General features: G+C 34.5%; 5 protein-coding genes and 1 long non-coding RNA gene across 6 annotated transcripts; 3 read left to right on the top strand and 3 right to left on the bottom strand.

Annotated features, from left to right (window-relative positions):
• The first annotated feature begins 5,771 nt into the window (after positions 1–5,771).
• On the top strand, positions 5,772–40,792 carry LOC129940463 (beta-mannosidase). The gene is made up of 12 exons (XM_056048808.1): positions 5,772–6,038; positions 37,525–37,662; positions 37,737–38,094; positions 38,166–38,321; positions 38,385–38,478; positions 38,554–38,728; positions 38,798–38,908; positions 38,965–39,139; positions 39,204–39,508; positions 39,575–40,188; positions 40,252–40,434; positions 40,501–40,792. The coding sequence occupies exons 1-12, from the start codon at positions 5,915–5,917 to the stop codon at positions 40,756–40,758; spliced, it is 2,691 nt and encodes an 896-aa protein (XP_055904783.1). The 5' UTR covers positions 5,772–5,914; the 3' UTR covers positions 40,759–40,792.
• Positions 20,928–28,294, bottom strand: LOC129940464 (carbonic anhydrase 1-like). Its single transcript, XM_056048809.1, has 7 exons — positions 28,126–28,294; positions 27,895–27,989; positions 22,055–22,145; positions 21,726–21,988; positions 21,509–21,656; positions 21,211–21,290; positions 20,928–21,143 (listed from the first exon to the last, which is right to left on the bottom strand). The coding sequence occupies exons 1-7, from the start codon at positions 28,184–28,186 to the stop codon at positions 21,018–21,020; spliced, it is 864 nt and encodes a 287-aa protein (XP_055904784.1). The 5' UTR covers positions 28,187–28,294; the 3' UTR covers positions 20,928–21,017.
• Positions 40,793–50,088: 9,296 nt separating the features above from the next.
• On the bottom strand, positions 50,089–51,177 carry LOC129942717 (uncharacterized). The gene is made up of 3 exons (XM_056051762.1): positions 51,054–51,177; positions 50,806–50,978; positions 50,089–50,343 (listed from the first exon to the last, which is right to left on the bottom strand). Exons 1-3 carry the CDS (start codon positions 51,069–51,071, stop codon positions 50,124–50,126), a joined length of 411 nt encoding a protein of 136 aa, XP_055907737.1. The 5' UTR covers positions 51,072–51,177; the 3' UTR covers positions 50,089–50,123.
• Positions 51,178–69,416: 18,239 nt separating this feature from the next.
• On the top strand, positions 69,417–74,895 carry LOC129940646 (larval cuticle protein LCP-17). Its single transcript, XM_056049038.1, has 3 exons — positions 69,417–69,563; positions 69,673–69,842; positions 74,596–74,895. Exons 1-3 carry the CDS (start codon positions 69,546–69,548, stop codon positions 74,813–74,815), a joined length of 408 nt encoding a protein of 135 aa, XP_055905013.1. The 5' UTR covers positions 69,417–69,545; the 3' UTR covers positions 74,816–74,895.
• Positions 74,896–100,367: 25,472 nt separating this feature from the next.
• LOC129954206 (rho GTPase-activating protein gacZ) lies at positions 100,368–213,280 on the bottom strand. Its single transcript, XM_056067952.1, has 3 exons — positions 210,974–213,280; positions 152,316–152,490; positions 100,368–101,162 (listed from the first exon to the last, which is right to left on the bottom strand). Exons 1-3 carry the CDS (start codon positions 212,689–212,691, stop codon positions 100,467–100,469), a joined length of 2,589 nt encoding a protein of 862 aa, XP_055923927.1. The 5' UTR covers positions 212,692–213,280; the 3' UTR covers positions 100,368–100,466.
• Positions 213,281–219,396: 6,116 nt separating this feature from the next.
• On the top strand, positions 219,397–219,964 carry LOC129942668 (uncharacterized). The gene is made up of 2 exons (XR_008781073.1): positions 219,397–219,628; positions 219,693–219,964. It is a non-coding gene; the product is annotated as an uncharacterized LOC129942668 (long non-coding RNA).
• Positions 219,965–224,648: the final 4,684 nt, after the last annotated feature.

Below are 224,648 nucleotides of genomic sequence, written 5' to 3'. Positions count from 1 at the left end.
TCTGGTGTATAAGAGATGTCCAATTTTCGAATAAGAAATGTTCAATAACACCATTATACATCACTAATCATTCTTGTATCTTCCAAGCCTCAAATGTGATAATTCTGCTTGCCTTCGAAGTGAAAATTTTCTGTTAAATTTGTAAAAAGAAAAATAAAAATAATCCGCCAATGTTAAACTTCGCCAAAAAAAGAAATTAAAATAATCCGAACAAGACACAACTAGACACTTGAAAGATTTGAACAGAAGTGAAGTCTTTATTCTAAAAAATACATGACAGAAAATAGGTGAAGATACATGAAGCAAACAAATAATCAAAAGTGCAAATATGTAATAAAGCGTGAGAACGGATGAATAGTTTGTTGTTCACACCTCTCGGGTTCAACTAAAGATATTTGGTATTCATCTGTTCTCATGCTTTACTTACTGAGGAGAAATACATTGGAATGCAATTCAACTTAAAGAAATATGAGGAATAATAATAAATGAAACTTAAACATTTGCTTGCTGAGGAAAAATACATTGGAATGCAATTTAGTTTAAAGAAATATAAGAATGAATAGGAGTCATTCCGTAATTTCAAAACGATTATCGTCAAAACGATTATAATTAACGATATCGTCAATAATTTGCTTTACGTAACTTTGTCACTATCGTCTCGTCAATCGTTTTCAGTATAAGATCCTTCAGTATATCTTAAATCTTTTGAAAATTTGCAAAAAATTTACTTTTAATGAACATGCCAACTATTTTGTGATGTTTATTGTTGTTGTTACTCTTTGTGCTTTTATTTGTTGCCGCCGACGATAAAACTATAATATCAAAATGTTTGTTTCATGTCTGATATTTTTTGTAAATCAGAGGCAATAATAAACACAATTCTGTCCAAGGGAAGGAATATAAAATTATGTTTTGTTTTACTACTTTGGATTAGTGTTTTGTGCAAGAGCGATACTAAATTCATTGCCTGTCGAATATGCCAATGTTCCACAAAGTTTCAATAGTTACAGCAAATTTTAATATTGAAGGTATATATTGAAAGTACAACTATCTGGCGAATCTATTGTTTCCAATATCATTATAAAGTCATCTTTCGCAATTTCAATTCCTATTCCTCCAATTTTCCTATTTATTTAACAACAATTGAGAGAGATTACTAATGTTTTGTACATACAAAAAATGCTACATATGGGTTACAAAAGATAGAAGATCCGATTCATCTCTTAATTTTCTTCGTAACCGAATTAATTGTTTTTACTAAATTTCGAAATATTTTGACTTCACTTTGCTAGTTGAATTTGGAAATTAATGACAGATTATACCTTTTTAGCTGTAGTACCCGTGGCATGGTGGTTAGTGCGTTGGACTGTCATGCCAGAGGTCTTAGGTTCAATCCCTGATGCCTATGCAATCTAAAGTCTTTTCACGGGTACTGCCTCTTGCGAGGAATTGACAAATTCTCCAAGAGTAACTCTTGTAGGTCCCCTCCATTCCTGACAACATAGCTCGCACACAGGAATGGTTGAGAGTTGTTAGTCACTAGGCCTAGTTCTCAACGGACTTTTACGCTACCCATATCGTGCAAACGCTACCGTTTTGACGATATCACTTCGACGACTATCGTGTTACGTGAAGTCGTCGTTCGACTATAGTCGAAACGTTATCGTCTAACGATTATCGTTTTACGGAATGAGCCCCATGTATTTTAAAAACCTTAAGAATGTAGACTTATGTGTAATGTGATTTGTGGAAAGACTGATATCAAAAATTGGCAAGGGCTCGACAGATCTGTATTTTTGACACCAGTAGGGTCTACAACAGCATGGCTTCGATTTTTCACATCACTAACTTGTCCATGCGCTAAATTTTTTCCATCAATTCAATTAAAATTGATTTAGTTTTTCAAATCGTCATTTTTGTAGTAAATTTTAACATATTCAAATTTAATGCGTCGTTGAAGCGTGTATTGTTCCATTTTTAGTGATGTCACTTGTCAAATATCAAAAAATTACAGCTTCAAAAGTGACAGCTGCCCAAATAGTGAGCTACGGAAAATGAAATCTATTATTGAAGAATCCTTCACATTATAGATTATTTCTTAGTTCCAAACTTTAACAAAAATACAAAGAGGTCGAAAGTTCTTTAGGAAAACTGAATTAGATATTACTTGTTTTAAAGAAACCCTGTCAGGATCGAAAATAATAAATAACGAATAATTAATTGTCAAGGGCTTAATCTCAGAGAAATCTTTCTAATCACATTAGTCCCATTTATGATTCTATTCCTTGCTTGGGGAACAAAACCACTCGCCTTGGTCAGTTAGCAAAACGATTGTTCGGAGGTTATAAGGTTTTAAGTGGTGAAAAGTAAATCTGTTCTGGATGGGTTTAAGACTTTGTATGTACGTACCAGACTTGAAGTGTTCTTACTAAAGCCAATAAAGGACTTATTGACATGGGGAGAACTGAGTTGATTTTGGCAATAATGTAGTCGCACATTCGTGTAGTGCGGACGTAGAAAAAGAATCTCTAAAAAAGAAAACTAAAAACTAAGTCTGAAATTATAAACCATTTAATTAAATTTTGTATTCACTTTTGCTATTTTAAAACCTTTAAGTCTTACTTTTCACATTTTACCCAATTTTGACAACATAAAAAAATCGTTTAAAACCTTAAATTGATATGCAGAGAGACTTTGCATATGGAGAAAAAAAATTAAATTATTTATTTACTTCAACTTGGGTAGGTAAATTATTTTATCATTATTTTCGACTTAAAACTCAAGAGAGAACTGCTAGGAAATAATAACTTTATCAAAACAGAAGTGCCTACCTAATCAAAAAAGTTCTTATCATTTTTTCAGTCAATGTTAATTGATTAGAAAAATTCTCAACTCAACCATGTAATCTAATATAATTTGTAAATATAAGGTAGCTAAGCCACTCTATAGTCATTAGCTGAAGTGAAATGCATCCAACTTTCAACTGCTACTTTTTTCCCTACTTACAATATTTTTGTGCATGTTTAGGTTTAGATACTCATCTAGGCTTTCATTATATTTCATATTTGCCGCTAGATTTATTGTCATTTCCCATTTTTTTCCCTTAATGTTGATGTTTAAATAAAATAAAAATATTAAAGTGTCTGGAAGGTTGGATGAACTTGCATTTAATATTTTTAAAGCTATTATGTAAACTTATCTGATGTAAATAAAAGTTATATTATGCATGCAGGACGCAGGGACTTATTTTATAGCCAAACCTCAACCTTGCTTCGGTCGGTCGGGCTTCGACATTTCCAATAAAAACAATGGACTCTTATGTAGTAATCTGAAATGTTACCTCAAGCGTTACTGCTTTTTATCGTAATATCGTAAACGACAGACAATCGCGAGGCCAAAGCAAATGGCTATTGGCTAAACCACAGCCACGCGTAACATCGGTCGGGATTTTGATAGGCTTCAAAGCGCGAGAAAATATAGATATTTACGATTTAAAGCGGGCACAAAGCTTGAGGTAACATTTCATATTGCCTTTTAACAGTTCATAATTTCTATTTAATAAATCAAAGGCTAGAATAAACGCGTGATTGTAGTTAAGCTAAAAAAGTAGATCTATTTTCTATTCAGTCGGGCTTTTTACACTTTATTGTAAGTCATAGTTGGAAATTTAAGTAAAACAAAATGTAAGTAAATGAAGTTCCTCTTTTTAAGAAATAATTAAATCAAAAAAAGTGTAAATCCAGATTTAAAGGATAAGACATCAAGATTATCCAATCAAGCCACGTTCATCTCTTCTTTTAAAAAATAGTTTTCCAAATTAACTACATATGTATGTTAGATTCCCAAAATTTAGAATATGCGATATTTCTTATCTTCAAAATAACAGATGTGAGTAAATGCTCAAGGTTTGAAGGTAAATTTCGTTTTAAAAATACTGGGGTCGCGCTTTTTGACACATTATGTCACAAATACGGTCAAATTCAAATGCTCATTAAAGCCGCATCCCGAGCACCCTGACTTAAGTTTTTAATTTGGTCATCATTCTTTTCTCGTATTTTAGTTAATAACGCTGGCATTTGACACCTGTCACATTCAGCTATCATTTGAAGTCTCATATAATCTGATAAATGGATCAGAAAACGATCGAAGTAGGCTTCCTACAAAAGTGGTGATTATTGTTGTCAAAATTAACTAACTACGCGGGCTATCAGTAAAATTGTGAACAAAATGTGAAGAGAGTGGAAACGTTTCTGATGTCGTAAGGCCTTTTAAGTGCTGCTGATTAATACGATTTAAAAGCTAAATGCCAATAAAAAAGAATTCGCATAAAACGTTCAGTATGTAGGTCTATGTATTTGTTTAAAATGTATCTTTAGTTGTTCTTTTTTAAAGTAAGTTTAACAGAACTTATTTGCTTAATTAAGTTAGGGCCGTACAAAGGGATGGTTCTGAAGTGTCTTGTTTATAAAAACAATACGCATCATTTTAATGCATGTAAAGAACTATCCGAAAGTGATTTGGTTTTATCGAACTCTTACCATTTCCGTAGCAAATTTTAACAACTTCAAGCGTTGAAGCGTTTATTGTTCTAACTTTTAGTAATGGCTCTGTTTTTATTTGTCAAATGTCAAAAGTGACATCTGCGAAAATAAAGAGCTAGTCAAAATGAAATCTCTTATTGAAAAAAAGTTAATGGTAAGCACACATTTGTTTCCTAGTTCTAAACTTTAACATGAAGAAGTAAGAAGGTCTTTACTTACTATAAAGAAACTTTACTTATGGTAGTATCGATGGTAATAAAATGACGAAAAAAAAATAAAGACAACTTATTTGGTGAGGGTTTGAATTCTGAGAGACCTTTCAAATCACATTAGCCTTGATTGGTGAACATCGTTGCAAAACATCGTTGCTCCTGGGAAAAAAATGTTGGGGCCATTCTGATTTTGTTGGGGCTACTTATTTTTTCCGTATTAACAGTATAACGTGTGGTCGAAATTCGAACATCTGAGCGATAAAATATGATTTCACATATTATGAATATTTTTACAGCTACATATTACTGCTGTCAGTCGATGTAGTGTGTTGAATTTTTCAATGAATGCGTCCAGCAAAATAATCATATGGATGATGGTAAATATCGATTACTTGGAAATTACAGATTTCTAAAATTCTTAGGTTATGATTTACTATTCTGTTCAAAATTAGTTTTGAGTTTGTAAATTATACAATTCTAGGGCCATTTCGTGATGGCCCGGGGCAGGGTGCCAAAATATAATTCTTGGGGCCTAATGACCCAATTGGGCACTTTAGCACAAGGCTGGTCGCAAATCTAGAGATTAAAGGTTTTTAAGTTTTAACTTTGGCGTGATGATATATTTTAATTTAGATTTTTAAAACAGCTTTGGACTTATAGTTTAAGGGCAGTGTACTCTTATTAGGGCTTGCACAAAGGGATAATTCTTAAGGTTCTTGCTTGGAACGCCCAATTTGTATTTAAATGAACTCTATAAACATGCCATCTTCTTGTACACTTCTTGTGCATTGACTTCATTTGAGTGCACATTTTTTGTGTATTTCTAATTTAATCGAATGCAGAAATAAGGTTATTTTTTAAATTGTTTTAAATTTTTCACGAACACACAAATTACCCTCAAGTGAAGAAAAATAAAATAAATAAATTGCTTTATGTTATGACTTTATCAGTTCATACTTCATAGAGGCTATAGTTTTATTTTGTTCATTTTTCTGATTCACCGTTATATTTACACGCACATTCATTTAGTTGCTCTTAGACCGCGAACGGAATCGCAACCGAGTCTTTTTGATTACTTTACCATATTTTGTTTGTAATTTCGAATAAAATTCTAATTTCGAAATCGTTATAATATACCGCTATTGCCGGTCGGTTTTAAGAATGATTCTCAGATATACCGTTATTCTAATAGTTGTTTTAGTTGAATGTTATCGAAGTGCAAGTAGTGAAAGTATTAGAGAAGTTGAATTATCATCTGGTTGGTCGATAAAGAATCAAAATGGCTGTGAGTTGAGTACAATGTACATTATGTTTATAAATTTCCCTTTCCTTGATACAAAAGGCGCTTTGTGAGTGTTGTGACTTTTATAATGAAGTCAATTGTCAATAAGTGTTATGTTATCTTATTTTTTTATCGAACAAGATTGATAAACAAAGCCTATTTCTGTTTGAATGATTGGTATGCAGGTATCTAGGTGGGTAAAGATGATATTTTGGGTTTGTTATTCACTCACACAAATAAATGAAAGTGATTAGTATATTTTGAATTTGAAGCGCTTTTAAAATCACATTTGGATTACTTTCATAAATTGGTAGTAAAGGGTTTTCTATTAAAGGTGAAAGTCGATTTAAGAAAAATTAAATAAAACAATTTGTATATGAGATATGAATAAGATTTCATCTTTATTTGAGTGAAATAAAACATCGTTTAAATGACCTCCAGGTCTTTCGGTGGTGCGGGCTTGAAAGGTCTAGATTTTGATGACTTGGGGCATAAATCAGGCTGAATTTGACTGATGGCATCGATTATGTTGTATTAAAGGGTGGTGGTTCACAGCTTATTACCATAGCTTGCCACTTAAGGAAGCTTGACAAGAAAATAGTCTAAGGGTGTTTAAAACCTTTGATATTGGTATGTCCAACTGAGGTTGCCTCCCCCCCCCGATATCCATGCCATAAAACCGCTCGCTCGGAATATCGGTTTTGTCTGCGCTGTTGGGCATTCTGTTGAAACTATACGCCTACGGTGTTTATGCCATCCTATTCAGGCCACTAGAAGTTTGTGAGTATCGACCTATTGAGATCTTTTTTGTAGGTCTGGTCAGCATCATTTTCGATGAAGTACGAACCGATGACGCATCTTGTCCAAAATCCACACCAAACAGTAACTTTATTTGCATGCATTGTCAATTCAAGAATCTCGAGTGAATTGGTGTCGTCCCAAATTCGGCACATTTTGCTTTTTCACGTACGTATTTATCGAAATATAGGCTTTATCGTTAACTCCAAAAACCAATTAGAGAACATTCGACACTGCGTTTGGTCGTTTGCTTTCAGCCCCTGAGGCAGTTGAATTTTGTATGGGTGCAGGTCCAAATCACAACGCAAAATTTGCGAGATGATTTCGGCAGATCTTGTAAAAACGTGGACTCGAATTTGGCCATCGAACGTTGAAAATGTCGACTTTTAGGGACGACCATGTACCCCTTAAAAAAAGCGCAACTTGGCCATCTTTGCTATTAGAGAACTCCCAAAGCTTTATCATTTTTTGTATTGCTCTTTGTTGTAACTTATGATGATTTGTCTTAAGTGGCTGATTAAAAGAAGACATTTTGACAGAAAGTAAAAGAAACAATATGGCGTCAACAAACTGTGAAGTACAAAGTATACAATTCATTAAAACATATTTTAGCTTATTATGTTAAGAAAATCGATTTATTTGTGATTGCAACTAAAGCAGAGTTTTAATAAAGTCTTCCAAAAGGTTATACATACCCTTATAAAGTTTAAACATAAAGTTTAAACATAGAGAACATTCGACACTGCGTTTGGTCGTTTGCTTTCAGCTCCTGGGGCAGTTGGATTTTGTATGGTTGCAGGCCCAAATCACAACGCAAAATTCGCGATGATGATTTCGGCAGATCTTGTAAAAAGGTGGACTCGAATTTGGCCATCGAACGTTGAAAATACCGACTTTTAGGGACGACCATGTACCCCTTAAAAAAAGCGCAACTTGGCCATCTTTGCTATAAGAAAACTCCCAAAGCTTTATCATTTTTTGTATTGCTCTTTGTTGTAACTAATGATGATTTGTCTTAAGTGGTTGATTAAAAGAAGACATTTTGACAGAAAGTAAAAGAAACCATGACAATGGTTTTGAAATTCTTAAAATTGTAATGATTGAGAAATATGGTACTGAACCTGTTAGCACAATCCACGTTCGTAGAGTGCGGCTAAAAAAAGAATTTCTTGTACTTTACAGTACGTCCAAAACTGGACTTAAGGGTAAGCATTCCTATTGTAATAGGATTATTTTGCGGATGAATTGTAACTAGATATTTTACGAGAACGATATATTTTTCCTTAATTGTTAAGCATTGTTTACTAAAATAGCGATAAATAGTGACGGTTGCCTGATATGGAAAGATTTAACTTCTGAATTATTTTCAACAGATTCAAGTAGTTTATTGGGGCACATGAATATGAGAATTGTCTCCAAGTCTCGGACGAATAATGGCTTTATAAATTATGGGCACAAAGGGTAAAAAATTGTTTGCATTGTCGAACAAAACTTTATCACTTATCAGCACTTCTGAAGAAAACCGTTTTATCTCCTTGATACAATTAACACCTATTGCAAGCGGCATTAGGGGAGAGCTACCCTTTAGCTACAGTACACAGCATTGAAAATAAAATTCTACACGGTTTAAAATTAAAAGAGCTTATCAAACAATTCCTTTCACAAAAATTCGAATGCATCTACAATTTTTCAGACAGAATATCAAATTTGAATATAAAAATAGGGAAAAGTATTGGAGATAAAATGTTGAGAATATGGAAAGACCACTTCTCCAAATTATATAACCTAATTCCACTGTAAAGGAGATAGAACCACTCAACCAGAGATCAACAATTTCGCCTACCCGACCTCGACGAAGTGAAGATAGCTATATCTACTAGAACTGAAGTCAAACAAAGCTGCTGGAGCTGACGGCATCGCTGCCGAACTATTTAAAGCAGCACGTGATGACTTTTTAAGGAGCATGCACCAACTCGTCTGCAAAATATGGTCGGAAAAAAGCATGCCCGATGAGTGGAATCACAGCATAGTTTGCCCGATACGTAAAAAAGGAGACGCTACAAATTGCGCCAACTACAGAGATCCTCTCTGCCGTATTTTGTGAACGCCTGAAGCCGTTCGTCAACAACCTGATAGGTTTTTATCAGTGTGGCTTCAGACCAGGAAAGTCCACTATCGACCAAATATACACACTACTGCAGATCTTGGAAAAGACACTGGAGCTTCAAATCGATACCCATCATCTCTTTATCGATTTTAAAACCGCGTATGAAAGCATCCACAGGGAAAAGCTCTACCAAGCAATGTCTAGTTTTGGCATCCCTATCAAGCTTATCCGTTTGTGCAGAATGACGATGGAGAATGCACGCTGCTTTATCAAGGTCGCAAAATATCTCACCGCTGCATTTGATGTCAAAAAATATTTTAGACAGAGCGATGCACTGTCATGCCACTGCTTTAATACCGTCATCACTAGAAGCACAATCTTCCAAATGTCCATCCATAATGATATTGGCATAATTAGAAGATCAATGCGTGATGTCAGTGGAGCTTTTATGTTTTTGAGCATTGCGACAGAAGCGAAGAAGATGGGTTTAATGGTCAATCAGGGCAAGACCAAGTATATGCTTTCATCAACAAAGGACATTGAAGAACGACGTCTTGGGGAAAACGTCACCATGGACAGCTATAACTTCGAGGTTCTTGAGGACTTTGTCTACCTAGGCACAGCTATAAACAAAGAAAACGACACCAGCACTGAAATCAAACGAAGAATAACTGTTGAAAATCCTTCTTTGGACTTAGAAGGCAATTGAGAAGTGAAGTCCTCTCTCGAGCATCTAAAATCAGCTTCTATAAGACACTCATCATTTCGGTTCTCATTTATGGCGCTGAGGACTTGGCCCCGTCAGAGAAAGATGAGGGCGTCTTAGGATGCTTCGAGAGAAATATTCTTCGGGTGGTTTTTGGTCCCGTACGCATAGATGAAGCATGGAGGAGAAGATATAACGACAACCTGTACGGGCGTACAGCGATACTGACCTAGTTAACAGAATTAAAATCCAACATGTAGACAGCTAGCTAGGGCCCAAGCTGACTGGAGAAGTATGTTGTGTGGGTTGAAGCCCAGGTCCACCCCGGACTGTAGCGCCACCTTAAGTAAGTAAGTAAGTAAGTATTGGAGACAAAATGGAGTCCTGAGGGACACCAATGTTTACATTGTAGAATATCAGCCATAAACCTGGCAATTGCTACTGGTATTGAATTGTTGAAAAAGTAGTTTGTAACCCAACCAAGATAAGATTTTAAAAGATCATTATGTTAAACTCTATTAAATATCCTTGATACAACAATTTGTTTTACTGTACGGTGAGATAAAATATGAGATTACCAGTTGACCTATTGCTACGAAAGCCATACTGCCGGAACTTATGATATTTCTTGAGATGAAAATTGATAAGCTTTCCCCTTAAAAATTAGGAACCTAAGAGCAATTAGGCTATAGTTATATGGGGAGAAAGATTCACTTTTTTTAGGGATTGGCTTTACATTAAATATTGTTTTTATACACACGGAAAAATATCTGTAAAGTATTCGGCGTTGAAAAACACCTCTTCAGAGTATTCGTAAATCTCTAAGAAACTTTGGCAAGAGTCAAATTGTCGTACACGTAGCGGGATGGTTAGTGCGTTGGACTGGCATGCCAGAGGTCTTGGATCCAATCCCTTAGGAACTGCCTCTTGCGGAGAATTGACAAATCCTTCAAGAGTAATTCTTTCATTAAAAGTAGGTAATAATGGGACACATGCAAATTTGAAAAACAAAAGCCATTCTCTGGAAACCTATACATGTAATATAACAAATAGATATTAAATTAAATTGTTTATATTATTAGTTTATTGAATAACAAAAATTGCATAGATTCATAAATTATAAGTTTGATAAAAAAAAATATTACGTTAAACAACTCAGATATTTCACCTCAAAGTAATAATGGGACACCCTTTAACCTTAATTTATATTGAGCGAAATAACGGTACTTTTTCGCTTTCTTTCAATCAGGATTGCAGTACAGTTATTCTTCACTATTTTGTGTTGCATTGAGTTCATTTGGAAGGAATAATTTTATTATTTATTAATTATGGCACCACGCGGTCGTCAAACATCGGTTAAAATACGGGAATTAATTATTAATCATTCCAAATCTGGAAAATCTATACGGAATATTGCCGAGATTGTGAAACAACCCAAATCTACAGTTTTTAATATAGTAACGCGGTATAAAAATGAAAATAATTTTAGCAACAAACCAAAACCGAGCAAACGAAAAATATTTTCGGATTCAGATGAGAGATGGCTTTTAAGACAAGTTAAGAAGCAGCCGCACCTTAGTGCCCCAAAACTTGCTGCAGAAGCAGAAAAGTGCCTTGGGAAAAAATCAGACCCAGAAACAGTGAGAAATGTCTTAAGAAAACATAACTTCAACGGTCGAGTTGCGCGGAAGAAACCTTTCGTGAGTAAAATTAAGAAGAAAAAACGCGTTATGTTCGCCAATACATATAAGAACGAAGATTTTGCTTTCTGGAGTAAAGTAATTTTTACGGACGAAAGCAAATTCAATGTTTTTCGTTCCGATGGGCGTTCATATGTTTGGAGAAAACCCAATGAAGAGCTTCGGGAAAGAAATTTGAGACCAACAGTAAAGCACGGTTCAGGATCAGTAATGGTATGGGGTTCAATGTCAGCAGCAGGACCCGGAAAACTTCACATAATTGAAGGCATAATGGACCACAAATATTATCTCAATATCTTAAGATCAAATCTGGCGGAAACTGCTGATAAACTGGGACTTTCGGAGGATTATTATTTTTACCAAGATAATGGTCCTAAGCATAAGGCGTATAATGTTCGAAGTTGGTTGCTGTACAACTGTCCTCACGTGCTGGAAACGCCCCGCAATTTCCTGACCTTAACCCTATAGAACATCTGTGGAGCTATTTAGAAGAAAAATTAAGAATTCAGGACATCAGAAACAAAAACGACTTAATTGCCAGCTTGAAGAACGAGTGCGACAAAATTTCGCCAGATTACTGTCAAAAACTAGTCAAATCCATGCCTAATCGCTTGAAAGCAGTAATAAGCCAGAAGGGCCTTCCCACCAAATATTAAATTATTAAGATAAAGCTTGTAATACATTTTATTTTCATATTTACATGTTTGTCCCATTATTACTTTGAGATGAAATATCTGAGTTGTTTAACGTAATATTTTTTTTATCAAACTTATAATTTATGAATCTATGCAATTTTTGTTATTCAATAAACTAATAATATAAACAATTTAATTTAATATCTATTTGTTATATTACATGTATAGGTTTCCAGAGAATGGCTTTTGTTTTTCAAATTTGCATGTGTCCCATTATTACTTTGAGCCACTGTACTTTCTCAATTTAGCCTTTTGGATTCGGATTAAAACACACAGGAAAGGTTGAGAATTGTAAATCACTAGGCTTTAGTTCTGTACGGACTGTCAACTTATTTAATTTATTTCATCATTTAACAATTTATCATCAATTTAACAACAAGCTGCAAGCAAATTGGATCAATCAAGCTTACAAAACAGAGTTTTTGAATTTTTTTCTTTTTCTTTAACAACTTTTAATTGACGAGAAATTATACACCTGAAAACTGATTAAACAACATTTAATAATGCAGCAACAGGTGACAAAGCCTAAAGTATGCATTGGTACTCTATATATCTGGAAACAAAATTTGCTCAAATATCTTCAAATAAATTTGTTAATAAAAGTACTTAACATGTTAAGTTTAATAACAAGAACAAGTATATTTTGATATTAAAGTAACAAAATTTACATATTCCCACTTTTAAAGGTAACAAAATAACGGTACATTGCTAATTATCTACTATACCACAAAGGTCGATGATATCTTAAAACAAATAAACAAACAAAACAACTTAAACGTCAATTTTTACTCTAACCTTGAAATATATGTAAATAAAGCTGATTATACCAGATAAATATTTAATATTTTATCGGGTTTTGGGTTGAATTGATTAAGTTGCACTTAAACCAATTAACAAAAAAAAAACTTCTTCGGACTATTGAACACACATTTTTACTTGCGACATATAGGAACTATATGGCAAGTTTTGCATTCGTGCAAAATTTCGAACTCGAGATTTTAATCAAACATGATATTACGATGGTAGAGAAGTCGAAAAAAGTGGGTCCCGCGATTCCGTCCGGTCGTTTTTGTCTGTCTGTCCACGCTCCTACAGCCTAAACCATTGGGTCGATTGAGTTCAAACTTGGAAGTTAAGGTTTTGAGCAGATTCGCGTTAGGCGTTTTTTTCATTTTTTTTTTAAGATCAAAACTAACAGTGGCCACCATACAATTTTTTTGGTCAAAAAACGAAAATTCGAATTTTCTCAAAAACAAATTGATAGATTTTCTTTAAATTTTCTCTAAAATTTTATTTTTTAACTTGGCTTCTTTTAATAAGAAAAACAAATTTTTGTATTGCTCAGGAAAGGTACCGCTCATACAACCGTTATTTTGTTTTTTAATTTTCTCAGCAACTTATGAACCGATTTAAATAATTTTTTTTCTGAATGAGCTCTTGTATTGCCTTAACAATATTTGATTATCAAAAGTGCAATTTATTATTTTTTGGATTTTTAAAAAAATATTGAATTTTATTTTTTCAAAATTCGATATCTCAAAAACGGGTCAACATTTTTTTACGAAATTCAAACGTAAAGCGTATATTAACAACCTATAAACAACTGTGTACCAAAAGTATTTTTAGAACAAAATTGAAAAATTTTATATATAAAAAATTAATTTAAAAAAAAACCGCTCTAACGATTTTCATAAAAAAAATTTGAAAAATGAAATGTTTTTTTATTTATAAAATGGCATTTAAATTTTTGAAGACAAACTTATTTTTCGGGCGAAATTTTGAATTTTAAAATAATTTTTTTTTTAAATATTTTTACTGTGCATGAGCCCGAAGGAGCGCATTATTTTTACAAAATTGTAATTACATTCCTAGCTTTTATCTAAACTAGTGCATTTGGTACATATTTATGTATTTTTATAACTAAAATTATTGTAAATACCAACAATGGCCACGCATGTAGCGCAACTGTATCGGATTAACGAATATGATATATTTAATCAACAATCTATTTTAAAGTGTCTATCAAAAAGTAATATCTTGGTAACTTTGTATATGTTATTTTAAAATATTATTCTTTACGAATAAGGTTTGTTATATAAAGTGCGTTGATATAAATAAAACAAAAACAAATTCATCAACCTTCATATGGAAGCTCTTTATGTGAAAATATATACAAGGATAGACTCAAATATAATGAATGAAATTGTGTAGACTTTTTGGGTCGAAAATTTATTATCTCCCTTAAGCCTAGTACATACTTCCTCGTGAAGTGAACGTTCGCCAGTGGAGAAAGTGAACTTTTGACATTGCTCACTGGTACACACTTGTGAGTACACGTTGTGAACATGAACAAACCAAATGTCAAAGCTTCACCAACAGTTCCCATACATTTTGCACGTGAATTGCCCGTGAACGAAAACTCTCCACTTTGTTCTCCACTCAGCTTCACGAGCAAGTTCACGGGTGAACCAAAAACTGAAATTTGTATGGGTTCACGAGATGGTTCACAAGTATGTACTAGGCTTTATTCTGCTGGCTGCTTATGGGAATGGGAATAATATTTTTCTCTCGATTACGCTGAATTTCTCCACTTTCGATACTAACGCCACGCCAACGACTCGGCATCTGGTCGCCCTAAAAGTTTCTGCTCATGAGAGTTCTATGGTTTTCATATACAAAGATCGTGCGGTTTTTTTTGACAAATTAAATGGCATTTATATCTTTGAAGACAAACTTATTTTACAGGTATATTTTTAAATCTTATATAAGTACTTTTTTAAACAGACTCTTAGCATACAGGAGCAAGTTCGTGCGACCCAGTCGTGCATTTTATTTTAGTTCGTTTTATCTCATTTAGTAAAAATTAAACCTAAATTATAGGCACGCATTAAAGTTATTTATACAAAGGGTTCAGGTAATCTCTCAATAAATGAGCTCACTATCACATCCCACTTGCTAGAGTTGGATAAAACAGCTGTGCTTGCATTCCTCTATGTTCTTTAGGGTCTAGGTCTTTTTAAAACTTTGGAATTGAAATAGAAAGAAGCGAAGGAAAAGCTCAAAGGAGATTTGTGTAATATTATGTGATTTCTCATAAGTGCATAATTCTACGACTCTAAAATTATATTACATAACCTTCGGAATAAGTTTATGTTATTGGATCCTTCTTTAATTAAGTCAAAGTCAAGAATTAAGTAAATACATTAGTTTATTCTCAATATATGGGAGTCGAAAATGCAGTTGTATGAATTATTTGTGGTATCTTGTCAGAAACGTCTTTATTATTAATTTCGAAACCTTGGGCTTATGGAATTAGTTTTGTAGACATTGTATTTCATAATTTGCTTTTCGACGATTTGGAAATCTCAAGATGGAGGTGAAAGAAAAGTTACAGCTGAAAGCGAATGAAGTTAAAAATTTGCAACGAAATACTGTCCCCAATATCTGGTTTAGTATGTAGATTGTAGATATTTTAAGATATCGACAAGTTTTTAAATATTAAATATTTAATACCAGTCATAAACTACTTTTATCGTTTAAACATTTGTTTCTAAGTAGTTAAGTATAATAATTGTATAAACATAAAAATATACTTATACTTGATAAAGTTAATACCTTTTATTATTTCTTTGATTGATTTAATTTTTGCTGAAGCAGTTTTATTATTGGTTTAAGACTCTAAAAATAATATAAGATAAAACTAATCGAAGTAAAACAATTTTAAAAGGGAAACATAAATTTTAATTAGTGTGTCGCAACCTCGTGTGAAATTGAAAAACTAAAGGCAAATTAGGCACTTAAGAATGATTTGTATCATAATCTAAGGTACACTTCGTGTCACATGAATAGGGAAACGATTTTCGTTTCTTATTTGTTTTTTTTTGTGTCACATGAATGGGGACAAGATCTAAATTTACCTATTAGCGTGTTTTAAATCAGACAAAACGATACTCTGATTGTTTGGGAGCTTAGTACAAGTATTAATTTCATAGAATCAAGAAGTAAGCCCAATTCGAGCTTACCGGGGTCTCGGCAAAACCATACGTATTAAAGCCAGCAAAAATGGAAGAAGTTCAAATGGTTTATACAACTGCCTCAAGGACCGAAACATGTGTTTATACAAAAACCAAACAATGAAGAAAAAACCACCATAGAATGCTGAACGCAATTGCAAACGCCTTAATTTAGGAACAAACTGCCATGCGAGAGGTCTTGGGTTCGATCCCTGCCTATGCCACCTAAAGTTTTTTGTTCACGGGTACTGCCTCTTGCGAGGAATTGAAAAAGTCTCCAAGAGTAATTCTTGTCATGAAAAGTGCTTTCTCAAACTTGCCGTCCGGATTCGGCTTAAAACTGTAGGTCCCTTCCATCCCTGACAACAGTACTTGCACACAGGAATGGTTGAGAGTTGTCAGTCACCAGGCCCTAGTTCTCAAACGGACTGTTGCGCCACCCAATTTATTTATTTATTTACTTAAAAATCGATTCTGATACGAGCTCTTCCGCAGTTTTCTGAATAATTTAGTGGACAATGATTTACTTTCTTACAAGATAATGCACCAATACATACCGAACGTACAACGATTCAATGACAAATTGTGAATCTAATACCATGATCCCCATATTCTTCTGACCTGAACATCGTGGAAAACAAGTGGGGATGGCTTTCAAGAAAAGTCTATAAAGCAGAACGATAATACCAAAAAACGACCATAAAACGGTCCTTAATTATCTGACAGCGTTATGTATGAATCCATGCACCAAAGGTTATTTGAAGTAACTAAGAAATCAGGAGGCAGCAAAATTATTTTAATCCATTTAATAAAACCAGTATTTACCTAAACTATAAGATTCGTTGTTATTTTGTTTGCTGAAAAGCCTCTCACAGGTAAATTAAGATCTTGTCCCTAATCATGTCACACAAAAAGAAAGGTTATTTTTATGAACTTCTTCGGAAAACCGCCAAAAAACTTGTATTTATTAACTTAATTAAACATTTTTCCTCATTCTTTCCACATTTGGCACAAATAGTACCTATACAGTTTTGTTAAAATCAAACGTTTAACATAGCAAAAAAACTAACTAAAACTAAGAAAATGGACAATTTTTAAGAAGAAGTGTAAGAAAACATCTGGAAATTGAGATTCTATACAAAAACTTCATTTAGCAATTGCTTCAAAGAGAGGGTTTGTTCGTAGACTACTAAATTAACATGTGGTGTTGAAGCGAGCTTTAAACTCGCCTTAATTCTTTATATATCTGAATAGTGTTGAAATGAGTTTAATTCACCTCAATTCCCGTCGGGGATCGGAATCGAGTCAAAATTTGGGAAGAAAAACCTGTATGGAGGAGTTGGTTTTACAGATAATGCATTATGGTCTGTTTATTTGCATTTTGTGTACAAAAAATATAGTTTTGCTTTAATCATATTACAAAAAAGAAATGGACATGGAGTAGGTAGCATATTTTTATATGGTGCTGAACTAATCAGTTCTTCATTGTTTAACACGAATCCTTGATCATTTTTAAATCTTCTTGTGCCGTGGAAACACCAAAATGATTTATTTAATATTAACTGAAATAAACCTTTGGTGAAAACATAGCAAAACTTAATTACAGTTTCTATTTTGTTCTCTTGCATTTTCATTACCAAAACTAAATAATATCAACAATAACAGATTGATTTTTTCCCCAATGGAAAACACATAGGTACATAATTCCACAATAACTCTACGAACACAACCATCGAGATACAAATGCAATCAATATCAATCGTACCAACATTTGAGAACGAAATCACGTAAGATCCATACGAGACTCGTATCAATGTCAAAAACCCATCCATAGTAAGATTCTACTCTAACTTTTATCGGATAAATTCATACAATGGAATTTTTTTTATACTATGGATATAACAAAAATATTATAAAATATTATATTACGGTAGGAACAAACTTAGAATTAAATCATTTTGAAGTCAATACCTTCGTCTATTCTCCGGCGTTTGGTCTTTTCGCCAAAATTTTCAAAGAGCAATTCCTTAAATGGCATAAAGCCCAAAACTTGACAAAAAAAATCCCCAACAAAAATAAAAGAACACCCAAATTGTTCGGTTGCATTTTGCGCAAAAGCTTTTTTAATTTTGAAAAAATTACGAAAATTATTATTTTTATCGTTTCTTAAGCCTTTGACATGATATTAAGCACAATAAGAGTAGTACAAAAATCACTAAGAAAACTTCACGCCCAAATTAAGAAATGTCATAAATCCCAAAAGATTTCTTGTTTCGTTTGAAAAGAGAAATATGTATGAGGCGGGTATGCTGCCGTCTGCAACCCCGCTTGGGTTGGGTTCACTATAGGATTTTGGGTATTTATGTGAAGTTTCTTTACATGTTTAAATGGTAGACATGTGCATTCAAGAGGACACAAGCGTCCACAGGTTTTTCTCAAAACCCACCTCTGTCTATCAACTTCTACTCTCACCTCCCCGCGGTGAACATCGGGTGCCTAGTACCTCAACTGGAAATTGGGTTCCAACCCCAGTGGAAAGTTGTTGGGGGCAGCAAACGAGAGAGGTGGGGAGAGGTGTTTCCACTAAGGCACCTCTTCTTATCCAGGCGGCAGCGGACGAATTCTCGAGATAGAATCAACGGTGGCGTCTACAGTTCCAGTAAGGTTGAACTACTTAGTGAACACCTTATAGGGCTTCTTCGACTTATTCGGAGCCCAGGCCTGTTAGGAGCGGTTTTATCCGGCTCCCCATCCTTGGAGTTATACTTAGGATCTGGCCCTCCAGGTTGGGGGTTGTGCCGTCGGGGTGACTTCCTGGCCACGTAAAAATACCTTAAGTTTCGAAGCACCAACAAGCCTCGGATACGGACGGATTCACTGTTGACAACCCACGCAAACGAAATAAGGACAACGAACTTCGGATCTGTACGTGGAATGTTACGAACAATTAGCGCAAGCCCTAAATTGCTGCAAGGCAGATATTACAACCATCCAAGAAGTGCGATGGGATGGACCGGGCAAACGCAAACTAAAAGACTGCGATATCTACTACGGCGACTGCTACCGAGAACAAAAGACAGCGTCTATTTGGTTGTAGATTTGTTGTTGGAACTAGGCTCAGGCAAAAAGTCTTGAGTTTCAACAGTGTGAGCGAGCGCATCATGACAATCCGCATTAAGGCTAAATTCGCCAACTTAAGCCTAATATGCGCGCATGCCCCAACAGAGGAGAAAGATGAAGACACCAAAGACATATTCTTCGAGCTCTTGACATTAAAATTTTCTTAGGAGATTTTAATGCCAAGCTAGGAAGAGAAGACATCTTTGGTGGGATAATCGGGAGATACAGCCTGCACGACACTACCTCCGACAACGGATTCAGGCTGGTGGATTTCGCTGCGGGGCGAGACGTTCTGGTAGCTAGTACGCAGTTCACGCATCTCAATATCCACAAGGGGGCATGGAAATCTCCTGATCAATCAACCGTCAACCAGATTGACCACATTGCGATCGACGCACGACACTTCTCCAGTATCCAGGATATCCGAACATTCCGAGAGGCCAACATTGACTCGGACCACTACCTCGTTGTAGCCAAGGTACGGCTACGGATATCCCGATCCAAGCCAAAACAAGGAAGTACTGTGAGAAGATTCGACGTTAGACGGCTACAATCGCAAGAGACTGCCATGTCCTTTTCCGATCGAGTCTCTAATAACCTCTTAAGGAGTCCTATGCTTCCTGCATTAAGCATTGAAAACCAGTGGCAACATTGCCTTGCAGCCATCAGAGATGCCGGCTCTGAAGTGCTAGGTTTCACACGGCCACCACAGCGAAACCCCTGGTTTGACGACGAATACCAAAAGGTAAAAAAAACCTCCCAAGGGTACCAGCCACGAACCGAAGCCTGTAAGGACGATCAGGGGAATATCGTAGTAGAAACGCAGTCGATGCTGAGAATATGGAAAGATCACTTCTCCATATTATGGCGATGACGAACCGAATTCCGCTGTAAGGGAGATAGAACCACTCAACCTCGGCGACGCAGATCAACAATTCCGCCTACCCGACCTTGACGAAGTGAAGATAGCTATATCTAAACTTAAGTCAAACAAAGCTGCTGGAGCTGACTTGGTACGGAGCATGCACCAACTCATCTGCAAAATATGGCCGGAAGAAAGCATGCCCGATGAGTGGAATCTCAGCATAGTGTGCCCGATACATAAGAAAGGAGATCCTCTAAACTGCGCTAACTACAGAGGCATGAGTCCAGGAAAGTCCACTATCTACCAAATATTCACACTACGGCAGATCTTGGAAAAAACCCAGGAGCTTCAAATCGATACACACCATCTCTTTATAGATTTCAAAGCCGCGTATGTCAACATCTATAGGGAAGAACTCTACCGAGCAATGTCTAGTTTTGGCATCCCTGTCAAACTTATCCGTTTGTGCAGAATGACGATGGAGAATGCACGCTGCTCTATCAAGGTCGGAAAAGATCTTACCGATGCATTTGATGTCAAAAAAGGTTTTAGACAATGCGATACATTGTCATGCGACTTCTTCAACATCGTTCTGGAAAGAATTGTGCAAAACTCAAGCGTCAACACTAGAGGCACAATCTTCCGAAGATCCATCCAATTACTCGGATACGCAGATGATATTGACAATATATTTAATTGTTGTCAAGGTATTCGTGTTGAAAATTAATGTTTACCAACTTTTAAATTACCCACTCAATTTTTTTGAAAGTCCTTTCTTCATAGACAAGTTTATTTTATTTAATTTTTAAAATATAAGAACTATTTATAAACAGAGATTTTGGATGCAATTTCGTGCATTTCTCATTTAGCAATAAAAAAGAAACAAGATAATTTAAAACATGTTTTTATTTGTGATTTCGAACTTAGTTGGTAAATTGTACTTATACATTTTAAATTTATGACACCATCTCTAAAACATCACTTGGTATTGAATTGTAGTCTGCTTTGTTGTCGGTAAATTGGTCTATTTGACCGTTGAATAGGTCTAAAATTGTTGAGAATCGGTTCTCCATCGGCATTAACAAGATTCCAAAATTTAACAAGCTTTAAGAATTTAAAACAAACAAACAATTTGAAATAAATATATTTATATCTATAAGAAAATACTTACGTCCTTATAAGAAATCGGCAGAATGTCGGAAAAGACATACCATATAACAGCTTCTGAACATGGAGGGGTTGTTAATGATCCTTGAAGCAAATACAAATTTTCATTAAAAAATAACTAGATTGATACTTTAGCAAATTTTTTAGAGCTTGAAAATTCCTTGGTCGAGTCAATGCAATCAACAAAACTATTTATTGTCTGTTGATAATGAAATTATTCAATTTCTTAAACATAATTTAATAAAAATTAAGTGAGTTTTTTTGGCTCAAATGATATGATTTAATATTTTTAAAGCACCTACCTCTATATGTAAAATATTCATTTGGGCTCAAATTGGGAATAAAAGATTCCATAGTGATTGGTCCTCTCAGTTCAGCTGTGGCATTGTATGTTTTAATTGAACCCAAAGCTGTGAATAATTCATTTAAAGTTCTGTGACCTTCACTTTCCTATTAATGATTTGAGTACAACAAAATATTAAAAATATTTTCTACATTAACCAAATTTTTGAAACTTACAGGTACTCCTTGAAATAAAACTCCCAACACTACAAATCCATCTGGATATTCTCTAGCCTCTTCAACTGTTGAATATTTTGAATTCTTGTGGACAATATGCATTTCAATATCATAACGTTGTCCATTAATGATGTGTTCTGATCCTTGAATTCCATCTGAACCCCAATGAAAATGCAGTGCTTGCACTTCGAAGAAGTCTGGAAATTCACCTATAGTCAGAAATGGCGTAGAGCCATCTTCATTAACCCGAAGGCCTACTTCAGCTGTAATTGATGATTTAAAATATGATAAAAAATACGATTTAGATAAATAAAAGTGCCAACATTTACCAGAGTAGCCATTGTTAATTATTTCAACAGGTGCTGATAATGGTTTTCGATAGTTAAAAAACTCCAATTGAAGATTCTTTCGAAAATAGGACTAGAACGAAAAAGAATTTATTTTTTACAATGTGTTTTAATATATTTTTTTAATAAAACTATCGGCGATTGAACCGTGAAATGACTCGCATACAGAATTGGTTGGAGTTGTAAGCCACAAGGCTCCAGTTCTCTATAGACTGTTGTACCACATGATTTATTTTTATTAGAGATTAATAATTGAATTTTAGTTTTATTTGTCGAATCTTTGTAGTTTCTGTTAATCTCTCTTAAAACCCTTCAAATTATTAGAAGTAATTGGGTAAAATTTTAAAGAACCTATTGTTAAGGGTTTAACATTTTACTAAGTAGTAATTTTCTAAAAATGTTGCACTTTACTAAGTTACTCCAAAATTTTAAACATTTTAAATATACATTGCTATTAAGAGCTATTTATTTAGAAAAGGGCAACCGTTTTATTAAAATGTTAACCGATTATAAGATTTTGAAATCGTTTAAAATTAGCTAAATCGTCTTTAAAGCGTAATAAATTGTAAGAAATGTCTTAAACATTTAACTAAATCGTTTAAAAATATGCAATTAATTTTGAGAGGGACAGTATTAAAAATATAAGTACCTTTTAAAAATTGTAGAATCTAAGCATATATCAAAATTATACGAAAATGTAAAGGGAATGTAAAGCTAAATTAAATTTTTTTCTATAAAGGCCATTAAAATCTTTACGGAAAAATTTAAGTGTAGAAAACTTTAAATAAGAATTTAAAAAGAAACGACTGTCTCTAACTTCCAATGGAAGCCCTTTAAAACAATGCAATAAACCACATTGTCATTTAGGGAACTTTAACAAGTTTGCGATCCACATTTTAAGCTTGAAAATTTTGTGTCGAAATATGCGTTCAACCAGTTATGTTTGACATTTTTGGTAGGATTTATTATTTTTTAATCTTACCAAACGAAAGGTTGAAACTTCCCTACGTGCACGTCTGTCGGTTTGTCAAAATCTAAAATAATATTTTGTGTCGGACAAATTTAAAGTCAAAATCTCTCTTTGTTCTCATAATACTTGAGTCAAAAACAATTTCTTATCTGTTTTTTTTTTTCTTGTTTTTGTGGGTTTTCGTGTTTATTGATGAAATGGATTTTTTCATTAATTGTTCACAAGATTTGAGAATCGAACATCAATTTTTAAAAATTTTGTGTAGTATTTTTATGTTTTTTTTTTAAATCGAATTATTTTTTTTTTTTATAAAAATGCTACTGAATGTTGAAAACAACATGCGTTAATTTCTGAAAAGATATTTGAATCAAAAATTAATGTTTACCAACTTTTAGTAATTAAAACCAGGGGCCTATTTTACGAAACACTTTCCACTTTGAATTTTTGCAATTTCGCAAAAAAAAAATAATATCCTGCAAAGTAAAAGTGCAAAGTGTTTCAAAAAATTTGCAATGTCAAAAGTCTTATCACTTTCTAAATTTTCAGACCTTATTTAAAAAGTGAAAAAATAAAGTGTTTCACCAATTTAAAATACAAATTTTCAATTAATTCTTTTTTCTTAAGTTTCAAAGTAAATCTTAATAGATTGTGTTTATCAAAATCAAATATGAATTGAAAAAACTACTATACTACACTACTCTTAGGGGACTGTTCGTAACTTCTTCGTTTGCAAAACACATATTCTTCAACATCATAGATTATTATTTTACATTTACTTCTTCATTTTCAAATATTCACATTACGGCAGATCCTGGAAAAAACTCAAGAACACCAAATCGACACCCACCATCTTTTCATCGATTTCAAGGCCGCATGTGATAGCATCTACAGGGACGAGCTGTATAGAGCCATGTCTAGTTTTGGCATCCCTGCCAAACTCGTCCGTTTGTGCAGGATGACCATGGAGAATTCACGCTGCTCCATAAAGGTTGGAAACAACTTAACAGAACCTTTCGATGTCAAAAAAGGTTTTAGACAAGGTGATGCGCTGTCATGCGATTTTTTTTAACATCGTGCTTGAAAGAATAGTGCAGAGCTCACACGTCAACACTAGGGGCACTATCTTTCAAAAGTCTGTCCAATTACTGACATATGCTGATGACATTGACATAATCGGAAGAACTCAGCGTGATGTCAATGGGGCTTTTGTGAGTATTGAGGCAGAGGCGGCAAAAATGGGTTTAACGGTTAATGAGGGCAAAACAAAGTACATGCTGTCGTCTAGAAAGGACATACAACACCGACGTTTTGGTCAAAACATCACAATCGACAGACGTAACTTTGAGGTAGTCAAGGACTTCGTCTACCTAGGCTCCGCTGTAAACGCAGAAAATAACACTAGCGCTGAGATCAAACGCAGAATAACTCTTGCTAACCGCTGTTTCTTTGGACTAAGAAAGCAATTGAGTGTTAAAGTCCTCTCTTGAGGGACCAAAGTGTCGCTACATAAGACCTCTATCATCCCCGTCCTGCTATACGGTGCAGAAGCATGGACCATGACAAAAGCGGATAAAAGCACCTTGGGTCGCTTCGAGAGAAAAGTGTGATCTACGGTCCCGTATGCATCGAAGGGGGGTGGAGGAGAAGATGGAACGACGAGCTGTACAGGCTGTACAGCGACGTAGACTTAGCCAGAAGGGTAAAAGTCCAACGACTAAGATGGCTGGGTCACGTAGAGCGCATGTAAACCAATGCTCGGGCCCGGAAAGTCTTCGAATCCACACCCACAGGACAGCGTAGTAGAAGAAGACCGCGGATCAGGTGGAGCGCTCAATTGGAAGGTGAACTCACCCAACTTGGAGCGCGAAACTGGAGACATCTAGCTAGGAACTGAGCTAGATGGAGAAGTTTGTTGATTGAGGCCCTAGTTCACACAGGACTGTAGCGCCACCTTAAGTAAGTAAGTAAGTTCTTCATTTTAAAAGCGTCAACTTTTCAAAACAAATTCTTATTCACAAATGAAAATTTCTCTTTGTATTTTACTGAAGAACTTTTTAAAATTTCAAATATAATTTTCATACTTTGTTGTTTGGTGAAAGTGAAAGAACGGTTACTTTGCGAAATAACAAAACTTTTCACTTTTCAGAAAAGTTTTTATACTTTGCAAATTTGAGTTTGTTGTAACGTTTTTCGCAAAGATAAGACCTTTGCAATTAAATTATTTTCTCCTTGCAAATTTGCGTTTGGTGAACAGGACTGCACATTTTTATGTTATTATCTTTATTTGAAGTTGGGTTATTGAGCTATGGCCAACAACAAAAGGTATTTTGAACGCGCAGTCCTAAAAACATGAGAATAATTAAATTTGATTCTTGAGACCTTGAAACTTTTCAAAATATACAAATTTCAATTTGACTAATTGAACAAATTATAATAATTTTCTGTGAGAAGCTTGTTGGTGCTGCGGTGTTTGTATAGTTCAAAAGAGTAATATCAAGAAACTTTTTATATCTTTTTTATAAAAGTATAATTTAAAGTACTTCTAAGTAAATTAGAGCAAATCAAACTACATGACAAATAAGAGGCTGGGAGCGGCCCACACTGATAACATCCCATCCCGTCTGTCGATATGTCTTGCTTCAAAGTTTGTAGGTTTTCGTCTCTAGTGCTTTTGGTTCGTAAGATATTTAGGGTTAACCAAAATGTTCACCTTTTTTTTAAGCTGCTATGGTAAAAAAACCACCACGCAATTATTATCTGTTTAACAGAATTAATTTAAAGTCAATATCTTTTCTGGTTCACACGCATGCACAGACATCTTTCTAAAAAAATGTTTATTTCGACTCTAGGGACCTTAAAACGTCGAGAAATGTCAAAATTTTCAATTTGACGAATCAGACCCATCACAATAACTTCCTTTGGGAAGTAAATAATTGCTTTCACATCATCATACCTTACTGATACACATTATTGTGTTGCCTTCAAATATGTACATTCTAAATTATTTATTGTTAATTCTGGTGTATCTCAAGGTAGCCACCTTAAAAAAATTCGATGACATCATCATGCAGATGACGTGAAAATATTTTGAATCGTTTTATGTTGAATATTTACAAGTGCAAAAGAATGAGTTTTACACGCAAACATAATGTACTTCACTCAAGGGCGCATCCAGATTTTTAAGAAGGGGGGGTGGTCACGCACTAAACATATGGACGAGTTTTTACTTACCGCTTACAAATATACTTTAAAGAAGGCTAATAAAATTTAAATAACATAATGTGCATCTTAACCTCAAATGTAGACATTTCAAGGGCTAAAGTATCAACTTTAGTTATTATTAACTATTTAATTTAGTAGACTTTCTTCACATGAAAGCATTCCAAGATTCTAACAGTTTTCTAAATATGCCATATTTAAGAGCAAAACAAAAAACAAAAATGTAAGAAATTGTTTTGAAACTTAGCTTTTTTCCAAAAAAGAATATATTTTTATTTGTTGCCATTTCTATTAATGCGAAAAACGCTACAAAAAATCAAAAACCCAAAAAATGAGAAAGAATCTGATATCAAGAATATTCTGCTTCTTTTTAAATGTAGTTTTATCGGACTCAATTTTCGGGAGTCTATCATTACTATCGCTACCAGTCTGCTTACTCGTAAATTGTGGCTGATGCTTCTTCTTAAAGTAGTCAACAAAACTTTAAAATTGTTGAGAGAAACATTTTTGGTTCTTGTATTTAAGGAAATAAGTACATTTAAGTTAATAATTTCTCTGAATATAAAATAAAAACAAACTAAGGTAAACAAATAAGTTTGGGAAGAAACGTTTGTATAGTACTCACAAATTATACGTTTTAAAAACTCTTTTCATTTTAAATCTGAAGAGAATCAAAGCTTTTATATCAATAAATATGATGAGTTTATTACGTTTATCAAAACTGTCACTTTTGCTGTTTTTGGGACATTTATATTCTTGAAATTCTTGTTTAAATCGTGGTTCTAGAACGTTTTAAGCAAATTCCCTTTAAAACTTAGATTTCTTTAATTTGTCACGACCTTAAATGTTGCTGCAATACCTGCACAAAAAAAATATTCTCAAAAATGTATATGCCATTGAAAAAATTATTTAAATAATTCATTACCCCTACGATCCCCCTCTGGATCCGCCATTGGCCTAAATATGAATACATGTTAAACTCTTAGAACTTGGAAACACTTTCTTATTTTTCAGACCTTAGCATCAGTTTGAACTTTATATTAACTTTTTCTGATGATATCGACTATATTTAAAAATGCTAATAGAACTCTATGCTTTGCAAAAAGATTTGGTAGCGACTTCCAAGATCATTATGTGCTTAAAACTCTTTAAGTATTTTTTGTTAGATATTTGGCAGACCCTTAAAACTCTATCATTTGTCAGATCTTAAACACGATTTTATAATTTGGTCACCTTTATTAATCCCCTAATATTTATAGATTTGAAGGTGTCCAAAGAAGGTTCTTATAGATTACTTAACGTTTTATCTTATGGCTAAAACTCATAGGTCTTTCATACCTTACTAGTCACTGAAGATATTTGCAATTTTGCTTTATTGTTTGAATTCTGAGTGGGCCCATTTCTTCTTCATCAGTTTCGTCCCACACAACTTTAATGTTAGTCAAAATAACTTAAGAAATCGAGTGCCGATTCGAACAAATTTAAGGCGATCAAACAGTAAAATTTTTGTTTTACGGATTTAATTTTTTATTTCTCATACAATTTTTCCCAAGTTTAGCTAAACCCTCAAAAACTGGGTCTTAGTGAATAATATTACATACATTATAGAGAAATTCATTCACGAAAAACTTACATTTCTTGTGTCCAGTGCTATCGGTGATTGAAGCTTTCCTCCACATTGGGGATTTGTCAAGGACCACAGTTTTGGATTTTCATAATTCCAGTTTCCTTTTGAAATAAAACACATTCACATAATTATTATTTTTCAAATTCAAATTATTAAATTAACAATTTCCTTAAATCACTTTTTTTAGACGTTCAAGCCACAGTTTATATATTTTTTGTTTGTTAATAACAAATTTACCTGCAAATGGTAAAATAAAGAACCAATGATTCAAAAAATTCGATACGTCGGGATATCTCATTTCAAAAAATGTTTTCGGTTTACCAACTCTCAAGAAATTTGAACACGAAATGAAATGATAAATTTTTATTTTTATTCAGTTAAATAAAATATTTTGAACTTCTGGCTTAACTAGTTTGTATTTCTTTCTGATTTTTTCTGCTGAGATGATGGAAACAGAGAATTAATACCGTTGTTTACTTATTTTATTGTACAAAGAATCGTGCAATTTTATTTTTTGATAAGTGATGCACATCAGAGTGTATTCACTTTGATAAATAATTTAATTTTAAGAACATAAATTATGGTACAGTCAACTTCGCTTAGATTGCAATTCCACTTTAAATGATAAACATGTGTCTCAAACATTCATGCATAATTATTTTTTGATACTTTCACTCTTCATTGAAATAAAAGAAAGAAAAGTATTTAGACTTTTTTCAATCATAAATCAATTCATTCAGAAGGTCAATTTGTTTGATGTCATTTATGAATATGTTCCCTATAAAAAGAAGACGTTCAAGGTGGAATAATTGCTGCTTTTATAAATTAATAATAAAAACACCATTATGTTTATTCTATTGTTAAAACATTTGAGGCACTGATAGCCAATCAAAAATACTAACTTCATGTTAATATACATAAATATTATCACTCTTTCAGAAAAGTTTTAAAAATTCTTATAAAAGTTGGAAATATTTGAAAAGAAAAACAAAAATAATATCACCTTTAGTTAATAACGATCGACTGTATTTTTATAAACTTACAATTCCTAATTAGAGACAAATAAAATAATAAATATCTTCTAAAGAATTGTATTTATTACTCTAAATACACATTTTATTTTATTAAACTAATCGAACTGGTTCGGTAACGTTTTAGGTTAATGTGAAGCGAACTTTTTTGAATGCAATGAGTTTTTTTAAAAACATCGTCGTCATAAATCAGAATATTGAAACAAAAAATGATTAAACCACAAAAACGGAACAAAGCTTACAGCTTGTTTTTCTTTTTAGAAATGACCAAATTGTTTTATACATTATTTATAAATTACCTGTGAAAGTAAGTAGTCAATAATAGGGTGTTTTTTTTATAAGTAAGTAAACAAAATGCCTAGCGCCTCAACTGGAGATTGGGTTCCAACCCCAGTTGAAAGTTGTTAGGGACAGCAAACGAGAGAAGGGGAGTGGCGTTACCACTAAAGCACCTCTCCTTATCCAGACGGCAGCGGAGGCATCAACGGTGGCGTCTAAAGTTCCAGTAAGGTTGAACTACTAAGTGAACACCTTATAGGGCTTCTTCGACTTATTCGGAGCCCAGGCCTATAAGGAGCGGTTTTATCCGGATCCCCATCCTTGGAATTATACTTAGGATCTGGCCCTCCAGTTTGGGGGTTGTGCCGTCGTGTAGGGGTGACAGCAATATTTACTATGGTGACTGCTACCACGAAAACCACTAGCGCTTATTTGGATGCGGCTTCGTCATTGGAGCCAGACTTAAACAAAAAGTCTTGAGCTATAGGTGCATCAATGAGGGATTCATGACCATACGCATCAAGGCTGAATTCGGCAACATTAGCCTGATATGCGCGCACGCCCCCACAGAAGAGAAAGATGACAACACCAAAGATATGTTCTTCGAGCTCTTAAAAACATATGAGCAGTGTCATAGCTACGATATTAAAATAGTCCTGGGCGATTTAATGCCAAGCTAGGAAGGGAGGACATCTTTGGTGGAATAATCCGGAAGAACAGCCTGCACGACAACACTTCCGACAATGGATTCAGGCTTATAGATTTTGCTGCAGGGCGAAACGTCATAGTAGCCAGTACGCGTTTTCCACACCTCAACATCCACAAAGGAACTTGGACTTCTCCAGATCAATCTGCCGTCAACCAGATTGACCATATTGCGATCGCCGCCAGACACGCTTCCAGCATCATGAATGTACGAACTTTCCGAAGAGCTAACATCGACTCGGACCACTACCTCATTGTAGCCAAGGTAGCACTTCGGATTTCCAAACCCAAGGCAAAACAGGGAGGTGCTGGGAGAAGGTACAACGTCGAATGGCTACAATCGCCAGAGATCGCCAAATCCTTTTCTGAACGAATTACAAGTAATCTCTCTCGAAGTTCTCTGCCACCAACACAATGTATCGAAAACCAGTGGCAATATTGCCAAGATGCAATCAGAGAAGCCACCTCTGATGTGGTGGGTTTCAAACAGCCACCAACAAGGGGTTTAATGAGGAATGTCGGCAGGCAAATGCAGCCAAACAACAGGCACGCAAAACGGCGCTCCATAAAAGGACGAGAGCTGCTCATGAGCTCTATGAGCTCAGAAGTAAAAAGAGAGGGCATGAGAAGCGTGCGGTCGAAGACTTTGAGAGGTTTAAAAGCAGGAATGAAGTTCGAAAGTTTTATGAACACGTGAAACAAAATTCACAAGAATATAAACTTAGAACCGAAGGCTGCAAAGATGGAAGTGGAAACATCATAGTCGAACCGCCAGTCAATGTTGAGGATATGGAAGAACTACTTGTGCAGACTGTATAACGACGACGACGAACTGAATCCCGCTGTCAGGCTGTCAACATAGACGACCCGTCCTCGAGACTTAGAAGATGTAAAGATCGTCATATCTTAGTTGAAGTCTAATAAAGCCGCTGGAGCGGATGGCTTGGATGCCGAGCTTTTTAAACCAGTTGGCGGAAAGTTGGTTAGGAGCACGCACCAAAAAAAACTAGTTTTAGTTTTTTCTCTCTGCTCTAAGCTGCACCAATTATAGAGGAATCAGTCTACTTAACATCGCCTATAAAATCTTCTCTGCCGTAATATGTGAACGTCTAAGGCCCATCGTCCACAACCTGATAGGTCCTTATCAGTGTGGTTTTACACCAGGAAAATCCACATTCGATCAAATATTCACATTACGGCAGATCCTGGAAAAAACCCAAGAACACCAAATCGACACCCACTATCTTTTTATCGATTTCAAGGCTGCATATGACAGCATCTACAGGGACGAGCTGTATAGACCCATGTCTAGTTTTGGCATCCCTGCCATACTCGTCCGTTTGTGCAGGATGACCAATGAGAACTCAAGCTCTCCATAAAGGTTAGAAACAACTTAACAGAAGCTTTCGATGTAAAAAAGGTTTTAGACAAGGTGATGAAAGGTGAAAGAATAGTGCAGAATTCACACGTCAACACTAGAGGCACTTTCTTTCAAAAGTCTGTCCAATTACTAGCATATGCTGATGACATTGACATAATCGGATGAACTTAGCGTGGTGTCAATACTGCTTTTGTGAGTATTGAGGCAGAGGCGGCACAAATTGGTTTAACGGTAAATAAGGGCGAAACAAAGTACATGCTGACGTCAAGAAACGACACTAACTTTGAGGTAGTCAAGGACTTCGTTTATCTAGGCTCCGCTGTAAACGCAGAAAACAACACCAGCGCTGAGATCAAACGCAATTGAGTGGTGAAGTATTCTCTCGAGGGACCAAAGTGTTGCTTTATAAGACCCCTATCATCCCTATCCTGCTATACGGTGCAGAAGCATGGGTTATGACAAAAGCGGATGAAAGCGGTTCCTGTATGCAGGCCCTAGTTCACACAGGACTCCATTTCTTCCCATTTTCGACCTAGAAGTGTTAGGATCTTAAGACATTCATCATTCATTCAAAATGTACTCCCATCAATCATCTCCTAGGTCTGTACTCATGCATGCTTGTTTATGTAAAATATCAAAGAAATCGACACAAAATTAATAAGGCACGTCCTCGATCTCTATGCGACGCACGTTCTATATATTACTTGTTTCGTATTCTTATGTATTTACCTTCTAAGAAACCAATAGTCTAGTTCTAAGTTCAACTGCAAAAACCATCGGTGGACAAAAGAGCTAAATTGTGTTTTTTTTAAAGAAGTGGAACTAAATATCCAATAGCCATGATGATGATCAGTCCACTTTTGGCTCTTATCGCTAATAAAAATACATTAGACTGTTCCCCCTTTTCAATCTTTAGTTATAAATTAAATAAATAATCTTAAAACATCTGCTTATCTTATGTTCTTCTATGTTATGGCCTCCATAACCTTTATAAACATATGAAATTGCTGTTACTTCAACACCTTAAATGGACTGCGTTAGACTACTGATCAAATTACAGTTTTAAAACTCCTTCAAGGCTCAGCGAAGTGATTGGCATTATAAAGAATATGATGAGAAAGATCGACCTTCTTCACCGACTCACCCAGACAACTCATCAATCAAATTCTTTTAGATATTGGAAACTATCACTCTACCCTATTATAAAGTTACAACCGCTTCACATTCAATTTGTACGACTTTGATATAGGCCAATTTTCCCAATTTAACAGAGTTCCATTTGATTTTGAAAATTTGTCTGTTGAAGAAGCCACTAACCTATTCACTTTCACTACATGTCCTTTCCTTCCAATGAGAGAGAATTTCTCCGTCATCTTCAGCCACGTTTTGTAATAATCGTGCACTTCGATCGCTGCGTAACCATAGGAACAAGGTGAACTCCCACAATTCTTTTACACCAGATCGCAGCTATTTTGAGTTTACCGAATTTTTCCATTCTTTGCATTTCTCCATCAGCCTTTGAAAACAAATTTTTTCAACTTAATGATGAGTTCACTCAGTGCCTACCTTTTCCCTTGCAACTGTCTAAAAGGAGAGGTGATAATTTACTTTATCATATCCCAAAAATGTTTAAAAGTATTCTTAAATAACTCCAAGCTCCGTTGTAGAATTCTAACTACCCTAGTTTCTTAATTAATAGATCTACTCTCACAAACCTTGTAGAATTCGTTTTAATTACTCTAGGTTAGGTTAGGTTATAGTGGCTGTCCAAGATGGAAACGGACACACTTAGGCCAGTTTAATGGGCCATTGTGATACCACATGAATCTTGAGGTTTCCTCCTAAGCTCAATTGAACCAGCTTGAGTCCCTTACGAAACGTGAGAGTCTGATTATACCGATATGATTTAAATCGTTTAGATCGTTAAAGAAGAATTAGGTAATTCTCTCGTTTTCGAGCTAAACCAGGGCATGTACAGAAAAGATGAAGAACCGTTTCTTCCTCCTGCAAAAGTCATTTGAGTGGCATGCTTTCCTATTAGACAGTGTCCGGTTATGACACCTATTATCGAGCTTATATGGAATCTGCTTAGAGAGAGCAAGCACCTTGAACGTTTTAAATAGAGTGTTGGCCAGATGCTTTTTGTGACTTGCCACGTGGTGATGTTGTTCCACCTGGTGCCTGCCCTCCTCACAGCGTCTTGCAATAGCAGCAGTTTACAAGTAGCGATTGGTATGCCAGTACTTGCCAAACGGTAGCATGGGCTGTACTGTACGGTTCCTGGCGAGTTCATCTGCCTTACAGTTACCTGGAATGTCTCTATGGCCCGGCACCCAGCAAAGGTGAATATTAAACTGTTGTGCCGTCTCCATTAGAGATGATCGACAGTTATGGACTGTTATAGAGTTTGTAGAGACAGAGTCCAGAGATTTGATAGCGGCCTGGCTATCAGAGACAATACGGATATCAGATGTTGATATCACGTTTTCTTTGAGCCAAGACAAGACTTCTTTTATCGCCAAAAGTTCCGCCTGGAACATGATACAATAATTGGGAAGGCGGAATGAGAGACTTAATTTTAGTCGTTCAGAGTACACACCTCCACCAACCCCTTCTTTTGTTTTTGACCCATCTGTGTAAAAATTGATTGACTCATCCTCCAAGAATGTCCTATCCTCCCAAAAAGATCTGGGAGGTATAGAAATCTGGAATTTTGGAATTGATTCTTAGTACCTTAGAATTACAGAGTGGTCAATGTTGTTGCTAGTCCACTGCGAGCTTGCAGCTATTTGTTTGCTAAATATGTCAAGAGGTGTAGGTAGAGCAAGGTGTCCAGTGCCGTAGATGGGGTCGGGCGAAGCGATCCGCTTATACATAGGCAAGCTGAACGTTGGACTTTTTTTAGCTTATCCCTGGTTTATATCTTTCTCTAAAGCAGTCCACCTTACGTACGTTAAAATCGGTCTGATTACCGATGTGTATAGCCAATGCGTGATTCTGGGTTGTAAACCGCATTTATTACCAATAGCTTTTTTGCAAGAAAAGAGAGCTACAGTAGCTTTTTTGACTCTTTCCTGTACGTTGCGTTTCCAATTTAGTTTATTTTTCTAAGACAAGACGCAGGTATTTAGACTCGTCTGAGAATTTTAATTGGATTCCTTTAATATAAGGAGGGTTGACAAATGGAATTTTGTATCTCCTCGAAAATAAGACCAGATCGGTTTTGTGTGGGCTTACACCCAGTCCACACCGATCAGCCCAAAGTATTAGTCTGTCCAAGGCATTTTGCAAGAGTTCTTTAAGGATGTTAAGATGCTTTCCTGAAACTGCTATAGCAACGTCGTCCGCATAGGCTATCACTCTGAAACCCTCCGCATCCAGACTAGTTACGATTTCATTTACCACTAGGTTCCAGAGGATAGGGGATAGAACACCACCTTGCGGTGTCCCTCTACTTACGAATCGTCTACTAGAAGAGTTGCCCAGTTTTGACTTATAATTCTATTATTATAGATTTGAATTTTAATAGATTCGAAGCCATAGTTTATGGAGCCCTCGTTTAGGGCTAGAGGAGCCAAGGATTTTTTATTGAGTACCACAATGGCACTTCTATAAAGACCCTTCACTTCCTCTAGCTTATTTATCTTCCAGTTATGCATCGGAAGGGACGGGTTGCAAGCTTTGATCTCCTCGTGAATGTCCTCGATACCAGCAGGTTCAATCGGTATCCAAATGCGGGCTCTAGGTATGCTAGGAATGTCTTCCACAGCAACAACCTCGAGCTTCGCACCTAGCCAAACTTCACCTAACCGGCTGACAGCAAGCTTGTATAGGTCACAAGACCTCTGGTCGTCACAAACCATGAATTTGACATGGCCTTGATGCCAACCCCCATCGCTTATGGAAGGAAGTGGTCCTGAAAGCTCCCTCAAAATGCTCAAAAAGCCACCCTAAAGCTTAACCTTGACCAACTGCCGATATTGTGCCATCATCATTGCTCCTGTCAATGATCGCAACCACGACTTTGCCCTTCGCGACGTCACTGAAACTGGATTGTTTCTTGATGGGATTAAGGGGAATGCTGGTGTTGTGCACCCGAGGCCGTTCTGGTGTCGGTGCGGGCCCCTCAAGAGACTTTTCTCTTTTGGACGTAGAGTCTTTATTGGACCTTGTTGTAGCAAGTATGCTTTTAGACTATTCGACGGTTTGCTGCGGTGTCCTTTTAGCCCCCGATGATGCACCAGAGGCCTTTAAGATTTTCGCCGCTTGCCGCCTTTGTCTATAAAGGCTTTTTGAGAGTTTTCCATTTTTGGAAGTATTCTCATTAGTAGGGGTAGGGCCATTTTCCACAAAAAGGTCCATCTGCACAGAGATTCGCATGTACAGATAAAGCTAGTTAATCCGGAGGTCGCCAGGTATCCGGATACTCCGTTAGAGACTGGACTATTTTTGAATTGGGCCCCAGCCAGGTTGATTATCGGCACGGGTCGTTTAACACCTTAGATCCCAATAAAGATGAGAGGTGGTTGGGGAGGAAGAGAAAGGGTGAGGAGGCAGATGATTTTAATTCATCGTTCTGATGTGTAAGGAAAAGATTGGGATTCAGTAACAGCAATTCAGCTAGGTAACCTAGAGTGAGAAGGAGCATAGGAGATAGGACGGCTGCAAGCTTTTTCGCCATTACAACGTGGGAGGTAGGATGGGAGTTGGTGACATAAACGTAGGCTGGTATGCCTTGTTTATGTGGGAATGGATGATGATTTTGGGAAGGTAGAGGGATAAGAATGTCCTTTAGTTTCAGGACTTATCTGAAGAAAATTCTCGAGAATCATTGACCTTACTCAGCTTCTACAACTCGACAAGTTCGACGTTCAGAGTAGAAGTTGATTTACTCTAAGAACATAAGAAAACGGGAATGAAATTGATACGATTTGCACTAACTTCCGCCATATGTTTGACAAAATTTCTTATAATGTTATAGACTTCAAACTCTTCTCCTTGAAATGGATTACTTTCTACCTTGAGAATCGTGAATATTATATCCGATTAAGATCCACTTGTTCCAATCCTATTCTAGTCAATGGTGATGCTCAATTCTTTAGAATCATGAAGACATATCTCTCCTCCAAACAGATCTCGAGAATTTTTCAACCTGGTGACCAGAAATTGCTTACAGCTCAACATTAGTAAATGCCAGACGCATTAAAACAACTCCCAATCATTCATCACATTCATAAAGCAGAAAGCAAAAGGTACGAGTATTTGGCTTTTTATGTGACCGTGATTTAAAATTTTACTTCACATAGATGAAATAATTCATAAGGACGAGTCTGCATTAGGGTTTTGTTAACAGATGTTCCAAAGAATTTTTTAACGTTTTTAGCTTAACATGACGTTTTTCCGACCTCTATTTGATTATGCGTCTCACGTTTGTCTCCGTATCAAGGTATAAAGATATCAAGAATAAAATGCATCCAATGAAGATTTCTTCATTTTGAACTTCAATACCTTCCTTGGAAAATCCATAGATCTTACTCTTTTATCGTGGTCGCCTCCGTCTGGTAAACCTAAACTCAGGTAAACCTAAATTACAGGAACGTGGAAAAATTGCTGATATATTTTTCATATATCGGCTTCTCTTAGGGTAAGAAAGTTGATTTGTAGAAAAACCACTAGAAAATGCCAAAAAACGGCAAGTGTTTGCAAACTAAAAACTTTGAAACTAAATTTTTTGGGGGAGTTTCGGCACACAATTTGTATTAATATTTAAAAATCACGTTTTTAATGCAAACATTTAAAAGTACTCGTAGCTGATGAACTCTCGTTAACCTGGAAACCTGTTATGTACCCGTTTAAACATGTGAAATATTTTAAATCATTTAAATGTCTAAACCTTGAGAACACCTTTAAGATATTCAAAATATATGGTTTCCAGTCTAAAACACTTACTCAAGAAGCTTTGAACTAGTAGGGACAATATCATATGCCCAGGACCCATGGGTGATTCTCTATAAATTATCACAAATATTTCATTGAAAACTTACAAAGTCTTTAAATACCGAAGGGGAGTGGCCACCTTTTGATTATTTCGAAACATTTTCCACTACAACTTTTTGTTTGAGAAAGTTTTATATATATGTTTTGTTATGTTATGGCTTAATTTTAAAGAAAGAAAATAATTTAAATTTTAGAAATGAATTAATTAATCGAGAACTATTCGTATGCCTGATTTCATTTCAGCTGTTACAAAAGGAAACCTAAAACTTCCATCAGGTATCTACAGTTCACTTTATGCTGAAGATGTTCTTCTATCTTACAACGATGTCAATATGCGATGGATAGCTTATGACAATTGGACTTATTCTAGAACTTTTAAAGGTATTTAGATCCGTTTCTTTTTCTCTTTAATGTTTATAACTATGTCTTTAACAATTTATTGTTACTTCCTCCAGTTGAAAAATCCGACATTGAAAATATCCAATTTGTCAATTTAACATTTCACGGAATCGATACAATATCAACGATTTATTTGAATGGAGATGTTCTCGGTCATACGGATAATATGTTTGTTCGGTACACTTACAACATTCGACCACAATTGAAAGAAGAAAATGTACTAGAAGTTGCAATTCTATCACCAGTTTGGGCTGCCAAAAAGTTAGCTGATAATTTAGAAGCAAAAAATTCCACAATTCCACCGAATTGTCCAGATGCACGATATCATGGGGAATGTCATATGAATATGTTGAGAAAAATGCAGGCAAGTTTTTCCTGGGATTGGGGACTAGCAGCGCCATCTATGGGTATTTGGTAAGATTAATAGTTCTTTTAAAGAGAAAAAAGGAAGTCAAGAGTTACTTGTTTTCTTCTTTTTTTCAAAGGAAAACTGTCACATTGGAATATTATGAAGTAGCTTTGATTAGAGACATTGATGTCGCTGTTTCGAGAAATAATTCTCACTGGACGATGGATATTCGAGTCTTTCTTGAGACTGGAATCGAAAAGAACTTCTACGGGGAGCTGATATTTTATGCTGTGTAAGTTTTTGAGTTTCTAAATTCAAAGCCTATTTCTAGAACTTCTATTACACATTCCACCAGAGAACTTCTTTCAAGCCCTGTTACTGTTAGCTACCGAAATAGAACAATAAAATACACCGATCCAGTTATTCACTTTCAACAGACTATTCCAGTGGTAAGAATATTAAAATACTAGAAGAACTTTCTCATGAGCATTTTCTTAAAGAAGATAAAAACGTTGTTATATTAGGAAGACGTTGCATTATGGTGGCCAAATGGATACGGAGAACAAAAATTATACCCGCTACATTTCACAATGAATGCCTGGTTGGGCAAACAGGGACCAAAACCTCGAGATCGAACGATATCGCAGAAGTCTGTTCGTATTGGTTTTCGAACAATTGAATTGGTTCAAGAGGAATTGGGTAAGTTAATTTTCTTTTTTTTCAAGACGTTCCTATTTTAGAAGTCTGTAACTGTTGTTTTATTTGAAGATGATGGCAATAGCTTCTTTTTCCGAGTGAATGGCGTTCCTATATTCATGAAGGGCACAAATTACATTCCATCACATATTTTACCAGAATTAAGTGCAGATCAGTCCAGAAGTAAGTAACAACTTCTCAGAAATGTCTTGGGTTTATCTTAAATGTATTGTCTTTAGTTAAGAGGCTTCTATCATCAGCAAAAGAAGCCCATATGAATATGATCCGGGTCTGGGGTGGAGGAATCTATGAATCGGATTATTTCTACGATTTAGCCGATTTGAATGGAATACTTATTTGGCAAGATATGATGTTTGCTTGTGCAATGTATCCAACTCATACCTCTTTCCTGGAGTAAGTACCAACTTCCCTTACAGTTCATTTTCTCTTTCTAATTATTTGATCTTTTCTGTTCAAGTTCAGTGCGAACTGAAGTCATCCAAAATGCCAAGAGATTAGCTCGTCATCCTAGCGTAGCAATATTTGCTACCAACAACGAAAACGAAGTAGCCCTAGCTCAAGATTGGTATGGAACTTTCATGAATCGCGCTCAATTCGAAGAAGACTATCGGAAGTTGTACGTAGGCACAATCAATCATGAGCTTAGAATAATCGCTGATAGTTCACGGCCAGATCCACTGATTTCGTCACCTTCGAATGGTGTTAAAGGAATAGAAGACCGATTTATTTCGAAAAATCCTCAAGATCCGAAGTACGGTGATGGTAAGTCAAAAGGATTTTAAATAAACTTTTTTCAATATAAAAGGTTCGTGTTGTTTTTTTTTTCAGTTCACTTTTATGACATCTTAAAGGACTCTTGGGATCCTGATATCTACCCACGTCCTCGATTTGCATCGGAATACGGTTTTCAGAGTCTTCCCGCGACAGGAGCTTGGAAACGGGTTTTGGGTAAAAATGACAAGATCGACGAACTGATCGATCATCGTCAGCATCATCCGTATGGAATGTTTGTGATCAACAATATGGTATTGAGACATCTCCCATTGCCATTCGACGATCCCCAAATGGAAGGAGCAATATATTTGAGTCAAATTGCCCAGGCTATGTCGGTAAAGGTTGAAACAGAGCTATATCGAAGTTTACGTAGTACTGAATATCGAACGATGGGTGCTCTTTATTGGCAACTTAACGATGTTTGGGTAGCGCCTTCGTGGTCAAGCATTGATTTCTATGGCAATTGGAAGATTCTCCACTATTGGGCCAGAGATTTCTTGGCTCCCATAAGTGTAATAGCTCTGTTCGATTGGCGGGCGAAAGCTATTAATCTGACACTAGTTCGTGATGACATTACCGACACAATTATGGAGGTTGATGTTACGATGAATCTGTTCTTGTGGTCCGAATTGTATCCGAAGAAGTCAATTACTTGGCAAGCTGAATTGGTAAGATTTGTCTTAGCTTTTTTCATTACTAAGACACTTATTTTGATTTAATCGTTTTTACAGAAACCCAATTCTGATCATTTGAACAAAGTAATTCCATTGGATCAGATATTCATGGACCGATTTACGCAGAGTAATTCTTTTGTGGAATTTCTTCTAAGCACTGATGCTACTGTCCTGTCTCGAACTTATCACTTTCCCTCTAAAATTAAGTCAGCTGTTGGAATTATGGATCCAGATTTAAAGGTATTTTTGACAGTGAGTTTTGAAAATTTGTGTTTATTTATGGACTTTGATTTTTTTTGTGAAAAGGTGGAAATATCATCAAAATATTGTCGAACTGAATCGACAAAGAATAGCTATAGTTTGGCAATTAAGATTCAACGTCCAGCTTTGTTTGTTTACATTGAAATTATTCATAGTAGCGTGACTACATACACCCTATCGAAGAATGGATTCTTGCAATTGGATCCCATACAAATGGTGCACTTGGAATTCCAGAGTAAAAAATGCATTGATCTTACTTTGGATAATATTAAAGTCACAACAGTCAATCAATATATGCTTTGATCTAAAAATATACGTTTTGTAAGACAAAAAGGAACTGTTTTTTTTTACTATTAATATTAACTTACAATCATTTTAATACAACTTGAGTGCTTCAAGCAGAATTAAACTAAATTAATATTATTTCACTTAAGAAGTCACTTTTGACTTAAATTGAATACAAAAATGATGTGCAAATCAAAAGCTTAGCAACGATCAACGACTTAACGAATTTCAGCAAAAATATTTTGGTTTACATCGATTTCCAAAGGTCAGCCGTACGAAGTTTTCTAATTCCTTTAATCTTCTTCTGAGAAACCAGCACAGCATTTTTAATTTTTTTAAGATAAACTGAAGTTGCTTTTGAATACATGAAACTCGTCTTCAAATCCATTATTAATGCGGATTTGACGCACATAAAGAGTATTAGGCTTTTTAATTGTTTTTCTTTTTTTTTTCTTTCAAAATTGATTGATTAAATACAAACACGTGTAAGATCTGATTAAATTAGAGAAATCTACTTTTAAAGGTGAATTTGCTTTTGTTGCTCTAGACCTGAGATTCGAACACGAATTTTAAGAGTATAAATGTCCCAAAAACAACAAAAGTGACAATTTCGTTAAACTGATATCTCAAGCTATGTAAGTATACACAATTTGAATACGATTGGAAATCCAATATTGGCCGAACTGTCAAAAATGTTCCAATAAGATGACAGTGGCCAATTTGCTATCAAGTGAAAATTGTCCATTTATACGGTTGATTGGTTGTATTGCAGTTGTTTCCTACTGAAAAACTTTCTGCCAATTTAAAATTCTATGAAGTTGTTTGAAAAGAACATCGCAATATCCAATTAATGGATAATCGTCCAATTATTTAAAAATACAAAAAAAAATGTATGTTTAGACGAGTACACATGATATCAAGAAGTCGTCAAATTTTTGTAAAGGGTGATTTTTTTGAGGTTAGGATTTTCATGCATTAGTATTTGAGAGATCACGCGGGATTTCAGACATGGTGTCAAAGAGAAAGATGCTCAGTATGCTTTGACATTTTATCATGAATAGACTTACTAACGAGCAACGCTTGCAAATTATTGAATTTTATTACCAAAATCAGTGTTCGGTTCGAAATGTGTTTCGCTCTTTACGTCCGATTTATGGTCTACATAATCGACCAAGTGAGCAAACAATTAATGCGATTGTGACCAAGTTTCGCACTCAGTTTACTTTATTGGACATTAAACCAACCACACGAATGCGTACAGAAGAGAATATTGCGTCTGTTTCTGAGAGTGTAGCTGAAGACCGTGAAATGTCGATTCGTCGCCGTTCGCAGCAATTGGGTTTGTGTTATTCGACCACATGGAAGATTTTACGCAAAGATCTTGGTGTAAAACCGTATAAAATACAGCTCGTGCAAGAACTGAAGCCAAACGATCTGCCACAACGACGAATTTTCAGTGAAAATCCGCTTTTTTATCGACAAATTTTGTTCAGCGATGAGTCTCATTTCTGGTTGAATGGCTACGTAAATAAGCAAAATTGCCGCATTTGGAGTGAAGAGCAACCAGAAGCCGTTCAAGAACTGCCCATGCATCCCGAAAAATGCACTGTTTGGTGTGGTTTGTACGCTGGTGGAATCATTGAACCGTATTTTTTCAAAGATGCTGTTGGACGCAACGTTACGGTGAATGGCGATCGCTATCGTTCAATGCTAACAAACTTTTTGGTGCCAAAAATGGAAGAACTGAACTTGGTTGACATGTGGTTTCAACAAGATGGCGCTACATGCCACACATCTCGCGATTCTATGGCCATTTTGAGGGAAAACTTCGGAGAACAATTCATCTCAAGGAATGGACCGGTAAGTTGGCCACCAAGATCATGCGATTTGACGCCTTTAGACTATTTTTTGTGGGGCTACGTCAAGTCTAAAGTATACACAAATAAGCCAGCAACTATTCCAGCTTTGGAAGACAACATTTCCGAAGAAATTCGGGCTATTCCGGCCGAAATGCTCGAAAAAGTTACCCAAAATTGGACTTTCCGAATGGACCACCTAAGACGCAGCCGCAGTCAACATTTAAATGAAATTATCTTCAAAAAGTAAATGTCATGGACCAATCTAACGTTTCAAATAAAGTTCCGATCAGATTTTGCAAATTGTATGCGTTTTTTTTTTTTAAAGTTCTCAAGCTCTTAAAAAATCACCGTTTACAAACACGTGTAAGATCTTAATAAATTAGACAAATTTACTTTTAAATGTGAATTTGCTTTTGTTGCTCTAGACCGGAGATTCGAACACGAATTTTAAGAGTATAAATGTCCCAAAAACAACAAAAGTGACACTTTCGTTAAACTAATATCTCAAGCTATGTAAGTATACACAATTTGAATACGATTGGAAATCCAATATTGGCCGAACTGTCAAAAATGTTCCAATAAGATGACAGTTGCCAATTTGCTATCAAGTGAAAATTGTCCGTTTATACGGTTGATTGGTTGTATTGCAGTTGTTTCCTGCTGAAAAACTTTCTGCCAATTTAAAATTCTATGAAGGTCCATTATTTCAAAATACAAAAAAAATGTATGTTTAGACGAGTACACATGATTTCAAGAAGTCGTCAAATTTTTGTATAACATTTGTCAACAATTAACTGCTTACAATTTTTTTCTGTCACTTTTGACCACATAAAACTTCCAATATTGGAGGACCATCCAATCATGTATACTAAGCTTAGTTACAAAACATAATGAACGTTCCATGTCTTTTAGTTTACTTACAGATAGGCATTTGTATGTACAAATTTTATCTGATTCATCACCTCTATCCTCCATAAAAGCAGGCGTTCCACAAGGTTCAACACTACTTTGTTGATAATACAGCTATATTCTGTAGTTCTAACGACTGTCAAAGTATATTAATGAATTTACAAAATGCTTTATTTAATATCGAAAAGTATTTTTAGTTTTAAAATCAAAATAAGCCCATCGAAATCTCAAGCAATTTTTTTCTCACGAAAGAGAAAAGTCTCAAGTCTGCCTCAATATAATCTGGCAATCTGCAACACTCCAATTGAATGGAAAACAACAAATTAATACCTTACTATCACTTTCGATAAGACTCTAGTATTTTCAAATTATATCACCTCTATCAAAAAAGCAAATGTTTTATTAAAAATTCTATTTCCACTTTTAAATAAAAATTCTTATTTAAGACAAAGTAATAGCCTTCTGCTTTGTAAAGTCTTCATACTACATTCAGTATATGCTTCTCCTTGCTGGTATAAATGCGCTTAATGTCACCGTAAAAAAAATTAAATATGTCAAAACAAAACTCTAAAAATGATTATGCATCTTCCCAGGCATTTTCAAAATTATTGACATTGCTAAAATTCCAACAATGAAGTCTAAAATTACAACAACTTAATATAAATTTGAGAATAAATGTTCAATTCATGAAATAGTTTGAATTCAAAATCAAAGAGATTTTTAGTCGAAAACCAACTTTTAACCAATTTTAGTATAGCATTTTTTAAGGTTTTTATTTCTTGTGTAGAAAAATACAAATTGGACGAATAAAATGAATTTCAAGTCAGAACCTTCTATTGTTCACGAGATATCGAAAATCGAACATCAATTTTAACCAATTTTGCGTACTGTTTTTTGTAGATTCTAATATTGTATGAAAAAACCGCCAATTGGATTTTTATAAAAAATGAACTTAGTGTCGAAAACAATATATTCTGTGAGATAAAAATAGTAAGAAGTCAATATTTTTAAATTTTGAACAGATATTTGAGTCGAAAGTAAATTTTTACCAAATCTTAGTATTGTGTTTTTAGGTTTTTATTTTGTGTATCCAGAACTTTCAAATAAATTTTTCTCAAAATTTTAGCGAATATTCAAAACAATAATTCCTATAAGATAAAATAAGTTTGAAGCCATAATCCCACATTTTGAAAAGATATTTTAGTCGAAAATTAGTCAAGCCTCAATTTTTAACAACTTTTAGTAATGTTTTTTTTAAGGTTTTATTTTTGTTAAAAACTAGATTTCGCTCGAAAGTTAATTGAAGAGAAGATGAGATAAATTTAAAACCAGTTTCTCAATGTTTTGAAAAGATTTTAAGTCGAAAATCAATTGTTACCAACTTTTTTATTTTTTTTTTGTATAAAAAAACTGTCAATTCGATTTAAAGTTTTGAAAATATATTAAAGTCGAAAATCAATTTGTAACAACATTTGTTAATATGTTTTTAGGTTTTCAATTTTTTGTAAAAAAAGTGTCTACTCGATTTTTCTAAAAATGTAACCGAATGTAGAGCATATGAGATTTTAGATTTTATTTTTTGTAAAAAATACTGTCAATTCGATTTTTTCCAAAATTATACGGAATGTTGAAAACAATATTTTTTGTAGCATAAAATTAGTTCAAAGAAAATTTTTTAAAGTTTTCAAAAGACATTTGAGTCGAAAATATATTTTTACCAACTTTGTGTAATGTTTTTGTTGGTTTTAATTTTTTATAAAAAAAAACTGTCAGTACGATTTTTATAAAAATTTTACCAGATGTTAAAAACCGTGTTCTTCGCCGCGAGAACCTATTTTAGAGATAAAATCATTTTTTGTTCGTAAAATTTTCGAGGTGACAGAATTCAATAAACAAACATTTTTCTCTTTCAAATGTTTAAGTTTTGTTGACTCATTTTTGATCAAAATATTTTCAAAAGTTTATGCAAAACAGTAAATTTTTAGAATTTCTCTTCTAGCATCAGCTGCAATCTGCAAGTAAGTACATATAATTAAAATTGTTGTAATAATCTGGACTCCCGGAAATTGCGTCAGAAAAAAATACGTAAAAAAAACAGACAATTCTTTATATTAAATTTTATTACATTTATCTAGAAAAAAGATCAAATTTGTCTGGCAAACTTTAACATTTTCTGGCTTTTTGCAATATTTACAATCTGTATTTTGTAGCGTTCTTCCATTAATAGAAATGGCAACAAAAACAAAATATATTATTTCTGGAAAAAAGCAAAATTTCAACACTTTTTCTAAAATGTCTGCTTATTATACACCCAAAAGTCCTCTAAACTACTGCCCTTAAGCTTTTGAATGTTAAAATCTTGGAATATATTCAAGCGTAGGAAGTCGTGAAAATTGAAGAGTTAGATCATGCCTTTCAGAATATCAGAGTTCTTAAAAAAATGTAGTAACAAAAATTGTCACTTTAACCTTCGAAATATGTAAATGTACAGTTTAAGATACTTAATATGTAATTTAAAAGTTGTTGGGTTCCTTTATAGAACATTTAAGAACATTTTGAAGCAGTTTCTAAAAACTCGTCTTCATTGTAAGTGGTTACACACTTTATTAAAAGTCTGGATTCGCCCCAGGACTAAGGGAATCAATTCAAATAACTTTAAATTTTATAAAATATCTGAGAGTGAGTCATCACAACATCTAAAGGGTGATTAAATTTTTAAGAGCCGATGTTAAATGTGAACTTAACCTAAACTTAAATTTTTTGTCTGCATTTTTTTGACATTTCTCACACCAGTGACTCAAAAAGAAAAGCCTCTTGAGCATTTCATCGGGCCGTACTTTTTCCAAAATGCGGCCAGTCAGGTAGTTAATGATGTTTGCTATTGTGAGATGATAACGAGCTTTTTATCGCTCAAATTGGAATTCATGGTTGTGGACAATATGTGGTTTTAACAGGACGATGCCACTTGAACACAATTAACGAAACATCGAGCTAAGGGATGAAATAATTTTGCACATTAACTGCCTAGAACCTCAATTATAACTCAGCGTCATCGAAAATTTGGACCATCGAATGGAGGTGTGCCGCAGATGTCACGGTGGTGGCGCGGCGTCCATTTAGCCAATATTTTGGTCCTAACATAATTTAATCGTTTTTATATTATCATAATAAAAATAGGCTGGAATGCGACCCACACTGATAACTTCCCATCCCGTCTGTCGATTTGTCTTGCATCAAAGTTTGTCTATATGTACTCCTACCAATTTTTACCAAATTTGCGTACTATTTTTTGTAGATTTTTTTTAATGAAAAAAACGGACTGTTGGATTTTTATATACAAATTACTGAATATCGAAAACAATATTTTCTGTGGAATAAAATAAGTTTCAAGCCAATATTTTTAAGTTTTGAAAAGAGTCGAAAGTAAATTTTTACGAAATTTTAGTATTGTTTTTTTTTAGAGTTTTATTTTTTGTAAAAAAAACTGTCAATTCGATTTTTTTCAAAATTTGATCGATTATTGAAAACAATATTTCTTATAAGATAAAATTAGTTTAAAGAAAATATTTCAAATTTTTGAAAAGATATTTGAGTCAAAAATCAATTTTCACCAACTTTTGGTAAATTTTTTTTATGTTTTTAATTTTTTGCACAAAAACTTTCAAATCGAATTTTTTTCAAAATTTTACTGAATGTTGACAACAATATTTGTTGAAAGATGAAAGTTGTTAAAAGCCAATATCTACAATTTTTGGAAAAATATTTGAGTCGAAAATCAATTTTTACCAACTTTTATACATTTTTTTTATGTTTTTATTTTTTTGTAAAAAAAACTGTAACTTCGATATTTCTTACAATTTGTCCTAATGTTGAAAACAATATTTCTTATAAGTAAAAATTAATTAGAAGCTATTATCTCAAAGTTTTGAAAAGATATTTGAGTCAAAAATCAATTTTTACCAACTTTTATAAATTTTTTTTTAGGTTTTTATTTTTTGTAAAAAAACTGTCAATTCGATTTTTTTCAAACTTTAACTGAATGTTGCCAACAATATTTTTTGAAAGATTAGAGTAAATCAAAGCCAATATCTCAAAGTTTTGAAAAGATATTTGAATCGAAAATCAATTTTTACCAACTTTTATACATTTTTTTTAGGTTTTTATTTTTTGTAAAAAAAACTGTCAATTCAATTTTTCTCAAAATTTTTCAAAATGCTGAAAACAATATTCCTTATAAGATAAAATAAGTTTGAATCCTAAATTTCAAGTTTTTAAAAAGATATTTGAATCGATATTCAACTTTTACCAACTTTGAGTAATGTTTTTTTTAGATTTTTATTTTTTATAAAAAAAAACTGTCAATTCGATTTTTCTAAAAATTTTATCAGATATCAAAAACATTATTATTCGTTGCACAAAATTGTTTTGGAGATGTATCATATTTCAGTCGTAAAATTTTGGAGGTGACAAATTTTTTTTTTTCAGTTTTATTGATTTATAAAAACAAAACCGTTATATTGATTTTTTTCAAAAAATATACTTGTTTGGTATCACGTTACAATTTATTATATAAAATTTAATTCAAGTCTCTAGCAATTTCGGTTCGTAAGATATTTAGGGTTAACCAAAATTTTCACCTTTTTTTTAAACTGCTATGGTAAAAAAACCACCCACGCAATTTTCTTGAGAGCCCTTTCTGCATCTTTCTGCCTTATTGTCTGTATAACAAAATTTAGTTGAAATCGATATCTCTTCTAGTTCTTGAGCTATGTACGACGAAAAAAACGTCGCGAACTTACGGACGTACGGACGTACGAACGTACGTACACACGGACGCACAGACATCTTTCTAAAAATCTTTTATTTCGACTCTAGGGACCTTGAAACGTCGAGAAATGTCAAAATTTTCAATTTGACAAATCGGACCCATTACAATAACTTCCTATGGGAAGTTAAAAAGAAATGACACAAAAAACATCGGCTCTTTTATTTTAAACCACCCTTAAATAATAATTACCTTATTTAAAGCTAAAAAATGTTTATCATTGTAATAGAAATTAAGAAATCCGTACTAATATTATAAATGCGAAAGTAACTCTGTCTGTTAATCAATAACGCCTTCCAAAAATGGAATTTTGTATGGAGATATTTTGATACCCGAGAAAGGACATAGGCTACTTCTTACCCCGGGAAAATGATGCATTCCTATGGGAAAATTCAGGTTTGCCAATCGCTTTTACGTCTTTACTCATAAACAGATTTAAATGAACTATGGCAAGGTGATAGTTTAAAACTTAAGAAAGGACATGAGTTACTTTTGACCTCGGGAAAACAACGCATTCCCATTAAATTAACAATGATTTGAATAATATTAGGATAAAATTGGTATTACGGGAAAACAACATCACTGAGTGGGTCGACCCGAACGGGCAGATATGTGAGGGCACACGCCGGCCGCCATTGTCTGACGCATGCAAATTACAGATTAATCTTGCAAATATTTTATTTGTCGTGTAAATTTAATGGTTTCTTTAATACTAAATGAAATACAACGTTATAGACAGGGAGCAAGTAACATCATAGAGTTTTTAATTCTTTGGAATTATCAGTGATGCCTTTTCATAAGTTGGTGTTCCAGTCCTGTTAATGAGATATCTTGGTACACCAAAGTTTTGTAATGTTACACGGCTACAGATTACTCACCTAGGACGAAATATTATAAAAGCTATAATCATGATTGGAATAGCAAAAGGAAACATTTTTTTAATTCCCCGCTTTCCGATAGTTACAACCGATTTGCCGTTTCAGTTCAAAAGTAAGCAGTTTCCTCTGAAAGCAGTATTTGCAATACCAATAAATAAACCTAAGTGGCAAACGCTGAAAGTTGCAGGTGTGTACTAGCTGGTAAAAGCTAGTATTCAATAAAACTTATTAAAAACACTAAAATTAACATTACAAATATATTCTTACGCACTGCATTTTTATACCAGACCTAACAATATTTGTTAAAATTGTCAAGTTTCGTTCCATCCTATATATTTTACCTTCTATTCACACCATATATTTAAACAAGTTTAAATTTAGAAGTAAACAAAATTGCAGATGATTGTTTTAACTTCCAAATTCCAATAAAAAGAAGCATAACATTGTATTAATTCAGACTTGTTTTATGTTTAATAAAACACAAGATTATCATAAAATGCTTTTGGGGTGCTATATATCAGTCTTAAAAGTAGAGCTCTTGATTCACCCGGTAAATGTCCTAACGTCATGTCATGGGTATTACCAGTTTAGTCTGGAATTTAACTACCCACAAGGCGTTGGGTACTCGCCGAATTGTCAGATAGCCGATATAAAAAAATATATGGTTGAAGTGAATAATAACATTTTGGTTGCAAGTAAAATGTTCTTTAATTAAGTTTCTCATATAAAATAGATTAATTTAAACCATATTTATTAAGGCCTGCGGGTACACAACTCTACACTGCCTTCCCGACGTCTACTTTAGTCTTGCTTAATGCTTTGAGCAGTTTTTTTTTTCAAAAATCTTAAATTTTGTTTGTAGTAAAATTAATCTAAATTTAATCACTTCATTAAATATATAATTATTATGGCTTAACCAGATAGGTTTTGAAGAAGTTTATGTGATATTCCAGCGAGTATCTGTAACTCCTTTGGTTGCAAACCATTTTTATCGATAATTGAGGAAGCAGTGTAAATTAATCCTTCCTTTGTGTACTCGTGCACAACAAACCAAATTAGTTCCTCTTTGGCAGTTCCGGGGTTAATGAGCTTGCCAACTAATTCACGGTAGGAGCCATCGGATGCTTGGATACTAGAAAGATTTAGAAAGAAATGCAATTATTATTCAAAAATACATAAATATGGAAGGCTTGAAAAAATGCTTTACATATTTCCGGAAAAAGAAGCTACTTTTACTACTTCATCAATCCCAACTCTAAAAAAAATACCATAAAACTCATAAGTTTTGTGAAGGGGTACTAAGGCCATGACTTGGATGCTCATGTAACAACCAAGAGGAACCAGGAACAATAGAAAAGAACCAATCTTGACATCATAATTCTAACGAATGTTTATTTACCTCTTTTACTAAACACAGTATTTATTTATGTAAGCAATCGACGCAATAGCTATATACTACACCCTGTAGTAAGCCACTCAAGTCGTCGTACTTTAAATTTATCTTCATAAATTCTAATTTCAGAATCTTTTCCCAATTTAACCATTTGCATAAATTATATAGAATTATTTTTGTAAACCAGTTTCTAAAACTTACTTAAGACGATATAATTCTTTTGTTGGTAGATCTTTGTATTCCGAAAGCAAAATGCGAGATATGAATTCCTCAAAATTTCGATTTACATATGATTTCTCCTCTGGCGGTGTGAGTTCAAGACCGAGACAAGATGGGACATTAGCGTATCCCAAGACATAAACTACAAGGACGAACTAAATTATTCATTAATAAAAGAAACAAAAACACTTTGACATACAAATTATTATTATTTTAAATTGAAAACCCACCAATTTGACAGATGTCATTATTGATATAAATTATCTTTTCACACCACAACGCGAAATGAAGTTGATTGAATCAAGCTTAAAGACTGACTGAAGACTCGTCTAAAGTATTAAGTAGAAGTTTGTCTCTAATCAGTTTTGATCTATTCAGATCTATGCAAGACGTAGGTTTGTATTAGCTTAAGATTCACCGGTTTACAAAACTTGATTAGATTGATCTGATATTTGGCTTCAAATCATCGCCGACCCTACGAATGTTTATCATTCAAAACAAATCAAAATTATAATTACATCCATCTAGACTTTGACTGTATCACTTGTTGTCATGGTTTTTCTAATAGATTTTCCTTACCTGATTGATTTATGAAATTGCGACAAAATATTAATAATTTTGTTAATCTAAAAAAGATCAAGTAGCTATTTTAAAAATCATACAAAACACTAAATGGTGGTTCGATTTTAGTGAAAAGTCCAAGAGTTAACAACACTCACAAAGGTTTATGAGCTGGCGGCATTGCACTTTCCGTGAATGATGTTCGCTATTGTGAGACGATAACGAACTTTTTTTCGTCCAAATTAGATGTGGACGATAATGTGGTTTCAACAAGACGATGCCACTTGCACAAAACTTAAGAAACAATTCGCCTTTGCGCGACAAATTCAATGGCCGTTTTATCTTAAGTTGTGGCGATGCCAATTAGCCGCCAAGATCTTAGAGGAAATATAATATCTAGAGTGCCGACTTAATGGGTTTTATCTCTTTCGGCCTACAAGCAAAATTGAGGGGATTTTGTCCATAAGGATAAGCATGTGTTAGTTATCCCGTTCCATTTTGGAATGGAGTTGTTATGGAATTCGGGACCATATTGCTCAACCGCGAGGGAAAAAACTATGAGTAGAACTCAGTCGTTCAAAAAAGTGATCATCAATTGAAAAATGAATGCAATAATTTAAGAAAGGTTTATTTTATGGTTACTTTTCAGAGCAAACTGTGTTTAAAATAATATTTGACTGCTTTTGGTAAACAAATACTATGAGAGTTTCGCTAAAAGCAGAAAAAATCATGCAGAAAGTATAGGCGCACCATAGAAATGCAATGCAAACGTGGCCCAATTTGAGTTAAGCCCAGTTTCGAAAGATTAACAACGAGGTGAGAATTTTGCCAATTAAGAAGATGTAAACAAAACAAAATTAATTCCCAGCAATGCAAATGAAGGTAAAACAATTCAAAATGCTAAATTACATACAAATTTGAAAAAAAAAAAATTACAACTTTATATAATAACTACTTTCGCCACTACGAATACGAACTATGTCGTCGAATCAACTGAACGACAGAGTCAAATCATCTTCGAAGTTTCGTTTTGATTTGTTGCTGAAAAAAAAAACATATCAATTAGTGATTCATAAGCAGTGTTGCCATAATCTCAAATTTCATAATGCTATATTTCAAATTTTATAATGCTAGATCAATAGGAGCTCAAAAAACAAAATTTTAAAATCCATATAAAACGTCCATAGCGATGATTAAAAATCAAACATCTTCATTCTTCCGCACATTTTTAACAATCTGAGAATAGTCTTTATTTTCATCGCTTTTACTTTGAACCGCTTGCTTTTTGATCTTTGCACATAGGACAATTTTTAGTTGCATGTATTCCTTCGCACTTTACACAAACAAACTCTCGGTTGCAGTATTTTTGGGTATGACCAAAAGCTTGGCAACGTTTGCACTGCGGAAGAACTTTAGATTTACTGATTTGTTCAATTTTAACAGCTATGCTCAAGATTGATCGTACTTTATAAATCTCCTCGAGACTTTATTTGCTGTCAAAAGTAAGCATGAATAAAGGTAGTAACCTCTTACTTGGTCATTGATTCTCCAGAGGAGTTTTGAATTGTCTCATTCTTAAATAGATTGACTGCATCAAGGGCTTGGAAGCCTTTTTGTATAAGATCTTCAACTACTTCCTCAGGAGAGCACAAGGAATGAAAACCTCTGGCTACTACTTTTATTTATTTGGTGTTTGCACAGTTCTTCAGTGACAGATCTATACTCGTCAGCTTCTTCTACTGTGACTTTATAGTTGTCTTTGTTGTACGATGTGTATTTGCAACCTTTTAAGTACATTTTTCTATTATTTTCTTAAGATCTCCAAAAATTGCAAATGCTGATATCATAATTAGTGGTGGTGTAATTTTTGTGCTGCCTTTAGCGTGAGATATTGATTTAGCAACAGCTACCACATTATTCGCTTCTTTAGTTCCTGTAATCAACTCTTTGTTATTTTCGGTTTTAGAGCCTTTCTGATTTCTTGAACGAGTCTCGAAACTACGTTTACGTTTCTTTGTGGTATGCTTATTTTTCTTTTTCTCAGTTTCAAACAAGAGCTCTTCTTCATCAGTTTGATATTCAGGTTCAGGAAACTTTCTCTTCGAGCTTTTTCACTTGCAGCTGAAGACTTTGAACTAGAACTTCAAGTTGTTTTCTTGCCGCTATTTCAATTTGCCATTCTTCAAAGTTGTTCTTTGATTTTTATTAGTCTTTCTCTTTGACTTCGTTGATCTTGGTTCCTTTTTCGCTGATATTTTTTACATCTATAGTATTGTTTGAGGTTGTCGATGATGTAACCCCTGAAGTAAATTTGTTTGGGGGAGTTCTTTGCATCTTAAACTCCGTCTCTCAATATTTTAAAGCAATAATTGGTCCTCCCCAGAATCCATAGGACCGACCTCGAAAGAGAGTGAATTTACCAGTTTCACTGGAGTATTTAATCTAGTCGTTTTGTTTAACTTAATGTTCGTACCATAAATAGGTCAGTTACTTCTATCTTGGATTTAATCGTGAGCTGGTGCATTCATAGCGATATTTCTGTTCTTTTGGATCCAATGGATCTAACGCTCGTCGTTAGTTGGGTATCCAGCGGGCACCGCTAGGAGGTGACAATGCGATTTTGCCACGCCATTCAAGAATGCAAAACTTAAAAACAATAATGCCAGAAAAGTATTTACCATTATTTTAAAATTTCATAATGCTTTTCTCTTCTCTATAATGCTAGATCTAGCATTAATAATGCCGTTATGGGAACACTGTTTATAAGTATGTGGTTTATGTAAAACTTACTTTGAAGTAGTTCTGCCATCATGAGCGTTCTGGTCAATTTTTGATTCTATTATAATTAAAGAATTACTGGAATAGAGCTTGTAAGAATGCAAAATCTTGGATTCTAAGGTCATTTGGATTGATATTCTTTTACAAGACAAGGTTGCCTGCTTGCGAACCCACTGTTAGAACATCAAAAGGGCATTTTTGTAGCAGTTGGCATTATGAATTCATGGAATTCTAAAGAAGGATGATGATGATTGTTGCAAAAATTTGGTCACAACGAAGACTTATTTGTGAACGCAATAAAAACTACAAATTAAGTATTTTTACGGTAGATTACAAAACTTTATGGTCTTACTTACTTGATCTTTTTTTTTTTGGTAAATAGCCACAGAGTGGCGGGCAAAAAAAAATAAATTGTTAAGTAATCTAGAAGTAAGTTGTCTCTTGGCTTACAAAAATGGCGAAGCTATAATCCGTTCGTACACAGATAATAGAGTTACTATAGTATCTGTGGTTCGTACCAACAGTCAATCAAACCAACAAAAATGTAATTATTAAATTGTTGAATAAAGTTTGTTTGTCGATTGAATGTTGGTATGAACCTTCCTTTTTTAGGGTGTGTGCACATCCCTCTCAACAATGATGATATCCGACTCCCGTTATTTGTGTATTTATGCTCAGAGCAGTTTGCTTCGAAATCGACATTCTTTCTCGTCACCTAATCTGCATGCGTAGTTTGTAAAAGCTTTAGTGGCAGCAATAGTCCCTGTCTCAGCCAACAAAGTGTGCAAGTTGTAGTCCTTTAGAGACAGCGTGACATTTAGCGCTACAAGCTTGGATTTAGACCTTAAAGAAGATGAGGACTAAGCGAGTTGATCACGATATAAATATTTCAATTCTTTTCTTTTACTTTCACAACTAATCTCCGCGCACTGTTGCACTTTGTGGAATCAGAAGATGTTGTTTTTGTTGCTGCTGCAAGAGTCTTTTCATTAGAGCGAGTTGTATTATTTTCTTGGTGGATGATGCATTGGCCGAAGATGTTGGAAACCATAAAGAATTAACAAACCTAGATTGCTTGCATAATCTATAATTGCTGTTACTACTGTTAAGTCGTTCCAGCACCAACACTCAGCTGTTAGGAGAAGGGTGTTAGGGACCGACTACGGAATATTGAAGCTTCTACTTGTACCGTTGACTTGGTGGTGTTGTTGCTCCTTTTATTTTTGTGAAACCTGCACCGTCAATGCCTGCGGCAGCTATGACAACTAAGGTGGGGGTCGATGTCAACTAAAATATACACACAATGTCCAGCGTCTGTCATTAAAAACATTGATGTTATTTTGATAGAGAAGTATGATATAAAAAACTTCCTTTTAAACAGCGCCCAGGTTTTGAGCAAAGCTTTTCCTTCCGGATTCCTTGAGGGAAGTTGCTTCCGGCATTATGCTATTTAATTGGCAGCTTCTACATGAAACCACAGACTCTATTCATTATATAAGTTTTTGACCTGAAAATAATATCAAATTATATTAAATGTCGGAAGAATTTACAAAAAAACTTACTCTTAAAATCCCAGACGAATAGTTTTGTTATGCAAAATTAATTTTCATTTTTGACAGGTCACAAAAATTCCATAACTTTTTCTAAGCCCAATACCCCATTTTGATTTTTTTCTCCACTCACATGTATTCACTGATAGCGAATTTGAGAGAGTTCACCTCGAATAAAATTTGAGGGTATTGCAGGTATAGGACGGGTACCGGTCGGGACTCAAGATAATATATTTCCTCTATGGCGAAGATCATGTTATTTGAAACCGTTGGAATTCTATCTTTTAGTTCACTTGGAAGAAAAGTTGTTTGTCGATAAGATTGCAAGAATTTAAAGGATGAGATGATTTTGCACATCAACAGTTTAAAACCTCAATTATGACTCAGCGTCATCGAATTCGACCATCGAATGGAGGTGTACCGCAGAGTTAGCGGTGGCGATTTAGCCAATATTTTGTTCCTAACATAATTTAATCGCACCAATATTATCGTAGTAAAAAGAAATGACAGTAGTTTTATAAATATTTTATGTTCCAGCACTTTAAATTTAACCACCCGTTATAATTTCCTCGGCATATTTTCTTAGATAATTATTACCTTTTTTTAAAGTCGAAAAATGTTTATTATTGTAATAGAAATTAAATGTAATTCAATAAAACTTAAAATTTGATTAAATACAATAAAATAGACCTAAACGTATTTGTTGAAATTGTCAAATTTCTTGTTTAAGTTCAAGTTTAGAATGAAACAAAATAATAGATGATTCATTTGACTTTCAAATTCCAATAAAAAAACATAACGTTGTATGAATTCAAACTTGTTTTATGTTTAATAAAACACAGATTGTAATAAAATGCTTTTGGGGTGCTATACCTATATCAGTCTTGAAAGTAGAGCTCTTGATTTCAACCGGTAAATGCTCAACGTCTCGTGTAGTCTAGAATTTAGTTACCCACAAGGCGTTGGGTACTCGCAGAATTGTCAGATAGCCGATATAAACAAATATATGGTTGAAGTGAACAATAACGTTTTTGTTGCAAGTAAAATGTTATTTATTCATGTTTCTTATATAAAATAGATTAAAAATAGATTAATTTAAACCATATTTATTAAGACCCGCAGATACCGAACTCTACACTGCCTTCCCGACGTCTACTTTAGTCTTGCTGCATGCTTTGAGCAGTTTTTTTTTCAAAACTCTTCCATTTTAATAACCTCATTAAATATAATTATTGTGGCTTAACCAGATAGGCTTTGAAGAAGCTTAGGTGATACTCCAGAGAGTATCTTTAACAGCTTTAGATGCAAACCATTTTTGTCGATAATTGAGGAAGCAGTGTAAATTATTCCTTTCTTTGTGTACTCGTGCACTACAAACCAAATCAGTTCCTCTTTGACAGTTCCGGGGTTAACGAGCTTGCCAACTAATTCACGGTAGGAGCCATCGGATGCTTCGATACTGAAAAAAATTGTAAGTAAAACAATTGTTATTGAATAATATATACAGTTTGAAAGGGTTGAAATAAATGGAAATAATGCCCAAAAACCTGTAATTATTCAAAACATTTCATTATTAAGATATAAGGTCGATTCTAACACCAAGAATCCAATCCAAGGGAAAGTCGATGAAAAGAGTCGAGACTCGAGAGAAAAAAACCAAAGTATTTCAATTATCCAGAATGCAGCGTCGCCGCAACATACATAAGTTGAATGGGTACTAGGCCCATGTCTTAGAAAAATCTGCTGGAACCATGAAAAACAGTGAAGAACCAATCTTGACATCGTAATTCTGACGAATGTTTATTTACCTCATCGAACTTTAAATTTATCTTTCTAAATACCAATTTCAGAATCTTTTCCTAATGCAAAACATTTGCATAATTTATATAGAATTATTTTTTTTAAACCAGTTTCTAAAACTTACTTAAGCCGATATATTTCTTTTGTTGGTAAATCTTTGTATTCCAAAAGTAAAATGCGCGATATGAATACCTCAAAATTTCGATTTACATATAATTTCTCCTCTGGTGGCGTGAGTTCAAGACCGAGACAAGATGGGACATTAGCGTATCCCAAGACATAAACTACAAGGACGAACTAAATTATTCATGTATAAAAGAAACAAAGACACTTTGAAATAAAAATTATTAGTATTTTAAATTGAAACCCCACCAATTTGATGGATGTCATTATTGATATAAATTATGTTTTCACACCACAACGTGAAATGAAGTTGATTGAATCAAGCTTAAAGACTGACTGAAGACTCGTCTTATCATTGGTTTTTTATAAAATGCCTAAAGTATTAAGTATTAGTTGGTCTCTCATCACTTTTCATCTATTCAGATCTATTCAAGAAGTAGGTTTGTATAGGCTTAAGATTCGCCGGTTTGAAAAACTTGATTAAGTTAAACTAGTATTTCGTCGGTCCTATGAATTTTTACCATTCAAAAAAAATCAAAGTTATTATCATATCTATCTAGAGAGTGTTTGACTTTATCACTTGTTGTCATCGTTCATGTAATAGGTTTTTCTTACCTAGTTAATATTTAAAATTGCGACGAATTATTAATAGTTTTTTAATCGAAAAAAGCTCAAGTAGTTATTTTAAAAATATAAAATTTAATATGTCTCGCAATACAGGCATTGTTTCTTAAGCTGTGTGACAAATTGAACCGTTCTGTTGAAACCACATGTTGTCCACATCCATGTCTTCCAATTTGAGCCATTGAAAGTTTGTTATCATCTCATTATAGCGAAAAAAAAAGTAACTACCTGACCGTCCTTTTTTTGGAAAAAATACGGTCCGATGATGCTGCCAGTCCATAAACCGCAGTTGTGTGCATTGACGAATCCACTGAGGTGAAAATATGCCTATCACTGAAGATAATTTTCTTCGAATTTTGATCATGCACTGTTGCCATATCTTGCCACGATTCTAACTATGCCGACATTTGAAATGGTCCAGGGGCTTTAGTTCTTGAGTCAAACACATTTTGTAAGTGTTTTAATGCAATGTAAGAGGTGGAATTGTTGTGCACGACGACGGGTTGAGATAAACGGACCTTCGGCCAGACTATCGCGAAAAGCAGAAATATCCTCCTCAGTACGAACATGCATTGGTGTTTTTTCCTTTGGACACGGTTTTGCTCAAATTTGTGAACGATTTTTCCAATTGTACGCACATTTGGGCTGTTAAAATCAAAAATTGCACATATGTATTTTGATTCGAACGCCATGGTTCAAATTAATTTCGTCTTGAATTGAGAAATGTCAAAGAGAAAAACTTGACGTAAGGTGTGGTTCACATTCAACATCGGACCTTAAAATTTAATCACCTTTATTTGATTAAGATGTTTTACTATATTTGTTAAATTAAAAACGTAAATAAATGTATTTAATACTGCACTTATTAAAAACTTATTTTGCTATTCAAATAAAAGCGTACGAGTATATAGGGTTTTTAAATTTGCTCGGATAGATTTTGGTGCCCCGCGGCGGACATTTGGTTTTGGTTACTTCTGTCAAATCTTTGGTTTATTTTTCATTTGGTTATGCCAAATCATCATGGCCCATTTAACGGTAGACGTGGTGGCCCTTCACAGTCAACCAAATTTGAGATGATCGGTTCATTAAACCTGTACAAGGAACGAAAGACCGCCTGAGAACATCGCCGCTGTCCGTAAAAGTGTGCAGCAGAACCTAATGCATCAGTCTATTCCTTTCCGTGGAAAAGAACTTGGCCTTTCACAGGCTTCAACTTGCAGAATTTTTCGTCGGGACTTGAGCCTATACCCGAACAAAATCCAACTGACCAAGGAGCTTAAAGTTCATGACCATAGACAACGCCACCGTTTGTTCGTTGACTGGGCCTCGAATCGTTAGAAAGAGGACTTCAATTTTGGCCGAACAATAATTGTTAGTGATGAAGCGCGTTTTTGGATGAATGGCTGTGTTAACAAGCAAAATTTCCGTATATGGGACGACACTAACCCATGCGAGGCTCACCAGTTTATAATCCATCCTCAAAAAGTTACCTTTTGGTGTGGATTTTGGACCAGGGGGCGGCCGGCGCGGCGTAATTGATCCGTACTTTTTTAAAAACGACTTAAGTGAGGCGGACCTAGAGCACATGCGGATCCAACAGCACGGCGGCTCGCGGGACACTACGTGCAACACATCAAACGCTCCGACTTCTACACGCAATATCTACCCGCCCTTATTGAAAAACCCTATACTAGTAACTCAATTTTATGGAGCTGGAAAAATCCACAGAATGAGAAAGTGGTTACACAAATGATTTTCAAATATTGAACAAAATAAAAAAAAAATGTTCATTCTTTTCAAAATTAATCAATAAGGAAACTTTTGAGAATTTACTAATAGTCAAAATCGGTTATAACGAACTCGATGGGACTGGAGAAACCGTTCGTTATATCCGGTGTTTCGTTATAACCGATTTTCCATCTTTTGTTCTTTATTAAAGTGTATACACACTTTTTTTATTTTAGCAAAACTTTTATTTATTTACAAAGAAATTTGTGATTTTTTGCTGTCGATATTTTTTTTATGAACTCTTTTTCTATTTTCATCTCCATTTTGGTCAAAAATTCTTCATAACCTCTGTCAAAACTATCAGTCAACAAAACAAACGATTTCAAGGTATTGACAGCCTGGAAGTGCATCTTCAATTTTCACTTGAATTTGAGTTTCAGTTTCTTTAAGTAAAAATGTTGTCAAATAATTTTAAGAGTTTAGAGAAATAAGCCGAAAAACTCTTCTTACCTTCTTCATTTTCATCACTGTCTACAGTTTCATTTTCAACAGAATCAATAATTTGTTCGTCATTTAAAAACTCTGCAGTCACAATGTTGTTGTCCACATTAACCAAATCTTCAATAGTACATAAATCAAAAACCATTATAAGACTGAATATGTTTAATATAGTGACTTAAAGGCCAATTGTCCTCTTCTTCAAACTCAGTTTCGATTGAAATATGAAGTTCTTGTGGGATAAATACACCATGCTTAAAACAATTTTTGATAGTTGTCATAGACACCCTCTCCCAAGCTCTGGATATCAGTAGAATGGCATCCAACAAACTCATTACATGTGATCCATCTTGTTTCTCGATGTTACGAATAATGTTTAGTACTTGAAGCTTTCTGTAGTGTTCTTTAAGTGATCTGATTATATCCTGATCCATAGGTTGTAACACAGATGTAGTATTAGGTGGCAAAAAAACAAGCTTCATAGAAGTAAGACATTCAATCTTTGTATGTGCGGGACAATTTTCTACTAACAACAGAATTTTTTCATTTTATTTTCCCAATTTTCCTGATGCACCTCGGGTTTTTTGATTTTCCAATAACCAATAACTTTTGTTTAACAGTTCCTTTATTCGTTCCTTTAACATTTTACCTCCAATGCATTTTTCGTCCTTGAATTTCAATGTTTTATTAGGTGTAATTTTGTAGAATTAACGTCAATGTTGAATATTTGATCATCTGTATAACCCTCTCGCCAAACAACTCGCAACCAATCACCCACAACTCCTGCAGAAACACTACCACATTCACCACTATGTTATGTCTTTTTCGAAATAGTTGAATCCAAGCTGTAGAGCAGTGAAGTCATTTTTTCCCAACCCTTTTGCAAAGTCTTCTGCCTTAGTTTGTAGAATTGGTCCGCTTAGTGGAGTATTCAAGCTTCTTTGGGCTTTGAACTATCTTATAGCAAAGCTTCATCTATGTCGGGATGTTGACTGCATAGAACTTTTTTTATATTTAAGTTAGATTCTTCAAAATTCTTCTTAATTTTCTCTCGGTCTTGGAAAATGGTAGAGATTGTAGACGCCGATACAGAAAACTCTGCTGCCAAACTTTTATTGGAATCACCAGCTTCGAGCCTTGTAATTATTGCAGATTTTTCTTCAATCGTAAAAACTCTACGCTTTAAACTCATTTTGAAAAAAATCTAACACATTTAAAATAGTTCGTTATAAACGATAATTCGTTAAAGGCGATAGGTATCGCAAAAACCGATATTTGGTTAGTACATTTTGTATAAACCTCTGGCGGGACTTCGAGATAAGTTTGTAATAACCGATGTCGTTATAACCAATTTTGTGTAGTACGGTTCGATTATGGATCATGAAACGTAGAGTTATCTTTTACTATCAAGTCATAACTGTTTTTACATTTTACTAAAAGCTATTAAGTGTTCAAAAGATTTCGGGATTGTATGTATATTGTTTCAAAACTATCAAACAAGTAAATTAGGTGAATAAAATTATTTGAAGTTTGTTTATTTTAACATTACTGAAAACTGTTTCTTCATATCGCTCTTAATTGTTTTTAAGCAAAGATTGCATGGATTCACTTTCTGAAGAACTATAAGAATTGACGTAAGAGCTTTTACCTTTCGAACATTTGTCAAAAATTTTAAATATCTTTATAAATTGAATTATTATACTTTTTGATGTGAATTTGTTTTGGAAAGAATATAAATGACCCAAAAACAGCAAACACGACACTTTCGTTAAACTGATGCCTAATTAAACATAATAAACGTTGAATAAGCAGACTGAAATTGCATCAGAAGATAATACGCCAAAAAAAACCCAGAAACTTTTTCATTTCTTACTAAAACTTGGTAAAAATTTACTTTCGACTCAAATAGCTTTTCAAAAAATAAAAAATCCAGACACTTCTTCATTTTAAATTCAATTTTATTAGCCTAGGTAGAAGGATAAAATTTGTATTGTAAACTTTCTCGATTTATGTCTTTTTTAACTTCTCATAGGAAGTAATTGTAATGGGTCCGATTTTTCAAATTGAAAATTTTGACATTTCTCGTTTCAAGGTCCCTAGAGTCTAAATAAAAGATTTTTAGAAAGATGTCTGTGCTTGCGTGTGTACGTACATACGTTTGCGACGTTTTTTCGTCGTTCAAAAACCATAAGAGCTATCGATTTCAAATAAATTCTGTTATACAGATAATAAGGCAGAAAGATGCACAAAGGGCTCTCAAGAAAATTGCGTCGGTGGTTTTTTTAAAATAGCAGTTTGCGAAAAATTTTGGTTAACCCTAAATATCTTACGAACCAAAAACGCTAAAGACTTGAATTAAATTTTATATAATATATTGTAACGTGATATCAAAGAAGTATATTTTTTGAAAAAAAAACCCATCTAACGGTTTTTTTATAAATCAAAAAAACTGAAAAAAAATTTGTCACCTCCAAAATTTTACGACTAAAATATGATTTCATCTCCAAAACAATTTTATGCAACGAAGAATTACGTTTTTAACATCTGATAACATTTTGAGAAAAATCGAATCAACAGGTTTTTTTATAAAGAATACAAATCTAAAAAAAAAATGTAGAAAAGTTTGTAAAAATTGATTTTCGACTCAAATATCTTTTCAAAAATTGTAGATATTGGCTTTAAACTACTTTTATCTCTCAAAAAATATTGTTGTTAACATTCAGTATTATTTTGAAAAAAATCTAATTGACAGTTTTTTAACAAAAATTTAACAAAATTTAAAAACCTAAAAAAATTTAACAAATGTTGGTAAAAATTGATTTTCGACTCAAACATTTTTTCAAAAAATAAAAATATTGGCTTCAAACTAATTTTATCTTATTAGAAATATTGTTTTTAACATTAGATACAATTTTGAAAAAAAATCGAATTGACAGTTTTCTTACTAAAAATAAAACTCAAAAAAAAGAAACAATACTAAAACTTGGTAAAAATTTACTTTCGACTCAAATAGCTTTTCAAAAAATAAAAATATTGGCTTCAAACTTATTTTATTTCACAGAAAATATTGTTTTCTATATTCAGTAATTTTTATATGAAAATCCAACAGTCCGTTTTTTCATAAAAAATAAAAAAAATAGTACGCAAATTAGGTAAAAATGGTGGGTCGCATCCCAGCCTCTTTTTGATTTATATTTCTGTAACGTTCTTCCCCTTTATACATTTATTATATATAAATACGTTTTAACACAATTTCTAATATTTCTGCATGAACTGAACCCAAAACCCCTCTAAACTATTTTATATTAGCTTTTCAAATAGGTCATATTTAGAATACTGTTGGAATCTTTAAAATGTATTTAAATTTACAGAACATTTTTAAGCGTCCCCCAAAATTCGTTTTTATGTTAGATTTGGTGTGAAAAAAGAATCTAAATCAAATTTAGGAAAAGTTGCTTTCTTCTTATTTGAACAGAACAAAAATGAATCCGCAAATTGGTGTAAGAATTCAATTTTCACCACTGTTAAATATTGATTTTTAAGTATCTTGCACAAAGCTTTAATTGAAGACACAAACCATTGTGTGTTGCTATTTCTTGTAATATTTCTTACGATATTAAAGTAAAAATGGTGAATATGCAATTTCTAATATTTATTCACCATATCCAACATTTTGAATGCCATATCATTTATTTTATTGTGGTTTACTAGCAAGAACTCAATTTTTGTATATGAAAGCCTTATTGTTTATGTAGTTTTGAATATAAAGTTCGTGGTCAAGAAAAATCCGATTGTTAATTTCCCGCAACTTAAAATTTCGAATCTATCAACATTCCCTAATAAAAATCACTTTTAGTAATAATATGTTCGCTATAGTCCGAGTTTGAAATGAATTTGGGTTTCAATTAAAGTTTACTTGAACTGAATTCAAAACATTTGTATCTACTAAGTAAAAGAACTAGAATCCGTGGTCTTGTGTTCAATCCCTGTCTGTGCCATCTACAGTTTTTTCACGGGTACTGCTCCTTGCTTGTCATGAAAAGTTCTTAACCAAAGAAACCGTTCGGATTCGGCTTGAAATTTGCAGGTCCCTTCCATCTCTGACAACAGTACTCGCACACAGGAATGTTCAAGAGCTGTAAGTCAATAGGTTTAAGTTCTCAAAGGAATGTTGCGCCACCTAATTTATTTATTTATTTTGCTAAAAGAAATGATAAGGCTATAGATAACTTAAGCAGACTGTATAGTGTATAACTTCAAAGATTCAATTCAGACGTTGAAAGCCCGATTTAGACGAAGTAAATGTAATAAATCTAAATTCTTACAAAACTGCTAGATAAGATGACATAAATGCTGAGCATTTCAAAGCGATTAGGAGATAATTTAGTTAGGAGCATGCATCAACTTGTCTGTTAAGTATGGTTGTGATATATGCACCTCAGTAATGTTGGCCTGATACTCAAAAATGGGGCTTTAAAGAAAAAAGACTTATCAACATCAAGTCTGTCGTAATGTGTGAACGTCTAAAGTCTTTCGTCAACAACCTGATGGGTCCTTTTAATGTGGCTTAAGATCAGCAAAGACCCCGGAAAAATCCAAGAATTTCAAAGCTACACCAACCACCTTTTTATTAATTTCAAGGCTGCATTTAAAAAAAAAAGTTATAGAAATTCCACCTTACCAGGTAGTGTCATGGCTCCCCCAGTTCTTGAACGCGTAAATGATTCTATAGAACCAATCTATTTTCTAACTTGGACTGTGGCGAGATTTCTTCAAATCAAATGGGGTGGCGCAACCATTTCCTCGCAAGAGGCAGTACCAGCGAAAATTATTTTTTTAAATTAAGGTGGCACAGGCAGGGATTGAACCCAAGACCCCTTGCATGACAGTCCAACGCACTAACCATCATGCCACGGGTACTACGGCGAGATTTCTTAAGGATCTCAATATTCATAAACCACTGGTCCGGATGGTGTCCCCGCTATTATTCTGAACAGGTGTCCTTTCACGCTAGCAAAACCACTGCGTAAGCTTTTCCATCTATCCTATTCTTCTGGGCTAGTTTCGAGTAGTTGGAAAACTGCATTCGTTCAGCCAATCCCAAAAAAGGCGAATCTTCTTCTCCCGAAAATTATCGGCCGATAGCACTAACGTCCTTCTTTCTAAGGTCATGGAAATGCTGATTTATTATCAGCATCTTAATGACCAGCAATACGGCTTTCGTAGCAATAGGTCACCTGGTGATCTCATGGTTCATCTCACTGAACAGTAGATCAAATCTTTACATCGTTTTGGAGAAAGTAAGATTATTGCACTTGATATTTCAAAGGCATTTGATACAGTCTTGCATATTGCACTCATGTTGAAAAAGCGTGCTTACGATATCGATGAATCTCTTCTTCGTTGGATTAGATTTTTATAAATGATCTTTTGTGTGCTATTTCGAATCCAATAGATTATTGTTTCGCTGACGATAGCGCACTCTTAGCTTTTCAGATTTGTTTCCAGACTCACAACCATCCTTTTCGGATGTGAATTGCAAAGGCAAAATATGATAATCTCACTAAATTCCGACCTGCACAGCATTGTACAATGCGAAATAAAAAATCGTGTGGAATTTAATATTTCGAAAACCCAATGCTGTCTTGTATCGATAAAGCGAGATTAACCCTCTTTGCCACTTTCTTTGAGTGGCACTTGCATCAACGAATCTGAAAATTTATACATCCTCGGAATGTGCATCAGCAACTACCTTTTGTGGAACGATCGATGTTGCCAAAAATGCCGGAAGATGTCTAGATTGTTTGAGACTGTGCAAGAAATTTGTCTCTCCGTCGGATCTGGCTACAATATACAAAACCTCTGGAAATGATTAATGTTATTAACAGCATCAACTTGATTAAGTCCCTCGAACATCGAAATCAAAAACATCAAAATTTCTTGTCTCACTCTTTTCTACCGTTATACGGACTATGTTAGAGTGAAATAGCTAGTTATAGTTATAGGTACCCGCGCTTCCAGGAATGTTCATCAATTTACCCTTGAGCCTAACTTCGGCCGTACCAGGAAGTACAGAGATTCATTTTTTAGCCGTACTACGCGAATGTGGAATGCCTTGACACGCTCTATCTTTCCCTATCATTGCAAATTTCAGGAATATACAAAATCAATGTACACCGACACCTCCTATCCAACCCTTCCCTTTTTAACTTCCCATAGGAAGTTATTGTAATGGGTCCGATTTGTCAAATTGAAAATTTTGACATTTCACGATGTTTCAAGGTCCCTAGAGCCGAAATAAAAGATTTTTAGAAAGATGTCTGTGCGTGTTTGTGTACGTACGTTCGTACGTCCGTACGTTCGCGACGTTTTTTCGTCGTCCATAGCTCAAGAACCAGAAGAGATATCGATTGCAAATAAATTTTGTTATGCAGATAAAAAAGCAGAAAGATGCAAAAAGGGCTCTCAAAAAAATTGCGTGGGTGTTTTTTTTTAACCATAGCAGTTTAAAAAAAAGAAGAAAATTTTGGTTAACCCTAAATATCTTACGAACCAAAAACGCTAGAGACTTGAATTAAATTTTATATAATAAAGTGTAACGTGATATTAAAGAAGTATATTTTTTGAAAAAAACATCCAAAACTGAAAAAAAAAATGTTCACCTCCAAAACTTTACGACTAAATATGATTTCATCTCCAAAACAATTTTGTGCAACGAAGAATAACGTTTTTGACATCTGACAAAATTTTGAGAAAAATCGAATCGACAGTTTTAAAAAAAAAAAAAATCCTAACAAAAATGTATAAATGTTGGTAAAAATTGATTTTCGACTCAAATATCTTTTCAAACATTTGAAATATTGGCTTGAAACTTATTTTATTTCACAGAAAATATTGTTTTCGGTATTTAGTAATTTTTATATAAAAATGCAACAGCCCGTTTTTTCATTTAAAATAAAATCTACAAAAAATAGTACGCAAACTTTTAAGCAAGACATATCGACAGACGAGATGGGAAGTTATCAGTGTGGGTCGCATCCCAGCCTCTTTTTCTTTTCCTAATGCTCACCCTGTGTGTTTGGCATATTAAAGGTACCTATATAAAACCCTTTTAGTGTTCGCTGATTAAAAAAAAGACAAGGTGATGCGTTTTATTTGTGACTTCCTTAAGATCGTTCTTAAAAGATTAGCGCAGAGTTCCAACGTCAATACCAGAAACACAATCTTAGGAAAGGAACTTACCAATTGCTAAGGATATTGACATGATCGAAAGAACTTAGCACAATGTCAGTCGAGCTTTTAAGAGCGAAATAGACGTGTCAAAATGGGTTTCTGAGTTAAAACAACGTACCTCAATGCTGTCATCAACAAAGAAACTACAATACTGACATCTGGGTCAAAACATCATTTTTGATAGATAAGATTTCAGGTAGTTAAGGACTTGGCGTACATGGGCTCCACTATGAAAGCAGAAAGCAACACCACCGCTGAGATCAAACGAAGGACTACTCTTGATATAACCGCTTTTTCTTTGGGATAACGAAGCAGTTGAGTATAGCGAAGATTTATTCGAGCAATCAAAGAATTTTCCTGTAACTTTATCATCTTTATCCTGCCGTGGATGCAAGGACCTCAGATTGTTTCAAAAGAATAGTACTTCGAGTGATATACGGTACCGTTGAGTTGGGTTCCGTAGAAACCAAAAGTCCGACCTGAAAAGTCTTCAAATTCATCCCTACAGGATAATGAAGTGGAGTAAGGCTGTGGAGCAAGTTGAAAACACAAGTAAGTGAAAAGTAATCTCACCCAATTTGGAGTGCGCAACTAGAGACATCAAGCTAGATGGAGAACTTTGTTGAGTGAGTCTCAAGTTCACAACGAACTGTAGCGTCATCTTAAGTAATTAACTTCACTTAAAACAGACTAAAAAAATTTTGTTAAGAAAAGATAATAAGACCTTGAGGAATTGGCCGTTAGTAACGATAATAATAAACAAGCGAAACAAAATAAAGTCAAAAAAATAGCTATGGTTTAACCGCAACCGCAGAACGCTGCGGTTTTACCAAGACTTAAGATGAGATATTTCGGTTAAAAGACATACGTAACTTAAACATATTTACTTGTCTATTCATAAGATTCCTCAAACCTTTCAAAAAAGTCTTTGACTTGACGTTTTGAGATTTCCCCAAACTACAAACTTTAAATAACGTTTATCTGACTTTGGTGATATTCCAATAAGTATAAAACACATAAATTCATCGTGTGCCATAACTAGGGTAATTACTCCAATCTTGTCCAAGATGCCGAACACGATAGAACTTTGGTAAACCAATCTTTCCCCGTGTGGTGGGTCTTCATCATCACAGAAGATAATTCTCATTTTTATGATGTTCTTTATGTTTTTTTTTTTTTAAATAGCTACTTGATTTCCTTGAATTAGCAAAACTGCTATTATTTTTTTTCTTCACATTGTTAAATATTAATTAGTTTTGTTAAAGAATTAAAAATGATGATGACAGCACGTGCAAACGTCACCGAAGCGACCGACGCGACGCACGAAGACGTTAACCATCTCGTTATGATAATAATAATTTTTGAATGCCAAATGAGCATTCAAATAATAATTTGCGAATAAATGCTTACATCTTTTCTGATTGATGTAAGACCTGACCTATCAAACTTCCATAAACCTGAGATAAGTTCAAGCCAAAATCAAATAACAATCCTAACATTTTAGATCAATCTAACCGAATTTTCGTAAGGTGGTCAATCTAATCGAACGGTAGTCATAAAGCTTTATTAAATTATAGCTGCCTCAATATTGTTCGCGTTAGCCGAAAACTTCTTCTCAGCCAAACAAAGTCTGAAAAGATCGACACCTGATGAGAGAGGGCTATATACAATATCATAGGTAATAATAGCATTCGTCTTAATGCTGTATAGATTTTATATCTAAGTGCCAATGGTCAAATAAGCCTTCAGTCTGTCTTTAAGCTTGATTGGATCAACTTCTCCTTCATCTCGCGCGGTGGTGTGGAAAAACATATTTTAATTTCAATAATGACATCCATCAAATTGGTGGGTTCAATATTTCAATATGGAAAATATTAAAAATAATTGTTATTATTATTTACATTTGTGTGAAAGTGAAATTATAATGTTTGTTTTTGTTTGAATAATTTTTTAGTTCGTCCTTGTGGCTTGTGTCTTAGGATACTCTAATGCCCAGTTTGGTTTTGATAAACTTGCATCGGCAGTGGCGCAACCTTTTGCAAAGCAACTTCTTGATGTCATGACACCGAAAATCTTGCTTTTGGAATACAAAAATGTACCAACAGAAGAAGGATATCGTTTCAAGTAAGTTTCAGAAATTGATTTAGAACAAAAATAATTGTAGAGTGTTCTACGAATTGGTTCAAATATTGAGCAGATATTTTGGAATTGCTGTTTAGAAAAATGCATTTCTTTTCTTTTATGTGCTTTAAATTAGAATTTTAGCATTTAGAAAAGAGTTAAATTAATACATACAAAATTTGACATTACAATAATTCGGTTACATTTATTTATAGAAATTATAAAAAGTTTGTTATATTTTGTTTTCATGCGAAAAAAAATGTGGTTAACCTTCAAACACAGACCAAAACTTATAAAATCGATTTAGCAGATTTACTGGCCATTTAATAGACTGGTTGTGGTATCTTCTCTATTTTATCAAACAAATATTTGTCTCAACATATTCATAGCAAAAATATTATTTGCATATTTTAATTCTTAATTTTAACCATAAAAATACTGAAACTTTGAATGGAAAAATAAGTTACGATTTTGTTTGTGGCAAATCAGAAATCTTGTTTTGCACCAAAGAATGTAAGATTATTTGTTAAGAATAATACAATTTGTATACGCCCCAGTGTAACGAACTATTTGATCGTATTTAGAAAGAATAAAATTAAGACCTAATTTGTTACAAATATTTTTAAATGGTAAACTTGTTTTTGCCATTAAACTTACGAGAAATCAGAAATATGCTGGTTTTTCAATAACCCACGTCCAGATTTCGAAGATCCTATTGTTCAAAAGTTAATAACGCATTCATAAAAAAATTTACGAACTAAATTGTATTGTGAAAAAAAAACAATTTTTCCTATTTTTAAAAATTTGGATTTGAAAGCAAATCACGTTTCTATAAACCTTTAATATGAATTTGCATAACGAAAAGTCTAACCCAAACAAAATACTTAATATTTTGAGAAATCAAAAATAAATTTCTTAGTAAAACTGCGACAGTTTACTTTTGTAGTGAACTGAAAATAACAGGCCAAATTTAAAATTTCGTATATTTTTTAAAAGAAGAAGTTTAATAATATTTTTCGAATCTTTACGGGCGGGAATTCTGTATGTATTATATTTTAAAGTAAATTAAGTAAAAAGCTACTGAACAAGTTTTGTTTAAAGCCAAGAATAGGAAACAAAATTTCACTTTTCAGCTCCTCACTCTTGATTTCGTTTTCAACCTACTACCACATACTCCCTACTGTAATGGTAAGTGGCAACCATTGAAAACAAAATCAAAGACTGAGGTTTAGGTTCCTGTGATATAAAAAAGAGGCTGATGACTTCCCTTCTCGTCTGTCGATTTGTCTTGCTTAAAAGTTTATAGGTTTTAGTGTTTTGTTAAAAAAATCGTCAGTCGCATTATTGTTAAAAATTTTAAAATTACCAACAATATTTTTCATATAAAGAAAACAAATTTTTACTAATTTTAGCATTTAGCATTCCTTAAATTTTTACAAATTGGATGAATGAAATTAGTTTGAGAGATATCAAGAACCGAACATCAATTTTTACCAAATTTGCGTACTATTTCTTGCAGACTTTATTTTTTTATAAAAAAACGGACTGTTGGATTTTTATAAAAAGCAACTACTGAATATCGAAAACAATATTTTCTGTGAAATAAAAAAAGTTTGAACACAATATTTTCAATTTTTGAAAAGCTATTTGAGTTGAAAGTAAATTTTTATCAAGTTTTATTAATTTTCTTGTTTCGGTTTTTATTTTTTGTAAAAAAACTGTCATTTCGATTTTTTTCAAAATTTTACTGAATATTGACAACAATATTTTTAAAAGACGAACATTTTTTAAATCCAATATCTCAAAGTTTTGAAAAGATATTTGAGTCGAAAATCAATTTTTCCAATTTTTATTAATTTCTTGTTTAGGTTTTTATTTTTTGTAAAAAAAACTATCAATTCAATTTTTCTCAAAATTTTTCAAAATGTTGGAAACAATATTTTCTATAAGATTAAATTAAATGGAAGCCATAATCTCAAATTTTTAAAAAGATATTTCAGTCGAAATTCAATTTTTACCAACTTTGTTTGTTTTAGGTTTTTATTTTGTTTAGTTCGATTTTTCTCAAAATTTTACCAGATGCTAAAAACGATATTTTTCGTTGCAAAAAATAGTTAATTCGATTTTTCTCAAAATTTTACCAGATGCTAAAAACGATATTTTTCGTTGCACAAAATTGTTTTAGAGATAAAATCATTTTTTATTCGTAAAATTTTCGAGGTGACAAATATTTTCGTGCAGTTTTTTTGACTTATAAAAAAAAACCGTAAGGTGAATTATTTTCAAAAATATGCTTGTTTGGTATCACATTACAATATGTTTTATAAAATTTAATTCAAGTCTCTAGCGTTTTTGGTTCGTAAGATATTTAAGGTAACCAATATTTTTGCATCTTTCTGCCTCATTATCTATATAACAAAATTTGAAGTCGATATCTCTTCTGTTTCTTGAGCTATGAACAACAAAAAAAAACGTCGCGAAAGTACGATTTGTCAAATTGAAAATTTTGACATTTATCGACGTTTGAAGGTCTTTAGAGTAGAAATAAAAGATTTGTGGAAAGATGTCAAGCACACGCTCGCACAGACATCTTTCTAAAAATCTTTTATTTCGACCTTAGGGACCTAGAAACGTCGAGAAATGTCAAAATTTTCAATTTGACAAATCAGACCCATTACAATAACTTCCTATGGGAAGTTAATAATATCATCATTACTAATTAAAAAAATAGACTTCAATCTACTTAATTCAAAGGTTAAGACAAGCCCACTTCAAAGTCTTAGTATTGCATTGTATCTTTCAGAACCTAAGGCGTCAAATTCACCGCAAAATAATCGAAATTTGATGTTTTTCCAAACCCATAATCCTTCTCTTAAATATTTAGTTAAAAAATGTATTTTATTTCATATAGTATTCGAAAAATTTTCATAAGTTGCAAGACTTCTAAACCATTTAAAGTAATTTTTTTTCTTGTACCAAATCTGTCTTCGCAATTATATTATATCAAGTTTTGAAATTTATTAAAAAAAGCTAAATATAATGTTGAAAAACGGGTATTTTAAAAAAGTATCAGAATCAAAAATTAAGTCCAAAAGGTATTTTTCATAGCATTTTTAACCCTTAGCGGTCCCATTTTTAAGCCATACAGGCCTCAAAGCAGCCAAACGCGGTAACTCTTTACTCTTCGATGAAAAATTCAATTGAACAAGATGTGTGAATGTTTGTATTTAACATCGTTTACGACCACACTAGGCTAACTAATTACATCTGACCAGGGAAACTAACGCTCAAAGCGCGCACCGCGCAAATCTAAACTTTCTGCCACCATCAGATGTTATTTTTTGTGTGTATATTGACAGGTTTAAGACCTCTTATTCCACTTTTTAAAGCACGTGGTAACAAATCACCTAATGTGACCGTTAGGGGATAAGGCAACATATTTTCAAAACCTAAAGCGATTTAAGGTGGATTTGTATAAAGAATACCTTAATCACTTAAAAAAAATGAAAAATTGATTTGTTTGTGGGACAGAAAAAAAACCTAATTCTGTCGACCAGAAATATAAGCTTCAAAATTAAGATGAAAAAATATCCTAGTTTTTGTTTCAAAGTTATTTCTGAAAATTCAATTTAAGAAAATAAAGAAACACTTTAAATTGGGTACAAATTATCGTGAAACCAAAAAAAAACTATTTTATTAATTTTGGAGGCCAATAAAGTCTTAAAACACCAAAAACCAATTTGTAAAATAATGACAGCAAGATCTACTTTCTTATTCAAAAATAATAACGAAATCAGGAATTAGAGTTTTAACATAAAAATTTTAATGAAAAAAACATTATTTATCCATTTTTCGCAATTTCATAAGAGTCATTTTTGACTTGAAAACTAAATAGAAGTTTAAAACCCTCTAGCATTAATATAGGAACGCCTCTTCCGTAACTATCCTTTACGCGGAAAAGTCATAAATACTTACTACGCGCGTAGGCGTAGTATAGGCCCTATGTCCCTTAAGGGGCCCCAACGAACTTAACATGTCTGAGGACCTAAGTAAGTAAGTATATTTATTGTTTGCGACTCTATTTTTCAGTCATCATTTTTTATGATTGTACAGCTATTTCTTCAGTTTCGCAAATTCCTGCCATTATTCTAGAAAACATGAGAATAAAACTTTGACGTAACGCAAAAAGTTAAGAAATTGGCCACAGAGATTCAATTGAACATTAGACGGTTATATAAAACCAAAGATGCAATTTTTATGATTTATTGTTGTCAGATAAAAAAATCAGTTCGTTCCAAAAATCTGTCAAACAAAATCAAACTTTAAGATGCAATTTTTGTCTTAAAAACTGTTTACCTTTGAGGAATCAACTTTACTAAATGTACGTTAGATTTAAAATTGACTCCATTTGTGTACAAGCGAGAACAAAAACGATCATTAATTAATTAGGTAGCACAAAAGCTGAGGCCCTAACGACTTACAACTCTCAACCATTACTGAACGAACGGCTAATTTGAGAAAGCACTTTTTATGACAACAATTACTTTTGAAGGATTTGTCTGTTCCAAAACCCAAGACCTCTCGCATGATAGTCCTACAATAACGATAACCTATAAAACAAAGAATTTGAGAGCTATAGTTGAGAGCTAGTAGAATAGAACATTACTCGATTTTTTCTAACCCTACTTTATTTCATACTAAATTTTTCTCTGAAAAGCATTTTTTCAAAAATTTCCTTTCTTTATAAATTTTCTAGTTACAAAACATCCGATGGCTCCTACCGCGAGGAAGTTGGTATGCTGATGAACCCAGGAACTGACCAAGAGGAACTCGTTGTTATGGGTGCATACAGTTATACCGATGGAGATATTGAAACAACTACCATGTACACTGCCGATAAGAATGGTTACAGACCCAGAGTTCAACTGAAAAACCGTGGAGTATCACCAAAGCTTCTTCAATCCCTATCTGGTTAAGCCATAATTATAGTTAATTTAAGTTATTAAATTAATGTTAATGTTTTACGAAATAAAAAATAGATACAAAAAAAACATAATTCATTTTTCTTGTATTGTTAAACATGACTTTCAAGACTTATCTAGCCGGTATGGAGCATCCATAAAAAGTAACTATGATATTATAATCTGTGATTTATTGAATTTGAAACAAGTTTGAATTCATAAAATTGTTCAGTTTTTTTTTTTAATTTGGAATTTGAAGGTCAAAAACAATATTCTACACTTTTAAGTTAGCTTCTTAAATCTTAATTTAAACTGGTTGTTTTAATAGAGTTCCGGATAGGCTAGAATGGAAGAAGCAGGGCAGAATATACCAGATAGAACTAACTTTGACAATTTTAACCAACAATTTAGAAATCTGTGGGAATAACAAGTAATAAAAATGTTATAGTTCGTGGAATTGAGTCATATTTGGTAAACAAATATTTGTTGGTTCTTGATGGAAAAAGAAGTGTGTAAGAATAAATTAACACAAAATTATTAAATATTTAAAATTCTTTTAAGTGTTTTATCATAAATCTGCCTTTTTTTAAGGTGTATCCATATCCACATCTCTGTATTTTATTATTTGATTCTCTTAAATTATTTCTCAATAAGTCTAATAATAAATAATAATATTCATCACACTTAGTTCTTTATTTGACATCAGCAAGGTCGTTTATAAATAAGGGAAAAAAAAAGCGGATCTAACATGAAGCCATGAGGGTCACCAGAATGAACCTTTAGCAAGTTTTTAACTAGTAAGAGGAAATAAAAACCTATCAACTACTTAAGCCATTTAATATTTGTTTTAGAATTAGTTGTTAATAAATTTATTAAATAAACCTTGAAACTTATCTAAAATAATTAAAAACAAATAAAAGTAACATTTAAAGTTGGTATAAATATTCATGTTTAAAATCTAATTAAATTTAATAAAGAAGAAACAAGCCGACTTTTTGTTTCAAGACCTCTTTTTTTTCAACTTGTGCTTTGTAAATATTTAATTTGTTGTGTGGGACCAAGAAATAAAAAGAAAAAATAATGATTTAGACCAGAAGCCTACACAACATAGCAAAACAAAAAAAAAAACAGGCTTAAATTTACATATTTGTACCTTTATTCATACATAAATTAATTAAAATTTGAATAGCATTTTATGATTTTCGAATTAATTGTTTGTTTTGTCTTTATAGGCTCATTTTACACCTTTTCACTTCAATTTTAATTGTTCTTTTGATATTCATTTTATTTATCTTGAGATTTATGTTAAGTCAATCTCTGGAAGTGTATTAGGACCTTAACTAAATTATCATGAATGCATGCACTTTAAGATGGTTAAAAATACCACTTTTTTGGTTAGATATTAATGGTAATAAAGTATTCTCGTTCTAATTCCAACTCTTTAGATTGATAAGATCCACATAGATAGCTTCCCAATAGGTTTCAGGTAGTTTTTTGTTTTTGTGAAAAGGAAAACAGTTGTTTACAGGATTTTTCTAAAAACAACAATATTTGTCTTAAGACAAGAAAAGTCTGTTTTCAATATTTAACACATTTTAGTTGTATTTTATGTAGTTTTTTATATTTCATAATTTTTCTAAGAAAAATACCTAATATTAAAAATATTTATTTATTTGGATGCGGCTTTTTCATTGGATCCAGACTTGAGCTATAGGCGCGTCAACGAGCGCCTCATGACCATCCGCATCAAGGTTAAACTCGGTAACATTAGCCAAATATGCGCACACGCCCCACAGAAGAGAAGGATATGTTCTTCGAGCTTTTAGACAAAACATATGAGCACTGTCCTAGCTATGATATTAAAATTGTCCTGGGCGATTTTAATGCCAATCTAGGAAGGGAAGACATATTTGGTGGATTAATAGGGAAAAATAGCCAGCACAACAAACACGTCCTACAACGGATTCAGGCTCATAGATTTTGCTGCGGGGCGAAACGTCATGGTAGCCAGTACGCGTTTTCCACACCTCCACGTCCATAAAGGAACTTGGAGTTCTCCAGATCAATCTACAGTCAACCAGATTGACCATATTGCGATCGACGCCAGGTATGCTTCCAGCATCATGGATGTACGAACTTTCCGAGGAGCTAACATCGACTCGGACCACTACCTAGTTGTAGCCAAGGTAGCACTCCACCAGAGATCGCCAATTCCGACCGAGTTACACGTTACCTCTCTCGGAGTTCTCTACTGCCAACACAATGTATCGAAAACTTGTAGCAACATTGCCAAAATGCAATCAGAGAAGCCGCCTCTGATGTGCTGGGTTTCAAGCAGCCACCAATAAGGAACCCCTGGTTTGATGAGCAATGTCGGCAGGCAAATGCAGCCAAACAACAGGCACGCAAAGCAGCACTGCATTAAAGGACGAGAGCTGCTCATGAGCTCTATGAGCAGAAGAGGCGAGAGAAACACCGACTTCTCAGAAGAAAAAGGAAAGGGTATGAGAAGCGTGCGGTCGAAGATGTTGAGAGGTTTAAAAGTAGAAATGAAGTTCGAAAGTTTTATGAACAGGTGAAACGATATTCACTGGTACATAAACCTAGAACCGAAGGCTGCAAAGACGAAAGTGGAAACATCATAGTGGAACCGCAGTCAATGCTGAGGATATGGAACGGCCTCTTCTGCAAACTGGATAACGGCGACGATGAACCGAATTCCGCTGTCAGGCAGGATGATCCATACAACATAGACGATGAAAGCCAACAATCCCATCCTCTCGACTTAGACGAAGTTAAGATTGCCATATCTATGTTAAAGTCTAATAAAACCGCTGGAGCGGATGGCTTGAATGCCGAGTTCTTTAAAGCAGCTGCAGATAAGTTGGTAAGGAACATGGACCAACTTATATGTAAGATATTGTCGGAAGCACACTCGATGAATAGAACCTCTTCTCTACCGTAAAATGTGGACGTCTAAAGCCCAACGTCAACAACCTGATAGGTCTTTATCAGTGTGGTTTAAGACCAGAAAAGTCCATAGTCGATCAAATATTAACATTACGGAAGATCCTGGAAAAAACCCAAGAACACTAAATCGACACCCACTATTTTTTCATCGATTTCAAGGCCGCATATGACAACGGCCTATAGGACGATCTGTATAGAGCTATGTCTAGTTTTGGAATCCCTGCCACACTCGTCCGTTTGTGCAGAATGATTATATTGGATTTTTCAAAGACCATTGTGATTCACAGGTTTTTTCGAAACCCACCTCTGTCTATCACCTACTACTCTCACCTCCCCGCGTAAACATCAGTGGTGTAGTATCTCAACTGGAGGTAGGGTTCTAACCACAAAAAGTTGAAAAGTTGTTGGGGTCAGCAAACGAGAGAGGGGGGAGAGGTGGCACCTCTCCTTAACAGACGCGGCAGCAGACGAATTCTCGAGATCGAATCAACGTCTACAGTTCCAGTAAGGTTGAACTGTTTCGTGAACACCTTATAGGAGCGGTTTATCCGGGCCCCGTTCTTGAAGTTAAACTGAGGAAAAGAGAAGACATCTTTGGTGGCACAATCGGGAGATACAGCCTTCACAACACCACCTCCGACAACGGATTCAGGCTGAGACTTTCTGGTTGACATAATTGGAAGATCAAAGCGTGATGTCAGTGAAGCGTTTTTGAACATTGCGACGGAGGCGAAGAAGGTGGGTTTAGTGGTAATTGTTGAAAAGATAGAAAGAAAGCCTTTCTGATTTTTTTGTGTGTTATTCTCTGTATAACAAATTTTATTCGAAGTCAATTTATCTATTGGTTCTTGAGATATGTTTTCCAACCTGGTTCAAAGCTAAGGCGACAAAATAACCTATGGTTTAACATTTCTGTTTATCAAATTAAAGGAATCTGTCTCACTGATAACACATTTCATTTACAATTAATTTTAACATATATAGCTTTAGATATGCTTTGTTAAACAAAAATAATATCAGAAAACTTGCATCCTGTAAAAAATAAAAAACTACTCTTAACATTCTTTGATTTTTAAAAAACCTCTCATAACACGAAATATTACTTCGAAATAAATTTGTTTATTTAAAAATCAAAATTTTGTTAACATTATAAAATTCCAAGAAAAATTTACATAATAATAGTTTATTGGGCGAGGAAGACATAAATTATATTCTATAGCCACTTAACATAGTATTGTGATCTTTTTTTAGAATTTCAATTGATTTCCTCTAGTTTTCTGATTTATTTAGTTAGATTTTAAAAATTCTGTTACCAATTCAAAATTGAAGAGATTTAAGAATTCATGAATCTTCCAATAAAATTTAAACTTGAATTTAAACAATTTAAAATTAATTTCATTTGAATCAACAAAGTTGTTTGATGATGAAGATGGTGATATAATAATATTCTTTACTTTTTGTTGTCAGATGAATTTATTTTTAATTTCTAGTTATTCCAGTAGAACAAATCTCGAAATAAAACAGTTAACTTTTTAGGGGCTTTAATTTAAAATCAACTATATCTTGTATCATTTGATTTGATCTAAATTTTGAAATATAATATATTTTTAAATCGATTATTTCTGTAAAGTATAACAAAACACATAAGCTTCGAACTTATATATTTTTTATTTAGAATATGAATTTAAGTGAAATTAATAAGAAATTTTACAATGATATAGAAAAACTTATCATGTTTGTGTAAAATGTTGTTTTATTTAAAGGATTTAACCCTTTTTTTGGCAATGGGTGGAACGAAGATATTGGCTTAAAATGTTTAATATTAATTAATATTTTCTTAAAGTCTTAGACAAATCGACCGCGACGTTTGGGTTGCATCCCAAATAAAATCGTTCTATGCAAACTAAACTATTTTATGTTTTAGAACCAAATTATTTTTCAATATACAGACACTTTAAACTTAAACTACATAAGTCAAGATCAGAAAAATGGTCCAGAAATTACGAAAGTGACAAGAATTGCAGTGTAACAAATCTAGTATCTATAGATCTATTAATTGAAAGACATTAAGGAGCCAAAATTTCATAATTATAATCAAGCATTTTCTGACTTGAGTCAAGAACTTGAGATTAGAGTTGATCATCGATAGTAAAAGTGACAGGTGGGATAACGAACAAAAAAAATAACACTTTCAGTGGAACTATTATGTTTCGAAATATGGAATCAACAATCAGCTGTTCATTGAAAAACATTTAATCATTGAAAAATTAAGAATAAACTGAAAGAAAATTTGAGTAAATGCATAAATACATAGTTTTGCAACAAATAAGCTTCACTTTAATACCAAAAACATCAAAACTAACTTGCCTAATAGATTTTTAGGCTCAATGTTGAAAACCAATGTAACTGAAACCTTAAAGTCTAACAGATTCACACTCAGCCTAAATTAGTTCTCATCTGCAAATATATGATGGTATTGATTTTTGTGTAAAAAACTAATAATTCTATTTCTTTCTTATTCTTAACTTAACCTTTTTTTGTATGAACCTCTTTGATTTTATGGTCAATCTTATAGCTTTTATACTTTAAATGGTGTATGCCTTGAGGTGATTTTGGTAACGATGTGAACCCCCAAAAAATAATGACCAGTATTAGAAATTTAAGTTTTTCCCATGTCCAAAATAAAATAGACTTAATATTCATGTTGGGGTTTTTTCTATGAGATGCTAAACTTCCGTTTCGAACTTTAAAAACAATGCCAATCTACATATTTTGTATGAACAATTTAGGTAATTTTATCAATGAACTCAAATGATGTGTTAGTGAATTATTATGTGTATTTATGTAATTACTCGTGGTTCTTTTGATTGACTGTGAAAATACATTGTAGGGATTTATTTAACGCGAAAGGTTAAACAAAAAATGCTGAATCATCCTTTAACAACTTTTAATTGATATTTAGAAAGAACTACTCTTAGTTTACAACCAGCAAATCAGTGTTACCTTTATTAAGGTGTGATCATTCATGGGCGGCCTCAATTAATTTATTTTTTGTGACTAGTTGCCCAGCAGTAGTTGTTTAAGAGATGTCTTATTTTTTATCAAGTGAAGAGTGGAAGTGTTTCAATTTAAAGCTTGAGTGCTTGTTTTAATTTATTTAAGTAAAATAGAAAATATTTACACTTTCCATTTTGTTGAGATATTATTCTTTTTGACAAAATATTATCGAACTGTTTGACACACAAAGAAGTCATTTTTACTATTAAAAACTTTTTGCGATTCGCAATTACTTAACAAATTATTATTTATTTAAAATTGGTTTGGGAGAATTGGTCTTATTTAGCAGAACTGAATGTGAATGTAAAATACTACAAAAAATACACATGAGTAAATGGAATGAGGAAGATTTCGTCATTGGGAAGAATCAATCTATGATTTTATAGTTTTGATTGAGGTTAGAATGATTTCTTTAATTAAGTGTAAATTTACGCAATTACAATTTTGTATTAAAAGGATATGTGGTGTAAAGCAATGCCTAAGGGAGATTCGTTTACTTACCGAAACCTACACGGTTACCCTCGGTTGGGTTCCAGGTCATTTTGCCATGATGAAAATTAAAAAGCACACAAGTAAATGAAAAGAAGAGGTGGTCGGCACTTGAAACTTCCATTGTTTCGATGTTTCGAGAAATCTATGACCGAATATTTCCAAGGGTAAAAAAAATCCTTTTGTAACTAGACAAGCCTCAATTTTTCTTATTGATAGATATCCTAACGGGTCACCACTCATTAGGTACCCACATGAAATGAATGGGTATCAGCACATCTAATAATGTGACGACGAGGAGACGAAGGAAGATACCTTCCAACTTTTATGCAAATGCCAAATTGAGCCAAAAGAAGAATGACAGTATTAGGAAAATATTTTTCGACTCTCGTCTCGACGTCTCGTCCTTGCCACCTAGAGACATTCTAAAATTATCCCAATCCTTCCCTCTTTCCTGACAAGGAAAATGGATCTAATGGGCTCGCTCCAAGCAAGATGTTTTTCTCGGCCTTTATGAATATGTGGTTGACAAGAAAACATTTGTACGTTGCTTCGGATTTATATAACGCGCATAAGTTAATGGTCTTCATAGACTGGCAGGAATTTCGTTTGCGCTCAGCTTTGTCAGGTAGCGGAGGGATCCAATGGACTTTGACATCCTATTTAAAGCACTTGGATTACGCGGACGATGTTTGCTTCCTCTCTCATGGGATCATGGATCTCCATCAAATGATGAAAAGTATGGAGAGAGAAGCAGAAGTTGTGAAGCTGTAAATTATTCCCGGCAAAACAAAAATGACCAGCCTCGGAACCCGACCATTCTTTCAAATAAATATATCTTTGCAACCGGTAGAAAAATTGGAGAGCTTAAAATAATTTGGAAGTATCGTCTTCATCGAATACGGGACCGAAGAGGACGTCATCTGCCACATCGGCAAAGTAAAAGCGGCGTTCGGTATATGTTGTCGAAAATTTTTAGGAATAACTCTTTCAGCTTAAGGACAAAGGTACGACTGTTTCGCACAAATATCGAATCTGTGCTTCTTTATGGGTGAGGCACTTGGAAGGTTACTTTAGCCATAAGAGGAAAGCTGCTTAACTTCGTTAATAAATGTCTTCGTAACATCCAAAGGATGTTTTATGTTTATAAAAAATAAAAAAAGAAGAGCTGGACGACCGAGAAGCACATGACGCAGGACAGTCGAGGTGGAATCAGCGTCACTAAGCAAGAGTTGGGGGGGGAGCTGAAACACATCTCCAGAAACCTTACACTATGGCGTGTAGGCGTAGTAGAGGCCCTATGCCCCTTAAGAGGTTCCCAACCGACATAACAGGTCTGAGGACCTAAGTAAATAAATAACGTGCCCTGGAGCCGAATAACCGCATCAGTGATCGAGTGATGTAGAAGTAATCGAATGAACGGGTAAAACCTTTAGGGATGGTTGCATTTGAGTATAACGTATCGTCTCACTTTTTAAGATCTTAGTATAGGGTCCGCCATCTAACGTTTTTTTCAACTAGTGCTTATTTAGTGAATGGTAACACTTGTGGAAATTCCCCTTGAGCGAAACATAGATTTAAAACTAATGAGAAGGAAGTAGAAAGTGAATCTACATTTTTTTTTTTGAAATTTGTTAGGGAGACCATCAGGCCCAAGTGATAATTCATCATTCAGTTGATTTAACTAATACGGGGGGTTTTGTAACAGGGACGCTACAAAAGGAGAGCAACAAGGGCAGCAAACGACCCCATATTTCTTGCCGCTCTTTTCACATTTCTCTTCGGTAGGGCTTGTCGTTTCATGATGGAAATATATACATGCCAACAACGAATCCAAATTATTATAATTTACTACCAAAATTCGGAGTCAGTGGCCTCAACGTTAAGATCGCTACATCCAATAATTGTCTTAGCAGATCAAAATTAAGCGTCTAGTGGAAAATTTGAAGCCACAGGTACAGTACAAAATGTTCATGTACCAGTAAGACAAAGAAGTGTCCGTAGTGTCGAGAGTATTGCTACCCCTGAGGCTTCAGTTGCAAAAAGCCCAAATGTGTCTCTCACAGGTCGTTCTCAGGCGTTGGGCACCTCTGAAACGAGGTCGTCGTTGAGGCAAATTTTGCGAAAAGATCTTGGCCTACATCCTTACAAGATTAAATTGACGCAAGAACTGAAGCCTCTTGACCACCAGAAGGGTCGTATGTTAGTGAATTGGGCTGACCAACAACTTAAAAATTATTCGGATTTTCATCGAAAAATCTTCAAATCTTCAGCGATGAGGCTCATTTCTGGCTGATTGGTAAAAAAAAAATATACAGTGTTGGCCTGGCGGATTGTAGTCAATGGCGATCGTTATCGGGCCATGTTGAACGAATTTTTTTCACAAAAATCGGAGGAGGATATTGGCAACATTTGGTTTCAACAGGACGGCACTACATGCCACACAGCCGAAGGTACACTCGATTTTTTTATAGATTTAAAAAAAAAGTTATTTGGCGGACACTGTAGTTACATTCTACTACATCGATTCTCTACAGATGTTTATTAAAACTTTATTGCTTGAAGATTAGATTTTGTATATTCTCTTTATTTATTATTTGAAAAAGGATTGCCATAATGTTTGTTTACATTAATTAGACCAATATGTAGACCGAAAACTCTTTAAAGAAGAGATCAGCTATCATAGCCTTATTTTGCGTATCCAAACAAGTTACAATACAATATAAACACAATTATCATAAAACATTATCCTTCCTTTAGTTTTCTAAACATTGTATACAAAGTCACATAAAATCTTCTCCGCGTCGTAAGCTGTGGACCGTGATCCGTAATTATCTCCGTTTCTATGTTCCAATGGTGTTAACACCTTTATCAAATTTTTCCTACGCTTGACCATTTTAAAGATAGAACCCAAAAAGAATACAATACTCCACACTTTAATTAAATAAAATTGTTTGTGATAAACTAAAGTGTTCGAAAAAAAAAATTGTCTTTGAAATATCGAAATTTGTAACTTGTCATCTAACGTCCAACGAAAAGTATACCATCGCTTCAGCATTTTAACCATTTCTGTTTTCAAAAACAAACAAAAAGAGGCTATGATACGACCCACACTGATAACTTCCCATACCATCTGTCTATTTGCCTTGCTTAAAAGATTTGTTGATTTTCGTGTTTTTGTTAAAAAAGTTATCAGTTAAATTATTCTAAAAAAAATTAAAATTACCAACAATATTTTGCATATGATAAAAGAGTTAGATTTCAAATTAGGAAGTTATTGTAATGGGTCCGATTTGTCAAATTGAAAATTTTGACATTTCTCGTCGTTTCAAGGTCCCTAGAGTCAAAATAAAAGATTTTTAGAAAGATGCCTGTGCGTGCGTGTTCGCACGTCCGCACGTCCGTACGTCCGCGACGTTTTTTTCGTCGTCCATAGCTCAAGAACCAGAAGAGATACCAACTTCAAATAAATTTTGTTATACAGACAATAAGGCAGAAAGAGACAGAAAGGGCTCTCAAGAAAATTGCGAACCAAAAACGCTAGAGACTTCAATTAAATTTTATATAATATATTGTAACGTGATACCAAACAGGTATATTTTTTGAAAAAAAATCAATATAACGGTTTTTTTTATTAATCAATAAAGCTAAAAAAAATTAGTTGCCTCCAAAATTTTACGACTGAAATATGTTTTCATCTCTAAAACAATTTTGTGCAATGAAGAATAATGTTTTTGACATCTGATAAAATTTTGAGAGAATTGACAGTTTTTTTTATAAAAAATAAAAATCTAAAAAAAACATTACTCAAAGTTCGTAAAAATTGAATATCGATTCAAATATCTTTTCAAAAACTTTAAATTTAGACTTCAAACTTACTTTATCTTATAAGAAATATTGTTTTCAACATTCTGAAAAATGTTGAGAAAAATCGAATTGACAGTTTTTTACAAAAAATAAAAACCTAAAAACAATCAATAAAAGTTGGTAAAAATTGATTTTCGACTCAAATATCTTTTCAAAACTTTGAGATATTGTGTTTAATTTACTTTTATCTCTTACAAAATATTGTTGTCAACATTCAGTAAAATTTTGAAGAAAATCGAATTGATAGTTTTTTTTACAAAAAATTAAAATCTGAAAAAAAAATTAACAAAAGTTGGTATAAAATTTGAGATAATAGCTTCTTACTAATTTTCACTTATAAAAAATATTGTTTTCAACATTAGCACTTTTCAAAAATTGTAGATATTGGCTTTAAAATACTTTTATCTTTCAAAAAATATTGTTGTTAATATTCAGTAAAATTTTGAGAAAAATTGAATTGACAGTTTTTGTATAAAAAAATAAAAACCTAAAAAAATTAGCAAAAGTTGGTAAAAATTGATTTTCGACTCAAATATCTCAAAAATTTGAAATATTGGCTTCAAACTTATTTTATTTCATAAAAAATATTGTTTTCGATATTCAGTAATTGTAATATAAAAATCCAACAGTCCGTTTTTTCATAAAAAATAAAATCTACAAAAAATAGTACGCAAATTTGGTAAAAATTGATACGAGTACATATAGACAACCCTTTGAGCAAGACAAATCGACTGACGGGATAGGAAGTTATAAGTGTGGGTCGCATCCCAGCCACTTTTTTTTTTTTTTTTTTGTTCAAAAACCGATTTTTACCAATTTTAGTAGCATTTGTTCAAAGTTTTAATTTCTAAGATAAACAAATACAAATTGGATGAATGAAATTATAAATTTGAAACTAATGTTTTCTATTATTCATGAGATATCGAAAACCGAACATCAATTTTGACCAATTTTGCGTACTATTTGTTGTAGATTTGAATTTTTTATGAAAAAAACTATTTTTTTTTCAGTTTTTTTGATTTATAAAACAAAAACGTAAATTGGATTTTCTTTTCAAAAATATATTTGTTGAATCACGTTATAATATATAACATAAAATTTAATTCAAGTCCCTAGCGTTATTGGTTTGTGAGATATTAAGGGTTAACCAAAATGTTCACCTTTTTACTTGCGACACATATGAACTACATATGGCAAGTTTTGCATTCGTGCAAAATTTCGAACTCGAGATTTTAATCAAACATGATATTACGATGGTAAAGAAGTGAAATAAGTGGGTCCCGCGATTCCGCTCGGTCGGTTTTGTCTGCCTGTCCACGCTCCTACAGCCAAAACCATTGGGTCGATTGAGTTCAAACTTGGAGTCGATGTCTCTCTGATTCTTGAGCTAAAAAAAAGTCGCGAAAGTACGTACACGCGCAAGCACATACTTCTCTCTTCAAATCTTTTATTTTGAGAAACGTCGAGAAATGTCAAAAATTCCAATTTGACAAATACTACTAATTAGATTAACTTCCTATGGACAGTTTAAAATGAAGGTAGTTAACATCTCCAGGGATAGGTTAAGTGCTCAAAAATGAATTCCTAAATACATACATATAATTTTCATTGCAACCACTTTTTTCTGCAACCACACCGTAGACCACATCATTTTAAGTAATTCATCTGAAGCTTGTAACATACTCTGGTATAAATGGGAATCCAGGAATCCATTTTTAAAAACTGAGCTCCATTACCAGGGTTCTAAATCATTACCACACAATGTTTAAATTCAATTATTCATTTTAGTAAGAGTACTTTTTTGTAGTAATTTGTTTACGTTTAATTATTATGTCAATTTTATGTTTAACGTTTCTTGTAAATGTGTTAACACCTTTGGAGATACAGAAACAGAGATCATCACGAAAAAGAGGTTTTCGCGATTTTTGGTGGTTGATAACTACTACGTGGAGCCGAGTTTTTATGAAACTTTTTACACAACCGTGTTCATCATTATTATCTGGATTGAACTTTAGTTGTCAAAAACAGAACAAATTAAATTGGATACCCCAATAATTGTGGTTTTACTCCATTTACCGTTTGAAAAGTAACATTTTAAAGTTCCTCAAGTTTTTTTAGGGAGGAAGAAATCGTCTCAGGTGCTTCGGAAGACAATTCCAATATTTTATCATTTATTAGAAACACATACATATGATGTTAACATTTTTTCCTATTTCTGGGATCTATTAATTAAAACAGCAAATATCATATTAAAATGTAAATATTGAAAGACAAAGCAATATACTGAAACAAAAAAGGTTGTTGAACTTTGACTCTTAAGGCCAACGGTTATAATGTTACTTTGTTAGTAACAATTTTATTCATGAAACCAAAAACTACTTCATTAAAATGCCTGTTTGTTTGAAATTTGACTACTTCTACGCATGTATGTATGTATGTACCTAAACTATAATATGATATTGATATCTTAATATAATCATATTTTTATATTTTTAAAAATTGCCCCTTAACTACTTCCCTAGTAGACGCCTTTGAAATTTAACACGTGCCTCTGTGTAAGTATAGTCCCAATGCCAGAGACTATTGCCTCATTTGCAACTCAATATATCACTTCTTTGCGAGACTAATTGATGTGACAAAATTAAACTTTAAACACAATCATCATCCCCCTATATTCTGTTGAAATAAAAACAAAAACAAAATAATAATCAAAACATAATTATTGATTTTATGAAGTAACTCTCATGACACTTCAATCAAAGATTGAAGGTACATAGATAGGTTTTCAAAAGACTACAAGTAGAGGAACTTAATGTCCACTCTGTATCGCTTGAGCTTGAGAGTGTAGCACACAACAAAAAGGCTATTATGATTAATTGTTATTAATGTTGAGGTCGAATTCGCATATGACGCTAGTATTACTAACAAAATACCATTTATTTGCATAATTTAGCTGATGGCGATATTGAAAATAGGTGTACTCGTACCTTAACACAAAAGACTATAATCCGATGGATCAATTAATGATCTCATAACAATACATGAATTGGATTTTTGACATTTATGCGTCATATGACTTGGAACGGGAATTCTTTGACTTTGTTTTCAAAATTAAAATAATACCTATCGATATTGTTTTAGACGTAAAGACACCTCTTGGGTAGGTCAGATTTTCTATTTTTGACTACTGATAAAGCTACTGGAAGCTGAGGTTAATTTGTGGTTTCGAGAAAATATATTAAGTTCGATATAAGACCAATATAACACAAAACTTAGACTTCATGAAATTGACTACTTTAAAGAAGCTCTCGTACCTTTAAAATATAACCAAGAAAATTCGATAAATAAGCAACAAAGCAAAATTTTCCAATAAAACATGCCAAGAAAACATAAAAATGTAACAAATTTATTGTTTACTTTAACAATAAAACAAATTTGTCCAACTTAGATATGATCTTTATTTTAACAAAAATTATGTTCAACAAATGGTAACTCCCATACGTTATATAGGAACTTTATTACCTTTAGCACTTAAGTAAAAAGCACAAAAAATAAAACCTAATGAAAAGGGTAAGGCAAGGTTTTTTTTTTTTATGGTAAGGAAGTAATTGAGCCCGGTTTATTGTGTAAGAAATTCTGACGGAACTAATTTTATGAATAGATACACCTGCAACTTGAATCATATCTTAAATCTTTTAATCTTGAAAAGCCTATTTGTATTATTATAATGTCAACTTTATTAATGACGCTAAGATTAAAAGAGCTTAGTTAAATAAATAAAATAATTCCTTTTAAACATTTCATGCCTATTTTTTTTTGGTAAAAATTTCAAGTTTAAAAAGAATCACCATACGTTTCCATCAAACTTTCAAGTTAGGATATATTTACTTTATATAAGAGAGTTCATAGTTTTATTTAAACGTAAATGTGAAGCATTTTGCAAAAAAAGTAAGATTTTCACCCATGTTTCGAGTTTCGATCGAAAGTGAACTGAAATCACTTTTTAATTTCACGTGAAACGACATTCCATGTTCTTCAATTCGATCGATTTCGAAAACTTCAAAATTTGATTCGAACTGTCACAATTGAAGGATCATCCATTTTTATTTTCTTTCTGAAGTAAAATATTTTCTGTTTTGAAGATGAATTCAATATTACTGTCAATTTTAATTGAAAAAAGAAACAGAATTCAAAAGAAAAAATAAGAAGACGAATTTTGCGATACAAATCAAATAAATTGGATTTACCTGACACAACGTAGGTCTGTGAAAATTATGTAGAATTGTTCTGATATATAAAGTTAATTTTTGTTTCCTCTTTTAAGCTTTCATTGTAATTTTAGATTAAGCAAAGACGTTTTTCTATATGTTCTAATTGAAATAGAACCTTATGCAATAGCATCATCGATTCCTTCAATTCAAAAACTTGCTGCAACCCTCCGATTCCTAGAAGAAGGAAGCTATCAAAGATTAATTCGCAGAAAAAAAATGTGATTTGAATGCATTCAAAAAATGGAACATACCGAAATACAGAACATCCATTTTTTTTTTATAATAAGCGCACACTCAAAGGGATATATTACCCTTATTATGTAGACACAGTGTGAGCACTAGGAAAGGGAGAGAGTGTTTGAAAGGAGATGTCGGTGCACATTGGTTTTGAATTCCTGAATATTGCAATAGCTGGGAAAGACAGAGTGTGGCAAGGCATTCCACATTCGCATAGTACGGCTAAAGAACGAATCTCTGTACTTGACAGTACGACCGAAATAAGGCTCGAGTGTATATTGATGAGCATTCCTAGAAGCGCGAGTATTACGGTTGAAATGTTTAAGAAGAGGAATGCAGCTGGCTATTTCTCTAGAGCATAAACCATTAAAATAACGGTAAAAGAGGGTGAGACAAGAAACATTTCGACGATGTTCAAGTGACGTAAATGATCTTATGATGGTAATATCACCAATCAGTCTAAATGCTCTACGTTCAATACTGTCCAAGAGGCTTAAGTAAGTTGCAGGAGCACCAGCCCAGATACGGGAGTTATACTCAAGCTTTGGACGTATATAAGTCTTGTAAATAACAGCCAGATCAGAGGGGGAGAAAAACTTCTTGCATCGCCTTAGAAAACCCAAACATTTTGCGGCATTTTTTGCGACATCGCGTATGTGATCGTTCCACAAAAGGTGGTTGGTGATACACATACCGAGAATGTCGAGATGTTCAGTTTCCTCGATGCAAGTGCCATTTATGGATAATGGCTGGGGGGTATATTTCGCTTTAACGATACAAGACAGCATTGCGTTTTTGAAACATTAAATTCCCATTGTACAATGCTGTTTAGGTCGGAATTTAATGAGCTTATCATATTTTGTCGTTGCAGTTCCACATCCGAAGAAGAAGAGTGTGAATCTGAAAACGAATATGAAAAGCTAAGAGTACCTACTATCGTCAGCGAAACAATGTATTGGATTAGATGTTGCAGACAGGAAATCATTAATAAAAATGAGAAAGAGTGTTGGAGATAGAACAGAGCCCTGGGGCACACCAGCATTTATTTTGTGGTTTTCAGACTTGAATCCATCCAATACAACTTGTATTGAACGATTCGAAAGGTAATTACTAATCCAATGAAGGAGGGATTCATGTAAACCGAAAACACGCATTTTCGATAAGAGAGCCTGATGCCAAACCCTATCAAATGCTTTTGAAATATCTAGTGCAATAATCTTACTTTCTCCAAAACTATGTAAATATTTGTTCCACTGTTTGGTGAGATGAACCATGAGATCACCAGTGGACCTATTGCTACGAAAGCCATACTGTCGGTCATTAAGAAGCTTCCATTCTTCAAGATATTTCTTGAGCTGATAATTAATCAGCGTTTCCATGACCTTGGAAAGAAGGGACGTAAGATTCGCCTTTTTTGGGAATAGGCTGGACAAATGCGATTTTCTATCCGCTCGGAACTAGACCTAAGGAGTAGGACAGATAAAAAAGCGTACGCAGTGGTTTTGCCAGCGATGAAGAACAATAGCGGGGATACCATCCGGACCAGCAGATTTCTGTATGTTAAGATCTTTTAGGACTCTCGCTACAGTACGAGTGCGAAAAAAGATTTTCCCATAGAATCATTAACTCGCTCAAGTACAGGCGGAGTCATAACACTCACTGGCAGAGTTGAATTGGCGGCGAACTGCCTAGCAAAGAGATTTGCTTTCTCTAAAGAGCTAACAAATGGAGTGTCTTTCACAACGAGCGTAGGAACCGAGGAAGAGGAAGAATTCCTCATATTTTTTACAAATGACCAAACATTTTTACTGCCTTTGGGACATTGCAGTATTTTTTGCCGTAGTTGTTGGTCATGTAAAAATTTGGTCCGTCGAATATGGGCGTTGCAGGGCTTCCTGGCTTGCTTGAACTTATTCCGCTTTTCTTCAGTTGGATTGGCTTTAAAACAACGGAAACTTACCTTCTTAACCCTAATAACCTCTTTACAGCTCTCATCGAACCATGCGTTTTCCTTAGGTCTGATGCCTTTAACCGTATTAGGGATAAAAGTTATCATTTCCAGGAGAATGAAACTTGTGATCATATCAGCGCTGGCGTCAACGTCACTATCGAGGAAGCATAGTGACCAGTTGATGATCCTGAAGTAATTATTGAGACCGTCCCAGTTGGCTTTCTCGTATTGCCAAACGGTTCTCTTAGGAGCTCTTTCTTTAACTGGAGAGTTTTTACACGAAAAATTTGCTGATATGACACAATGGTCAGATGTCAGACTAATAATGTACTTACCAGGGTCAGAGGTAAGAAACAAGTCAAGAGTGTTTTCTGCTCGACCTACCACGTCCGATATTCGAGTGGGCTCGTTGACCAGCTGAGTTAGGTGGTTTAACTCAGCGAAGATCTCAGCACACACTCCTTCTGGTGTTGACTGGCCCGAATGTTGAAGCCATGAAGAATCGTGTCGATTGAAATCGCTAGTAACAACGATTTTAGTGCGAGGATAGGACGAAACAATTCTTTGGATGGAATCAGACAAAGCATCAAATTCACGAGAAGTTGATACTCTGTCTAGATTTTTGCTTCAATAAAGGAAGCAATAGTGAATGATTTGCTTGTTCACGGAAAATTTAAACCACATAAAATTGAAAAAAGAATTGGTGCATAGACAATATTTTGGCAAAAACTGATAAGCAACATCATTCCTAATGTATATGGCGAGACCATGGTGGGAAAAGAATAATGGCACCAAGTTATACCCTTGAATAAAGAATTCTGTGGGATCGGAATCCTCACTCACTTGGGTTTCACTTAGTGCCAATTTAGCTGGCCTGTTTAAAGCAGTATGGGAGTACACAGAAAGAAAATTCGATCTAAGCCCATGCATGTGGGCATTTGCATATGTTCGAAAATGCAATTCACAATACGAATTGTGAAACCCCCAAATTCACTTTCGCAAAGTCTATTCACAAAAAGTGAAATGCAGAACATGTGCATTTAAAACAATTGGAGAAGATTAATAATTAATCCTTTTGAATTTTTTAATTTATAAGGTTCTTGAGAATCACCTTGAAGTATTTCAATTCCCTGGGATACAAGCATTTATTTGTACAATTACTAATAAGTTATTGACGATCACAGTGTTTTTTTATTGGTCTTCAGCAAAATTACCAAATAACAAATTATTGTCGTATTAGAATTTTGACATTTCTCGACGTTTAAAAGTGTCTAGAATCTAAGTACAGTAGATTTTTATAGAGATGCCTGTATGAGGATATGTATGTTCTTCCGCACGTTTCGTCGCCCATATCTCAAGGACCAGTAGAGATATGGACTTCAAATAAGAGAACAATAAAGAAGAATCAAAAATTACCTTTGAAGTTATAAGTGAATCAGTTTACAAAACATTATTTATTACGCAAAATAAGTTTAAAATAATTGCAGTGCCAAAAAAATCGTTTCAAATTTATAAAATTATGGAATATGATTGCAAATCTGATTGAAAAATCGACAGAAATTGTTTAAGAATCATAACACTTGTCCCATGAGGAAGAGGAAACAAAACAAAAAACTCATAAGTTTTTTAACTTACAATGATTTCAGGAATACATCGTCTTCTTCTTTGGAGATGTTGGTAGGACATCCTTTATATGCATCCCTAGCAGTTCCCACCCTTTCTAAAGATATTCTTTGTAGGCATTTTACACCCTGTGTTTGTCCCTGTGCAAACTCGTTACTTTTTAGTACTAACGGCATGTATTAATAATTTTCCAAAAAATGTTAAATACTCTAAGCGTATGATCTTCCCGTAAGTTAAGTTATGCATACATTTTTTGAAGCTGTAAATACAGAATTCGGCTAATATTTGGCCTCTTTTATCGAATAAAACTGTACCTTGAATAAGATCGAATTAAGTTTTTTAATCGTTTGCCGAAGATTATTCCCTACATTATAAAATTGAAATGGATTTACCGAAGATATTCGAATTAAAAGATCGTTCATTAAGTCACTCAAAAGAATTAAATTTTTCTTTTATAAAAGACATCATCATAAAAAGAAACACAAAAAGCTTTCTATTGACTATTCTTTTCAAAAAAGACGTTATAAAATTTTAGTGCATATTTTCAGGCGAAGAGAATAACAAAAGGAAACGGATGTACATAGGTATGTAGGTTAGGTACTGTTTCGAAGTTAATTTTCGTATTAATAACTGTAGCATAACTAAGGGGGCAGTTGGAATAAATTTTAATTTTGAATATTAAAATTTAAAATACACAATGACGTCAGGAAAATAATATATTGGTCGGTTTGGATACATTAAAAGTACAGTTGTGAAATAGCGTAATGTGTTTGTTGATTGTTGAAAACTATCAGCGGTTTTAAAATTCTTTGACCAAGGAAGTTTACAATTGAGCGTAGGAAACGTTGCCTTCTATTCTGCTCTTAAATACAAAAATACCTCATAAAGAAACAAAGTAATTTTATTTCCGCACAAAGAATTTTTCTTTTAGTAGCCAAAAAAACAACAAATACTTCACATGTGAAACGTCAAACAAAATAAATATAAATAAACATAACAAGCCTGTTAGTGACAGCTAGGTAGGTAGGTAGGTAGAAATTGCGATCTCAAGGCGACCTAGCCTGAGATCCAATTAGCGCTGTAGTGCGCCGTTTTGATACCAAAAACTCATTTGACCTTTGATTGAAAGGGATAGATTGATAGAGAAGCTTCATAGCGATTATGTAAGAGCCATTTTGTCGCATTGAGAAAAAAGAAAAAAGGTCTCTAATCTTTGTCTCAGATAGCTCATCGATTTCTTGAAAGAATACTTTTCCAAAGCATTTCATTCTGTTGTTTGCCAAAGCAGGACATTTGCAGAGGAAATGGACTATGGTTTCACTTTCTCTTTGGTCACTACAGCTACGGCAAAAGGTGTTCTAAGAGATACCCAACTTCTCTGCATGAACTCCTATAGGCCAATGTCTGGTACAAAAGGCAACAATCCTGGCTATGTCTTGCCTTGGCCTGCATAGAAGATCGTTTGTACGGGTTTTGTTATAGGTGGGCCATATCTTCCTAGATATAATGCAGTTTGGTAAATTGCTCCACCTTCGGTTTGATTCAGTTTGGTAGATAGAAAAGATTTTACCCTTCATAGCACCAAGAGGAATGTTAACCATTTCCGCAAGTGAAGGGCCGATCCTTGCCTGGCTAGCTCGTCAGCCCGTTCATTTCCCACGATACCAATATGGCCCGGAACCCAGATCAGAGTGACACCGAGGTTAATATTTAGGTTCGCAAGCTAATCGCGACATTGCTGGACCAATTTAAATGAGGATATAGCCGAGTTAATGGCTTTGACAGCTGCCTGACTTTCTGTAAAGATTAAGTATCTTACAGGCCTCCCTTATTACCAGCAGTTCAGCCTGAAAAAGGCTAGCAAATTCAGAAAGCCTAAAGGATTTGGCTACATTTAAGGACTCAGAAAAGATCCCAGAACCAAATCCGCACTCCATCTTTAAGCCGTCAGTAAAGATGGTTGTGTCGAAACCTATCGACACGATGTCATCCTCCCAATCTTCTTTCGATAGCAAAATAACCTTAAAACCCTTACTAAGGTTCAAAGTAGGAGTGCAGTAGTCAGTGTCTACCGAGATAATATCTTAGGGAATTAATTTCGTAGTGTTGCTGTTACCATAAGGTTTTGACAACCAGCTATTTGATTCCCTCAGCCTAATAGCGCTGCAGGAAACTTTGTATTTAATAAAAAGGTCGATTGGTAGAAGCTCCAAAATAACGTTTAAGGCGTCCGTTGGGCAAGTACGCATGGCCCCTGTGGTGCCCACGTTAGCTGTTCTCTGAACCTTCTTTAGCTTATTAATGTTATAGGCTTTGCTAAGAGCAGGCCACCACACAATCGAACCATATGTTAAGATTGGGCGTACTACGGCTGTGTACGATCATAAAATCATCTTCGACTGAAGTCCCCACTTTTTGCCGAAAGTTTTGCTGCAGGCGTAGAAGCCAACACAGGCCTTCTTAACCCGTACTTCAATATTTAGTTTCCAGTTTAGTTTAGGGTAGAGTATAACTCCCAAATATTTTGCACTGGAAGACAATGATAGGATTTGACCGTTGAGTCGAGGTAGCGTGAAGGGCGGTACTTTAGTTTTAGTGGTAAAGAGCAACAGTTCAGTTTTACTTTAGTTAACTCCTAGTCCACAACTCGTGGCCCAGTTGCTAACTTTATTCAAAGCTGACTCCGTGATTTAACTAATCACAGAGGTGTACTTTCCTGACACCAATATCACCAAATCATCCGCATAAGCTACCGCCTTCACTCCATATCTCTCTAATTTAACGAGAATTGTTTCCATGACCAGAAGCCATAGAAGAGGCGAAAGAACACCACCCTGGGGTTTTCCCCTACTCACGTGTTTTCTTGCGATTGTATTGCCTAGAGTGGCTCGAATCTTCCTACCACTGAGCATGGAAATAATCCATTCTCGAATGAAGTCTTCTTCACCAAACTTAACGAGCGATTTTTCTATAGATTCGGTAAGGACGTTGTTAAAAGCACCTTCTATGTCTAGGAAGGTGGCAAGAGTAAATTCTTTATAATGGATTGTTTGTTCTACAGTACGCACTACCTCATGGTAGCATGCTGAGAGCTGTCGAGAGGTCGTCCAACTAGGATTTCTCTAATATGGTAATCAAAAATGCGCTCCAAGGTTTTAAGCACAAAAGATGTTAAGCTTATTGGTCTGAAATCCTTCGCGGATTCGTGACCTCGCCTACCCACTCTCGGGATAAAAACTACTCTGACCTGTCGCCACGACATGGGCACATGTTTGAGAAGGAGACATCCTTTGAACATCATGCAGCTTTTGAAGCATAACTGGCAGTATACCATCCATGCCTGGGGATTTATATATAGAAAAAGTATTGATGGCCCACAAAATATTTTCTCTGGTTATAACAGAATTGACTTGCTCCATATGAGCTACGTTTAGCTCTGTGGTTTCAAGCGATACGGGGTTATCACTCTCGCAACCCGGAAAGTGCGTCTTCATCAGTAGCTCAAGAGATTCGGCTTGAGAGGCTGTCCAGGTTCCATCAGTGACAGCTATTTAGGTGTCTTTTTCATATATTTTGATTAATATTTTGTAAGAAAGATAATTTGTGTGAACTTCAGCTCTTCTATATAAATTTTGAATTTATTGAAAAAAGTGAAAAGATATCAAAGATAAAATAAAAATAAGTGAACAGTAATGTGTACTTCAATGCAAATTTTCTATTAGTGCACCAGAACGAGAAATGACTACAAAAAAGTTCAATTGCTGAGAATCAACTTAAGGATTAAAGCAAATATTTTTAAACTTCCTAACCCAATATAACTATGAAACTTTCTATGAATACTTATAAATAAGTTATTTACAATACAGTTTTTGTATGTTTTGTGGTTGATCGATTTACCATCAGAAATAAGATCAACACATATTTCACCTATCCTTTAACTGGCTGCAACCCTAAATCTTTATGGAGGTGGTGGTTATCAACGACAAATTCGGCCTGATTGAGCTGCACCGATGGGCAAAGTACTATAACTGAAATAAGCGCTGCAGATATTAAGAAAATGCAGTTGGTTCTGTGCCCACTTTTCATTTAATTTGAGCTCTTAGATTCAACAAAAGAGTATATTTTTAAAAAAATATAACAAACATTCTTATTAATTTATAACTATTGTTAAATATAGTTATAGGTATACTTACATTTTCGCAGAAACAAAACTTTGCAAATTGAAAACTCAACACAATAAACACAACACCCGATCGAAATGACATTTATGCCTGTAGCGATCATTTTGCACAGAACAAAGAAAAAATCAAAATTCACTATCAAAACCGAACCTGGACATCCTCTCCAGCCGAATCTCTTGAGCTACTGGTGATAACCCCGAATCGCTTGAAACCACAGAACTAAACGTAGCTCATGTGGAGCAAGTCAATTCCGTTATAACCAGAGAAGATATTTTGTTGGCCATCAATACTTTTTCTCCATATAAATCCCCAGGCATGGATGGCATATTGCCAGTTATGCTTCAAAAGTTGCATGATGTTCAAAGGATATCCCTTCTCAAACATGTGTGCGCATGTCGTGGAGACAGGTCAAAGTAGTTTTATCCCGAAAGTGAGTAGGCAAGGTCACGAATCCGCGAAGGATTTCACACCAATAAGCTTAACATCTTTTGTGCTTAAAACCTTGGAGCGCATTTTTGATTACCATATTAGAGAAATCCTAGTTGGACGACCTCTCGAAAGCTCTCAGCATGCTTATTTTAAGGGCAAATCTACGGAGACTGCCCTCCATGAGGTAGTGCGTACTGTAGAACAAACAATCCATTATAAAGTATTTACTCTTGCCACCTTCCTAGACATAGAAGGTGCTTTTAACAACGTCCTTACAGAATCCATACAAGAATCGCTCGTTTAGTTCGGTGTAGAAGACTTAATTCGAGAATGGATTATTTGCATGCTCAGTGGTAGGAAGATTCCAGCCTATCTAGGCAATACAATTTCAACAAAACACGTGAGTAGGGGAACACCCCAGGGTGGTGTCCTTTCGCCTCTTCTATGGCTTCTGGTCATGGGTACCATTCTCGTTAAATTAGAGAGATGTGGAGTGAAGGCGGTAGCCTACGTGGATGATTTGGTGCTATTGGTGTCAGGAAAGTACACCTCTGTGATTAGTAAAATCACGGAGTCAGCTTTGAAGAAAGTTCGCAACTGGGCCACTAGTTGTGGACTAAGAGTTAACCAAAGTAAAACTGAACTGTTGCTCTTTACCACCAAAACTAAAGTACCGCCCTTCACGCTACCTGGACTCAATGGTCAAATCCTATCATTGTCTTCCAGTGCAAAATATTTGGGAGTTATACTCGACCCTAAACTTGTGTTGCCTTCTACGCCTGCAGCAAAACTTTCGGCAAAAAGTGGGGACTTCAGTCGAAGATGATTTTATGGACGTACACAGCCGAAGTACGACCAATCTTAACATATGGTTCGATTGTGTGGTGGCCTGCTCTTAGCAAAGCTTATAATAATAATAAGCTAAAAAAGGATCAGAGAACAGCTTGCGTGGGCACTACAGGGGTCATGCGTACTTGCCCAACGGATGCCTTAAACGTTATTTTGGATCTTATACCAATCGACCTTTTTATTAAATACATAGTTTCCTGCAGCGCTATTAGGCTGAGAAATCAAATAGCTAGGTTGTCAAAACCTTATGGTCACAGCAACACTACGAAATTAATTCCCTCAGATATCATCTCGGTAGACACTGACTACTGCACTCCTACTTTGAACCTTAGTAAGGGTTTTAAGGTTATTTTCCCATCGAAAGAAGATTGGGAGGATGACATCGTGTCGATAGGTTTCGACACAACCATCTTTACTGATGGCTCAAAGATGGAGTGCGGAGTTGGTTCTGGGATCTTTTCTGAGTCCCTAAATGTAGCCAAATCAACAAATGTCAATTGTTGAACTTTGAATGCTCAAACGCATTTCAATCTAAGATCCGAATGTTTAGACCAGACATACAAATAAATTAATCTACTATCAAACAGTATATAGAAAAACCTTATTTACTTCAAGAAATAAAATTGTTCTAACTAATTTCCATAAGTTTTGAGAGGTTAATATTTTGAAAACAACTCCGTAACAGTAATACTTGGTAAAAGTCAGACATTTTTATATTTTGGATTTAACTTAATTTTGACGGACTATGTTCCAGACTATTTTGGAAATGACAGAATTTAAATGTTTTGGGCATGGCCGACCGCGAATACCTGATGAATCATAGTTAGACAAACAATTGGAACTTTTGTATGAATAAAATTTAGCTGTTTTTGTTACCAATTGAAAATTGGAAGAAAAAGTATTGTTTTAAATGTTTATGCAACACATACATCGAAAATAATTTAATTAAAAGGGTTTTCTCACCGTCTCAGATGGGAACCAAGGTTCTCTAAGATCGTTTAAAGTTTGAACAGTTGTGATAGTCGAAAGGGTTTTTAGTGACATCTGATTTAATTTAAAATACCACTCGTATGAACTTACTTCACTTAATTTAATTTAATTGAGTTTTAAAACATCATACTTTTTTTTATACTTATATTCGCAGATTTTATTATTTTCTTAAGTCTTAAAATAAATCAACAGATTTGAGTAATTTTGCTCTTAATAAAAAGAAGCATTAAAGTCTTATTGCTTTTAATAGGAGCAAAAGGCTAAAGAAGATGTCATTTTATTTTTTTTATTAAGCATGAAAAGCATTCAGCTCTTTATAATAATACAATAATTATATTATTATTGTTTTATCGCTGCATTTAAAAGCTTATTAATATTTTATAACAATATATAACATGCATTAAGAAAACAAATTAAGTTTTCTTTTTCTTAAATTTTTAAATTCATTTCGTATTTTTCATTTTCTTCTTTCTGATGATTGCTTTGATTATAATTCTTTTTACTATTTTTAATATTTAAACATTTTTTAAAGTTTAAATTTTTTCTTTTTTTTACATAATATTTTTAAGCATACTTCGCTTTAACTTCGTTTGCTTTATTTCAGCATGAAAAAACCTTGGAATTTCCTTGATCCGCATTTAATAAATTCTTGAAAAAATTTACTCAACAACTTCATCGTTGTTGTTGTTGTTGTCATGAAATACTTTGCACATGGCCAATTTGACAGATGCAAGGAATTCCGAAGGATAACATCAAGAAGGCCTCCCCGGCGATACCAGAGCTCGTCGTTGGACTGGTGGTGGGGGTGGTGCAATTCGCATCCTTTGCACTGGCACTGGCGCTGGAATCTGCAATTGAGAAGCTACTCCCGATGAAGGATACTTGTTGCCATTGCGGGTTGCCGGAAAGGATTGTGAAGGCCTTAGTGAAAGCCTTTCCACTGGTGGCTTTGTAATTGGCGGTGCTGGAGGTGGAGGCAATGATTTGGAATTTATTTGCCTTGGAATCGAAACTGGTGGTGATGATTTGAGGGGGCTCCTGGGTGTAGGTGTAGGGGGAATTGAGATTCGAGATGTTGGTTGTGAAGTTATCGCCGTTGGTAATACACTTCGATTTTCTGATTGATGTTGTGTTGTTTTTGGTGCTATTACTGCTGCTGTTGTTAGACTAGCATTAGATGAATGCAGGGAGGATGAATGTTTCGGAGCAATTTGATGATTTGAGAAATCCACCAGCTCTGGACATTGATGTATTTGGGTTTGGATGGAGGGTGAAAGATCTTCTTCGACATCCGAAGATACCGAGTCGTAGGGCGATGGGTAGGGTGAGTGTTCGGGAGATGGTGAATAGCATTCTTCGTCGTCTAACATTGTTCGGAAATTTTGGATGGAATCATTTAACGTCCATAGTTGAGAAAGAAGAGAAATATCCAGCTGCCTTAATCCGTACTGAAAAGAAAAACAAGGAGAAATCATTATTATATCGCGCACATCTTTAGAGCTTACATTTAAATGGAATGAAATTAGTACATGCAATTTTTCAATAGTTATTTGTTGTGGTTGTTTTTGGCAGTTAAAATGTTTTTCCAATAGAATTTCTTGTATAAGATAAACTAAAAAACTTTTAAGGAGAAATCAATAGGTGTTTATTTCATTGTAATTGAGGAAGGTATGGAAACAACAATGGAGAACGATATTGCAGGAATATTTTTTCCATTTGCGTATTTCGCAGCTGTTTTTCTTTGATCCCTTCAAAATATCGTGGGTCTGTAATCGATTTTGTGGTATTTTCAAAGATCTAATTTTTACGTGGACCAAAAAAAATAGTGTAATAGTTTTGAATCACGCGATATGTATAGGTTTGTCAAGTCTCAAATGTGACTTTTCTGCTTATTAACTTAGCCACGGAAGTGAAAACGAGCCGCTTTACTGAAGATGATTTTCAAAGTAAATTCGGATCTAAGTCATAATTAGTACATTAAAAATGTATATAAATAGAATTTACAACATCCCAAGTAGAATTTGGCTTTAATTCGAGTATTGAAAGCAATTTTCGAACTTTTTATTAGTGGACGTTAGCACGTTAAATAATCAGTGGCTGTCATCGTAGGTGTTCAACATGCAAAACACTATGAGGTAACGCAAAATGAACTGGGATGTTTAGCAGAACTTTTTTTAATTTATTAAAAATTAAATTAGTTGACAAACAATCTTCTGTCTAATCTTTATCAGAATAAAACCTTACGAACCCTCTGTCCTTCACTTCTTTTGGATTTATTTTGAAAAATCAAAAACACGAAAAGAAGAAAATAAATTTTAAAAATTAAGTTAAATTTTTTTATTAAAATATAAAACTAGCAGGTTTTGGACTGTCATTAACTGCTAAAAATAGCTCTAAGCAGTATGTTTCTTCTTAAGCTAAAGCCTTGCTCAGTTTGATATTCAACCGACAAAGAAACGTTCCATTCAATACACCAGCTATAAAGCAAAATTGGAAATACTGACCAGGAAGAGCTAGAAGGAAATAAAAGTCTATCAGGTCAGGGGAAAAAACAAAGCCAAAATTTTGAAAATCGACGTTGAATATGGCCCATAGTTTTTTTAAGAATTGACCTGACAAAAAAAACATACACAGTTTTAATTACACATTTATCACGGAACTCTCGGGAAATTCTTTTGACAAAATCAAGTGTTTTGTAAGCAGCTTTTATTATAATATAATTATAGTGATATGTAAACGCTTATTACAAGTCTAGTTTAACACCAAGGTCAGAAAAATTGGATTCTTTATTCAAATGTGACGAATTCAACATATAGACATAATTTTTTTTATTACATTTGCGTGTAAAATATACTGTCTTACAATTTTCAATATTTAAAATCAAACGATTTTTCGGCACCATTTTTAAATTTTATTTAGATTTTCTTGTAGCAATTTACAATCCTTAAAGGAGTTAATAATTCGAAAATGTTAATATCATATGCATAGATTAGCGATATAGAATACTTAAAACAGAAGGCAAATCATTAATAAATAAAAGAAACAGTAATGGGCCCAGGTGACTTTCTTGAGGTACACCAGAATCAATTTTAAATTGATTGGAAGAGTTACTCTTGAATATGACGCTATAATACCTATCTTTGAGATGTGGATTTACGGTCTTAAGTCCAATTTGCATAATTTCGTTAGGAAGAATTTCATGGGGCAACGGCCTAATCACTGATAAAGCTTCGGTTCCCATAGATCACCGAAATCAAGCATCAGTGAGCGTGGTTAGTAGACAGATGGGGAACCGTCGAAACCTACCGCGTGCTGTTGTCGTGTGTTCTTTCTGCCTGTTTTTTTTTATTTTTATAATGAGCACACATTCGAGGGGATATTACTACCCTTATTATGCAGAGGCACAGTGTGAGCACTAGGAAGAGGAGAGATGGTTAAAAAGGAGATGTCGATGCACATTGGTTTTGATTTCCTGAATATTGCAATGACTAGGAAAGACAGAAAGCGGTAAGACATTTTACATTCGCGTAGTACGGCTAAAGAATGAATCTCTGTATTTGACAGTGTGGCCGAAGTTGGGCTCGCGAGTTATACGGTTGAACTGTTTAATGGGAGGAATGCACCTGACTATTTCACTAGAGCATAAGACTTTATTTCTCTTCTGTCCTTCTGTCTTGCATTAATGTCTTGTGTTATTATCACCTTACATAGTCTAGTCGGTCAAAGTGCCGTGTCTCTACTGCCAAGCAAAAAGTAGAGAAATTAATTAGTAACTGTGGGTTTTTTTCACAAACCGATATTGATTTTCACCTATACAGAAGAACTATTAAATGAAATTATGTCACAGAAAAAGCATTCGTTATATGACAATAATTAGTGACTAAATTTGTAGAACCTTTTTATAATTATGTAGTTATATAGTAAGGTTTATGGTTGTTAGGTAGTTAGGTATGAATATATCCAAAGATCTGAGAACTTAGAACATTTCAGAAATTCTTGAAAAGAAGAAACAAAAGATAAGACACACATTTTCAGCATAAATAATGGTACTCCATCAAAATCAGGACTAAAACATTCATTTAGCTTTAAAATACGGTCACGTAAGGACTCTCAGAAATCGGAAAATTGATTGATTCAAGGTGAATGTATTCTTGTGTGTTATGAGAAATAAGAGAAGTTTTGCTTGGAGAAGAAAATTCTTCAAAACCAGTCTTACAATAATCAGCGCACATCTTTGAAATTGACTCTAAAAGATGGCTTGAAGAAACGTTATATACGTCAAATTTATGTTTACTATTAACGTATATCCAAAACATATGGGGGATCATTTTTAGATTGTACTCAGAATTCAACATAATATAAGAGTACAAAATGTTTGAATAAGTCAAAAAGTCGTATTGCAGTTCTTGGTAATGTACTTCTTTTCTTTAAAGTTTTTTTTTTTTTTCAAAAAGTCGTAAAATTATATGATCTAACCACAAATTTGAAAAAAAGAGGCTGGGTGCGACCCATATTGATAACTTCTCATCCCGTTTGTCAGTTTGTCTTGCTTAAAAGTTTGTAGGTTTTCGTGTTTTAGTTAAAAAGCTGTCAAAAGAGTTATTCTTAAAGATTTAAAAATTATAAACAATATTTTGCAATAGTTTGATTTCAAAATCTATTTTTGTTGACGAGATTTTTAGTAGAAAATCAATTTTTACCAATTTAAGAAGCATTTCTTAAAAGTTTTTATTTCTTATAGAAAAAAATACAAAATAGATGAATGAAAAAATTTAAAGTTAATATCTTCTATTGTTTACGAGATATTTAGAATCAAACATCAAGTTTTACCAAATAATGCGTACTATTTTTTGTATATTTTATGTTTTTATGAATAAACGTCAGTTGGATTTTTATAAAAAATTACTGAATGTCGAAAACAATATTTTCTGTGCAATTAAATTAGTTTGAAGCCAATATTTTTATTTTTTTTAAAGACATTTTTACCATCTTTTACTAATGTTTTGTTTAAGATCTTGTTTTATCTAAAAAAAGCTATTGATATAATTTTTCTCAAAATTTTAATTGAATGTTAAAAACAATCTTTTTTATAAGATAAAATTAATTTGAAGCCAATATTTCAAATTCGAAAGGATATTACAGTCGAAAATCAATTTTTACCAACTTTTAGTAATGTTTTAAAATATTATTTTTTCGTAAAATATTCGAGGTGACATTTTTTTTTGAATTTTTTTGGTTTAAAAAAACGTTAATTGAATTTTTTTTTCAAAAATAAACTGGTTTGGTATCACGTTACAATATCTAATATATAAAATTCTCCTGTCACAGTGTTAGTTGCCATACTCCTCTGAAACGGCTCAACCAATTTCAATGAAATTTTGCGTACATATTCAGTAGGTCTGAGAATAGGTTTTTATCTATTTTTTATATTCCTAAGTGCTATTATTTAATTGCATCAACATCGTTCACGGTGCAACGATGTTACGATAGTATTCAGTAACGCTATGTAAAATGAAGCATTGATTGAATGAAGAACAAAAAACCATTTATGACCACATCTTGCTCGCAGGTTTGGCAGAACGAGGTGGATTCTTTTTTTTTTGATGCACCAGGTGGAACTGGCAAACCATTCCTTTAATTCTTTCTTAAACAGAATCAAATAATGGTATCGAATTGACTGTTGCATCTTCTGGCATTGCGGCAACTTTATTAAATGGAGACAGAACAGCTCAATCACTATTTAAACTGACAGTAAATATTCAAAACAACCCAGACGCGGTGTGCAATATAGACAAACAATCATCCATGGCCACAGCGCTGAAACAGTGTAAAATTATCATCTGGGATGAATGCACTATGGCACACAAACATTCGGTTGAGGTGTTAAACAGGACATTGAAAGATATAAAAAACAACAACAGATTATTTGACGGCACTCTTTGCAGGTAAATTCAGATCAACGCCTGCTTAAAATCATCGCCACTGTGTCATAATGTTGAAAAAGTACAACTGAAAGTTCAAGATCCATCAGCTGAAACATTCTCGAAACAATCGTTTGATATAAGTGAAGGAAAAGTTACTACAGATGAAACTGGAAGCATAAAATTACCGGTCGACTTCTGCAAGATTATTATTGATTCACAAGATGCTCTCATTGACCATATATTTCCCGATGTACACGGACAATATACAAATCATGAGTGGCTGGAAGAAAGACCAAATACAGCAGCAAAAAAGTGGATGTCAACGAATTAAATCGATAATCGATTGATAATTTACAACTGAAGGTTGAATCCCGGTAATTTTGTTTCGTAATTGGAACACATTACGGTTGTGCAACGACACGCTATTAGTTATTAAAAAATTAATGAAAAATGTTATCGAAGCTATTATTCTAAATGGCAAATTCCGAGGTGAAAATATATTATTAGCGCGAATCCCACAGATGTGCCAATTCAATTCAAACGCCTTCAATTTAGAATTAAATTTGCATTTGCAATGACTATCAATAAGTCTCAAGGCCAAACAATTTCTGTCTGCGGCTTGGATTTGAGCACTTCATGTTTTTAACACGGACAATTATACTTGGCGTGCTCAAAAAAATATTATACACCCTGTTGCATTAAGGGATTGATATTGTTTTTTTGGAGTATTGCCATAATTAGCGATATGTTTATAATTGTAAAGAATTAATTTTAATAAATTAAAAAAATGTATGTTGATTTGTTATTTTAATATTTTGTCATCGTTTACAGTGCCCTTTACCTCTTCCCCTTTATAACACATCCTTACATACTAGGAATAAGTTATTTCTTTCTATCAAAATATTCTCTAGAAATTATTAAAATGACAATACAACGTTTGTTGGGTCAGCTAGTATAATATAAAATTTAACTCAAGTCTCTAGCGGTATTGGTTAGTGAAATATTTTAAGTTAGTCAAAATTTTCAACTTTTTAAATCTAGAAACAAAAAGGTTCAATGATGAAAACCAAGTGGCACCTAAAAACCGTTAAAATTTAAATTGTCAAAAATTGGTAACAATAATACTTGGTAACAGTCAGACATTTTAATATTTTGGATTTAACCTAATTTTGACGGTCTTTGTCCTACTCTTGCACCATCATTCCAAATTGCAGGCTATTTTGGAAATGACAGAATTGGAATGTTATTGGAATGGCCAACTGCGAACACCTGATGAATCTTAATTTGACTAACATTTGGAACTTTTATGTTAAGGAATAGCAGACAATTGCACTATGGGGCAGTAATAATTTGTAACTTAATGTTTGGAACTTTTTTTTATTAAATGGAGTTAGGTATGAATATTTACATAGATCTGCGAACTTCAAACATTTCTGAGACTCGTTAAAAAGAAAAGAAAGAATGGATAAGAAACGGAGGATAAAAAGAAGAGATCTTCCAGAAGAAAAATCTTCAAAGGCGGTTTTTAAATAATCTTCAAACATATTCAAAATTGACTCTGGAAGATGGCTTGAATAATTTTAAAAGGTACCATTTAAAGCAGGAACGAGTAACTTCACAAATGATAATGATTTCATCAGTAGGCTAAATGTGTTCAAATATTTTTTTAGGAAATTGTTTAAATTTTCATAAATTTCGATAGTGTCACTTCCCACAAACCGTACATTCAGTCTCAAAAAACAACTGTATTTTTAGTTGTTAATATTATTTACTTTATTCAATTGTCCAAAAAGCTTAAATTTTTTAACCAGTTTGCCTATTTCCAAATAAGAAGGGTGTTAACGAAAGTCCAAAAGTGCTTCAGTTTTAGGAAATGTAACTTCAAAATGTTCAATGTTTTTGTTGTAAATTTTTATAATTTCAAACCATTACCCTTCTATGCTTATTAATAGCGTATTTTTAACGTATGTCAGCTTTAAAAGCGATAGATATTCTGAATAAAACTACTTATTGCTGAATAGAATAATTAGCGAGTGTAACTTGTTAATCATATTTAACAAAATGACTTCAACTTGAAAAATTCAACTAAGCGCGGAATATTCTTTTACTCTTTTACAACTGAAACACTGAGCACAAGATCGGGATACGAATGCTTGCATTTAATTATTTTTACGTTTGTCTTCATTATGTACTCGAAACATATTCTGATTCAAATAAGTAGGTTTATAAAATCTGAGGTTTGAACCAGACCTCATTCATTTTACTCTCACATTAACCGCAGCAACTTGAGTCCTCCATGGTAATTCTTTGAAATCAAAAAAGTACTAACGTTCGTCTTCATATTTATTTTGCGGTCAAAGTTCATATTAGTGGAAATCCGATATTAAAAAGTGACAGAAAATCGCATACTGTATACATACATATGTATACAATATATACTCGTACAATACCCTACCTACGAGTATACATGGCAGTTTGTATTATTGGGTTAGATGTACAGCTTATAGCAGTTAACTTGGTCTCCATGTCAAATTTTACTTCTGCGGTTTTAATCCATGTTACAACAAAAACAAAACCAACAACAACGACAGTAAGTTTGAGTTCAAGGAGATCGTGTGCGATATACGAGTATGTAATGTATCTACGAGTAAAAGCAATTAATTAAATTTTCGACATTAATTACTTGAGACAAATCACATCACAAAACCAGTGTTTGTGTGTCTTTTGCACGACTTTGATTATGATGGATCGCCGAACAAGTGAAAGGTGTTAGGAGGCTATTTCAACATACATTTAAGCGGTAATTTGTATATAGCTTAAGATTTAGACTAGAGATCCTATTTGTGTCTTAACATTTAACAAGCACATTAACATTGAATATGGTGAATGTTACATTTTTTTTGCATATGGCACACGACTTAACTGTATCATATTCTTGGGTCATTTGAACGTGCGACATCTACCGCCACCGCAGATGCATTTTGATGGCTTATGAAAGCCAACAGGAAGTATTGGTAAAGGGAAAACGCTAAAGAATTGTTAGTTATATTCAAAATTAAGGTAGTTTCGTGGTGACAATCTTTGCGCTGATATTGTTAAGATCGGATTACAAGTGAAGTGTGGTTTTATGAAAGTTGATTTTTAATGTTTTCGAAAGTATATCAAAATTTGAATTTTATTTAATGATGTTTATTTTTAAATATTTCATAGTTACATAGGTTTTTCTAAGGTTTATCAAAATATGTTTAATTATTTTTCTGATTAGTTACAGGTGTCAAGTAAAAATCAAAGGCTAGAAAAGATACGGTCTAAGTACCAAATAAATAATTCATGACATACGATTGAAATCGAGGCAGGTTTCCCACAAAATCCGGCTATCAACTTCTTGTGCAAGTTTGATTATAAAAGAATATTGATTTTGGTACAACATATATGGTACGTTATTCTTATGTAATTTTTTGTTTAACGTCAAGACCGAAATGGTACAAAAATCTAAGAAAAATTATTGCTTAGTGCCGGTGTACATTGGTTTTGAACTCCTGAATATTGCAATGACTGGAAAAAGATAAAGTGTTATACGGCACTTCATATTCACGATGTACGGCTTAAGAACGAATCTCTATACTTGACAGTACGACTGAAGTTGGGGTCGAGGCCATACTGATGAGCATTTTCGTAAGTATTGCAGTTGAAATGTTTAGGGGAGGAATGGAGCTGGCTAATTTTCTAGAGCATAAACCGTTAGCAAGAATATATACGATGATCAAGCGACGTAAATAAACCAATGATGATATTATCACCAATCAGTTAGGCGACATTGAATAATATAATGTGTCTCCAAAACTTTCGTTATATCGTTCAATATTCCTTGCAATTGTAATTAGTTTTGTAGAGTGAATCGTTGCATTTTTAGTAGTGGTGTAGTTTTTAATTGTCAAACTTCAAAAAAATTACAGCCTCAAAGTGACGTTGCCCAAATACTGGCTATTAAAACTAAAACATGTTATAGAAAACCCTTTTTATTTGTAAACACAAAAAGACACATTTATATTGTAAAAGTAGAATATTATTGAAACAACTACAAATTATAAAAAAACAGATAAAGTGTTTAAATATATAGCTAAAAAGAGATAGCTTAGTTTGACAATTTTTCTATAACCAAATTAGTACATTCCTTCATTAGGAACTAACAAGTTTAAATTGTTAAAAGCTATACTTTCATTTTTATTTTGCTATATCAAACAATATCTCTTGTGTGACGAAAATCGTCTTACTTTTTTAAAACCATACCGCCATTTGTTCAGGCATGTTTTGAACAAAATTTCTCAGAATTAAGGCATAGTCCCATTAAGTAAATTTTGTATTACTTTAAATGAAGATTTAACAAATTCCTAACTAAATTAGGCTTATGTATATATATAAACCTTAATATGGAATGTATTAAGTTCAGTAAAAGTTGAACAATCCTTATTTAACTTTCGATTATTAAATCTGAATAATATAATTTAACACATATGTACATACATATATTAGATTTCTTGATCTTTAAGTGAAACTTTTTATGAACATTATTAATTATAATCGGTTTAAAATATACAAATATTTTTAATATTTTAAACAATAAGAATTTAGTTACATAGGCGTGTTAATTGGTACTAGGTTTTCTAAGCCTATTTTGTATAAGGTTGTATTTGTTTTCATTTAGAAGTCGTTTCACTTTTAACGTAGCAGTGTGTTAAACATGTTTTTAATATTCATTATTTTTAAGGGCATAACGCCTTGATTTCTTTTTCAGCTGCTAAATGTGATTATTAATTTATTAACAGATTTTATTTATGTTTACGTTTTCGATCAGGTGGAAAAGGGTTTGAAAAAAACGTAAGCCTTTTTAGGATTATTCCAAAACAAGCAAATAACTTCTAATCCTTATGCTTCCCGCAAACAATGAGTGTTAAAAAGCCATTCCATATTCAACGTGACACGGTTTTTAGGCTGCCGGGGCGTTAGGTCCTTTTTCCCAAAACCTTATCGCTCAAATTAAAAATTTTACAATGCCCAAAACTATTTTATTAAAATTTTGTTGCTGTATGATTTGGGCAAATTTACCGAGCTCTTAGGCGTTAAAACTTTTTTGAATTTTATAAGATTTAAAAATACAGCTTTAAAAAAGTTGGTCTTCAAAGATATAAAGGCCTTTAATTTGTCGAGAAAACCTCAATTTTTCAATTTTATTTAAATTATTTTTTTTATATATACAAATTTTACATTTTTTCTTAAAAATATTTTTGTTATGCAGTTGTTATTTGTTAAGTGATTGAATAGCACTATAGTTTGGACGAATCATCATTATATATATTAATTCGTTAGAATGTCTCCCTTTTTCGGCTCTCATATGGAAATAATTTTACCAAGGTAAGGTAAGGTGTCAAAACAAAGAGAATTTTCCGTAGACTATGCGAAATGCAATTTATTGAATATTCATTTATAATTTGTTGAAAAAACTTAACTTTTTATTGTAATAAAAATTTGAAATACTTGGACACCATTTTGTTAAGAGAAATGGTTTGTGTATTTGAATGAACTTATCGAATACACACCATTTTTTGTTGGTAAGCTAGTTTCATCCCAAGGCACAACTCATCGTAGGAGAACTCATCCAAGAAATGAAATATACTTGCATACTTAACGAAAACAATATTGTTTGTGTATTCTACTAGTTCGTTCAAAGCGTTTTCCTTTGGATAGCTTTATTTTAATTTCATATTAGAAGAACCAGGATGGAAAATAAATTATTTGAAGATAAGACAGAGGAAGAACATGTATGTTTTGATTTGGTATGGTTGTGTAATAGAAGAATAGTTCGTTGGCGTGCTTAATGCGGATAGATAGATAGATCCTAAACGTCACAAAGCCCAACAAAAATGTCATATCACCCAAACCAACTCTTAATGTTGTAATGTCTAAGTTTAGAAATGCTATAAACATTTTGGGCGGACTCGAACTGTGAGAAGATTATAAAAGTCATAAATGAAGGAATATACGGCTCCTATCAACCCCCTGCTTGACATTTCTCGACGTTTCAAGCTCCCTAGATTTGAAATAAAAGATTTTTAGAAAGATGTCTGTGCGAACGTGTGTACTTATGTTTGTATGTTCGTGACGCTTTTTCGTCGTCCATAGCTCAAAAATCAGTAGATATATCGAATTCCAATTAATTTTGGTATATAGATAATAATGCAGAAAGATGCAGAAAGGACTTTTAAAAAATTGCATGGGTGGTTTTTCATGTAACGTTTTTTTTATAAATCAAAAAAAAATGAATACAAAATTGTCTCCTTTAAATTTTTTTCGAATAAAAAAATGTATTTATCTCCCAAATAGTTTAGTGCAACGATGAATAACGTTTTTTAAAATCTGGTAAAATTAAAAAAAAATCGAATCGACGCAAAAGCCAAACAAAAAAAACTCTCAAAGTTGGTAAAAATTAATTTTCGACTCAAATATCTTTTCAAAAATTTGAGATTATGGCTTAAAACTAATTTTATCTTATAAAAAACATTGTTTGAAACATTGAAAAAATTTTGAGAACAATCAATTTTTCATATTTTTTAACAAAAAATAAAAACATAAAAAATAAACAAAAAATTGGTAAAAATTTATTTTCGACTTTCAAAAATTTAAGATATTGGCTTGAAAAAATTTTTATCTTTTAGAAAGCCTTGTCGTCAATATTCAGTAAAATTTTGAGAAAAATCGAATTGACATTATTTTTTACAAAAAATTAAAAACCTAAAAAAAAACTAAAACTTGGTAAAAATTTACTTTCGACTCAAATATTTTTTCAAAATTAAATCTATTGGCTTCGACAGTCAGAAAACTTAAAAAAAAAATCCAACATTCCGTTTTTTCATACAAGAAAAGGCAAATTTGGTAAAAATTGATGTTCGGTTCTTGAATAATTGAAGACATTGACTTCAAATAATTTCGTTCATCGCATTTTTATTTCATTATATAAGAAATAAAAACCTTTAAGAAATGCTACTGAAATTGGTAAAAATTGGTTTTTGACCGAAATTCTCGTTAACAAAAATTGATTTCGAAATCAAACTATATCATTATATGAAAAATATTGTTGGTAGTTTTTAAATTTTTAAGAATAATGCAACTAACATCTTTTTTAACAAAACACAAAAACCTGCAAACTTTTAAGCAAGACAAACCTACGGACGGGATGGAAAGTTATCAGTGTGGGTCGCATTCCAGCCTCTTTTTTCATTGGGCAATAAGACCGAACCCTTCTTTTTATTTTAAATGTCGTAAAAAACTAAAATACTTTAATTGGGTTTTTGGGCTGGCGAGGGGTGTAATTTTACCATTCTTTTTAAAGTCTTCTCATTTTTAAAAACAGGTATTAGGCTTCATTTAATCTTTAAATTTTAAAATTATTGTACAATAGTTATGATAAAATAAATATTTATTTTATCTACTAAAGTAGTATTAGCAAAAAGACCTCAACTAAATTATTTTTTGGCTTAAAAGTTATAAATATCTTATTCAAAACATACTAAACAAATATCTGCTTTTTGAAGTAATAAATTTAAAATGTAGTAAAACTTTAAATGGCACAGTAATAATTTAAAATTTTGCAATATTCAACTCTCTTTAAAAATACATAAATCCATATGTACATACATATTTGATGATGAAAACAAAACAAAAACAATCAAAACACAGTCCTCGTAATTGTACACTCAAAAAGTAGTTTAACCCAATATACGATATAATAATACAAACATTCAAAACAAAAGAAAAACTCTTTGACCTTTTGCTTTTTGATTCATCGAAATGAAAAAAATACAATTTAACCATTTTGCCAGATTTGGAGTACCAACCTCAAACCATGCAATTATTACAAAAGTGAGTGCAACGATTTGTGCAGCACAGCACAGCGTAGCACAGCACAACACAGCACAGTCAGTAGTCAGAAAAGTCGGTAATCGTAATCCTTTGCTGTGTTTCCTGAGCTTTAAAACAAAACAACAACAAGAATAAAAAAACTACTGCAGTTTCCATTTGAAGTGATACGTTTATTGCCATGAGGCACTTGGGGAAACTTTTGAATCTGAATCTGAATCTGCACCCAAGGAGCCAACATGCACCAAAACCTAGTATACGTACATATATTGGGATTGCAACAGAAGCTGAGGGAACTAATGTAAACGTATTCGAGTACGAGTATTTCAACCTAGGTAGTGAAAGTCATTCAGTCGTAAAGTGAACTGAATTTGATTCATCTAAACCATCAGCATCCAGCAGTGCCTCCTCCTTGCTTTTGATTCAGAACATCAGAGGACCTGAGGCAACTTGGAGCACCTCTCTATTCACTTGTGAGTTCCAATCCAACCCAAGACCAAACCAAAATATCCGAAGACAGGTGATCTAAATAAGAATATTGTGCAACATCTGATAGCTTTGTGTAATCTTTGACTTTGGCAAAGTTTTGGGGTGTTAAGTTATAGGATTTTTTAGAGCATGAATTCTATCGCGCTAGCTACATCTTCCACTGCGACGAAAAAATCCAGCATAGGCACACAAGGCACCGATAAGACGGTGATGGGGGCCGATTAATCTAGATGAATGAGCTTTCAGGTTTCGTCGTCTTTATGACTCCTTAATAGCTTCAAATGTAAACATCTATCCACGAGAAGGTAAGGCATAGAGAGTGAGTATACTGCCTTGCCTGACACACTTCTTTCCACAAGGTTGCTGACCTAGTGATATTTCGAGAGCTGTATAGGTGGAGCATATGATGGAGGTGCATCATGATGGAAGTTGTTTATAATGAAATGTCAACAAGCAAAATGTTGAATGAATGTCAACTCAAATGGCATAATTTATGGGATAATTATGCACAGAACACAACTTTACACACGCCACTCACCTTCTTCAATGAAAGAGCCTTTTAAATCTTTGAAGTAGAGGGGGTTATTTGTTTGGAAGAAAAAACTTCCTACACATGATATTTTGGGTACTGCAGTTTTTTTCACGCTGCTTCTCTGCAATTTATTCTTAAAGGTGAATTATCCTCTTCTATTATAAAGTCAAGTTTTTCATGGTCAATGACTTTACTCTGTGTTTTTTTTTTCAACTCTTCACTCTCCATCACCATCAGAACGTGTACCACCCTGACTTAGTAATGTCAAAAAGTCTGCATTTTTTAACCATCCATCAGTTACAATCCTCGAGGTAATTTATTTTCATTTAGTTTTGTTTTTCTCTTTGAAAATGTGGCGTTCCATTGACTGCATTTTTGCAGACAGATGCCATAATGAGATAAGAAAAGGAAGATCTTTTTTTTAAAGCTTTAAAATAAGAGAAAAAGACTGACCACGAGCACGACAGACGATGGCGGATGTGGAGGGAAATGTTGCTGCTAACGCCAAGAGTGCAAAATAAAGTTTTGAGGGACAATATAAAATATAAATATAGAGTCTACCGCATCACGTGCGCTTGGTCGGTTGAGGAAATAATTACAAAATTCCATTACACACTTTAATGTTTTTTTTCTTTTTTTAGTTTTATTTTTTAAATTTTATATTTACTATATTCAGAGTACTCAGTATACAGGTGATGAATATTTTGAATACCCTCGTGGCGTCGTTAGTTTGTGTGGATTGTGGTGTTGAGTGATGTGCGAAAACGTAACGATAAATGAAAAAAGTCTGAGGTCAGGTGCAAGTTGAATGCATCACCATTCTTCCATGAAGATTGATTACGGAAGAATACAAAAATGCAACATTGTTGGAAATTTAATTTTATGGTAAAATAAGAAAACAAGTATTTTAAGGGGTTTTGATGGGCGTAAGAAGTGCGTTTTATACTTGGATGTATTCATACAAAAGAGACTTTCATTGGCTTTGAAAACAGATCCATTTTGGTATGTTAAGCTTTCACTGATACTTTATTATTTTACAGGAAATTTTAGTCAATGTAACTCCTCTCTGTTGTAGAAAAAACGAAATGAAAAGAAGATTTGCCGTAGACTCATATAAGCTTCTGAATTAAAAAGGTTTAATTTTTATTTGAGAGCCCTATCGATGACATTGTGTGAAAAATAACATATAACGTTTTAATGGCCTCCGTGGTTTTGCTGACCAAAAAGTAAATAAATAAATTTGTTGGCGCAACAATTCATTGAAAACTATTGCCTAGTGACTTACAACTCTCAACCCTTCCTGTGCGCGGGTATTGTTGTCAGGGTTGGAGGGGATATACAGTTTTAAGCCGAATCCGAACGGCTAATTTGAGAAAGCATTTTTCATGACAAAAATGACTCTTGGAGAATTTGCCAATTTCTCGTAAGAAGCAGTACTCTTGAAAAAACGTATATAGATAGCACAGCATGGCATTAAACCAAAGACTTCTTATGCACTAACCGTTACACCACGGGTAAAATTGACCGGTAGCTTTATTTATTATATTGTCTTTGAGAGTGACGGTGATTTGCGGCTTATTTGTATAGACATGCGATTTAAGAAAGACCCACTAGATCTTTTTATGCGTGTGACCAATTTGTTCCTCCTCGATGAGCGATAACCATGGCATGAAAGCCCTCGGGCAAAATATCGAATGTGTCTTGAGCTGTGTGGCACACAGCGCAATCCTGTTGAAACCACATGTCTTTGGTGTCTATATCATTCAATTCTCCCCAACTTAATAGAGTAAGCAAATATGGCCCACCCTTAACATTTGTATAGATACAACCATAAGTTAAGGGCCCAAGGTGATTACTTCCATCGAGACTTGGATCGGATCAATCGTCTGGAATAAAATTACTTTCATTGCTCTGCGATGAAGAAGACTTTTTTCGAACTCGTTTCGTTTTGATCTCTATGATTTCTTCGAGTCTCAAACTATGATTCTGAAGAACCTTCTGGAAATTTGAATTTTTAACTTTAGTTCAAGATACATTAGAATTATAACATAACTCGTAAGATCGTAATAATATTACTACGTTCTTCTTTAGTTTCTTTTCCTTTTCATCCTTTGACTGAATTGATTTTTCTAGAGACAATTTGTAAGGTGACGAAGTAATTATCTACGATCTGCGTTCCCAAGGCTTGCTCCATCTGAATCTCACCCTCTATATGACATGGTTTGTTAGGCGCAGTATTGTCCACATTAGGTTGAGATTTTGTTATAACAATTTTTTCTGATGCCAAAAAATCTTGGTCTTGAAAAACGTTTCTATTAAATGGGCATATTCCGGTCGACGAAAAACCATAAACTGCGATCTCTCCAGTTTGAGTCTTAAGGAAGGCTGGACCGAATAGCTCAATTATGTCGAAGTGTGTTAAGGCTTTTGGATTATTGATAACCCATCGTCGAATTTCCTCAGTCAAGTACTTTTTTAGGGGTCCCATAAAGGTCTTGTCAAGCGGCTGTATTTTATGGCTTGAATGCGGAGCAATCAATAGAATGTGCACATGATTTGTTCTTGCAAGGTCCACAATCTCTATGTTCCCGGTATGACTTGCAGGCCCATCCATTATAAGCAGCACCGGAGATTATGAGGATGGTTTGCCAGATTCCAAAAGTGTTTGAACCATTCAGTAAATAAGCTAGTTTGCACCCATCCGGATGGATGATTTGCATATATGGAGCCTGTTGGCGCACTTTTTATTAACTGGGGGTTATCTCTTTTCCTCGTAAAGATAAACATAGGAGGAACAAATTAACCTCCTACAATATTGAAGTTATTAAAGAAACTCTTTCAGCTGAAGTTAATGGTCCAACTTGTTTTCGACCCTTCAACGCAAATAATTTTGGCATTTTTGATGGGACAACAGAAATGCCCGGGAAATAGTACTTGTTAATAAGCAACTTCAGGCTGTCGAAAAAAATGTCCACGTTTTCCTTCGAAAATCCGGAAGCTCTCGCTATAAGGATGTTCCAGTCGGCTGACGAAACGACTATGATGGATGGCGTCGAAGAAACAAACGAAAACGGCAATAGAAAATAGATTTGGAATCAAGATATTAATGGCAAGCTGAAAATCTAAGGACCTCATGTCATTCCTTGTTAGGCCAAATAGTTTTTTTTTAATATCCAAACAGTAATCCAGTAGGGACTCTTACAATTCAGGTGGAAAAATAGACTTTCTTCCTAGTTTGGTACTTAGCACTTCCTCTAACGATACTTCTTTTTTTGCCACCAATCGCCTCAGTGTGGTTCTCGGAACATTATAAGTGTTGGACGTGTTAGTAATGCAACATTTTTTTTTAGCTCTGGCTTCCTCTTTGGTAAACCCCATTATAGGCCAATTACACACGTAGGCTACATTTGCCGCACTCACTCTAATCATCAACTTGCTGCGATCACCGTTGACGTTGATGATGCCTGGCCTGCATCATTTTCGAAGAAGTCTAAAAATGGACTCATCGCTAAAGATGATTTTTCGACCAAGATTGGAATCAACTTGATCGTTGTGTCGTTTCAAATCCTGGGTCAATTGTAGTTTGTATGGATATAGGCAGAAATCACGACACGAAGTTCGACAGGCCAGGTTCTTGTGTGGGGCACGAAATTGACTGCCTCGAATTCTAATGCACACTTTCATAAACAACAGCGGTTTTTTCGGCAGACCTTGCATTTTGTCGAGGTACGAATTTTGGGTGGTTTGTCACTGCAGTGGAAGAATCGAATAAGGCCACTAAACGTTGAATAATCGTTTTGGAATCACACCAAAAAAAAAGGCACAACGCGGGCATCGTTGCTACTAGAAAACTCCTATTTCGATAATAAAGTTTTATCATTTGCGCTGTTGCTCCACGCTGTAACTGATTAATAGAATATATTTTGACAGGAAGTAAACAAAAACAATACGGCTGCCATGAGCTGTCAAAATTAACTGGTCCCTATTGTTAAACCCTTTCTTAGACGGTCAACGTAAACTGCCAATGCTTTGGCTCTATGAGGGAAAAATTACTTCAAAATCTGTTTTAAAGGGTGTCATGTCGTGTGATCGTCAAGAAATTTTACCACACCTTCCCGATTTACTGAATGTCATAATTCTTAGGAAATTTGAAGTGATTATGTTATTTGACTCAAATCTTAGAAAGAATTGAAGGAACTACGCCTTCTTTTAAAATGAGTTGAGATATTACAGTGTACTCGTATATTGAAAAGAACGTCAACATTTTGAAGTAAGGCAGTCGGTCAGTTATGGTTTTTGGGATTTTTCAAGTGATCAAAAGTATAAAAAAAAGTAGTAAAACTGAGGCTTTAAATGTACCCAGGCAGCAAAATTATTGAGTTTAATAAATCTTTACAGCCAGAAGAGTGCATTATGTATAAGTGCATGGAAATACATTTTTTTTTCTCAAAAACCCAAAACCTAGGAATTATTGAAAATTGAAAATTCAAATATTTTGAGTAGAAATGAATTATTTTAAAAAAATTTCAAAAATCGGTCAAATTGGTAAAATATATTTCAAAGGCTTATATAAATTAATGCATTATACAATACGATAATTTATAAGTTCAATATTTAAATAAAATAATAAAATAGTGCATGTAAATAAGTACCCGATGCAATCACAAGAAAAACTTAAATATTTTATGAACCAGGAAATAAAATCGAAGTAGTTTTTTTATTTCATTGGTCGCTTAGTTTGATATTTTTTTTTTAATCTTCGTTAATTTAAGTCTATTACTCTGACTAATGAGATACATTTATAGGTGTATATTGTACAGTTCGAAATAAATACATCAAACACTAAGCTACTGATTGTTTCCTCATTTAATGACATTCGAAATTAATTTGCTTATGATCTATTTAAACGAAGATGCTAATAAATAATTCATATTAGCACAGTGTTCAAATTTGCATGAATTAATTTAAACTAAAATTAAATTATTCGTCACTTGTTTCAATATATTTGAAAATAATAAATCACAAAGTAAAACAATCATATTTTTAAATTGATCTGACAAAATATATAAAATTTGGAAAAGTCCATTGCATCCATTTTTCTTAACTTAATTTTTTAAAGTTTGAATCGGTTTTTTTAATCTTTTGTGTGTGGACATCGGCAAAAACAAACCTAATTAAAAAAAATTGGTTTATAAAACATAATTTTGAATATTCACAAAAATCCAAAACATTTTTATTTTCTGGCATGAAATTATAAAAAAAAATGATATAAAGTGATTCAGAATTATTTTATCCCCTTTTATTAAAAGTTTTTCATCAGCTGTGAGGGTAAACAAAGTATACTTTACGTAACTCTTGAGAAAATAATCAGGTATGGTTTTGAATTGAATGCTTTTGATGTACAATTGACAAAATGTAGCAATTAGGTGACGAATTCGCGTCACTCGATCACAAATTGTACTAAACCGCCCTATTATTGGACCAATGTCTTAGATTTTTCGATTTTGTCAGACATAAATTAGGCAACTTGAGTTGTTTATTTGCAGTGGCGCAAAATACAAATTTTTCGTTCTTCTTCTCTCTCTCTCCACTAATTGTGACTTAAGCCCCGAAAGACTTTCACACTTTTTTAAAAAGTTTTTTTGTCTAAACTAGTGGTGTGTTTAAAACCATTTCAACAAACGCTTTGAAAGCTTTTGTACCAAAGTGGCCGTAGTTTTTGATATAATCGATCGAGTTGCACTAATCTATAAACTGTTTAGTCTTGGGTTAAAATTCTTGAGCACCTATAAAGAAGAACCATGACGGCAGTATGGATAGGTGAAGAACTTTCTGACTGGTTATAAACCTCATAGGGAGTGCGACAAGGTTGTACATTAAGCCCTACTTTGTTTGCACTATATTTATAGATCACTTTTAGACTTCCTGCCGGGTGAAATATATTTCTCAGGGATGCGTCTGTTCGCAGACGATATAATTACGTTCTCTGGAAACTCTGCAGCTCATGATTAACAGGGATTTTGCCAGTATTGTCAGCTATCGAATTTAATAGTTAAAATCGATATATCGAAGGTTATGATCATCAAATAAAAAATGGAACTTTCATCGCGTAAATATTGAATGTGTGCAAGTCTACAAATACATTGGTATTACTGTTACAAATAATTTGAACATGGAGAAACTAATACGGCAAGGAAATTTTCCTTCATGAATAAGTGTACAGCTCATAGTACCAAGTTTAAAGTCTTTAAAACAGTAGCTGAGAGCATATTTGTATATGAATTGCAGGTATGGGGATGTATAAAGTGCAGATTGGTAGAAAAACTGAATGACACGTAAACGGGTACTGGAAACGGGTATTTCTCCTTTGTTTATAAAAACGATGTTACAAGAAAACTTCTTCTTAAAGTTTTAAAAAAAGAATGATTCACAGGTCGTAAAAAGAATGTCCATAAAAGCGATACAAGATCAAAATAGTTGCTACCGAGAGTGGCAAGATCTTGCTAAGGAATGTCAAATTAATTTTAATTTGCCCATCAAGGATTTATCAGCCGCTAAAAACATCTTGTATGAAGTCATTTTAATGGTTGTAGAGAAGTGTTGAGCTGAATATACTGCTGAAGCTTCTAATTTCAAGTACAGAACAACTTACAGCAGATAAAATCATAACCTTGCAGAGAACAACTATTCTAGAATTCCAATAATGTCCATGTAATTTCTATTATGCTCAGACTACACAATGAACTCATAATTAAATATATTTAATTACAGGGTTTAATATGTGTAACCTATCAGAAAGAGAGGATACTGTACACTTGTTAGGAAAATGCCCCCATCTCAGAGAAATCAGAAAGAATGAATTCAGTAACGACTTTTTACCGGAAGATCAAGTTAATAGTTTATTGAATGAAATGAATGTTGTCAAACTTTACGAATTTTGCAAAATTGCGCTTGGATATAAAACTGTAATTATAAAGATTTCTGATTGTGTTTCTATTCACTTTTATAAAAATTATTTTTAATTCATCATGAACTTTATATTGTTAAAAAATAAATATTCAGAAGCGCATATAGTGGAAACTCTTCCCCGATTTGGAAATATTCTTTATTGGTGCTTCGCTCGTATTAATTTTAGCGTGATGATATGTAACCTAAAGCCTTCCTTAATAAATAAATCTAGGACTGGCAGATTTGTTCACCAATTTCATTTAGAAAGTCTTTTCTGCACCTTTTTTTTTCTGAGATATGGCCAACGAAAAAATCTTCACAAACTTTAGGAGTACGAACGTACGTATGAACACGCAGATATCTCTCTAAAAACCTTTTATTTATATTCAAGGGAGGAACATCAAAATGTTTAATTCGACAAATCGAACCTATTACAAAAACGCCTAATGGAATGTTAATAAATCTTTTGTCCAATCCCAAAGTTTTTCCTGCTTTCTCTGAAATATTTGGTAATCATATTTCACATTTTACCTCCAGAAACCGCACAACGTCCGTATGTTTAAAACCATCATAAATACCTAAGCAGTTAAAAAGAAATGTTCTACCCCACAACCACCAGTAGTAAATCTACAAAAAAGAATAAGTTATAATCCATTTAGGGCTCTTCATTTCCTGGTTTTGGATTTCAAAATGTTCTTCATTTTTCAACAACAACCTAATAGAATATATAATCATAAAGTAGTTTGCTTTCTTTAATTTATAAGTACCCACTTATTCAAAAAACTAAAAAAAAACAAACAAAACAAAAAAGAAAACAATTTCATTCCTCAGAAAAAAGAATCACGTTCTGACGTTAAGTTTTTACTCATATACCGACTGTTGGAAAACTAAACCATTATTGAAATGGTATTACAATTGATTCCGAAACTCACTTCTGACGTTCCATTCATAAGAAACAGCGCATTCTCATGTGCAAAGCACATTTATTCTGTGTTCTTTTTGATGCAGCTTATAAGTTGCTGAAATAAGATACTTTGTGGCTTGAATTTCATAAAAATAAAAAAGACTAAACTGAAATAACTAAAGACTAGAAAAATGGCAACAGACAATGGAAAGCAATTAACATATAACTCATGTGCTGTCTTAGTCTGTCTGTCTGTTTGTCTGACGTCCAAGCGTTTTAGTTTTACATTTCTGAAAAGTCTGCTGATGAATTATGCAAGAAATGCGACCCGTGACTTTCAGAGAAATGGTGATAAATTGAAGAAGCTTGCTCGTATTTCCATAAGAACTAACTTATTGTACCTAAGGCTGCTTGGAGCATGTACTTCGAGAGCTATATGAGTGGAGTATATGTCTTGAAAATGACAACAACACGCCTTGCATGTTGTGATTTAGTTTTTTTTTCCGTTTGCCTTGTTTCCAGTTGGGAGTGCAGTGAAAACATTGTCAAGTCCCCTGCCTTCCTCCTTTAAGTAATCCAATTTTGAAAATGTTTCTTTTTTTAAATACTTCAATAAGGTACCTGATGGTGATGGCCTAGTGGGCCAAAACACAACAACTGACAACAAACCCGAGACTGATAGAGGTGTTGAGCAGTTTATCATAAAGAGAAAATCAATATCCAATCAATATTATGTAGGTACCTACACTAACTAATTTATAGCAGTTTCCTGGCTCCAAGTGGCTTTTGGCATTAAATTGGCAAAAGCTAATAAAATCTGCTGAAACGCCAATTGCATCATCTATATAGATAGGAAGTAGTTGTTGGGGTCTTGGAACGGGCTTGGTTTTAAATGCGATAAAATGTGGATTAGGTTAATTGCCAAGGCTAGGTCATACCAGGAAGTAGAGCAAATGCCATTAGTGTTTGATGGTTCGCTTCGATGGTAGTATAATGCAATATTATAATAAGACTATTAGCGGGCAGCATTTTTATTTAAGGGATTTAAATAGCACTTAAAATTATATGACTTTTCGTCTTCCTAAGTAAAAAAAATACAAAGTTCTATGATGAAAATTCGGTCATTTAATTTTTGTGTGTCAAAATGTGAAACTTGATTTGGATCTCTGATTTGAATCGATTGATCAGCACTGATTTTAGATGAGAGACTTAATTTTATTTTATTTAATGATTCAATGACTAAGCCAATTTTAGAGTTATTAAAGAAAATACGTATACGACACAGTTACCCGATTTCAAAAATCAATAGTTTAGCTTGTATTTGAAAGGACTTTTAGTAAACTGATGGTATCCAAAATCCTTAACTGTCATTTTTAGGTATCAGATCTTATTTTATTTTAATTTGAAAAATTTTATTCACGTATTGTAATTCGTTGTTTCTAAAATTATCTAAAACTACTCATTTAATTATTCAGTTTTTAAAAGGATTAAACTCAATTTTAAATAGGTCAAAAATAGTTCTTTTGCAAGCACAATTTGGTGGTCGAACCGTTTTATTTTATAAAATTAGCACTGCTGTGCATAGTGCAACATGACATACTAATAAATATTTACTTTATTTTAACTTTTTTAAGTTCTTTAAGCTAAGTTTTGAATATTCGTATAATTTTACTGAGCTTAATTTCAAGGTACGTTATTATACGTGCAAGGATCAAGAATACTTTAAAAGTTTGTTAAGAGCAATTCAATTTTAAATAATTCAAAAAGTAAAGTAAAAGGTTTTGCAATTGATGCTGGTAGATTTTGGTTCCCTGTGGCGTCCATTTTGTTTTGGTGACATCTGTCAAATGTTTTGTTTATTACACGACTTCACAGCACGTTCAAATGTTAAAGCTTTATCAAAATAAGTGTTCGTTAACGCAAGCGTCCATTTAACGGTAGGCATGGTAGTCCTTCACCGTCGTCTCTTCAACGTTTGGTGGCCAAAAATGAAACGAACGGTTCAGTAAACAATCAGCCAACACCCGTACGTTCAAGGAACGTAAGATCGGCCGAAAGTGTACGGCAGAACCGGATGAAGTGCACAAAAAATCGCAGACTTCAACTTGGCGAATTTTGCGTCGGGACTTGGGCTTACACCCATACAAATTTCAACTGACCCAGGAGCTCAAAATTCATGACCAAAGACAATGCCGTTTGTTCGCTGACTGGTTTCAATCAAGAAGTAACCGTTTGGTGTGGATTTTGGGCCTGCGGGGTAATTGTTCCGTACTTTTTTTGAAAATGTCAGCAACGAGCGATATATAACGATGGCAACTAATTTCTTATGGCCCAAATGAAACCAAATGGACCTAGACGACATGTGGTTCCAACAGGACGGCACTACGTGCCACACAGCAAACGCCACGATTTAAATTTTGCATGATCGATTTAAGGATAAGGTTATCTCTTGCAGGAGTGATGTGGATTGGCCACCAAGGTTTTAGGTTGCTTAGGGGTTAGACCCTGTTAGACTTTATCCTGTGGGGTTTCTTGAAGTCGAAGGTCTATGCAAATAAACCACAATCCAAAGAATTTCGGCTCAAATTCAGCCGGATCTATGTACAAGAGTCATTTAAAATTGAACACTTGGATCCGTGCTACCGCAAGAAGCTGAGGCGGGCATTAAAATGATGTCAAATCTCGTTGCCGACTTTTGGCTATTGTACCCGGACAAAGATTGGTTTCTGGAATGTGAGGACACTTCTGGACGCAGGAAGTGAAGGTCCGCACAATGCCAGATTCCTCCTATTAGAGAGAGAATTTATGCGGTCCAGGATGGATATCTTATGGTTAAGCGAAGTGCGATGGTTGGCCAACTACGATCCGCCTATAACAACACTGCCCGCGGAGATATTAATTTGGTTATGGGAGACCTCAATGATAAGGTTGGCAGTAAAAACAATGGGCTAAGTCATGTGATGGGTATTCATTGTGTCGGCAATTGCAATGATTATGGTGAGAGGTTCATTGACTTCTGCAACGCCAATAGCCTTGTGATTGGTTGCACTATGTTTGAACACCTTCGGTTTCATAAAATTAGCTGGGTGTCGACGGACAGGCAATCGTATTCCAACCAAATTGACCACTTCGCGATTAGTTGACGCTTTAGAAGCAGTCTCTTGGATGTGTGAAACAGAGAGGCGCACACATGGGTCTTGCCCGTGTCCACCACTAAATGATAGCTACCCTAAGATTGCGTACAGCTTCAGTTCGAAGATCCAACGGAATAATATGTCACCATCGCCAGACTAAAGGATCCCACAACCCGTCAACAATTCAGCGACCACCTCATGAAATGAGAACAATCAGCAGCACAGTACATGACGACATCGAACACCATTGGAATGCTGTGAAAATGTTTTCATTTTCATTTTAAGCAACAACACTTGGTTTCTGAAGAATCTTGGGCAAGGATCAATGAACGCAAACAGTTAAGGGCTCGAATAACTGCTGCACAAGAGAAAGAAAGAAATGAGCTAGAGTCCTCGTACCACATGAAAAAGATAGAGGTTCACCGCAGTGTGCGCCGCGCCGCGCCGTGACAAGCGTAACTACATCAACGCATTGGCACAAGAAGCAGAAAATGCTGTAAATAGGTGTGATAACCGGTGCACACAGCTAAAAGCAACACCTGGGGAAAGAATTAGACGGTATTGTGGATGAGCAAATCAGAAGATGGAAAGAACAATTTTACTGAAGCGCCTGAAAAAAATTCCCCAGTAATGATGAGATCGTTGCCGCAATTAAAGCACTTAAGAAAAACAAAGCGGTAGAACTTGATGGAATGCCCGCAGAGCTTTTACAAGCAGCACCTACATCATCAAGCGAACTGTTTCATCCGCTCATAAAAGAAGCCTGGCCCACCGAAAGATTCCATAACGAGTGGAAGAAGGGAATTATCGTCAAGCTCCCAATGGAGATCTAACAAAGTGCGAAAACTGGAGAGAAACTTGCGTTCTACCTGCTATTTCCAAAATAGTAGCAATAGTCGTACTGGAACGCATCAGAGAACATCTTAAGGCCACACTCGATGCCGAAAAAGCAGGATTCTGTGCTATCAGCTTAAGAACAAAACAACGACTGCTTCCCACAAATGTCGAATGTGTGCTTCTTTATGGGTACAGCACTTAGAAGGTTACTTCAGCCATTACAAGAAAGCTGAAAACCTTCATGAATAGATGTCTTCGTAGCAACCTAAGGACCGTAACAAACCGTATTTCAAATGAGTTCCTTCATTGAAGAACAGGCCAGGGACCTTTAGACTCTATAATACGAAGGCGTAAGTGGCAATAGATTGGACAAACTCTTCGAAAAAGTAACAACTGTTTTGCAGCCAAGCAATGCAGTTAAATCCGCTTACACACATCTCCGGAAACCGTCCACGATGGCGCGTAGACATAGTAGACGCCATATGCCCCTTAAAGGGTTCCCAACGGACTTAATAGTCTGAGGACCCAAGTAAGTACCCAAACAAAGTTAAACAATATGACAAACACATATTGCGCACATTGTACCTACATAATTAAATTATTTTTTTTTTTAATTTATTTAAATACTTAAAGTTATTTTAATTGGAAAAATTTCAGAAAAGTATCAAAGTAAAACCTAGTCAGTAAGTTTGTCAAACATCTCTTCACTCAAAGAAATGTTTTGAATTTAAATTCTACAACTCATTCATATTTTCCTAAGAAGAGAGAGGGTTAGTGTTAAACTTCATATCACCAAATTATTTTATTAATTTAATTATTTTCTTATACTCCTCAAAAAAAAAACAAAATTTAGGTTTTTTAATTAAAAAAAGTATTTTGAATTCCCAAATGATTAAAAAAAATTAAAAACAACATGTACTTTTTACGTATTAGTTTCTTAATCAATAGACAACAGAAATCAACAATAGCAAAATACAAAATAAATGTAGAATGAAATGAAGAGACAGGTCGTGCAGAAAAAAAAAATGTTCATCTCAATTAATTAAATTACCTCATTTTCCTTTCTAAACCCATTCAAATTGTATAGATTCAATTATTTTTATTTTTCTTCAATTATATAATGTTATTTGTTTTGGTTTTTATTTTGTATTTTTGATTCGTGACTCAACAAAATGTTTTGATTCCCAATTTACAAATGAAAAATAATCAACAAAAACCAATTAAATGGATTTCATAGAATTTGTAACAAAATAATAACAATTTGTGATTGCAAATTTAGTTTTTAGTTTTTTTTTTAATTAATTTCCTTTTTGCGGGTGTTTAAAGTTTTAGTAATATCTACACAGTATCTAATTATATATGTATGTACTCGTATATATATTTTTTGCGTGATTTAAAAACCCTCTTCAGGCATCGTCGAGCTTAAAATTATTGAAATAATCATTTTACCAAATCTTTTGTTCGTTACTGAAGCATACAAGCTATTTCAACATGGATTTACTTGCAACAAATACAAAACCAAAATAGAGCTTAGAGTTCTTTTTATAACTTCTTTTTGTTCATGTTTTTGGAAGTCGAACTTAAAATGTGAAAGGTTTAAATATAGAGGCGACACACAGTGGGACGCATTTGTTTTAAAATGAGCAAACAATAAAAAGGTACAAAAATAGGAGATTACAAATTATACAAATTATTAAAATACTAAGTTAAAACGATCGATTTAATATCTCTTAAAATGTAATTTACCATTGATAAATGATTTCTACTAAAGCCACAAAATGTCTATCTTAAGTGCAAATTGGTGGAAACGTAGTTAGCAACTCTAGTACGCACCATCAAATACTCCTTCCATCATAAAGAATACACATATGGTTGCCTTTCTAGATATTGAAGGCACTTTTACAACGTGGGCAGAACTGCAGTAACATCTTTAAACGTAGAGAATTCGTTTGGAAAGTTATTTCATAAATTGCTGACCAGCAGAATAATTAATTCAAAACTAGTGGACTTCTATGCCAGAAGAGTTTTCTACTGAGGTATGCCTCAAGGCAGTGTGCCGTCTCCTCTCCTATGAAACCTGATAGTCAATAAAATTCTGACAAGTCTGAATTTGGAGGGTTTTTACAGTGATTGCTTTTTCGGATGATGCAAGCATCTTTATACTCTAAAAGGTGTGGATAAGGTATCAACCCACACAAAACCGATTAAGTTCTATTCTCCATCAAATACATAATTTTAAATATTAACCCTCTTTTTTTAAAGGCATCAAATTAATGTTTTTAGATGAAGCTTAATATATGGACCTCATTTTAGAAAAAAAAGTGAAAACGTAATATACATCGATTTCTATGACATTCAGATCCTTCTAGGGGATAGGGCATTCCTGGAAGACAAGTTATTCAACTTCTATACATATTTATCAAAGACTCAAAAAAATAGTGTAAACTCAAGTCTTCCATTCCACCTTCTCAATCATTAATTTAGCGTGTTTAAGGCGAACATTTTGAAGATAAAATAAGTCTTGTCCTGGCTTGAAGAAAACGTGATATCCACATCTGATACCCGGATTTTGTTAGAGAGTCAGACTTCCATCAAATCTTTAACAGTTCCTTATTCATATTATTCACCTTTTTCCAGGGAATTGTAAAGCAGTCGAACTCGCCAAAAATGGTACAATATTACGCAATGTACTGCGATTAACTAATGCTGGCATACCTATAGCGCTGTAAAGGAACCCGACACCAGATGGAATAACATCACCAACTATTAGGCTGAACAAAAGTTGACTCGATATTTAAAATGCTCCAGGTGCTTCAAACCTCTAAGCAGATTACATTATAAGCTCTGTAATCGGTGTCATAGATGTGTTCTCAAGTGACTTTTACAGAAGCCGCAAAGAAGAAGTAGATGCAGCAATAAGCTAAATGAAGGATGGAAAAGCGGCAGGCTCTAATGGGGTACCAGCGGAATTTTTTAAGTATGGAACCGATGACTTAATAAGCAAGCTTACTGCAGTTTCCAACGAGGTGTTGGGAACAGGTGTGATTCCTCAAGAATCAAAAAAAAGCTGGTCTGAGATGTCGAATTATCGAGGAATATCTTTTTTAAATTCGTGCTATAAAATATTTACAGCTATTCTGCAAACACGGCTCAATAAATGGATTGAAGAAAATAAGCTGTTGAACGAATTTCAGACAGGCTTTAGATCCGGTTACTCAAAAATTGATCATATCTTTCTTCTGAAGCATTGCGGATTTATTTGTAAGAAGAAGAAAGAAGTTATACGCGTTTCGATTTGAAGTCTGCTTTTGACACGGTGAATAGGCAAGCTATTTCCTATAAGCTCTTTGGTATGGGAATGACGTTAAAATTGAATAGAGTCCTGCAAAGCCTGTTTTGAATGGTACAGAAAGGTCAGATTGGTTTAGAACTGAATCAGGCGTTAGACAAGGTTGTACGACGAGTTCAAGCATATCCGCTCTTTTTATAGAAGACTTCGTCGATTTCTTACCTGCTGGTATCGAACACGTGGGAGAATTAATTAAAGCACTTCTGTTTGCGGATGATATATGTGGTTTTCGCGTAATCTCCAGAATCACTACAGTTTATGGTAGACCGGATTTTTAATATATGGAACCTAATAGTAAACATAGAAAAGTCCAAGATCGAGATTTTCAAAACAAAAATATCGCACACAGCAGCAAGTACACTGTTTTCAAGGCAGTAGCAGAATCAAAATTATTCTATGCAGCTCAAGTATGGGGATCGAAGCAATATGAAGATGTGGAAAATTTGTTACGCTTCTACATTAAAAGGGTCTTCCAGCTGCCGCCTAATACGCCAAACTATATAGTTATGTTGGAAACGGGACTGCAGCCACTCTTTGTGCTAACACTTCGAATGCAGATTGATTATGTGCTCAAAATCATTAATTTGGATAATTACCGGTTACCGAAGGTAGTGGCACTTCAGATTATTCGAGAGAGTTCAGGCTGTTATGCAGAATGGTTGAAACTTGCTAGGGAGAGTGACATGGACCTTAACATAGATAACTTTGATTTCAATCAATGGAAAGAATCACTGTAACACCTAATTGCAAAAGTGGATGATATGTTATGGAGAAAATGCCTTTATGAACCACTGGTCTCTGTACAGAGTAATTTAAGGGCAAGTAAGTAAAGTAAAGGGATTTACCAATGTTATGCTCCTTATGTAATCTACAAGTGAGAGAAGATGTATTTCACTTAATGGGTAAATGTCCAATTCTTAAAGACATCATGAGAAATGCTCTTAGAACGGTTTTTTTAAATGAAAATGAAATGTTGAACGAAGTCGACTTTAAAAACTGTATATGCACTTCAAACTGGCTGTAAATTATAGGAGGAGAAATGTTAATGAAAGTTTCTGAAGATAATATTTAATTTCAATAGTAAACTATTCGACAAAAAAAAATAAAAAACTTTTTAAATCATGTACAAAATTTGTTTATTTATGAATTATATTCCATAAAAAATAAGTTTCCAATTTATGTTTTGTCACGGCAAAATGCCATGATTTTTTTGATTTTTGTAAACAATGTAAATTATTTAAGATGCGCAATAAAAAAATTTCTAATCTTATCTAATCAGAAGCCGCATAAGTAAGAAAGAGGAAGAAACCGTTTTTGACCTGATCTGTACATGCTCATCTAGCTCAAAAATAAAAGAAAAAGATCTGAGAGAATATAAACATTTAGTAGTATCAAGTCCTGTGTTCATTATCTTTTTAAAATTTTGCCTAAGAACTATTTTTAAAATGTAACCAAAATTTCTTTGTGGCCTATCCCACTGTATACAAACATCGCGAAAAGGCTCACGATTGCCAAACTTAACCCAATAAGGAGATTTATTTGTGCATTTATCTTCAACTAATATAATCGTTTTGGACGCCGACGACGACGCCGCGCCAAACCCAAAAAATGTCTTTTAAAGTAGGTACCTAACCTATAATCTAGCGACGATGACGACGGACGAACGCGAAGATAAGATGTCTTGAAAGAAGGAGAATGTCTATAATTTGAACTAATTTCCACATTATCTATTCATTTTCGTGTTATCTAGCAGAATGTTTGAATAATGCATATTTTAAGTTGTGTGTTAGAAAATGTTGATATGTATTTAATGCATTTTTGAACACATTCGTGACATGCTCTAATTTAAAGGGGCTTATACAAAGCTTTGCATATATTTGTTCAATATAAGATAAAAGAACCCAATTGGCAAGTTTTATGTTTAAGCTACTTGTTTTATATTTAGGGGTTAGTTATCATATTTCATTGACTTTAGTTTGAAAATATTACAATTTAGAATCCATTAACAGTAATTCATGATGAATACGTTTTTTTTAAATAAGTAGAAAGCTAATTTGGAACGATGTAGTAAGTTTTTTTAAGCGATTTTTCTCAGTTGCGTATTGAGATAAAATGATGATTTTTGTTATTAACTTTCTAAAGGAAGTTATTGGAATCGGTAACATTTATCGAAGAGGAAATGTAAACATTTTTTGAATGTAAAAAAAACAGATATTTCGAGTGATAAAACTTTGTTGCTTACGTAAAAACATGTTCCTAGAAAAATCGAATCGGTATTTCTTTTATAAGAAACGAGCTGACCCGGCCAAGCGTTGCTGTGGCTAACGTTGTTTGTCAATGTACATCTTTGTAAAATATTTAAGGGGAACAATAGAAGAACATCAGACATGGCAACTACCATGCTTTTTTACATATATGCCATTTCTAAGAAAACATGGCGAACTTCAAGACTGATTTTCTTCTACCCTTACCCCTAATTATAATGAAATTTTTATTAACGAACGAAGACGGAAACGTTAAAGCGGGTATACAAATTCACAGGTTTGGGATTTGAAAGTGGAGGACTTTGAACACAATCGATTGAGATTTTCGTACCGATTGTACAAAATGAGTATATTACAAAGTTTTTAGTAAATAACATTTGACAGTTAAACTTATAAATAACGTATGTAGGGCAGATAGTATAATTTTAATTTCAGTTTAGTTTAGCACTAAACGGTGCACAATATTTAAGGTTAACATGCCTTACACAAACGGTTTTCCTGCTCGTAAACATGCAACATGTATCTTCCCATTAGAAAAACATGGACTTTTCAATTCGAAACAACAAATGCACATTGTTTGGCCTTGAGACTTATTAAAGTTATTCCAAATGCTGAACAAATTAAAAACCGTAACCTTTTGAAGGCTATGGTTCCTTCAAAAATATTTCCGTTGATCTTTTTGATGACCAAACGTATAACGTTGTATAACTGAGGTAAATTTAAATTACGCAGGAGAAAAATAGGTGAAATAATCTTTAATCGAAGATTATGTGTTGGCAGTCCAAGTATATCTAGTGAATTTAAACTATGATTTTCCTTAACAACCATCATAGTGGAACGGCAGTCAATGCTGAGGACATGCAAGGACCACTTCTGCAGACTGTATAACGGCGACGACGAACCGAATTCCGATGTCAGGTAGTATGATCCATTCAACACAGACGACGAAAGCCAACAACGTTCTCCCGACTTAGACGAAGTAAAGATTGCCATAAATAAGGTGAAGTCTAACAAAGTCGCTGGAGCGGATGGCCTGAATGCCGAGCTGGAGATAAGTTGGTTATAAGCATGCACCAAATTATCTGTAAGATATTGCCCCAAGAAAGCATGCCCGATGAATGGGACCTCAGTATTGTTTGGCCAATTCTGAAAAAGGAGACCCTCTTAACTGTACCAACTATAGAGGCATCAGTCTACTTAACATCGCTTACAAAATCTTCTCTGCCGTATTATGTGAATGTCTTAAGCTTATCGTCAACAATCTTATCAGTGTGGTTTTAGACCAGGAAAGTCCACAGTCGATCAAATATTCACATTACGGCAGAACCTGGAAAAAATCCAAGAACACCAAATCGATACCCACCATCTTGTCATCAATTTCAAGGCCGCGTATGACAGCAACTACAGTGACGAGCTGTATAGAGCCATGTCTTGTTTTAGCATCCCTGCCAAACTCGTCTGTTTGTGCAGGATGACCATGGAGAGTTCACGCTGCTCAGTAAAGGTTGGAAACAGCTTAACAAAACCTTTCGATGTCAAAAAAGGTTTAAGACAAGGTGATGCACTGTCATGCGTATTTGAAAGAATAGTGCAGAGCTCCCACGTCAACACTAGAGGAACTATCCTTCAAAAGTCTGTACAATTACAAACATATGCTGATGACATTGACATAATCGGAAGAACTCAGCGTGATGTCAATGGGGCTTTTGTGAGTAGTGAAGCAAAGGCGGCGAAAATAGGATAAACGGTTAATGAGGGCAAAACAAAGTGCATGCTGACGTCTAGAAAGGACATACAACACCGACGATCAGTTCAAGACGTCACCATCCACAGACGTAACTTTGAGCTAGTCAAGGTCTTCGTCTACCTAGGCTCCGCTATGAACGCATACAACAACACCAGCGATGAAATCAAACGAAGAATAAGAAAGCAATTGGGTGGTAAAGTCCTCTCTCTAAGGACCAAAGTGTCGCTTTATAAGACCCTTATCATCCCCGTCCTAATATACGGTGCAGAAACATGGACTATGACAAAAGCGAATGAAAGATGGGTCGTTTCGAGAGAAAAGTTCTTCGTTTGAACTACGGTCCCGTATTCATCGAAGGGGAGTGGAGGAGAAGATGGAACGACGAGCTGTAGGGGCTGTACAGCGACGTAGACTTAGCCAGAAGGGTAAAAGTCCAACGACATCAAGAAGTTTGACATAGCGCCATCTATTAAAAATTTACTATCATCCAGTCAACAGATGTCGCCATCTGTTAGAATCATTTGGAGCTAACAAATATTTGTAACTGTCAAATAATAGACAAATAAATTAATATTGCGGTCATAAATTGAGATGTAAGCTATTCTATCTTTCAAGCTGGATCGGTTAAGTAGTTTAGGAGTCAATCACGGACAAACATTGTGACACGTAATTGATATGTATATATTTAGATTCAAATTTTTAAAAATGCATTCTTAAGTTGATAAAAATTGTTTTCTACTTAAAATGTCGAGAATAAAATAGATATTGACATAAAACAAATTTTATCATATGAAAAATATTTGTTCCATCTTTTAGAAAAAATCAATTGACTACTTTTTTTACAAAACACGAAAATTCACAAAACCAACAAAACAACTGGTAAGAAATGGTTTTATCCTTTCAAGTCAAGTATTAGTAGAACAAAGAAATATATTGACTTCAAATTATTTATCTCGCACAAAATATTGATACTAATATTTTATTTATTTAGATAAATAGACAGACGGAGTATTTACTGTCGTCAAAAAGAGTCGATTCACACCTGACAATTGACAGGTATAACTTCGAGACGGTATAAAATTTGTTAATTCAGCAAATGGCAACAGCGCGGAGATCAATCGTAGAATTACCCTTGGTAAACACTGTTTCTTTGGCCTAACCCCTTGAACACAATGGGAATTCGGTAGTCGCGGTAAAAAACGCTGTAGCACAAGCTGTCACTACAATCGTTCACTATGTAGCAAAGTTCGCCCAAAATCGTGTAGCGCAGGAAAAACGTCAGCTATCATTTTTGGGTTCGCTCAAATGTTTGTAATTGTGATATGTTTAAAGGCGTGTTCCATGCGTTGCATGTTTTTTTTTTTTTTTTTATAATAAGCGCACACTCAAGGGGATATATTACCCTTATTATGTAGACACAGTGTGAGCACTAGGAAAGGGAGAGAGGGGTTGAAAGGAGATGTCGGTGCACATTGGTTTTGAATTCCTGAATATTGCAATAGCTGGGAAAGACAGAGTGTGGTAAGGCATTCCACATTCGCATAGTACGGCTAAAGAACGAATCTCTATACTTGACAGTACGACTGAAGATGGGCTTGAGGGTATATTGATGAGCATTCCTAGAAGCGCGAGTATTACGGTTGAACTGTTTAAGGGGAGGGATGCAATTGGCTATTTCTCTAGAGCATAAATCATTAAAATAATGGTAAAACAGGGTGAGACAAGAAATATTTCGACGATGTTCAAGTGACGTAAATGATCTTATGATGGTAATATCACCAATCAATCTAAATGCTCTACGTTCAATACTATCCAAGAGGCTTAAGTAAGTTGCAGGAGCACCAGCCCAGAGATGGGAGTTATACTCAAGGTTTGGACGTATATAAGACTTGTAAATAACAGCCAGATCAGAGGAGGAGAAAAACTTCTTGCATCGCCTTAGAAAACCCAAACATCTTGCGGCATTTTTGGCGACATCGCGTATGTGATCGTACAAAAGGTGGTTGGTGATACACATACCAAGAATATCCAGATGTTCAGTTTCCTCGATGGAAGTGCAATTTATGGATAATGGCAGGGGGGGTATATTTCGCTTTAACGATACAAGACAGCATTGCGTTTTCGAAGCATTAAATTCCACGCGGTTTCTTATTCCCCATTGTACAATGCTGTTTAGGTTGGAATTTAATGAGCTTATCATATTTTGTCGTTGCAGTTCCACATCCGAAGAAGAGGGGTGTGAATCTGAAAACGAATATGAAAAGCTAAGAGTACTATCGTCAGCGAAACAATGTATTGGATTAGATGTTGCAGACAGGAGATCATTAATAAAAATGAAAAAGAGCGTTGGAGATAGAACAGAGCCCTGGGGCACACCAGCATTTATTTTGTGGTTTTCAGACTTGAATCCATCCAATAAAACTTGTATTGAACGATTCGAAAAGTAATTACTAATCCAATGAAGGAGGGATTCATGCAAATCGAAAGCACGCATTTTCGATAAGAGAGCCTGATGCCAAACCCTATCAAATGCTTTTAAAATATCTAGTGCAATAATCTTACTTTCTCCAAAGCTATGTAAAGATTTGTTCCACTGTTCGGTGAGATGAACCATGAGATCACCAGTGGACCTATTGCTACGAAAGCCATACTGTCGGTCATTAAGAAGCTTCCGTTCTTCAAGATATTTCTTGAGCTGATAATTAATCAGCGTTTCCATGACCTTGGAAAGAAGGGACGTAAGTGCAATCGGTCGATAATTAGACGGTGTTGTTTCCGTTTTTATTTTGTGCAAGACAATTATTTCTCACTTTGACACTTTTTGAAAAAAGAAAGTTTTATGTAGTAAAGCTTTGACAGAGATGCAAAATTCGAAGGAAACAAACGGACACCAATATCTAGAAAAAGGTTAACAGTTTTATAAATGGTAAGAATTGGAATTTTTAGTTTTTTGTACACAAGTCCATTGGGGCTATCAAACAAAATTGTCTCACTTGTAGATTGAACACTGCGCAGTTTTAAAATTGAGCCCTCAAAGTTGTGTTATCTTGGGGTCAGTGACAACATACTTTAATTATTAATAACAAGATTTAACTTCAAATTAATTTTTCTACAGTATTTGCTATCGAATCCAATTTATTTTTTAAATTTCAGTAAGTTATATACAAATTAAAAAAAGTCAATATACTGAACGAACCCAATAATACAAAATACAAGAAATAATTCAATGTGCTAAACGAACCCAACGGCTTGCTTTCATATAGTGCTGTGAACAGACACACAGATAAGTCAAAATGTAGCGCGACTAATAGCGGAAAGTAGAAAATTATTCAACAATGGCGATAGCCATTGCTGCAGCAACAGCTTCCCATTGTGGCGCTGTGTACTATTTTCGTATTTTTCAACTTTGACAGCGCGACAAGCGACTCCATTCTGCTGGGGCAGTAATGGCTGAAGCACAAACACGCTTTAGCTTCGGCTTCGCCTGACGTTTACTAGTTCAGCCATAGGAATTCAATGCATGCTATCACAATGAAGCTTCGACCTCATGTCCTCAAAACGGAAGCTCTAGTTCAATTATCTGAACATTTGCTTTGTCTGACAGCTCATCAGCTGTAAAAAAATGTCAGCAAACAAAATATTTGCTCTTTGGAGGGATGAAATAATAGAAATGTCATTCAAAGCAACCTCGAAGGAGGCCTAACGTAACGCAGACGAAGCCGAAGCTGAAGCGTGTATGTGTTTCAGCCATAAGCAAGCAGTTGAGAAATAAGGCCCTATCGCGAAGTACCAAAGAGACACTTTACAAAACCTTAATAATTGCAGTCATGCTGTATGGTTAAGAAGCATAGACCCTCTCCCAGGCGGATGAAGGATCTCTTGGTATATTAGAGAGGAAGTAACATATAGCGGAGAAGATATAATCATGAGCTGTATGAGATGTACAGCGATTTGCCACTGGTCAAAAAACTGCGTGTTCAACGCTTAAGATGGCTAGGACATGTCAAGCGAAGGAACATCGAAGCTCCAGCCCGTAAGGTATTCAACGCTAAGCCTGAGGGAGCAAGAAGCAGAAGCAGGCCTCATCTCCGTAGGAGTAATCAAGTTGAGGCCGACGCACGTCAACTTGGTATTCGAAACTGGAGGCAGCAAGCTAGAGATCGAGTAAGCTGGCGAAAGTTATTACTTGAGGCCCAGGAGTACAATGCGCTGCGCTGTAGCGTCAACTGAAGTAAAGTAAAGTAAAGTAAAGTAAGACAGGCGGGCACGTATGGACAGTCAGTGTAGGCTTCATCAAAGCGTTTCTCCGCAATTTAAATTTAAAACGATTTTAAAAGGTCTTTTAGCGGGTGTAGTTTTTTTTAAAGACATCCAGCTCCTTTTTTAAATACATCAAAACAAGTTGAAAGAAATAAGTAAAATTTTGTGCTTAAAATTTAAACATAATTTCTGACAAATGTTTTTGGCGGCTACACTTTATAAATAGCTATTAGTCAAACTAAACCGAGTCCCCGGTGTTATTTTGTCAATAGTTCTTCGTATGTTGCTTTATAATAAATGTTCAATCAGATGACAGTTTTTGCATAGCGTTATGTCAAAGTATATCACGACTCATATAATATGTCAGCTAATTTGATAGTTATCCCAGTCGGAATCCCTTATCTCAAATAGAAACTATTTATTTAACATTATAACACTTCAAGTAACAGAAAAGTTTGAGAAGTGCCAAATGCCTGTTCTTCCATCTTGAATCCAAAAAATGAATGATCCGATTCTATGAAATTATAGAAAGTGTAGAAAAAAAACCTAGTTAACTGATTATTGAAGCTTAAAAGGTTGATTTTTTATTTTTTGGTCACTACATCTTTCCTTCTTTATGGAAATCAAGCATCTTTGACAAGGGCGCTTTTCAGAATGTCTCTCCATTCTTGTTTACCGTCAAATCACTTACGTACAATGTTATAGAACAACGTCTATCAGGCCAGTTAGTTAAATAATAAATAAAGAAGTCTTTTAACTTCTATGTTTCGAACTTAGTTTCTAAATGATTTTAAGCTTACATCCCCTCAGGTTTTAAAACTTACTTTTGGAATTTCCAAAAAAGTTTAAGTCAAATAAACAGATAAAACTCCAACAAAAACATTTTATTTTAACTGCATTGCGAAGTTATATTTCGGTAGTCTTTTGTTGAATGTATCTATATTATCGTATAATAAAACCACACCCTAAGGTTAAATCGAGTCAACAACCTAAAAGAAGAATTACCTCGAATATGCATTTGCTTTGCGTGCCAAATGGATTTATACCTCACCTACCGTACCAACAAAGAAGCTCTGGACGGATGGACGGAAAGGATTTGCATACCTTCTACATACATTATACTTTTGTATACACACATATGTAGATAATGTAGTTCTTTCGACACAATTTATTATTATTGTTATAGTTTATTGCTGCGCAAATGTTAAAGTCTACAAAATATTTTTACTTTTTCAACCCTATTGGCACAAAAATGTTAAATGTATAACGACTTGTATTCATATAACCGCCTATCTTAAAGCCTCCAAAAAACAAATAGACATTAAAAAAGACAGACAGACAGAAAGTAAAAATATTGTTTACACGCCATAGCCAAGGGTTTTATAAATATATTATTTTTTTTTTCATGCAAACATAGACAAATAAATTATTTATGCTAAAATATATATAAATAAAATTAAAAAAACAAATGTGTACAAAGAAAAAGCCTTTTCAAGGAAACACGAATTCAGAAGAAAAAAAATTAACAAACCATAAAATAAAAATAAGGATGGGTTTGGGGGCTGGTACGTTTTAATGAGATACTATACCTACAGAAGATTGATGACTTAACGAAGTCCGTTTTAGCTAATTAGTGATTTGAGTTTTAAAACGTTCGAACAACACGCAATAGTTTTCAATTTATTAAATTGCTTGCAAAAATGTTTTGTCTTATCGTTTTGATTTAATCATTAATTTAGTAAATAACGAAGAAAGCGAAGAAAAGTTGTGGTAGGCTCTCTCCACTTCTTTAAAGGTCAAAACATTTCTGTAAATATGTAATACAAAAATTAATGTTGAAAGTGCTTCAAAATTTAACTATAACTCTCATAAACCTGTTATAGGTCCATAAAATGCTGTCATAAAAAAAAGAATTTCAATGGCGACGTCTTGGACAAAACGTCATCATAGACAACTATATCTTTGAGGTAGTTAAGGACTTTCTCTATCTAGGCACCGCTATAAATTCAGATAACGACACCAGAAACGTACAATCAAACGGCGAATAATTGCTTTTTCTTTGGACTTAGAATTCAATTGAGTATATACTATATAGTAAGGCCCTCTCTTGAGCGTCTACATTCAATCTATTTCATTACTGACTCTGAGGCTTGGACCTTGTCGTAGGATGCATTGAGAAGAAAATTCTTACGGTTGTTTTTGGTCCCGTCCGATGGAGAGTGGAGGTCAAAAGAATTAAAATTCAAGAACTTAGATGGCTGGGTCGTGTAGTGTGAATAAACATCAAGGCTTGAGCCCCGAAGGCCTTCCGAGTTTTGATTGTTTAAGAAATGTTATTAAATTATTTTTGGGCTTTGAGATGAAATTTGTGAATTAATCAATCACATAACGTAGCATATCAGGGAATTAGTCATTTGAAATTTCATGATTTTCAAGTTAAGTACATTGCTCCATATTTTGAGTCGACGCCATTCAGTTGAGCACCCCATGGCTTCTGGCGTAGACCACTACGCCATCTGTCCAACATAAGCATGGTCTACCTACCATAAAATGTATTACAAAGGACTTTCCAAGCTGGTTCCTCTTCACTCATACGAGCTACTGTCGATCCCTCCGCAGTCTAAGGAGCTTAATTCTTACTACAACATCTGCTTCGAGGCGTAATGGTTAGCGCGTAGAATATTTCTTGTCATAAAAAGTGCTTTTTTCAACAAAGACGTTCGGATTCGACATATAAACTGTAGGTTCACTCCATCCCTAAGGTGACTCACACCAATGGTTTAGAGTTGCAGGTCAGTACGGACTGTTGCGCCACCTAACTTCTTAACTTCCCATAGGAAGTTATTGAATCTAATGGGTCCGATTTGTCGGATTAAAATTTTGGAAATTTCTCCACGTATGTACGTTCGCGACGGTTTTTCGTCGTCCATAGCTGAAGAACCAGAACGTCAAATAAATTTTGTTATAATAATGCAGAAAGATAAAAAAGGGCTCTCAAGAAAATTGCGTGGGTGGTTCTTTTTTTATAATAAACACACAATTGGGGGGATACTACTACCCTTATTATGCAGAGGCACAGTGTGATCACTAGGAAGAGGGTTTAAAAGGAGATGTCGGTGCACATTGTATTTGAATTCCTGAATATTGCAATGAGTAGGAAAGACAGAGTGTGGTATGCCATTCCACATTCGCGTAGTACGGCTAAAGAACGAATCTCTGTACCTGACAGTACGACCGAAGTTGGGCTCGAGGGTATACTGATGAGCAATCCTAGAAGCGCGAGTATTATGATTGAACTGTTTTAGGGGAGGAATACAGATGGCTATTTCACTAGGGCATAAACCGTAAAAATATCGGTAAAAGAGGGTGAGACAAGAAACCTTGAGACGATGTTCAAGCGAAGTAAATGAACTTGTAATGATATTATCACCTATCAATTTAGGTGCTCTACTTTCAATACTATCCAAGTAGCTTAAGTAAGTTGCAAAAGCACCAGCCCAGAGATGGGAGTTGTACTCAAGCTTTGGACGCATATAAGTCTTGCAGAAAATAGGCAGATCAGAAGGTGTGAAACATTTCTTGCATCGCCTAAGGAAACTCAAACACCTTGCAGTATTTTTGGCGGCATCGCGTAAGTGATGATTCCACAAGAGGTGGTTGGTGACACACATACCGAGAATATCAAGATGTTCAGTCTCTTTGATGCAAATGCCACCATGGATAAAGACAATGGGGAATTTCTTGCTTTAACGATACAAGACAGCATTGGGTTTTCGAAGCATTAAATTCCACGCGGTTTTTTAAATCCCATTGTACAATGATGTTAAATTCAAAATTTAACGATCTTATCATAATTTTTCGTTGCAGTTCTACATCCGAAGAAAAAGGATGTGAGTCTGAAAACAAATATGGAAAGCTAAGAGTACTATCGTCAGCGAAACAATGTATTATATTCGAAGTTGCAGACAGGAGATCATAATTAAAAATTAGAAAGAGTGTTGAAGATAGAACAGAGGCCTGGGGCACACCAGTATTTATTTTGTGGTTATCAGACTTGAAATCATCCAATACTACTTTTATTGAATGATCCGAGAGGTAATTTCTAATACAGTGAAGGAGGGATTCATGAAAACTGAAAACTCGCATTTTCGATAAGAGAGCCTCATGCCAAACCCTATTAAATGCTTTTAAATATCAAGTGCAATAATCTTTATTTCTCCAAAACGATGCAAAAATTTATTCCACTATTCGGTGAAATGAACCTTGGATCACCAGTTGACCTATTGCTACGAAATCTGTTTTGCCAGTCATTAAGAAGCTTCCATTCCTCAAGATATTTCTTAAGTTGATAATTAATCAGCGTTTACATGACCTTGGACAGAATTGATGTTAGTGCTATTGGTCGATAATTTGTGGGAGAAAAATAATCGTCTTTTTTGGGATTGGCTGAACAAATGCAGTTTTCCAACTACTCGGAACGAGTCCAGAATAATAGGATAGATGAAAAAGCTAACGTAGTGGTTTTGCTAACGTGAAAGAACACCTCTTCAGAATAATAGCGGGAATACAATCTGGGCCAGCGGATTTATGAATGATGAGATCTTTAAAGACTCTTGCCACAATTCGAGTACGAAAAAAGATTGGTCTCATAGAATCATTTACACATTCAAGAACTGAGGGAGCCACTATCTGTTAAGGTGAAATTTTTGGAAAACTGCCTGCAAATATCAATAGAGCTTACCAAAGGAGGGTCGTTGACAACAAGCGTCGAAACCGTTATTTACGATTGACCAAAATTCTTACGGCCTTTGGGACATTGTAGTATTTTTGACTGTAATTTTTGGTCATGTAAAAATTTGTTCCTTCGAATATAGGCGTTGCAGGCTTTCTTGGCTTGCTTTAACCTTTTCCGGTTTTGTTCAGTTGGGTTGGCTTTAAAACACCAGAAGCTCACCTTTTTCACCTTGTTAACCTCTTTGCAGCTCGAATCGAACCACGATTTAACCTTTGGTTTAATACTTTTAACCCTATTCGGGATAGATGTTTCCATTCCTATATATTAATCATACTAGAAAGCATATCTGCACTGGAGTCTATGTCGCTACCGAGGAAGCATAGCGACCAGTTACAAATCCTAAGGAAAGTATTGAGACCGTCCCAGTTGACTTTGTAGTACTGCCAAACGGTTCTCTTTGGAGCTTTTTTTTAACGGGGTTTGTTTTACACAAGAAATTTGCAGATATGACACCGTGGTCCGATGTGCCTAGAGGCGTCAATACACCGATTTTCTATTTGTCAGGATCAGAAGTGAAAAACAAGTCCATTGTATTTTGTAATCGGCCGTTAACGTCTGATATACGAGTAGGCTCATTGACAATGTGAGTAAGATAGTTAAACTCATCAAAAATCTCAGCCCACATTCCATCGGGTGTTGTCTGTCCAAATGGCTAAGCCTCGAAGAATTGTGAACATTGAAATCACCCGTAATAAAAAATTCAGCAGGATCGATATCTTCACCTTCTTGGTATTCACGCAATGCTGATGAGGTCGATGCCGTCTAAGTAAGCTAGTATCTGGCTGGAACTAATGACCATGGTCCCTCTTGATATGCCAGTCCTGATCCGTTAGCTTCATTTTTTCGATTCATATTTGGTATTAAACAAAATTTACTAACAAATTTAAATCAATTTTTTAAAGACTATTAATACCATTTTTAAGTTCAATTATTATATCTCAACATGTCGTTCATAGACTCTTTCGGTATAATAAAGCTTGATGGGAAGAAATACAATTCATCCAAGTTTTTGTTTAAATTTAGCTTGCTCTACCAATTAAAAAGATATTCAAAGACAAATAAGTACGAAAGATCTCTTGCAATCAAAAATTCCAACATTCCGATAGCCGTTATTATCTTACAACAGTAGAATCTTAATTAAACATGCTCCTTTAATGGCACCAAATATTCTTAACACGGTAAGAACATGAATTTCTTGTGCTTGTTCACACGAAGAAACATATAAGATCAAAACAGTGAGATGATACAGAGGTACAGTAATAATTAAAAAGAATCAGGCTTGTTGAAAGTGTCCATTAGGGAATGTTTGGGTTGGCTAAAAAGGTTATCAAAGACAGTTCATAAGCTCTGAGAGAATTAAGGTTTCTTCAACACTTATAACAAATGTGTCCACTATTTTTTCGAGATCTACTATTAGGTCATCAGTAAATTGATTAGTGAAAGAATATTAAATACAAAAGGTGTGAATTTATTTATAAGTTGAGAATTTCTAGACTAGCAAGTATTTCTTCCTCATTCTGTAACTTTTCATTTATGGTTATGCTCCCACAATTCATAATTTACCAACAGGTTTTATTATAATCATATTCCAAAACACTATCAAATGCTAAATGGTAATATATCGACATTTTCTAGGACAACATCTCATTCAACTTACAAAGAATGTCTTTACGACTACACTATGCGACCATATAAGTAACAATTTCTATATTTGACTTTTTAAATGGCTATATCGACATCTTAAACAACTTGCCAAGAATAAAAATAAGAGAAAAAAAAAACAATCTTTTAAGAATCCGTACTCGAACCGAACGCGGAAAGCCAACATAAGATCTTATCGAATATGCGCTTTAAAATCTTTATATAGGTATACACAATACCTCTCGTTGGAGGTACCCATATACTATACAAAAAGTCTTCAAGACTTCAAGTCTTCGATATCTCAGCCACTTGTTATGTGTTTCACACTTATAAGTGCACTAACCTATGGGTAAACTAACTGGCTTGTATAGTCTTGTATAGAGCTTTGTGATTGAAAGACTGAAAAGTTGTTAACCTTGTAACTAACTACTAGGTATAGGTTTCAGGTACATATATGAATGGGAATGGTTTAGGTGCAGCCATAACCTATAGTAACTGTAAAGATCAGTTAAAAGAATAAACGCAACCTTAAACGAAGTAGTATCAGACATTTCAGAACAAATAAAAAGTTCCCATTCTTTTGTTTGGTCAACAAAAAATATCAAAATTTAAGTTGAGATAAAATGTAATTTGTAAAACGTGACAATGTAAGTTCATTTTTAAAAAGATATAAAATATAAAATGCGGGTAATGAATAAAATTTTACTACCATCAGCAATGAACTTGACCAGTTTGATTAGGCCATTTGGAAGAGTTCAGTGCTCTTTTGTTGAAAAGTTATCAAGAGGTATAAAACTTACATTGAAGTCAAGAAGTAATGTTTGCTAATGATGATGTACTTGTATTTAGAGGTCTAAGTTAAGCACTAATTGAAGATTTGTTTAACTTTTTCTGTTTAAAAACTATAAACCTACAATGATCACCCAGGTCGAATTTTAAGAAATTTAAATTGAACGCATTTATGCTAGCGTAACAAAAAGCAGCAACTGTTATTATCGATACTTCAACCAAAATTTAAATTTTGAATTATTAGGGTTTCAAATTAAGTTACTGAAATTTGATTTTACTTAGGTTTTGCTGAAGTTACTGCCAAAGCATTCCAAATTCACCTAGTACGGCTAGAGAACGAATCTCCGTACTTGTACAGTACGACCGAAGTTGGGTCTTACTTACTTAAGGTGGCGCTAAGTTGAAGTTGGGTCTACTGGTGAGTAAAGAGAAGAGTATTACGGTTAAACTGTTTAGTGGGGTGAGGGGTAATACAGTAGGTAACAATGAGTAAGTTGCAGAAATACCAGCCCAGAAATGGGAGCTAATATTATCTTTGGCGTGATTGTTAGTGCGTAGGACTGTCATGGCAGAGGTCTTGGGTTTAATCCTTGCCTGTGCAGTCTAAAGTTTTTTTCACGGGTACTGCCTCTTGAGAGGAAATGACTTTCCTCCAAGAGTAAATTTTGAAATGGAAAGTGCTTTCTCAAATTTGCCGTTCGGATTCAGCCTCAAATTGTAGGTCCCTTCCATTCCTGACAACAGTACTCGCACACAGGAATGGTTGAGAGTTGTAAGTCACTAGGCCCTGGTTCACAACGGACTGTTGCGCCACCCCATTTGATTTGATTTGATTTGTGTTAGGCTTTAACGACAGGAGACAGCATTGAGTTTTCGAAGCATTAAATTATACACGGTTTCTGACTCAAGATTAGAATTTAATGAGCTTATCATATGATGCCGTTTAAGTTCCACATCCGAAGGACAAGGCTGTGATAGATTCACGAATATAAGAAGCTAATGGTACTGTCGTCAGCGAAACTGTTTTATGGATTAGAAATGACAGACAAAAGATCACTTATGAATATAAGGAAGAGATTCGGAGACAAAACGAAGCCCTGAGGGACAATAGTATTTATTTAATTGACTTTATTTTTTTCAGACTTAAAACCAACCAATATAACTTGTATTGCACGGTAAGAAGAATAATTTCTAATCCAACGAAGAAGAGATTCATCAATACCAAAAGCACCAATTTTCGATAACAGAGCTTGGTGCTAAACTCTATCAAATGCTTTTGAAATATTAATAGCAATAATATTACTTTATGAAAAACGATGTAAAGAGATGAGATCGCCAGTGGAGCTATTACTACGAAAGCCCTATTGCCGGTCAGTAACACGCTTTCCGTTCTTCAAAATATTTTATAGAATCGTTTACGCTCTCAAGAACAGGAAGACTCATGACACTTTCCGGTAGCGTCGAATTAGTAGCAAACTGTGGTGCAAGCATATTGGGTTTATAATTATGTCATTGTGGACGTACGTTTTTTACAAATTACCAGACATTTTTACTACCTTTAGGACGTTGTAGTATTTTTTGCCTTAATTTCTGATCATGCAAAAATTTGGTTCGTCGCATATGACCATTACAGGTCTTTCTAGTTTGTTTGAACTAATTCCAATTTTCCTCAGGCGGGTAGGCTTTATAACAACGGAAAATTTGGTTTGATAGATTTTACCTTATTCGGAATAAAATATCTAATTCAACAAGAATTAAATTTGTAACCATATCTGCGCTGGAATCCACGTCACTATCGAGGAGGCATAGTGACGAGTTAAAGTTCCTGAAATATTAAATGAGAACGTCCCAATTGGCTGTTTCATATTGAAAACGGTTCTTATAGGAGTTTTTTTTTAACTGGTTTGATGTATCCAGAGGCGGCAATACACTGATTGTGTATTTATTATGGTCAGAGGTAAGAAAAAAGTCTAGAGTATTGGCGGATTGACCTGGAACGTCAAAGATTAGCCTTCCTTCGAGTGTTGACTGGCCCAATTGGATTTTGATATAAAATTAGACATCTTTTTCAAATATGATTTAGAAAATATAAAGGCTTGTTTAGCAAAAAAACATTAAAACAGTTTCTTCTGAAGCAAAACAAACATAATTTTTTTTAAATTGCACGGATCCAGGTTAAGAAAATATTTTACAGAAAGTGTCATAAAAATGTACCGCTAATGCCGTTTTTGAGAAAATTCAATTTTAAATTTTGATTAAAAATTTGTATTTTTGGTCTTCAAAGCAAAATAACTACGCCAATGTTCTAAAACGAGATAATAGTTTAAGCTGTAGGGTCGAGGACAGTCAGACCAACAAACAGACGAAAGAAATCGTCGGATCCATTTTTTTTCCGAATTTTCTGCCATCGTATTTTCATGTTTGATTAGGTCCTTGTTCACTATTTTCTAGGAAAAATGTACTTGCCAATTAGTTTCTATATGTCCCAAGTAAAAAATTACAGGAGATGTCAGTCCCGAGGTAGATCTTTAAAAAGGTGATACCACATGAATCTTGAGTCTTCCTCCTAAGCTCAATGGAAACAGTTTAAGTCCCTTACGAAACACGAGATTCTGATTATGCTTATATGAATTAGATCGTTAAAGAAGACTTCTCCTAGGTAATTCTTGCGTTTTTGAGCTAGAACTTGCCATGTACAGAGAAGGTGAAGAATTGTTTCCTCCTCTTCCTCGTCCATACAGCTTCTGCAGAAGTCATTTGAGAATACGCCTAGTTGCGTGGCGTGCTTTCCTATTAGACAGTGTCCGGTGTCCGTTGTAAATCTAGTGTTGGCCAGATGTTTTTTGTGACTTGACACGTGGTGATGTTGTTTCACTTGGTGTAGCGTTTTGAATTAGCAACAGTTTAGAAGAAGCGATTGGTATGTCAGTATGAGCCAAACGTGGAGTTCATCACCCAGCAAAGGTGAATATTAAACTGTTATGCCATCTCCATTAGAGATGATCGGCAGTTATGGACTGTTATAGAGTTAGTAGGGACAGAGTTCAGGGATTTGATAGCAGCCTGACTATCTGAGAAAATACGGATATCAGATGTTGATATCACGTTTTCTTTAAGCCAGGACAAGACTTCTTTTATCGCCAAAAGTTCCGCTTGGAATACGCTACAATCATTGATTCTTTTGTTTTTGAACCATCTATATAGAAATGGATTGACCCATCTTCCAAGAATGTCCTATCCTCCCAAAAAGAGGTACTGGGAGGTACAGAAATCTGGAAGTTTCTGTCGAATTGCAGTTGGGGGATGGTGTAGTCTGTGTGCTTTAGAATTGATTCTAAATACCATAGAATTACGGAGTGGCCAATGTTTTTGTTAGTCCACTGTGACGAAGCTTTGAGGGGAATAGCAGAGCTTGCAGCTATTTGTTTGCTAAATATGTCAAGAGGTGTAAGGTAGAGCAAAGTGTCTAGTACCGCAGACGGGGTCGTGCAAAGCGATCCGCTTATACCTAGGCAAGCTGAACGTTGGACTTTATTTAGCTTATCCCTGTTTATACCTTTCTCTTAAGCAGTCCACCATACTGCCACACCGTACATTAAAATCGGTCTGATTACCGATGTGTATAACCAATACGTGATTCTGGGTTGTAAGCCCCATTTATTACCGAAATAAGATTAAATCGGTTTTATGGGGGTTAACACCCAGTCCACACCGATCAGCCCAAAGTATTAGTCTGTCTAAGGCATTTTGTTCTTTAAAGGTGTAAAGATGCTTTCCTGAAACCGCTACAGCAACGTCGTCCCATATTCTATCACTCTGAAACCCTCCGCATCCAGACTAGTTATAACTTCATTAACCACTAGGATCAAGAGGAGAGGGGATAGAATACCACCTTGCGGTGTCCCTCTACTAACGAATTGTCCACCAGAAGAGTTGCCCAGTTTTGAGTTAATTATTCTGCTAGTCAGCAGAATTAACTCCCCAAGCGAACTCTCTTTACGTTTAGAAATGTTAGTGCAGATGTGATTGCAGATAAGTCCACGGTTTTAAAGGCAACCAAAGTGAACTCTTTATGAAGTATGTCAAACTAAAACGTTAAACTCATTCTTTTTTTCAGTTGAAAGTCTGACATTTACGAAAATGGATCGCGTAAATATCGCACAACGCATAAATTTTGTTTAAAACCTATAACAAAAATGGTGATTCTGAAGAAATTTGAATAGACTGGTTACAGATTGGTTACAGATATTGTAAGGCCTGTGCATCATCGTTTCTCTCGTATCATTGAAAATATCGTCGTTCTCAGGAATTAAGACTGTCTTACAGCACATTATGGCGTATTTTTCATTTGAACGTACACCTATGTCCACATAAAGTACAGCTCACACAATAATTAAAGCCAGGTGGCCATTCACAAAGTCGTAGAATCGTCGAATGGGTGCTTGAACAACAGGCGGTGGACGGTTATTTTTCGAACAAAATTTTCTTCAGCGACGAAGCACATTCCTCACTCGGTGTGTATGTTAATAAACAAACTTGCCGTATTTGGGGTTTTGAGAATCCTCAAGTATTGAAAAGAGGCCATTCCCAAAAAATCACTGTTTGGTGCACTCTTTGGTCCGAAGGTCTCATTGAACCTTACTTCTTCAAAAACAACGATGTTACCGTCAATTCAGAGCATTATGGTCATAACTATAACCGACTTATCTTACTTGCTTTTGAGGAATACGACTTGGAGAGACATTTCCTGGCCGCGTAACTTCTCTTCGTGGCGATATCAACTGGTCACCTGAATTATGCGATTTGACACCGTTGGACTTATTTTTGTGGTACTACACGAGTGGCCGTGTTTATGCAGATAAAGCTTTAACTCTTGAACTCTTTAAAACCCACATTCGTCAAGGTCAATATGTGTCAAAAAGTGGTTAAAATACCTTAAAAGAATCGATGCTTGCAACAATTCGCATGGTGGTCATTAAACGATGTAGTATTTCACACATAATATCAACGTTTGAGGTTTATAATAAAAAAGAAATATTATGAAAATACATATTTTTTATTTATTTACGTTTACTTTTGAAACCGCAAAATGGATAGCCTATAAATAATTTAACTTTATTTTTACAGTAACTCATTAATGCACATCGTACCTAATTTCAGAAAATAAATTCAAGAGAACTTAAGGTACCTTAACATTACCACTTCAATGCCAATTGATGTTTATTTTGTATTTCTGTCAAAAACCAACAATAAATTCTTGAAAAGACGTAATTTCGTTCATTAAAAAATCTTTACAAAAGTTTGATTTTATAATCGTGCTTGAAAAAAAAGATTACAAAAATAAACAAACAACGTAATTCTTATTTCTTTTTGTTAACAATAAAACTGGTATTATTTTTATTTTTTATTCGCATCATCATTCTTTTATTCAGCATTATCTACAATACTCGTATTCTCGTTTACTCGTAATGCGATTTGTTGTCTGTTGTGCTCATTTTCAAGTTCATTGAAATTCGAGACAACATGTATCTGTCGGATTGGAATGTGCATTTATCTTGTTTGATAAAATCAATGAAATTAAACAAAACAAACGAAACACAATAAAACAATAAAAACAAACTCCCCCCAAGCACATATTAAAACACTACGCTGGCTGGAGCACCTCAAAATTTGTACGTTTTATGTGCGGTAAGACAGTAACAAATTTTGAAACCCTATATAAGCTTCGTCGGTCATAACAGATGCGGATTTGCATAATTTTGGAAACCGTTTTTCACGATTATTCCAATGACGAAAAAAACCTCATTTCAACTTCGCATCATGACATGAATAAACTCTCGATCTCGACACACTCATTTCGTAAATTGGACAAAAGCCATTTCCATCATCAAAAAAACCAACCAACCAACGAAACCAAAGCAAAACTACAAAAGAAACTTGAGGACTTTGAAACGCATTTTCAAAACACTATAAGTTGGTCGTACTGCTGCACCACCAGAAGCAACCATTTTATCATCCTCATCATCATCGTAATGGCTTCTTTTTTAATGTTTGATGTGAATTTGAGGTTAAGTACAAACATAGAGAGTATACTGACATCCAGCACTTTGACATACTCAAAGAAAATTCAAGTCATAAAAGAAAGTACCTGGCATATTATGAAGCTCATTCGGAGGATGGATTTAGCTAGCTTAGCATGAATGATGAACATCTAACTAAACACTTTGCCTCGTTTGTAAGACGCGCACTTTAATTGTCTTTTGTTGGGCGCCATTATTGCATATTATATGTTATTTGGTCTTCGTCTTGATCTTGGGCTTGAAGCTGTTTAAAGAAATTAAAGTTTTAGGCTTGGTTGAACGCAGTTGCCGTCATGATGAAGTATCGCTTATCGTTTGTCAAAACATTAAAGTGACACAGAAAGCATAGAAAAATAAATGTTGACCAAATCTTATTATTTACAAAATAATTTAAGTTGCAGACTTTTAAGGTTTCACCAAAGATGTGGTCTTTTGATAATTTGACATTGGCATTATGTTAATTTGTGATTTACTAATTTATTTTTCAATTTATCACAACCCACATGAGTTTGTTTATTATTTATTATTATTTCATGATGAATTATGAATCTTGCTCAAAATTGAAACCCACTTAAAATTATGTTTCCTACCTAAAAGTTTGGGTTAGGTGTAACTGACTTGTTTCATATTTTCAAGCTCCTTCTAACGTCACTTGAATTTTTTCTTGAATACATTAATAGACCCTCTAAGTACAAATGATAACCATTTTACCATAAGTAGAATCTTCATGGGTTTTAATAGATGAAATTTTTGCAAAGAGGTGGATTTGAGTTGGTGGTTAAATTTGTCATAAAAGTATATTATGGATTGGAGAAATTTCATAGTTTTCGTACATTTACATACTTTGACGTTTGACCTCACCTCTTATTCATAAAATATGACTAAGTCTCGAAAGTTTCATGAAGTTGGCATTTTTATTTTTTGACCTTTGTTATTATGACTTACTTATTTGTGCAATTATTAAGTTTTGTATCTATATTTTTATTTTGCTTACCATTTCTTTTCGTAAAACTGACAATTGTTTATCCAATGTGGTACCAATTACTTCAGAAGTTCCATTGTTTAATCCATTTCCATTCTCAACACAATCAACATTATTTGGCTCGTTAAAAGTTAAATGTGTACTTAGGCTTTTTGGCAAAGGTGGAAGGTCTGCCATAGATATTTGTCTGAAATTAAAGCAAAAGAAAAAAATAAGATTAATTTATTAATAATAAAAATAAGTTTAGGTTTTTACCTATTATATTACAAGAAATATTTCTATTGTGCAATGCAAACTCTGCTATGGGATTTGATATTGTCGACTCTAGTTAAAGTAGTTCTTTATTTAAAAAGTCTTGTTTAAATTTTCTTAATTTTAAACACTTTAGCAACTCAGCTAACTAAAGAACCAGCCAAACAAAATGATAGTAGACTTTTGTGAAACACGCCTAATTGTAACTGATAATTATATTAAACAAACAGAACGCAAAAATTAAAAATTTAAAAACAAAAGTTAAATTCTCTGCAACCTGCATGTAAATTACTAACAATAAATAAATAAATAAATTGGATGGTGCAACAGTCCGTTGAGAATTAGGGCCTAGTGACTTACAACTCTCAACCATTCCTGTGTACGAGTAATGTTATCAGGAATGGAGGGGACCTAAAGTTTATATGCCGAATCCGAACGGCTAATTTGAGAAAGCACTTTTTCATGACAAGAGTTACTCTTGGAGAATATTTCAATTCCTCCAAAGGAATTGATCAAACTCTTTTGGCCTTTTTAATACCTTCAAATCCTCGACAATATCAAAATCTTGATATTCAGGAAACATTTTTCTTTTATTATAAATACATACATAAATTGACAAAAATTAAATGGATACAGTATACTTAGGTATGTTTCAAGCTGGTTTTCGTGAGGGCTTTTCAACGGTTGATCATATTTTTGCTTTATCGAGTATTGCTAACAAATTTATCCTAAAGAAAAAGAAGATGTATGCTTGCTTTATCGACTTAAAAGCGTCAATCGACAAGCTCTCATTTTCAAAATGGCCTCACTTAATATACCTAGCAAATTTCTTAATATCTACGAAAAATTTATATGTAAAACTTATGCTACAGTTTGGGATGGGGCCGAGGTTTCAAATTGGTTTCAAACGACTGCAGGTGTTCCCCAAGGATTTATCCTCAGCCCAATCTTGTATGCCCTCTACATTGATGATATTTTAGATGGAACTTGTTTTTCTGATATTCGTATAAGAAGTGGCTTCTTTACGCGGATGACTTGGTTATGCTAGCGGATAGCCCATCTTCTCTCCAGCTACAAATCAATAGGGACCTTAAAATAAACTCAGAGAAAACAAAGATAATGGTATTTGAAGCACGGAGTTGTAGAAGGTTGAGAGAAGAAAGGTGGTTCCTTAACAACCAACCTATTGAAATAGTACAGGAATTCAAATATCTGAGAGTGTTGATGTCGGCTAATGGTAGCTTAAATAAACATGTTCAGCATAAGAGTAAAGAAGATAAAGTAGCTCCCAACATAATGTGGCCTACTTTCTTTTCAAACGAAAACATAGACTTAGGATCTAAATACCGAGTTTTCCAAGCAAACATTAACACTTTGTTCTCACCTATTTTGAGGAATTTGAGTTGATACAACGCCTCTTTTTCAAAAGATTATTTCGGTTACCTAATTCGACTTCAAACGATTTATATTAAAAATGTTAAATTGCATGCAGATTTTCTAACAATAGTAATGAGTAAACCAAGTTCGAATCTTCACACATCTATCATGAATGTTCTTTTGTGAACAGAAGCATCGCCATCTAAGGAATATATTTTCAACATTTAAATAGAGCATCATCATCGTCAACAAGAGAAATATATAGAAATCTAGCACTCTTTAAATACTAATGCGACAAATTATTTCAATAATAGATTTTCTGCGGGTGCTATAGGTACAAGGGTTAAAATATTGAACTTGAATTATATTCCGCATTGGTTAGATCTACCTCTCTTTTGCAATGATTATAACAGGAATGAGCGATATTTACCATTTGACAGCTATTTGTCCGATACTACAAGAAATTCGAAGGCTCTATTTTCAACATAGTGTACTCTCTATAGAGGACATTCCTGGAATGTTCAACAAAACATAGTTTCTAAAAATATCTGCAAAACAACGAAAGGCATGAAACATTGCGACGGTGTTCAAGTGATGTAAATGTTCCGGTTATAGTTCTATTGCATATCATTTTAAAAGCCCTTTTTTCTTTTATATATAAAAGACTTAAAGTTGTTTTAATGACACCTGCCCAAATATGTGAGTCATATTCAAGTTTTGGACGAATGAAAGCTTTTTAAATTACAGCCAGATCAGAAGAGGTGAAACATTTGACTGTTTAATGGCAGACAAGAGATCTTTTATGAATATAATTAAGAGTGTCGGAGGCAAAACGGAGCCCTGGAGGACACCATTATTTATTTTGTGATTTTCAAGTTTAAAACCATCCAATACAACTTTTATTGAAGTTTTCGAAAGATAGTAGATAGATCCAAAAAAGAAAAGATTCATCAATACTAAAATCACGCATTTTCAATAAGACATTTTGATGACAAATTCTATCAAATGCGTTAGAAATATCAAGTGCATTGAGCTTACTCTATGCAAAATGATGTAAAGATTTTTTCACTGTTCGGTGAGATAAACCATGAGATCACAAACAGATCTATTACAACGAGAGCCATAACCTCGGTCATTAAGAAGCTTTCGTTCTTCACGATATTTCTTAAGCTGAAAATCAATCTGCGTTTTTATAATCTTGGAAAGAATGAATGTTAGTGATATTGGATGATAGTTGGACGAGCAAGAGGATTCCCCTTTTCATAGGGGTAGGCTGGACAAAGGATGTTTTGCATCCGCTCGAAAAGAGAAGGAAGGATGGAAAAGCTTACGCAGTGGTTTTGCCAGCGTTAAAGATCACCTCTTCAGAACAATAATGGAAATACTATTCGGACTAGTGAATTTTTGAATGTCAAGGTCTTTTAGTAATCTTTCAACTGCACGAGTGCAAAAGAAGATTATTCCCATAAAATCGCTTAAGCTAAAACTCAAAGTCGATCTAAAACAAAGCTTTTTAAATACAACAAACGACTCGGATTTTCACCAAAAAATCATGTTTAGTGAAGATCCGCATTTTAAACAAATAAACATAGAATTGTCGCTTTGAAAATATAAATTTAATTGACAAAAATCATCTTCCTAGTAAATTTTTTACTATTTGGAGCGATTTTTGTGCTAGCGCCCTGCCAACGGCGCGGCGCGTGGCGTGTTTGTACCTTCCTTATTGGAAAATGGATTAGTGCAACTTTTACAGTAAACAGATTGTTTTTTTTTGCCTTTTTTGACCGGAATTGGAAAATATTGATTATAAATAATAAATTTGGTGGCGCAACAGTCCGTTGAGAACTAGGGCCTAGTGACTGACAACTCTTAACCATTCCTGTGTGCGAGCACTGTTGTCAGAGATGGAAGGGACCTACAGTTTTCAGCCGAATGCGAACGGCAAATTTGGAGAATTTGTCAATTCCTCGCAAGAGGCAGTACCCGAGAAAGAAACTTTAGATGGCATAGGCAGGGATCGAACCCAAGACCTATGGCATGACAGTCTAAGGCACTAATCATCATGCAATGGGTACTACGGAAAAAAATATTGATTAAAAAGGCGTTATTTTTCAAGAAGAACTAGAATGTTAAAAATGTAATGTTGTTCAATATATTTTTGATGTGTAAACAAACATCGACACTCTCGTATGACTTACCCTGTAAACGGAATACCATTCTTTGTAGACTATATCTCAAAAACCCAAAAAGATTTCAAATAAATCGAAAATTGGTGTTTGATTCACGATATTTCGTGAATGAATGAAAATATTAACTTCAAAATTATTTAATTGTATTCAAATTTTATTTAAAAAAAAGTGAAATAATTTCAATAATGTCAGGAATAAAAACTTTGAAATAATTCTGCTAAAATTGATGAAAATGGGTTTTGGATAATTATTTTATTACATACAAAATTGTGCTGCTAACTTTGAGTACAAAAAAGAGGCTGGGATGCGACCCACACTGATAACTTAACATCCCGTCTGTCGAGTTGTCTTGCTTAAAAGTTTGTCTATATGTACTCGTATCAATTTTTACCAAATTTGCGTACTATTTTTTGTAGATTTTATTTTTTATGAAAAAACAGACTGTTGGATTTTTATATTAAAATTACTGAATATTGAAAATATTTTCTGTAAAAAAAAAATAAGTTTTAAGCCAATATTTTTAATTTTTGAAAAGCTAAATTTTTACCAAGTTTTAGTATTGTTTTTTTTAGAGTTTTATTTTTTGTACAAAAACTGTCAATTCGATTTTTCTCAACATTTTTCAAAATGTTAAAAACAATATTTCTTATAAGATAAAATAAGCTTGAAGCCTTAATTTCAAGTTTTTGAAAAGATATTTGAATCGATATTCAATTTTTACGAACTTTGAGTAATGTTTTTTTAGATTTTTATTTTTTATAAAAAAAACTGTCAATTGGGTTATTCTGAAAATTTTATCAGATGTCAAAGAGATAATTCTTCGTTGCACAAAATTATTTTAGAGATGAAATCATATTTCAGTCGTAAGATCTTGGAGGTGACAATTTTTATTTTTTCAGTTTTATTGATTTATTAAAAAAACCGTTATATTGATTTTTTTCAAAAAATATACCTGTTTGGTATCACGTTACAATATATCATATACAATTTAATTCAAGTCTCTAGCGTTTTTGGTTCGTAAGATATTTAGGGTTAACCAACATTTTCACCTTTTTTCAAACTGCTTTGGTAAAAAAAGCACCCACGCAATTTTCTTGAGAGCCCTTTCTGCATTATTATCTGTATTACAAAATTTACTTGAAGTTGATATCTTTTCTGGTTCTTGAGCTATGGAGGACAAAAAAAACGTACGTACACACGCACGCATAGATCATAGATCATCTTTCTAAAAATCTTCTATTTCGACTCTAGGGACCTTTAAACGTCGAGAAATGTAAAAATTTTCAATTTGACAAATCGGACCCATTACAATAACTTCCAATGGGAAGTTCAAAATTTCAATTGACAACTTTTTTTTAAAAAACATAACAAAACCTACAAAATCAAAATACTAAATAAGGAGTCAAATCTAATGACATTTCGTAAGTTTTGATACTGTTTTCGTTTTTTGTTTTTTAACCAGGAATAGGGAAGGAGATCGCAACATATTTGAAGTGCCAATTTATGAACTAAGTTCCCTCCGAAATACCCATTGGCTAAAACTCTTTTCCACTCCATAGATTAATCGTAATTTCGTGCTATTAAAAGCATGTTCACCCCTATTCTCAGATATGATGATTTCCTTTTCTTCTGTTAGGTTTTTCTTTTTTATAATTATATCTACAAATATACTACTAAACATATTGTAAGCGTTTAGTAATAATTATAGTTAATGTAATTGGCACATTTACTCAATAAATTAATAATCATAATTTTCCAAACAATTAAACAATTGAAGTCCTGAACAAACAAATATTACAAGAAAAAACCCAATATACCTAAAATATGCAATTCAAAGAGGAAAGTATTAACAAAACATACAAATAATTCTTCAACTATTAAAGTAAACATTAACTTAAACACTCATCAATGTAATTTACAAGAAAATAAACTTTTCTTTATTTGTTTACAAAGTAACTCATCTATTACACACTATAGACACAACCATCAATAAGTTTATAAACATTAAGACTTTCTCTTTGTCTTCAAAATTACATGGCTAATCAATGTTGAACTAATTACTTTTCTGATGGAAATTATTATTACACTTCCTATATTTTATCATCTTTTGTGAGCTCAGCGCCACAAAAAGTTGCAAGCTATACGAAATTATTGCAACGGAATTGCAATATTAATTTTCAATCGAAAGTGAAAATTAAATGCTGATATTGTACGTTTTGTATGGAACATAATCAATGGGCATTTATTTAAGCAATCATGTCATAAGTCATAATCATTATAAAAGTTTACAATAAACCTCTAATGATGGTAAAAGCAAAAAAAAATAAAGACTCAAGGAATTTATACGATCTTCTTTAAATTTCCATAAAAGATTTATTCCGTTAGTGTTATATTCGCATTAACCTAATAAATTAAATATTTAACATTTATATGCATGTTCAGTTTTAATCCCTAAACAACAATGCGTTTTTAATGATTACTAATTAATTTATGTTTTAAGATGTTAAGCTCCTATTTTTATTCGTTTTATTTAAATTTTTTGGTGACTATGGCCTACATTCTAGAAGATGGAAAAAGAGAATCTCCAAGTAGTTTCTCTTATAACGTTTAAATTAATTTCTTTAGGGAGTGGTACACAAAATATATGTAAATGTGAAGACATTTTATGAAGACATATTATTAAGATTTTCTAATTGTGCTAAAGCTAATTAGATTGCTTTAAGTAGACTAAAAATGCATTAAATCGCGTGAAAATAAAAAAGGGTGGTCCAAATATTTCCTGAAATTAAATGAACAAAATAACATTATATGGCTTTTTTTAGTAAGAGCGAACATTTCTAATAATTTATGAAACTTAGTGCACAGGGTGGGGCGTGGTTACTTCCTTATTTTAAAAAATCATAACATAAAAAGTAGTTGGAAGATCGCCTCTAAGAGAGATGAGCCGTTCGGGGAAGTGTTCACGCAAAATATTCATTGACCTTCTTGCCGTGGAGCTGTGGCGCCATCCTGTTGAACCCACACTTCCCCACACTTCCCCACTTCATTTCTTCAAGTTTGGGCAGAAAAAAATCCACAATCATACTAACATAACGTTCAGAATTGACCGTAACTGTTCTTTTCTACTCTTCAAAGAAACATGGGCCAATAATGCCGATTCTGGATATTGCACATCAAACAGTCACACGTTTGTAGGCTGCTCATGAAGTTCTCTCGGGTTAGTGGGGCTCTAATATCGCATGTTTTGTTTGTTCACAAATCCTGAAATATGGAAATGTGCCTCGTCACTAAGGAAAACAAGGGCGTCCTGAGGCATGTTTTCGAGGAAGGCTTCACATGCATTTTTCTCGCAACATAATCGCATGGATAAAGTTGTTGCACCACTGCCAATTTCTATGGGTGAAAATTAAGTTCCTCATGAGGAACTCGTCTCACTCTGCGACTAGAAATCCTTAAAGCAGCCGAATGTTTGTGTGCAGATCGCCTAGGGGATTTCAAAACCGACGCCCTTGCCCTGTCAATGTTTTCTGGCGCCCTGATGGTTCTATAAGGTCCATGTTCCCGGAGGAGTGGCTCAGCTTAATGGACGTTTCATACCCGATGACTGCTTTTCGTCAAATCAATCAACTTGGAAAACGCCTTTCTCGATCAGGCAGTACAAGCTCTCAAGGGTGCTCCTAAGGGCACTGAACGTATCGGCGTAGCCAAACCACTTCCAATGTCCGAAAACTCTCTAAGATCAGCAAATATCACAATCAATGATGCGAATCTATCGAACTTCAGTAATATCTCCACCGCCGCCTCGGATATGGTTTCTGAAAACACGCTGAATTGCGATGATCTAACGACTGAAAGAAAAGTAGGCATCCACGGCGGACGCGCGCCCTTGCTTTGTCTACTGCATTATTGACACTGAACTAGTCATAACGAAAACCTTAGATAGCGTACTTTTGAACAAGCCATAAAACTACACTCTACTATTAATAGCCGCTCAGTTTCGAGAATTTCAGACAAGGAAGTAACCAGGCCCCACCCTGAAGATTAAGAACAAATATGTACCACGATCAATACACTCTAAAAAGCACAACTGTTGCAAGCAGCGCCAAGTTCATCCAGCGAATTGCTGTAATCGCTCATAGAAGCAGCAAAGATTTCTCAACACTTCCCTGAAGAGTGAGAAAAGGGAATGTCAAGCTCCCAATAAAAAGGAGAATTGATAAACTGCCAAAACTGGATTGGTATTTGCGTTTTGTATGCAGTCGACAAATAAGTAGTGAGAGATCACCTCAAAGCAACACTCAACGCTGATTTCGCACTGTATCCTTCATCGCATCAACACATTGTAGATCGTTATAGAACAGTGCGTCGAATATCGATCACCACTTCACCTACTGTTCATCATTTTTGAAAAGAATTTTGACAGCGTCAACTTGAAGTTTGTCGGGCTTGTTTTGCGGACTACGGTTATCCCGGGTAAGCTAACCTCTACTATCAAGGTGACTTATCATGCCTCTAACTGTTACGTCTTACACGAAATCAGGTTGACAGAGGAGTTTAAAATCCAAAGTGAAGTCATACAAGGCTGCATACTGACACCAATTCATTTCTTTTTTGGTGATGAGTGATGTGCTGCGAGCTGCCTTGTTAGATAACGGAGGAATGAGATGGAATCTGACAACATACTTGAACTATCTATATTACTCAGACGATGTAGACATTGATATCACATAGAATAGTGGATTTCCATAAAATGGCAAAAAGGGTTGACAGAAAGGCAGACATTTGGGGCTGAAAATCAACACTTAGACGATCAGCGTCGGAACCTTTCACTCATCATTTATGGTAAATATTACTCAGCAAACAGTAGCAAAAGTAGAGAGTTTTCAGTATCATGAATATAGTGTCTCTACTAAAGGTGGAATTGATCACGATATCGCTAGCCATACAGGAAATCAGCCTCCGATCCGGATTTATGTCCAATATTTAGAAGAGCAACTCCCTCAGATTGTACACAAAACTACGAATGTTGCGCTTTAACATTAAATCAATACTGTTATAGCAGCACTTGGAAAATAAAAGCAACGATTACCAGAAAACTACAGACCCTTTTTCATGTGTCTGCAAACCACATGATTAGGTTTTTGGTTCAATCGTATATCCAATGAAGAACTATATAGGATACCGGTCGGGAATATATTGGCACCATTATACGAAAGCGAAAGTTTGAGTTCATTGGACACACACTTCGAAAAGGTAAAGACTGTGTTGAGGGACAAGTAATGGAGTGGAATGTACTCACTCAAGTAGACAGAAAAGTCGTTAGACCGAGAAGCCCATACATAAGAGCAGCCGAAAAGGAACTGTCGAGATTGGGAAAGAGCTCAAACAAACCACCAGAAATCACACACGATGGCGCGGATGAGTAGTTGAGGCCCTATGTCCTGCTAGTGAGCATCCTAGGTATATATAGGTCTAATGTTCTGAGGCTGTTTTGGATGGTTTGGCAGTAGCGCATTATGTCACTTCAATTTTCCAATAAGTTGTTGATTATTCTGAGCTGAAGCTTACGGATTGCCTGAATGATATTGGCCTTAAGCGATGTTGGAATTGTTCCAAGATTATTGGAATAACATCGACCCACCACGTTTCCCCACAAAAATGTCTATAGGGTACAAATCGAAGGAGTCAAGTTGCCAATTGACATCTCTTAGACGTCTGTTAACACTTTTTTTGATCTTACTTTCTTATTCAAAATACGTTCTTTCGGTGTCGACGAATCTTTTCTTCTTTGGATTGGAAGTTATTTTGGGCAGATTGCACAATATAAATGATGATATTGCTCATTTACTTGAAATAAACCTCTCTTGTCGCTTTTTTTAAGTGAAACGTGAATTACCAATGAATCTGAACGTCTGGTAATTCTTGATTTTTTGCATCTCCACCAACTTTTTTCGAATTATCGAATGCGCGATGTTGCCAAACTGCTGCATTGATGTTGGGGTTTGCTAAAAACGTACGATTCTCTTTCTGATCTGGCTACAATTTACAAAACATATAAACGTTCAAAACTTTAGTATTAGTTCCATCTCCGGAATAATGCTCCAGAAACTAACGAAAGCTTCTTGGACAATATTCAAATTAAATTATTTACTCCATTCAAACTTAGTCATAAAGTTTTTTGCCTCAAATTTTATTACCGTTATTTTAATAGCATAATACTTTATTACTCATGAGTCCAACTTCTGCCGTACTATGTAACTCAGAGATTTGTTCTTGACCGAACAACACGAATGTGGAATACTTTACTACTATGTCTTTATCATATTAAATGCATACAAAACTCTTTGAGAGTAAATGTAAATAATAAGATTCAGATGAGTTTATCAGAAATAAAGATTTGTCACCTAAAATTATTACAAAGCTCATGTTGCTCAGGGCTCAAACTGAATCAAATAATCCAAGATTTTTGTTCAGAATTCTTCTCAGGCTTAGTGCGTTAAATGTTGAGCTGTTGAAATCAATGTTAAGTTGATATTTTTCATACGTCGAAGAAGGGGAATATGAGTGTTGATGACTAGCATTATTTAATATTACGTACACCCCTTTCCAGTAGACCACCCCCAAAAACCAGTGGGTGGTTCATTTCGACCAAAACTTCTTTGCAGAAAACTGTTATTGATGCAGAGCATTCATTTTGACATTAAGTTTTCAATATCTAACAACATTCCTCAAACTTTAAGCAATTCATCTCTTTGAGCGGTGGTATTGTACAAAGTATGTATACAAATTTCGAGCCGGAAACAGCTGTCAGTGACAAAACTAGTGTCAGTGGTCCACCCTGTACAGCTTGTCAAAAGCTTAGATTCGAAGGTAATAATTTAACAAATAATCTTTAAACCACACCATAATAAAGTAAATAAATCTTCTATAGAAGTCTCTAAAAGTCGAATAAAGCAAATTTACAATCTGTCTCCCTTTGGAATTAACCGAAGTGTACAATGTCATGGTTGAAAGAGGAAAATGTCTTTGGTGGATTAATTGGTTAGCAAAGACTTCATAAGACAAAACATTAAAACTTTGCAAGAACTCGTTTAAAGTGCAAGCAATTAAAAGTTTTCAAAGTTCTTTGAGTTCCAGACAATAGAATCGTCAACCAAATAAACCTCTTGATACTTACCAAATCTATATATAAACTTCCAACTGACAATAAGTATAAAAATAGATGACGTACATTCAGTTTAAAGGTTTACTAAGGAAATTTAAAGAATTGACCCGAAGAACAAAATCTCCATTTACCAAAATCTATGAATAGCTGAATTTCCTTATACTCTTTGAAAAAAGTTAAAGTTTTATTGTCTATAAAAATGAAATACATTTTTTAACAGAAAAAAAAAATAAATGTATGCAAGCGTGAAATGGTTTCAAAGAAAAACAAATTTAAAGAAAAAACATGAATAAATGCAAATTAAGACACTAAACTATAATGCCTTACCTTATTTATATTTTGTTAATTAAAGAAGATTTAATGTGTCAAATAAAATGTTAATGAAGTTCACTATAATAATATTTTACAGTTTTTGTTTTGTTTTGTTTTTAAAGAAATAATTTATCTATGTTAAGTGAATAATATAAAAATAGTGACCTAGTTCACATGAACAACACAAAATATGACGATGACCGGCACGACTGAAGACTGGAGACGAGACGCCATCCATAGCCATAACTTAGACAACAATGGGTTCAATTTTTTAAAGAATTGATATATGAACTTCGAATTGGTGTGGCGCGACGCGACGGACGTTATGTTAAAACCTTCGTTTTATGATGTATTTTGAGAACCTTTTTTTATGATTTGTTTACAGAACTTAAGTTATTTATGCAGGCAGCCATTTCACACACCATTAAGTATGTTTTTGGGGTAGAATATAAGGAAACTCGTATATGTTTTTTATTGAAATTTAAAATAATTTTAAAAGTTGGTGTTTCTTATTTATTTTCTTAAAGGGTATTGTATATCTTTATTGTGCCAAAGACACAGTTTGTTGTTAAACTATTGATTTTAACTGACTCAATTTAAGGTATACATAATATGTTTATAGGTCTGTTTCTTCCATACTACCACAGGCAATAATCAACTATATTTTGAAAATTAATACAATTCTTTGGCGATCCATTTAATGAATACCAACATATTTTCAAAGGATGAAAACAGAAACTTCAAGGATAAATAACTTAACAAAGAGAAGAGAAGATGTTCAAATGGTAGACATGAGCATTCAAGAGGACCCAAGCGTCAACAGGTTTTTCTCAAAACCAACCTCTGTCTATTATCTCCTACTCTCACCTCCCCGTGCTGAACATCAAGTGCCTAGTACCTCAACTGGAGATTGGGTTCCAACCCCAGTGGAAAGTTGTTGGGGACAGCAAACGAGAGAGGTGGGGAGAGGTGTTTCCACTAAGGCACCTCTCCTTATCCAGACGGCAGCGGAGGAATTCCCGAGATGGAATCAACGGTGGCGTCTACAGTTCCAGTAAGGTTGAAATACTTAGTGAACATATTATAGGGCTTCTTCGGAGCCCAGGCCTATAAGAAGCGGTTTTATCTGGCTCCCCATCGTTGGAGTTATACTTAGGTGGTGGCTTCCTGGCCACGTAAAAGCCCCAAAATTGACAACATACGCAAACGAATTAAGGACAACGAACTTCGGATATGCACGTGGAATGTTAGGTCCCTTAACAGGCCACGTGCGGCCGAAGAATTTAATGCCAAGTGAGAAGGGGAAGATAAACGACAATACTTCCGACAACGGATTCAGGCTCATAGATTTTGCTGCGGGGCGAAACGTCATGGTAGCCAGTACGCGTTTTCCACACCTCAACATCCACAAAGGAACTTGGAGTTCTCCAGATCAATCTACCGTCAACCAGATTGACCATATTGCGATCGACGCCAGACACGCTTCCAGCATAATGGATGTACGAACTTTCCGAGGAGCTAACATCGACTCGGACCACTACCTCGTTGTAGCCATGGTAGCACTTCGACAGAGATCGCCAAATCCTTTTCCGACCGAGTTACACGTAACCTCTCTCGGAGTTCTCTACTGCCAACACAATGTATCGAAAACCAGTAGCAACATTGCCAAGATGGAATCAAAGAAGCCACCTCTGATGTGCTGGGTTTCAAACAGCCACCAACAAGGAACCCCTGGTTTGATGAGGAATGTCGGCAGGCAAATGCAGCCAAACAAGAGGCACGCAAAGCGGCGCTGCATAAAAGGACGAGAGCTGCTCGTGAGCTCTATGAGCAGAAGAGGCGAGAGGAACGCCGTCTTCTCAGAAGGAAAAAGAGAGGGCATGAGAAGCGTGCGGTCGAAGATGTTGAGAGGTTTAAAAGCAGAAATGAAGTTAGAAAGTTTTATGAACAAGTGAAACGAAATTCACTGGTATATAAACCTAGAACCGAAGGCTGCAAAGAAGAAAGTAAGAACATCATTGTTGAACCGCATTCAATGCTGAGGATATGGATGGACCACTTCTGCAGACTGTATAACGCGACGACGAACCGAATTCCGCTGTCAGGCAGGATGATCCATTCAACATAGACGACGAAAGCCAACAATCCCGTCCTCCCGACTTAGACAAAGTAAAGATTGCCATATCTAAGTTGAAGTCTAATAAAGCCGCTGGAGCGGATGGCTTGAATGCCGAGCTCTTAAAAGCAGCTGGAGATAAGTTGGTTAGGAGCATGCACCAACTTATCTGTAAGATACGGTCGGAAGAAAGCATGCCCGATGAATTGAACTTCAATATTGTTTACCCGATCCTGAAAAAAGGAGACCCTCTAAATGCAATAACTTTAGAAGAATCAGTCTACTTAACATCGCCTATAAAATTGTCTCTGCCGTAATATGTGAACGTCTAAAGAACATCGTCAACTACCTGATAGGTCCTTATCAGTGTGGTTTTAGACCAGGAAAGTCCACAATTGATCAAATATTTACACTACGGCAGATCCTGGAAAAAACCCAAGAACACCAAATCACCCACAATGTTTTCATCGATTTCAAGGCCGCATATGACATCATCTACATGGACGAGCTGTATAGAGCCATGTCTAGTTTTGGCATCTCTGCCAAACTCGTCCGTTAGTGCAGGATGACCATGGAGAATTCACGCTGCTCCATAAAGGTTGGAAACAACTTAACAGAACGTTTCGATGTCAAAAAAGGTTTAAGACAAGGTGATGCGCTGTCATGTGATTTTTTTAACATCGTGCTTGAAAGAATAGTGCAGAGCTCACACGTCAACACTAGAGGCACTATCTTTCAAAAGTCTGTCCAATTACTAGCATATGCTGATGACATTGATATAATCGGAAGAACTCAGCGTGATGGCAATGGGGCTTTTGTGAGGATTGAGGCAGAGGCGGCAAAAATGGGTTAAACGGTTAATGAGGGCAAAACAAAGTACATGCTGTCGTCAAGAAAGGACATACAACACTGACGTCTTGGTCAAAATATCACAATCGACAGACGTAACCTTGAGGTAGTCAAGGACTTCGTCTACCTAGGCTCTGCTGTAAACGCAGAAAACTACACCAGCGCTGAGATCAAACGCAGAATAACTCTTGCTAACCGCTGTTTCTTTGGACTAAGAAAGCAATTGAGTGGTAAAGTCCTCTCTCGATGGACCAAAGTGTTGCTATATAAGACCCTTATCATCCCCGTCCTGCTATACGGTGCAGAAGAATGGACCATGGCAAAAGCGGATAAAAGCACCTTAGGTCGCTTCGAGAGAAAAGTTCTTCGTGTGATCTACGGTCCCGTATGCATCGAAGAAGAGTGGAGGAGAAGATGGAACGACGAGCTGTACGGGCTGTACAGCGACGTAGACTTAGCCAGAAGGGTAAAAGTCCAACGACTAAGATGGCTGGATCACGTAGAGCGCATGGAAACCAATGCTCCGGCCCGGAAAGTCTTCGAATCCGCACCCACAGGACAGCGCAGTAGAGGAAGACCGCGGATCAGATGGCGCGCACAAACGGAAGGTGACCTCACCCAACTTGGAGCGCGAAACTGGAGACATCTAGCTAGGGACCGAGCTAGATGGAGAAGTTTGTTGGGTGAGGCCCTAGTTCACACAGGACTGTAGCGCCACCTTAAGTAAGTAAGTAAATAGAATAGAAAAATGTATAAACCTATTAGTCTTTTGCGAAATTTTTTTGAAATTTAAAACCTTATAATTTTATTCTCTTAGCAATCTCATTTATAATCCGGAGGATATGCATACAATTTTAAAGCATGTCTTTAAAAGCGTAGATTATATAATTGTATCAAAAAAACAATGTGGCTCATGTTTTCGATTCAGCGAAAATGTATGGTTCAAGACACTCTTTTGTCCCGAATTCAGGCAAGGTTTTAATCTGCTGTCATTTGTTTCGTGAGATATTGAAAATCCTAAAAGGTAATTAAAGTTTAAGTTGAAAAGATTACGTAAGTAACATAACATTAGACCATTACACAAAAAATAGACCTGGATACGATTGGAAGATTTCTAAAATATCGATTTGAAAAAAACAAATATTTATCATATTGCATTGCAGATCCTTTAAAAGTAGACATTCAAAATGCCAGCTCTTAAAATGTCGATAGTAGCTTAGCGAGCGATCGTTTGTATAATTTGATAAATACCAGCTCTTTTGGAAGTTGAATGTTAATTGGAGACCTTAATGCTCGAATCGGTGAATACCAAAAACCCATTTCACATCATACAGAATCTCAAACGGGCTTCAAAGTGAATAGAAACTCTAAAGACGGTGCAATTAACTCTAATGGCAGAACTCTGATGGATTTCTTCGAAAACTTTGGTTTCTTTGTTTTAAATGGAGTTTCCAAAGGAGATGATAAAGGCGAACTCACTTTCATAAGTGGTCAAGGACACTCTGTCATTGACTTAAGTGCTGTGTCTGGTCTATGGATAGAAACCGCAGTTGACTTCGAAGTGCTTGCAGCTACATTTTCTGCTCATCTACCAATTGCAGTGAAAATCAATTTCGAAAATATAATACTTCAAAGATCCTCACTTAAGTTACAAAAATTAAAATGGATGGAGAACAGACGTGTACTTTATCAATATCGTCTTAATAGAAAAATTAATATCCTCCCCTTAATACAATCATCAAGATCAAGTAATGAAATCGCAGAAAGTATAATGGACGCAATAAAAACTTCAGCTTCATATGCACTCACCAACACCCAAAAAGCTGAACCAGTAAATAGATGGTTTGATAATGACTGCAAGCGACTTCGAAAGAAATCCTTTGTGTTTTTAATGCTTTTCAGATCAACCAACGCTGATTTCTTCAAAACCCAGTATCTGCATTTTAAGTCGCAATACAAACAACTATGTACAACGAAAATCGATTATCTGAAACTTGTTGCTCATAAACTTATCTGCTGTAAGGACTAGAACGAATTTTGGAACAATGTTAGGGAACTAGGAGGACGCTCTCAAAAAACTGCAAACAATAACTCTATAGGAGAGAGTAGATTTTAAAACGGCCTTTGACACGGTAAATAGGCAAGCATTGATCTACAAGCTATCATCTATAGGTGTATCTAAGAAATTTCTTCTATTATACTCCAAATTCCTGGATTCAAAAACTGCGGCAGTTTGGAATGGAAGCAACTTATCGGAATGGTTTGAGACGTCTACGGGTGTTACCCCAGGATGCATTCTCAGCCCAATTTTGTTTGCCTTTAAATCGATGCTGTCACTGACATTCTTCCGGGAGGTGTGTTTTTTGCGGGCTCCTTAGTCAAAGTCTTACTGTATGCTGATGACCTGGTGCTATTAGCTGATACACCATGTGCTCTGCAACTGCAAATCAACAGACTTCAAGACTACTGTTCAACTTGGGGCCTAAACATCAATACAAGTAAAACAAAAGCTATGATTTTTGAATCTAGACACTGAGTAAGGCTACCGGAGGAATCATGGACCATCAACAATGAGAGCATCGATTTAGTAAAGGAATTCAAGTACTTGGGAGTGTTAATAACATCTAACCTTAACTGGAGTAAATATACAAAGGAGAAAGGTAGTTAAGCCAAACTAGCTATAAATCTGATGTGGCCAACGTTTTTCAGCAACAGCAACATTGAAGTACCGTGTGTTCAAAGCAACAGTCAATACTTGTATGTGTTATAGGGTGCAAGCATTTGGGTACGCACAACATGAGGAATTCGAAAGTATCCAGAGGTTCTTTTTCAAACGACTATTCCTATTACCTAACGCAACACCAACGTATGCTTTACATGTGGAGTCAGGTTTAGCACCGATTTACATTCAAAATCTTAAATCGCATGCCAAATATCTGACTACAGTAGTGAAAAGAGAAAACGGACTACATAAGTCAATTCTGTCAAGGCAACTTCGAAGAAACGCAACACCTTTCAAAGAATGGAACCATCTTGCTGCGGCACAAAATCTAACGCTTCCTTTAACTGAAAATAACATTATTGAATGGCAGAATTTTCTAGATATAATATCTAGAAAGGGCACCCTTTTCAGAAAGTAGAAACATTTACAGGAACCTGAACCACCATTTGTCATCTGATATGAGTTATTTTTGCAAAGAACTGACTGCAGAAGATATCGGTATCATCTTTAGGGTTAGAGTCAAAATACTTAATTTAAACTTTGTGCCTTATAGATCCGATTTATCACAAATCTGCACACTCTGCAATTTAAGAGAACTTGAAGGTACTCACCATTTTATAGTAGTTTGCCCAATATTGCAAGAAATAAGGCGATTATATTTCCAAACCAGTTTTTTTACTTTGAACGAGCTTATTGATATTCTCAACGGATCAATTAGTTGGGTAAATTACTTTAAATTTTGTAAACATGCGTTGTCATATCGCAATAGTTTTTGTACCTTAAGAAATATTCTCCCAGTTAAAAAATAACAACTATTTGTGTTTCAAATCACGTGAAAAATGTATAGTAGATATTAAGGTATGTTCCAAGTCATTAAAATTGCTAAAAAGTGTAATATCTTTCAAATTTGAAATATAAAATGTATCTCAACATTATCTATCATTACTATGATCTCCTATAAACTAATTGTATTTTAAACAAAAATAACTTCTTTTTTTAAGATTCGCTTTTTCTTTAACAATTTTCTCTTTAAAAGTCGCATAAGTTGATAAAATAAATAAAAAATGTATACATCGGATAGCATAAATAAATTCAAGTGGAGTCCCAATTTTTGACGCAGTCGAACATTTTCTTTCAAGCCGTCCAACGTGTGGGATTTATCTGCATAGATAAGTGGCGTTAAATGACTCCATCCAAAATAGGAGAACCGTGCTGCACGATCCTGAAGGCCATGCACGCCACGGGCCCAGGACAATACAAAATGGACTCGTCAAAATGTTCCTTCAATAAATTGATTGTTTCGTTGGCTTTATGGAACCGAACCATTGCACACATTGCAGACTTAATTCAGGACTAAGTCTATTCAATCTAAAAAGTAATTAAATTGATAATAAATCGATTGACAGATGTCAAAAACACCAACTCTGAAAAAAGTATTGACATATTGAAAATCACATGTCTACAAAAACACCCGTTACTGATATAAAAACAACAATAAATAATGTAAAACATTTTTTTAGAAGAACTACAGAATTATAACACATACACATAATACGTTCATAAAGAGGATCACAGGCTCAAGTTGAAATACGTTGAACTTTAAGCTTGAATTGGGGTTGAGTTGAATTGGTGTTTAAATAAAATTTGAAGCTTTGTGTCATTAAAGAGTTGCGATAATTTGTTAATAAATTAATAACAAAGGGATAAGAAACAAATTGTTTTATGAGTAAATTTAAGTATTAAGATCACACTTTAAATACACAGCTCTGATGGTATCTGTCAAACCAAATCTTTGAACCAGGGTTTAAGTCTTTAAACTTCGACTCAACTCAAGTTACCCAATCGTACAAAATAGGTATAATGCTTGGAAAGCTTAAAGTTACCCAACTCTTCCTGCAGCTATGATTTATAAAAAATCTTTCTGATTGCGCTAACGACCATTAATCATGAAAGCCTACCGTAAAATGTCAATTATTAATTATCGTCATCTTATACACTAAGAGCTGCCCATTCTTTTACACCTAAGTTTTGTTAAATTTAGTTATAACACAAATGAACCTTTCTGATCAGAACTCATTACTCATATTATTACGACAAAAACCTCAAAGTATACAGAATGAAGGAAAACTTAGGTAATCATCTCAAAAGTAACGTACCTTTCAAGCTGTCAAATTATCAAACGTTTTAAATTCCATCAAGTAATAATAATCCCAAACTTTGTCTTACGGCTTCTACATGACCTAAATTATAAGTTTAACACCCCCAGAACCACATAATTTTTTAACTAAACTTAACTTTCAGGACTATATTAGTTGAAGTATTATGCTAAATCATAACTATACATATTTGGATTACAAAAGACTGCGATTTTATCAAATCCACTGCAAACCCGCCTCGCTTCCAACTGCCTCCTGGGTTATCACAATCACAATCGCCCAGAGAAACAGAACGAACCATATTTCGTATGCGTTTCAATGAACACATTCAGTGTCATTCTCTCACTCAACCGGCTTTTGTTCCGTCTCTGACCCAGAAACCACATCGCTCTGTCGGTTCTCACATTCACAAATTCAAATCCCACCACCAAACCAGCCAGCCCCCAGAAGCCCCCCAGTAAAAATCACAAGGAATATTGATTTTTCGTTTCGTTTGCGCCAGGGTTATCGGTGGTGCATATTAATTTTTCACTGCCTTCTCTCTGCCAGTGCCAGCGCCAACTGCACGAGTAACCCAGGTAACTGGAAGAGAGGAATATAGCGCGCCAAATAGCACCGATGCCGAATCCAAGCTTAAAGGAATAATTGTGTTCTGATGAATGCACATGAACGCCAGTGTTTCGTTTGCATCGCAGGTAACTATGCAAATGCAATATTGCTTTAATCGGTACCGACCGAAACTAAGACCGAGCGATACCACTGCGATGGCGTTGATGATTGAGTTATTATATCACGGGATATTCTCTTGGCAATCAGGCCGATATCGACATCGAGTGAACGAGTGTGACGTTAAGAAGCAGCGGGCGCAATCTTTGTCCGAACATCAATTAATTCCTCACTGTTATCAACCTACATAATTTTCAGAATGCAGTTCGATTCGATTCGATTCCATTCTAATTCTTAGTTTTGCATCACTTCGCATAGCGCTAGTTACGTTAAGGAGAACATGATCAAACTGTAAACACGCACGGTTATGAATATGATGTTATATTCTATGAATAATACATAATTTGTATAATGGAGTTATGCGGGTATTAACCATACCGATACCAGTTGATGACGGTAGATGGTGTTGTCTATACCGGCCTAGAAGCTATAGAATAGATGGTAGAACAATAGTTGTTATTGTTTAAAAGCTAATAAAGCTGCATGGAAAATCAAATAACAACAACAACAAGTAGAAGAAAAACAACATAAACAATAAACAATTAAATAATTTATGGGTCACGGATTGCCGTAATACTCGTAGAATGAATAAACTAAGTCACCTTGCATAATGCGTGTTATATTATAATTTTTTTATATTTTTGTATAAAATTGAAACAGATTTATGTAAAATTAGTTCTGCTTCTAGAACTCTATATTCTATGAACAGCTTTCATGATGTCTTTTATTTAATTTTGTTTCATTAAACAGGAAATTCGTGTTCGTTTAGTAACTCTGTCACGTTGTATTTTAATTTTGGAAGTAAACCTAGACCTAAGAGTAATTTGTAAAAACACAAAAAAGGTAACTTTTTTGAAAGCTTATGTCAAAAACTATTATATCAGTCCCTTACTTGATTATATTAAGGTCAGGTGTCATATTTGATTATTATTCGTGGGAGGTGATGCGGCAGTAAAAAAAATGTATTAAGCTATATTCATGCCTCTGGAGTATATTTTGGAATTATGAAATATCAAACTTGATATTTTTGTGAAGTATATAACATGAAAAAGAAGGAAAAAGGAAGGTTAAGTAGACGTTCTGGGTCAGGTCTTTAGATGGTTTGGATGAGGTGGATAATTTGGGGTGTTTTTTTTAATAAAAAGTGAAATTATTAAACAACAAATCCTTCAAATTTTAAAGAGGAACTGATTTTTTAATGCTTTTAAAATAATCCTAAAGAATTCTTTAAACTTTTTTTTGTATTTGGGTTTATCGGTAGACCTTAAGTTTAAGGTAATTATTAAAGTCCCTGACCTATTTATTTTATCGGAGAAGATTTCTTTCGATCCCAAAATGTTTTTTTATTTTTGCAATCAACATACTTTTCATCTCTTAATCGATGTCAAGGCCGCATATGACAGCATCTACAGGGACGAGCTGTTTAGAGCCATGTCAAGTTTTGGCATCCCTGCCAAACTCGTCCGTTTGTGCAGGATGACCATAGATAATTCACGCTGCTCCATAAAGGTTGGAAACAACTTAACAGAACCTTTCGATGTCAAAAAAGGTTTAAGACAAGGTGATGCGCTGTCATGTGATTTTTTTAACATCGTGCTTGAAAGAATAGTGCAGAGCTCACACGTCACCACTAGAGGCACTATCTTTCAAAAGTCTGTCCAATTACTAGCATATGCTGATGACATTGACATAATCGGAAGAACTCAGCATGTTCTCAATGGGGCTTTTGTGAGTATTGAGGCAGACGCGGCAAAAATGGGTTTAACCGTTAATGAGGGCAAAACAAAGTACATGCTGTCGTCAAGAAAGGACATACAACACCGACGTCTTGGTCAAAATGTCACCATCGACAGACGTAACTTTGAGGTACTCAAGGACTTCGTCTACCTAGGCTCCGCTGTAAACACAGAAAACAACACCAGTGCTGAGATCAAATGAAGAATGATTCTTTGGACGAAGAAAGTAATTGAGTGGCAAAGCCCTCTCTCGAAGGACCAAAGTGTCGCTATATAAGACCCTCGTCATCCCCATCCTGCTATACGGTGCAGAAACACGGACTATGAAAAAAACGGATAAAAGCACCTTGGGTCGGTTCAAGAGAAAAGTTCTTCGTGCGATATACGGTCCCGTATGCATTAAAGGGAAGTAGAAGAAAAGACGGAACGACGAGCTGTACAGCGACGTATACGATTAAGACTAAAGTCTTCGAATCCACACCCACACGCACAGGTGTAAAGTGACCTCAGCCAACTTGGAGCGCGAAACTTGAAATATCTAGCTATTTCAAATATCAATTTATTCCAAGAAAAACTTAAAGTTGTCATTTACGTTCCCAAAGTTTAAGTTAGGCAAACATTTCAAGGACTAAGGGAACATTTCAATCACGATAACCCCCACATTTTTGGCAAATTTTATGAAGTACAACTTATTTAATACTAATTTTAGAACTTGATTAAGTCGTAATTCATATCTTCACTAAGTTTTAAAGTATTAAAACTTTGATAAATATTCAATTGAAGATCGGAAATAAGATTTCGGCTAGGCCAACTCAACTTGAACTTTCAGCCTGTAGTCACAAAAATAGTAGCGAGGATTGCTTTATAACCCATTAAAGATTTTCTGGCACAACATAAGTCATATCAATACCTTCAGTCGTTATAAACGAACAATGCACCGAATGCCGATCATCAATTAACCTGCTGTCCCTTGATTTTGACATCGTCAACATGGAGGAGGTTAACCCGGATAAACTTATTTATATTATAAAGATGATTTATGGTGGGTCAGAAAAGTTTGAATTCACACAGCGGTGAAAACTGTCACCAAATGGTGTGACAGGAAATGGAGGATGACAAGAGCGGAGAAAGAAACAGAATTCCTGGGGCTGAAAATCAATTCAGAAAAAGCTAAAATGTTGCCTTATGTTTGGACAAATAACACTCTTACCTTGAACACAAATCTACGACATCAGTAAAGACCCAATACCAGGAAAATGATACAAATACTTACAAGAAAACTGTAAACCTTCATAAAAAGGTATCTACGAAACATATTACGGGCTTTCTTTGAAGTCACGAATCATTGACACTATTAAACGAGGACACAAGTGGTAGTCAATTGCAGTTGAATTCACTCACTTAAGAAGGCAGAAGAGTCAGAAGACCGAGAAGCAGATGGTTAGGAACAGTTAAAAAGGTATTGGGTTTTTAACGTTTTTTGTTTAAGTAAAACAAAAACGGTTTTGGATATCAATGAAATTCTTTATTTCTGTGAAAGAACGTTTGAGCCATTATGCCATTAAGCCATTATGTATGAAATTCTATTTCTTTTGCATGACCAGTACGGGCACACTTGCAGAAGTCCAGACGCTGAACCCAATCGACGGATTTCAAGCATAAATCGTCCGATACTGCACCTTTCACTTTTGGTATTCGTTATAAGTTCATCAATCGTCTCTGGCTTGTTGGCTTAGACCATAGACTTGACGTAGCCTCACAGAACAAAATTCTAAAGGTGTCATATCGAACGACCGAGGCGACCAAGAGACTGGACCATTTTGTGAGATAACACGTTCGCAAGTTGGTTTTCAATAAATTGATTGTGACATGCGCTGTGTAGCTTGTGGGGCCATCCTGTTGCAAATACAGTCTTTTAAGCTCATATCATCCGATTGTTGCCCAAAAATATTCAGTTATCATTGAGCGGTAGCGATCCCCATTCACAATAACGTGCCGGTCTTGATCATCACGGAAGAAGTATGACCAATGACACCGCCGGCCCATTACCCACACCAAACCGTAATTTGGTTGGCTCATATGGTACATGTGGTTCGCTGCCAGACCAATACCTCATATTTTTTTATTGACAAAACCATTCAGCCAGAAAGAAGCCTCATCACAGAAAATGAGTTGTTGCTCAGCCAAATTAACGAACATACGACGATTCTGGTACTCAAGCGGCTTCAGTTTTGAGTCAATTTAATCTTGTAAGTTTGTAGGCGAAGATTCACCACAACGACGTCACAGAGATGCCCAACGCTTGAGAAAGACCTGTGATATACACATTTGGGCTTTCTGCAACTGAAGCCGCAGCGGCAGCAATATTCTCGGCACTACGGGCACTTCTCTGTCTCATTGGCAGGGGAGCATTTTGTACTGTCCTGTGGATTAAAATTTGTCCAATTATTGATCTGCTAGGAAGATTATGACGAGCATAAATGGGACTTAGCGCTCTTTACGTTGAAGCAACTGACTCCGAATTTCGGTAGTATCATGAAATGGTTAACCTTACTGAAGAGAAATGTCAAAAGAGCGCCAAGAAATATGGCGTCATTTGCTGTCCCTGTCACTTTACTTCAGTAGCGTTCCTGTTGAAAAACCTTATATAATCAAGAAAAGAACTGAAGGCAAACAACAACTCTAGAGTCTAGAACAAAACATGACACTTATTGTTCCCTAGTACCTATAAATAAGATAAACTTACCCTGCAATATTTGATTCTAAATAAAGGAACAGGTTTCACTTTTGTGGATTACTTCCCGACCAATTTACTAACCTTGGTCAGCTCTTTGTTGAATTTATATTATTCTCCCAACTGTCACTAAAACGCAGTTTAAACCGTAAACTAGGTTTAAAACCAGTTGAATTGCTTAAATGCAAGGGTCTTAACATAATAATTAAAGTCTTTCATACTTTTAAGCTTCAACATCTACTCGTAAGTATCTACTGAAAACCTTGCTGACTCAAAATTGAAAGTCAGTTAATCCACTAAATTCGATTAGTTTTAATCCCGGCTTTAATGCAGCAACTCATTTGATTTGCTTTAATCTGTTAAAATTTCTAAAAATTGAAGCATAAATTAACATAATTGTTAAATTTTTAAAAATTTTAAGATTTTTAAGGTTAAAGTGTGGTTTTTTCTTACATCATAAATTTGAACTTTGTTAACATTTAAACCACAGTCAACTCACTAAAATTAAACGTCAAAAATACGAATTCAAAGAATTAAGTCATCATTAACAATGTCAAAAGTTATGTAACTTGGTTAAAAAATCCTAAAACAAATAGTTTAAAAAATACTAAATCAATTTTCAGCTATTGGAGCAAATTTTATAAACGTAAGCTTATTGATCCGATTGAAGTTGGATCACACATTTGAACTTTGTTAAACTATGAATGAACCTTGGGTAATAAGCTTGGTCTTCATGTCATCTTTCTACGGGGCGTCATCTAGTGGCTACGGTTACTTAACTTAATATATACAACTTCCAACGGCATCTTGAGGCTACGGCGAATATTACAAAAAAGAGCTCCATGATAACACTTTAGATTTTATATACAAAGATGTCATCGCAATAATATATTTGACTACACCGGATGAAAAACAGAATATCAAGACTATTTTACTGATGGCGTTTAAAAACACACTTTAACCAAGTGGTATACTTTGCTTAAACGTCAAATACTGCATCTGTCACTCTCAGCAAAGTTATAACTGTCACTTTCAACGTCAACCCATAAAATGACAGACGTCATTTAATTTCTACATGCAGGAAAATTAGTCATGTGAGTTAATGTTATCAACATATTACACATTAACACATATTTTAACATTTAAGAAAGATAACAAAAATCATGGCTGTCTCTCAAACTACATAATGTCATAAAATCCTTCTCATGGTTTTTACTGTTACTCCAACTCAAACTACAATCCTCATGTATACCACATTGTTCTCAATTTGAATTTCGTGTGGATTTAACGGTGCATGTTTTAATTTGTCGGTTTTTACGTTTGCTATGTTATCCTCTTTTCCACATCAAAGCTTTTACATTGTCATCTTCTTATTTTTTATGAAATTAATTCCCATGAAATGCGCAAAGTTTTGTTTTTGTATTTGTTTATATCGCCGCACATGATGGGAAGTCTTTTTTTCATCTTTGGTCCATTATTTGTAGTACCATCAGTCTTTGTCGTTTTTTTGTTTTTTCTCACTCGCGGAAAAGTCAAAGCCCGGTGGCGTCGGTCGGCAGTGGTGACGGTGATTAATTCAACCAGAAACAACAACAACAAAAACCGTTACATAAGTCATGTCAAACCGGAAGAACTCATGCGCCTATAATACGTGTTTGGCGTTTGGCGTTCGTCGGTGTTCCTATATCTACAAAACTACTGGGAAAAGAGTATATGAAGTGAATTCAATTGAATGTTGCGTTTTGTTGTCGCCTCCCGCCACGCCATCCACGCCACAATGATGACAACCGCTTGAGCGCGGGGGGAATGTTTATATACGAAACACGTTCCGCGACGTTGGACTGTTATCACAGTTAACCTGTTGGCCGTTAGTGTACATTTCCAGGTGCTGCCTGGTTGCTCTATTGCTTAGTGACACAACGTTACGTCCACCACCCGCCACATCGGCCTCCGCGCTACAACCTCAACTGCCTGTAGACTTTAAACCCGTTGACAAGATGAGGATATACTTAGGAGTGATTAGAGTGTCATTGGGCTGCTTGTAGCGTAATATTTTATTTTTATATCAACTTTATCATCGAGGAACACAAACAAAAACAAAACCTGTTGAAGTTGCAAGATGTGATATTGGCTAATGTGGTGGCCTCCATATATTACATGTTCGTAATCTTTGGATCCAGCGTGAGTCCTCGTGAAGCGTCACAAGAAGAAAAAAACACCTGTGTTCCAATGAGCACTCTTCATCATTATAACAAGTGTTATGCAAAAGGAAGGAACTCTCGACTTAAACGAGTAATGTGTCTGTGGGTCTCTCACTCAGTTTTTCAAGTAGCTAAACTGGCTGGAACATTTGGATGGCATGTAGTTCCGTATTTGGAACACCCGTAGGCGATAGGTAGAGTTTTTCTTGTCATTATTTAAAATGTGTATATAGTATATGAACATACGTTCTGTTTGGAACAGAAGTTTAATGACACTTTCGAAATGTCGTGACATTCGTAAGAATGCAAACATAACAACTCAGATAAGAAGTTGAAATGATACTACTCGTTGTCTTTTATCTAGGTCATAATGCAGAGCCGGATTTTATCCATATGACAAATTGAGCACCTGCTTCAAGTCACTGGCAGGAAGGTAGGCAGTCTTATTGTCTTATGTCTTACTATCCATTTCATTTCTGACATCTTTAGAATACTCCTACAGGAACAAACGTGCCACTCCCAATAGGTAACTAGGCCACAATGCGTCGTCGTCGTCATGGCTCCTTCTGGCAATTATATTCACAAAAGTCAAGCTTTAAAAGTTGAATTTAGAACATCACCTTTAGCGTAAATAAATTCCAGTTGCATAATTTGTATTACCCTAATGGAATTCTTAAATATTCAGACCTGACCAGACTTACCCTGCGGTTTATTAAATATTTTAAAAATCAAAAATTCATAGACTTATTTCCTACATAGAAAATTAAGCTACCTAGGGCACCTTATTGTATAAGTCTGTCAATGGTCAAATGGAAAAATTGTGTGTCAACAAAGGGCCAAAGGGAAAATAAGTTATGCAACACAAAAAGAGTTATACTGTGATAGTCTTTTAAACGTATAGAAGGTATACATTTTTTGTACCTATAAGATGGCCTAAAAATAAAAACTGATATAGGCAGCAAAAGTATTCCATTACCCTTTCGCAATTGACAAAAGATGTACTATTATCACAACTGAAGGAACAACCAGTACAACGGAGACTCGAGACTATTTGTTAAAAAATGAGATACTGTAAAGGGAACATTCATCTTATCTATTCTTATCGAAGTTTATTAACCTTTCTTAAATTCATCAAGACTATAATAGCTTGTAACTGTTTCGTTTGCAGATGCCGATGCCGCCCGCCTCAACAGCCGCCACAAATTCTTGATGAAGTCTTTTCTCTAATTAATGCGTGTCATCACATTAAATGACTTTTTAATTAAGTTTAATTTTCTCATAAGTACATAAGTTCACACACCTTTGGAATAAACTCTGTGGAGGTTCATTAATTTTCAATTATGTTGAAATACAGTACTTTGTGAATTTAGGAAAACAAAAAAACAATTACTTAAAAAATGACGAAAAACTGTTAAATTAAGATTGAATCAACTCCAACAGTGTTTTTTTTATGATGGAGATTAATTTAAATATAAGAGCTATGACATAAATAGCTCAGAAAAGTTACTTTTGAGCTTTTGAGTTTCATCATATTCAGGAAACAGAAGTGTTCTATTAACAGTCACCCCACAAAAAAGGAACGAACAATTCTTAACAAGGTCATTTTTAATCTACGTTTTTAACGTGTTTACTTCGTTTCAACACATCTTTAGGGCTCTCAAGGAAATTGCGTGAGTGTTTTTTTACCACAGTAATTTAAAAAAAGGTAAAAATTATGGTTAACCCTAAATATCTCATGAACCAAAAATCTAGAGACTCGAATTAGATTGTATTTAATATATTGTAACGTTATAGCAAACAAGTGAATTTTTTGAAAAAAATCCAATTAACGTTTCTTTTGATAAAGCAAAAAAAACTGAAAACAAAAATTTGTCACTGTATCTCCAAAACAATTTTGAGATACGAAATATAAAGTTTTTAAAATCTGGTTATAAATTTTGAGAAAAATCGAATTGACAGTCTTTTTTTTACAAAAGTTAAAAAACTTAAAAGAAAATTTAACAAAAGTTAGTAAAAATTGATTTTCGGCTCCAACATCTTCTCAAAACTTTGAGATATTGGCTTTTAAATCCTTTTGTCTTTGAGAAAATATTGTTGTCAACACTCAGTAACATTTTGAGGAGAACAATTTTTGTACAAAAAATAAAAACCTTACAAAAACTTGGTAAAAGTTAACTTACGACTCAAAAAGCTTTTGAAAATTAAAAATGTTGTATTCAAATTCTTTTTATTTTACAAAAAATAATGTTTTCGACTAAAAATCCATTAAACAAAACTACATTTTTAAACTAAACTATTCCTTGTTATAATTCAACTAACAACTTTTTTAACCCAACGCGAAAACCTACAAACTTTTAAGCAAAACAAATAGACAGACGGGATGGGAAGTTATCAGTGTGGGTCGCATCCCAGCCTCTTTTTTTGGTCCAACGATCATCTTATGCCCGAAATATGTGTCAAGACCAATCCCATTTAAGTTTTCTCACTCTGTGAATTTCGTCTGAGTTCTAAGATTTTCGTAGTTAATCTGTTGAGATAATCTCACCTTGAAAATCGATCTGTTCATTGCTCTTTCACTGGGTTGAAGTTTACTTTCGAGGACTCTTGTGGATTTCCACGTTTGACAGCCAAATTTTAAGAATGCAAGAATCATTCCATGTTTGAATTGAGATATTTTCATTCAGCAGATTCAAAATTTTGTTTTTAATTCTTTGCTTAACATTTTGCAAATCTTGAGTGATATTATTTAACCAAAATAGCTACGGTCTTTCACGTTATCTAAACCTATTTTTAATTTCCAATTGATTACACATTATTTTGGTCTTCTGTATATAAGATGACTTTTTAACATTCCAAAAAAAGTCCGTTTAGCATAGTTTTTATTTAATTTTATTTCTGGACTTGATAAATATTTGCCGTTAATTTTAAACTATTATTTTTCCATTCAAACTTCCTCCAAGGTATGATGCTAATGGGCATAGATTTCTTTATATCGTTTGTCTCGCCTTCTTTGTAGATGAGGCTAATTTCGGATTGGGGGCAGCAAACGAGAGAGGGTGGAGAGGTGTTTCTACTAAAGCACCTCTCCTTATCCAGTCGGCATCAGAGGAATTCCCGAGATAGAATCAACGTTGGCGTCTACAGTTCCACTAAGGTTGAACAACTTAGTGAACACCTTATATGGCTTCTTCGATATATTCGGAGCCCAGGCCTATTAGGAGCGGTTTTATCCGGCTCTCCATCCTTGGAGTTATACTTAGGCTATAGCTCCAAAAGAATTAGCAGAAGCCCTATACTGCTATAAAGCGGACATCACCGCCATCCAGGAAATACGATGGGATGGGCCGACCAAAAAGAGGATGAAAAACTGCGATATTTACTATGGTGACTACTACCACGAAAACCAACAGCGCGTTTTTGGATGCGGCTTCGTCATTGGAGCCAGACTTAAGCAAGAAGTCTTAAGGTATAGGTGCATCAATGAGCGCCTCATGACCATACGCATCAAGGTTAAATTTGGCAACATTAGCCAGATATGCACGCACGCCCCCACAGAAGAGAAAGACGACAACACCAAAGATATATCCTTCGAGCTCCTAGACAAAACATATGAGCATTACCCTAGCTACGATATTAAAATAGTCCTGGCCGATTTAGCCAAGTTAGGAAAGGAAGACATCTATGGTGGAAGAACAGCCTGCACGACAACACTTCTCACAACGGATTCAGGCTCATTGACTTACGCGTTTTCCACACCTCAACATCCACAAAGGAACTTAGAGTTCTCCAGTTCAATCTACCGTCAACCAGATTGACTATATTGCGATCGACGCCAGACATGTTTCCACCATCATGGATGTCTAAAATTTATGAGGAGCTAAGATCGACTCGGAGCACTTCGGATTTCCAGACCCAAGGAAAAACAGGGAGGTGCTGGGAAAAGGTACAACGTCGAACGGCTACAATCGCAAGAGATCGACAAATCCTTTTCTGACTGAGTTACAAGTCACCTCTCTTGAAGTTTTCTGCCGCCAACACAATGTATCGAAAACCAGTGGCAACATTGCCAAGATGCAATCAGAGAAGCTGCCTCTGATGTGCCAACAATCAACCCCTGGTTTGATGAGCAATGTCGGCAGGCAAATGCAGCCAAACAACAAGCACTCAAAGTGGCCCTACTTAAAAGGACGAGAGCTGCTCATGAGCTCTATGAGCAGAAGAGGAACACCGACTTCTCAGAAGGAAAAAAATAGGGCATGAGAAGCGTGCGGTCGAAAATGTTGAGAGGTTTAAAAGCAGAAATGAAGTTTGATAGCCTTATGAACAGGTGAAACGAAATTCACAGGTACATAAACCTAAAACCGAAGACTGCAAAGACGAAAGTGGAAACATTATAGTGGAACCGCTAGGATGATCCATTCAACAGCGTGGTTTTAGACTAGCAAAGTCCACAGTCGATCAAATATTCACATTACGGCAGATTCTGGAAAAAACCCAAGAACACCAAATCGACACCCACTATCTTTTCTTCGATTTAAAGGTCGCATATGACAGCATCTACAGGGCCATGTATAGTTTTGGAATCCTTGCCAAACTCGTCCGTTTGTGGAGAATTCACGTTGCTCCATAAAGGTTGGAAAGAAATTAACAGAACCTTTCGGTGTCAAAAAAGGTTTTAGACAAGGTGATGCGCTGTCATGTGATTTTTTTAGCATCATGATTGAAAGAATAGTGCAGAGCTCACACGTCAACACTAGAAGCACTCTAGTCTCAAAAGCCTGTCCAATTACTAGCATATGCTGATGATATTGACATAATCAAAAGTACTCAGCGTGATGTCAATGGGGCTTTTGTGAGTATTGAGGAAGAGGCGGCAAAAATGGGTTTAACGGTTAATGAGGGCAAAACAAAGTACATGCTGTCGTCATACAACACCGACATCTTGATCAAAACGTCATCATCAACAGACGTAACTTTGAGCTAGTCAAGGACTTCGTTTACCTAGGATCCGCTGTAAACGCAGAAAACAACACCAGCATACTGAGATCAAACGCAGAATAACTCTTGCTAACCGCTGTTTCTTTGGACTCAGAAAACAATTGAGTGGCAAAGTCATCTCTCGAGGGACTATGACAAAAGTGGATGAAAGCATCTTGGGTCGGTTCCAGAGAAAAGTTCTTCGTGTGATCTACGGTCCCGTATTCATCGAAGGGGAGTGGAGGATAAGATGGAACGACGAGCTGTACGGGCTGTACAGCGACGTAGACTTAGCCAGAAGGGTAAAAGTCCAACGACTAAGATGGCTGGATGGAGATGGAGCGTAGAGGAAGACCGCGGATAAGGTGGCGCTCACAAGTAAAAAGTGACCTCACTGAACTTGGAGCGCGAAACTGGAGACATCTAGCCAGGAATCGAGCAAGATGTAGAAGTTTGTTGGGTAAGGCCCTAGTTCACACAGGACTGTAGCGCCACCTTAAGTAAGTAAGTTAGTAAGATACCTTTGTGGTATGGATATCTTGGACAAACTCCCCACTGACGACGACGTCACTTTCTATGCTGGCCTGGAGTGAGCATGCTACTGCGGCTGAACGCCAACACACCCAACCATCCTCCATCAGAACAACCGGGACTGAACAACCCGAGATGAACCTCACCAACGACACTCTTTTTTAGCCATTGACTTCATGTTAAACACATGTTAATTTTTGTAATTTACGTATGTATAAAGTTAGGCCATCTTTGTGCCAACAAATGTTTTAATTAAAGTTATTGTTAAATATTATTTATGTTAGAATTAAGCCAAATATATACAAAGTTTCAATAAATTAAAATGTAAAAAAAAAAATATGTGATTCCCCAACACAATTAATAAGTACATTCAGTTCGAGTACAGGAACGTCTGGTTATTTTCTCCCCGTTCCCTGCTGGAACACAATTGTAATGGAGCCGGAGTCGTAACATGAATACCTGTCAAAATATTAAAAGAACGCAAATGCAGATGCACGAACACAACGCGACGGAGCTGGAATCGGAGCTGTAGCCGAAGCCGGAAGAGTTGACCAACTTTTAACTTTGACGTACTACACTTTTGACGTCTACCATTTTTGGCACATCAAATTTGATTTCGTGGTTTGTGTTTGTGCATTAAATTAATATTTTTCATTGCGGTTGTTTGAATGAATAAAAAAAAAGTTAAATTAAATCAAATGAAAGTTAAATTAAAGAATACAAAATGGATGAATCGGAAAAAAATTATCCAAGCGATCAGTGAAAGGGACGACCTTTGGAATTTTGAAAACAGACACTACAAAAACAATAAAATCAAAGCATAGGAATGGGAAGCAGTTGCCCAACAGTTGAATATGCCAAGTGTGTTTTGTGTGATGTTATTTGTTTTAATTTTTATAATTTATTTTTTGTTTTTTAGTGGAATTCAAAAAACCTCAGCGAAACTTAAACCAAATGATAAGTATCAAATAAATAATTTCGAAATAGAACTAAATCAATATCAAACGTCAAAATGTCGTACGACGCATTGTGTGCGTACTTTCTGTTAACGTACGACAGCTATTCCGACTCCGGCCGCGGCTCCGATTTTTGCATTGTGTTCCAGCAGTTATTTCGCTGTTCACTTCTTGTTCTTCTAAGTGACGAACGAATATTCCTACCTTTCTGATAGGGACAAGCCCAACGTGCGTCGTGGCTAGTGCTCCGCTCACCATAGTCTCCGCTATTCTTAAGAGCACGTTTTTTTGTTTTCTTTGGGAAAAACCCTGGACACCGACGCACGAGTCTAGCTCAGCCTCACGACTTTCTTGCTTCTTCTTTGGAGATAAATAAGCATCCCCATCAACATTATGACATCATTTTTGAATATCAACATGATGGTAAAAATGTAATCAACTAACGAACAAAAGTACACCAATGTTGTTCTGCAGGGCGTATACGTACTTATTTATTTAACAGAATTTAACAAAAAAAATTTTCAATCTTCATTGATAGACAAATTAATGATAGTCATTGCTGCATGCTATTTACAAACCTCTTTATGTATCATAAAGTTCATTAATTAAAAACATAATTTACAACACAAATTTCTATTTATTCAACTTTGCCCAGAGTGTTTTCATTCAAATAATCATTCTAATCAAACCTATCAACACTTCCAAGTAATAAAAAGAGGAAGGTATTTAAAGACATGGTATTTGCTGACATTATGCTGATATCATAAACCATAGGAGACTGAAGTCTAGACGAAAGACACATTTAGTTCCGTTTTCATTCTTCAAAATAGCAAAAGTAATCTTTAAGAGTTGTCAATATACTTTACTTTTAAGGAGAGAACATAATGTATCCCAACCTTTATAGACTATTCCTATTGCGGCATAGGGTTGCCGCATTATTTTTTGTAACATTTTCCTCTTGAAACTTTTACTGATTTTTTTTATAATACTTTACAACTAATTATTGAAACCTGTTAAAAATCACGGAACACAATTTTCATTTTAAGACAATGCACATTGATCTTGAGTTAATAGTAGGCTTTCAAGACCTGACTTAAACTTACAATATATTATGAGGAACCAAAGTACTTAAGCCGGTTTTGTGAAGAAAATTTTTGTCTTGGAATACAGAAATACAATTTGTGTACACTTGAAGATTATAACTTTTAGAAAAAGGTGCACCTCTGCTGACTTATCCATTCCATTAAATACTCCGTCAGTGGCAACTCTTTTAAAAGAAGTCAATAAACCTAACTATGGACTGTCATAAACCCCTCGTTATTATTATTGCGAATACAAAACTGAAAAGGGAAACAACTCTTTATAGTACTATGATGGTTTGGTTGAATTATGTTAGCCATAATTATTGTCTGTCTGGAAAATGAACTAAACAATAAGTGACGGTTAAAAGTTGCTGGACGCAACAAATTTAAATCAGAAACAAGCAATAAACTCCGCGCACGAAACTTTTAGTTCCATTATACGCTCTAGCTTCTATATAACTTTTTATATTTGTAGGGGCAGCACCAGTGCGAATTTCATAACATATAAATGCGCGGAGTTGCCCCAAAGTTGTAATTTCCACTTTTGAAATTATGGCTAAAGCTGAAGCTATTAAAGAAGGAAACAGAAATTGATTGTAGTGCAGAAAAAAACGAACCTTTATTTGAAAGCTTATGTATTTTTGCTATATTTTGAAAGTCGTACAAAAGACTTTATTTGGTTAATAATAGACTCTCAAACTATAGTAAGGTTTTACTTGGCAGCTAAATATCGTTGGTTTTTTTTTCTTTTGAAGAGTGATGAAAGCCTTCAATTGAATTCAATTAATGCTGTATTACAAGTTGATGTATTTCATCTTAAGTGGATCCTCAAAGCAGTCTGCAAAAGATACTAAGAAGAGACCATATACGAGTGTAGCGGCGACCATGCCATAATAAAACTTATGTTTCTCGATTAAAAATTGAGATGCTATTTATTGCAACGAAAATGTGCAATCTCTGCCAAGAAGGAAATATTATTTAATGGGAGTTTATTTCATTTTGTTTTTATAGGTAATATAAATCAAAATTGAATTAGTAACGCTCTTAGCCACAGCTGATGTGGCCTCTTTGCAAAAGATACATTTATCGTTAGATACTTTAGTTAACTATATTACTCGTATTTTGATTTTCTCTTTCCGATTAAAAAGTAGGTAATGGTTTTTTGTTGAACGGAAATTACTGCAGTTTCCTATAATCATATTAGTGACTATAATATCGAATGAGAAAAAGATAAGTCATTAAATTGCATGTTATGGCATAACAGACTGACAGAGTGTCAAATTTTGTCTTCATTTTTATTATTATCATTTATAAGTTGGCCGTAAAAATAGTCTTAAAGTCTTTTGCAATAGTTAAGCTGTTGCCATAAATTTAATTCATCATATAATAAGATTTTGAAATTATGACGTTTCACAAGATATTTTAGGATGTGTTTTTTTTTTACTAACTCAATGCCTTTTTATCGTTGCAACAACACAAACAATTTGGAGACCTTTTTGATAGATGATTTCATAGCTTGTAATTGTGTAAGTCAAGAAAACATACGGTAAGAAAAAAGCAAATATTTTATATCTGTCAGAACAGTTGTCCAAAAAATTTTAAATAAAATACATATTTTTGTTTGAAAATTCTACTCGAAAGTAATTCATATACATATGTGTCTTAGCTTCCAGTTATAGCTATCATTGAAACCAATCATTGCAATTTTGTTGAAAACTTGGTTGTAGCTTTCATTGAAATTTTCTATCGTCATTGGATAAATATTTAAGATTTTCTAATTAGAATTAAGCATTTGAGGTTAGAGTTTATTATTGAACGTGAAACTGACGGCAAGAATTGAACAATTTCAGTGAAACGGTTTGATTCAAAAATGTGAATACAATAATTAAATAAGAAAAACAAATTTGTAATTATGCAAACCAATAATAGGTGTAACTGGCCCCCAAATTTTAAGTCAAGTTTGTATGTGCCAGAGTGACTTTATTTAATGAATTTTTCAAATACAATTTATTGTGAATTTGGGAGGAACTTCTTTTTTCTAAACGGAAAACAAAATATCCTCTGGAAAAGTCAAGAAATTGGTTTTTGGATGGCAGTTTCTGTACAATTGTTTCAAAATGTTTTTTGGGATGGAAAAATGCAATCCAGGGAAATAAATTTAAATAAGTGTTTTTAAATACTTTGTGAATGATGTTTTTTGTAAGTCGAATTGTCATTTCACAAAATACAATAAGTACTATTATGACATCTTTGCCCTTACCGAAACCAACTAACATCTTTTCTGAATCTGAATCGCTGCTTAATGATCGTCTGTCTGATTGTGGTCTTTTTCAACTAAATGGAGTAGCAAACATTATTGGGAGACACCTCGATCTCATATTCTCATTTTATTGTGATCATTGTGTTGTTTCCGCAAGACCTCACCTTTTCTCAACCTTGGATCGCTATCATCCTACCCTTAATCTCTCCTTCCCCATTGAATTTGAAAACAACTTTTTTGAAATAAAAAATTACTGTTACGATTTTAGTAGGGCTGATTTCTCCAAACTCAACAATCTTCGTAGCTCAGCCGATTTAGAATTAAGTTCCCTCCACTCAACCGTAGAGTCCCTTGCAAATTGGTTTCATTTGATTCTCTCATACTGTATTGAAGAATCAGTACCGTTCTCTCGTAAAAAAGATTTCACCTCTGCTACCCCTTGGTACAACAGGGAGCTCCATAGCCTAAGAAATAACCGTAACAAGCTTTCGAAGATCTTTTTACAGTCCAAATCTGATACTGATCACATCAACTATTTTCTGGCCTATAATTCTTTCTCTGAATTAAGGGAATCCCTTTATAACCAAAAACTTAACCAAATGGAAAATAACCTTCTTTCTGATGCAAGGATATTTTTCAAGTTTATAAACGAAAATCGTATGGGTTTCCACCTTCAATGAGTTTCTCAATATCAAATCTATTTGCTAAATACTTTAGTGTTTTTGTTGGTGTTATCATCCATTAATCAATTTTAATTGGACTTGTCTATTAATAACTTAAGTGTCCAAAAATTTATACTTTTAGAATACTAGATGAAGTTCGCCAGATCTGAGGTTACATAATGTACAGAACTCGTCGAAACTTCCTTTTGTTCACATCGTGTTTTAGAGGTATTTTTTAAAAGTCATGAAATTAGTTTTTTCCAACAAGTTAGTATTTAGCTGTGAGTAAGTAATTCTAATCTTAAATTCTTTGAAGCTTTCACTATATAAATGAGATATTGTATCTTACTGTGTAAGTTATTAAATAAATAAATTGAATTGAATTGAATTGAAATTGAATTGAATTGAATTCCCGAGCTCCAAATATAAACTCATTTCGAACAAGATTGTCATACTTGATCCTTAACCAATTTTTCATTTATTGTATCAATCGAAATAATTTCACCATAAGCCATCAACCACCAATCCTCATTCCTAAACTTATATAACACCATTTTTTTTGGGAAGGCGATTATCCTAAAGGGAGGCTGCAACTTGAATGTGTATGTAAACGATTTAGGAGATCCTGTTTGATGATGAACTACGTAGGTTGGTGACCTCAGCCAACTTGGAGTGCGAAACTGGAGACATCTAGCTAAGGACCGAGAAGGAGAAGTTTGTTGGGTGAGGCCCTAGTTAACATAGGACTGTAGCGCCGCCTCAAGGAAGTAAGTAAACGTAGGTTGGCGTTTTAACATTCAAGTTGAAAATCTTTAAAAGTTTCATTGAAATTTGTTGATGGACTCGTAGTCATCACTACCTCAAATCTGTCCGAATATTTTATACTTTACTGAGAGGTTAATTCGATTAATTCAAACGATGTTACGCCATGTTAAATTTAATAGAATTTTTGAAGTTTTTGATTTCTCTGAAAGATACAAGCTGATATCAAGAATTCAGTTCACTTTTACAACTACATATTTGTACCGATCAACAATCTCCAAATTCACACCAATAAAAACCTTAGACTTCTTACTGATCTAATAATTAATATAAGTTGTAATTCGTTGGAGTTTATTTCAAGGCCACATGCAATGCAATAATTCACTAGGCGATTCATCGTAAGTTAAAGATTTTCTAAAGATTCATACAGCATCAAAAGATCATCTGCATACAAAAGAACATTGATGTTTAAATCAGTGATACGCATTTTTCCAGAAAGGCAGTCTTGCACATAGTTTATTTAGATTGAAAATAGCAGTGCACTCAAAAGGTAACCTTGTATTACTCCATTATAGCTTTTAAACACCAGAAAAGAGATCACTTCGATTTATAAAGTCAAAAGCAGCCTTTAAATCAACAAAAAAGGCATACACTTGTTACACATGTTATCTTTAAAATATGATTATTGGTCGAATAACTTCTCTGAGGTCCGAAATCACAATTTTTGTGGATAAAAAACATTGTATCTGAAAAGCATTAGTCGCATTCTTGCAAAATTCATACGGGAATGAAAAGAGTACTTCCTCAGGTGCCTGTACATTTTATCCTTTACAAATTGCAGTTTTATGTTCATCAAGAAATATGGTTATGCACACTATAATCTTCAGTCAGACTTGCAGTATGAAAGAGTTTTAAAGTTTGCAGATTGATCATCAATAGACATTTATATGCCAATTGTAAAATTTACGAAGTAAAAAATCTTTGGATTCAGGCTTCTTTAAAAAAAGTAAATGGCGTGCAAAGAGTTCTTAATCATAATTCAGCTTTGTGAAAATTTTGTGAAAAAAATATTACATTTTTCTATAAACTATTGAAAAAATTTGGCATAAAAAGTAATATTTTGATTCTTCATATGAAGTTCTTAGCCTTTCTGAACGAACCATAACATTCTTTGCATCTATGCAAAATGCTTGCAATATATACAATTTGTATGTCAATTTATTCCTAAAATATGTGAAAAAGAAACCAGTATAACAGTAAATACTAAAAAAATTTATGTCTCAAATGCATATATTTAGTTATCATAATTTAAGAAATATTCAAATTGACGTCTTGAATTAATTTAGTCGTGCAATAAGTGATATTCTTATTATCAAAATCAACATATTTTATAGACTTTGAATCAATAGCATTAAGTTCATTGGTTTAAAAAAGAACCTTAACATTCATTTTATAATTCAAATACTAGTGAGTGATTTAGTTTTAAACTATTTAAAAATTTTTGTTTTCTAATTTAATTAAAACAGAAAGTACCTCAAACATCGCAAATGGAAAATAAAAAATAATCCATCTTGAAGAAAACCTAAGGCCAACTTAGGAATCTTATAAATAAGATTCGCTTCTTTTTTTCCTTTACTTCTTCAGAACATTACCAATTCAAATCCATGCCTAGTTTTATTATTTGAATTACTTAGTTGAAATTGAAATTCATCAAAATACAAAATAGCCTTCAATATAAACTTCCTTATAATTTATTTGTTCACGTTGTGTACATAAAATTTGCAATCAACTCATAACTTCTTTTTTATTAATTCCCTCGCCAATGATAGTCGTACAAAAAAGTAGACTTCGACTCTATATTCAAATGATTCATCATCATCACATTTCCAAACGAACATAAAAACTTTGAAATATTTGTATTTTTAAAATGAACTAAGTTACAGAATTCCAGAATATCTCATTACATCAAAACCATCAACGTTGTGATATTAATTCTAGGAATGTAGCTATGGGTCATAAAAATAAAACAAATGTGCAAAAATAAGCTTGAAATAAAAAAATATTAAAACAATTATCATACTTACGTTAAACTTGAACTTAAACTTGCTTAGTTTGTTCTAATTTAATTAACGTCTCGCAAAAACTATGAACAATTTTTATCTGTGTTGTCGAAAACATTTTTGCATTCACACACGAAATACATTATTTGAAGAAAGATCTAATTGGTTTAACGTCGTTGTGGGTTGGGGAGAATCATTCTTAACGAGGACGCTTTTGTATATGAAGCTGCTTTAGCCTATAGCCGATAGCGTGACTATCTTAATTAGTTAGTCATCATTTTGATTGCTACTGTTTATTTTTTGAAAGATTAATAGAAGATTTGATTGAGTGGAATTGAAGGAGTTCTAGGTATAAAATTATACCAATAACGAACTGCTTAAAATCACGAATGTGATAATAAACTCTTAAGAATTTAATAATTTAAAATATTCATAGATGACCTTGGTCGAAGCTGAAGTAAAATGTTTAGACGAAAACTGTTCTGTATTTTTGTTTGAATATTGTAATGGCGATATTTTGTTTACAAATGACAATTATTTTCGAAAGGTTTCTAGTTTCCTAAATTGAAGTTTGACTGGCATTTAAAAAACAAAAAACCTATTACTCTATTATTTTGGGAATGTCTAACTAACTTATGTAAATAACACTGTTATAAAAGAATACGTTTTTTTCTCTAGCACAAGAAAAATAAAACTTTTTTAAAGGATTAAGATGTCCTTAATACAAATCTCGCCTTTAAATTTGTCTATTATATCAGCTTTTTAAAATATGTCCTCTTTAAAAATGCTATACACAATCAAAAACGGGATTTAAATTAGTTAAAACTGAAAATGTATTTTAACAATAAATTGTATATTGATTTTGCATAGTTAAAATCTTTCTCTTTCAGATACAATGCAAATCATATTGGTATCTCACTTATTTTGTGGAAATTTTAAGTAGTTATGAGTCTTTACTTTACTTAATGTGAAGTTTTAGCAAACATTAAATTTAAAACTTTCATTGATTTGAACAATACGTTTTGAAGCACTGATTTCAATTCCAAACTTTTATTTAATTTATGTATTAATCAATTTCTCAAATTTATTATTTTTTTTTTCGAGTTAAAAAAAAACAGTTTTCAACATCATTTTAATAGAAATAGAACTTACTTTCAAACAGTTTTTCCTTTTTCTATTGATAACCGATTTAGCATAAATTCAGATTTTTGTAAGAAAGGTGAAATTTAACAACTTAGATTTAAGGGATTATAAATTTGAAAAACCATCAAAGATTGTATTGAAAAAAAAATACTACTTCATAAATTTAGACTGCCTCAAAAAGCCTTACATATGTACATATGTGTTTTTTCGAATTTTAAGAAATAATATCTCAAAAACGGATTTTAATAAAGGCCAACAAAACCCATTAGAAAAGTGCAATTTATATCACCAAGATTGCCAGAAGGTTGTTGATAAATACAACAATCTTCTGGCCAGCCGAGAAAAGGCCGTTAAGCGAAACAGATCTCAGGTAGAGATCTGCACGTCTCAGAAAAAGAGCAAGCTTGACGACCGGACAAAGCCAGTGAAAGCACCATCTTCTGGAGCAGCGCAACTGCGTAGTACTTTTAGTGAGGTTGTCAGGGATGACCTCCACGTAGCAGTTGTGGATGAGCTCTCCACAAACAGCAAAGGTCTGCTGAACGTGTGGAAATCTATCGAGGGCAAGTTCTCTGAGATGGTGTTTTCATACACTATAACAAACAGTGACTCCGACGAGATGCTCAGGGGGCATAGGGTAATTAAGTGTGCGGACAGGTTTTCTAGGGATTTCCTTAGTGAAAGCATTGCTAAGGTTAGCAATGACTGGGAGGGCTTGAAGCTCAAGCTTATCCCAGCTAAGGACATCCCTAGACAACCGAAGGCTCGCATTTGGTTGCCGCTCATGAGCATAAATCCAAGTGGACACGACCTGATCCGCGGTCTTCAGAGGCAAAATCCGCTGGTCCCCATGCACGATTGGGCTGTAGTTAAAGCAGAAGAACCGCAGAAGACCAGAGCCTCTTACCTTCTGAGGATTAGCGAGAAGAGTCTAAGGGCTCTCAAAAAGGCCGAATACAAACTGAGTTTTGGCATAAAGAATGCCAAAATTAAAATTCTGCAGAGTCAGGGAACAGACACCGACAAAGCTGATGACAACGTCGAGGTTGACGATATTATAAGCGGAGTCGAGATCCCCAGCGAGTTGCCGGGCCCCAGCTCTGCAGCTAAAAATAATTAAAAAACGCGCTGAAGGTTATACAGATTAATCTGAAGCACTCTAAATGCGCTTCAGATAATCTGAGAGTTTTCCTTAGGGAGGAAAACTTCGGCATTGGCGTTATCCAAAAACCGTGCATAAACGGCCTCAAGGTGCGAGGCCTCCAACACAACAATACGACCTCTTTTATAAAACCGCAGATCAAGACCAAGGTAATCCCAGAACTGGTATTTTAGCTAAGAAACATTTAAAAGGTTTTTTATGTCCAAATTTTAGCACTCCCGATCTGACAGTTGTCAGATTTGAAGACAAGAATACACAGGGTTTGCTGATGGCCTATTTTTACTCTGCCCATAATGCACCATCACCTCCGGAGGAGGTATGCAAAATCATAACCGAAGCTAACATCAAAAAGTCAAACCTTCTGATCGGAGGACGCAAATGCTCGGCATACCCTTTGGGGAAGTTCTGTGATCAACGAACGAGGTGAGTCGCTTTTTGATTTTATTATTAAAAATAATATGACCATTTGTAACAGAGGCAATACTCCAGCTTTCGTCATTCCGAGCTCGGAAAATTATGATGGATGGGAGGATGTGCTTGATGTTACTTTAGTAAACAACCGTAATTTATTAATGGAGAATTGGAGAGTTTCCCCTTTGAATTCGTTTTCGGATCGCGAGTGGATTCTTTTTCAAATTAATTTCGAGTCGAAAAACCCTCCGCCTTACAGAAATCCCAAAAGAACTGACTAAACGAAATTCAGTCAAATTGTGAATTCCAAACTTCAACATTATGATAAGCTAAAGAAGGTTCAGAGAACAGCTTGCGTGGGCACTACAGGGGCCATGCGTACTTGCCCAACGAACGCCTTAAACCAATCGACCTTTTTATTAAATACATAGTTTCCTGAAGCGCTATTATGCTGAAGGAATCAAATAGCTGGTTGTCAAAACCTTATGGTCACAGCAACACAACGAAATTTATTCCCTCAGATATTATCTCGGTAGACACTGACTACTGCACTTCTACTTTGAGCCTTAGTAAGGGTTTTTAGGATCTTTTCTGAGTCCCTAAATGTAGCCAAATCCTTTAGGCTTCCTGACCATAGTGGTATCGTGGGAAATGAACGGCCTGACGAGCTAGCCAGGCAAGGATCGGCTCTTCATAGCTCACTTGCGGAAATGGTTAACATTCATCTTGGTGACATGAAAGGTAAAATCTTTTCCATCTACCAAACTGAATCAAACCGAAGGTGGAGCAATTTACCCAACTGCATTATATCTAGGAAGATATGGCCCACCTATAATAAAACCCGTACAAATTAGAGACCTAATCTTTTTTCTCAATGCGATAAAATGGCTCTAACATAATCGCTACGAAGCTTCTCTATAAATCTATCCCTTTCAATCAAAGGTCAAACTAGTTTTTGGTATCAAAACGGCGCACTACGGCGGTAATTGCCTTGAGATCGCCATTTTTACCTACCAACATCACCAAAATTTAGGTCTGAGTAAGGAGATTAAACTTAATTAATTACGGTTAAACAACTTCCATTTAGAGTTGTTAAAACAATTAAAGGTTTAATTTTTAACGACCTGGTATTTCGTGAGTTTTGACGTTAAACAATTGAAAACCACGCCATTATTAAAACTGAAACAATAAACACTTCAAAAATTCTTCTGCATTGTTAAAATTGGAAACAAAAATGGTGGAAATTTTGAAGTCACAGTTGCTCGGGCGGAAATAGTGATATTTATCTTAAGTGAGCATGGGTAGTATTGACTCGTTGCGAGATGCCATTTCGGTAACCATGGAGTTGTGGCCGATTGCGCGTTGTTTGATTACAACACAGCTGTATGTCACGCTCGCTCTACAGAACTGAAAAGAAGACCCACGTATCAACTTGAAAACTGTATTGCTTCAACAAGACGGGTGGCTTGCCATACATCAAGAGCAACAATGGGTTTTTTTAAAGAGAAACATTACCTGGACGACCGATTTCATTGCGAGGAAATGTGGAATAGCCCCTTCGATCACTGTATTGTCACCATATGATCACTTTTTATGGAGCTACAAAAAACTACATAAACAATCCACGTACCCTAGAAGCCCTAAGTGAGACTCGCAGCTCTATCCCTAGACATTTGAGCAGTTAAACATCAAATGCTTCAGAGGAGTATGCTGAACTCACAACGTCTTCAGGAGTGTTTTGAAAAAAAAAAATACAGCACTTGACTGATGTAATTATTCGTACGGACCTAATTTTTTTTTATTTTAAATGGTTTTGTGATGGCGACATCTAAAAAGTGCATTAAAAAATAAACTATGAGTTTTGGTGTAATATTGAAGATATTACATCCGTAAACAAATTTGAACTCGAGATTTTCATCAAACACGACATTACTTCGGTAGGGAAGTCGAAAAAAAATGGATCTGGCCATTAAGTAGTTTTTAAATTGTCTCTGTTAATTATTAAATTAGCTAATTTAATTAGTTTATTTTTCTGTACAGAAAATGCATTTCCAGGGGTTCACTCATCTCGACCTTTAATACCTCCACATCAAACATACGTTTATCGTTATACAAATCTACTTTTTCTTTAAAAATTAATAAACTTTCTTGGCACTAAAGAAACCTCTGCAAAATAAATTGCTTGTCCTTTAAAACAATAAATCACATAAACCAGATAAATTCTTCATTTCAAAGATTCGTTGAACTCCCATGACGCCTTTAAACAACAAGCATATACATATGTACAAGGATAAAGGAAAAGATTTTCATCATTATAAAGAATTTCTTATTTTTCACGCCGACAAATATTTCATCTGCAAGGAATTTTCGGCTTTCTTTCCCAATTCATTTACATAAATAATATTATGCTATTGGGTATATATATAGAAACTTTGTCGCCACAAAGTCATTTTGGTTAACCATACCCATCAACGATTTATATATTATATCTGGCAATAGATATATTCAAATATATGTACAGTACACATAGATATATGTAATCCTTACATCACCGTTCAAAACACCAGCAATTCAGGATGTTTTAACATACTGCGATGATGTAATACACAGAGAAATAACCATCATTTCTCTCGTCCTTGAATGTTCATTGTATACATACCCTACCCACATTCCCAAGCCATATACAATATTAGAAACTTTCTCAAAGAAGTCCTTATGAAGAGAGGTTCTTATTTTTTCGTATTTACAATTTATATTTGTCGAGAATGCAAAGAACAAAAATCAATTCAAATGTAGTTGTGGCGACCGTCAAACTCAATACGTACTTACTTACCCAAGAAAGAACTAACTTCAAAAAATTTTGAAAAGGAAAAATTGTGAAGAAAAGTGTTTGTTTTTCAGATAACTTTCATTCATTTGTACCTTTCAATATTTAAGTATATAGAATATTTTTCTTTTAGAAATTTTTATGAAGAAGTTTACATGAGTTTAGTTTGTTTTCATTCAAACTCATAACTCATACTTTGTTGAATTCAGAAATTGAGTGTGTATTTCGTCCTTAGAAAAAATATTAGTTTGCTTTTAAATCTGAAGCACACAATACGTAGGTAATAATGTCCAGCACCTTTTAAAAAGTTTTGGGAAATATTAATTCTTTGATAAAAGAAAATGGACACAATACTCTAGCCCTGAAATTAAACTTATATAAATGTGGCCGCCTAAGAGGTTTACAAAATAGATTTATTTTAGTACTTTTCAAACGAAGAACTACATCATGAGAACTTTAAAACAGGGCTGGATTGATGGGAGGACAACCAGGGTGGGAGCCCTGGGGCCTCCACAAATACAAGGGGATGCAGGCTCTTATTTTGGAGACAAATCATTAATCGGCGTTCGTACCTTGTGGTCATTCTCTAAATTTAGTGAGAAATGCAGCTCCTAATTCTTGTCCATCGGCTGTTAAAGTCTTTGATTTCGTGTAGAATGCATATACGGTTTTCACAGCCAGTACAGAGCGGCACCGAATTCCGATTGAGAAATTATCGGAGAAGAAAAGCTGCCAGTTTTTAGTTTTGAAAAGGCTCAGCGAAACTCGTTGGCCTTGTCGAGCTGAAGCTACTAAGGCCTTAGTCAAAGGCTATTCGGAAATCGGATAAGATCTAACCAGCATAGCTTCCAATAAAGAGCAAAAAGACATCGTGAGGAATAAAGCAACGCACGTTCTACAGAAGATGAGTGGTCTCGAAACCGCTTTGTTTACAACATTTTGGAACGATATCTTCGAGCGATTCAACGCTACAATCAAGATGTTCCAAGACCCTTAAATGATTCTTGAATCGGCAATGAGTGCACTAGAATCATTGAAATCATTCGTGGAATCCAAACGAAATTATTTTGAAGCAGGCAAAAAAATATTCCATACTGATGAATATGTACAATCATACACCCACACCAGAACGAGAAATGTGAGGTTTAATCGGCTTGATTACGGGAAAGCACAAGAAAACACCCAAGGAAAAATACAAAATATCCGTCTTCATCCCAGTTATTGACCATTTATCCATTTCTCGTACTTAAATTTCAGAACTACATCCCCAAACCTCAAATTGCATTGAGAATGTATTATGGTTTTCATGGTCACAATTTGCACTGAAGAGCGCTCATTTTCAAAAATGAAAATTGTAAAAAATAGGCACGATGGGACAAAACCGTCTATCGAAGCTCTCCCTCCTAAGCATTGAAAGCGAATTACTCCGAGAAATAGATTTTAACGAAACCATCAACGATTTTTTGGTGAAAAAAGCTCGAAAGGTTCCGTTCGTTAACCCAACAATTTAATTCAGGGTAATTCTTTTTTCCGTTTATATTTATATGTGTTTGTTCAATACTAAAGGAATCTACTTGGTTTCACAAGAAATTATTTATTGAAAAACTCGAGTATAAAAAAATGATATACTTTACTTCGAAAATAATTTGGGCCAAGGGGCCTCCGCTCCTTTATTGCCCCGAGGCCTCTGGACCTCTAAATCTGGACCTGCTTTAAACTTATAACTATACACTTTACACACACTCGGAAACCGATGCTACTGCTTTTTACTGAACAGTTTTTAAGAAACCAACTTTTTACTAAAAATGCATTAGTAAGCCTTTTGAGATTTCAGTTCGGGAGCAGATTTTTCCAATAAAATTTGGGTTGATCTTTGGAAGAAGATGATCCCAATCCTTTCATTTCAAACATCTTTAGTATATTTGTTGTTAGTCTCCATCTAATTTACATGAAGTCTTAAAAAAAATAGTAAACAAACTTATGGTTACACGGTTCTTGACTTTAACTGGGAAAACCGTGTAAGTACTTAAGGGAAGCCATTTTCAAAAACATATTGAAAAAAATACAAAACATTGAGCTGTTAATCGAAATTGAAGTTACCGAGCTCCAAATAACCCGTGGTGTTATAGTGAGTTTGGAGGATTGATTCCAGAGGCCTGGGCTTAATCCCCTCATAAGCCACACAATACAAATTTTACTGGTAGTGCCCTTAATCCTAAAAGAGTAATTCTAGCCAACTCATATACAAAAAGCACTTCCAAAATTAACCGTTCGGATTTGGTATAAAAACTGTTGGTCCCCTCAGTTCATGACAAACTCTAGAATAGGAATAGTTGAAATTTTAAGTCACTAGGCTAATGAATCAGAAAGATCACCTAATAACTGTAGGGTGTTCTAAACCTTTAGGTGCCGTCAAATAAAGCCAAGGGAAATAAGTCAAAATTTCAAGATTTGGCCCTTATTGTAAAGGGCAATAAGCCCAATTGTTGAAAGTTGGTCCTCTTTCACTTGGCCTAAAGCAAGTGATGCATGATCAAAAGAATCTTTCCCAGAGAGGTATCCGGAAAATATACTCTTCTTTCTATAATTTATTTGTCACGTTTACTGCTTCTTTTTTTTGTTTTAACCGCGAACCCAAGGGGTTATGAATGCCCTTATAATGAAATGACACAGTGCGAGAAATTAGGAAATGCGGATAGAATGGTTGGTTAGAATGTGCAAACATTGTAATGAGTGGGAAATATTGAACCTCGTAAAGCATTCCACATTAGTGTAGTGCGGCTAAAGAAAGAATCTCTGTTCTAAGCTGTACTTCCAAAATTGGGCTCAAGGGTAAACTGGAGGATAGGAATTTAAGTTGCTATTTCACTTGAGCATTGTTTATAAAAATATTGATATAACAATGATAGGCCTGAGACCTTACTGAGGTGTTCAAGAGTAATAAATAACTCATGTAAAAACAACTGTTGTTTTAGGAGCTTTTTTTCAATTCTATTCAAAAGACTCAAGTACGTTATTGGGGCACCAGACCAAATATGAGGAATTATGCTCAAGTTTCGGAAAAAGAAAGGTTTGTTAATTAAAACTTTTTGCATCGTTAAAAAAAACCTAAGGATTTAGAAGCATTTTTGAGGATGTCAAATATTTGATCACTCCACAAGAGATGGTTTGTGGTGCAATCTAAAACTGAAAGAATTTCAGTGTATTCGATGCAAGTTCCACCCATGCATTTCAGCGTTCGAAGCACTACACGGTTTTTGATTCCTTATTGAACAATGCTGTCAAGATCAGAACTAAATGAGCTTATCAGCGATGCCATTAATAGTCCACATCCATACGGCAAAGGTGAGAATTTAAAAACGAATATAAAAAGCTGAGGATATTGTCATCATAGAAACAATTAGGTTCGTTAAAAGTGTCACACAAAAGGTCATTTATAAAAATTAAAAAAAGTGTTGGAGAAACGGAGCCCTAGGGCACTCCAACGTTTTTTTGTGGACTTCAAATTTGATATCAGATTGAATACTAAGATTGGGTGCCGCAACAGACCGTTGAAAACTAGGGCCTAGTGACTTACAACTCTCAACCATTCATGAGTGCGAGTACTGTTGTCAGGGATGGAAGGACCCTACAGTTTTAAGCCGAATCCGAACGACAAATTTGAGAAAACTCTTTAAATTGGAAGAATTACTCTTGGAGAATTTTTTAATTCCTCGCAAGAGGCAGTTATCGTGAAGAAAACTTTAAATGGAATAGGCAGGGATCGAACCCAAGACCTCCTGCATGACATTCCAACGCCCTAACCATCATGCCACGGGTTTAGTACCCGTAGTAATACTATTTCATCAATACCAAATAATTCAAAAATATTGAGTGCAAAAATCTTACTTTCCTTATAACGATGTAAAGATTTGTTCGGTGTTCGGTGAGAGAAACCATGAGATCATTAGTGGACCTATTGCTACGAATAACCATACCGACGGAAAGAAAGGACGTATGTAAATGCAATTGGAAGGGGAAGAAGATTCGCCATTTTTAGGTAGCACTGCACAAATACTGTTTTCCATCACTATTTTTCTAGGAATTGACAAATTCTCATTGCCGTTTGGTTTCGGCATACAAACTGTAGGCCCCTTCCATTCTTATTACAACTTTCACACTAGAATGGTGGAGATTTGTATATTTTTTCATTTTATTTATTTATTGATTTGTTTAATCAACGAGCTACAGGCTCAACAGATGCAAAAAAGAATAAAAACATACGTATATACAAAAAATAAATAATTTACAATTCATGATTAATTTCTTAAAAATAGGTAATACAAATCAATTTTTAATTTGTTTCTAGGCCATGCTATGTCAATAATAATGACTAATTACTTCGTTGAACTCCCTAAATGACCTTGAAACTGGTTCATTCATTCCTAAATTTGTCCTATGCTAAGGTTCAAAAAGAAGGTATCTTTCCCTTAATGGTCTAATCGGGGCAGAAATACAAATTAAGGATAGAAGGTTAGAACACTTTATATGTTAACATCAAATATCAAAATATATCATGAATAGTTCTTAGCGATTTGATTTCAGACCCAGAAGATTACGTTGAGCTTGAGAATCTGGACAAAAATTCCAGCGCATTTTACAAAACACATATTTTGTGAAACCATTCTGAACTTTCTCAATTCTATCCGAAAATGTTTGTTGCAAAGGATTCCATATAACATCAGCATACTCAAGTCATGATCTAACTAATGAGTTATATAGAGAAGTAAGCGTATATGGATCCGAAAAGACAGTTGAGTTATTTTAATGAAACAAATCATTAGAATTGGCTTTAGTGACAATAGCATCCATGTGCGGAAGAAATGTAAACTTGGAATTAAAGGAGACACCAAAATCCTTTATTGTAGCAGTTCTCTGAATATTGATACAATCAAGAGAATTCGCAAACTCATAAGTTGGAGGTTTGCTAGAGACAGTAATCATAAATAGAATTCACTTTTAAAAATAATTTAGGATCATCAGCATATATGAGACATTGGCTGAGTTTATGTCTTTCGAAATATCATCGATAAAGATTATAATAAAATTGGGCCAAGATGATTGCCCTGGGGAACTCCTAAATGTACATTTAATAGATCTCGAGGTTTGATTGTCAAGTTTTACTTTTTGTACCCCATCATTTAAAAAAGATGAAATCCGCTGAAGGAGATTCAACTTCACTTTGGGCTCTCTATACAATTAATAAATAATAAGGAAAAACATGCGAGATTAGTGACAGTTGATCTACTCGATATATACCATGCAGGGCATCACTTACATGTTCTTTTACGAAAAAATCCAGTTTGGTCTCAACTCTTCGAGCAATTTAGGAATTGTGGACAGATTACAAATGCCTCTATAATTTTCAACATTATTTTTCGAACCAAACTTATAAATTAGGATCAGAAAAGAAGATTTTCATTCGTCCAAAAATATTCCGGACGATAAAGATAAGTTGAATATAACTATAGCAATGGAAAGCATACAGAACTAGATCATTTTTTACGACAAGAGCAGGAATGCCATCGACACCAGGAATGTGATTGGGTTTATGATTCTGAAGAAAATTTAATACTTCAGATAATTCTAAGTGTATTAAGCCAATATATACTTTAGGGGTAATATCTGAAAGAAAATCCAAGTTTCCTTGTAAAGTTGAGTAAGCTGATTCAAAAAATTGAGCAAAAAGATCAAGAGTTTTATTAATGTCAGTAGAATTATTCCCTCTAAAATTCATCTTAGTTGGAATGTCAATTAATTTCCTTTTAGAATTAATAAATCTCCAGAATCGTTGGTTCACTTTTCAAATTAAGCTCAATATTCGAAATATTATTCCTGATCAAGAATTTGTTGAGAACCATGAATTCTTTACGAAGTTTACAAAATGAATATTTGTCATCTAAAGTGTTTGATATTTTATACTTGGCAAACGATTTTTTTTTGTTATTTTTTAAACAAGTCAGCCTTTTGTTATACCACAGAGGTTTTGAGATATTCTTTTCCGTCCTATAAGGAATAAATAAATTAAAAGCTGTATTTAAGATACCCATGAAACGGTTAAGCATATTCTTCAAGTCTAGGTTTAAAAATTCAGTATTCCAGTCTACAGTTCCAAGATAATTATTAAATTCAATGAAGTTTGATTTTAAGAAGTTAAATGATTTTGGAATTGTTACAGTTAAATTTTAAATACATAATATAATTCCTTATTGTGGATTGAATTGTTTAACAAACTATACGGAGCAGTATATGTGATTGAAACTTTCAATTCAGCTTCTGAGTATCATATTAAATAGTAAATATGATTGGATTAAACTGGTAGGGTGTATACTCAGGTATGAATAATTGTTAAAATCAAGTGAAACCAAAAAAAGGAATGTTTAAAAAAACACTTAACATTTACCCCTTTTGTAATTTTTTGTTTAAATTTTAAGGTTCAATTATATCGCAACTAATATAAAAAAAATTTTGGAATTTATAGTAAAAATAAAATAATAATTGCTGCACCTATCAATTATATAGATACACACGAGTTTCCCCAAAAATTTGATTGTTATCTTTATTAAAACACGATATCATATAATTAACGTAAAGATTTTTTTTAAATATTGTTACTTAACAATGAATCATTTACGTTCTGGTAACAAACAATAACCTTGACCGCGATACAAACAAAAATTGTTTGTTAAATTGCAGTTCGAAAATTTACTAATGTGCTTTTCAGCTGAAATAATTAAACCAATCACTGTACAGTTGTTATAATTATATGCATACATTTTTGAATTAAAATAAAAAAATATGGAATTCATTTCAAGGTCATTGATATTTTAAAAATTACTGTTAACATAATATTATTGTGTACTTTTATTATTTTGTATTAATATTATAATTGAGGCATTTGAAGTTTTACAATTTACATTTTTTTATTGCAATATATGAAGATGAATATTCATAGAAAATAATAAAAAAGTATAAGTTTATAACGTTAGCACTACTATTGTGGTTTTGAATGTTTATTTTTTTTTTAATTAATAATTGTATGTTGTTTCTAGTTAAACACATGCTATCTTATTTATCTGGTTTCGTTTATTTTCTTCTTTGTTTATAAAAAGCAAATTGTGGGTTTCGATCAAATTATTTGTTCATCTTGAACTGGACAGGCCCGAATTGTTGAGCCATCATATTTTTAGTTGTTTTGTTAGAAGGTAGTTGGATTTTAAATCATTAAGCCGCTGTTTTCATCAAGTTTAAAGCTAAACATTAGTTTTCCCGAAACTTTCAAGTTCATTGCGACTAAATAAATATATGAAATAAAATTACACCAATATTTATGGCAACGAGGCCCTTAACGAAAATGGACTATAACGAGTATGTACCTGGAATGTAAGATCACTCAATATACCAGATGCTACTCAAACACTTGAATTCGTCCTCGCGGGATATAAAGGCTACGTTAATCTCGTATTGGATAGAATATCTTGGATAGGTGGATTTTTAGATACGTTGTTGAACGAGTTGGATAGCTGCATTGAGATAGAAGTCCAAAAATAAGAATAACTTTCAGCTGTTCACAAAAAGCAGAGAAACTTTTCAGATTCAATGTCAAAATTCAAACAGGATGAGGGACCTAGCAAATTGGTCAATATTGAAGTTTAAAAAATAGTTCATAATTACCTTCTAAAATTCGGAGGCAAATAGCTTCTTCATCGTCTATTATGTACATAAAATCCTCAAATACAACTTCAACTAACATTTTGTATCTATTTGTTTACCAACAAATACAAAAAGCTGACATCAATTTCCAAGTTTCTTAAAATTCAAACATCTGTTGAATCAGCTGTTTTGTCAGATACCTACATAACCCAGAAATTCTTGGATACCTTGAATTCCTTTTTTGACATCTCAGCTGTTTTTGATCAGCTGTTATTTTACACGTAAAAGACTAACAAAAAGGTATGTGGAAACCCTATCTGTCTGAGATTGAACGCAGCCAAACAGACATGATGAAAATAAAATATTGTGACATTTATTACAGCTGTCATCAAAGAATGCTCACGTTAAGATGTGGATTCGTAGTAAGAAAGCTTTCAAAACATCAGCCTAATATGCGCACACGCCCTTGACAATGAAGCAGAAGAGGAATTTCACTACTTCCTGGACGAAGCCTACGAAGCCTGTACGTGGGACGATGTCAGAGTCGTGCTCAGTGACTTCAATGCTTAAAACATCCTTGGTATGACGACCAATACGTTGTACTAAAGCAGGAGACGGATATCAGGAGCATCCGCAGCTTTTCAGCTCAGGTATTTCAAGGAGACTAATACTAGTCTGCAAGCCAATGGAATATGGTTATAAATCCGGCACGTAGGATCTTCAAAACAGCCATCGAAGCACGAAAATTGTAGACGTGTTTTAGTAACACCTGCTGATAGGGCCGGCTCGAATTGCCTACCTGCGAAATTCTTCAAATATTGAATTGATGTTCTGGTAGGGTACATGAACTAGCTCATCAACCAAGCATGGGAAGATGAAAGTATGCCCGATTACTGGTCAATTTGCTCAATATGCCCAATCTACAAATATGGCTATCCTATGTCCTGAAACAGTTATATAGAGGCATATCTGTGCTTAGTTGTCACCTATAAGAACTTATCCAACGTATGATGTGAGCGCCTTAAACCTTTCTGCGACACTGTGATCGGCACATACCAGAGTGGCTTAGGTCAGGCATATCAACGATAGACGAAATCTTCACATGCAAGCAAATCTTGGAAAAAACCAACGAATTTCAAGTCGAGACCCATCATCTTTTCATCGACTTCGTAACCTTAACTTCTATTAGCGATATCTGAACTGGGGATCCCGAAAAAACTGATCAACTATGCGGCACGACATTACAAAAAACTCAGTGCAACGTGCGAATGGGTAACAACTCATCCGAGGTATTCCAGACATGCGCAGGATTTAGACAAGTAGATGCGATATTATGTGATTTCTTCAATTTAATCTTGGAACAGATAGTGTGCAGGAGTGGCGTTAACACGAAAGGCACAGGCTTTGTGGATGACATATACATCTTCAGCTGCTAAAAGTGAGCTGCTCTAGAAGCATTTACAGCTATTAAGAAGAATGTAATAGTTGAACAAAACGCCACTATTGATATCAGTAATTTCGAGGTAATCAAGAAGTTTACCTACCTGGGAACAAATGTCGATTCCACTAACGAAATCTTAGTGGAAATCCGACAAAGAATTACTCGTAGCTTAGCAAACCGCTGCTACTTTGGTATAGTCAAAGAAATGGATTTAAAACTCCGAAGGTAAAGTTCACGTTGTACACAAATTTTGATTTAACCAGTTTTACTCCACGGCACTAAATGCTGGACTATAATTAAGAAAGAGAAATTAATACTGTACGCATTCGAGAAAAAAATACTTCGGCGAATATTTGGTTCTTTATGCAAAGAGGGAAGATTCAATCGTCAACAGTTCGAGCTGACTATACTGACTCGGCTACATCGAGCGAATGGACAACAACGCTCCAATAAAAAAAATCTTTGAATCCCAACCACCAGGTTCCAGACGACGAGGAAGACCGAAGCTCCGCTACAAGGGCCTTGCTGTTAATGACTCAAGAGCGCTTGGTTTCGCTGATTGGAGGGAGCTTGCTTTTCACGGTACTCTAAGTGATGGATTGCTTAAACCGATGCCGACGCTCGGCATGTGACACTAAGGGATTAATTCTGAAGTTATTGGAAACGCTTATTCCAATTTACAAAATAACATACATGATACATGACGACTTCGAACACCATTGGAATGCTGTGAAATTTTTTTATTTCAGGTACTTACAGAATAGTCGGTCGAAAAGAAGGAAGTAACAACACTTGGCTTTGAGAAGAAACTAATCCCCGAATCAGCACCGCACCTCCCAGCAAAGATGAGATTTTTGCCGCAATTAAAACACTTAAGAAAAACAAAGTGGTAGGACTTAATGGAATTTCCCCAGAGCTTTTACAAGCAGCGCCAACGTCATCAAGCGAACTGCTTCATCCGCTCATAAAAGAAGCCTGGACCACCGAAAGCTTCCCCCATGAGTGGAAGAAAGGAATTATCGTCAAGCTCCTAAAAACTTAGATCGTACAAAGTGCGAAAACTGGAAAGAATTTGCGTTCTACTTTCCGTTGCCAAAATAGTAGCAAAAGTCATGCTGCAACGCATCAGAAAACACCTTGAGGTCACACTCGATGCCGAACAAGGAGGATTCCGCGTTGGATCCTCCTGTATTGATCGTAACAGGGAGTATATCTGGTTAGCTTTGCGGAGGAGAGGCATCACAGAAAAACTATTTGCCATTATTAAAGCAGCATATGATGGATCCCATTGTCACATTCGGCAAGATGTTAGGTTGTCAGATAATTTTGAAATCCGTAGCGGAGTCAGACAGGGCTGTATTCTGTCGCCAAATTTTGTTTTTTTTTTTGTGGTAAGCGATGTACTGCGCTTAGATCTGTCAGGTAACGGAGGGATCCAATGGACTTTGACATCCTATTTAAAGCACTTGGATTACGAGGACGATGTTTGCTTACTCTCTCATAGGATCATTGATATCCATCAAATGACAAGTGTAGAGAGAGAAGCAGAAATTGTGTGGCTAAAAATTAATTCCGGTAAAATAAAAATGATCGGAACCCCACCATCGTCTCAAATAAATATTTCCTCGCAACCGGTGGAAAAAGTGGAGAGCTTTCAAAATCTTGGAAGTATCGTTTCCATCGAAGGGCGGAACCGAACAAGACGTCATCTGCCGCATCAGCAAAGCAAAAGTGACGTTCGGTATGCTGTCAAAAAATTGGAGGAGGAATAACTCTATCCGCTTAAGAACAAAGCTACGACTGTTTCGCACAAATGTCGAATCTGTGCTTCTTTATGGGTGCTGCACTTGGAAGGTTACTTCAGCCATAACAAGAGAGCTGCAAACCTTGTGAATGGATGTCTTCGTAACATCCAAAGGATTTTCTGGCCAAACCGTATACCAAATGAGGTCATTCATAGAAGGACAGGTCAGGAACATATAGAATCTATAATACGAAGACGTAAGTGGTAATGGATTGGACATACGCTTCAAAAAGTTTAAGTTTAAGACTGGTGGAATCCGCTCACACAAGAAGGAAGAAGAGCTGTACGACCGAAAAGCACATAGAGCAGGACAGTCGAGGCGGAATCAGCGTCACCAGGCAAGAGTTGGAGGAAGCTGAAACATATCCCTGGAAACTGTACACGATGGTGCGTAATCGAAGTAGAGGTCCTATGTCCCTTAAGGGGTTCCCAACGGACTTAAAAGGTCTGAGGACCTTAGTAAGTAAGTAAGTATACATGATTTTTCTTAAATTACGATTCTGACACCAAGAAACGATGTTTTTTTTTAAATAAATTCTAACATATTTGATTAATTACCAGGACATATAAGGGAGTATTTGTCAATAGACATAGACTCAGAGCAGAGCACTTCGAACCTAGTAGAGTTTCTTAACTCACATAAGCTGTCCAGTGTAGATGTAGAGTCACATAACAATTGAAATAAGGCGTGCCAGTAATGCTTATACGAAACACAAATGCCCCTCGATAAATAACTGTCCAAACTTCGAGTGAAACAACTTGGGTGAAATGTTAACCGGCGGCGGCATTATATTATTCCTTGAATCCCAATAATTTCTACAAATTTACCATTCCAATTCAAAAGACTGCAATTCCCCATTAAGCTAAGGGACAAGTTTAATTACTTCCAAGAATTAATTGATACTTTGTCCGCGACAAAAAGTTAATGGTAAGGGTTATTAACAGACCTCCAAAAAACGCTGTGAGTATTTGGCAAAAGAAAAGTATATAAGGGTTTTTGTAAACCAAAAAAGGACAAGACTTTCAACCCCCATTTTAAAGAAGAAAGGCTATAGCTTGAGAACAAACAAGCTATAAAGTAGGTTAAACTTCTTAAACTTCTTCCTCTCAGTACCGACACAAAACAATAGGAATATAACATCTTAATTACAATAAGAATTTAAGGTTTTTGAATGATTTGGATAAAACCACCCAAAAAATTAAAGAGGACCTTTGAAGAAGTGTTAAAGGCGAATAAACTATGGCCGTTTATGGTTCTTAGATTTAATGTCTCATAGGCTGCGTTAAATCTCAGAGCGACAGGGTATCCGAATAACTTTTTGTTAGTGTTTTACGTGTAAAATAACAGCTGATCAAAAAAAGCTGGGATGTCAAAAAAGGAATCCAAAGGTATCCGAGAATTTCTGGGTTATGTAGGTACCTGACAAAACAGCTGATTCAACAGATGTTTGAATTTTAAGAAACTTGAAAATTGATGTCAGCTTTTTGTATTTGTTGGTAAACAAAAAGATACAAAATGTTAGTTGAAGTTGTATTTGAGGATTTTATGTACATAATAGACGATGAAGAAGCTATTTGCCTCCAAATTTTAGAGTGTAATTATGATTAATTTTTTTTTAACTTAAAAATGGACTTATTTTCTCGTTTTATAGATGACCAATTTGCTAGGTCTTATACCTCCAGTCTAATGTCTAGCAAAATGAGCACAACTCTTAGCTAAATTGAACCTTTCTCCAGCTAATAAAAAACTTTCTTGCTTACTTAAGATCCAAACAAAAAACAACAGTTTTTTCTTCAAGTTAAAAATTCTTTTATTTTGTGCACTTTGCGCAAGAGATCCTAATAATTAATAATCAATTCATTAAAGATATCAAGACTAGTTGGTTCACATTTTATTGGTCATTCTAGTTAATGCTGCCCCTTGAATGTTTTTTAAAGAAGCGTTGGATAACCAAACGGATATATTATGCAACAAAAGTTCTTGCGTTGGTCCCACCATTAAGCTAAAATTGTATCTACTGTGAACAAACCAACTCAAAATCTAACCGCAAAGCAACTTCTGCTCCTTCGAAAATGAGATCGAAATTTTTTCAAACTATATCTAGGTATTGTCACTTCATAATAGTCTTCGTTTCTGTTAGGATAATTTTCTTCAGTTTTAATAAACACAAAACATTAGCAAATTAATATTTGAATCTGAATAATACATATTTTCCTATAGCTTCAAAATCTCGCAGTTTAACTGTGGCAGTGGCATCAGTACCTCAATGGCTCACATAAATGTGATCCCCTTGATATTCCAAAAAATACCTGTTTTTCATCTTTTTCAAAAGATCAGAAACAAACAATAACAAAATAATCTTACCTTCTTGCTTTGATTCGCATTTCTCTCTCCCTCTCTTCCTCTTCTTCTTTTTTAGCCTCTTGTACACTATCCCATGAATCACCAACTCCCGATGAACCATCATCTGGGCGTTCCTCATCTTCCATTCCCGAATCCTCCAAACTGATATGACAACTCGTCATCACTTCCTCCTTGCCGTTTGCACCAACCTCAATCCAATCGGATGTACGTATGCGAGAGCTCTCCGGACCGCAAGGCGACGAATCCGTCGAACATCCCGATGGGCAACGCTGTCGTGCCCGTTTAATTTTATTCGTATTGCCATTGCCATTCAATGGAAGTGTTAGAGCACTTCCAGTGCCACTATCGTCCATCGATTTATCATCCATCGACTTCTCCGATCTGGCTTCGAAGATTTTCTCATCGTCTTCCGACTTTTCCTCCCCATCATGGTATCCATGGAATTCTCTGCGGAAACTGTAGTCCGAACGTGTATTCAATTGATCAACCGAACTTGACCGTTGACGCATAGCAGCTAACTCAGAGATTAGCATTTCGTGGAAGACGATTTTCTTCTCTGGCGGTATGGGATCTTCTAGCTTTGTCATGGATGGGGAAGGGGGTACGGTGCAGATCTGTTGAGATCTATTTCCATTTTGATCCAGCTCACTGGGATTAGATTCCCTACCTGTTCCTGATGATGTCATCCATGATTCACTTCGATTTAAATGGGACGACGCAGCCGAGGTCTTTGCTTGGCTTTTGGACTCCTTGGAGTGACTAACGATTTCGGAGAATAACCTTTCGGCGGCATTTTTCAAATTATTTTTCAAGTCAAATGTTCTGCCCGACATGAAGCCATTGCTAATGCGAGAATGCGTATTTGTATGTCCGTTTCCGTTGGTGTTGCTGTTGCCATTTCCATTTCCATTGTCGGTGTCATTGATATTATTATTAGCATCGCCATTGGAAATTGTCGCAATAGTTATGGTCGACCTCGTGAAATTATCAAGCGTTGTCTTGGAGCGGCGCAGAAAACCCCCAGGAGGCTTATTCGCAACCAATGTCCTCGGTTTGGGTTGTGGGGGATTTGTTGCCAATGAAGGACTGCCATTGTTATTCTTTTCAACGATAACAACCTCTGTTCGGTGGTTATCGATTGCCGCCGACGTCGACGACGACGTTGAGGACATGGAGGACAACGATGGATTGTTATTGTTTTTCGAGAGGCTATTGTCTCCTCCTTTGACATTTATTGGCACTGGAGCAGTTGGCTTTGGTGGTTTTTTCGATGCCACCATAGGCTTGGCCTGCAGTTGGGGTATTGGTGGTGCTGGAGCATGTCCCCCCCTTTCAATCACTATCGTTGAACCACAACCACCACCGCAAGTGCTATCGGCAGTATTGAAAGAGTACCTCTTCTCTCGTTCCCGTTCTCGTTCACGTTCCCGTTGCTCCTGCCTTTTTTGCAAATTGAAAGATGGCGATTTATAGACAACGGTTCTTCCATCTTCTGGTGCTGATGGTTTTGATGAAGATGATGGTACTGTAGATGTCGAAGAAGCAGAAGATACTACAGTTGATTTAACTCCTGTTGACAAGCGATTAGACGACGTTGACGATGATGGTGTAGCTGTTCCAGATGAAGAGACTCTTCCTATATCCACGGTACGGGTTTTTAATAATATCGCATGTGGCCGTGGAGGAACTGGCGGTCCAGCTCTCCTTACTGTAGCCATGATTATTTTAAAGGTAGGTACTCTCTTTCAAGTTTGCCTTTTTCTTATTTTATTTTGTTAACCTTTTCTGTTTTGCTATGTTGTTCGCGTGAAACGAGAACAAGATGTAAACAGAGAGATAGGCCTCCAACAAAGATGGAAAAATAAAAATATTAAACTAGAAATCCGAACCAGAACAACACTAGTTTTATTTTCTAGGTCACTATTTGAATACACTTATCGATAGACAAGAATGCAAAATATATCGATTTCCCTACTAACTATCATTACAGTTGTGTTCGTAATTTTAATTTTTAATTCACTGCAATATTTTTTGTTTTTTAATTTAGTTTAAGTTCCACTCCGCAAAACATATGCGTATAACTTTGATTCCCCGATTAAGATACCTCATTAAAACTTTGATTCAATTTCTCGTCTTTAGACTTTAGGATCTGAGTTTAAATTTTGTTTAGTTAAGCTTGAAAATGCACTTTTCCATATTAACTCTGAACGGTGGTGCTACCGAATTCCAAATAAAATAACATTTAAAAGACCGTCACTAGCGTAACCGAATATTTCTGTTCGAAAGTCCGTCGTTAACTGAATGAAACTATACAAGGTGCTCACCTTTCTTCATGCAGTGGTTTCAGTGCTCAGAGCTTAGATACTTTAACTCTATAAGCTGGTTTTTTATCGATTGAGATACACCAACTTTAAGAGATACTTTTATGGGAGCTGCATTTGGGGCTTTTTGTTGGCTCTTCGTGGTTACCACTCATGTTGAAATACATTTTTTTTAACTTCATTTTTTATTTTTTATCTTTGTCGTTTGAATAAAAGTTGTTTACTTGTTTATAATGCCTTTAATAAAAATCTTGATGGACTTGAAACTTGTGTGAAAAGTTTTTTGTAGACAACAATATTTTTGGTTGTTTCTGAGTTTGAAATTTATGACACTTAAAAAACTAACTTGTTACCTTGGTCGAAATGTACCTTCAAAGAATGCAATTGACTGCAAATGAAGTCACTCTTGTTGCCTTGTTATCTGACGTTGTCAGAACTTGCCTTAAAGTTTCATTTTATTATTAGAAGACATTTGTATTAATGGCAAAATACCAGAAAAACCGCGAAAAAAATCAAAATGAAGAAATTTCATTCAGCTTGAAATCATAGAGTGTTGTTAAAATTGGCAATACCTGAACAAAAAGAAATCGATTTTCATGGTTTTGTCGGCTTTTTTTCATGTTGAGATCAAAAACCTCGAATATAAATAGGACCTTTTAAAAAATTAATTAGCGTCTTAGGTGTTGACTAAAAAAAAGTATGTTGCTGCAAGAATGGATTTCACAATAATATAGATTATGAAGCTATGATTTTGTATGTTATCTCACTTTTTTGAAAAAATACCCCGGTTATGCATAAACAATATTATAGAAACTATAATTTATATATTCAACCTTTTAATTATTCGTTTTCAGCTAAATCTTTGTATACATTTCTTCATATACACAATGATTTTTTATTGCAACTTAGCATCAGCATTAAGATTCTTGGTATCTATATATATAAAAATCAATGTCACTTTTCGTTGTAATGTTATAACTCAACAATGCCTTTACCGATTTGGTTAATTTTGGTCTTGAATTATTCGTGGAATTCCAGAGAAGGTTTGTACGTAAAGAAAATTTAAAAAAAATCTTGAGAAAGTATAAAACCAACGCCTTTCTATGCTCCCATATACAAACAATTTGTACTAATACTTAAAAGCCAATTTGAACCTTTGGAAAAACAATCGAAGAAAGTAATGTTAGTATTGTCAAACAAATTAAATGTGATCATATGTCATTTCATTTTATAAGCTGTAATTATTGCTTTATTTATATTTATATTATTATTATATTTTCCAAAATATTGTGAAGTTACAATGCCACGAGCAAGACGACTAAACAAATGCAGAGTGTTTTTATTTGCGATTGTTATTAGTTAACGTCAATAAACATTATATGACAGAAGATATTTTAATTCGTATGCGTCATCATGAAAGAAATCCCGATTTGTTGATTACCTTGAAAATGTACAACGAAGTTTTAATAATAATTGAAGATATGTGTCTAACAATTGTAAATAAAGTATTAGCACAATTGGGTATGAGAGCACCAAATCGTGAGATACATGATTTTTTTGATCGTGAATTGCAACGTGAGCAGGAGTTCAATTCTAATGATTTACGTTTATTTGTACAATCGAATATTACCAAATTGAATATTCAACAAAAACATGTACATGTGTATATGACATAATCATGCAAGCCGTTACCAATAATGCAGGTGGATTATATTTCTTGGATGCACCTGGTGGTACAGGCAAAACTTTCGTTGTATCATTGATTTTAGCGACTATTCGATCGGAACAGACAATTGCATTGGCACTTGCATCTTCGGGAATTGCTGCTACATTATTAGAAGGTGGTCGGACCGCACACTCTGCATTAAAATTGCCATTGAATGTACAGGTGATTGAAACTCCAACTTGCAATATTTTGAGAAATTCTGCTATGGCAAAAGTTATGCGATTAACGAATACAAAATCAATAGAAGCATTTAATCGAACAATGCAAGTTTAACGCGGTAATCAACAGCTTTTTGGTGGTGCTCTGATATTGCTGTCAGGGGACTTTCGTCAAACATTGCCTGTTATTCCTCAATCAACTCTTGCTGATGAAATAAACGCCTGTTTGAAGTCATCAGTTCTTTGGAGATATGTACGAAAGTTGACACTGAGCATTAATATGCGTATTCACCTACATAATGATGCAACTGCCTATGATTTTTCAAAACAATTGTTGGAAATTGGTGATGGCAAAATACCAATCGACAGTACCAACGGATTGATCACTTTACCGAACAATTTTTGTACAATTGCGCAATCTATAGATGAGTTGATTGAATGTGTTTTTCCGAATATTCTTCAGAATTACAGAAATCATCATTGGTTGAGAGAACGCACCATTTTAGCACCGAAAAGCATTCATATCAATGCCATTAATTTTCAAATTCAAGCGAAACTGCCAGGTGTAGTCACAACATATAAATCAATTGACAGTGTTATGAATCAAGATGAGGCAATGAATTATCCAATTGAATTTTTAAATTCATTGGAACCGGCTGGTATACCAGCGCATTGCTTGAATCTGAAAATTGGTTCTTTGATTATATTATTGTGAAATATAAATCCACCAAAACTGTGTAATGGCACCAGATTGGCAGTGAAAAAGTTACAGCCAAATTTGATTGAAGCTACAATATTATCTGGTAAATCAAGAGGAGAAGTGTGTTTGATACCGCGTATCCCTTTGATTCCAACTGATATGCCATTTGAATTCAAAAGATTACAATATCCTGTGCGTTTATCATTTGCGATGTCCATAAATAAGGCCCAAGGACAAACACTTCACGTTTGTGCTATCAATTTGGAGGAATCATGTTTTTCACATGGCCAACTTTATGTTGCCTGCTCCAGAGTTGGTACCCCCAACTGTTTATTTATTCATACTCAAAATGGAAAAACAAAAAATATTGTTTATCCAACTGTTTTACACTAACACATAGTAAGAGTACCAAATTATTTTTTAATTTTTAGTTTTTACTGTTTACTGATAAATATAATAATGTAAATATAATGGAGTTTTAAATAGCTAGCAATTTAAAATATTTTTTTGTTTGAATAAATGCCTTATACGTAGCGAAGCACCTACCGGGCAGCTAGTATGTAATAAAATGCTCCCTACGTATTGATGCTTACGATTAGTTTTTCTTTTAAAAGGCTACTAAATTGCCTGACATTAAATTCCTCCAAATGTAATACCCAATGTGTGTTTTGTTTATGCATGGCATTTCATTAGTTGATAAATAAATTATCCTACACTTAGGGCTTTACCAATAATAAATCTCTAAACACGCGATATTGTTAAAACAAAATATTCATTACCCTTGGTATGATTCAGTTAGATTTTACAGACAATCATATCAAATTCCAGTGGAGGAAATAAAGCTAAATTTATTTAAATGCACAATTCTCGTCCATTGGCAAATAAATTATCCATAAAACTCAGATTCTGGTGGATTTGATGGGGATGGTATGGTTTGTTTGGAATACAAAAATATTCTGAAAATAATTGCAAATCATATCGGACAATATTCTACTTGTCATCATAATCATCAAGCCATATTGCATCGAAATCAAATTCTGCGGTATCTTCAACAAAATCCAGAGTGAAAATTTCAGCAATTTCAACAAGGTTTTCCACTACCGGTCTCCCTCTGAGATCCTCTGACTCTTACTTGTTTCGGCGTCAATTCAAAGCCACTTGCCAGAAATGTTGCAGAAATATTTTGCCAGGCTATAGCTTTGGCTTTTAATAACTTACCATCATTTAGCTCAGAATCTATAACATGCGCAAGTGATCTAGCTACTTCGACCAATAAAAATAAAATAAAATATTTCAAACCCTTAGAAGATCTTTCTTCAAGAAAATAAAGTTGAGTCCTAAGAAAAACACGATACAATAAAGATACTTCTTAATAAAGAAAGTCTAGAAATCTTTTTATATTTGCGTCATAACACCCCTCCCATCTAACAAGGAAACCATAATATTTTGTTTTTCTTTAAGACCAATCTTCTCACTCTAGAGTTATGTTAAACTTTATGGAAAATTGTTTTTTTTTTATTATTTTATAATTTTTTTTGATTTTCTGAAAACCTTTAGGTTAAAAATAAAAAGCGAAGAAAGTGCAAAATTTTAGCAAACATCACAAACAGGGAACCAAAAATTAGGAATAACCGACTTAAACGCATTGTCTGGTGTATATAGTAACTGGTCTTTTAAAAAAAGTGTATAGAAATGTCTACACTGGTTCTGGTATCCTAACTTTAAAGTTTTGTTTCAAAAGCTAACAGCTTTGCTTTTTACTGCAAAGTAAAAGTAAAGGGTGGTAAAATTTTAATGGCCGATGTTGATTTTGAATTATGATTATGTATATCGGCCCAATGGCGGCACACTTCCATCCGATGGTCCAAATTTTCGTTGCTAGCTTATCGACGTAAACCTTTTTTCAATTAACCCCAAAAAAAGAAGTCAAACGGCGTCAAATCACATGATCTTGGTGGTCAATTGACATCACCACTATATGATGGCCATTGAATTTGTAGCGCAACAGAGCCATTGTTTCGTTAGCCCACCCTCATTTTGGAAAAAAATACGTCCCGATGATGCCGCCAGCCTATATAAACCGCTCCAAAAAGACGTTCTTTGTGGGTGCATTGGTTTTTCGACAGTCACTCTTGGATTCTCGTTTGGCCAAATGTGACAACACTGCAAATTCAGTGTGGTGAAAACGTGTCTCATCAATGATTTTCCTCGAAAACTGAACATCCACTGTTAATGGTCAAAAGTTCTTCAGTCAATTACATTTGTAAGTGTATAAATGCAAATCTTTATGCATAATATTCATCAAATTCGAGCCAAAACCACTCTTGGGTTTTCCGGCCTGCAATTTGTAAATTCTGCTGATAAGCTGAAAATTACATTACATACTACTCAGCACATAAATGTATAGAGTAGAGATACAGCACCTTGAGCGACTAAGACTATATAAGGTGATAACAACACAAGACAGAACACAGAGGAGAAAGAACAACAGACAGAAAGAACACATGACAACAGCATGCGGTAGGTTTCGAGATGGTCCCCATCTGTCTACTTACCTACTCGTAGCTCACTGATGCTTGATTTCGGTGATTGATGGAAACCGAAGCTTTATCAGTGACTAAGCCGTTAGCTTGAAAATTATTTTTCCATACAAATTCAGATCATTTGATGCATTCCAATCGATAAAGCTACGATTTGAGTTCTTGACCATCGAAGAATCGACAGTAGTAATAATCTTAGTTCTTCTTAAGCGATGTAAAATATTTCGATTTTACATATCACTAAGTTGTCTCAGCATGTATTAGTTTTTTTCCGACCGGGAAGGTGCTTCCTTCCGAGTTGTGGCTTAAAATTATCACCGTGTTTGTAGTAAATTTTAACAATTTTGAGTATGCGATGTTGAAACTTGATCCATTTAGTTGCAGTTGCAAATAGTTGCAGTAAAAACTTTTTTTATTTAACAACCCGTTATTTTTTCAACTTAACAACTTCGTGCATTTTTGAATGAAATCTGTCAAAGGTCTCACAATACTTGCCATTGAGCCGACAGTCAGATTTTGACAAATATCTCAAAATTTCATTGTCAAAAGGTTAACTGATTCGAATTTACGTCCTCGCTGTAGACTTATTTAGCCATAGAGACATTGATAGCAATTGGCAGATGGCTTACACAAAGACTAGTAAAACAATTTTAATGGCTGACACTGACGTTTCCGGCAGTATTGTCAAATAAAAGTTCTGTCTATAGTAAGACATTTAGAACAATTTCTTAGCTGACTTTTCTTTAATCTGACTATCGTTTGCACTGCCGGCCTCCTGCCTTTTTTGGGGTAGAATAAGTCAAAACCTGCTCTTAACCAACCTTAATGGCAACCATAGTCATTTATACGCAGTCTAAGAGAATGTCTGTAGGAATTTTGTATAAATTCTCTCTAACTCTCGCTCTTTAATTGACAAACTTGGAACTGTTTATAAAGTGCCCACATGATATTAATGTGAGGTTTAAGTTGATAGACAAAAGAGCTGCATTACATTTAACTGCCTAGGCGGGCGCGGCAGCGGCTTCGGCAGCCTACCCACAACCCACACCCACCCACCTCCACAATATGGTTGTTAAGGGAAATTATATTGCGCGTTTTAAATTAAATTATCAGTAATTTGGTTAATTAAAGTTGAATTATATTTTGTTTTTATTCACGTTTTGTGGCTGCTCCTATGGGATTTTTAGGCATCAAAATGGTAAATGAAATTGTACGTACTTTTGATAAAAGGGAAATTTAAAAATAATGAATGAATGATGGTTGTCACTTCGCAGGTGCGTAATGGAAAAGAAATGGTTTGGGAAATGGAAGTAAAATTGGAAGTCATTGTACTATAAAACTTAAATCACTTGAATGCAGACAAAGCAGACATCAAAAATTATTAATTTAATGATTGGCGAAATTTAGAAAAGATGATATAATGTTGTCATTTATGTTATGTCAAAACACCCACAACGTGTGCTTTGGGTATAATGCAAATTGCCATCTTATTATCAATTACAGTTTTGCAAACTTAAATTAATAGAAAAATAAATGCTCGAAAATATTCGATACGTGTATACAACATATCGCCGGCGGCACGGCCGGCGGCGGAAAGCAAAATCCTATGGAGCTAGACCAATTTTGCTATGACTTGTAGGTTTCCGTGCTCTGTGAAAAAAGCTGTCAATTGAATTTTTATTAAAAATTTAATAAAAGTTAGCAACAATGTTTTGGATAAATTATAGATTTAATTTGATTTTAATATCTAACAATTCTGTGTATTTGTAGATTTTAATTTTTATAAAAAAAATTGACTCATGATGAATGTTGACAGATTATACTGAATGTTGAAAACAAAATTTTTTATAAGATCAAATTGTTTTGAAGCCATTAGCTTTAATTTTTGAAAAGAAATTTAAGTCGAAAATCTATTTTTACCAAAATTAATAATGTTTTTTTTTTAGTTCAATTTTTTCAAAATTTGACCAGATTTCAAAAATTGTATGCTTAGTTGCATAAAATTATTCTATCATTTTTTGTTCCTAAATTATTCTATTTCCTTATAGGACTTTCAAAAAAATTGAGCGGGAGGTTGTTACCCTAAATATCTCTTGAACTTATAAAGGGTGATTTTTTTGAGGTTAGGATTTTCATGCATTAGTATTTGACAGATCACGCGAGATTTCAGACATGGTGTCAAAGAGAAAGATGCTCAGTATGCTTTGACATTTCATCATTAATAGACTTACTAACGAGCAACGCTTGCAAATCATTGAATTTTATTACCAAAATCAGTGTTCGCGCTTTACGTCCGATTTATGGTCTACATAATCGACCAAGTAAGCAAACAATTAATGCGATTGTGACGAAGTTTCGCACTCAGTTTACTTTATTGGACATTAAATCAACCACACGAATGCGTACAGTGCGTACAGAAGAGAATATTGCGTCTGTTTCTGAGAGTGTTGCTGAAGACCGTGAAATGTCGATTCGTCGCCGTTCGCAGCAATTGGGTTTGTGTTATTCGACCACATGGAAGATTTTACGCAAAGATCTTAGTGTAAAACCGTATAAAATACAGCTCGTACAAGAACTGAAGCCGAACGATCTGCCACAACGTCGAATTTTCAGTGAATGGGCCCTAGAAAAGTTGGCAGAAAATCCGCTTTTTTATCGACAAATTTTGTTCAGCGATGAGGCTCATTTCTAGTTGAATGGCTACGTAAATAAGCAAAATTGCCGCATTTGGAGTGAAGAGCAACCAGAAGCCGTTCAAGAACTGCTCATGCATCCCGAAAAATGCACTGTTTGGTGTGGTTTGTACGCTGGTGGAATCATTGGACCGTATTTTTTCAAAGATGCTGTTGGACGCAACGTTACGGTGAATGGCGATCGCTATCGTTCAATGCTAACAAACTTTTTGTTGCCAAAAATGGAAGAACTGAACTTGGTTGACATGTGGTTTCAACAAGATGGCGCTACATGCCACACAGCTCGCGATTCTATGGCCATTTTGAGGGAAAACTTCGGAGAACAATTCATCTCAAGGAATGGACCGTTAAGTTGGCCACCAAGATCATGTGGTTTGACGCCTTTAGACTATTTTTTGTGGGGCTACGTCAAGTCTAAAGTCTACACAAATAAGCCAGCAACTATTCCAGCTTTGGAAGACAACATTTCCGAAGAAATTCGGGCTATTCCGGCCGAAATGCTCTAAAAAGTTACCCAAAATTGGGCTTTCCGAATGGACCACCTAAGACGCAACCGCGGTCAACATTTAAATGAAATTATCTTCAAAAAGTAAATGTCATAGACCAATCTAACGTTTCAAATAAAGAATCGATGAGATTTTGCAAATTTTATGCGTTTTTTTTTTAAAAAAAGTTCTCAAGCTCTTAACAAATCACCGTTTATCTATAGATTTGAATTAAATTGTATATTATATATTTTGAAGCCATACAAAATATGTAAGAGTTTGATAATCATCAAATAATAGTTTTTTTATGAATCTAATATTATTGTGTGCTATAACGTTTTTGACATCTGTTAAAATTTTTAGAGAAATCTATGTCACAATTTAATTAGAACCTAATAGAAATACCAATAGATATTTGTTAAAATTGATTTTCGACTAAAATATCTTGGGCACAGTTGCGCCACCAATTTTATTTATTATTTTAAATTAATTTAAAAAACAAAGGTTTTGAAATTCTATGTTGAGGATTCTTAAACCCTTAAGAACATTGTGCTTTACCCTTACCTCAAAAACACCGTGTTACCTTTTAGAGCTGTATTGAAATGATCCGTCCATGAGAGGAATAAAAAGGTGTGATTTGAACTCGCAACAAAATCTTTTGGGAAAGTATTGCTTGTATTGTTCACCGGAGAAACATCTATTTATGTATATGGGTAGTGTATAAACTATTTACTCAGATGTTAATTAAACAAAATAGAAAAATTATAAAAATTACTTTTTAATAATATCTTCCATCAATTCGCGTGCTTCCTTTGTCCAATCGCCATTTGGAAGATCAATATCTGCCTAACCTAAAAGAAATATCTGCAGTCGGAATTCACTTCGTTTGTTCTAATATTCAGCATTCCCTTTGAATGCCTTATAAGTTTTTCGACTTAAAATGACCTCAGGAACCTTTATGGTTTTTTTTGTGATAAAGACTATGACACCATGCTATTCCATTGTTTGAATCCTTCAATTATTAAAAGCTAAATCCATCATTTAATTCGGGATACCAATTTTCGTCATCCATATCTTAAGAACTAGTAGAGATATGGACTTAAATAAGTTGTGAAAGACATTCAAAAAATTGGGTGTGTGTTTTATACCATAGCAATCAAAAAACAAGTTAAAATTTCAGTTCACTCCAAATATCTCACGAACCAATACAGTAGCGACTGCAATTAAGTTTCCTTGAATGTAATGTGAAGTGATGCCGAATCCATATAATTTTGAGAAAAATTAAGTTACCGGTTGTCACCTCGAATATTTTAGGTACCTTCAGAATAATTGTCTTCAACGAAGAATAACGTTTTTGACATCTGGTAAAATTTTTGAGAAAAATAGAAACACAACTAAAAGTTTGGAAAACAATGATTTCCGACTCAATATTTTGGTAAAAGTTTACGATATTGCCTACAAATTAGTTTTATTTTACAAAAAATGCTGTTTTCAACATTTATTGAAATTTTAAAAAAATCCAAAAGTTAAAAAAAGAATCTACAAAAAATACTACACAAATTAGTAAAAATTGATCTTCGATTCGTATATTTCGAGAATTAATGTTTATTTATAGGAAATAAAAGCTTAAAAAAAACTGCTAAAATTGATAAACAACATTTTTTAACTTAGAATGTCGGTAACAAAAGCAGATATTGAAATTAAACTAATTTTATCATATGTTTAATATTCTAGCTAACTTTAAGCTAATTTCTTAGAAAAATTAAATTGACAACTTTTTTTGCACACAACAGCTACAAAAATAATAAAAAATATTTTCGATTTAAGTAAACGGTGATTTTTTAAGAGCTTGAGAACTTTTAAAAAAAAAAAAAACGCATACAATTTGCAAAATCTCATCGATTCTTTATTTGAAACGTTAGATTGGTCCATGACATTTACTTTTTGAAGATAATTTCATTTAAATGTTGACCACGGCTGCGTCTTAGGTGGTCCAATCGGAAAGTCCAATTTTGGGTAACTTTTTCGAGCATTTCGGCCGGAATAGCCCGAATTTCTTCGGAAATGTTGTCTTCCAAAGCTGGAATAGTTGCTGGCTTATTTGTGTAGACTTTAGACTTGACGTAGCCCCACAAAAAATAGTCTAAAGGCGTCAAATCGCATGATCTTGGTGGCCAACTTACCGGTCCATTCCTTGAGATGAATTGTTCTCCGAAGTTTTCCCTCAAAATGGCCATAGAATCGCGAGCTGTGTGGCATGTAGCGCCATCTTGTTGAAACCACATGTCAACCAAGTTCAGTTCTTCCATTTTTGGCAACAAAAAGTTTGTTAGCATTGACGATAGCGATCGCCATTCGCCGTAACGTTGCGTCCAACAGCATCTTTGAAAAAATACGGTTCAATGATTCCACCAGCGTACAAACCACACAAAACAGTGCATTTTTCGGGATGCATGGGCAGTTCTTGAACGGCTTCTGGTTGCTCTTCACTCCAAATGCGGAAATTTTGCTTATTTACGTAGCCATTCAACCAGAAATGAGCCTCATCGCTGAACAATATTTGTCGATAAAACCACATTTCGAACCAAACACTGATTTTGGTAATAAAATTCAATGATTTGCAAGCGTTGCTCGTTAGTAAGTCTATTCATGATGAAATGTCAAAGCATACTGAGCATCTTTCTCTTTGACACCATGTCTGAAATCCCGCGTGATCTGTCAAATACTAATGCATGAAAATCCTAACCTCAAAAAAATCACCCTTTATTACGAAAAGAAAGACAAATATTGACCTAAATTTGTTTTTTGTCTAGCAGTTTTTTTTTTAAGTTTTTGAAAACTTTATAAAAAAAAAGATATTGTTTTTAAATGGGCACCATTTTGTGTGTAAAGTGTAAGCTCCCCACATGAATAAAATAAATAAATCCTCTTACTTAAACAGAGAAAGTGAGGAATGCGTTTGCTTTGTATTTTCTCTAATTCCTTGTTATCAATATCAATCCTCGTCGGAACTCTTAAGTAATTTGTTTGATTCCACTCTCTCATTATAAAG

The sequence above is a fragment of the Eupeodes corollae genome, chromosome 1 (genome assembly GCF_945859685.1).
Source record: "Eupeodes corollae chromosome 1, idEupCoro1.1, whole genome shotgun sequence".
NCBI lineage: Eukaryota > Metazoa > Arthropoda > Insecta > Diptera > Syrphidae > Eupeodes > Eupeodes corollae.
This window is presented reverse-complemented; position numbering and strand designations above follow the sequence as displayed.

What these genes read in the sequence shown, in the direction of transcription:
- LOC129940463 (XM_056048808.1), top strand. Translation starts at nt 5,915, where the DNA reads ATGATTCTCAGATATACCGTTATTCTAATAGTTGTTTTAGTTGAATGT. An exon ending in AAGTGCAGATCAGTCCAGAA is followed by an intron (nt 38,909 to 38,964) that starts GTAAGTAACAAC and finishes TATTGTCTTTAG; the next exon opens with TTAAGAGGCTTCTATCATCA. An exon ending in ACTCATACCTCTTTCCTGGA is followed by an intron (nt 39,140 to 39,203) that starts GTAAGTACCAAC and finishes TTTCTGTTCAAG; the next exon opens with TTCAGTGCGAACTGAAGTCA.
- LOC129940464 (XM_056048809.1), bottom strand. Translation starts at nt 28,186, where the DNA reads ATGAGATATCCCGACGTATCGAATTTTTTGAATCATTGGTTCTTTATT. An exon ending in TAGCACTGGACACAAGAAAT is followed by an intron (nt 22,146 to 27,894) that starts GTAAGTTTTTCG and finishes TTTTCGTTCTAG; the next exon opens with TCCTATTTTCGAAAGAATCT. An exon ending in TGAATATTTTACATATAGAG is followed by an intron (nt 21,291 to 21,508) that starts GTAGGTGCTTTA and finishes ATTTGCTTCAAG; the next exon opens with GATCATTAACAACCCCTCCA.
- LOC129942717 (XM_056051762.1), bottom strand. An exon ending in AAAGAATTATATCGTCTTAA is followed by an intron (nt 50,344 to 50,805) that starts GTAAGTTTTAGA and finishes AAATCTTTCTAG; the next exon opens with TATCCAAGCATCCGATGGCT.
- LOC129940646 (XM_056049038.1), top strand. An exon ending in GAAGAAGGATATCGTTTCAA is followed by an intron (nt 69,843 to 74,595) that starts GTAAGTTTCAGA and finishes TAAATTTTCTAG; the next exon opens with TTACAAAACATCCGATGGCT.
- LOC129954206 (XM_056067952.1), bottom strand. Translation starts at nt 212,691, where the DNA reads ATGGCTACAGTAAGGAGAGCTGGACCGCCAGTTCCTCCACGGCCACAT. An exon ending in ATGCGAATCAAAGCAAGAAG is followed by an intron (nt 152,491 to 210,973) that starts GTAAGATTATTT and finishes CTTTAATTTCAG; the next exon opens with ACAAATATCTATGGCAGACC. An exon ending in CAGTTTTACGAAAAGAAATG is followed by an intron (nt 101,163 to 152,315) that starts GTAAGCAAAATA and finishes TTTTCTTTTCAG; the next exon opens with TACGGATTAAGGCAGCTGGA.